Below are 288358 nucleotides of genomic sequence, written 5' to 3'. Positions count from 1 at the left end.
TAAAAAGTTGAGGAACGAAAAAAGTGCCTACAACATATTTGCTGAACTTCGTCTACGTGACCAAGAAGACTTCAGATCTTATTTAGAATTGATTCTATCTTTTACCTCTATCTCATATTACGTTTTAAAAACTCCAAACATTTTCTAAATCCATTCTTCGAAAAGAATGTACAGAACTATCATGTCGCGGCCTTTGATCTCGAGAGAAGTGAAGAAAAAAACTTTAAACTCTTTACCAAGGAAATGGTAAAGAATCGCAAGAAATAGTTTATTTTTCAAGAATTTACACGTCTTTATTTTCTTTAAAAGAGGGCTGTTACACTTGTAAATTTTTTAATCATAAAGACTTGATTAAAAAATTTCAGATATTTTGAAATTAATTAATGTAAAACAAATGATAAAAAGTAAAATTAAAAAGAAACCAGCCTCGAAAAAATGTCCCTGCAACCACAGCAGCTGCAGCTGCAGCCTCAGCAGCGCTCAAAAAATGCAAAATTTGTATATAAAAATGTCCATAAAAACTGAATTATTTGGAGTTATTGGCTGAAATTTTGTACAGTGACTCACTTTCAGATGTAGATCATAATTCAGTAAGTGTTTTCCCAAAATGAGGCTATTTTAAGATGGTGTCTGACAGGGTGGCGCCGATAAGCCTTTTTGACCGTGTTGGACTGAAATGGCAATATAGACTCTGTTGTGTAGCAATCTACTAATTTGCCGTAATTCTACAGATGTCTGTAGAAATATGAATCTACATATTTTGTAGAATAATAATTCTACCCGTAAATCTACAAACATCTGTAGAAATTTTAAATTTCCACCATCTACGTATTCTGTAGAATTATGTGTAATAATGTGTTGCTAAAATTGTGTACAAAATTTGAGCTTTTTAGCTCAATAATAACCAGGTAAAAGAAACTTGCAGAATCAAACAAAACCGTGATACAAGCTGCAACATGGAGAATGCTCATGCCTTGAGAAGTAGGCGGCAAACGCTATTTCACATCTCTCAAACCGGTGAAATTGCATATTTTAGTCACGTGACTTTGGTAGGAAATCCTTCCAAAACTAGGCTTCACTTTTCGATAAAAGCTGCAAATCTAGCCCTTCGGGCTTTACAGATCTGTGTATACTACCGGGCCACTTAATTGCGCCATCAAGTCTATAAAAAGCTTTAAGTGGACCCCGGGCTACGGCCGCAGTAGAATCGATATTCTTTACAGCACGCAGTCTAAGATATATCGACGCTGTGCAGACCAATCCAGATTCTATTTAGCGTGCAAACAACGCAGAGAAAAGTAACCATGACGACCATCCAAGATCTTGGAGGAAGTTAAAAGTTGATATTTTTATCGTCGACATCAACGGTCCTTTTCATAAATTTCTAAGGGTTGTAAAAAATATACAATGAAGATTCGTGCTTAACATCAGATTTTGATCGCTTTATATTAACATTCCAGATTTAACGTCGAAAATATGTCATTAAACCTTTTGTTCTCCAAGAGAGGGCTAGAGCTCTCTTGGCTTAATGACCAATTAAGCGAAAAAGGCTGCGTTTAGACCAACTGGCATTTGTAATTTGGCATTTGTTCATGAGTGAGTCGATTTTAATAGCTTTTCCATTGAATTTTCTGTCATGGCATTTAAGGAATCGTCTTTTTAGAGTCATTACTGAAAAGGTGATTCCTTCAAGTTCAACTTTGACAGATCAAACAATGAAAAGTTAGAGCTAAGCATTAGCTCACGTTAATTTCGAGGAAGCGACTAACGCTACGCCCATCACGGCTCTTACGCCCTTACGCATCAAACATACGCCCGCTTGGTGGCCATCTTGAAGTGTAGCCTATAAAACGTGACCGAAAATCGAAACACATTCTTTTAAAATCATAATGTTTTGGAATTTGATGAGTGAAGTCATGTGGATTCTTGGAAATTTTATTCTGTAAATTTAAAAATTTAATCAAGCTGTTGTAACTCGTTGATCCTGTCGTAGTTGGAACCATCTTTGTGTAAATTATTTGGCATTCTGTCGTGCATGGTATCAATCAAATTTTGGGATACTGAACATTGCAACTTCTTTTTCTTGTGTGTTTACATTCGACCTGGTTGATTTGAGAATCAGCGAAATGTGGTGACCTTTCGAGACCGTTCCCAATCCATTTGTGGCCGTAACGTAGCCTTGGCTTGCCTGTCAACCTCCACAAACCAATCAGCGGAGTGCTTCCTGCCAGTCCTGCCCTGTTGTGACCTAGATTCCATCAACAACTCCAAGTTTGCTGGGTGAGTCGTTTCCTTTTTAGAGTTTGTTGTCCCATCTATACGTGTCCAGCATTCCCACATGCATCTCTAATAGCACACTGACTATTATTATGCCTCACCCTAGCTGGATTCCCTGCACTAGTTTCAACATGGTTGAACTATCCCGTTTTTTATTTAGACTTTCTCAACTTCAGTTGAGCTATTTAGAATTAAAGTGTGTCTGTCAGTGTGTGGGTGTACGTGGGTGCATGTGCAGATGTCGGTCGTCACCTGGATGCATGCTCAGGACCTGGGGGTCGGCTGATTTTGCTAAAATTTGTAATTTAAGCTCCTTGGGTGAGTCCTTGGGGCATTCTTCATTCTTCTTGGGAGTTGGCTGATTTTGCTAAAGTCTTGTACATGTAGTTCCTTGAGTGAGTCCTTGGGGCATTCTTCTTCTTCTTTTTTTTTTTGGGGGGGGCTGGCTGATTTTGCTAAAGTTTTGTACATTTAAGTCCCTTGGGTATAAGTCCTTGGGGCATTCCTCTCATTTTTAATTGAATTTAGATGGGAGGGACGTACTCATAGGTTCTGGCATTCCTTGGTCAATACTATGAAGTAGTTAATATTTTGCATGCTTGTTCCTTGGAATCCTAGGAGTGTTTTGTTATTCCCCCTAGAGGTAGATTGGTGTGAATTTTGCACACAAGTTCTTGAGTGTATCCCTGGGTGTGCTTCATACTCTATTAGATTTTGGGGGTGAGGTTACTGGTTTTTGTCCTAAACTTGGTACAAAAAGTGGGCAGGCTGGAGACCTCGAAATTGTCTGAATCCGCTTCAATTTCGAGCACATTGCGCTTCGGGTGAATTCACTGGGGCGTTTTCCCCATTTTTCAGTTTTGCAATTTAGTTTTAGGGTCACCAATTAAAGGCTGAGAACTAAGTCGAAATTTGGACATACTGGGGATCTCTGAAGTGTTTGAAAGGCAAAAATTTGCAATCATGGTCCTTGGGTGAACCCCTGGGTTAGTTTTTCTTCATTTTCAATGTGATATGATTCAAGGGTGTTGTCACACCCCATAACGCCAATATATAACACCATTACTCAGTTTACTTAGTTTACAGGATACTTTAGAGTGAGTCGATTTGGCTGGAACTTTGCACATTTGCTCCTTGGGTAATTCCTCAGTCTTAATTAGCATGTGGGTTTACAATTGGCCTCTGGGAGACTATGAAGATGCCGAAGCTGAGCTGGTGTTGTAAGCACCTCCAATCTAACTAGGGAAAACTGTCCATTGGGGGATAATTACTGTGCTCATAGTCAGTTTAGAGGCATATTACATTTTGTCGCTATCCTTTTATGCGAGAATCTAATTCATGAATAAACTTGATTTACCACAAAACTTTTCATTTTCGTCATGCTGTCCCACAGCTCAAATTTTCAACTTTCATGCCGTCCCGCGCTTAAAATTGGGCTGAAATTTTGCACACTTGATCCTTGGGCAAATCCCTGGGGGTGCTTTTTTCATTTTTTTCAAAATTTTGATTTTTGGGGCCTGGGGACGAGTTTTTCGCCAAAACGGGGCTAAAACTTTGGGGCAGGTTGGAGACTTCAAAATTGGTCCGATTGGGTCGAAATTTTGCACACTTGATCCTTGGGTAAATCCCTGGGGGAGTTTTTTCATTTTTTCAAGATTTTGATTTTTGGGGCCTGGGGACAAGTTTTTCGCCAAAACGAGGCTAAAACTTTGGGGCAGGTTGGAGACTTCAAGATTGGTCCGATTGGGTTGAAATTTTGCACACTTGATCCTTGGGCAAATCCCTGGGGGAGTTTTTTCATTTTTTCAAGATTTTGAATTTTGGGGCCTGGGGACGAGTTTTTCGCCAAAACGAGGCTAAAACTTTGGGGCAGGTTGGAGACTTCAAAATTGGTCTGATTGGGTTGAAATTTTGCACATCCTTGGGCAAATCCCTGGGAATTATTTTTTCATTTTTTCAAAATTTTGGTTTTTGGGGCCTGGGGACGGGTTTTTAGCCTAAACGAGGCTAAAACCCAAAATGCTATAATTTTTCTTAAGCCATTAAGTTTACAATTGGGCCTACGAATGATTTCAAAGATACTGAAGTTGAGCCAGTGCGGTTAGCACGTTTGACAGTTTTATCATGCTACCCTGTGGCTTGAATTTTCATTTTCACCACATCGTCTCGCAGCTCAAGTTTTAAAATTTTCATGCCGCCCCACAACTTAGATTTTCAACTTTATCATGCCGTCCCGCGGCTTATCTTTTCAATTTGCATGCCAAAAATTTTAATTTTATCGTGATGTCCTGCAACTCAACATGTCAACTTTATTATTATGCCGTCCCGCGGCTTAGCTCTTCAATTTTCATGCCGTCCCGCGGCTTAATTTGCAAATTTTATTATGCCGTCCCGCGGCTTAGCTCTTTAATTTTCATGCCGTCCCGCGGCTTAATTTGCCAATTTTACTATGCCGTCCTGCGGCTTAGCTCTTCAATTTTCATGCCGTTCCGCGGCTTAATTTGCCAATTTTACTATGCCGTCCCGCGGCTTAGCTCTTCAATTTTCATCCCGTCCCGTGACTCAAAATTCAGTTTTATCATGCCGTCCCGCGGCTCAAGTTTTCAATTTTTCGTGCCGTCTCACAGCATCATGCGTTCTTTTTAATCACCCTTGGCGTTACCTCTGGTTTAGGCAACGACCCTAATCATCGTATCTACTCCTAAGACCTGTCTCGGGACCCATAGCGATCATAAACGTTCTATGCGTAATGGCGATCCTATGTTAGATTTGGCAGTGGTTTTGGGGGTGTGGGTTACTTCGTAACCCCTTACACTTATAGTTAGCGGCTAGTTTAGATCAAGTACACACTGCCCTTCGGGCACACACGACAAGTCCTCCCGGGACTTTAAGGTCACGACATACCGTAGTCCCAACAGTATTAAGCTAAGGACACTACACTGCCACGCAGTACCTGCTACGAGGTCGCTCACAGCTTCCGGCTACGCACCTCAGGCCGTCCGCGGCTTTCTCAGTGGCTGTCCCGCAGCCCTAGGCGTTTAAGTTATATTGCATGGTACATCCCCAACGTCACCCCAAATCCTACATCAAGACGCAGCCACGCAGCAACGCAAAAACTTAAATTACATTTTCATTTTACATTCAACTCGTTTCGACAATAAATATTTCAGAACTCAAATACTTTGTCTCTATTTCTCTTGTTTCCACTTTGGTTTTTTATTCGATAATTATTGAATCGAAAAACTCTACATTACGGCCATCTGATGTAGAAATTAATTAGAGCTAAGCATTAGCTCATGTTAATTTCGAGGAATTGACTAACGCTACGCCCATCACGGCTCTTACGCCCTTACGCATCAAACATACGCCCGCTTGGTGGCCATCTTGAATTGTAGCCTATAAACCGTGACCGAAAATCGAAACACATTCTTTTAAAATCATAATGTTTTGGAATTTCCCACCCGCCCTTACTTGCCCAAAATAAGGATAAGCACCAGCTCTTACTTTCTTTGCTTTCTTTCGTTTTTTTTTTCTCTTTCGTTTTTTAGGTGACGTCGACCGGCCAACGACGACGGCCAATCAACGATGTCAAGGCGCTTTTTGGTCCCAAGGTTTTACCTCATTTTCATACGCGGAGGATGTTTAGTCCAGGGACCGCCTAGTTTGGGATGTGCCATGTATCATCAGGGGGGTGTGGGTTACTTCGTAACCCCTTACACTTATAGTTAGCGGATAGTTTAGATCAAGTACACACTGCCCTTCGGGCACACACGACAAGTCCTCCCGGGACTTTAAGGTCACGACATACCGTAGTCCCAACGGTATTAAGCTAAGGACACTACACTGCCACGCAGTACCCGCTACGAGGTCGCTCACAGCTTCCGGCTACGCACCTCAGGCCGTCCGCGGCTTTCTCAGTGGCTGTCCCGCAGCCCTAGGCGTTTAAGTTATATTGCATGGTACATCCCCAACGTCACCCCAAATCCTACATCAAGACGCAGCCACGCAGCAACGCAAAAACTTAAATTACATTTTCATTTTACATTCAACTCGTTTCGACAATAAATATTTCAGAACTCAAATACTTTGTCTCTATTTCTCTTGTTTCCACTTTGGTTTTTTATTCGATAATTATTGAATCAAAAAACTCTACATTACGGCCATCTGACGTAGAAATTAACATGGAATTTCTCAAAAACTGCAGTCATTAAGACTGAACCTTTTTGCCGTAGGGCTAGGCTATGGCAAATCTTGCAAATTTTACAATCTATAGAAAGAACTGAATTAAAAACGTGCAAATACTTTAAAAAATCAAAAATATCATTTTTTCTCTTTGTTTTGGTTCCTTTGTTTGATTTGAAATACCAGAAAAGGGGATTCCTTTGCTCAAAATGGCATTTCAAATGCCAACGAAATGCCAACACGCTGGCATCATTAGGCATTTGACAAACCGAACAATTGCGCGGAACAATAGAATTCAAAAGAATACTGCAAGCAATTACAAATGCCAGGCTGGTCTAAACGCAGCCAAAGACAGCATAGATAAATTGGTTGCCATAAAAGTAGCAGAATGTGCAGTGGGATTCTTTTGTAAAAAATTGGTCATATGGGAAAAGTGTTTTCTTTCCCAATAGAGTTGAAGAGCAAACTTTCATATGTATTGATTTGATACAAAAGACGAGGAATCTTGTCACAGAAAATGTTCATTAGAAGGTTGTAATTTTAAATCCCTTGATATGCGAGTTGATGACTTTTAATAAAATTTTCTTCAAATTCAAAGGGTTGTAAACGCATTGACAACTGTTTTGGGAGTCAGTAATGCTTTCCTATCAATTTTCTTTGTTTCAGCTAATCGATTTTCGCCAGACAGTCTCAGTGAAAAACCACCCATAGAATCATAACATAAAGTCTGTCTATTATTTTAATTCAATTAAAGTGACATTTCAATAATTAAAAGTTTAGTAATTACTCTTATACATTTGGGGATCATGCCAAAGATTTCTTTCGAAAGAAACTCATTTCAATTACACTTGGAAGTTTCTAGGGAATTCGTATATAGTACACTGCATACTGATACAGTAATGCTAGACATTATTATGGTAATATTTGCTCTTCATCTTTGAGTTTTTCTACAGTGATTAGATTGACACATGCACGATAAAATTCATATTATTGGTTTTCAGAGGTTGAAATATTCTCAACCTCTGATACCAAGGAATTATTATAGACACTGGAAAAACAACTAGCTGATTTTTGCCAATTTCTCATGTATAAGCCTTGTCCACAGTAATGACATTATTGTTCACCCTTCTTCCACCATTAAATGATTTTTGTACTATTATCTTGCAGTTCCTTATCAAAGAGCACTTATCCAATTCCCAAAAGAGAGTTTAAGCTTTCCTCTGAGATTCAAACTCAGCTAGTTAATTGCTAATTATATGTCGTTATAACGTTTTTTATTGCGAGAATAATGCAAAAACATGCGATATATAAGAAATTGAATATTGACACCAGAAATTTTCAAACTTTAACCTTTAAAAAAACATCGTGCCACCACGTGCCACCAAAAGATTTTCATACCACAGTGGAGTTATTAGACTCACGTTTAACATATGTCAATCTCATCTCTTCTCAGAGAAATATTGGAAAAATATTCCCAATTCAAAATTTCGTGTCATTATAAGTATTTTGTTTGATTTTACTCCTCTGATGATTTTGTTCTCACACCAGATTTCATAAATATATTCGTTTGGTATTCTAGCATTTATTTTCAAACTTTTGGCCAGCAAATGTACGAATAGAAAAAGTTAGAGAACTTTTTAGAAATAAGAGTTTTCCAAAGATTTTCCAAAATCAGAGTCCTTCGAGCCGCCATGACAGTTGTCTTTTGCGGACAAAGCTAGCCTGGGAATCCAAGCTCGTAATCTTAGAAAAAAACAAAAAACACCTCACCTCACAAACTTCTAAAATTATAGAGCTTGGTGCAGGTAGATTAGTCTGATACAGAATGTTATAAACAGTCTGTGTGTGAACCCTTGTTGACAGACTTTCTGAACTTTGGAAACCCATGTAAACACACATAATCAACTTACCATAAAAACTCTTTCACAAGTTCTATTAAAGGACTTTCAAAACTACTAAAAACCACATCAAAACATCAGACACGTGTATTTAGACATCCAGCCAACTGCCATTTTGTTTCTAAATGAATCTATGTTTTCATTTTCATTTGTTTTCCTTTTTCTGCAGAGTCAGCTTTTTCCATAAATTATGCGCGCGCATCGAAATTATCAAAATGCGCGCGAAAGTACTGCAAAGTAATAAGCCGAAAGCTGGCCAATCAGGCCGAACCTGCACCCCCCCCTGTATTGCAGGGAAAAATCTCCCTGCAGGCGAGTTACCTGCCTGTATATCGATTGTTTTCTGAAACAATGGAAATACAATACTTCGCTCTCCACCGTGTCATTCGATGTTTATCCAGAGTCTCTATAATATTCCATGCTGATACTCAGGGTACCCTAAGTCCATTAGAAAACAAAGCTTTCTAAGCACATTTAATAGTCATTTAAGGTATGCATAGATTGAAAATAAATTCAGCCAATGGTAAAACTTGACGATTGGTTATAAGAGCATAAAGACTTCACTGACCAAAATATTAAGAGCAAATTAAGAACATTTATAAGGCTTTCCAGACTCCTAAGCACCTAATTTCTTAAAAAAAATGATAGAAATGCTCAGAAATTGACTACAATAAGAACACGTTAAGAACATTTTTAGGCTGCTTGAAACTCAAAAAGTTAAGAACATCTGAAGGCTTCAAAAATATTGGATATTCCTATAAAAAGGTGTTTCGGGGATGTTTTGAATTGTGACATGACAACGCATTTCATTAATATTGATTATTCAACATTTGTATAATTGAATCTAAACTTAAAAAATTTTTATGAAAAGTCATTGAATCAATTTTGTTTTTGTTTAAAAAGAAGCTTGAGGATTGATACAATAAAACTATGATAACAAATTCTAGCTCCTTTAGATAATAAAAAACTTTGAAATGAGATTGCATATGAAGGAATTGTGTTTCCTTCTAATTTTGGCAATTCCTAACTTTGAAGCCTCCAATAAATGTCAGGTAAGTTGAACGAACCCTTCTCTCAGTGACCCATGAGTGTTTAGCTCGGCCGCTTGAAATTCTTTCATGTCCCCTATAGCCACCCGAGAGTTCATAGCAGAATAAAATTTTAAAATTTACCAATAACAGAGCTGTTTTTTAATTAGAACTCGAAAATATTTATTTTTATAATACCTAGAATCACAAAGTGTACAAGAAAATTCGAAAAGAATTGAGCGAAATATTGAAAAATAAACTACAGTACCAGGCAATTCAAGTGTATTGTAGATTTTATTTCAATCAATTTTTTTGTTAATCTCATAACAGATCATACAGCATATACCACGCTCTGCACTTAAAGGACATTGCGCATGTGCCCGCGCATGTGACGATCTGACCTATTTTGTTCAGACAAAGCAATCAACACCGCGTTATTGTTTTTGTTTTTTTTGCTTTAAAACGAAGGCGAAAGCTATTCTGTCTATTATTTCTATTCCATTGAAGTAATATTACCATAATTTAAAGTTAAGTAATTACTGTTAATGCATACAGTCTGCTAGACATTAATACGGTTAATATTTGCTCTTCATCTTTGATTCTTTATACAGTGATTAAATTGATACATGCGTGATAAAATTTCTACACATATGATCGTCAGATGTTAATAATTTCTTTGAAAACTCGGCCGATCCGCTTACAAAGGCATGGCCTTTAAAGTAAATACGTCACATGCGCGGAGAATCAGAATTTGCTTGGATATTATATTTTTATTACTCTAAATTATGATTATTATCAATCTATTTTAGAAAAGACAGTCGGAAAATTTCCATGGTATGAAACCAATTATTTACATCAAGGGTAAGTAAATAAAACCTCTAAAAAAGCGTAGGTAGTATTTTGAGTCACGGAACACGAATAATCCGTTTGTGTGTGCAAGCATCTTAAGTTTCCCATTGTGCTCTTTTAGGTGTAAAGTTAATGTCTTTTAAAATTCTCAAAAGAAAAATCTGCAAATGTTTATACTCACGAAAATTTCTTTAAAATAAAATATCTGAAAATGATTGCATATTTTTAGCTATTATTTCTTTCCTAAATCATGCTTGAGGCGTTCGCTTGAATTCTTCAGATCTACAATTAATCAATAACTTGGAATTTTTAACAGTGGTAGAAGATGCTATGAAAAAATTATCTGCTAAATTTCATTTCAGCCACCTTTAAAGTTATTTTATGGGCCAAAATTACCCAAAAAAGATAACAGTGCGAAAAAAGTTGATCAGGTACTTAACAGACCGTCCAAAATTTTTCTTTTGAAACTTAGCTTTTAGATGTCTTTTCGAATTGGAATTTCCACAATCGAAAGTTATTGACTTTGAGTGCACAAAATTTCAATTGCGGTTTCCTGCACTGTTCATATTTACAGACCATGTAGTCTAATTGTTTTTCAGCTGTAATTTTTGAACAGATTTTAAGGGATAGTTTGAGGATTCTCGTGCACAAACGAAATTCTATAGAAGTTTGTTTTTGCCTGTTTTTTTTTAAGTTTAAAGACGTTCGTTCGTGCACTGGGGCCGTTCTTGCACTGGTGGCTTGACTCTATAGTGAATTATATATTTGAAACACTATTTATGTAGCTTCAAAACGCCCAAATGTATTAAGTAAAGAAAGACTTTTCTATCCGATTCAAATCAGCCAAATCAAGCCAATATGTCATCATTTTCTCAATAGTTTGCAAAAGTTCATGTCGTAAGATTTGCCTTTTTTTTTCGACTTTATGAAAGTTTATTCTTAATAAAAAGATATTTTCATTTTGATTTATTTTCATCAAAGAAATGAAAGCATTTTCTGGTGGATTCATCAATTCCATTCCAGTCCAGTCTCCAGAATGGGAACTAACGCTGAGCATCAAATTCAATAGTTTCATAGCAAACCAATGGAAAAGCATTCTCCACTTTACTAACGGAAACGTACTCCCAAATCACGGAAGCCGAGTCCCGCTCTTGATCATGGGAGGTAGCATGCTTCAGATTTCAAGCTCAGTCAACAATAATGGGGACCATTCTTACAGGAAATACAACCTTGTCCTAAATACTGTTTATAACATCAAAGTTGCTCAATACTATATCTCGAATGGTCATTACAGATATGTTATAGAGATTGATGGAATAGAAGTTGAATCTACTGTGAACACAAACCCAACGCAATTTTACAATGTTGCAGTTTATTTATTGCTAAGTTCAGGAGCAGATTGCGACGTCACCAATTTAAAATTCGTCAATTTTTTGTAATTTTTCTTATTCGAACCTAACAGTAACTTTAAACCTGTAGGTGTAAAGAAAACAGGGGATGTATGTTACACGTTTTTTTATAAGAACACTTTATAAGAATCTTTATGATAAAAATGGCCAAAAATTAAGAATTTTGCCATCGTGAAAATTTTCAATTTTTTTAAGAACATATTTCTGCTTTTATAATTTTCTGTTCATTTACTTTGTACTTTACAATTACATAGCTGTTTAATACATTACATGTTGTTTTTTTAATAAGCATATAAAAATCCGAAAACAGGCTCAGAGATGCTTAGGTCGAAAGCTTAATAAGGCTGAAAAAATGCTTGAGGGATGCTTATATCCTAATACTTAATACTGCTTATATGCTGCTATACTACTATAATACTGTTTTTATCTATACTATAAAGTAGCTTATACTTTTTTCATAGGTTCGGTAATGCTTAGCATGTGCTTAATTTTTCCCCATATCTGAGTCTAGATATGCTTACAAGACAAGTGCAATGCTTATAAAAAAAACATGTATTATTAAAATTGTTATTGTTAATATTATTATTATTATTATTATTGTTATTATTAAGGGTATTTCAGGCACTTCCATATATGGCTATTCGTCCTATTTATAATAAGTAAACTAAATAAATAAATTATTATATAAAGAAATAATTATCAATTTGCAAAAATATACGTACGCGACCAAAATGTTTGTATGCTCGATTGAGATCAAATTGATGATTGAAGCTTAGATGAAACTGTACAACTGCCCTAACTGGGCAAGGTTGAATACAGAGCTATATATCTCTTCAGCGAGGCCTATTCACTTTTGAAAGATATAACTCGGCAGACAAAGGCTTGAAAACTCAGAGAAATTCTAAAATGGTACAGACTAAGTATGGTAGACAGCCGTGACCAGAATTTAATTGAGAGAAATGGATTAAAAATCAATAAAATAGAAATTTATTTTAAACAATATTTGTCGGAACAAAAGAAGAGCATTATATTTATCAACTTAATATTCGAACTGAGCGTTTCCGGAATTATTTTTATCCATACTGCAGAATACAGTGGAATATTCTGGCTGGTCGTATAAGAGATATGCCTTCAGTATCTACCTTCAAAAAAGCAATCCTCGAGTTTCTAAGGCCCAAACCTTCTCCTGTTTTTGGAGCTCGTGACAACCAGGGTGTGATCCTTCTCAATCGTCTTCGAGTAGGATTTAGTCACCTCAATGAACATAAATTTAGACACGGTTTTCGTGACACCTTAGATCCATTTTGTGCGTGTAGAACAAATTCCATCGAAAACTCTCAACACTTTCTTTTGCACTGCTCTATTTACTCTCAGGCAAGACATCTTTTGTTCAACAAACTTCTGAACCAAGACATAAATATTTATCCACTAAACCCTCCTAAGCTCTTCAACCTTTTGTTGTACGGTGATCCAGAATTATCTTTCAAAATAAATAACAAAATAATTAATCTTGTCATTGAATTTATTCTCGACTCTGAAAGCCTTATTTTAGTTTAATAATCTTCCTACACCGCTCTATAATATTTTTTAATATTTGTGTTTATCCTTTTAGTGATCGTTTTCCCTTTAAGTTTTTTATTTTATTCAATAGCTTAGTACCCTTGGCGATATCACTTAGTGCCTTGCAGGGGGATGAGCTATTTATTTTTTCTGTGTTTGTTTTTGTAAGTAGTATATGTTCGTAAGTGTAATGTAGCTTCTCAAATCATATAAAAAAAAAAAGAAAAAAAAAGAGCAAAAGTGTTGTTGAAATGTGGGATTAATGCTTGAAAATAGGCTCGAGAAACTCAAAAACAAAAAAGAAGTGGGATCGTGATCGGCTAAGGTTATTACAGTATTCAAAGCTAGTAGTTCCAAAGAGAGGAATATATCAAATGTGTCGCAAGGTATTGGAAAAAACTGAATTGCTTGAAAAAATGGCTAACCATGAAGTACTAGAGATATAATAATTTAGATTTGAAATATAGAAAATAAAATATTATGTTATCGACAACTTTAGGAGGCTAGAGGCTTAAAAGAAAATAGACAAAACTAAAAAGTAAATTGCAACTTGGATTGGAGTATTGTGGAGATATTGAATTACTATTGTAGAAGTCTTCCTAGTAATAATGATTCTCAAGATGTCGAATTTGTCGAGTGTCATAAACTAATGTATCATAATATATATTGTAAGACTAACATCTAATAAATATTTTTTTAAAGAATTACGAATTTAATAAAATCAACTTCTTCCCGAATAGCCTTTGGGATATCATTCAAAAGGCGAACTTGCCTTGTCAACAAACAGTTTCAAAGGGTAGATTGCCAGCAATTGCTAAGGGAGGTAGTGTATAGCTAGCCCTCCCCCGCAATCATAACACATCTGTACGCTAGGCTTGATTTTTTTCATTAAGAGAGATTTCACCATAAGTTTTGAGAGTTTTCAACTGACTTTTTGTTGAGTTAGAGGGTTTTTTCACCAACTTTTGAGAGTTTTAACCATAATTTTTTATTGAGAGTTTTCAACTGGCTTTTTCAAGCTAGAAAGTTTTCAACCAAGCTATTTTCTAGGTGAAAACATTGTTTTTAGTTTAGTTTAAACATGACTTTTCAGGTCCATCGTAGCTATGAGATGAGTTCTACATGAGCTCTACTCTCGTGTACATAGTATTTCAGACAGGAAAAACTTTATTTTCACGACACATTGAACACAATATTCATGTATTCACTGAAGAGAGAATACCTGAAAAGGGTATAAGACCCGGGGGGGGGGGTACTTAGGCAAAAATAGGTGCTGGTATGTGCGGACGGTAAGGGTCTGGTTTTTTACCTTTCAAAGTCTCTCTAAGGGTTACAAAAATCAGGAAATTTCAAAGTAGTCTCTCTAAGGGTGGGAAAAATCACGAGTTTTAGAAAAATTTTGATTTTGAGAGAAAAAATTACAAAAAAGTCTCACTAAGGGTAGGAAATTTTTGAAAATCAGAGAAAATTTTTCACTAAAATTTGGTCTCTCTAAGGGTCGGTTTTCGGAGGTCTCGTCCGCACATACCCCTCATTCACCAACCCTAGTACCCCCCCCCGGGGTAAAAGATTGTACAGTTGACGGTCTCTAGTTTGACGTTGTATTTTTCAATATACTCCATTATCCGATAACATTAAAACCTCAACGAAAATCTTTCATAAATTACACTCTAGTTCTTCTATTCGATACTTTCTCTCATTCGATTAAAATCGAATTAGAGAGCGTCCAATGTAATAGACTTATCGGTAATATTATATCTTGATAGGCGACATCAGCGCATTTTTTTTTTCTTTATTGAAACAAAAACACGTGTACACTACGAACATATATTACAAAACATTACTTTAAAGGGAACGACGCATGGTATATTTATTAAATGCTGATCTAGCATTGGCACAAACATCCACACGGAGGAGTATTTAGGAGTGCTGGATCATAACAAAAACCAAAAGTGACTTTATTCCAAAAAATATATTCAAAAAAGTGAATATAATTTACTATAATGTTCAACAACAACACAAAAAGACTTACATAAAACTGAAAGAAAAAAAGAATGTCTTTTTCTTTTGAATGAAATCGAGTGTTTCTATTTTTAAATGAAGACATTCTATTGTGAATTTATTCGAAAACTTCTTTGCAATCTTTTTGTTTACATTTTGTCTTCATTCACTTTCGTTTATTGTTGAAAACATAACAAAGTTTTAGCTATACTCTTAAACCGCGTATAACTGTCGGTTAAGCCGTTAAGCCAATCAGCTTTCGGGCTGAAATCAGCATGTATTTCAGAGTATACCATGGAAGTACCACCAAATCCGACCCCTACTATAAGTATAGCGCTATTGCCTTTAAACATTAAATATAGTCCCTCCCCCCGCTAGGAACTAACGTTATATCGCCAGAGGTACTAGACTATGTAAAAAAATAAATAAATAAGTAAATAAAGAGAAAAAAAAGAAAAAATCTTGGAAAAGGAAGCTACAATTGTTAGGTAAAAGCCTAAAATAAAGCACCGCTAAACCTTCCAGTTTCGTTAAGAAATTCAACAACAGAACAAAGAATAGATTTATTTAGATTTGAACTCAAACTTTCATCCCCATATAATAAAAGCCGACAGAAAAAAGGAGGGTTAAGTGGCGGATGAAAAATAATGCCTAGGGTCTGAAGTTTGTCGAACAAAGATTGTCTTGCATGGGAATATGTAGAGCAGTGCAGAAGAAAGTGCTGAGTGTTTTCAACAGAGTTAGTTCGGTAACCACAGAAAGGGTCTAAAGTGTCGCGGAAGCCATGTCTAAATTTATGCTCGTTGAGATGGCTGAAACCGACCCGAAGTCGATTAAGAAAGATCACTCCTTGAATGTCAGGAACATCAAAAACATGAGATTGCTTGGGTCTCAAAAATTCATAGATTGCTTTTTTGAAAGTTTTAATTGAAGGTAGATCTCGTATATTACCTCCCAGAACATTCCACTGAGATATGCAGTACGGAAAAAAAGTGTTACGGAAACGCTCAGTTCGTATATTAAGAGGATAAATAGGATTTCTTGTTCTAAGGCCACCTGGTGCTGTAAGTCTTACTGGCAGGTAAATACGAAGGGGCTAAATTGTTAATAATTCCATAGAAGAATGTCATTCTTCTAGCAAAGCGCCTGTCAGCAAGACTTTCAAGACCAAGTTCTGAATATAGTTTTTCTTGAGACGTTCCACGAAAACAGCCTGTTATAGCAAGGCAGGCATTATATTGAATAGACTCAGGCTTCTGCACAAAGGTAGCATTTCCTGGGCGGTCATATACGATATCACCATAATCAAGATGAGGCCTAATGAAAGATTTATAAATGGTTAGTAGAGATCTCCTAGGCACATGCTTGCGGAGTCGGTTAATAAGACCAATTCCTTTATTGGCCTTTTTTATCTTCTAGTCTAGTTGGCGATCAAAAGAAAGTTTTGAATCTAAGATTAGACCAAGATGTTTCTGGTACTCACTGGTCGCGATATTAGAATTATTAAAGGAGATTACTGGAGCATTAGGAGGAGTGAGTCTACAGCTAAAATAGACTTCCACAGCTTGTTTAGAAGGGTCAGGGTTGAAAGACATCTTCCATTGACGAGCCCACTCACTTATCCTGGCAAGATCTCTGTTTAGTACCCCAAGGCTCAAGAGCTGGTCCATCACAAGGGAAAATAAGGAGGTGTCGTCAGCAAAGGTTTTGGGTTTTGACTCAAGGTTTAATGGGAGATCATTAATGTAAATTAAGAAGAATAAAGGACCAAGAATCGAGCCCTGAGGTACCCCAGCATTGATCCTCTTCCACTCAGACGTTTTCCCATTCAACACAACTCTCTGATGCCTATCATCAAGAAAGTTACGTATTAAGGAAAGCAGAGGTCCGATTACCCCATGAGTTTAAAAATCAAGCCATCATGCCACACCCGATCGAATGCCTTTGAAATATCTAAAAACACCCCCCTGGTATCTAGAGAAGGATCTTTGTCAAACCCTGTATAAATATCATGCGTTATGGATAACAACTGAGAAATGCAGGAATCCCCCTCCCGAAAACCAGACTGACAAGGAGAAAATAAGTTGTTATTTTCAAAATACCTGTAAAGTGTATCATAAATACACTTTTCATATATTTTACCAAACACAGGAAGAAGAGACACTGGTCTGTAGTTTTTGGCTATGCTCCTGTCTCCCTTTTTATAGACAGGAACCACGTTACCTTTCTTCCACTGTGATGGGAAGATGCCAGAGTTGATATAAAGATTGAATATGCTAAGCAAAGGTTTTACTAGAGACTTACCACAGATTCTGACCATACGAGTAGAAATATTATCCCACCCATTATCCCGCTTTGTTAACATTCAAAGAATTAATAATAGACTCGATTTTTTCATCTTCAAATACAAGATTATCCAGTCTAGAGTTAGTAAGAAATTGTTCAGGTGGCAAAACACTGCCAGTATCGATAAGTGAGCATTGGTTTGAGAAAAAAGAGTTAAAAATATCGGCCTTCTCAGAAACATCACTTACAAGGACGTTTCTTTCATTTCGAATAGGTGGAATTTTCGGGGTTTTACGTACGTTCAGAAACTGCTTCAGAGTAGACCAGTATTTCTTACTTCCTATGTTTGGATCATTTAAAGAGTTGCCAGGACGAGAAAAATAACCATCCTTGGCAGTCTTGATGGCCAATAAGCACCTGTCAACCACTTCATCAAGTGTCTGACCATCTAAAGGATTTCCCCATTTTCTCCAACGACGATATATCTTAGCCTTATCCAAAAGCATCTGCTTAATCTCAGGAGTCATCCATAACGCATCTTTGTCTCTGATGGTGATAGTTTTATTTGGAACAAAATTAGAAATAATATTAAGTATATATTCAGAAAGAAGGGCAACACGATCTTCTACGTTGAGTCCCAGAAAGGAGGTTTCCCGATCAATGGCATTCAGGGCAAGCACGATTCCCCTCTCATCAGCACGAGAAAAGTCCCAAATCTTGCGTTTATAAGCTGGAGGGAATATAGTTCGAAAGTTTAGTTTTACGAAGGGTATCTGGTGGTGGCAACGTGGATTAAGTGAAGGTAAAACCCCGGAATCTAAAATAAGAGTCCGCGAAGATGAAAAAATAAGATCAATGCAAGAAGGAGAACACCCAGGACGAAGATGAGTCGGCTCATCAATTAGTTGATGTAACCCATACTGTGAAGCTAACTCGCTAATGTCCTCTCCTTGAGAATTTGTAATGTCACCAGTCCACCAAACTGAGTTTCTTGCGTTAAAGTCACCGAGGAAAATAGCTAAAGTAGGAGAAACATCATAAATATTTCTGATAGTTTCCTCCAATTTTTATTTAAATGCAGAAAATTCTTCTGCATTTTGACTAGGAGTTCGGTAGAGAAGACAAAGAAGAAGTTTTTTCGAACCAGAATTAACTTCACAAACAAGGCATTCGTCAAGAGAAGACAACTCAGGCCTTCTCTCAACAGAAAGACCCCTTCTATAATAAAGACAAACACCACCTATTTTTTAGTTAGATGGGTGATCACATCTGAGCAACTCATAATTTTCTATCTTCAACCTCGAATCATCGCTCTCGATAGAGGAATCAAGAAACGACTCACCAACACAGAAGATGTCAAACTTATGAGCACTCAGAAAGGCAGTAATTTGAGCAATCTTTGAAAATTTATCAACCCAAACGCTGTTTAGATTCCAATGAGAAATTGATAAGGTGTTATCTTCCTCTCTCGGCCCCGGGTTGGACTCGATATTGCCATTTCAATAGGGTACTCATTTAATTGCTGGTTTATTTTATGTAATATATTCTTACCCATTACCAATACGAGCCTTTAAGTGAAATGTGCAAGTATAAAAGCATGTAAACTTCTCCTGTTTTCATTTCCAAAGGGATTTGCTTGGGTTCCCGCACAGAAAACCCGGCAAACTTTATTGTTCTGATTTCGGTTTTACGTACAACTCATATCAATTTACAAAGAAAATCCAATATGCTTGGTATCTTTTCTTTGGGTTGGTGTTTGGTACGGATTTCTATTCTAGAATTAACCATGATTACTGAATCCCCCAGTGGTGTGCGTGAATACGTGAGTGCGTGAATTGGAAAACTCTGCGTGAACAGAGATTGCTTTAAAATTGCGTGAATTTCGTAAAAAAAATACGTGAATGCGGGAAAATGAAAAATAGATTGCGCGATTGCGTGGAAGGTCCCAGGTGGAGAGGGAGTCTCCTAAATGTTAATATTGTAACCTTTCGCCAGCTGGTACAGAACGTCATAACAACGTCCAAATAACGTTAGATGGAACAACGTTGTGTGGCAGCTGCGGTTGAAATCTTCTCTTGTCTAGCCTCTTTTATCTTTAGATACCTTTTATTTTAGAATCGCGTTTTTTTTGTCATTTACGGAAAATACCTTAGTCTTAACGGTATGATTGGAAATTTTCACAAATTGAATAAAGTCAAGAAACTAAATACTAAAAATATTTTTATAAAAAGTGAACCTTTGGTGGCTGATGAAAACCTTTAGAGGCAGTGGCGGCCTGGCAGGGGGTGCAGGGTGTGCAGTGCACCACCCAGAAAGACCTGAGAGGGGCGCCAATAAAGCTTTTCAAGGGGGCGCCAAAATTTTTTTTCATGTTTGGTTGGGCGATTTGGCGCCCTTTGACACGTTTTTAGCGCCTTCTATAAGTACAATGTAAAATTTTTTCGCCTGCGGCGCTTTGATTTATTTTACGAATTTTTTAACTACTATCAACATTGAATTGCGAAAAGTCTAAGCAAGAGAAGTGTTGTGTATCCACCAGGGGTTAAAGAGGATGCTCACCCCCAAAATGAAAGATTGATCGAAACTGCTCGCTGTGGTTTTTGTGGTCTTTTGCAGACTAACTTTCTCCTTTTCAGAATATCTTTTAAGCTGTTTGACCTTTCTTACACCAAATTATTTTGCCTGCGGCGCCACAATTACAAATAACCCTTATTCCTGCCAACTTTTGCATTTTTGGAGGCCTCTTTCAACCATTGATCTTTAATGGACAGTACACGTTTTTTTTTTATAAGAACGTCAAAAATTTTCGAAGCCTTCGGATGTTCTTAGTTTTTTGGATTTGAAGCCTAAAAATGTTCTTAAAATGTTCTTATTTTCAGCATTTTTTGAGCATTTTGATGTAATTTCTTAAGAAAATGCATGTTTTTAAGTCTCCAAAGCCTTAGAATGTTCTTAGAATGTTCTTAAATTTTTGGGCCTCGAAGCCTTATGTTCTTATATAGTTTGTTCTTATAAAAAAACGTGTAAAGTAAGACCAGGAAATAACAAGGAAATAGATATCAAGTTATCATTACCACCACACCTCCGTATAAATAAAAGTTTGTTAGCTCAGATATTACGGGCTTACTTTCAACCAGTCACTGCTCTTACAGTTTAATATTTTCACTTAATGGTGGAGGGCGCAAATAAGGACAAAATACCAGGGGCGCCAATTTCATAGTTTGCACCACCAAGAAAATTAAGCCAGACCGCTACTGTTTAGAGGTGACTTTTAGAATTTTTAAATGTATTGGGAAATGATTTTGATTCGATTTTTAGGCTTTGCGAATAAAATGAAGATTTGGATAATCAAATCTAAACTCCCTCATTTGAAGATACTTAGATCATTTCGATGTTGTCTTACAGTGGATTTGCTTTGCTTCATTTCAATTTAGGTAACTAAATAAGCATTTTTTACTTTATTTTTATTCCTTTTCCCCTAAATATATGATAAACTGTAAATTTTGCAAGCTGTTAATTTGAAAAAATGACTTCTGTTTTCACTATTCTGGTTTGACAGTTCGGCAGTTCTTCAGCCCTAAGTCCATTAAGAAACAAACTTTCAAAGTACATTTAATAGTCATTTAAGGTATGCATTGAAAATACATGCAGCCAATGGTTATACTTGATGATTGCTTCTAAGAGAATAAAGACTCCTAAACACCCAATTTCTTTTGAAATTGGATAAAAATGCTCAGAGATTGACTACAATGAGAACACGTTAAGAATATTTTTAGGCTGCTTAAAACTCCAAAAGTTGAGAACATCTGAAGGCTTCAAAAATATTGGATATTCTTATAAAAAAGGTGTTTTGGGGGTGTTTTGGATTGTGACATGACAACGCATTTCATTAATATTGATTATTCAACATTTGTATAATTGAATCTAAACCTAAAAATTTTTATGAAAAGTCATTGAATCAATTTTGTTTTCGTTTAAAGGGACATAACATTAGTTGCGAAATTTGTAAACAAACTGTATGCAGCGGATACAAAATCAAAACAAATGTCACATGTCAAAATTAAAAATCAAACCAAATATGGCTAATTTTGATTGCACAATGTTTACATTTTACTACTTTTATGTCCCTTTAAAAGAGGCTTGTTGAGGGTTGATACAATAAAACTATGATAAAAAATTCTAGTTCCTTTAGATAGGAAAAATACTTTGAAATGAGATTGTATGTGAAGGAATTGTGTTTCCTTCTTATTTTGGCAATTCCTAGCTTTGAAGCTGTCAATAAATGTCAGGTAAGTTGAACGAACCCCTCTCTCAGTGACCCAGTGAGTTTATAGTTTGTTAACTTTCGATGTCTAGATCTCGAGATATTTTGGTTTAAATACTGAAAATTATCGATATTTTTTGCTGAGTCAGCAGTTTTTCAGCATATTTCAGGAATAAAGTAAGCGAATTGCAAAACCGTTTCATCCCGCTCAAAACGATTGGAGGCGAGGGTTGGAGAAAGAGAGGAAGAATTCCTATTCCAAAAGATCTCAGAACTGAAATAGCAAAGAAAAAGCGTCTACATAGAAAATGGATGAAATCATCGCCGCGAGAGAAAGACGAGAATCGCGTGAAATACACCCGTGTACGCAACCGAGTGACGAAAATGATGACACAAGCCCATAGAAATTACGAACGGAAAATCTGCAACAATTCAAAAACAAAACCAAAAGTTTTCTGGTCACATGTCAGGAGCAAAATGAAATCTTCCAGTACGGTATCATCATTACTTGAGGCACCAAATGACAAAAATTCTTTGAAACATGAAGACCATGAAAAGGCGAATATACTTCAACGTCAATTCTGCAGTGTTTTCACAAGAGAGCCTCCTGGGGAGCTACCGGACTTCGAGAAAAGAACTGAGTCCGTAATCGATGAAATCCATATAACAAAAGAAATGATCCAGATGGAAATAAAACATCTAAATCAAAATAAATCATTTGGTCCTGATGGAATACATCCTAAGATGCTACTGTCGTTATCTGACTACGTCTCTGAACCTCTTGCAGTAATAATGAACACATCATTAAAGGAAGGGTCTCTACCAAAGGATTGGAAAGAAGCTCACGTAATACCCATATATTAGAACAAAGGTGCTCAAAATCTTGCAGTAAATTATCGACCTGTAAGCTTGACATCAATAATATGCAAACTGATGGAGTCAATGGTGAGAAAGCATATTATGGAGCATCTTCTTGATCAACATCTTTTATCGAACAAGCAATATGGTTTTATCAAAAATCGATCCACCGTTACGCAACTGTTGTATTACTTGGATACGTGCTGTGAAAGTACATCGGAGGGAAAAGTGATTGATAGTATCTATTTTGATTTCGCAAAGGCCTTTGACACTGTACCTCATCGTCGTTTATGCAAGAAACTATTAGCATACGGCATAGATGGTCCGATAATGTCTTGGGTAAAATCATTTTTAAATGGACGAACCCAATCAGTGAAAGTAAATAAATCATTTTCGACAACGGATCACGTGGTTAGTGGTATCCCACAGGGTAGTGTCCTTGGACCGTTATTGTTCGTTCTTTACATCAACGATCTTCCTGAAAGAGTGATATCATCATTTATACTCCTTTTTGCTGATGACACCAAAATCTTCCAAGATGTCAACACTATCGAAGACTCTTTATTTCCATCCAACAGGATATGGACGCGCTAGTCAAGTGGTCGAAAGAATGGTTATTAAATTTCCATCCCGACAAATGTCACGTACTAACTATTGGCAAATTCTCTGACATCAAACATGCCTATCCATATTGTTTGAATGGAAATCAGCTTGAACATGTTTTTGAAGAGAAAGATCTTGGGATTGTGATCGACTCAGAACTTACATTCGAGGAGCATATTGCAAAGCAGGTAAAGAAGGCAAATTCAATACTAGGAGTGATTAACAGGAGCTTTGAACATCTGAATCCATCCATCTTCCTAGTACTATATACTTCGTTTGTCCGTCCGCACTTGGAGTATGCACAGTCGGTATGGTCACCTAAACTTCGAAAATATGTTAATTTGATCGAGGGTTACAAAGACGCGCCACAAGACTCGTGCCTATCTGCAAAGATATGTCCTATGAAGAACGCTTGCGCATACTTGACCTCCCCACGCTTGAATTCAGGAGACTCTTTTGTGATATGGTCCAAGTATACAAACATCTCCACTACTACGATAAAAATACTCTTCCAAGTAAATTATCGACTCGAACACGTCCGAACAGGAGACACAATGATGAGTTGATACCAAATTTTGGTAAAGATGGATTCCGAGGCGCACAAACCAACTCGTTCTTTTACAGGAGTATACCAAACTGGAATAGATTACCAAGATACGTTGTAGAGGCAAAGACTGTCAAAATCTTTAAAGAAAGACTCAACGAAGCTTGGAAAAAACATCCGAAAAGATTCGAGACAAGACAATTGTAATCAAGATCCGGTTCTCAGAGGCCCTCGTGTGCCTTAAACTTGTATACATTATTATCATTGTTATTATTATATTTACCAACCTTAAAAATGAATAATCTCGATATTTAGACATCGAAACTTAACAAACCAAACTATTTCTGGATACTTCTAATTCAGGGCTATCCAACTGTGAAAATAATTTTTTCTGAAAATGCTGCTAGAAAAATGCTGACGTCATTTGAGAACACACAAAACGTCGATTTTTCGCCTTAAAAATGCAATTTCTCGGCACCAGGTGATCGAAACTTAACAAATAACCCCATTCTCTTTACCTACTTTTCACGCTGAATCCGTTGGTAGCCTCAGATATTTGATTTTCAGACTTCGAAAAAACCGCTAGTAAAAGGGGGACCCTGGATAAGTTCTATCAATTAAATAAAAACCGATTCACTCGAAAACTGCAGGAGATTCGAAGGGCAAACTTTTTTTCTCAATTCTACACCCTATCCTATTAGGAGCCTATTATAAAAAATTTGCCCTGATCTAAGAGGTACCCTATACGAAAACCATTTTTTTGAAATAGCCTCATTTCATTACGCCTGAAGCTTTTGGGGAATTCGTCAATAGTGAATACCAATGCATATACAGTCTGCTAGACATTAATACGGTTAATATTTGCGCTTCATCTTTGATTTTTTCTACAGTGATTGAATTGATACATGCGTGATAAAATTTCTACACATATTGTCGTCAGATGTTGATATTTTCTTTGAAAACTCGACCGATCCGCTTACAAAGGCATGGTCTTTAAAGTAAATGTGTCACATGCGTGGAGAATCAGAATTTGCTCGGATAATATATCTTATAGTACTCTAAATTATGACTATTATTATTATTATTTATCTATTTTAGAAAAGACAGCCAGAGAATTTCCATGGTACGAAACCAATTATTTACATCAAGGGTACGTAAATAAAACCTCTACAAAAGCGTAGGTAGTATAAAAGGAACACGAATAATCTGTTAGTGCGTGCCTGTATCCTAAGTTTCCCATTGTACTCTTCTAGGTGTAAAGTTAATGTCTTTTAAATTCTCAAAAGAAAAATCTGCAAATTTTTATATTCGCGAAAATTTCTTTAAAATCAAATATATGAAAATGCATGCATATTCTTAGCTATTATTTCTTTCCTTAATCATGCTTGAGGCGTTCGCTTGAATTCTCCAGATCTACAATTATCAATAACTTGGAATTTTCAACAGTCGTAGAATATGCTGTGAAAGAATTATCTGTTAAATTTTAGTTCAGTCACCTATAAGATTGGTATTTGGACCAAAATTACCCAAAAGGATAAGAGTGCAAAAAAGGTTGGTCAAGTGGTTATTAGGTACTTAAAAGACCACCCAAAATTTCACTTTTGAAACTTAGATTTTAGAAGTCTTTTCGACTTGGAATTTCCACAACTGAAAGTTATTGACTCTGAGATAGTGCACAAAATTTCAATTGCGGTTTCCTGCACGGTTCATATTTTACGGACCATGTAGTCTAATTGTTTATCAGCTGTAATTTTTGAACAGATTGTAAGGGATAGTTTGAGGATTCTGGTGTACAAAGAAAATTCTATAGAAGTTTGTTTTTGGTTGTTTTTTCCAAGTTCAAAGACGTTCGTTCGTGCACTGAGGCCGTTCGTGCACCGGTGACTTGACTCTATAGTGAATTATATATTTGAAATACTATTTATGTAGCCTCAAAACGACCGAATGTGTTAAGTAAAGAAAGACTATTCTATCCGATTCAAATCAGCCTTGTCATGCCAATATGTCATCATTTTCTCAATAGTTTGAAAAAGTTCGTATCGTAAGATTTGCCTTTTTTTTCGACTTCACGAAAGTTTATTCTTAATAAAAAAATATTTTCATTTTGATTCTTTTTCATCATAGCAATGAAAGCATTTTCTGGTGGACTCATCAAATACATTCCTGTCCAGTCTCCAGAATGGGAACTAACGCTGAGCATCAAATTCAATAGTTTCATAATGAACCAATGGAAAGGCATTCTCCACTTTACTAACGGAAGTGCACTCCTAAATCACGGAAGCCGAGTCCCGATCTTGATCATGAAAGGTAGCATGCTTCAGATTTCAAGCTCAGTCAACAATAATGGGGACCATTCTTACTTTAAATACAACCTTGTCCTAAATACTGTTTATAACATCAAAGTTGCTCAATACTATATCTCGAATGGTCATTACAGATATTTTATAGAGATTGATGGAATAGAAGTTGAATCTACTGTCAACACAAAGCCAACGCAATTTTACAATGTTGCAGTTTATTTGTTGCAAAGGTCAAAAGCAGATTGCGACGTCACCAATTTAAAATTCGTCAATTTTTTGTAATTTTTCTTATTCGGATCTAACAGCATGTAGGTGTAAAGAAAACAGGGAATTTTTTTTTATAAGAACACTTTATAAGAATGTTTATGATGAAAATAGCCAAAATATTAAGAATTTTGCCATCATGAAAATTTTCAATTTTTTTTAAGAATATATTTCTGCTTTTATAATTTTCTGCTCTAATCGCACGATGGGTTATTTTTTCTTATTTGGCACGCCCTCAAAGAGAGCAATTAATCGTTAATTGCATCCTGTAGAGAGCAATTAATCGTTAATCACACTCTCCAATGCGGCGCCAATGTTTACAAAATTGATTTTAATGTTTTTTCTTACTTTTTTTTTGCATCGAACGTTTTAATTGCATTCGAAATTTATTTTGTGAGAAAGAAAATTAATAAACAACAATAAAAGAAAGACATTAAGAGAAGAGAAAAATATAAAACTCTCAGTGTAATTTCTGTAATTTACTTTCCTAACTGGGAAAAAGTAGTGAAAGCCATTGTGCGATTAGCTCGTAATCACATAATAACTCGTACAATTCGAAAATTGCACTCGTGATTTTTTTGTTTCGAATTTTCCTCGTCCTTTCGGACTCGGAAAATTAATAACAAAAAAATTACTCGTGCAATTATATTCGAATTGCACTCGTTATCATGTGATTACATATACAAATTGTTATTATTATTGTTTTTATTTTTAATTGTATTTCAGCCACTTTCATATATCTCAATGGCTATTCGTTCTATTTATAATAAGTAAACTAAATAAATAAATAATATAATATATATAAAAAAATAATTTTCAATTTGAAAAAAATATACCTACGACTAAAATGTTTATTTGCTCGATTGGGATCAAATTGATGATTGAAGCTTAGATAAAACTGTACAACTGCCCTAACTGGGCAAGGTTGAATACAGAGCTTTATATCTCTTCAGTGAGGCCTATTCACTTCTGAAAGATATAACTCTGCAGGCAAAGGCTCGAAAACTCAGAGAAATTCTAAAATGGTAGAGACTAAGTATGGTAGACAGCCGTGATCAGAATTTAATTGAGAGATATGAAATGGATTAAAAATCAATAAAATAGAAATTTATTTTAAACAATATTTGTCAGAACAAAAGAAGAGCAAAAGTGTTGTTGAAATGTGGGATTAATGCTTGAAAATAGGCTCGAGAAACTCAAAAACAAAAAAGAAGTGGGATCGTGATCGGCTAAGGTTACAGTATTCAAAGCTAGTAGTTCCAAAGAGAGGAATATATCAAATGTGTCGAAAGGTATTGGAAAAAACTGAATTGCTTGAAAAAATGGCTAAACATGAAGTACTAGAGATATAATAATTTAGATTTGAAATATAGAAAATAAAATATTATGTTATTGACAACTTTAGAGACTAGATACTTGAAAGAAAATAGACAAAACTAAAAAGTAAATTGCAACTTGGATTGGAGTATTGTGGAGATATTGAATTACTATTGTAGAAGTCTTCCAAGTAATAATGATTGTGAAAATGTCGAATTTGTCGAGTGTCATAAACTAATCTTGCGTAATATATATTGCAAGACTAACATCTAATAAATATTTTTTAAAGAATTACGTATTTAATATAATCAACTTCTTCCCGAATACCCTTTGGGATGTCATTCAAAAAGCGAACTTGCCTTGTCAATAAACAATTTTTCAGATACATTACATACATAATAAGAATGAATCTCTTCAACATTACGAGTTGGTCTACCAGCAGCTCTCAGATGGAAGCCATTTAGGTATGATGGGAAATCCTCCAGATGAATCTTCTTGTGGGGAAGTTTTAAGAGTTCGAATTCAACCCGTTGTTGCATTGATAACCAGCCAAGGTTCATTACGTCCTCAGTTGTTGAATACTTTAACGTTACAAAGGATGCAATTCGACATAGAAGCTTATCAAGTTTTTTGAATTGATATTGCGCAAGGTTCTAGAATAACGAGTAACAATAGTTGATCCTGGGTAACAATAGTGCTTCTGCAAGTTGCTTACGTAAGCGATACGATGCAGTGCGACGAAGGTATCGAAGAACATATAGCTTTGCATATACCGATTGAAAAAGCTTGTTGACATGGGTCTCCAAGTTCAAGTTTTCGTCGAACTGAACACCAATCAGCTTATACACGGTAATTCTTTCGATCAATTGGTATGTGTGACGGATATGAAAATTCGGACGGGTTGGCTTGGCGAGATCGTGCAGCTTTCCCCTTCTAAAAGTCTACAAGAGCATAATCTTTCTCTTTTTGTTATTGAACACAAGATTGTTTTCGGTGGAACAATCTTTGAGTTGATCTAGGCGTTGTATCATTTTGATGAGTGCGTCTGGTATATTTTTAGTCTTCAATGTTTGTAATTTGTAGTATCGTCAGCATATTGGTTGGTACTACCACCTTTGACGTTGTCTTGTAGGTCCACGGTGTAAAGATTAAACAATGTCGGTCCGAGGATGGAGCCTTGCGGTACACCAAACTGAAATGTGCCTTGTTCAGACTGCTTGTCGTCGCCCTGAACAAATTGCTTGCGATCGCCGAGGTATGATAACATGAGCAACGCGGCCTTGTCGGAGTAGCCGATTTTTCGTAGTTTGGTTATAAGTGTCTTATAATCAACCGTGTCGAAGGCTTTCGAATAATCGAGAAATCCTGCAAGTGTGATTTCCCCTTTGCTCATTGCACCAACGATATCATCTCGAATTTTCATAAACAACGTTTCGGTCGAGTGACGTTTGCCAAAGCTAGATTGAGTTTGCTTAAATATCTAATGTTGGTCGATGTATTCTACGATTTGTTTTGCCATTAAACGTTCAAAACGTTTGGAGAGAATGGGTAGCACGGTAACAGGTCTGAATTGATCTGGAGTGGTGGATTGTTCTGTTTTCAGAATAGGTGTTACTTTGCCGATTTGCCACTGTTGATGAAAGGTGTTTTCGGCGATACCTGTGTTGATTATATGCGTGAGTTGAGATGCGAGATGATCAGCAATAGTTTTGACGAGTCAAACTGGAAGATTGTCGTATCCAGAAGAGCAGTCAGTTCGAAGATTTTTGATTTCTTTGACTACTTGTTCACATGTGACGGGTTGAAATTCGAATTCATGCTCGACATCTGTAGCAAGATCTTGAAGAAGGAGCTGGATTTCCTCGATAGAGGTTGGCTGTGATCCAAGGATTCTAGGAGCTGTGGAAATGTAGTGATTGTTTAATTCGGAGGGTTGAATATTGGTAGAAAGGAACGGTGGCGGTATCAGCAACATACGAAGGTAAATCAAAGTTTCTCATGTCACGGATTATCTTATGCCGAGGTTTAAATCTCGCAACACGGGTGTTCATACAGGCGTATACAGCATCGTGGTCGCTCATTTCCGGTGTTGGAAGGACGTTACAGAACTTCACTTTGCACGAGGAGTTCGTTGAGATGTGATCCATGAGGGATACTCCTTTGTGAGATGGAGAGTTGATATGTTGGGTTAGGTTGAATGAATGAAGGGTTTAAAAGTAAGAGTCTTTGAATTGAGAGTTTGATACACGGTCGACATTCAAATCACCAGTTATCACAACATTATCAGTCCAATCTAGAGTAGCATTTCCAATAATGCGCTCAAAGCTTTCAAGCCCTCTGTTTTTTCTTGGAGCGTGAAGTACGCCTGGTAGGCGACGCATGAGAGCAAGTTTTGAGTGTTTGTTTTTTTTTCTCTCGATTTCAACCCATAGGTGTTCGAGAGCTGGGTTGATGTTGACTATGTCCTTGCGTAGTTTGTGCTTAATGTTGTCTTTGATATATAATCTAAATCCACCACCACGCTTATTGTCTCGGTTATGGAAGTGCATTTCGTACCCATCGATCTTTACATAATCGAGTAGGAAAGGGTTGTCTTTTAACCAATTTTGGTAGAGAAAGCAGTGGTCGGGTCATGACTATCAACAAAAAGCATAAACTCGTCAAATGTAGAGACCATCGACTGAGTATTAAGGTGAGCGATATTGAGCAAGTGTTTATTTTGTTTTAGTTTTTCAAGTTGAAGGTCTTGGTGTTGTTTTTGAGCTATTTCTTGGTCGAGTTGGGAGAGGTCTCGGACGTTGAAGAAGAGTAGCACAGAGGGTAGACTCCTAACCACCCAATTTCTTTGGAAAATGGGTAAAATGCTCAGAAATTGACTTCAATAAGAACACGTTAAAAACATTTTTAGGCTGCTTGAAACTCAAAAAGTTAAGAACATCTGAAGGCTTCAAAAATATTGGATATTCCTATAAAAAAGGTGTTTTGGGGATGTTTTGAATTGTGACATGACAACGCATTTCATTAATATTGATTAATCAACATTTGTATAATTGAATCTAAACCTAAAGATATTCATGAATAACCATTGCATCAGTTTTATTTTTGTTTAAAAAGAGGCTTAAGAATTGATACAATAAGAAATTCTAGTTCCTTCAGATAGGAAAAAAATTTGAAATGAGATTGCATGTGAAGGAATTATGTTTCCTTCTAATTTTGGCAATTCCTAGCTTTGAAGCTGCCAATAAATGTCAGGTAAGTTGAACGAACCCCTCTCTCAGTGATTCGGCCGCTTGAAATTCTTTCATGTCCCTTATAGCCAACTGAGAGTTCATAATAAAACAAAATTTCAAAATTTACTGATAACGGAGCTGTTTTTTTAATTAGGACTCGAAAATATTTGTTTTCATAATCATTTAATAATCTAGTGAAAGAAATACCTAGAATCTAGCAAAATATTGAAAAATAAACTACAGTACCAGGCAATTCAAGTGTATTGTAGATTTTATTTCAATCAATTTTTTTGTTAATCTCATAACAGATCATACAGCATATACCACGCTCTGCACTTAAAGGACATTGCGCATGTGACGATCTGACCTATTTTGTTCAGACAAAGCAATCAACACCGCGTTATTGTTGTTTTTTTGCTTTAAAACGAAGGCGAAAGCTATTCTGTCTATTGTTTCTATTCCATTGAAGTAATATTACCATAATTGATAGTTAAGTAATTACTGTCAGGCTCGTAGGAATCATTTTCATTTTGAGGGGGCAAAGTGAGAAATATAAACCGAGGGCCAGCCATCCATGGTTTGGCCAGAGGGAGAAAATTCCGCAATTTAAGGTGTCTATATTGCTGAAAAACGCATCTTATTAAAGGATTATGTTCAAAATGAAGCCATTAATACAAGATTTTTCAAAGCTACCAACTTTTTTTTTTTCGAAATGCCCCTGTGCCCCCCTCCCGGTTGCTATGGACCTGCTGCTATACATTTAGGAATCATGTAAACGATTTCTTTTGAAAGAAGCTCATTTCAATTACACCTGAAGCTTCTGGGGAATTCGATAGTAAACATCAATGAATACAGTCTGCTAGACATTAATACGGTTAATATTTGCTCTTCATCTTTGATTCTTTCTACAGTGATTAAATTGATACATGCGTGATAAAATTTCTACACATATGATCGTCAGATGTTATTATTTTCTTTGAAAACTTTTTCGACTTTAAAGTAAATACGTCCCATGCGCAGAGAATCAGAATTTGCTTGGATATTATATTTTTTAGTACTCTAAATTATGATTACGATTATGATTATTATTTATCTATTTTAGAAAAGACAGCCGGAGAATTTCCATGGTATGAAACCAATTATTTACATCAAGGGTAAGTAAATAAAACCTCTACAAAAGCGTGGGTAGTATTTTGAGTCACGGAACACGAATAATCCGTTTGTGTGTGCCAGCATTATAAGTTTCCCAATGTGCTCTTTTAGGTGTAAAGTCTTTTAAAATTCTCAAAAGAAAAATTTGCAAATGTTTAGACTCGCGAAAATTTCTTTAAAATCAAATATATGAAAATGCATGCATATTCTTAACTATCATTTCTTTCTTTAATCATGCTTGAGGCTTTCGCTTGAATTATCCAGATCTACAATAACCAATGACTTGGAATTTTTACCAGTAGTAGAAGATGCTATGGAAACATTATCTACTAGATTTTAGTTCAGCCACCTATAAGGTTGGTATTTTATGGGCCAAAATTACCCAGAAAGATAAGAGTGCGAACAAAATTGGTTAAGTGGTTATTGCCACCGCAGGAAGCCTAAAGCTTCCGAGGATGGCATTCATAGCTTCACTCGTGAGGGAAAGTTGGGAAAACATCTCATAATTTTGCGCGCGCGTTTCAGTATTTTAGTTCCGCTTAGCGGAACATTATCAATTAACGGTTATTTGATTTCCCGGAATGAAGAGCGATAAGCCGTGTTTTACAGGATAGCTCTTTTTTAGCTTGCGCGGCGGACGTTTGTTTCTTCCTATCGTGTCGGAGCTTTCAAACAATGTCAATTGAATTATCTGGTATTTCTTCTATTGACTATGTTTCAAACGATCAGCCGATGGCTCTGGCTTTAGGTATAAGGTAATGTCAGCGATAAAAAAGGAAAGTTGGTGGACCTGATGTGATGGTGGCAGACATCTTGAATTTCTCCCTGTTTCTTTAAATCTGTTTTATTCCAGTTATTAGCACAGTCCAGTAGTCCAATCGCACTACTTTTCTATAAACCCAACAATCCAGTGTGAGTTTGCTGAAAGGAAAACTAAACAATTTGAATCCTTTTTAGACATTGAGATTGATTTATATTTTCCAGCGAAACAGAACACAGACTGACAGAACAACAGTCTGACAGTTATTTATATAGTTTTTTCCATCATCGTTCTAACACTATTGATACAGAACAGCACACAGCTGACAATTAAAAGAATTTTTGAAACTGAACTAAATTATAAAACAAGGCGCCCTATAAAAGGGAAATTCCATAAAGGAAAGTTTGCATTTTGCAAAAATCTATATATACAGTAGTTGACACTCTCTAATTCAAATTTCAAGGGATTCTCATCGAATACCACAGCATATTGAATATTGAGAAAGTCTCCCAAATCCCTAAAGTAAATATTGAATTATAGAGTAACACGGGAAGAAGAAGGCGAAGCGAAGGTTGATTATTGCGATTGGTTTTTGAACGTCGAATCAGTACAATAACCGAAGATCTTGCTGAAAATTATATAAGTTTTTTGGAAGAAATCTTTGATATTTGCAATATTTGAGGAGTCAAATTTTGAGTTTCTAATTTGAACGCAACAAAATCGAACATTTGAATTTCAAAATATCTGGCATTTTTTTTGTTACTAGAAATCAAATAAGAGAGTGGTTTTTCAAACCTTTAAAGTGACTTCAAATTTTTATCCAAAACGGGCTTATCAAATAGTAGAACGTCAAATTAGACAGTGTCAACTGTAATTACATTTTTTGCTTTTTGCTCCTAAAATAATTTGAAGATTTTTCACAGTATGGCAGAGGAAGACTTTGCGATTAATCTAGACACTGCATTGAATGTTGCACATTTCCGAAATTCAAGCAGGACAACTGGCAGTCGTACCTATTCTTGCGCTGTTGATTGCTTTCTTAAAATATGTTACCGCTTGCTTCTTCCAGAAATGAAAGCTAAAGTATCATATGAAAAATCAAGTGATTTTTTTAAGCTGCTTCAATTAAGTGGATCAATGGAAATTTCACTTGAAGATTACGATATGAAAAGTAATGCTTTTCGACTGCTGGATGAAATTAGGGAACCGGTATGGTCTAAGATTATTGAAAATTGTGGTACCTTTGTGAGAAGAAATAGCGACGCAGAGTTTCAAGAGATTTTTGGAAGTAATATTTTCAAAGAATTATCAGAAGAAGAGAGACATGTTTTTGAAACAAGTTTTGTAATTCAGGGTACTTGTAATAGTTGTGGTAGTGAGAAGGAACAAAGAGAAACGGGTAGCATTGTCAGTCTTCTTTCGCATTTTTTATATCCAGAGATTTTAGTTGATGCAAGTTTGTGGCCAAACTGTGTATCAAATTCTCTTAATCCAAGCTCAGAAATTAATTGTGATTCTTGCTCTGTCAACATACCAGCACAGATTCAAGTTGTCAATTTGCCTATTTTTCTTCTTATAGAACTCTGTACAACAGTATGTATAAACAATTGTAGATTTTTTGAGGAGATTATTGCCACCGCAGGAAGCCTAAAGCTTCCGAGGATGGCATTCATAGCTTCACGCATAAGGAAGTTGGGCAAACATCTCATAATTTTGCGCGCGTTTTTGAGTATTTTAGTTCCGGTTAAATGGTGTACCGGTAACATTCTTAGCTTGACTGTATTTCTATTGTTTTATCATCATTAAAAACACTTTTCCGGATTTGTTTTGATCTGATTACCCATTTTCAAAGCTCTATATGTCTTTTTTTATTACCTCAGGGAGTCGAATTAAGGGAAATTCCTTTTTTGTTGGGAAATTCCCTATTTAAACCACAAGTAGTTATTAACCGCTCTGAGCAACGCAAATTAGAAATTTGTATCCTTTCAAAAACTTGTCGTGTGACTATTGCATTAAAAAGGCAGTTTAGTACAGTAGCGTTTAGTATGATATAAACAAGCCATTATATTCTATTATTTTGGTAATAAAAGAGATGACAAAAAAAAACAGATAAATAACTTTATCTTATCTCTATAAGAAGATATCTATGAGATGGACACAACTTGCTAATATTTGTAGACTGAATTTTGCTTCAGATGAGATGCCATTCTAACAAAAGTAACGGCTATCAGTAACATTTCTTTCCAAATTCAACAACTTATTTGATCGTTCTTCTGCGGTGGCACTTTAATGAAAATTATGGCTAGTTTGGTATTTAATAGACCATCCAAAATTTTCTCTTGGAACTCAGGTTTTAGAAGTCCTTCCTTTCGCCTTGGAATTTCCACAACTGAAAGCTATTGACTCTGAGATAGGAGTTAGTGCACAAAATTCTTGCACTGTTCATATTTTACAGACCATGTACGTATCTTACACAGTATAGTGAACTATAAGTTCGAAATACTATTTATGTAGCCCCAAAACGACCAAATATGTTACTCTTTATAGGTGCAAATTAAACAGGGGGGTTCGAATAAACAGGAGGGTTGGAAAGATTTTTTTCAAATTAAATAAACGGGGGGCCTAATTACCGGGGGGCTGGGAAATAGACCTTCAAAAACCCTAAAAAAGGTCAATATGGACTAAATGACCAAAACGACCAAATACGTTACTCTTTATAGGTGCCAATTAAACAGGGGGGTTCGAATAAACAGGAGGGTTGGTAAGATTTTTTTCAAATCAAATAAACGGGGGGCCTAATTACCGGGGGGGGCTAGGAAATAGACCTTCAAAAACCCTAAAAAAGGGTCAATAGGGACTAAATTTAGGCTTTTTATAGTGTAAAACAAGGAACTTTCCTTTTGGTAGCTGGGAATTTTTTCAAAAATTAATAAACGAGGGGGTCCTAATAAGGTCCAGGGGGTTGGAAAAAAAATCGAGAAATAAACAAGCGGGGGGCCGACTTTTCTAACCGATTCAAATCAGCCTTATCATGCAAATCTTTTCTCATTTTTTCAAAAGTTCATGTCGTAATATTTGCCATTTTTTTCGACTTCATGAAAGTTTATTCTTAATAACAAAATATTTTCATTTTGATTTTTTTTATCATAGAAAAGAAAGCATTTTCTGGTGGACTTATCAAATACATTCCTGTCCAGTCTCCAGAATGGGAACTAACGCTGAGCATCAAATTCAATAGTTTCATAACAAACCTATGGAAAGGTATTCTCCGCTTTACTGACGGAAGTGCACACTTAAATCATGGAAACCGAGTCCCGCTCTTGGTCATGAAAGGTAGTATGCTTCAGATTTCAAGCTCAGTCAACAATAATTGGGACCATTATTACTTGAAATACAACCTTGTCCTAAATACTGTTTATAACATCAAAGTTGCTCAATATTATATCTCCAATGGTCGTTACAGATATTTTATAGAGATTGATGGAATAGAAGTTAAATCTACTGTCAACACAAACCCAATGCAATTTTACAATGTTGCAGTTTATATATTGCAAAGTTCAGGGGCAGATTGCGACGTCACCAATTTAAAATTCGTCAATTTTTTGTAAATTTTCTTATTCAAATCTAACAGCCTGTAGGTGTAAAGAAAACAGGGGATGTATGTTACACGTTTTTTTATAAGAACACTTTATAAAAATGTTTATGATGAAAATGGCCAAAAAATTAAGAATTTTGCCATCGTGAAAATTTTCAATTTTGTTTAAGAATATATTTCTGCTTTTATAATTTTCTGTTCTTTACTTTGTACTTTACAATTACATAGCTGTTTAATACATTACATGTTTTTTTTATAAGCATATAAAAATCCGAAAACAGGCTCAGAAATGCTTAGGTTGAAAGTTTAATAAGGGGGGGTTGTAGGGGTTCGAAATACTGTTTTCCCGTCAAAATTTTTGCTGAATCCCAGAATCCCGAAAATTTTAAAAATAATAACACCGTCACACCGGCTTATACAGGAAAAATGTACCTAAATCCCGTCACCGTCTGATTTTAAAATATCGTTTTCTCGTCTCTTTTTTCGTCAAATCCCGTAATACCGTACTAAAAAAGGGCTAATCCCGTCAGACCGTAAAAGTACAACCCCCCCCCCTAATAAGGCTGAAAAAATGCTTGAGGGATGCTTATATACTAATACTTAATACTGCTTATATGCTGCTATACTACTATAATACTGCTTATATAGTAGTACAAAGTAGCTTATACTTTTTTCATAGGCTCGAGGTAATGCTTAGCATATGCTTAATTTTTACTAGATATGCTTACAAGACAAGTGCAATGAAAAAAAAACATGTATTATTAAAATTGTTATTATTATTCTTTTTATTGACACCGGAGGAAGCCTAAAGCTTCTGAGGATGGCATTCATTGCTTCACGCATAAGGAAGTTGGGCAAACATCTCATAATTTTGCGTTTGTGTTTGTGCGCGCGTTTTTCAGTATTTTAGTTCCGCTTAACGGTAGCATTCTTATCTTACGGTCTCTGTATTGTTTTATCATCATCAAAAAGACTTTTCCGGAGTTATTTTGATCTGATTACTCATTTTGAAATTTCAGTTTGTCTTTTTCTTATCCTTGGAGAGTTAAATGAATCTAAGGAAATTCCCTTTTCTGGGAAATTCCCTTTTTATACCACAAGTAGTTATCAAACGCTCTTCATAGGTTAAAAATATTACTCTACTCAAAGTATTCGAACAGTTATGTTGCTAAACGTTTGCATTAGTAAAATAACATAATGAAGAGCAGTATCTTCAGATTTATAGAGTATGTGGTCCCCAAAACGGCGATCAAATTTGAAATTTCTCTCAAATCTAGAGGAAAAGAGATTTTACAAAAAATTTTTGCTGCATGAAAACCTTTAACATCTCTACTTTATTTCCTGGAAGTTATTCTTCAAAATTTTCAATTTTAACAATATTTTTCAATCGCTTAAAGATAGGTAGCTTCTTTCTAATGGCCCCCAAAACGGAGGTTTGAAATTTTAGCGATTTCTCGAGATATCTTTAAGATATGAATACAAAACTTTGACCATAGTTTTGAAATACGATTTAGAGGGTTTTGGGCATAAATTTATTTGATAAAATTTTTACAGTATACCCCTGGTTGTCAAAATGCAGGTTTGGGGTCCCAAAAGCGGAGGTGTAAAGTCTGTCTCGAAATAATTTGCAGCTGGAGAAAAAAATGGCTGTAAGTTTTGATAGAATTCGAATCAAGTTGCGATTAAGTGCTTGTTAAAAAGATATTCGTGAGTGGAATATTATCAAGTAAAAAAATTGAGAAAAAAAAGGAAAATGAAATTGAAAAATGAAGAAGAAAAAAATCAACTTCTAGTAGAAATGTGGTATAATTACCATTTTCACAGGAGTGATTCTTCAATCTTAGATCATCATCACTGTTACAAAAATTTTCTAAAATATTCATTCAATCAAAAGATATCAAACAAAGTTTATTGCTGGTTGACTCTATAAAAAGGTAAAAACTGGTAAAAAACGACAAAAAAACAGACTTTTGTTGCATAATTGCCCCCGCAGGAGCGCAGCGACGAGGAGGCACTCATAGACTGGACTGGAATCTCGAATCAACGATGTAAAAATAATAGATAACCAACTACCTCTAGAAGGCACTTCTCCCAAGAGAACAACCATTGTTTTCCTATTGAAATGAGCACTCTATTAAAAAGCTCTGTGTGCAGTGCGTGTTATGCTTTTAGCTAGATTTTGACACACTTTTTGACATCCACTGAATTGATAGAAAATTTGAATTGTTATTTACTGCAAATTTTGGATTTTTTTTTCAAACGATAAAGGTACCAATCTTTAGACAAATTGACTACGGATCGGCCTGATACCACTTAATATTCATCTGGATAAATAAACGCTCATAAAATGCCGTTATCTAAAAATATATATGTATGATTTGAAATGCGATATCTCACGTATGAAAAGTGCATGAAGGTTGCATGATACAAAATAAACAGATGAATGTTTATAGAACAATAATATCTAATTAAAAACTTCCTTCTGTGAGGCTGCCTATAGGAAAATACACTTTTTCTAACCCAAAGTTTGGAAAAATATACATGACGTGATCGATTCTGTCCAATAGAAGGTTGCAAATGAAGCAAGTTAATTTAATTGCACTTTTTACGATGCAAAATGTCATTAATATTTTTACAACCGTAACACGGATGTTTTTTGAGAATGGCTGCGTTTAGACCAGCCTGGCATTTGTAATTGCTTGCAGTATTCTTTTGAATTATATTGTTCCGCGCAATTGTTCGGTTTGTCAAATGCCTAATGATGCCAGCGTGTTGGCATTTCGTTGGCATTTGAAATGCCATTTTGAGCAAAGGAATCCCCTTTTCTGGCATTTCAAATCAAACAAAGGAACCAAAACAAAGAGAAAAAATGACAATTTTGATTTTTTAAAGTATTTGCACGTTTTTTATTCAGTTCTTTCTATAGATTGTAAAATTTGCAAGATTTGCCATTGCCTAGCCCTACGGCAAAAAGTTTCAGTCTTAATGACTGCAGTTTTTGAGAAATTCCATGCTTTTCATTGTTTGATCTGTCAAAGTTGAACTTGAGGGAATTACCTTTTCAGTAATGACTCTAAAAAGACGATTCCTTAAATGCCATGACAGAAAATACAATGGAAAAGCTATTAAAATCGAATCCCTCATGAGCAAATGCCAAATTACAAATGCCAGTTGGTCTAAACGCAGCCAATCAAGGCAAGTTGGTTATCTATTATTTTTACATCGTTGCTCGAATCTTTGCGTTTTTGTTTGTTTATAATTTGCTTTCCGGCCAATTAAGTGTTCCGCAAAAATATTGCGGTAAATTATACAGCGGTAAATGTTATACACTTCTTTTTCCGGAATCTTTTAAGAAATTTGCTCAAGTTTTCAAATGTACATTTGTTGATATTTTTGTTCAAACTGTAATTTATCTTTGTCTGTTATTTTATCAATAACTACCTTTATTGTTTATAGAGCTTCTTGAGCTTTAAAGACCATTATATGGTCGTGACTCAGGAATGTCATTCTTAACTTGGTAAAACATAGCCTGGAGATCCATGTTATGATTTCTTATTCTATATACTCATGGCGAAATATATAGCATGGTATGGGCTGAGAGTTTGAATTTCCCAGATCCTAATAACGGTTGAAAACATAGCCAATCAAATTTTATTATTCTTTTACTGGTCACACTTTCTTAAAGAAAGCGCAAGCTCCGAATTTGGTTTTTATTTTAGTAAGTGAGGACAGCGCTAAATTCGAATTTCCCACTGTAATTTTTTTGAGGCCAAAATCGGACTCACAGCTCTGACCTGTCAAGTATTCATCAGATTTTAAAAAAATACGCAGACGGGTTCCAGTCTAGGTAAAACAAGATACCGGCAAAGTACAAACAAGTAGAATATATGCATATGAATCAAAAATTGAATGTGAATCAATGTAAACAAACTTTTTTTTGGTCTTCAAAATAGATTTACCTCACTTAGAGTGTTTTCACTGTTTGTTCAGTGTGGTAAATCTATTTGGAAAACCTGAAAAAAGTTTGTATAGGCACACATTCAACTTTTTCAGTTGTTATAGCCTACGTAATAACTTGCGCTCCAGTAGTTTGGTGAAATAGCTCCAATTCTGGCTTTCCAAGTTTTTAGGAGGGACCTTCCCAAAAGGCATTTAACGGTGGTTAGACTAGGCACACAGACAGTCATACAGAAACACCATAAAGTGAAAGTATAGCTCTAAACTCAAAAGGTCTAGCTTCCTGAAGGCACGTCTCTTCATTGTCTGCGCTGCAATCATCTTTAATGGATTCAATCCTTTCAGCTTGGAGAAAAGATTGCATCATGAAAATGTACTATGCACAAAAAAATTAGGCGTATTTCAACTTTTCTCGACTGTACGTTTGAATGGACCACAGTGGCATTCCTTTATTTTTCTTTTGACCAAAAACAAAAAAGATTTTGCTTGAGAAGTGCAATCACAGCGTAGGCGAGTGGAGTCCGGGCCTTAGCTAGGATTGGTTTCTATTTCGCCCTATTTAAGATGGCGCAGAACTTTTTGAGAAATTTTATCCGCAGTATCCTCTTGACTATTGTTTATTAGGCAAAGTAGCAATAGAGAATCAATCAATCAATCAATCAATAATTAAATCAATCAATAATCAAATCAATTAATTATTCCTGATTATTTTTTATGTTTCAATCTTTAAAGCATTGAAAGCTTTATAAGTGCATGACATGACCTTTCAGTGGGGGCATTTAGTGAAAGCTATGACTAGTATATATTGCAAGACTAACATCTAATAAATATTTTTTTAAAGAATTACGAATTTAATATAATAGAATCAACATCCTCCCGAATAGCCTTTGGGGCATCATTCAAAAGGCGACTTGCCTTGTCAATAAACTGTTTTTCAGATACATTACATACATAATAAGAAGTTGAGTCTAGCAGTAGCTCTCAGATGGAAGCCCTTTAGGTATGAGGGGAAATCCTCCAGATGAATCGACTGTGGGCAAGTTTTAGTTCGAATTCAACCCGTTGTTGCATTGATAACCAGCCAACGTCCTCAGTTGTTGAAAACTTAAGCTTATCAAGTTTTTTGAATTGATATTGTGCAAGGTTCCAGAATAACGAGCAGCAAAAGTTGATCCTGGGTAACAATAGTGCTTCTGCAAGTTGCTTACGTAAGCGATACGATGCAGTGCGACGAAGGTATCGAAGAACATATAGCTTTGCATATACCGATTGACAAAGCTTGTTGACATGTCGACAAGAGCATAATCTTTGTCTTTTTATTATTGAACACAAGATTGTTTTCGGTCGTCCAATCTTTGAGTTGATCTAGGCGTTGTATCATTTTGATGATTGCGTCTGGTATATTTTTAGTCTACAATGTTCGTAAGTTGTAGTATCGTCAGCATATTGGTTGGTACTAACACCTTCGACGTTGTCTTGTAGGTCCACGGTGTGTAGATTAAACAAGATCGGTCCGAGGATGGAGCCTTGCGGTACACCAAACTGAACTGTGCCTTGCTCAGACTGCTTGTCGCCGACCTGAAAATATTGCTTGCGATCGCCGAGATGAGCAACGCGGCCTTGTCGGAGAAGCCGATTTTTCGTAGTTTGGTTATAAGTGTCTTATAATCAACCGTGTCGAAGGCTTTCGAATAATCGAGAAATGCTGCGAGTGTGATTTCCCCTTCGATCATTGTACCAACGATATCATCTCGAATTTTCATAAGCAACGTTTTGGTCAAGTGACGTTTGCGAAAGCCGGATTGAGTTTGCTTATACATCTGATGTTTGTCGATGTATTCTACGATTTGTTTTGCCATTAAAAGTTCAAAAAGTTTGGAGAGAATGGGTAGCACGGTAACAGGTCTGAATCGATCTGGAGTGGTGGATTGTTCTGTTTTCGGAATATGTATTACTTTGCCGATTTGCCACTGTTGATGAAAGGTGTTTTTGGCGATACCTGTGTTGATTGTATGCGTGAGTGGAAATGCTAGATGATCAGCAATAGGTATGATGAGTGAAACTGGAAGATTGTCGTATCCAGAAAAGCAGTCAGTTCAAAGATTTTTGATTTCTTTGACTACTTGTTCATATGACGGGTTGGAATTCGAATTCATGCTCGACATCTGTAGCAAGAAGGAGCTGGATTTCCTCGATTGACTGTGATCCAAGGATTCTATGAGCAGTGGAAATATAGTGATCGTTTAATTCGGAGGGTTGAATATTGATAACACTTTTCTTTGGGTGAAGGAATCGGTGCATAAGCTTCTAGACTTCTTTCGGTTTTTTGGATGAAAGAAGTTTACGAGAGAAAGTTTTTGTGGTGTCTTTTACGTGTCTTTTTATAGTATTTCGAGCTTCTCGGAATTCTATCCATTCGGAATCTGATTTCGTCTGATGAGCTAAAGTTCACTTTTTGTGACAGGCTTTTTGTAAGTTACTGATCATCAAGTTCTTCATCCAGGGCGCTTGTGGACGAGTGACTTTTATTCTTTTCAGAGGTGGATGGCGTTCGATGCAGTTTAAGTAGTAATTAGCTCAGTGTGTTTAAACTATCATCAGCGCCATTGGTCGCATAAACGAGGTTGAAAGGAACAGTGATGGTATCATCTCAGGTATATCATATCAGCAACATACGAAGGTAAATCAAAGTTTCTCATGTCACAGATTATCTTATGCCGAAGTTTAAATCTCGCAACACGGGTGTTCATGGAGGCGTATACAGCACCGTGGTCGCTGATTTCCGGTGTTGGAAGGACGTTACAGAACTTCACTTTGCACGAGGAGTTCGTTGAGATGTGATCGATGAGGGATACTCCTTTGTGAGGTGCAGAGTTGATATGTTGGGTTAGGTTGAATGAACGAAGGGTTTCAAGGTAAGAGTCTCTGAATTGAGAGTTTGATAGAAGGTCGACATTCAAATCACCAGTTATCACGACATTATCAGTCCAATCTAGAGTAGCATTTCCAATAATGTGCTGAAAGCCTTCAAGCCATTCTATTTTTTCTTGGAGCGTGAAGTACGGCTGGTAGGCGACGCATAAGAGCAGTTTTGAGTGTTTGTTTTTTCCCTCGAATTCAACCCATAAGGTGTTCGAGAGCTGGGTTGATGTTGACTATGTCCTTGCATAGTTTGTGTTTAATGTTGTCTTTAATATATAATCCAAATCCACCATCACGCTTATTGTCTCGGTTATGGAAGTACATTTCGTACCCATCGATCTTTACATAATCGGGCATGAAAGGGTTGTCTTTTAACCCAGTTTCGGTAGGACTTATTACATCAAAATCATACCTATCAACAAAAAGCATAAACTCGTCAAATGTAGAGACCATCGACTGGGTATTAAGGTGAGCGATACTGAGCAAGTGTTTATTTTGTTTTAGTTTTTTAAGTTGAAGGCCTTGGTGTTGTTGTTGAGCTATTTTTTGGTCGATTTGGGAGAGATCTCGGACGTTGCAGAACGGTAACACAGAGTGTAGACATCGTTGACACATCCATTCGATAATGAAAATTTATTTTTCGGATCGACACAAGAGAGGTGAGATTTTTGTTGACAGCGGTAGCAGCTGACGGTTTTGTTGATTTTTCGAACCATTTTTGAGCAGAGGGAGTATAGAGATGGTCCAGGATTCGTTTCGACATCTCCTGATAAAAGTATATAGGCACCTGGGATGTTGAGCTGAAAGGTAGCACAGTGATTTGCATACAGGCGGATCGACGAGCAGAATCTTCGTTTGTTGTTGTTTTTCGAAGGTGAAAATCTCGATCTGTGAGTCGAATTCTCTGATCTGTGCCCGGCAAAAAAATATATCAGCAGAATCAGCTGACAATCTTCTTATTTGGAATCATAGTTTAGCTGTTAAAACTGCAGTTTCGTATAGAATTTCATTGAAAACTTCTCAATTTTTACACTTTGAACGTCAGTTGAAGAAAAAACCAAAATACATTGTATTTATTCTTTTGTTTTTATGCATACATATAGTAGGGGGCCAAGCCTTGGGTCCCGTGACATCTTTTTTACGACCTAAATATTTTTAGTCTATTCAAAAGATAAGTATATTACAATATATTTTTGAGAGGGAGGACGTGGATTAGGCCCGGGAAAACTTTTTATGACCAAAAGAGTGACGCCATAGGCAAAACTGCAAGGAAAAATAAGGGGTAGGAAAATAGCTGATTTTCAAAAGTCAAAATAAAAAATGATTGGTACCGTCTGATAGAGCATGAAATTCTTAGCAAAAACATGTATTACAGTAGGCTGCATGCATCCCCAAATTAGTTTTGTCAATCAAAGTTCTCTATCATTCAACTCTTTTTTTGGTTAGCAAATTTTTTGCTAAGTTCGGAACGGTTTTGTGAGCCTGATTCGCATCCCCTATATCAAAACTTATCAGAGGGGATGTGTGCAGCCTAGTATTACAGCAACTCTCTGACTAAACCACACAAAAAATACGGCCGGTTGAAGCTCAAAAACATACCGACGTCAGTACGATCAAGACAAGATTTGACGTCAAATCACAGTAGAGCCTGACAGTTATAGTAGGGGGCCAAACCTTAGGATCCGTGACAACTTTTCTGGGACGCAACAACACGAATTTATTTCGAAAGTTTAATGTATTTAAAGTCATTTTAGCGAGGGGGGTCCGCTGCTAAGGCCTGGCAAAATTTTTTATGGGCCAAAGACTGACGTTACAGGCAAAGCTGTAAAGGCAAAAAATGGGTAAAAAAATTGACGATTTTTGAAAGTCATATTCAACGGAAACGATCGATACCATCGGATAGAGCATGAAATTCTGAGCAAAAAAGTATACTACAACAAGTCCCATACTTAAACACACAAGGAAATACGGCCATTTGAAGTTTGAAATACTGTCAGTTTGAATACGATTGACGTCAAATTTTGTCTAAATCATAAACAAACTGACAGTATTTTGAACTTAAAATAGCCGTATTTCTTCGTGTGTTTGAGTAAGGGACTTGTTGTAGTATACTTTTTTGCTCAAAATTTCACGCTCTATCGGATGGTATCGATCGTTTCCGTTGAAAACGACTTTCAAAAATCGTCAATTTTTTACCCATTTTTTGCCTTTACAGCTTTGCCTGTAACGTCAGTCTTTGGCCCATAAAGAATTTTGCCAGGCCTTAGCAGCGGACCCCCCTCGCTAAAATGACTTTAAATACATTAAACTTTCGAAATAAATTCGTGTTGTTGCGTCCCAGAAAAGTTGTCACGGATCCTAAGGTTTGGCCCCCTACAGTTAGTTGGTCTTAAAGAGTCTGAAATCGCGTGTGCTTATAAAAAGTTTTCCTCTTCTGGCTTGAGAAAATATCTTTTCAAAACAAAATTTAACGGATTGCGAAATTGAACACAAATTTGTTTCGTGGGGATAAGTTTTATTTAATACCGTACATTAGAAGGCTAGAAATCTTCAATACTGATAGTTAGAATGTTCAAAGTCAGCTTGAGTTCTACAAAAAAGTCTTATTTCATTGGGTGAGCCTTAGAATTTCTTTTGATAAATTTTGTAAAAGACAAATTTAACTACTGTTTTTCTTTATACATCAATGCTAACAGGAACCAATTGGGTAAAGATATAAAGCAGGTTTAATACTTTAAATTATATAAATTTTATTAATTTTATTACTCAATTTAAACTCTTTGGTCCGTACATTATTTTGGCATTTTAGGGATCCTTGACACCTAGGCGAATGCGATGAGGAATGACTTTTTGATAGTTTTATATACACTTGTAACTCGTGTAACTTATGGCATGTCCCAAAAGCCATAAGTTGGGCGTGAAAAAATGGGGGCCTTAGACATGTTCATGTATACCTTTAAAGATTCCAGAAATGACTGTTAAAAAATTAACTTTAACACCAAAAAAGGATATTAGGCAAAAACCGAAAAATGCTGATGTCAGCAAAACTTGTTTTTTAATAACTCCACAGTTTGGCTAATGGTATAAACATGAAAATTTGACCAAAGTTGTGCATCAGTAAAAGGATGATTTTGAAAAAAAATTGTTCTGAAATTTTGCCAATGTCAGCACTTTATTGCAAAATTCTCTAAATATCTTCACTATCACGATGAAACTGGTCAAAAATTGTAAATAGCGAGTTTTTTCGGAACATTATCAGTATCACCTCTGCACCCACCAAAATCACTGTTTCTCCAACACCCAAGGATAAAAAGTTCCTTTTTTTCATGTTCAATTTTCCCTAAATGGTATAATCTAAGATTTTCTGCGGTACGTTATTTCTTATTTCTAATTTTGCATATTGGATTCGATTTTGTCCGATAACTATATGTATTATTGATTGGCTTCTTTATAGCCAGTACCTTCCCTACAAAATGGTACTCCATCGTATGGTTCTAATCTAATTTAAAGATTTCATGAATGAAAGACTGGGGAAGCGTTTCGTGAAAAAGACTGACTGGTCACTTTCTTCGCCTGACTACTATCCATTAGATTTTTATTTTTGGGACGCTGTCGAGGCAGAGGTGTACAAAGGTCGATTGAACAACCCTTTGAAAGATGAGAATGAGTTGAAAAGGAAGACACGTACAGTATGGAAGAGAGTCGGTTCAAATCGCGAGATAATCCGAAAGGCTCAGAAAGAGTTCCTTCCACGAGTGAGAACGGTCAACATGGAGCAGAAAGATGGTTGTATCAAATTATTTCATAGTTAGACATTAATTGATTGTGAAGCCGTTGAAGAATCTGTTGTAAAAATATTGTTTTATAACGTAAAACTTTATCGATATTTTTAAATGATTTACGAATCATAGCCTATACTAGACGTCACCCGTGTTTTTTACGTAATTAACGTCTATTCCACATTGTGACTTTTTCGAATGTTTTGAGCCCGGGTTTTCGCGCTCTAAACATTCGATTTTTTCATCGTCAGTTTTAACTATCGAAGCTCCGCCTGCAGTAGCAAAAAAATCGAATTTGCGTTAAAGCTCTTGAAAGGCTAATTTTTCGAAGATCTTCAAAGTGGAACTCACTAAGAAACGAAATGAAAAATCCCGGATTTTAGTGAGGTGCTCGCTATACGAACCATCGAACTCACGAAGAAGAAAGAATTCTAATCGACGTCAATTTTGACCTAATATTTAGAAAACCTCATAACTTTTCAAAATATTAGTTTCTGACATTGAAATTTTAAGGAGTGCCCTGACGAATTTTAGCCATACGAAATTTGAAGTCGATAGCACAATTACAGTAAAACCTCTAATTAACGGACATTCTAAAAGGCGGACACCTCTGATTAGCGGACAATTTCATTTTCCCCGGCCGTTTCCTAGTCAAATCCTCATAAAAAAGTTTCTAAAAGGCGGACACTCAATTAGCGGACCCTCTGATTAGCGGACAAATCTTTTCGCACGAAATGGCCAAAACCCCTATTTTAGCTCTCCAATTACTGGACATTGAATATCAAACGGGTCACAAACGTCCAAAATTGAAAAAAAAAATTAGATATTTTTATTTCAAGCACTTATTAGTCATATTATTCAAATTATTTCTACAAATTTCCACATTCAACGAATTTAGGTGGGCCAAAGAAATCATAAATCACATCACTGGTACTTCAAGTCCATACCCACCACCTCAATTTAACCTCTTGCCAGTCACTCGAGCTCTTATGGCCTAGTGTCTGCTGATAAGTACTTTAGACCCCAATTTTGTATTTTCGACACCCTGGGATGGCCTAATTTCAAAATTGGAGCTCCGAGATCAAAAGTTTCTAAAAGGCGGACACTTCTAATTAGCGGACACTAACCCCTTTCCCCGATGGTGTCCGCTAATTAGAGGTTCAACTGTACATAAAAGCACTCTACGTCAAAATTTATAACTTATGGAAACTTGTAACTTGTACTTATGGTACTCATTTAATGAGACTTTCGTCTGTCAAATATGTTATGCGATGTAAATGAAACAAACTTATAAAAAAATTAAATACAGTAAAACCTCTAATTAACGGACACTCTAAAAGGCGGACACCTCTGATTAGCGGACAATTTCATTTTCCCCGGCCGTTTCCTAGTCAAATCCTCATAAAAAAGTTTCTAAAAGGCGGACACTCAATTAGCGGACCCTCTGATTAGCGGACAAATCTTTTCGCACGGAATGGCCAAAACCCCTATTTTAGCTCTCCAATTAGCGGACATTGAATATCAAACGGGTCAGAGACGTCCAAAATCGAAAAAAATATTTTTAGATATTTTTATTTCAAGCACTTATTAGTCTTATTATTCAAATTATTTCTACAAATTTCCAGTTTTCCCTTGACCCATTCAACGAATTTAGGTGGGCCAAAGAAATCATAAATCACTGGTACTTCAAGTCCGTACCTACCACCTCGATTTAACCTCTATTGCCAGTCACTCGAGCTCTTCTATGGCCTAGGTCTGCAGATAAGTACTTTAGACCCCAATTTTGTATTTTCGACACCCTGGGATGGCCTAATTTCAAAATTGGAGCTCCCAGATCAAAAGTTTCTAAAAGGCGGACACTTCTAATTAGCGGACACTAACCCCTTTCCCCGATGGTGTCCGCTAATCAGAGGTTCCACTGTAAACATTCGAGTTTGCACTGTCTCTGTATATCACGTGAACTCAACGTGAGAATTGCTTCAACTATATGAAAATTATCAATGAAAATGAATTTAAATTTAAATTCATTTTTCATAGAAGTTTCCATGTGTCTTTCGTGAGCACTACCAATGATCTTAAAGTGAAATAAGGGACTGTGAATGAGCATGGGCAATTTGGGCCACAGATCTGTAAAGCCCGAAGGGCTAGATTTGCGGCTTTTATCGAAAAGTGAAGCCTAGGTTTGGAAGGATTTCCTACCAAAGTCACGTGACTAAAATATGCAACTTCACCGGTTTGAGAGATGTGAAATAGTGTTTGCCGCCTACTTTTTTAGATCTCGCGCTCCGAAAACAATTAAAATGCTAGATCCTATCCGTCGGCACAAAATCTAAAAAGTCAAATTTTTGCTTCACTTTTTTTTGCTGGAGAAAGCTTAAAGTTGCCTATCTAGCACTTCGGGCTTTGCAGATATCTGTGATTTGGACATGAAAGATTTTCTCCCGATTTTTAACCCGATTTGTACCCGATTTTTATCTGATTGGTTCAGACAGGGTTCAGCAAGAGCTTCAAAATCATCTTGAAAAACACCTTGAACACCAGAGAAAAGACTGATGTTCAGAAACTTACCAGTGTTTCAGGTAATGCATTTGACTTGGATTTTATGAAGAAAATTGAGAGTTGATTTATGGAAATCCCAGGAACACAAGAAATGCTGAAAACACACCACCTTGAGAGGTAAGGTGTTTCTGGGAAATGATTTTTGCCAAAAACACCCCAAAAAAACATGAAAGGTTCAGAAAACGTGTTTCAGACAAAGCGTTTTCAGGGTTTTCGTGACTTTTTTGACATGAAAGGTTTGGGCTCTCGGTCTGAAATGAGATCATGATTAATTTGTTTCAATCTATTGACATCAATCGGGCATCAATAATGAGTATATATCACTAAATTCAATGCTGTTCGGGGCATTCATAGCGTGGACTAATTGCTAGTCAGTATATGTAATTTCATCATTTTCGCAACCCTAAAGATTCGGTACGTGGATGAATCAGTTCTACATATGAAATTGGAAAAACTCCGACGTGTGACTTAAGCTTAAACAATTACACAAAAAAAAAGGTCATTGGTCATTGCTATTTACGTTAAATACATTCATTGAGGAATCGAATGACAAGTGATGTCCCGAATGACGTGGTAAAACATAAAATCAGATTAAAATTACATGAAAGATGAATAAACCTGCGTTTTTTAATAAAACCTCTAATTACCTCTGCTTAGACTGAGAGCATAATCTTACGTCTAGTCAATTTATGCCGGCCCTGACAACACCAATTGGCACACACAACGTTGTTTCAAACCCATATAATGTTTCCAAGGTCCGTATAACGTTATTTGAACGCCAAAATGACATCGTGCGTGAACCACCTTGGATGTCAGCAATGCTTGATGTTGGGTCTTCAGTAATTATGTGATCTCCAGTAACTTATCATGAGTTAATGACACGATAAATCAATCAATCAATCATGCTGCTGCCGGAAGTTTTTCTTTTTTATTAAAACAATTGCGATTAAAATTAGGGAGGGTAAATCATCAAAACTTGATGAAATTTTCTTCTCGGAATTAGATGTTCAAATATTACCTCTGCAAAAATGCTGACGTGACACATATCTACCGTCGTGACTATTGAGTGATTAGTTGAAAGCTAATTAAGTAGAACTTGCGAGTCGAAACTTAATGTTTATAAGAACTTAATAAATAATTAAATAAATAATATCAAATAATTCTATTCGCCTTAAGTATGTATGGCAGTCTCTTTTTACTACCACAGTGGAAACCCCTCTCAAGTTCAAGAGAATGATTCTTGGTACGCTGAGATCGTTTCCTTTTGGTGGCAGCAAAGAGTGCCATACATACTTGAAGCGAATTGACTTTGATTAATAGTGCTAACGACTAGTTGACAAATCAATTTCAATTTTGAGCAGGTCACGGTCTACTCTATAATTATGCAAGATCACCTAACGTTTTATTTACTCCCATTGATAGAACATTTTCTCTCTCATTTTTCGGGAGTCTGGAATCTAGTGACAACTCCTATGAAGAAAGAAAATAGATTAACCTTTTGTTTGGTGTTTTTTTTGCTGTTCAAAGAATTCATCACATGATTTTTTAAAGGGTTGGCGCATAACGTCAATAATCTATCGGCTGTCTATCAATTTCAGGTATTCAAAATGAAAAAAAAAACCTTGAGAAGATTGCCGCGCCGTAATGAAGAATTCTTGAAAGTAGTTTTTTGGTGAACGGAAGCCTAACCCGTCCAAAGAATTCTACATGAATCATGGAACATACCATCGTCGGACCAAAGGGGTATTGTTTTTTTTTTGATTTTGTTATTTACTATTTTCGGATTCTAGGGGTATAAATACTGAGTTTTCTAAGGATTTTATAATTATCTATCAAGACTAAGTTTTTTGTTTTGTTGGAATTTTATTAATTTGTTAATTTGAAGCACTTATATTGAAGACAAGATGTTTTCATTTTCTGTTAAAGGTAAATTTAGTGATTTTGGTTCTCCCAGTTTCATGGTACAGCTGCTTGATTAAAACATTTAAACAACTTTGGGCAAATTTTAGTCCTTTTAAGTTTAATTTTGAGGCAACTTTTCCATGAAATTTTTATTTTAATTTTTCAAATTTTGCAATCTTGAAATTGAAAAAAAAAAGAAAATGCCTTTGATACACCCTCTTCTCACGGACCCACTGAAACCTGGAAATTGAAAATCGGCCAAAATATCGTTCCAAGTGGAAAATTATCGTTCAATTTTTGTCCCCACTGAAAATAATCAAATAAACCATACCTCACTGCAAAGTATCTACAATTTTTCCGACCCCCGCTTAATTTTCTGACTTGAAACCAAAGAATTGAAACCCCAGGCTATATAAAATATGGGAATACCAATCCCTATTGAGTTTCAGTCCGTTATTTTTATTCCCACTCTGCCCCACTGGCTGAAAAAATCCTACCAGGTCCGTTAAAAGGGAGTGTTCTAATTGGAGGAAAGTATTGGTACACTCGTTATGAATAATAAGAAACTGGGTATCGTTTCAAAATCGAAAAATGCACCGTTTTTGCCATGTTTTAAAGCTTTTTGAAATTCGAAAATTAACTCGACCAGATTCTAAATGAAGAAGCCATATGTTCATCTTCAGCAATCAGATAACGTTCATATTTCCAAGAATGATAAAAACGAGCTTTCATATGCGAAAAACACACAGACGTTTCTTAGCACTTAAACAAGTCATTTGTTACACATGTCTCGATTTCTTTTCAATTTGTAATTGAAATTTTATAATTAAAGTTTGAAAATTGGCTCCAGGGTACTTACCTTTAATGACGTGGTACATTTAATGGCAGTATGGACCCGATTTTCAATTGGTAGACTTTAAAGCACTTAAAAATCTTGTGACGTATTGTAAGTAATAATAATTTTTTTTATTTGCAAAATGTTTAATTTAGCTTCACTTGCACTGGTGATAATAAGCCTCTATTTAACCAGAGCTGCAATGACCAGAGCTGCAACGAATAGAGCTTCAACTTCAGAAAATGTTTATCAAAAAATTAAAGAACAAGCCAATCGGTGTTTAGCAGATGCTCAAAGTCTTCGATGCAAGTTGGTAAGTAAAATTTTCATAAGCTATATAAGAACAGACGGGGTTCCCAGTCAGCTGAAGAAAAACAGCGCTATTCTAGAATTTATTGACGAAATGCTTTTCGTATGAAAATGACAGTTTATCTCCTGAGGCAGAAGGCAGACAGAATTACCTTAATCGGATAATTTTTCGCAAGATTTAATTTAGAGAGTTAAGGAAGTTACGAAGTTTCTTGGATTTATTTTCGCAAATCAGCGAATAAATTTTGCGAATTACCAAAAATCGGTTAAAAATGGCCAATTTTAAAACAGTAATTTTACAGGGTATTTAAGCCGGAAATGTGATTATGAAAAGGTGACCGAGGTCGAGGATTTTGACGCCCCTTACTTACTACAGGAAGATTTGCTACAAAAATGGATGAAAGTATGCAATTTTTAATTTCTATTCCTCTTTTTGGTTAGAAAAGCGTGCTACTATTTGTGGGGTGAATAAAGGTTAAGGGCTCCTCAATTAGTGATCTGTGAGGTTTCCCCCCAAAATTAGGCCTTTGGCGGCTCACTGCTCCTCTGCCACCACAGAGCTGTTGCGCTACTATTACTGCTTGGGGGGCACTTTGAAGTTGTAAAGTCGGTCTCGATATAATCTGCAGCGGAAACAAAAAAGGCTTTTGTTAGAAATCGAATTAAATAGCGATTTTGTGCTTGTTAAACAGAGAAACAAGAGTGGAATATCATCAAAAATAAAAAATTCAAAAAAGATCTAAAATGAAGATTGAAATCGAAAAGGAAAAATATCAAATTCTTCAATAACTGTGCTAAAGTTATCATTTTCACACGAGTGATTCTTCAATTGTGAAAAGAGATTTTCCATCAAAAGATATAGCCCAAAGTTTTTCACTGATTGACGCTCAAAACATCAAAAAAAAACAAAGAAAGAGCCCAATTTCTCACTGGCTGTCTTTTTTGACTGAATAGATATTTTTTGAATATTTTTGACATGTATGACTAATACAATGAAAATCATAGCGACATTCTACAAGAAGTTTATTTTCTTCCTCTTCTTTTTTCATCTTCATTTTTTTCTTTTTTTGTATAATATTCCACTCAGAATTATCTCTCTAATGAGCAAAAAACCGCTATCTTATTGTTAGACTTCAGTGAATGATTTTAGATTGATACAGCCGAGAGAAATCCTCAGTTAAAAAAGATACTGAGCACTTTTCATCCCAAAAATATGTAGACGTCGATACACATAGGCCTAGTAAAAGCATAGTATAAGAAAAGCCGCGGTAAAAAGTATTACAAATTCGTGTGAAGATTGCGTGCATATTGGCACGGCATTTGCAATTTACAAGATTTTTGACATTACAGTTTAAGCTCATTACAAAAATAATTGGTTCTAACCTAATTAATCAACAAAGTGATGTCATTTGATGAGGCTATAAAGAGGTGTCTGACCTTAATTAAGGAATATCAGTTATGTTACTTCTCTGTTCAGAGGAAGAAATCACGCATAAAAATCAGTCTCAAAATAAGATGCATCATTATTTTTCAGCGATTTTCTTCCGGAAAAATGCAAAAAAATGATGTTGCGATGAATTTTTCTAAATATGATTTCTAATTATTTCAAGTATATACAATAATTAAATACTGAATTAAAACGTTACAACATTTAGAGGGCTAGGAAATAGAATTCAAAATTAAATTGTTTTGCGTAAAAAGGCATACTAACGATACGTCAAAGGAACTCTCTATCCCAACACTCAATTTTTTTATCACTCTCAAGGTGTCGAGGAAAAAACCATAGTCGTCTGGTACAGGCAAAGCACTATATCTAATACAACGGAGTCTCCATAACTCGAATACGCATGGGGAGTACAAAGTTGTTTGAGTTTAGGAAATTTCGAGCTATGGGGTAAGGTTTATAGAAGGTAAGGTTTATAGAAGTTTATAAATCCTGTTCGAATTAAAGAGACGCCACTGTACCAAAGATTTATAAATGTACTTGAAAAATAGGTACATAATGTACAACAGAAGAATTCTATATTAAAAGTTATTTTAATATCTTTATTCCAGCCTGGAAAATTTTGTGACCCGAAGACACCAAAGATTTTCTGTACAACTAAAGGAATCCCTTTCGCAACAATCAAATCGGTGAGTAAATAACTGTATTGATTTGAACATACGGTAAACTCTGGCTAATTCGAACTTCTATTACTCAAATCTTTTTATAATTCGAAGTTATTCTCAGTTCCCATCGAGAAGAAACCTTCGTAAATTATTTTTATAATTCAAATCTTATTTTCTACATAAGTTGTGCCACCCACGTGGTTTTCATATACGATCTTTGGATTGAATTCGAAAAGAATTAAATTGAAAATGTAGAATGTAAATTTACCTCCAGAGAATTCTGTAAAGTACAATTCGAAAACAAGAAAGTACTAGATTCAATCCGTCATCCGAAATACAGTATAAATCTTAAGGCTTGACTTTTTCCTCACTTGCGAGAGTTCGAAGATTCTTTTTTACCTTTTTTACCGGTCACATCTCATTGTTCTCAAAATTAGTTGAACAGTGATAAAAAAAATATAGTAAGAAAATCAACGTTTTCGATCAAAAATTTTGAAATTTGAATTCAACTACTTTCTCCAAATGAATTATCTAGGTCTACTCACCACTGTCATGACGAAATTGCAATTTGGCAGACTGTTTTCTCATTAAGGACACAGTTTTGTCATTTCGAGTCTTCCCCTTCATAGTAGGGAGCCAACCCCTACAGGACTTTTTTCTCAAACTCCTAGCGAATTTTATCTCATTTTGAGTCTTTAGCCTCCCCTTTTCTACGGTTGTTCTGGGGCTGCCTAAGATATTTTTAGATTTTTAGAGAGGTGGGAACTTTTAAGGCTTGGAATAAAATTAGGCCTGGCAAATCTTTTTTGTGAGTGACGTTTTAGACCAAACTTCTTACCCCCAAAAGTTAAATAGCTATTGAATATTGAATAGAGCATGAAATTTCGAGTGAAAAGTAAACTATGTACAAGAAGTTCCATACTCAAACACACATAGAAATAAAGTTAATGTCAAATAGTACGAATTACGTCGAATTTCGTCTAAACCGTAATGTACCGTCGACAAAACTTTGAGCTTCAGATTTTCATACAGTTGACTCTCACTAATTCGAACTCGAAATTGAAATACAGAGAGATTCGAATTATAGAAATTATTTCAAATAACCACCGCTTCGTCCCTATATGCTTGTCCGCATACGGCCCCAATTTTTCTTCAGTATACTACCAGGTTATTTTACAATTTTTTTCTAGACATTGCACATATATTATATACAGAATTTTCAGGTGAAGAGCCAAATGTAAATTTTGGAAATGCCAGAAATATATCATTATTATTATTATTATTATTATTATTATTATTATTATTATTAAAAGGTCTTCTCCTTCACGGGAAAATTACTGAGAGTTAGTTCGAATTATAGAAAGATTCGAATAAGCTCGGGTCTATTGTATATCTTTATTTATTATCCGACGCGCGTAAATAGCGACATTTGATTGGCTTCTTTGCTGTCCAATATTTTCGATTATTATCCGACGCGCGTAAATAGCGACATTTGATTGGCTTCTTTGCTGTCCAATATTTTCGAATATATAGCTTCCATGGAGGCTACATATTTCAAAAATTGACGTCACACAACGAGTTCAATGACAATTGAGCATCCTCTTTTTGACGTTACGTCACAAAATAAAAATAAGACTTTTGAATAAAAAACTACCAAGAAACCAGATTTACGAGCATATAAATTGGAATTATGTTTGAAAACGAGAAATATTTTAGCGATGAACGGATAATAAACCATTTATTTGGACGCAGTCTCGTTCAATATGAAAAATATTGGGCTACGAGAAAAGATATTGGACTCGGCGCACGCCCAATATTTTTGCATATAGGATTCGACTTTGTCCAATAACTGCTTAATATTTGAGTCAAACATATTAACTTTTCCACTTTTTCACACAGGATATCGATTTCATAACCAGAAGTTTGGAGATAACAATAGCTTTACATAAAGAGATTGGGAATCTTAGTCGCCACGTCATCATTACAAGTTCTCAAGACCGAACAACTAGTATGAATGAATTGAGAAAATCCTTGATTGAAATACAATTGACATTACTGAATGAAAAAAGAGTAAGTTTGTTTATAAAATCCGTTGTCAACTTGTTAGAAAAAACACCATATTACCCTAGGCTCTAATAGAGGTTGGGTTTTATTTTCTGGCTCGGTACAAATACGTGGGCAACACACGACTGGCTTGAAATTGATCACCTAGCAAGTTTGAAGATACTTTCATACGTACCAAGCAACGCAGTCCTGGCCTTTTTCTGTTGTAAACAAACAATGAGAAAGTTTTTCCAGGAATGAAAAAAGATAGCTATCCTACTACAGGACTAATAAGAGAAGGAGGGGGTCTGAAAATTCTTTGAAAATTAATGACCAGTTGGGGACATTTATTCGGGATCGTAGAGTACCTTGACGGGGGAATACAAGTCATTCACTCCCCCACCTGCATACCTTCAGGGGAACCTCGCCAGGCGAAAAAGTCCCAGTGGTTTGTATTTTTCATGTAAATAGTGAAGGAAGCAGGAACAAAAACGGGGAAAGAAGTGTGGAAAATTTCAATTCATTCTCAGAAAACGCTAAACAAGCATGTTTCATCATATTTAAATATGAAAATCGATTTGAAATCTATTCCTGGAAATTGGATTGAAATAATTGTAGCTAATTAAATTCATTTTTGTTTTTAACCTTTTCAACAGTGATTAATTAACTGCTTGAATTGAAATTCCCAGATTTTGACGTCTTCTTAGTGTACTTAAGGCAACAAAAGATATGAATATGTGAATCGTCCGGTGGTTCACCACGGGTTTGGTTACTTAGAATAAAGTGGCACAGATATGTGCCAATGGCGGACAGGTACAGTCACAAAAATCATACGAAAAAAGAACAAGTGATACTTTTATGGACCTACCTAGTTATGCATTTAACACATATATAATTGATATCTACGTGAGCGTGACCATTAAACAATCATTCAGAACACAAATAGTGACGATCTATTAAAATTAGTGGTTTGTTTCTTATAAAAAAACGTTTAAAAACCAAAATTTCATGCTCTTGAAACATTCTTCATATTCAAGACTTTGTGAGGAAAGGCCAAAAAACCCGTTCTTTAGCTGTTTTTTGGCCCAAATCTGCCCCCCAATTTTTTTTTTTGAAAGTCAGGCTCCGTCACATTCGAGGGTTTATAGTTATGCATCTTTGTGCAAAAAATCATAAAGAATCAAAGAGCCAATCTCGAGAAAAGCTAATACCTAGGTAATTGATAATGTGCTTATAAATAAATATCGAATTTGGCCAGTTTTTCTATAAAAACACGCCAAGCAACCAAAATTTCATGTCTAAACACACACATTCTTCAAAAGTAAGCCCTCATGAGCAAAAAAAAAAACATCTATCTCATAAACAAATTGAGTAATTTAACTAAAAACAATGATGTTTGCTTATTAATAGTGATTCTTATAGATAAACATGCGTTTTTTTGAGCCAAAAGTTTTTTTTTGAAAAAATCTGCTTCAGCCATCTTTTACCTATGATGATACCCTACTTTCATGCAAAAAAATCAGAAAAAGTTGACGATCCAATTTTTCACAAAGTCCAAAAGACCCGTTTTTTAGCCGTTTTTTGGCCCAAATTTGCCCAAAAATGTTTTTTTTCGAAAATCGGGCTCCATCACATTCGAGGGTTTATAGTTACACATCTTTGTGCAAAAAAATCAGAAAAAACTAATGAGCCAATCACGAGGAAAGCTAATAACGAACGGACGGACAGACGGACGCACAAAGGTTAATTTATAGGACCTCCACCCCACCGGGGTAGGTCCAAAAATTTAGCTTGTTTCAAGGTTGGTGCTTTGCAATTTTCGTAAAAATTCCAATTTAAATAGGGCCTATTTTCCATACGCGGTACACCTCATTATTGGTCAGTAAGTAAAGTAAAGTAAGTAAATTTTCTCTTTGAGCATGTCCTTTTCATAAGAACAAACCATATAAAAACATAAGGCTTCGATGGCCAAAATATTAAAAACAAGTTAAGAATCTTCAAAGGAATCGCGGACTCTAAAACAGCCATTTCTTTCAAGAAAAAGGACAAAAGTACTCATTAAATAGGTGAAAATAAGAACATGTTATGAACATTTTTAGGCTTAAAACTAAGCTAGCCATACCTTTCATTAAAAGTGCCACCGCAGCAAAACGAACACATAGAGTTGAATTTTCTTTCAAAAGGAATGGTATTAGCCCTACAGTAATTTTTGACTTCTCATCTGATCTGAGACAAAATTCAGTATTCAAATGCAAACAAATGTGTCAAGGGAAATGATTTACAGTTATAGTTTCAAAAGTAAAGCCCATTTTTTTTTGGCGTTTACATAGAGTGACATCCGTGCCTTGCCTTACACGCTATTTTATAAGAACAATTTTATAAAAATACAAGGCTGAAATTTGGCAAAAACCTAAGAACAATTTAAGAACAATCTGAACCTCAGATTTTATAAATCATTGAGAAGTACTGATTTCGATTTTATTTAATATGTCTGTCTACTCCTCAGAAACTTACAAAATTCAGAGCAGCCCGGCCAGAGCTATAACTTATTGGTTTTCTATAAAAACCGTGTAATGTGTATCTAAGGGTACTGCTCTCATCTGTTATTTTACTGAAGTGCACGTTTGTTTAATGACATAACTATTCAAATGCTTTGTGTAGAGTGATTTTTTAAGCTACGCGGAGCGCTCAATAACTACTTGTGGTATAAAAAATGAAATTTCCCAAAAAAGGGAATTTCCTAGATTCATTAATTCTTTAGGATAAGAAAAAGACAAACTAAGCTTTCAAAATGGGTAATCATTTAACTCCGGAAATATCTTTTTGATGATGATAAAACAATAGAGACTAGAGCGTGCCAAATTAAATACATAATACCAGGCTACCATTTAACCGAGTAAGAAGAGTGACAAGAGAGCTATTTGTCCAACTATCCTTAGGCGTGAAGCTATGAATGCCATCCTCGGTCGCTTTAGGCTCCCTGCGGTGGCAAAAAAACATCCAATTTCTTAACAAATTTGAATGTTCTTATAAAAGCTCTTTTGGACAAGGTCTTCCTCCGATTTTAGTTTAAAATCTTGATCTTGATCTCTCCACAGGCGCTCAATCAAAAGGGAATACAAAGTAATAACACATCCTTTGATACAAACAATTATGTCTACAAATTCGATTCCACATTGGTCAACCGTCCTAATTGTTTGAGCCCACATGAAAATACTGTACAAAATCAAGCATATGTGGTTGTGAATCAACTGATTTGGATCTATCACCAGATGAAATCAAAATCCGATATTTTCGAACAACTTTCCAGAAAACCTTCTAAAACTGTCGTTCAACCTACCAAGAAGAAAATCATTGATATGTTACATCGATTATTGGCGAATTTATAGGATCAGAGCTAAACGTTAGAATTTGTGTCGAAATCTACTGAGAATTTTGGTTATTTCTTCATTTTTTGAAATTTGTAGTTTTGGGATATCTGTTAAACGTAATGCGGGGGGACTTGATTTCTAAACGACGGCATGTACCGCCAAAAAACCCTTTTACTGAATATTTCTCACCTTTACATTGTAGTTTTATTTCATGTCCTATTTTGCTGAAACCACACGAAAATGAGCCTGAGATGCCGATAAAATGTGCAAAACTAATCAAAATGGGTTTAAGTCAAAACTATAATGATTTATCAGATTTTTACTGTCAGCCTTGCAATTCAGCTGTTCCAAACACACGCCCTTATACAGTGTATCCAGCTGAAAGAAGTCCCATATAGTGCACTCTATAAAAAGTGCACCCTTACAGTGCATTTCAAGGGTCACAAAAAACATACATGGCGGTACATGCCGTGGGACGGACCATATGACCCCCCTGCCCTAGATGTAATTTCCTTTTTTTCTCCTTGATTGTAAGTGAAAACACAAAATCAAACATTCTTTAATTTTTTTAAATTTTTATCTTCCATGAAGACAATATCTTTTTTATCAATACCATTTCATATTAGTGTATTAATTTTTGTAGCATTTTGAACATTTTATGCAGTTTAGAACATTTTAGTACCATGTACACTTTTAAATTCATATCAATTATATCTATACATACCATTTTATATTTTTGTACCAATTTTTGAAGCATTCAAATATTTTTATATAGTTCTTTATTTTATTACTTCATTATATCTAGATTTTATTAACATATAAATTTGTAGATTCATATCAGTTTCTCCTGGCCAATATTTTCGCTTCTAACATTTTGGTCAAACTCGGCTGCCTAATGTAGTATAATCCTTCAAGGGAGGAGAATTATTACCCCTGTGTCACAGACCCGCTTGAAAAATTTGGCCAAAAATTTAGGCCCTGATGGGAAAAATACTCTTCGATTTCAGCCCCACTGGGAAATTGACTTTTATTTCATCCCTATCCAAAATTCAATGTAAAAAATTGCACTCCAAAACCACCCCAACTTGATTTTTCAAGTTAGGAGCAATATAATTGTTGTCCCCATTGGGATTTTGATTGAAAGTTTTATCCCGCTGTGGGAAAAAGTTTTACTTTTGCTGTGAGACAGAGGTGAATTATCATATCCAGGCAAGTTTGGATTCGTCGTTTAGAATTAAATTTAGTTTTCAAAGGTTGAGTTCTTTTGATATGGTCTACCGTTTTATTGCTTTAATTTTTTGTCAAATTTTTTATGAAAATAAATATCTTTATTTAATTAATGTTTTTTTTGTCAATTTTATCTTTCAGCATTATTATTTTTTAGTGACTCTCAGAAGCAGGGCAAAGGAGGAGGGGTTGTGGAAAAAGCATTAAACTAAACTTCAAAGAAATAGGAGATCCGGGCCCGCGAAATCATTAGACTAAACTGAGACCAAGAATGCAATACCTTAAGGGGTAAAAATATTAAGGTGAGATAAAAAACCGTAGTTGCTCAATTATTGACATTATTGTCAATTTTTCCCTTTTTTAACAGTTGTCAGTTCTACTTACAACCTTTCAAACAAAACTTAGAAGATAAATTTTAAGAAATTTAGCTATATAAAAAGTCTCTTAAGCTAGCGTTTAGCTATGTACAAAGGTAGCAAAAAGAGTACAAAATAGCTCAAAAATTCGCTAAATTTAGAAAAGAAATTTCAATATGCGCTAAGCTATAACTAAACAAACTCATGTAAAGCTGCTTAAAATAAAACCACCCCTTAAATATCGCAGCACTACTACTAGTAAAAAAAGTTTTGACCTACATATTTTCGAAAGAAGTTAAAACCTAAAACAAGTACTTATGCAAAAAAAAAACGAAAAGTCAAAATCCTAAGTTTGTATATTTTTCGACCCCTGGCTTCTGTATCCATCATACATATTTCTGTCATATAAATAGGTTAAACACATTAAATGTCCTAGTAACCGGTGTAACTTTTTCATTCAGGGGAGAACAAAATCTAAAGTGAGTGGAAAATTTATCGGCTCCAGGGTAAAAAGTTAGTGGATATATTGAAGACCAATGGGTCACTTTTTGGTTCGAATCACCGCTTCTTCGGCTAGACCTTAACTCCCGTGATAACGAAGACGATTGAAAGTTTGTCTGCGTGGAGATATCTGTGCTATCTATACAATTAAATATCAACTTTAAGATTAATTCATAATTGTCATTTTTCAAATTAAGTTATCAATCATGCAGCAATTGTTTCCGTACGTTTGAACATTGCTCGTTTGGATGTCGCATTCTTCTTCTGGTTCTTACCAGTGATTGCTAGATTTGACATTCGATCATTAATAGATAACGGCATGTGGTGAAGAAATGCGTTCACCATGTCAGTACAATTCTCCGCATCATCATTTACAATCTGATCAAGATTCCGTTTGATTTCGTCTTCATCGAGACGCCCGATACGTGACATGATCTTAGAGTTTGTTAACGCCATTACATTTTTGGTATACTCTGGATGACCTTGCGTGGTCAGTACTGTGTTACCATACATTAGGATCTCATTCTTACATTGTTCTGATGAGCCGATAAGTCTTGCAATCTTGGGCGCCTCTAAAACACATTCACCGTGAAATTTCATCATCGTAATAGAGGATTTTCTACGCTTTTTAAAGGAAACCTGAGTTGCAAAATCATTGCTAAGAAAACCTTCATCAACATTAATATCAATGCTACCGAAGTTGAATTTCTTGTCTGGATTGCCACCGATGTGTCCTCCTAAGGCTTTGGCAATCAACTGATGACCGAAGCAAATACCAACCATGCGAGGGCGGCCGAATTCCTGTGACGTCTGATACGCGTTGCGGATGAAAACTTCAAGACGTCGCATCCAGGGTGAATCATCGTTAACGGAGTGGTGTGATCCAGTGAATATGAAACCATCATATGTAATAATATCCTTTTTGTCCGGTAATTGACCACTGACGCCGTGAATGGCTGTAAACTCATCTCGGGAGGAGTTTCTTCCTTCGAATCTTTTAATGATGTAATCACCGACGCCTTTCTCTCCACCCCAGAGTGGATCATCATCTGTTACCACGACTCCGAAACGCATTCTCAATGCACTTGAAACTCTGTAAAGTAAACATGTTGAAAGTCTCATGATGATGTGCTTTATTTTATTCCCTCCAATTACTAATCAGACCTTTCTCGCGAAAGTTTGCAGTATATATTATTGGCGTGGCAAAGGTAGAGTGACAGAAAGTGAAACTTCTGTGTATTTCCGGGGGGGGGGTACTAAGCAAAAATGGATGATGGGTATGTGCGGACCGTAAGGGTCGGTTTTTTCACCTTTCAAAGTCTCTCTAAGGGTCGGAAAAATCTAAAAGTTTTAAATTAGTCTCTCTAAGGGTCCGAAACTTCAGGATTTTTAGGAAATTTTTTGATTTCCAGAGAAAAAATTGTAATAAAGTCTCTCTAAGGGTATGGCTTTTTTCAAAAATCGAAAAAAAATTGTAATAAAGTCTCTCTAAGGGTATGACTTTTTTCAAAAATCGAAAAAAAAAATTAAAAAAGTCTCTCTAAGGGTCGGTTTTCGAAGGTCCCGACCGCACATACCCCTCATTCGCCAACCCTAGTACCCCCCCGGGTGTATATTCTATTCAATTTATATATGTAATACTCATAAAAACATAATATAAGATCTATTTCGAGATTAAGCAGATTAGAGATAAGACAGTAGGTTTTTCAATAGTAATATTTGAATGAACGTTGACATAATATGACATTATAGTTATTCCTTGGGACACTTTTTATTATAAATTATTCTTTTTATGGAATGTTTTTGTATACGTGCACATTTTCTCTTAACAACCAGAAAATAAAGGCTAAGATGTTTTTGAATATGCTCTATTTCTTTAAATAAAGCAAAAGGGGGCTTAAAACCAGCTTTTTCCCTGTAATTTTTGAAATTCTCACCTTTCGGTGATGCATTCATATAATTGTACTTCAGGAGCAGATAGATGCAAAGTTACTTACAAAATGTTCCGCATATAAGATATTTTATAACACCTCCTTCTCACAGACCCATTGGGACCCCTTCCCATCGGAAAAATTTACCAAAATATAGTCCCTGGTGGAAAATTATACTCCAATTTATATCCCAACAGAAAATAATCAAATAAACCAATCCTCGATGCAAAGTATTTACTATATTTCACTCCCCAATGAATTTTCTGACTTGAAAACGAAAAAAATTGAAATCCATATCATAAAAAATATGGGAATATCAATCCCCATCATCATCCCGTCATTTTTATCACCACTGGCTGAAATAATTTGACCGGATCTGTGAGAAGGGAGTGATTCATATAATTCGAACGAGACCAGTATATTTTGAACACTTCAAATTAAAGTGAGAGTTAAAATTATGGCCGATAAAATTGGTTCTCATGTAAGGAAAATTGAAGTAAAACTAACCTTTGAGTTTGCCGTCCCATCTCGAAAATATTTTTGAATAAAGGAAAATTCTTTAAAGACTTTTTTTTCAGTGCAAACGTTCTTCCCGTAGTAAAATCGTTTTTTGAAGATTTTTAGGAAAAGTGCAAAAGGTTTTATAGTAAAAAAATTAGTAAAATACTTCCATACATATTGAGAGTTCATTGATGTAAATTTAATTATTAATTTGAAAATATCCCACAATAAGCTAAATAAAGGTATGAAAAATACATGATTTATCTCATTCACAAAGAACCAAGCTCTGATGAATTTATTAATTAAAATATTTTGTGTAGAAATCATATGACTGAAAATGACTGAAGGTTCTTTGATCAATTTTGCATGTCAGTAGTATAATTTTTAATATTTAAACACACAAGGTACTTCATATCCTCACATGACTTGGTCAAGCTGGCACACAACGTTGTTTCAACGACTATTTAACATACATAACGTCAATCTAAAAACAATTCGTTTCATCTGGGAAACTGACATTCGTACCCCTTTTATACTAGTAAACAGTGTGTTTTACGGGGCTGTCCAAAACGATTCAACCCCCTGAAATCTCAAAGCTGTTATATTAAGAGTGCTTGGAATGTGGGCTTTTTTGCATTCCGTAAGGTGGTGAAATAAAAAGTTAAGTGGAAATAAAAATTTACGCTTAAACTTGGTTGAAGTAAAGTAAGAGAAGACGATTTGAGTAAGTTGTGCGTCTCATAAAAGCATTTACTTTTCGAAGGGAACTTGAATGCCCCTTTTGATTCCTTTTTATACAATTTCTAAGCTAATTCTTCTTTCAAAGCAGTCAATCTTTGCAAAGTTATCGTTATGAGCCAATGGGCGTGTTACGGTTTCCGGGTACAAAGAATGCTAATATAATTATCGAAATATGAAAGCGCTTAAAGTCTTGGTGTGTATTTAGGATATTTGTAAAACGGCCTCCCAGAAAACAAAAACTATCTTTAGGATTAGGTCGTTTTTGATTCAAGACCAAGCTGATTTATGGTTCAATAGTTTTATTTTATCTGCTTTTAGATATATTGTCCTCTTATCTGGATGTTCTGCAGTAAATTGGCTCACAACCTTATGAACGGAACATATTGTAGGGCTAAAGGATAATTCCTCAAATTGCAATTACTCTTGTCTCCCGAATAGACGCCCCCCGCTAATTGTTAAGAGAGAAACAAATCCACCCCCCCCCGCCTCTTATATTAGAACCCCCGCTAATTAAATTCGAAAGTTTAATATTAATATTAGATTATTCGAGATTAAACTTTTGTTAAAATTTTCTTTTTTGTTGTTGAAATTGATATCAGTTAAAAAAATTCTGTCTTCAAATTACCCCCTTTTATCCCAACCCCCCCCCCGCTTATTAGAATTTAGAAAATTTTCCCACCCCCCTGCTTTTCCGGTCTATTTGGGAGACAAGAGTATGAAGAAATTTTGAAGAATACTAATTGTGAGTCAATTCATACGCCGAAATTGCCAGTTTATGTTGGTGGAAGTTTATAAAAGTGTCAATCGGATCGGCGGAATAAATTAGACTGGAAGAAATTTGAAATCATCCAAAGAAAGCCATAGCTGTTACATTAATTGTACTTGAAATGTGGATTGTTTTTTAATTCCGTAAGGGGGTGAAATAAAACCCAAAAGTTCCGCCAAAGTTCCTTTTCTTAAAAGCAGGCAAAACTTTGGGAATTACAAAAAAGTTAAGAAATAAAAACTTACCTTTAAACTTGGTTGAAGTAAAGTATGAACAGACGATTTGAGTAAGTCGTGCGTCTTATAAAAGCATTTGGTTCCTTTTTATACAATTTCTACGGTACCTTCCAGAGCATTCAATTTTTGCAAGGTTATTGTTATAATTACTTTATGAGCCAATGGGCGTGAGTCTTACAAAAATAAAAACTTACATGGAACTTTATGGGACACTTCGAAATATTCATCAATAAATATAGTAAGAACACAAGTAAGAACAGGCTGTGCCCCGATAATGGCTTTAATATAATTAAAATGTTATTAATACCTAATTAAGACTACTTAATCCTAAAATCCACCATTAAAAAACAATCATAAGTGATTGATTTAGAACACTATGAGGTCATTTCAGCCATTTTCCTTCGACTATCGGTCAAACAGGTTTTTTCTTTCAAAAGGTTTTTTATGTATTGCATAAGAATAGATTAGGATTTGAAAAGTAAGGCAAATCTGAGGTGTGGCAAAGGTGGATTTGATAATTCTAGAGTCACCCTTTTTTTAAATAACTACATGTTTTTTTTATAAGCAAGTGTATGCCCCTTGGTCAGGCTCGTGTATGCTTAAGTTCTCATCCAGGCATAGTTTATGCTTATTATATGCTTAAGAATTATGCTTATGATTCACCCTGACCCAAGTTTTTAATGAAATTTCAGAAATTTTGTAAAAATTTGTTCAGATTTTGGGAGCAGTGGAATGTAGCTAGCCTTGGAATGTCTATTTTTTACTTGACCTCTACCAAACTTTTTAAAACAGATAAAAATGACAACTGGAAAAATATTTTAGGCTGACATATATGCTCATGTTATGCTTAGGAATTCTGCAAATCTGAGCCTTCATATGCTTATAAAAAAACATGTATGATAACACTCTTTATATAAGAACCAGCAAATTTTTTGTTGAGGCTCGACTGTACTTTTTTATGACAGTTTTAGCCTCAACTTATTGTTATCTGTTTTAATTTGGGTTATTTCTAGATTAATACCCTATTTTTACCCTTAGTTTGCCCATAAGTGACCGGGTATTTCAATCGGTAAAGCGTTCGTCTTACAATCTAAGGGTCATGTGGGTTTGATCCCCGGTCACTGCCAACTCAGCGGATGAGTAGCTTAGGTTGGGTAATCTGATCTAGGCGGTAAGTTACTAAGACCTGAGAGTGGGTGTGGCGCTCCACCTCTGCATTCGATCTCCCAGGTCTAGCGAAAATAGAAAAGACTCCCTCATTTCTGGCTTCACCGACAGCTACCAGATGAATATACTGCTACTACTATTTGCCCATAATTCAGCCATTCCAGGCTGAGGGTTGTTCTTAAATTATTCTCATTTCTTGGCACTTTTGAGTCTCATTGTTCTTATAAAATTATGTTCTAAAAAAGAAAAAATAGTGTAGGTCAAACGTATTCAGACTTGCTAAAAGACAAAACACGGGGATCTGTTAACAAATTGCGTCGAATCAACATTGTAAACCGGCAGGATGTGGCTCCTATGCGTACGTTTTGAGGTCTTCGAAATGTGCTTTGTTAAGAATTGGAAGAGAAAATAGTCAAAGTAAGGGCTGACTTATGAAATTCAAACTTTTGTTCGCCAAAAATCTGCCTTAAGAAGATAGAGGAAAACCTTTTTAACAATTTTACAGTTAGACTGCTTTTTGTCAAGTCACGATAATCCAACCTCGTCACACCTTCTTTACGCCTTAATGGCGTTATGAACGCTTTAATAAAATAGCTAATTCAAAGATAAAAATACCAACTGTGTATGTCAAGAGGATAAAGAGGTTGGGTGGAATATTTTGGTATAGAAAACAACAATAGGGAAATGAAAATTCGAGATGAAAGAAAATACTTTCTTATGCTGTTTTGAGTATTTTTGAACGAGAAAAGGTAATCTTTATTTTATGAAAGGTGGCGGACGTTTGTCTAATTATCTTATCACAAGGTCCATATAACGTTAGATGAACGTTGATGAATGTATAAGAGCTGGGAAAGCTGAAACCGGTTTTTAGAAACCTGCTTAACCAGTTGCAGTCAGTCATAAATTGCTCAATGATTGCTAGATGATTTTGTCTATTTAAGAGCTAATTATAACGCAACTTTTATGCCGAAGTTGCAAAATTTTTTGTCGATCAACTGTCGATAATCCAGGAATCAGTCTAGAAACAGTATGAATAGAAGAACAATAGAACCTATTAATTTTTTTTATTAATTTTCAGAAATGAGTACTTGCATACACACGCAGGCTCTAGATTATTTTGATTATCAAAAATTTTCAAAACTTAAGTGCATCTTGTGTGTTTTATTTCATGCCCATCCCCCCTCAAATTTTCGGAATAGCAGGCATTTTTTGCAATTCTTTCGACATTTAATCATGACAGAAGAAGAGACCCTTATCTCAAAATTTTCAAAGGGAAAGTCCATTTTATCTGTCACCCAAATACCAAAAATGTATGAGAGCAAAGTGGTGAAAAAAGTGCATTTTCATTAATAACAGAGCAATTAGCAGCATTGGTACGCCATCAGAAATCAGTAACCATTGAGAATGTATCTTTAAAGCCCTATCCTGGTAACCTGAGATCAGGTTGTGATTGTTTTTTGTACACCACGCTGAAGCTCTAAAGGGATGTATGTTTCAGGCAAAGTAAAGTGAAGTCGAGCCATTCTCTAAAAATCCTGGGTATCTAGGGAGTGATTTGTTTGTTCGTCGGTATCATCACAGGAAAATCAAACAAATATTTGTCCGTTTACGGGGTTTCTCATTTTTTATGTATTTCGTCTAAAGGCGGATTAAATTAGTTCGTTCAAGAGACATTGGCATTTCAAGCTTAAGTATTTCAATTCCGGTTGATTATTTGTTTCAACGCATTAAGCTTCTTAATTCATAATAAATTCCATTAAAACAGTGGTGAGTTTCTATGATTAATCTGTTCCTGTTACTGCATAATAATCAATAATTTTCCTCAATGAAACGCTTGCATTTAAAACGTAGATTTTCTCTCCACACGTCATGTCGAGATGACCTCCTGGACTTGACGACCCTATAACAAAAAAAAGACGAGGATGAGTCATTCCCATGCCTTAATTAGCCTCAAAATGCTTAATACACCTGTCTCACAGCTCCGGCAATATAGTTTTTTCCCACAGTGGGGATGAAAAGTTAGAAATAGAAAAAGCTCAAAATTCTATTGTTCCAGAGTCAAAATATCCAATGTAGAAGGGTCATCTTATCCTTTAAATTCAAACGGGGATTTTCCTGTGGGGCTGAAATTTGCCAGTGGAGCTAGGGTTCCACCGGATCTGTCACACAGGGGGTGTCTTAATCAAGACAAGAATGACACAAATATCCATCCGTCTTTTTGTTCTTACCTGAAGTTTCTTGGGTCACGGTGGAAAACATCCCAGTTCAACCCAGTTCGATTTCACTTATACTATCTCCTTTGCTCACAACGATGGACAGCATCTGCAAGTTGACCTTGATCGTAACATAAGGTCGGACTGGATGATAACATGACGTTGGGATCCCTTGGTTGATGTCTTGGCGGTGATATCAATGAAATACACGCTTTTTTATAAGAACAAACTATATAAGAATATAAGGCTTCGATGGCCAAAATGTTCAAAAAATTCAAAAAGCTAAGAACATTCGAAGGCTTCAAAAGTTTTGGATGTTCTTATAAAAAACATGTATTTCGGCGACATTAAAATGTTTTACTGAAATGTCAGAAAAAAAGAGAATAAAAAAATCAGCAATTAACAGCTCTAAAGTATTACTCATCAATTTTGTATCAAAATCTTTACCTCAAAGTTGGAAATGTTCATTGTTTAGATACTAAGATTTTTAAAGGGACATAAAAGTACTCTCGTAATTTGTAAACAAACCTTATGTAGCGGGATACAAAATAAAAACAAATATGGCTAATTTTGATTGTTTCAATTGTTTTACAATTTTATTTTGGACACGTGATTTTAATTGTTCTCTTTAATGACACGTGTTTCGCACAATGTTTACATTTTACTACTTTTATGTCCCTTTAACAGCTAATGATAACGCTGCTTTTATGCCGAAGTTGCAAAATTTTTTATCGACGAACTTAAAGATTTTGTTTTTAAATAAGAGTGATATCATTTGCTTACTCATCAATTTTAATTCACAAGCTTTTTCATATTGTAAAAATATGTTCAATCGGGCCAGAAACTTAATGATAAAAATTAACAGAAGCATTTTTTATTTTTGTTAAAAATTTATTACAAGACGTTTCGATGCTCTCCGAGCATCATCCTCAGTTAAAATGAGGATAAGTCATTTTAACTGAGGATGATGCTCGGAGAGCATCGAAACGTCTTGTAATAAATTTTTAACAAAAATAAAAAATGCTTCTGTTAATTTTTATCATTCTTTTTCATATTGGATTGACACTGATGTGCGGAGCAAGATTGGCCAGAAAGATGAAAAGAAAAACATTTTTTTGCTTATATCAGCATAATATAACAATAGGCGGACACTGTCCCGATATGAAATATGTGTCTGATATGAAACGAGAACACTCGAGGGAACACTTATGTAAGAGCAAACCTCTAATAATGTATGTATAGAACAATAGAACAATAGAACAATAGTACCAATCAATTTTGATAAAAAGTCATTTAGTTATTACCATATTAGAATCTCCAAATTTAGTTAATTATTTACAAATTAAAATAATTGTATTTACATAGACACGCGGATTCTAGATTATTTTGATTATCAAAAATTACATTTTATCGTTCTAAAAATTAAGTGCTTCTTGTGTATTTCATTTATTGTGTATTCATTATTTCATGGTGGGTCCCCCCACCAAACTTATTAGGAGAAAAGAGGGCATTTTTATTAATAACAGAGCAATTAGCCAGCACGAGTCGATTTCACCACCAGATATTAATAGCCAGTGAGAATGTGTCTTCAAAGCCCTGTCTTTTTTACAAAAAACTTTCACCCAACAGGCCACTGACGGATTTTAAGACAATAGAGCAACTACGTCGGAAACATGCGAAGAAGTGCAACCCTCGTTAAAAAGACAATGAAATTACGATAACAAATCTCTTCATTCTGATAAGTTCGATATGGTATAAAACCGCCTATGAGGGTAGTAGATATTCAGGGGGTAAAGAATATTTCCCACAAAAGGGAATATCAAGTGAAAGTGCTTTTAAGTATATTAAAAAAATCAATACCTTCGACAGTTTGCCAGTAAAGCCTTTACCCTTAATGTTATCTTATTTAGGTTGTAAGCGTACAAATATATATGGAATAGCTAAATAAAGCGATGTAGGGGGGGGGTCCAAAAATGATTGAAAAAGGACATTTTTATGTTTAACCATCTTCTTTAAATTGATTTTTCATGCTGATGCCGAATTCAAAATCCGTTTTTCCATATCTCTTACCCCTGGGCGGCTACCAGAGATCTCTTTTTTCAGAAAACCGTCCAAGACCGCCAAAAGTCAATGTTTTTGAAATTTTCCATTTTGAATAGCTTTCTAGTGACGTGATATCTTTTTTAAATCAGTTTTTCATGCTGATTCCGAATTTGAAATTCGTTTTGTCATAGCTCTCACCCTTGGCCTGGTATGGGAGGCTGTTTTTTTATACTAAAATCTTTGAAACCAAGGAAAATTGATAATTTGAAAATGTTCGAATTTGAATGAGCTTTGAATGAAAAATTTAATGATAACAACTTGTTTTAGATCAGATTTTCATGTTGATTCCGAATTTCAAATCGGTTTTTGCGTATATCCTACCCTACTAAAAATGTGCAAAAATCAATATTTTTGAAAGGAGATTCTTGTACTTGGATTCCATTTATCAAAACATCTGGTTATACATTCCTTATTACAAAGAGTTTTGAGTACTTTATCCACTGATCCAACCCCATGGACTGAGCTGCATTTAATTTGTCTGCTTAGAATATAATCAAAGTTGTAAAAATCAAAAATCAAATTGTTAAAAATATCCTGAGCTAGTAAACTTCTTCCAAATGCAATGATTATCCGCATTGGACATTCAAAAGTGATATTGGCTTTAACATGCCGTATATCATCGTTCAGAAGGATAAGTTACAATGAAAATCATAAGGATGTATAGACCTTTTACCGAATAGATAGAATCTGAAAATCCTACATTCAAATAGTTGTTTATCGAACCAATCGAAAGGCGCTATTGTTTTATCAATCCCTTAAGTACTTGCTTGATTTGATGAACTAATGCTTTTTAAAAATAAATTAGACCTTTAAGCTGTTGATTTAATTACAATATTATTGGTGTTAATTATTAAGGACTTCTACAAATATGACTGTCTGTTCAAACAAGGGTTCTTTGAGAAGTTGATTAAAATTTTGAATTAAAATTATATGAAAAATTCCATGAACCCTGTATTCCTCAAGGAGAATAGACGAGCCTTGTATTCCTCAAGGAAAATGAATGTACCCTGTATTCCTCAAGGAAAATGAATGAACCCTTTATTCCTCAAGGAAAATGGATGTACCCTGTATTCCTCAAGGAAAATGAATGTACCCTGTATTCCTCAAGGAAAATGAATGAACCCTTTATTCCTCAAGGAAAATGGACGAACCCTGTATTCGTCAAGGAATAAAATGAACTCTGTATTCCTCAAGGAAAATGAATGAACCCTGTATACCTCAAGGAAAATTGATGAAACCTGTATTCCTCAAGGAAAATGGATGAACCCTGTATTCCTCAAGGAAAATGAATGAACCCTGTAGGAAAAAGGATTAACCTTGTATTCCTCAAGGAAAATGGATGAACCCTGTATACCTCAAGGAAAATGAATGAACCCTGTATACCTCTAGGAAAATGGATGGACCCTGTAGGAGAAAAGATTAACCTTGTATTCCTCAAGGAAAATGGATGAACCCTGTATTCGTCAAGGAGAATGAATGAACCCTGTATTCGTCAAGAAAAATGAATTAGCTATCTACATAGCCTAGTGATTTTAATTTTAACTTAACCTTAAATAATTAAGGCTTTCCTAAAAACAATTATCAACTTTTCAATGTGCAATGGGTACGGAATCATTGTATTTGAAAGGAGTTATAATTCTGAATCAACATGAAAAATTAATTTAAAAAAGACGGTTAAACTCAAAAAGTGTAATTTTGGACCCCCCCCTACGATAAGAGAAATTAAAACCATCAAACCAATCAAGCCAAACTTCGTTACAATACATGGTCGTTGTAACGCAACGTGGAAATCCGTTCTGTAAAAAATCCAGAAAAGTAGTTTAAATCAAAAAGGTTGAAACTAGACTATGCTATAGTCTAAGACGAGTTTCATCTAAGAGGAACAAACGTGAAGACGGGAGTTTTTTTCGGGGGTAGATGTTGTCTCAGACTCTATTTTCCGCCGCGCAACATATTACGTTTTATAATATACAAACTATGTTATATCATGATGTCAATCATTGAGTTTTAAGAAAAATGAAATATTATTTTCTACCTATGTGACCGGCGTGATTTTTACACGAACGTCGGATTGAGAGTAAAATATATCGTCAGATCTTGAGCAAAATACCACGTGAAAACAAAAAAAGTGATACCTTATTGGAACTAATTTTCGCGGGTTTTAATTTTAGCGTTTTTCGCGGTTTTTCGTCAAAATCGCGAAAATTTGATCCCGCGAAAAATTTTGAGAGCTGAAAACCGCGAAAATTAATTCCCGCAAAATACAATTTTTTCCAATTTTATCGAAAAATTTGAAAAATCCCTAGGAAAATGAAAGAAATTTGTCCAAAAAAGGGCAAAACCACGAAAATTAAAACCCGCGAAAATTCCAGAATGGAAAAAACCGCGAAAATTAAAAACCGCGAAATACAATTTTCCGGATATTTTTTTTCGACCGCAAAAATTAGTTCCCGCGAAAATTAGTTCCAATAAGGTAGATTCACAATCCGACATTTTCAACGCGCAGAATATCGAAAACTTCACTTTTCTTGGTTGACATTTTCAGCTGTTTTCAGATTAAAGCTCAACTGAATAAAATAAACAGCCTACGCGGGACAAGACAAATTGTTCGAGTTATGGAAGGATTCGAGTTATAGAATTTCGAATTGAGTCGGCTCTAAAAGTTTCGTATGACATTGTCATCGAGCTTGCTAATTCTTTTGAGTTTATAGAGAGGTGTTAGAGATGACGTCATTTTGATGACGTAAACATGAACCTCTACAATCATGATTCAGCACTTTTTTTGTAAGAACGCTGAAACATTGGAAAAAAAGAAAGAGAAAAAGAAACCAGAGAACGCTTGATAAATGGACATAACATAAGATTGGGCTCTTCCAGAAAATGTCCGTACATGGGGGTGGAGGTGGAGGATATATTGTCCGGGGGGGGGGGTTATCGAAAAATTTGCCTTGTCCGTGGGTAAATTTGCTCTGTCCGGGGGTAGTTTGGGTTGTTCGGGGTGTCCGCCAAGCCTTTAAATGTTCTTAATTTATTCTTAGTATTTTGGCTATCGAAACCTTGAGCTTTTATATAGTTTGTTCTTATAAAAAACGGATACAGTATACAAAAATGTATTTGTATAACAACAGACACCAAAGGGCTGTATCGGGTTTCAATATTAGCTGATTCAGACTAAGTTTCAGAGCATTTTTTTCTCGTTTCAACAAGGGTCAACTACAGAGCTGAAATGACGAAAGCGAATACCAAATCAATGATGATTCACTTCCATTCGTAGAATTTGATCCAGAGATAAATGGAAAAAGTCATGAGATGGAAAACAGATTCACTGCTCAAAATGCCATATTTAAGACACCTTAAACCTCCTCCACCACCGACAGACAAAAACTCTCGCTGCAAAGCTATCGAACGTTCTATAAGAGTATAAAAGCATCGGATTTGAAATGTCAACATTCATCAACCAATCACCAGGACGAAAAGACATTTTGGATTTTGAATAGAGTTTGGAAAATAAATCGAACAAGCTACATAAAAAGAAGATATGTAAGTATATTTTAGCATGCAAGAGATGGCTAGGCTCCCTTTTCAGTTGACATCTATTCAAAGGTACACGGGAGGATGCCACTTTTTCTCCCCGTACTAAGCAGAGAGTTAACCAAAACAATTTTCCAAGTTCTAGTTTGTTTGTTTGTTTGTTTGTTTGTTTATTGTTATTTACCATTGACATAAACACGCTACTAGGCTAATACACGCTTTTTTTATAAGAATATCTTCTATAAGAATATCAGGGTGAAAATCTGCCAAATCGTAAGAATTCGCTAAGAATATCCTCTAGGCTGAATTTCACAGGATTTGATAAGAATACATTCATTTTGTATTTGGTTAATGTAATTTTAGCCCAAATGTTCACTCAAAAGTCCAAAACTCTCAAATTGATCATTTCTAATGTTTGCAAAAAAGTCTAAAAAAGTAAGAATACGTTAAGAATATTTCACCCTCAATTTTGGCAATTTCTTAAGAATACTTGACCCTCATCGAAAGTACACTATTCTTATAAAAAAAAGCATGTATGTGCATACAAGTCAACGTAAAGTTCCTTTGTTAGACCATAAACCAAAACACAACCTTGTAGTGCCGAATGCTCTACCCTTATATGATGTAATTACATTTTTAGAAAAATGCGAGGTATCATCAACCTATTGTTTGCAGTGTGTTTCATTCTGGTTCTACAAGACGGACTTTATTACCTTGGTAGCGATGAGAATTATGGCCCGCCTTCAACACTATTGCTGCAGACTGTAGAAGCAAAACCTTTTAAAGGCTTGCTTAAGAAACTTTTTGAAAAATTGAAAAAGACTCGACCCCCAAACAATCGAAAGGTTCGTGGCTATCGTTATTATTAAATTGACCTCGATATTCATAGAGCTTTAGATTCCGACCTGTACCAGAGTTTATTTTTACATTTGTCATACCGTAGAATGAGGCATTTTCTTCACTTTCCCCCGACAAAAATTTTAAATTCGTCACTTTTTCCCGACGAAATTTACAATTTAGTGACTTTCACCAAGCTAAATTGTCCAAATGAAATGGTTTCCTTCACTAGCTCGAAAAAAGATCTTGTAATTCGACATTTAAAGCACTAATTTCGGTTAACAAAGGTGTAAAAAATTAGAATTTGATTTTTGTTGGGGTTTAAAGAATCGGGTAACAGTTTTGGTCGGGTGATAAAACATCGGGGAAAACATTCGTCGGAGGAAAATTTCGTCACCCCCTCAAAATTTTCGTCACATTTTTCCCCGATAAGGTATACGGTAATGGATTTTGAATATTTTTAGAAAACAGATCCGATACTGAAAAATCATTTTTAGTTAGCGCATTAATTTCTTTGCGTTAGTTAAAATACCTTATCATTAGAAATTTCGTCGTCAAAATATTTCCTCATTTCGTCATCACCTTTTACCAACGAATTTTCTACCGTTAAGTTATTAACTTCTCTTAATTGTTACCTTTTCTACAATACAGATAAATGTGTTGAAAGAGTTAATGGCTTCAAAGCACATTACCATGGTCAAAACCCAAACTAATCTAGTACCCAATTTTTAATTTCAGAAAACCGATCAAGCAAGCGACAACTTGGATCGAGCAACGGAAGTCGGTGAGCGCATTGCACGCGAGCGGAAAGAACGCGAAGAGCACGCAAGAAGACGCGCGCACGAGAAAGCAAAACGCGATGAAGAACGGATGAATCGGATGTCTTCGAACCGAAGAAGTGGTTCCGATCGGAATAGAGAACGTAACAATGGCGGTCGTGATCGAACACGCGAGAAAGTAGAACGGGATAGAGAAAGATTAGATCGGGGATAAAATCAAAAATATCACATTCAGAATGAGAAGTACTTTCCAGAGTTTTTAGCTCCTTTCAATGGAATAGATATTATTAGGATTTTTTAGGTCACTATTGTGGAAGAAAGAAGAGTTTTATTTGACTTACAGCATCCGTTCATCTTCTTTTGTCAACTCTTTTCCTTGCCGCCTCTCTTTCTTGTTTTCTCTATAAAGTCGAACAAATGAAAAATATGTCCTTGGTCAACGCTAAAGTCTTGATCCTCTTTGGTCAACCCCCCCCCCCCCCAATAGAAAAATCGATCATTTTCAAAGAAATCTGATAGAGATATATATTCCACCAGAGAGGTGTTCGAACTTTTCTTGAAATAGAATTGGCTTCCAGTTTTTTTAAAACATTATGGTTGAAATTAATAAGGACATAGGCCTAAAAAAATGTTTTTGCTAGTTATTCGAGGAAGGAACGCCAAATCAGTTTGTTTTTTCATATGCCATATGGCATTGTTTATTTGCATCAATATGATGGGAACTAATTTCGGTAAATTTCCTCTGATTTTTCACAAACATGATTGTAGTTTATACAACTTACCCGTTCTTGATATCTCTGTTCGAAGAAATCCATATCTCTGGCTTCTTTCTCTTGCAATGTTAAAGCAGCTGTGGATTTACAAATCTCATTTGATGATGCTGATGACGTAACACCTCTACCTCTCCCTTTCAATGTCTCATCGTGCATTTTCAAGAAGGGATGGTCGAATGCACCTGTTTATAAAAAGAAAGAATTTCTATTACAACTCTCTATAATTCGAACCTTCAAATCTCGAAACTCTATAACTCGAGCACCCAATCTCGTACCCAGAGACACTTGCACCACTTTCTGATTTTACTGATAGACGCTATCATGACCATTAAAAAGCAAACTATTTATTTGTCCTTCCACCCCAAAAACGTCTCTCCGTAACTCGATAAAGGTCGATCAAGGATAGTTGGCACAACAGAAAATGTCAAAGTTTTGTCGTCTACATCAGGCAGACATTTATATTTTGTACAATGACAAAATATCAAAATTCACTATGGTCAGAGCCCTTAACATACATTTCAGTTATTAAATTATCTAAAACTTCTTAAAAGCTTGTCTGTACACAAACCCAATATCTACGGCTAATTTCAAAATTCATTGCCGTAGAGGGTCTGTTGTCATTGTCTTTTCTGGTTTGAGATTTTTCAAACCAACCGCTACGATGGAGTGCTGTTGGAGAAAAAGTCGGCGAGAAATCGGAGGCGATAAGACAAAATAGCCGTCAGAGTTGTCAGAAAGTATAGAATTTTGTCGAAAAAAATTGTTTTCATAACAAAACTGACTTCTTTATTTTTTAATAATTGGAATAAATAAGAGCTGTACATGAAGACATTCTATTGCAAAATAACTCTTTTTGCACAAATCGAATGTTTTTTGTTTACATATTGGATCTTTGAGTTCACGAACATGAGAGAGAAGTTGCTTGACTGGAATCTTGTTTTTAAAGTGATTTTAACTTCAGTTCTTTGCAAAAAAATATACTCAGAGTATCTCTGCATGTTTTTATGTTCAAATTCAGTATTACTTTTACGGCATTCGATCTATGTAGAGTGGCTATAGCTTGTTTTGTTGGCATAACTTTTGTAATTAAAATGTTTGTATTTTTCTTTGGCGGACTACATGGAAAAATAGGGTAATTGGAAAATAGTTTTCTGTTAGACAATTTTGAATTTGTCTTCGTTACTTTTCAGCTTTTAGTTTGGTTCAAAAACATTAAAAAAGTAGCCAAAACATGCTTAGAAAGTGACCCTCAATGGACCCCATCCCTTTTGTTTACAATTGTCGTACTTTGGCGGCCATTTTATTTCAAAATTATACTTCATCGCAGAGGTCTCCGTACGGAAAAACTTTTATCAAACAGACAATGCGCACAGAGTGAACTACGCTACGATAATCGTGAGGTACACTCTGGTACAGAGTACTTAAAAGCAAATCGTAGATGAGTTTTTAGATATGATTTTTCTAGTTTGGAGAATAATAAACTGGGTCTTAAAAAAGGGAAAATTTAGCCACTACAAGATGCGATATTTGAAGCGTTACTGAGTTTGTTTTTTACTTAGTTTATCGGATGAAATATTTCAACTTTTTATTCAGGTATAAAAAAGATAAACTCTAGCCTGGAAAATCATGCTATGATAAAATTGAAACACGGCTAATTCTTAATGGAGACTTGGGATATATTTAGTATATACCACTACGGTCAGGACTGCTGCCCATACTTTGAATTTCAAGCTAATTTGAGAAGATGGGCTCAAAGTTTATGACGGATATTGTTTATTTGATCAATAGTTATGGTCACTCTCCGTCATAAATTTTGAGCCCCCTCAGATCCGCCACTAAAGTTTTTTAAAAGTGACATATATAGTAGATCCACCACTAAGGTAGGCTAACTGTCATTCTCGCCATGGCTCTAGAGACCCTGCAACAACATTTGTCTTTCTCAACCCGGGGTTTCAGCAACTATTCAAGGTATCACCATTTCATACCTGGGCTTCAGCCGCTAAAGTCGCTTTCGAGTGCTGACTGATTAAAATTTGCGAATTTTTTTACCAAAGTGTTCTGGTCGTTTCTATTGAAAACATTTTTGTTTTAACTTTGATTAGTTGTTCAGAAAAAGTTCAAGAAAAGACGGCTGGTTTCTATATGCTACAATCATAAAAGTGAATTTACGTTGTTCGTTGTTCGTTTTTGACGGATTGATCTCTAAACTTTCAGTGTGAAGTAACAAATTTTAAACCATTTTGTTGCCTAAAAAATTCTCATCACAATGATACTAAATTGTTTGAATAGAATTTAGTCGAGCTTCGGGAAAAGCAGATTAAATTTCTTACTATCTTGCATTCAGGGCGTTTTATCTAATGATGCGGTCGTGAAGGGGATATATCAACTAGAATTACGGCGCGTTCTATGCGCGTTTTGGATGGGAAATAAATTACTTTAGGCGTAGAAACTTTCGCGAGCAGAAACTTTCGCGATTTTCGCGAATTTTGGCCCTTTTCGCGAAAGTAAATGTCTTTAAAAATTCTAGGAAGGGCCATTCGCGAAAGTTTATGCTCACAAAAAATTCTTGACAAAATATAAAATCTGTAAAACTTCAAACTTTGAATAAAATGTAACTTTTATGGCACTTTTTAGCCTGCTAAAAGACTAATAAGTCAAAGGACAAATGTTTCAAGCCAACCCAAGAAGTATTTGTGTCTCTAAGCCATTTTTTCATGTGAAAATTCTCAATTTTACGTCTTGATTCGCGAAAGTTTATGCTCGCGAAAAATATTTTTCGTTAAATTCGCGAAAGTAAATGTCGTGAATTTCGCGATTTTTCGTCCTCGCGAAAGTTTCTGCTCGCGAAAGTTTGTACGCCTAAAGTACTTCAATTTCTCTTGCCTGATAAGGGTTCAAGTTTCGCCTCTAGCCCTTCAGGCTTGAAACTCAATGGTTAGAACATGAAAAATCAGCAAAAATCAGTTATATATATCCAATGTATAATAATTCCTTGATTACACTCCTTTGATGTGTGAAAATCCGCTAGATTACGATCGTGATATATTGCTAGCTTATCTGATATTCCGATGGCGGATTGGCAGTTACCCACGCTTAAGCTCTAAAGGGAGCGGGCCAATTTCCCATCGGAGAGGAATGATAGTCGACCTTTGATGTGCCGCATTCTCAGTCGGGTTCAACAGCTCTTGTCCGTAAAGGTAGAAATATTTCGGTTGAACCCGCCAATCCCCGAAAACGAGGGCTGGGTTACAGACTTCCCGCTGCAAAATTCTTGACGCGGTTTCGCAAAATTTCGTAATGTAAACCTTCCAGATGTTGAAAATTTTCCCGACCTTCAGAGCTTTAGCGTGTCGGATGAAAATTTCCCCATCTGGGTGCCAGATAAATTGCTAGCAGGTTAGTGTAGTAGCAAATCTCTCTCGGTGCATGTATTAATTCGAAAAAATCCCGCGGTGCTGATTAAATTTTCGAGTTTTAGAAGAGGGCGTTTATTAGAGTGGGCGTTTATTAGAGTATGCATTTATTAGATAGAGCAGGCGTTTATTCGAAGTAATGCGGCAACCGTAGTGATATGATCGAAAAGAGGTGGTAGAAAATGATTGTAAAGTTTATCAAAATGTGGTCACTACCCAATGATATTTATCTCGGAAGAAAACAGTTCTCTTTGAATACTATAGTATAGAATATAATATTGAAAAATAATTGAACAAGAGCTGGAAATTGACGAGAAAGAAAAAAGAAAAAGTTTTTTAAAATTCCAAAATTATTAAACGGTATACATATTTAAAAGATCTATAAACACAATCTGTTTGAAATAGAATTTTGTATGATAACCCTTATTTGAGAATCTATATAGCGTGATGTATTGTCATGAATAATCTTAAAGAGATTTAAAACAGACTGGAAGTAGATGAACCTCAAAAACCAAAACAAAATGTTCTTCTTTTTCAAAGTTCTTTGATAGATACGAAAGAAACTGTTTGGAAAGGAGATAAAACACAAGAATGGTTCATCGACACGAAATTGTTTTGAGAAAGTCTTTGGTTTGACTTGACCTAGCTCTAAGAGTTAAAAATACTTCTTATATTTATTGATACACAATTAAAGTCACTGTAACTCTTTGGGTGAATTTAGGGTGAAAAGTTTAGAAATTGGATTTTTTTTCTGAAAGATTGAAGCATTTTAACATGGATTTGCCTTTAATTGGTCACAAAAGGGTCTCAATTATGTCTTAAACGCTTAAACATCATGAAATAAGTTCAAAACTTCATTTTTAACTTGAAAAAATAGACGTTTATGTCAAAGGTGTGTTTTTAGAAAGCAATACTTAAACTCAAAATGTTCGTTATAAATGCAGCTTGAATGGTAAAGAAAGATCTACTTAGCATGTCAATAAGATATCTTTTCTAGTTATGACCATATTGCTAAAACGTTTAAGAAGAGCCTGACCCTCGAAACTGAAAAACAAATAAAACGATGAATTATTCAAGCTTTTCTGTTACAACACAACTCATATTATGGAAATCGAAAAGTTGAAAAAAATATTTATATTTTGGAATATTTTCAAACACTAAAACTTTGGAAGGCATTAGAAGGGTGGTTGTAGGGCATAGTATCCTCCTCTTAGGATTTGGGGGTCTAGAAATTCTTAGAAATTTCAAAAAATTGAAGAGGGTAAAGGTTTTGAAATTAGTGTTGGAGAACTTTTTATTTTTTGGGGAAGACTTGGGAGGGGGGGGGGTAAAAGGGGTGACCTAAATTGGGAATCCTAGGTAGGGGTTGAGTTTATAGATTTATAAAGCCCGAAGGTCTAGATGTCGTGCTTTTGCTGAAAAGTGTGTCGTGGTTACCTAGGTCACGTGACATTACAATAGAATTATAGCGCTTTACCAATCAGAAGCTTCGCGGGTTTTTGATAACAATAGCAACAATATTTTTTCCGATATTCATTTTTTTGCCTGCGATGGCGTAAAGCACGATCGGGCTTTATAAATCTATGGTTGAGTCCCCTGAGGACACTTTACTAAGGAAAAAACACACAAGGTAAGCCTATTGATTGATTTCGAGCTGTTTTTCGCATTACTTTTAGAGCAAAAAAAACATAAAAAAATCTAAGGACAACAAAATGGATAGAAGGGTGATTGATGGTCGGTTTAACCAACAAAACAACACAACGATAAAACCCTCATTGCAATGTCGAAGAATAAGACTGGATGATGAGAAGGAGAGCATCACGGAGACACGGTCGCGAAAAGCAAATTTCTATTTCTATTTGAAAGAACAGAATCGTAGCGGGGATGAAAATAAACGCTCTTGGGGGAATACGAAAAAATCAAAATCCAAAATAAAGAAAGATACGGAGTACACGAAAACACCACAAAAACGAAGATGGCTGACTGATGAACAGCTTGTCAACCGGGACACAGGCGTGGCTAATCACAGTTTGTTTTGGTTTGATGATTTACACTCACGCGGGAAAGATAAATCGCGATACGTGCCTATGAGAGGAAGAAAGGGGAACATGGAAATGAACGGAGTAAAATCTTTATTGAGCAAAGATGACATAGCTAAAGATTTTTTATTGAAAACGCAAATATCTCCCAAAGCAATAGTACTCGAAACGAAAAATACAGAACTTGAATTAGATAGCGATGAAACACCTTCATTGAAGCGAACTGAAATACTCGAGGAAGCATTACTGAGAAATTCTATTCGTAAATGTGAATTATGGTTACAAAAGTATTTTTAATTACAATGTAGGGACAGCTTTATGATTCAAAATAAAGTGGGTATACGATGGCTTGTACTTTACGATACATGTGCTTTCTCTAACTCTGACTGTCAGTCTGTCTCACATATGACGACATCTACTCGATGTTGCTTAGACTAGAGTCTACTTCCGGCTGAACTTTGCTTTCTAATAATTTTTGATGGCGCTGAGTCCAGTGAAGAAGACTAGGAGAATTTGGTGAGGTCGTAATTTTGAAAGAAAAACACCAAAATTCAAAATATAAACAAAAAAGCTACTCGAAGTTGAAAAATATTATTAAGAATGAGAAACAAGCATCAACAACAGATTTTGAATCCCTTATTTTCAAATAAAAAACATTGCTTAAATTTTTTTTTACGTGGCAAAAAAAGCGAAAATCTGGCGGACTGTTTTACAGCAACAAGAAAAGTTTCTTCTCGACGACATTATATTGAATTCACAAGCGTAGGAGCACTCTTGTGAAAAAAGTATAGGATATTTTTATATGAAGTGATGAAATAAAACACTTTAGCTTTAGTTAAGCTAATTCAAATGCAAAAGGGTATTCTCTAATATTGAATGAGTTTTGGTGGGAATTTAAATTGGTTTATTTTAAAGTAGAGCTTAAAAAAAACCGTGCGCTGAGATAAGACTTTTTTTGAAAATTCATTACCAGTGTCCTTTAAACCGGTCGCGCCGTTAATGGTTGGTTGGTGCAATTAAGAAGAAAAAAGTGACACGAACTATAAATATCTTACAAATAATTCTTAACTCTTTTTGGGCCGATGTCGGGTAGGTCTAACATATAGGGCCCACGCCAACACGGGAAGCCATAGCCCCCCTTTTTCGAATAATAAGTTTTCAAATATTCATACTTTAAATAGTTCAATTCTAGCCGAAGTTCGTCTAAAATAGAGCGATTTCAAGGCAGAGGGGTCAAATCGAAATATTCTTACTTGCGTGGGCCCTGAAATGATGATCGTACTGAAATCTTCATTTTAGTGCTCTCTTTATCATTGGAATTCTCGTATAAAAATACGTCATTTCTGAAAATAGGGTCCAAAAATTCCTAAAAAAGATATCGAAAAAAGATAATTTTAAAAATCTCTGAAAAGACATTTTGGTATATTCTAAAAAAACACCAACTTATACATTTTACTCTGTAGAGCGTTCTAGAAAACTGTTCTTAGAATTTCTAATGATACTTTCTTTTTCTGCAAGAAACGACAAGAAAATGTCTAATCACAGATTAAGCGAATCATATTCTCTGAAAGTGATAGTACATACTTGAGAAATGCTATCATAAGCAAATACACGCTTTTTTTATAAGAGTATCTTCTATAAGAATATCAGGGTGAAAATTGGCAAAATCGTAAGAATACCCTAAAAATACCCTCTAGGGTGAGTTTCACAGGATTTGATAAGAATACAGTCATTTTGTATTTGGTTAACAGAAAAAAACTGCTTCCTTTGTTAGACTTCAATTTAAACTTTGAGGCAGAAATGTAATTTTAGCTCCAAATGTTCATTCAAAAGTCCAAAACTCTCAAATTGATCATTTCTCATGTTCGTAAAAAGTTAAGTCTAAAAAAGTAGGAATACGTTAAGAATATTTCACCCTCAATTTTGGCAATTTATTAAGAATACTTGACCCTTATCTAAAGTACACTATTCTTATAAAAAAGCGTGTCCTAAAATTTGTTATAAGTAGTATGAAAACAAAATCCAATTACAAGCAGACAGATTGAGAAGAGAAAGAAAAGTGGAGGCAGGCGAAGCAGGGCGAAGCAGTGATATGGAATCAAAAGGACAAGAACTAGAACAAATGGATGAAGTCACGTCAACTGAAGACTTAGTCGATGGACCCCCAGGAAGCCAACCAAGGAATTCACCTTCTCCAATCAAAGTTTTTGCAAAATTCTTGAATCGCGGAACAGCTACAAAACAAGCAGCAAATCTAGAAGCAGAAGGGTACCAAGAAAAAGATTTGTACGAATCTCTCATCGAAGAAGAAAAAAAACTATTAGCTGCTGGAAAACAAAATCCTAAAGATGCAAAGAAAAGAACACCAAATTCACCTGAGAACATATTCTTAACAAAGACTATTCCGAAATCTGAAAAGGTGACAAGAGAATACTGCTATCCAGACAGCAAACCAATACATGAAGAGTTTGTAACCAGTCATGTATCATTTTGGCCAAAACATATTGATAGAGATGATGGAGTATATTCCAACACATATTCCGATAATTTTTACCAGTTGGATAATAAAGTGCCGCTTGGTAAATTGCTCTTAATCAACATCAAATATTTTGATTTCGATGAATCAAAATTGCCTTCGATGCCAACAAGAAATGGCTCTGACGAGGATGCAGCAAATTTGACAAAATTGTTTCTCAACCTAGGATTCCAAGTAGAGCGCTTGGATAATCCGAATAAGAAGCAGATCAATGTTTTTATGGATGAGGAGCTCACTGAAGAGAAAATGAAAGAAAGTTCCATAGCTGCATTTGCCATTCTCACTCATGGAGAAGATGGAATCGTCTATGCAAGAGATGTCAAAATTCGCATTGAAAATCTTGTTAAGAAATTCAAGCTTAAATGTCTTGCTGGTAAACCAAAGCTTTTTATTGTGCAAGCATGCCGTGGTGATGTTTACATGCCACAAAACAAAGATGAAGTCGACGGTAAAGGAACTAAAGAGACTACTCAGTACAATCTTGGTTTGCCGAGTGAAGCAGATTTCCTGTACGCCTATTCGACAGTGGCTGGATATTATTCATGGCGACAAAGTCGTAACGGAAGTTGGTTTATACAGGATTTAGTCAAGATTTTTAATGATAACTTTCGTAGAATGGATGCTGCGCGCATGCTTGTTAAAGTCAGTTTTGCTGTTGCTGAACGGTTCTCAGAAACTCGCCGTGGCGAAATATCTAACGATAAGAAACAAGTTCCATCTTATATTTCACAATTAAGAAAAGATTTGTTTTTATTTCCAACGAATGGGCCATAGGAAATCGGACAGTCGGAATAAATCCAATAATTAATTACGCTATCAAGTACAAAGTTTGTGGCGAAGACTTTTAGATCATCCACAATATGTACAACACAACATATAATTACCGTTAAACAATTTGTAGTTTTAAAATTAATATTTCCATGCATTCACTAAAGATTATATAATGATAATTGTCTTTAAAGGTTTTATTTTTACATAAGTTTTCCCGTTTCATATCAGACACGTATTTCATATCAGGACAGTGTCTACCTATTGTTGTATTATGCTGATGTTAGCAAAAAAGCGTTTAACTCTTTTCCTCTTTATTACCAATCTTGCTCCACATCCGTGTCAATCCAATGTGAAAAGGCTTGTGAATTAAAATTGATGAGTAAGCAAATGATATCACTCTTATTTAAAAACAAAACCTAAGTTCTGCAAATGGTAACGAAAACAACCTGCAAATACAAGCACTGGCGGATTTAAGACAATAGAGCAAGTGCGTCAGAAACATGCGAAGGAGTGCAACGCTCGTTAAAAGATAATGAAATTTTTAAATCTTTTTCCTCTGATAAGTTCGACATGGTCTAAAACCGCCTATGAAAAGAAATATTGTGTAATTGAGAAAAATAAACTTTAGATTTAAAGATCTTCTCTTTAGCTAAGTCACAGAACACAAGATTCTCCTTGACCCTAGCATTTACGTGCCCCCTAGTTATAAAATACTTTTTAAGGTGACCCCTTCACAAGTTAAGAACATTTTGTGTATCCCTATTGAAATCCGCACATTTCAAACCTTAACTCCTTGGAACAAAAGAGGTGGTCTTATTGGTGTTATTTTTGGAAATGTCAATTAAAGGGGGCCCCAGCGGTTTGAATGGGCTTTTTTGGTTGCGTGAAAATTGAGTGAATGAAACGTAGTCGCACGGTCAGGCGCGTGCCAATTTATTATTTAATAATCCCCCTAAACTTGATTCAATCCTTCTTTTACACCTTTTTCTATTGTCTATAGGTGCGAAAAAAAGACTGGGACGGTTTTAGGGTGGTTAAACGGACAAAAAAATGCCCGTGCGGCAATTGGCGGCTACGTTCGAAAAGGTGTGACAGACAGACAGACAGACAGAAAATTAGAAACGACTATTCAAGAACAGTGTTACATTGCCAGCAAGGGAATGGAAAACTTGCTGGCGTCCATAAACTTTTTTCAATGTTTTCTGTAACCAAGGACACTTGTATAGCGAAGCTAGACTAAGTGCAACGGCTATTTCTCCTTCTCTTTTTAACCCATTACTGTCGGAGAGAATCCGCGAACCCCGGTCAGCGGTTGAGAATACATATTATTTTTCAAATTAATTGAAATAATTAGTTGTAAGAAAGTTTATCAGTTTCCATAAGGGACTTTTTTGCAAAAATATATATTTGACTTTATCTTGAATGAAGATTTTTTAAAGAAATTATAAGTTTGGTCAATTCCATAGGTCGAAAACCTTGAAAAAAGGGTCCTTCGAAAAGTTAAATTATAAATGACGTAAGTTCTTTCAAGGTGTAACAAATATCTTTTCAAACAAATATTAGAATAGTCCCGCTGCTGAGGTCGATAAATGTTTCTTTTCGTGACACACATCTTAGAACTAACTTTTTTTGGTGGAAACTCACGAATTAGTATATGTAGATTCCAAAATCAAAAAGTTTCCACGATATTATCGTGCAAGTAACGAATAATTGGCGATTTTTTGCGTTTCCAGGCAAAATTGCAAGGCCTGGAAATTCATGATTTTTGGGGAGTCTTCAAATTAAAAAAAGACCTATATCACATGATAGAGCTCTTCAAACTGAGCAAAAAAGTGTATTACACCAAAGTCCCAACTTCTCTAGATCAAAAGTTATGGGCCTATTTGTGGTCAAAAAGGTGTTTAATTTTGCATAAATTATTACAGATTGTGGGGAAATTCCCTGTTTTCCATCAGTTTTTGAGCCTATTTGTGGTCAAAAAGGTGTTTAATTTTGCATAAATTAATACAGATTGTGGGGAAATTCCCTGTTTTCCATCAGTTTCCATCCAGAAAATCCACAAAAATCCAGAAATGGAAAACTACTTAACACCCATCGAAACAATCGTCAGACACCAACTCATTCCAGCCATTACAGGGTGTAAAATTGTAAATGACTTAGAAAGAGACTTGTTATCATTACCACCTAGACTGGGAGGCCTCGGTCTCAAAAACGTATGCGAGATCGCACCCATCGAACACGAAAACTCGAGACAATTCACCAAACATCTACAAAACCAAATCTTGAACCTCCAACCACCAAATGACAATGAAACAAAAACTAAAGCAGCGATCAAAACTGAGAAAATCCAAAGAAATCAAGACAAACAAGATCGTATCAGGGCGGAAATGACTGATGATCAAAAACAAATCCACGAAGCCAATTGCTATACCGGAGCATCGAACTGGTTGACCAACCTTCCAATTAGAGATCAAGGCTATGATCTTAACAAGGAACAGTTTCACGATGCACTGCGAATTCGTTATGACTGGAGTATCCCTCGTCTACCAAGTGAATGTGTCTGTGGTAATCGTTTTGATATCAGCCATGCTCTGTCCTGCAAGAAAGGAAGCTACGTTACTCTTAGACATAACGAGGTACGAGATATCAATGCTAAACTTTTGGATGAGGTATGCGTCAACGTACGAAACGAGCCGAGACTAATCACCCTTGACGGCGAAGGACTGACGCACAAAACCGCGAATACGTCCGAAGGAGCACGACTTGACGTTAGCGCAACTGGGTTCTGGACACCTGGCCAAAGAGCATTTTTTGATATTAGGGTCTTTGACCTAAGCGCTCGAAGGTACAGGGGTTTGGAGCTCAGCAAGTGCTTCCAAAGAAACGAAAACGAGAAAAAGAGACATTACAATGAACGTGTGAACAGTGTCGAAAATGGTACCTTCACCCCATTAGTATTTTCTACAAACGGAGGTATGGGACGTGAATGCCAAACATTCTACAAAAGATTGGCCGTGATGCTTGCTGAAAAACGTGGTGTACGTCTCCATGAATCGATTTCGTTTATTCGATCAAAGATATCATTCAGCTTGTTGAGATCGTCTTTGTTATGTATTCGTGGATCCCGTTCCATTTGGAGTAGAGAACTGAATACAAATGATATTGAACTGACTACTCTCGTTCAAGAGTTAGCAATAATTAATGTTTCTTAATTAAAATTTTTTTTTTTTATAAATTTTATTGAGTTTTTATGAAATTTTCAAGTTTCTGTTTCTTTACAGCCCGGCGCAAGTACTTAGTTGTGCTATTACATTCTTTTTCAATCGGTCATTTTCGTTAGATCCTAAGTTAGACTCAGTGTCACTTGCTGCAAGCTACAGTCTAGTGCCACTAGCGATTATTGTTTTCAATTATTTATTTTATTTATTTATAAAACCAAATTTACTCTAATTTATTGCCCTTATTGTAAGTATATATGGAATATATTCTGAATTTTCCAATGTAAAAAACAAAGTTTTTCACACGCGAAAAAAAAAAAAAAAATCCACAATTACTCGTTACTTGCACGATAATACCGTGGAAACTTTTTGGTTTTGGAATCTACATATACTAATTCGTGAGTTTCCACCAAAAAAAGTTAGTTCTAAGATGTGTGTCACGAAAATCGTTTTCTAGCCACTTTTTTCGATCTCAGCAGCGGGACTAGAAGGTTGAAGTTGAAAATGACGAAGAAAAAATGAGTAAAAATTAGCCTAAACTCTCCTAAACTTTCAGCAAAGTACCCAAATCTTATAATGGCTATAACAAGATGTCGAACAAGGAACAGAATACATCATACTATAGCTGCTAAAAGCAAAATCTTTTTTTATTATTTGATTGTATAAAGGTGTCATAAAACTCATTAAAAAGTAATTGTTCAATTGTTGTTTTCTTGTTATTGCAATCATGTCAAAGGAATTTCATAAAATATTTTTAGCAACAAACTTTCCGTGCAAAATCCAAAATCTATGCGAATGATTTCAGCACCAAAACAAGAGCAAAACATGGTTGAAGGTATATTACTGCTGCAAAAAGAAAGACGCACAATTTCAAAGGAAAAACTGCCTCTTTAATCAAAAAGCCTAACATCGAAACGACCATTGATGTTTCTTAATTCAATGTCTAGGTAAGTAATTCGATCGCCAGAATTTTTGAGATTTAATTTCAATTCTTGGAGGATAATCGAATCAAAATTTCCAAAAAAAGATTGTTATCGTTGATGGTGAGAAGGTCATCAATAAAGCGAGAAGTGTTGCTAAACCGTCTGGCTTTCTGAAGATTTTCTTTTTTCAAGCTATTGATCCACTTTGACTCAAAATGATAAGGGAAAAGATTAGCCATAAATGGTGCCGGATCTGATCCCATCGGAATCCCAATGATCTGACGATAAATATTATCTCCAAAAGTAAAATAACATTATGAGAGGGCCTCCTTGAAAATATCTTTTGAAAATCTTACTCCCGTATTACGTTTCTTTGTCACCCAACTTGCACTAATAACAGAAATAGAAATCAAATCATTAGCACCTCCTTGAAAACAAAATCCAGGAAGAGTTTTCAACAGATCGAGTAAACTTTCGTGTGGTATTTAAGAATACTTGAACCCCCATCCAAAGTACACTATTCTTATAAAAAAAAGCGTGTAACTTATTAATGTATTTTTTGATAACATCAGCATTGTTTTGACCCAAAATGTTGTAACATTTGAATAGAAAATAGATTTAGCATTGTATGTTTCAATTTGATGAAAGAATTATTTCAGAATTTTAGTTATAGCTTTAGAAAGCGGTTTGATGGAACAACAAGGGGCAGCTGATAAACTGAATTACTTAATTGGATCTGTATGTAGTTTAGGCGTAGTCTTTTATTTTCATCCGCTACCTTTAAGACAAAAATTTCCTTCAAAGTTTTAAAAACTTTTTAATACCTTAATTCCATTAATTTTTGCGCAGAATATACGTGCGCGAAAATAAAAAGTGTGCGAAAATAAAAGGCGCGCGTATTAGTATTCGTTCTGAACGTGTAGAAATCTCATCTTAGGGTTCTTTTAATAAAATAGGACATCGATTTATGGTAGGTATGCCTCTGGGATGTAAATCTAACTTCGATACACACTTAAAGTGAGTAAAACTCACTTCAAATCGTCAAAAACACTCAGAAAATATCCCAGAAGTTGCAAGATGCGCGAAAATTAAAGGATGCGCGAATATTCTATTTTACGAGCTGCACGAAAATTAGAGGCGCAAAAATAAAAGGCGCGCGAAAATTAGAGGCGCGAAAATAAAAGGCGCGCGAAATTAAATGGAATTATGGTAAAAAACATATAAGAAAGTAATTAACAGGCTATAAAAGTGATTAAAAATGATTAAAGTTGAGTTAATTGGCTAAAGAAATATATGAAAAGGTAAAAATTGTGTCTAGTGAAATAAAAATGTTTTGATAAAAATGTTAAAATTACCAACCATCTGGGGGACTGTTTTGTAATTTTCTAATAGGAATTTATTCACGTGTTGGTACGACACAATTACTGATTTTGTTGTTTAATCAATGAAATAATTATTTTGAAAATTCAGGTCATCAGGGGATTGTAAAATTTTGAGGCGTAGGAATTAAACTGTAAACGAATTTTCCACATTTATATAACAGTATTATATTTAAGTACAGTGTGGTAAAATGTGTGGTTGAAATGCATGTAGACGATAAAGGAGAAATCTTTTCAAGAGAAACCAAGCTGTACAAACCTTATAAATCCAAATGAAATATTTATCGAAAAACCACACATTTTTTAACACTAGAGGGAATTGATATTTCACAAGACAAATTACCGAGTACTTCTGAACATGACTTCCAGCACAGTCAAAGAAGTTCAACCTGATACAAACTCCCATCAATGGCGGTATCATATCACACCAGATTTACGTATGTTACCCTCAAAGTTATCGTTTATGTTTTTCTACGGCAGCCATGCCTGTTACATAATGTACTTCAACATATTTTTTACGTCAGTTGGACTAACGGCGTCGCAAGCTGGGCAGATATCTGGAATACATGCTTTGTCGTCGTTACTCGGTGCCCCTTTATGGGGTTTGTTGGCTGACTACACTGGAAAACGTAAAGTCCTTATGCTGGTCAGTTCCATAATAAAATTATGTTTGATTTTTCCGCTACCTTGGATTGCTGAGTATGTCAACTACATTGATATGAGACAACATGAGAAATTCAGACACGACAAAGAACTGCAACACGTAAAGTATTGTACAACACTTTGTGGTGACGATACAATGTTTCATGTCATGATGTCGATGTTAATAGCCTCTGGCCCTTTGATACTGGCAATAACTTCATTCCTTGATTCTTTTGTGATGAACTTAGTTAAAAGCAGTACTAAGGAAACTGATTTTGGACGCCAGCGCCTATTTGGATCAATTGGTTTTGGCTCAGCAAGCTTAATCGCTGGATACGCTGTAGACAATTACACCAACAAATATCTCTCCGTTTATACGGCTGCTTTTTATGTTTTTCTACCTTTATGGCTCTTGTTCATTCCTCTAGCATTTTACGTTGCTATGGTTTCCGAGCTAGAGACGGCAGTTAAACCACAATATTTACATGCTTTTCCAGAGAGAAAGAATGAACAAAGATCACTGACAATGTCTGTTCTAAAGACTTGTGGAACTTTACCGAATATGATTTTCCTGTTTACAGTCTTTCTAACAGGAATATGCAATGGCTTAATGATTGGTTTTTTCTATCTATACATGAAACGAGAATTATCTTCATCAAACACTGTTATGGGAGTAAGCATTGCGTTTGGCAATCTAGGTGAGCTATTCATGTTTCCTGTATCATATAAATTGATTAAAATGGTGGGCACAATCCCTTGTTTAATATCTGGTATTTTTGCATATTTTCTACGGTATATTTTCTTATCTATTATTACTGATCCATGGCTGTCATTACCAATACAACTGTTGAATGCGTTCTGCTTTGCGTTGTTCATTGCTGCAGCAATAGAACACGTGGTCAAAATTTCACCCAAAGAGATTTGTACAACTATGGTTAGTATTGTCAATGCTCTCAAATTTGGTTTTGGAATTCTTGTTGCCAATATGGCGGGTGGAGCTACGTATGATAGTTACGGTGGCAGAATGTTGTTTAAAGGGATGGCTTTTATTTGCTTGGCTTGGACATGCTTTATGATTATTTATTACTATGGAGATAAACTTTTCCGAACACTTTGTGTTTCAGTGAACGACGATAAAAAGGATACGAAGTCTTCACTAAATCATAGAGACTAAATTTAAAGTTTAAAAGTTAGATTGTGTGTCTTTTCTTTTTGAGTGAGTATTTAACTCTCTACCCAGAGGAATGATATTCCTTGTCAAAATACCCCAAGACAACCTTTTAATCATAAAAAATTACTGAGAGTTTTAGCTGTTTCCAATCCATTAGAAAGCTATATTTTTGCATATTTATTTTGCCAGTTCTATTTAACTCGATCAATTTTGCAATTCACTTTCATCAAATATCCTTCAAATGCTACCTTTTTCCACCGATAACAATCCAAATTTCCCGATCTTCAAATGCTTCCCCAATTTTCCCCAAAAAAATACTACAGGGTCTCAAGAAAAAGGGGGGTGGGGGGTGGGGACTAATTTATAACCAATATTTTCAAAACATTTATTCCAATCATTTATTACTTCTACTTTTAATTTTATTATTTTTGAGTTTATGGGGAAGAGAAGTACAAACAAGACGACTAGAAGTCGAAAATTTCGCCTTAAATAAGACAAGAAAAGAACATTGAAATTGAGAACAATACACATAATAATTAAAAATTGAAGAGGAATGTGGAAAATTAATAAGATAAACCTATTTTGAGTGCGTTATAAGAGCGAAAGGTAAGGTAAAATTTTACGTCATTTCCGGTCGAAAATATCCAATATTTTGAATTCGAAAAGACAAAATTCAAGATTCCAAGCAATCCGTAGGAAAGTTTTCTTTCATTCTAGCCGAAAATCTGCTTTCGTTTTTTAATGAGCAGGAAAATACAGGTTGGTACAGGGGCAAAAACGGGTAACTTGAGTCTCGATCTTATGAATCTAAAAATTATATTTCCAAGTATTCGTTTATTCCTAAATTTCGATAGTTCATAGTTTATAGAAAATAGCAAGCAATTTACAAAACTACAAGTATTGTGCAAATTTGGCTTTTTTCACATCCGGTGGATTTCCGGCTTCCAAAATAATAAAAATTAGTTTTCAGTGTTTCGTTTACATAAATGTCACATTTCGAGTAATCAAACCATACAAAGTTTACATACCAAATCGTTTTTTTTTCCAACAGGAACAAATCACCAGACAGTTCGAAGATTGAGGTCAAGTCTGGATATGTACGTCGAAGAAGTCACAGTGGAATCATGGAAATCGCGATAAGAATTGTTATTTTTGTATTATCAATGGTCGGTTGGCGGCCGAGCGCGACAGTTGATTTGCTATAGGAATGCTGAAAATCATAAAGTTTTATGTTTCCGATGAGCAAATACAGCATATTGTGAAAATCGGATGAAACGATAATATGATACAATGACTATAAGCACATATTATGCAGTATCGATGTTGGCGATTGTATCGAATGTTGGTGATTGTAATGAAAATTTTCGAAGCCATTCGACTCTTTGTTAATAAAGACTGAAAATGACGACCATTTAGGATATTTTGAGATTCAATGAATTCAAGCTGCATTAGGATAAGCGATTACATCAATTGTAATAATTCCAAAATAGAAATATATATCCAATTATACCACTATTCAACGTTTCAATAATTATCCTTATGATATCAACCAAAATGCATACATATATAGATGAATCAATTCACTTGCAATGTACTTCCATATTTTTTCATTCCATATTTTTCCATATTGTCTATTTTTAAAACTCTGTGACAGTCTTTTTTATTTTTGAGTAGGCAAATGAATAACAAAAGAGTACAAGAAAATAATAAAACAATTAACAAAAACCTATTAAAAAATGGTAGAAATATTACTTTGTTTTGAATATAATAATTTAAAAAATTCTATTAATTATGAAAAACAGAAGAAAAATGATAAATATAAAAATAGGAATAAATAATATAGAAATAGGAATAAATAATACAATAAATAAAATAATACATTAAATGCCATATCCATAGGTATGTAAGTTTCCTGACGAGATAGTAATCAAAGATGAATTAATGAAAGGCATCTTTAAACTAATTGTCCTTTGTCTATAGATTTTTTTCTACCATAGACCATCCATAAAAGACACTCACATATTTGACCCATTTCTCACACTCTCCCCAACTTTATCTGCAAATGTCAAATTCAACAGAGCCCTCCTTTTGGTTAATGCAGAAAAAAAGCCTTCCTCCCCAAAGAATAAATGTCTTTTAAGAATAGTCTTTAAACGTCAGAAAACTTACATAAGAATGGACGGGGTGGTGGGATGACCTTAATTGCATATTTCCAACAGAGTTAAGCTTCAATCCTTAATTAAAAAGTTCATTTTATATCCAGAATCAAACCTGTACTGATATCATATTAACAGATTTTCGATAACATCATTGCGTTAAAGAGTATTCCTAGTTTACTCAGTCTATTGCAAAAAATTCAAACTGTTCATAAAGAAGCACCTATGACAACATAAGCAAATGTATCTGAATCGTTGGCTAATTTTCTGATGATTAATTTTTAAGTTAGGTAGAATTTGCTATAGGAGAAAAGGGATATATACCCTTTTTATTTGAGATAATTTTTTTTACTTCCTGCAATTTTGACCACTCAAAACTAATCATCAGAAAGTTGAGATCATCCACCACCCCAGTTTCCAACCCCCCCCCCTTGTCCCGCCGGGAATCGCCTCTGACGGGTATTCTAAGCTAGCAAAGTCAGCGATAATTTGATTCCATCATGATCGGATAAGTTCACACATTTACGAATAACTTCAATACCATACTCGTGCACCAATTCCTTATGTGTCCAAATTTGATCAAGCATTTTCCCATCGATATGTGTTGGAAAGTTCGGAACTAAATCATAATCTTGGAGAATGTCAGCCAACAATTGATCATGCTCCATTTCAAAGCCGTCCATGTTGAAGTCTCCTAAAATGATATCAATTGTGTATCTTTCAATAAATTGAGCAAGATTGTAACAGAACACATCACGTTGAATTCTTGAACTTTTATAGAGAACCAAAACACAAAATTCCTTTTCAGTAAATTCAGCTTTTCTAAATTTTACAAGAGAAAAGCATGATGAATGATCATACTCATCAATGTCAATAAAAGAAGGAGAATGACAGACAGTAACACTGTTGAATTTATGCTGGTCAATATTATGACTAAGAATATAATAAGGAAGCTTTTCATGAATACTTTGTTTGTCTTCCTCAGAATGCTCATAACTCATCTGTGTCTCTGTCAGACATAACAAATCATTTTCATACAAAAATCTGTCCTTTTGAATATCAACTGCATGTCGTTTTAAAGATCTTACATTCAATAGGCAAACATTTAAATTAGAACTGCACCTCATAATATCTGCAACTCTTTCAACTTTGTTCTGACGCAATCGTGTGTATTCTTCACTAACTTTATCACTACAGACAAAAGCACTACGTCGATATTGACCAGTAAAGTACAAACCATTTAAATTTTTCACTCTGCTCATTGCAACATACATTTGACCAGCATTGAACTTTCTTTGCCTTGCAAGGTCAAAACTAACGACTACAGAATCCAAAGTCAATCCTTGAACTTTGTGCACTGTACAAGCATAAGCTAGCTTAAGAGGAAATTGTGTCCGAGAAATAATAGGTGAAGTGTATGGGTTTTTTTTTGTCAAAGGGAAAATTTACCTCACTCTTTTCAATGGGAACAGTTTCAGTGGCCTTAGCATATTGGTCTTTACTTTGAGCTTTTATTCCAGCCGTCTTATCGTCTAGTTTAACATAAATTAGCTCTGCTTTATTGTTTCTGAATTTTACGTCAGTGACGGTTCCAAGTTGACCATTGATCAACCTATCCTCTATATCAATATTACTAATTAGCATTACTCTTGCCCCTATTTTCAAATCAAATAGAACTGATAAGCCACCTGTATCGTTAAGTGGCAGGTTCTTAACCTTGGTAATTTGAGATTCAGTAAAATCCCTTGGATAAACGTCCATAGCTTCTACATTTATTGTTTCCGAGGGCAGAGTATCTAATCTTTGAATATTGTGAAGATGGACTGAAGCATTTTCTGCAAACAAATGCAATGATTCTATTGGATAATCAGGGTGTTCTCGTGTTATCAGTCTAGATTTAATCATACTTTCATCATTACTATTCAATTCACCTACTCTTACATTGTTCAAGAGATCAATGAAGTCAGAGTCATCCTTTTGACGCATAATCTCATCTAATTCAGCTAGTTTGAATAGGTGCCATAATTTGAATGCACCAATAATAGGTCCCTCAGTTGAAAATACTGGACTTTGAAAAATTGGAGGTAATTGAAAGAGGTCTCCACAAACAATGATACTTTTCCCTGCAAATGGTGTGTTGTCATTTACACCAAAAATTTCACATAATCTTGTATGGATGTTCAAAAGCTGTTGCGACGAAATCATAGATATTTCATCAATTATTATCAACTTTACATGATGTAATTTATTTCTAATGGCAGTCCTTTGTTTGTCAGCCATATTTCTGAATTTTCCAACTGGAATACTCAATCCTGTGTGTACTGTGGTGCCAGATATATTGATAGCTGCTATACCAGTTGGGGCCAATTTAATAATACGTGGCTTCTCTAGCTCATCACTTTTATATGCTAAGACTTTTGACAAACAATTGTAAATACATTTAATTAAGTGAGATTTTCCTACGCCCGCACCACCTGTTAAAAATATTCTCAATGGTTCTAGTAGTACAGGATTATTGGACTTGGAATTTTGCACATACATTTTTCCCCAATTTAGTACTATATCAAAAATATCTCTTTGCTTAGAATTTAAAGATCTTATATGGGTATTGATTTGGTCATCAGTTTGCAAGCCATGAACTGTTTGAGTAAATGGTGCAAATTTTGTTCGATTCATGACTTTCATCATCATTTTCACTGTCTGATGAGTTGCTCATTAGGTCTTGCACTTCATCATTTTCTTGTTGAGCAAAGGCATCTTGATTATGCATAAGGTCATTGCGATAGTTTTGAAGTACTAAATCAACAAGATGACCATCAGGTTCAAAGATTTGCTTGTTCTCGTTAACAACTGCATTGACTTCATCTAAATTGAGCTTCAACACATATGAACCATCAAGTTTCAAATCATTCTCTTCTGATCTAAATGGGTAAAACAACATTAGAATATGGTGGGAAAATTTTTCTGGATGTTTGTTTTTGTTAGGAGTGTAGTACCTCAAAACTTTTGGAACTTTACGAAGCTTAAGTTTTTCCTTACTGTTGAGTAATTTGGCTGATTTTGGAAGTGTTTGGGGTTCTTGATGATTCACTGCACTTGTTGAATCATCTAGTACAGTAGGCTGCCAATCATTTTCATCATTTGTATTTTTTTTGTGTCTAATGTATAGTTTGCACAGAATGTGGCATAACACATAGTATTGAATTGCCCTGTGTTTGGGCGGTCAATATATCTGTTTAACATATTTCGTTTGAAAAGATCATCAGAATCCTCAGGCAATTCCTCAATTCTTCTTTTGACTTGAAAATTCTGTACCTTTGATCAGGTAAGTTAGTGTTAACGAATGAAATAGCAGGAAAGCATTTTCTAAGCCACAGTTCAGGCATTGTTAAGTAAACTGCTTCCTGGATTGAGCATTCTCTATTAGAGTTGTAAACTTTGGCAATTTTAGACATTTTCTCAAACTGACTGTCATTTGAATCTTTGGCCTGTTTTAATGCTTCTTGCATTGCAGTTGAACACTTATCTTCACTTTTTGAAAAATAGGCACACATGTATGTAACTGCCTTGTATGCATTAAAAACTGGCTGAATATCGATATTGGCCTCCCATGCTAGGAGGCCTTCTGCAAAATAATTGTTGACAAAACAAGAATATGGGTCACGTTTTAGAAACAAATGCTGATCTTTGTCTGGTGAGATTGATAAGTAATATTCATATGTTTCATAATTTAACCCTAAAGAATCCAAAATTGTATCAATAGATCCAATTTCAATATACTCAGGCTTATCAGGATCCAGAATGTTTCTCTTTTTAGGATGCAAATTTGTATCTATATACTCTTGAACAGTTTGGATCACATTATTTCTAGCAACCAAAATATCATGTTTTTCAGTTTCAGGTAACCCTTCAGGAAGCGGTTCAGACAAAATAGTACGCTTGCAGAAAAGTTTTCCAAATTGAAATCGGCATTCATTTTTGCGATATTTACTACACGTTCTTGAATGGGAGTGTATTTGATACTTAGTGACTAAATTCCATAATTCAGGACTTTCTTCCCTATCAGGAACATTAGCAGAAATAACACTATCTATGTGTTCAATATACTTTTCTTTTCCATCTTCAAGTTTTGGGACATCTTTAGCCCAAAGCAAACAATGATCATGTGGACTACCCCTGAAAGTAAATTCTACTCTGAGAGCATAGTATGTAATTTTTCCAAGTTGGCCATCCATTATTATCTCTTTGAAAAACAACTCTTTTCTATATTGATATTGACGCACAAGCACAATAGGATTGCTATTAAGTAGGGCACATCTAGATTGGTAATCAAGAAGTTCATGATCAGTATCAGCATCCCCGCTTAATTGTCTGATAATGGTAACAAATTCCTCCCACCGTAAATCTGCACAAGAGAGAGTCATAAAGTATGTTGGGACACCAAGTTGTTTAACCATTGCAAGAACATCAGATAACATATGTTGCCAGTATGCAGGGGTTCCTTTTATAGTACTCATAAACTTGTATGCATTATCAGATGCTACACAGTTTTGAATTGTATCATTAAAATTATTTGCTAATAATCCCGCAGTCAAGTTGGAATTTGAAATTCTCATTGCGATATTGATCTTACTTCTAAGGTTAAGCTGTAGTAAAGTTTTGTGAGCAAAAAAAATGTAATCTGAATCCGAAGCAAACTTTTGAGTGTAATTTAAAAGACGCTGATTAAAGTACTTTGTTGGCGACAATTTTATATCTCGCTCTACGTTATAACCAAATTTCCCAGTAGGAAAAAGATGAGGATGGGCTAGCTCTTCACAGAACTCATCTTGTGTTAATGAATTGGGGGTTGACCTTCACCTGGAGCTAAAATTGCATTTTCATCATCTAAAATAATGTTTGGCACTTCTGATACAATAACTGTTTCACATGTGGTGTCCGATACGCACTGAGTGGATCATCAGAATCAAATTCATTCTCTAATTGCTCTTCAAAAGGCTTAATTAAAGTAACTGTTGTATCATCTACAAATCTTATATCATTGGAAGAAGCGCTTGATACGGAATCATTATTTGATAAAACCCTTTCAACATATTCATCATTAGTTACTTGGTCGATGATTGACATATCAATATGTATATCATGATACAAAGGATTATTATTCACTAAAAAGTCCAAAGTTTCAAAAACTTTCTGTCGTCTTACTTGCTGCGAAATAACAGGGTTTTTGTAGGATATTTTTCTTTTTAATTCAACATTTATTACCCCACTACTATCACTTCCTCTAGGAAGTACTTTGCATACACCTGGTGTTTCAATGGGAACATTGCATATTGCACCTTGTAATTTAGGGAATTCTCCTTTACGCATTATCATGACTTTAGAAAATAAAATTCTTTGAGCCACTAAAATTCTTTCCAGTTTTCGTATATCATTTAGATTATCTGGGAGATCAAAAATTGAAGTTTGTTAGAAACAGACTGGCATGGGATTTCTCCCTTCATTAATTTTTATGACAGGTTGTGCATACGTAGAAATTACCATCAAACGAGTTTACAGGATTAAAATTTCTATTTCTTCAAAGTTGACAATGAGAACTTTTGTTCATCAAAACCAAACACAGATTTTTTAAACATACTGCGGTTACACATTAACAGATGTAAGAAGGACCCTCCTGTTTTTTCTGCCTGAATTTCTAACCTTTTTCCTGAATTAAGTTTTTTTTGTTATGTAAGAGATTTTGCAACTTGCCGCATTTTTTCTTTTTGCTGTCATGTTTTTCTGCCCTTTATCAATTCACGTAAGATTTTGCAACTTGCCGCATCTTTTCTTTTTGTGTTCATGTTTTTTGATCCTTTATTCAATTCCGTAAAGATTTTGCAGCTTGCACATCTTTCTTTTTGCTGTTTGGTTTTTTCTGATCCTTTATTCAATTCACGTAAAGATTTTGCAGCTTGCGCATTTTTTCTTTTGTGTTTCATGTTTTTCTGATCTTTATTCAATTCCCGTAAGATTTGCATTTTGCATATCTTCTTTTTGCTGCTTGTTTTTTGATCCTTATCAATCACGTAAAGATTGCAGCTTTCCGCTTCTTTTCTTTTTGGTGTTCATGTTTTTCACTACCTTTAAGTTCTTTCAAACCTTCTTTTACGCGAAGCTTTTTTTTGCCAACATAATACCTCCTTCAAAATCACTCTTTTGGTATTTTCGTATGCGTGAAAATTGGTTTTCAAATAAATGACATTAAACAAATTTGCCCTATACTCAGATCTTATGTAATTCTTTATTTCAGTAATATTCCAAACTGCAAAGTACTGAAGTACCAATTTCACCAGGAACTTGATGACCCTTTACATCTCTACTATGGGAATCAAAACAAAATATTTTTCATTGTAATGGAGCACACCTAAACAATTTCCAGCTATTACTAAGACGGCACCAGAATGTTGCAAACAAAGTTCTTCATTGACAAAATTCACTGAAATACCTTCATTCTCGAAATATCCTTCAACGATATTGAAATCTAGTGAACAGATACTATTTCCAACTGCAATAACTTTCTGGAATTCTTCAATTAATGGTGATTGTCTAGTGATGCCAAGATTTTTAAAATTTAGATCCCCTTGATTTAAAACATAATCCAAATCATGAGTCTTCCAAAGTGATAATTTTCTAAGCTGTGCATAGCAAATGGCAAAAAAACAATTGGACGAACATTGTATACCAGCAGTCTCGCCAAACTTTGAATTTCCTTGATGAAAAGAACCTTGAATACTTTTTATCTCTTTTCCTGTGGTGGACCTGGATTAAGTTCTATATCACCTGACAATAGTAATGTATAGTTTACTTTAAAAGTAAAAAGAACTGGCTCTGGAAAATTATACCCTAGATTTGGATACTGAACAAACATTCCATTCTTTGAAAAATGCATAAGATCAAGAGGTGTTTGAATTTCAACCGTTTCGTAAGACTTAGGGATTGCAAAGACTAAAAGTGTAAAAAGTGCTATGAATCTAACGGGTTTCAATAATCGAGAAAAAGCATTTTTAGAAAATTTGGAGCCGATAAAAATGGACTTAGAAATTGATTCACATTCTCTGAGCTGTGTAGGCAAAGCCTCCTATCAACGCACGGTATGATTCAATGGATATCATTTCAAAAATAAAAAAATATATGTTAAATCTCTGAGACTCAAATATTTTCTAATGTATATAAATAAGATATTTTGTAAAAGCTGACAATGCAGCTTGGTATTGTAATCACTGACAATGCAAGTGAGTTTAACTTTAAAGCTGGTCGATACGTACACAGCTGATGCCTCAACAGAATTCAGTGGCCCGTAGTGCATGAACCTGAAGGGAAAAAAGGCCTCAATCAGATTTAGTGGCCCGTAGTGCATAAATCCGAAGGGCAAAAAAAAAGCAAAAAAGAAAAAAAAATGCCACAATCAAATTCAGTGCAGTTAATGAATGAATATGAAGTGGCAAAACAGGCTTTGAACAGTTCTGAGGAGCAGAACTGCTAGGCAAATATGAAAGTAAATACTTACTATTTCTTCTTTAATTTAAAGTAATTTTGATTAAGTTGATCTCACGTTAACAGCTATGGACACGACTGGACTGGCAGTATATTGACTGGAAGATTTAAATGTCAGCAGCTTTGAGCTACCATATTTGGCACATTTGATAAAAAAAACTACCCGGATGTGGGATTGTGAGCATTGATTGGCTAAACAGAATGTTTTGATCACGTGTTCACGGAACACAGAACACCCGAGAAAAAACGCCCACACGCCATTATTTCGCCCGAAAAATTTTCTCGATACATACATACATACATACATAGAAAGGCTATCGTAATACTTTCGCTAGGCGAAATTAAAAAACGCTTTCCTTTGGGATGTGTCCATTTTATTTCTCCTTTTCATCTTTTCTGTGGTCATTGTTGTTAGCAAAAAGTGCTCCGAATTGCATAAAAAAATCTCTCTCTTTGTCTTTTTCCTTTGCATCCAACTCCATTTGCTTTTCAATCATTTTTTCTTGAAATTTTTGGAATCGATCTTCACTAGCTTCGAATCTGTTCATTTGTTCCTTCTGAAGCTCAATTAATTGTTCTTGAAAAGTTTTTGGTTTCTTTTTGGGTTTCTTTTCCTTTCCCTTTGCTTTAGCTTTGGCCTTCACGCCTTCATAAAAATCATCATTTTCTTCATCGTAACTCCAGTCATCGTCGCCTTCAAATTTTCGTTTAAGTTTTTTCTTGTCAGTTTCTGCGTCACTTTCACGAAATTGGTCATCAGCTACTGCAGCTACTTCTGGAATTTCTGCTGTATTTTCGTCGGTAGAAATATTTTCTAAGGTGGGTGCTTCAACCGCTGGTGTTCTTTCTTCCATGTCGAAGCTTGGAATTTCAGCTTCACAAACCTCATTCGATCGAACGATTCCGACCTCAGCGAATTGAGTTAGCGATGTACATGGTCTGTCTGAAAGCAGAACATCCAATTCGTCGTAATATGGACAGGTACGGTGTTTGTCACCACTGTTTCTTGGGTCAGTATTAGCAGCTTTACATTTGTTATAAGCGTCTTTTAGAGTCCTCAATTTCAATTTGCATTTCTGGGTAGTTTTCACTGGGCCATGTTTTGAAACAGCGCTAGCGATTGAAGACCAGACTTGATTACATCGACTTGATAAAAGTTCGTCAAAGTTATCTTGATACATGCTCATAAAAACTCTAGTTTGGTCTTTAGTCCATCTTTCCCTTGTTGTTTTTTGATCGTTGGAATCTGATGATACATTTTCAGTTTGTTGAGAAGCTGCCGCTGCTGATGAAGAAGCCACGTTGTTTGGTTGAACGCGCGGTTCCAAAAGATTTTGCTGTAAGTTAGATTGAGTTTGTTGTACGTTATTTGGTGGTAAGCTGGGCGTGATATTTACGTTATTCTGTTGGTTCAGTTGAAATCTCTGAGCTTTATAGTTTTGCGATAGATAGTAAAAGAAGTTTGGATCCATCCTCCTTGAAAAAAACGTGTCTTCTCCTCTGATTTCTTTTAACAAAAGTTAGTCTAGCAAGCTAGACGACTAATTTATACATAGTAAAAATAAAGCAAAAAGTAATGAATGGAACAATTTTAGTCGTCTAGAAACCTTTGTGCACTAACTCCAAACAAAAGAAAAGTGTCAATATTACAATTATAATTTTTTCCTGCTCAAAATAATTCTTGAGAAAAAAGAATATGTGTGGATTTGTGTATTGAAAGTTTTTCATTTGAGTTGATTTCGTTTTGAGAGTTTGTTGTTGCTTGATAAATTGTTTTCTCGCTACGCAAGTTTCTGCGTAGCTAGCCCCTGTATCTATAAGGCTGGAACACCAGATTCTTCCAGTCGTTTATACAAACTAAATCCCGTATTATTATTAGTAGTATTGGTATTATTAGTATTACACGCATTATAAACGACTCCAGTCTAAACAAAAGTCAATAACAGACACACCCTCTCTCTCTCTTATTACATGAAAAAACTTTGAGAGAAAAAATTCTGCGAAAGTTCTGGGTGTATTTGCACAACGGCTTTGCATATTAAATGAGCTTCTCAGGAGGAAAAGTGAGAGAATCTCAACTTTTAGTCACGACTAAACTTTGTACCTGCCGGTTAGTTAGCTTGATTTGCCAGTAGAAAAACACCCAAAGAAAAACTGAAAAAAATATTCTTGTCAGCTGTAATTATCAGAAAAAAAACCCTCCCTTAACCGCAGCACATATGATGTAGGCCAGATCCATATGAGTGCCCCACCCCATAAAATTATGTGGTGCTCACATTAATGTAGTACTAGTAGTAGAAAATGGTCCCGAGTGGTCTGATAAAGTACTTTTATCCGGGGGTACTAGGTTTAGCAGGTTTGGGAGGTGACGGGCTGTGCAAGCAAAAAAATCGAAAAGCGACGCTTAGACCTAAGAGAGAGAGAAGAAAATGACATTTTTGGGACCCCGGGGGGGGGGGTACTTAGGCAAAATGGGTGCCGGGTATGTGCGAGCCATAAGGGTACCTTTTCTCATTCCTCAAAAGTCTCTCAAAGGGGTACAAATTCAAAAGTTAGTCTCTGAAAGGGTCCCAAAATCACAAAAATCAAAAATTTCTCTCTCAAACGGTCACGATTTCCAAGAATTTGACCAAAATTTGGTGAAAATCAAACCAAAATTTGGAAAAAATGGACCAAAATTTAGGAAAAAGTCTCTCAAAGGGTCCCAAAATCACCAAAATTTTGTCTCTCAAAGGGTCGATTTTCGATTTTCGGCTCGGACATACCCGTCACTTCGCAAACCTAGTACCCCCGGACCCTTAGAGACTTTTTCCCAAAGTTTTTGTCGATTTTTTCACTCAATTTTGGTCCAAATGATTGAAAATCACGACACGATCATTTGAAGATTTGAAAGCAATTGAGTCTCTGATCTGAAAAAGGGTTCCAAAATTACAAAATTTCAAAATCGACTCCCTGTCGTCTGTACTAATGCACTTTGTAATAAACGCCACAATTTGTAATACCTGACGCACTTTGTAATACATACACCTCACCTTGACGCACTTTGTAATTTTAACTCGATTTTAACTCTGAGTTTTAACATGAGACTTAGGATCTGAGAATCCAAATGTTCAGAAATGGTCCAATAAGGCTCATAGTATAGCCTTGAGGTCTATAAACCCGAGCCAAATTGAGAGATGGCCAAAATCGACTTTCTCGCCCGAATTCCAAATTTCGAAAAGCGAGGAAATTAGCTTAATTAGCAAATTTTCCTCGAGTTTCACGCAATAACCCAATTTTTCAACAAATCGGAAAATTTTCGAGAAAAATTAGGGAAGGGAAACCTTAGAAAATCGGGAACACTGCACACAATCAGTAGCCCAGATTCACGCACAAATAGCCCAGATTCACGCATTTACGCACAGTCAAAGAGTGGATTTTCACGTTCACGCAAGTTTTTTCAATTCTTGATATGCGTAAGTCAAGATGACGTCATATTTTTTAACGGAAGCACTCAAAAAAGCCGGTTTTTGACCTCTGTGTTTCTATTTTTAGTAACAGAGAGAGGTCAAATCCCGGCTTTTTTCGGGTGTTTCCGCTAGAAAAATGACTTACGCATATCAAGAATTCACGCATTCACGCATTTTTTTTTTCAATTTTCACGCATTCATGATGGGGGCCCATGATGGATAAAACGTGCGCTATCGCATGCGTGCGTGCGGGAAAATTTGCGATGACCCAGCAACTTTCATTTTCAAGTGTCCAAAATTACGTATAAGTAATGAAAAATAGGACAGTATTAATATTATTACGGAAGTATCTCCAATTTCAGTAATCTAATTGGTCTGTGGGTTTTTTGTGACATCATTGTGATGTTTCAAAAATTATCTTCCCTCGAAACTCGTCGAAAAGTGCTTTCTCATCATAGATTTTCATGATGTGCATAGAGTTCTAGCGGTCGGTTTAAGATGTAACATAAGCCTTAATTCGCAAATCAAACAAAACTGCTGACAGCGTGCAAAAATTCTTGCACAACTTTCACAATTTTCGTAAACAAAACTTCCTTCTGAAATTTGAACTTCGATCATCGTGGGACGTGCTTGGCCTTTTGATTGGACAGCATATTTAAAGTCGAATCACATTCTTGATAGAAACTCAAACAGAAAAGGAAAGATATCAGACGAGCGTACACGCAGTTAATTTATTTTTTCAAAGATGTCAAGTAAAAGACCGCAATACTGGAAACCTGAAGATGAACAAATTTCAGATAAAGACAAATTCGTTTCAAAGATGAAGAAAGATCCCTTCATTCCCATTGGTAAGAGAATATTTCTCTGTATCTGTGTTTCCCAGTTATAGTCAGGTAGCTTTGGAGTAATCGTTTGAAGTTGAATTACACAAGTGAAATTGTAGGAAACGAAAAAGAAGTATTAGACTTCATTCATTTGTGTCATTATTAGGTCATTATTGAAGCTCAAAATATTAATGGGTTGGTCAGCCGGTAGCATTAAGTTCTAGCAGTGTAGACCTAATACTTCATACAAAAATTACGGGAAATGCATATTTGGACTTAAGCTAAATAAAGTCCCGCAAAAGCGGGACAAAAATCAGTTTTTCAAAGTTTGCAAAAAAACGCCACATAGCACGTGCGTTTGGTTTGGGAACGCGAAACACGAACGCAAACTACCCATGTCTAAACTTTTCTATATATCTCTAGAACTAACAACCTTTTTGAAATTCTGTAAAAAGGTTCAAGTTCCTGAATAGTTTTACTATGTTCGGTGAAAAAACCATAACCATCAGTCAAATACTCGTTCATATCTATTTAAGATTGAAGACAAAAATTTGCAAAGAAAAATAAACCTTGAGCACAAAAAATGCTTTTTTAAACACTTTTTTCCACCAAAAAACAAATAACTTTTATAGACTTGCCTTCACCGAACATTGAAGAAGCCTCTACTAATTAAAATAAATGAAATACTGTAAGATAAGATAAAACCTTAAAATCAACCAGAATTTACAACCTTTTTTCCAAAGCAAAAGACGTGCTTTTCTCGCCGCCATCTTGTTTAGAATGAGAATTATTTTCGGTTCCAGTTCCAACGGTCTTTTTTCATCAAATCAGATCTCACTTTCGCTTTCTTTTAGTCCGATAAGACTGCATGATTTGAGTCATGTGACATCTTTATTGAAAAACCCGCGCCGAATAAAATAGAAATACAGGGATCACACTATTGGCTACAGGAACTAAAAGCAAACAATTAAGGCCAATATTTTTGGTTTTTCTGAAGGACAAAAGGTATAGGAAGCTTTACTGAAGGAGGGATAATCGCTGAGACTATCTATTCTCAACTTCAGTTGAGTTAGAATCTGAGAATGTGTGTGTGTGTGTCTGTCTGTGTGTATGTCCCAAAACTTTGGGGCAGCCTGGAGACTTCAAAAATTGTTCGATTTGGCTGAAATTTGGCACACTTGTTCCTTGGGTGAATATCTGGGGGTGTTTTTTTCATTTTTTAAAAATTTTGATTTTTGGGGGCTGGGCACGAGTTTTTCGCCAAAACGAGGCCAAAACTTTGGGGCAGCCTGGAGACTTCAAAAATTGTTTGATTTGGCTGAGATTTTGCACACTTGTTCCTTGGGTGAATATCTGGGGGTGTTTTTTTCATTTTTTGAAAATTTTGATTTTTGGGGCCTGGGAACGAGTTTTTTGCCAAAACGAGGCTAAAGCTTTGGAGCAGTCTACAGGCCTCCAAAATGATCGGGTTTGATTGAAATTTGGCACGCTTGTTCATTGGGTGAATATCTGGGGTCTACAATTGGGCCTATGAATGATTTGAAGCCACTGAAGTTGAGCCCAGTGCGTTGCGCACGTTCGACTATTTAAAAGATATGGACAAAAAAGGCACTTTTTTGGGTGATAATTAAGATTTTACTTAGAAACTTTAATTCTCTTACCCCCGTCTCGGGCCCCCCTGATATGAGCAAGGGAACCATGTTGGAGGAGAACCGTCCTGTATTTTTTATAATGTGATGTAAACAGGACGGGTATGACCTGTGAGGCAGATTTCTGCCTCAAAAAAAATACATTGAGAAATTAGAATTTAGCGCAGTCCTCACTTACTAAAATAAAAACTAATTTCAGAATTTGCGTTTTCTCTAAGAAAGTGTGACTAGTGAAAGACCATAATTTGATTGGCTGTGTTTTCAACCGTCAGTAGGATCTTTTCAAAATCAAAATCACAGTCCATACCATGCTATATATTTCACCATATCAGTATAAAGAATAAGAAATCATAGCATGGATCTCCAGGTCATTATCATAAGAAAAAAAATGAGGGGTTATTTTCCTGGCAAAAAGTTTTAGTTCTTGAGATATATCAATTTGAAGTTCCAATTTTACAGCTCCTTCAGTAACAAGACTCCCCAGCTAAATTCAAGGATTTTTTGGCACAAAAACCAAATATCAGCAATGTAGCATGTCTGCGCGAAAACCAAAAATTGGGGTTTTACCTTGCGCGGCCTTGAAAATCAGTCAACCAGCTTCAAACTTTTGTTTACTACAAATGATGTGAAAAAGATTTTGAAAAACAGTTTTCACATTTGAAAAGAAGAACTTTTTGGATTTTGAAAACATGCACCCGTTTAGTTATAACCTTTAAAGTTTTAAAGAAAATCTGAAAACGAAACTAGAATGTCTCTTTTGACCTGAATCCAGAGGAAAACTTGAGCAAAGCGTTGACTGGGGAAAAGCAATCACGTGGCGAAAGCATGGTGAAAAAATTATGCCGGTAGACGAAAGACATCACTCGTAATTTTTATTTATGTAAGGGTACCTAGAAAAATTTTCAGTGCCGTTTTGCGGAGATAGAATAGATGAAACAAAGATGATGATATGAGAACGCAAATTTTTTTAGAAGAAAGCTGAGTAAATTCTCTGTAGTTTAAAAAAAGATTTGATGATCTTAGCTACTTTCTATGGTAAGATATTTCACCCCAAACCTTATTTTACTAAAATTGCGAATTTGTAATATTCATCATCGAGGGTTAATAAATTCAATAACCTACAAAAAAAATAGTCAAAAGATTCACATAAAACATTCCAATAATGAAACGTTCAAATGTTTCAGATGTTTTTCTTTTTAAAACCATTTTCTTAGTTATATACTTTGAGTCATAAAATTTTTTCATGAAATTGACAATAGATTTATTCTAATAAATTTCTTTGATACAACAACAAGAGCAACAAAAAAATCAAACTTTGAAAGCAAAAATTGAAAAAAAAATCTACCATATATATGATATAACAGGAATTATTCAATTATTCAATGGCTGTTTTTGCCTACAGGTATATAATAATGATATATAATTGAATCACACGTGTTCAAAAAGGCAAAACAATGGAAATGCGTCAATCCGCTCAGCTGACCAAAATAACACAAAAATCGCAAAATGGTCTGTCAAGATATTTTAATTTAATATCTTTTTTTTTGGTAAAGCAATCAATCTCAAACAAAATCTTGACAAGGAATAGATAAGCTTTTCATACAGCCAAATAGAATTACGATAGCTTTTACCAAGAAAATTATATTAAAGGTCCAATTTCAGCCATTTTCAGCCAAATTCAACTTTTGTTCTTGCTGGTGCTTTGGGGAAACTTATCCTGTCCATGCGTAAACATTTCCGTATGTTTCTGATGTACCGGTTGTCAAACCAAGATAAGACGGGGGTACTGCAATAAATAGTTATACAAGAAAAACCATTATTTCTACCTCAAAAGGTGACTTTCTTTGCCAATAACTTTTGATAGAATTGTTCCCCTAATTTCCCCTTTTCAGTAGGTCTTCCTCTATCTCATGTGCTTCAGCAAATAAAAAAAAACCCTGGTCGAATCTTTGTATTCTTATCCTATTCTTTGCCACGGTAAGTCATGTGACATCTTTTTCAACCAATAAGATTTAATAATTTCGAGGGTAAAACACACTATGGTTTAACTCACTACTAAAAGATTATGTTTACTGAAAACACATATTTAATCTTTAGTAAGTGTTCTGTTGTACCCCAGTTGTGACGTCATGTCGTGGCGAAGAATAATTATAACGGAACGGCCCTTCTACAGAAATTGCTGTCAGGTGACTTTTTTATACTGCATGATACAAATCGCACATTTTCATTGGATGTTGAAAATTTATTTTTCACGTGACAAGAGACCTTTTCTCGATGTATATGGATTATGGAAAAAAAGTCAGTTGATTTAAAGGTTTTAATTATTTCAATTTCTTTAATCAAGACAAAGAAATTGGAAAGTTACTTGTGAAAAAAAAGGTTGTGAAAAAAAGTTTTTTGCTTGTGAAAAAAAAGTTCCTTCACAATTGACTGTGATTTATTTCATACAAAAACTTGTATAAAATCTTGTGATTGGCTGGTCCTTCCAGCTTTTTGATTGGCCAATTATGTACTAGCTGTTTTAAATTCCAATTCCAATCTTTAACTTTTTACTTACAATTCTAACAAATTTTGCTTGAAACTTTGAAGCTAAAATTTAATGGGATACAGAGATTTTCTTCCCTTATGATCAACAATTTATTATGTATTTCCAAAATTTTGTGTAACAATTAAAACTTGAATTAACCAAAAAAATTAGTAAATATCATCTAATAAGCATATTCTCAATGTTCGATATGATATGTGTGTTCTTTTTTGCACCAATGACCAGTGAAAATATTTCGTAAAAATAAACGAAAATTGCTTATAAGGTGAGAAAAAATAAACACATTTGTCATATTATGGATATTTAGGATAAACATCATCGTGTAATATACAGGATCTAGAGCAAGTTGATGTGGTTTAATTACCTCAGGTTTGTACAAGTAGAGGAATGAAAAAACACTTCCTACAATGCGACCAGGGTAAACGCTTATCACATACAAAGTAATAAGGTATTTTAATATGTGTAATGCTTTTATTTTCTTATCATGTGATTCTTGGTTGGTGAAAGTTTGTTGTATTCTCTTTGAGATTCGAGTGTAAAAGAATGCCATAAGAACAACTGGAAGAACACAATCTAATATTCGTTCACCAACAATAAATGCTACACGTTCACCTTTAGTTAATGAATTATCCCCAAAAGTACATTTGATTTCCAATCTAGCTTTAATCATAGTGTCCATATTTAGCCCAATGGTAGATAAATACAAAAACACGATCACGAGGGTGTAATTTCGTTTTGTGATTCGTCTTTTGAACGGATTCATTATTGAATAGTATCTTTCAAAGGATAAAACTACCAGAAACCAACACCCCAACATGGGTAATACGTAAAAACTGAACGGTCTCATAAACCGACATGCAAACTCACCCAACGGCCACACAGGCTGAAAAGTGAAATATCGAAATAATGGTATTGTAAGGCAGTTCAGTAGATCCACTGTTGTTAAATGTAGCACAATATAATGATATGATGACATTTCTCGTAGTTTGTCTTTGTTGATGACTATAAAGTATACGATGACCAGAATATTACCAACGATTCCAATGGAGTAGAGTGGTAATGTGATGAAATTGTACCATTTGTTTTCATCGTGTTCTATAGTTGTAGAGTTCATCTTGTATGTTTTTCGCTTCCAAATGTCCTCTATTTTTAGTTTCCTCCAACAGTCTTGTATAAGTCTATTTTTCTAAGCTTATATCGATTGACTTAGCACCTGTCTTTTAAATTTCAAAAGCCTAGCCAAGCGTCGAGGTCATATTTCTATCCTTTTTTTGTACTGTATTATTTTGTTGCTCAGTTCCTGTTGACGTCTTGCACCTGTTTTAATTTCCAAGCAAATACTACTTCTTACTACTACTCTTCAATTTAACTTGATTACACCTAAAAAGAAATTTTGTTTTTATATAATTACATATTAGTTTTTGAGAGTAATAAATTCGAGCCCTTCGTCCCAAAAGACGATAGTGATTAAATGAAGCCGATTTACAAGCCGGATTCAGTACATTTAAAAAAAAGTAATTTCGTAAATTTGACATTGTCAGTGTTCTCAATTCAGTCTGTCAGCTCTGTCGAAATTCGATGAAAAGTAGCTTTGATTGTAAAACTTTTGAAATGGAATCGTAATAAATGTAAACATTAGATATACTATTGTATTTGATGTTTATTTAATCTTGAATTCCACTGATCAAAAACATCTCAAAGATAATCAGATTGTATCAAGGGTCTTCCGACCACTCTAAATCAGGGAATTGTAACTTGATTTCACTATCATTGGCAATGACCTATTTTTTTTTAACTTGTAGTGTACTGAATCTTACTGTCAAAATAACAAATGAGTTTACTTTTATCATTTTTCAATTCCATTTCGATCTACTTGTAACCGGTTCCCTTTTAAAACTGAATATTGTTTTGTTAAGGTAAATATTTACCCTGTTGAAGATGTCCTGGCAACCGTGGACATTTTACTCATAAAAATGCTTTCTACCAACTATGAATTAATTAACACCTGCTTGCAATTGAAACTCCAAGTTCAGTGAAATGTAACAAATTAGCATGTGACTTTCCTTTTACAATAATATTCCAAAACCGTTAATTAGAGACATAACGAACAACTCCATTCTTTGCAACTATGTCTTAAAAATTTACGTAACAAGATTAAACGCCCACGCAAGCTAGAGATTCCAACTCCACTTTAATCGGTGGACTGTACACGTCTCTATTATTATTACTTTATCTAAATATTTGTCTATCATTTAGCACGATTAACAGCAATGTTTGCAAAAGAAATACTCAATGATGTACTGCTATAATAAACGTATCTTTATGACCATTTCGTGACAGTAATTTTGCTCTTCTGTACGAAAGAGAATTAATGTCAAACATTTTATTCTTTTTGGATTAACCATTCTAGTCTTAGGTCAATCACCTTATAACATGAATATTACTAGTCATTTTTATTAACACGAATTGAAAAATTGCCTGTTAATAAAAACCCCCTTACTTAAAACCAGCCGCTGTTTCCTTGAAAAAGCAGAAAAATTCATGTTAATTTCAGATCGTGTTAATTTCAAGGCCGTTAAATACTTGCCCAGTAATATTCGTGTAATAAGGTATTCAACTCCTCATACAAAACATTCATCACACAGAATATCATAATTGGATGGTACAAATTAATTGTCAATTCTTTCTTTCCAAAAAAAGATCTTATTTGCCATGCTTTTAATGAGTCGCCATTGATTTCTGTGGTTTTCCTCGAAATTCTCTTTTTTAATCCGAGAAGCTCCATATGTCCTAGAACGAAACACAATTTGTAGATTATTGAATTTGATTTCAAAACAGTCTGCTGTTAGTTTAGTTTTCATAATGTTGGACAAATCCTTTAAAGGTTATACTAAACTTAACCGTCCAGCACTACACGTTTTTTATAAGAACACTATACAAGACTTAAGACTTCGATGGCCAAAATATTAAGAATATGTTAAGAACATTCAAGGCTTTGAGGAACCCACAACACCCAATTTTTTTAGGAGATAGCACAAAACTCATAAAATGGTGAAATTAAGAACATTTCAAAAACATTTTTAGGTTTAAAACTCATTAAGTTAAGAATATTCGAAGGCTCTAAAAATATTAGATTATTATAAAAAACCTGTATGTTATATCTCTCTAACACTATTTTAAATATCATAATTTTATTTGTCAGTAAAAAATTTGTTACTGACAAATGAAATTATGATATTGATACAGCTCTTCGACTTTTTGTTGACATCGAGCACTCTTTACAACGGAAATAACTTGCTTTGTTTCTAACACTATTTTAATGTTTAATTTTACGTCAGAAGTGTAAGACCTTAAAAGAAACATGGATTTATTTGAGCCTCAGATTCGATTAAGAGCTTTTAACACCACCAATTTTTGTTTGAAATCCTTGATAAAATGACGGCGAATATGACAACCCACCCAATAGTTGTTTTGGAGAACGTGACGGCCTATTGAATAACTAATTACTCCACGACAGTTACCTAGAGACAAGATAATTTATCACTTTTTTATTGGCTAAGGGAAAGTAATATGGTAATGTGGAGTAATTTGTTATTAGATAGGCCGCGTTCTCCAAAACAACTATGAGAAAAAAATCTTTGCAATTGAGAGAAAATGTTTTTAAGGAAGTCTGAAGAAATATAGATCGAAGAATAGATTGAATATTTTATAACTACTTTTGATAATCTCAAGATAGTCTTCTATTCAAAGTATTGCACCAAAAATGAAATAGATTTGTCTATTTGTAGACATGTAAATTTTAGTAGAAATATCAATTCTTCATGATAGAGAAAGTTTTACAATGAATCTGGATACATTCTGTTTTAAATTTGATCTCCATATCCTTCCCCCATCTTCTTATGAAATTTTCCGTTTCATTTTCCAGGATTTGCCGGTTTATTGGGAGCCATTGGTTACGGAGTATACGCTTACAGGACCAGAGGACCAGCCATGACGACAAGCCGATATCTAATGAGATTGCGTGTCATCGCTCAAAGCATGGTCGTTGGCTCCATCGTGGTCGGCGTCGGTGTGTCTCAATTCGGTGCCAAAGACAAGCAGTAGATTCTAACGCTCTTCAATACCTGTGGAAACATTGTTTATTCTTAGTTGAGTGGTTTTTCCCGTGGTTGACTCAGACTTTGAAGATCTATGAATTCTTCTTCTACGTTGTTTGCAGTTTGTAGTTCCCGAATTCTTGGAGTAGGCTTTCGATTTCAAACTTTTTAACTGGTTGTCATTGGCTGATTTGTATTAGAAATGACAGTTTACATGGCAGCCATCCCTTTTAGTTGGACACTTTCTTCATAAGTTTAAAGACTTCGTCGTGGTTTATCGAAGTGATAACACGCCATAACCGATACGCATTTTGACAAGACTTCATGTTGTTTTAGTTTTCAATAAAAAAGGCTCGTCAACAAAGCTTTTTCGAAACAATGCCTCTGTCGACCGTATCTCTGTGGAGCATCTTTAACTTTTGTAATGAGCGGACTACTCTTAAACTTAGCTACGATTTAAATATTGCACTAAATCGATTTAGGAATAATTATTATTTAACTAAACACTGCACTTTATACAATATCTTTAAGATAGTTGAAAAATTTCTTTATTTACCTTTACGATAGAATATTACTTTAAACTATTATTTTGAAATATGATATTATTTTGATATATCAGAACATTTAGGAAAAATTTTTATCTTTAAATTTAAAAAATTTAAAATGTAAATATTTTAGTGTGAAAGTCGACAAATAAAATAAATTTTCAGGCCTGAAATTATTCTGTCTTTTTTTCTGTTTTTTTTTGCACAATGATGTATGTAATGATAATGTTATAATTTGACTGTAGTGTAGTGGTTATCAATCTTGACTGCCGTCCAGGAGGTCGGGGTTCGATTCCCGCTCGGTGCTGCGATTCACTTGGCAAGTGAATGTACCTTCGCCCGGGCCAACCCATGCCATGTGAGGGGAATTGGGTAGTCAGAAACTCAAGAAGCCTGTCGGTGACTGTGCTAGGTATCGATTCCACAATCCATCGTGGATGAAGTGAGAGTGCGCTGGCCTTGTTCCCTAGTGGTTCACGCTGGACGTAACGCACTCGATCCAAAAACTGTGTGTCAGTGTCTCGCAAGCTGGTTGCAGTATAAACCATCGCCTAGACGGTTCTAATGAGACGACTCCTAGACCGCTCAATACGGAACCGGGTGTCCTCTGAAAAGAGCAGCCAGTCATCATCATCATAATTTGACTGAGGGAGCCCGGTTTTCTTGTGAACGGGTCTCCCAGCTAATCAGGTGAGGGAAGCTGATTTTAGACATTAGACATATAACCTCAAAGTTGATCAACATTAAAGGGGACAGTAAAAATCCAAACGGAGCCAGGGCTAATCTTCTAAAAAACCAATTTGATTAATTCCTATATTGAAAGCTTATTCGTTCGAAAAGTTTTAAAGTCGAACTGGAATCAGCCTTTTTCTTTTTGGAGAGTAGTTTATGAACATTTGTTCAAAATAAGGGTGGCGTGTGTGTGGTGTGGTTGTGTTCTAGGAGCGCCAGTCCAGGGGAAGAAAATTGAAATGTTGACAAAGAAAGAAAGTGTTTATTCTACCATTGTATTCAGTGAGGTTAATTTAATGGGATAAACTTTCGCGGAGACTTAATTTCGTGGGTGGCACTATTGGGTGGCAATATTTTTCACGATTTTGTGACTTTTACTGTCAAATCATGCATGTTGGTTGTTGAAAATACAAATTATTTGGGCCTCTTTGATGCAAGTAACCATTCAAACAGTATTTATTTGACAAATTTTGAGTTTTGTTTAGAAATATCGGATGAGGCCCTTCCAAATTTCCATTGGGACTTAATTTAGCGGATGACACCCAAATCCGCGAAATCTGCGAAATTTAATCCCCGCGAAAGTTTATCCCATTAAAGTAGACGATGCTCATCCGTAAGACCGTGTGAAAGTAAGACATTTCTCACCAATGATTTCTCAAACGAAGATTTATTTTCCCGTTCAATAAACTACTCGATTTCTCACTTTTATCTGAAACAGGTTTCTTTCTAAGAAAAAGAGTATAATTTTATCAATATATACCATTAATCAAAATCAAAAAAACGATAACAAAAATAATTAAAAATCATAATAAATTAATAAAAAAAAGAATTCTCATTAGCTAGTTAGTGCGTAAGAGAAGCTTTGACGCATTCATTTCGAATGACCTTATCGACCCTCAGCACTTTTCATAAATCTCGGTAATAAATTCAAGAGACAATTTTTTTGCAATTTCAAACATATTTTCATCACTGCAAAAAGAGAAAGATTGTAATTACCTTAAAACTAAGCATCAGTTTCAACTAAAGATAACCCTATGTAAAAAAAATGCACTACAAAAAAATCATCTACAAATCCTCTAGCATGTTGTCTTTAGTTTCAAACGAGTGGGTATGAAGCTTGAGTAGCGATACCACATTGATTTTTCTTGTTTCGGCTCATCATGATGTAACCTTTTAATCCCCATCCTGTTCCCCAGCTGGAAAGCAAAAAGAGAGAAAATCATGAAGAGAAAGACTTTTTGGACATAATATTTATCTGATATTCCCATGGTGGATTGGCGGCCGCCCACGCGAAAGTCCTAAAGGAGCGGGCCAATTTCCCCGAAAATTTTCCCGACCTTCAGACCTTTAGCGTGTCGGATGAAAATTTCACCGTCTGGGTGCCAGATAAACATAATATATGATCTAATTGATATCCAATTTGAGGGGTTTATACTTGTTCTAAAAAGAAAGACTATGATCTAGTTTAGACGGTCGACTTTTCTGCCTTCTCTTATCTTACTTTTGACAACAGTCAGGAACAAAGGAATACGAGGCTGAAAATTGGCCAAAAGATAAAAACAAATTAAGAGCAATGTGATCTTAAGAGTTCAGAAATTACAAAGAAGTACAGATTCTAACAGATTTAAACAAATTTTCAGTTTTTAAGTAAAAAAAACTAAGCGTATTAGGAACATCGTAAGAATATTAAGCCTGACAATTTCAAAAAGCAGCCCAGTCTGAACCAAAATTTACTGGTTTTTATAAAAAGAGCGTATTAGAAAAAACTTTCCCAGTCTCTTTACTTCTCTTTTTAATGATTGGTTGCGACAATAACGAAATGTTGTATTATATCCATCAGGAAAATCAAAAATGAATACCAATGATTCCATTACTCTCACCTGTTCTTGACGATCCAGTAGTCCTTTCCTTGGTAAGTACCGTATCCGATAGCTAAGACACCGTGATCAAGACGTGTAGAGCTGCACAGCCATGAGTTGTAGACACCAGAGTGGTAGAATTGGAACGAGAAGTGAGATGCATCAATGGCAACAGAGATTGGTCCAACTAAAGTGAAAATTAGAAGTTTTGTTAATAAGATAATAAGAAATCTTTTCTGAGTATTTTCTAGGGGATTTGTACGGTCAAAAATTTTGTGGTAAGGTAAGAAAGAAAGCTCAGCAATAGCGCTGAAATCGTTATTTAGCTATGTTGGACACACACAAGTGTAATTACTGATGTTTTAAAAACATCAGTTATGAGTAATCAGAAATACACCCAACTGTTGATAGATGTAATGAGAAAGACAGTGGTCAAAGTAAAGGTTCTTGCTCGGAAAATTAAACTCTAAACAACAAATAAGCAAGACCCTTCAAATTTACCAGAATTTTGTTGAATTTGGAGACAAATTTTGTACCCGTTGAGAAAGAAGACTTTTGCACACTGGAAAGAGTTTGAATAGTTTGAATTTTTATTACCTGTGGCGACAGCAGTTTTCAAAGCATCTTCATCACCACTCTTGACGTCAACGAATCCAGTGTCGTTTGCTCCAATGTTCTTTGCGTCGAATTTACATTGTCCGTCCTTGTAAAAATCAAAATCAAAAATTATTACGGTCCTATTTTATCAATAATATGTGATTCTCAACAGTAAAACTATTTATTACTTTCCTTCCAGGGGACTGTAAATTAATGCAAAGGGTTATAGATGTTTTAAGCTATTAGATAGATGTTGAAAAAATCTACTGTTGAAACTTTACTTCACACAGATAGCACTTCCAGATAAAAATCAGACGCTTATGAAAAGATAATGTAATCTCAGAATAAGAGATATAAGAGGCTTTCTCCCGTTTAAAATAATTATACAGACATTCAATCATATCTTTTATCCAACCGTCCTTTTGAGGGCGGCGGAATAACTAAAGCGATTTAGAAAACCCACAGTTTTGACCCTTGAAATAGAGAACGATAAAAGTGCTGTTTTACCATCCTTTTTAGCTGATTATAATCTAGACAAATATGAGGCTAATCGTCTCCGTCGGAAAAAAAAAAAACCTACATAAACCCAATAAAATTCAAATTTGAGTCCGTCAATGTTAACGCGAAATATTACAAAATAATAAAAAAGTAGAGGTTTTTCCCCGTTTCAAATAAATATACAAATCTATGTATATCATTGTTAACACCATGGTCCGTATAAGAAACCCCGGTCTGGAAGCCTTTCGTTTCTATTTTTGCTCTATACTTGAGCTTGCGTTGAGAAATTATTTTGTTTTGCTCCCTTTTTGATCATGTGATTAACTTTCAAACCAATCCTAAGAGGAGTATTTGGTAACGTGATCAAAAACTGAGCAAATGGATTTTTGTAATCGCTTTTAACAAAGGAAAAAGTTAACAAAAAGTTACAACAATACGCGTCCAGACCAGGGTTTTTTATACGGACTAAGTTAAACACTTACAGCTCCTTTGTATGGGTAGCTTTCTTCAGTATCAATACCACCATTAGTTTTGATGTAAGCGAAAGCTTGATCCATCAAACCACCATTACATCCCATGTTTCCTTCTTTGCTTGAACAATCAACCAAGTTTTGTTCACTGAGACTGACCAATTTTCCAGTTTTCTTGAAATGTTGTCCTTCCAATGAACCAGTCTACAAATGTCAAAATACGAAATATGTTATTGTATTTGAAAAATCATATATAAACACAATACTCAAACGAAATCATGCGAGGTCATTTTTAAAGTTTAAATTGAGAGCGTAAGAATCAAACGGTAAAAAAATGTTAAAATAAAACTCGATTGAATTACTGCATGTACAAATTTGATGTAACAATGTAATTTTTGGAGGGATGGAAATACCAAGGTCTTTGGAAACTATAGGCATGCAGTAATTTACCTGGGTTTATTGGTCAGCCTAAGCTGAGCATTCAAATAGGTAAAATTCGGTTCTTCCATCATAAGACGGCAAAAAAAATCCGGTTTTCCGATCTCACTTTGATTTCTAAACTTTCTTCCGATCGGGTTAACTTTTTGGGTACTTTTAGCGTGCGTTGTTTTTACAGATCATAATGTAGTTTCAAGATGGCGGCTCAAGCGATAGCCAGATGTGATAAGTCAGTGTTGTTCCAAAGTATTTCCAGTGTAAATCTGTTGCAAGCTTCAATTTCTGTTATTAATTTTTTACCTCGGCAAATCAAACACATGATTTTCATCTAAGGGATTCTTTTTCTACATCCTTTGAAGGTTTAAAGCCGTTTGCTCAAGTTTTTGTTTATGTTGAATTTTCTGATATAATTGTAATATAATTGTAAGGGTGATCCTGGATCGCCGCCGGACTAACTTAAAAATTTGATTAATCATTTTTTTCTTCATTTTTCTTCACTTTCTTGAATGAATTTTGAAAAACAAATCAGTGGAAAATATATCCATATCAAATATCTCTTCAACGATGCCAACCTTCCAACTTTTTGGACCTACCTCCGGGTACCCCGGTGGAGGTCCTTTAAATTAAGCCATGTCCGTTCGTTTCGTCTGTTGCCAGCTTTTCTCGGGATTGGCTCATTAGTTTTGTCTGATTTTTTGCACAATGACGCAAAATGGCAATGCCCAAAATGTGACAGAGCCCGATTTTCGGAGAAAATTTTTTCCGGCCGAATATGCCGGAAAAACCGTTTTTTTTTACATTTTCTCGAATTTTCATCCTTATTTTTCCCTGATTCGCAATGCTCAAAACATGACCGAGTTCGATTTTTGAGAAAATGTTTTTTCATTTATAAGAATGTCCACGATTAAGCATGGTTCAATTTTTGATGAAACTGATTTTGGTACAGGAACTTTCTAAAAATCGCCAGAACACAGTCGAGAATCGCCGGATTCCTTCATAATCTCAATTTGATCAAAATTAAAGGGGACAATTTTCCAGGGAGCAAGTCTCCTAGGCAAAGTTCCTAGAATCTAGTTGATGATATAGATAAAGTGATAACAATCTAGGGGGAGCCAGGTCCAACCTTCTGTTCCATTCCATTAAATCCTATATTGAAAAGTTTAAAGGTTTGACTGAAATCAGTCCTTTTCCGCGCCTTTCCGGAGAATAATTTATGAACCGATGTCCAAATACCGTTAGAATTTAAGACTTTGGTGTCTGTGTGTTGGTTGTGTTCTAGGGCCCGGTGTCAGCGGAAGTAAGTAATCCCGAAAAAAAGTACTCCCCTTAGACTTTGCTTCATGTATTTTATTTGAAAATCAATCATTCATGATATTAGTATTTGGGCTAGTGTTTGCCATCGATTTAGATTTTGAACAAAGTCTTAGAAGCATTCTTGGAAAATGCTTAATATACTATTTGAAAGGTTTTCAAAAGTAGACTCCATACCCCCACACCTTCATATTTGCTTCGAGCTAAAACCTAAATGAAATGTTCTATTTTATTGATTATCGATCAGTCATGTAATCATCAAGCTCAGTATACCAGGAGTACTTTTTTCCGGTGAGTACTTTTTTCTGTTACCTTAAGGGAACTTATTTTGGCGAGCGGCGAAAATCTTAAAAAATTTTAATTTTGGTGGGAACTAATTTTGTCGAATGACAGCGTAAATCTGTTCTATTTGGCCTTATTTTGAGCAATTTTGATGAATTTCAGGGGTTATTTAGGCAAGGAAACAAGAAATTTAATTTTGGTGGGAACTTATTTTGGCTAGTGAACAAAATATTTAATTTAATTTTAACTATTTTTGGCAAATTTCTTCTAAATTCGCCAAATCCGCCAAAATTAGTTCCCTTAAGGTACACCGGTTCAGGATCGAGAAAATTAAAATATAATACAAGAATGATAGTGTTTATTCTAGAGTTGCATTCACTAAGGCTTCTGGGGATGAACATAGCGTGTGGGAGTGCTCCATTTTCCACCAATGGTTTGTGAAAAGGAGGAGATTTATTTCCACGTTTAATAATCAATCTCTCACTTTTAACTGAAATGGGTTTCTTTCTAAGAAAAAGAGAATTATAATCTTATCAATATATACCATTAATCAAAATTTAAAAAACGTTAACAAAAATAATTAAAAATCATAATAAATTAAATGAAATTGCTCGTTAGCTGATGCTGATTCACAAGAGAACCTTTCACTAATTTCCTCCGAATGACCCTTATCGAGCCTCGGTGCTTTTCATAAATCTCAGTGATAAATTCAAGAATTCAACAAAAATGCAAGAAGAGAAAGATTATAATTGTCTTAAAACTGAGCATCAGTTTCAACTAAAGAAAACCCTATGTAAAAAAAATGCACTACAAAAAAATCATCTACAAATCCTCTAGCATGTTGTCTTTAGTTAGTTTCAAACGAGTGGGTATGAAGCTTGAGTAGCGATACCACATTGATTTTTCTTGTTTCGGCTCATCATGATGTAACCTTTTAATCCCCATCCTGTTCCCCAGCTAGAAAGCAAAAAGAGAGAAAATCATGAAGAGAAAGATTTTTTGGACATAATATTTATTTGATATTCCGATGGTGGATTGGCGGCCGCCCACGCTAAAGCCCTAAAGGAGCGGCCAATTTCCCCGAAGATTTTCCCGACCTTCAGGCCTTTAGCGTGTCGGATGAAAATTTCACCATCTGGGTGCCAGATAAACATAACATAGGATCTAATTGATATCCAATTTGAGGGGTTTATACTTGTTCTTAAAAGAAAGACTATGATCTAGTTTAGACGGTCGACTTTTCTGCCTTCTCTTATCTTACTTTTGACAACAGTCAGGAACAAAGGATGAAGAGCAATGTGATCCTAAGAGTTTAGAAATTACAAAGAAGTACAGATTTAAACAAATTTTCAGTTTGTAAGTAAAAAAAACTAAGCGTATTAGGAACATCGTAAGAATATTAAGCCTGACAATTTCAAAAAGCAGCCCAGTCTGAACCAAAATTTACTGGTTTTTATAAAAAGAGCGTATTAGAAAAAACTTTCCCAGTCTCTTTACTTCTCTTTTTAATGATTGGTTGCGACAATAACGAAATGTTGTATTATATCCATCAGGAAAATCAAAAATGAATACCAATGATTCCATTACTCTCACCTGTTCTTGACGAGCCAGTAGTCCTTTCCTTGGTAAGTACCGTATCCGATAGCTAAGACACCGTGATCAAGACGTGTAGAGCTGCACAGCCATGAGTTGTAGACACCAGAGTGGTAGAATTGGAACGAGAAGTGAGATGCATCAATGGCAACAGAGATTGGTCCAACTAAAGTGAAAATTAGAAGTTTTGTTAATAAGATAATAAGAAATCTTTTCTGAGTATTTTCTAGGGGATTTGTACGGTCAAAAATTTTGTGGTAAGGTAAGAAAGAAAGCTCAGCAATAGCGCTGAAATCGTTATTTAGCTATGTTGGACACACACAAGTGTAATTACTGATGTTTTAAAAACATCAGTTATGAGTAATCAGAAATACACCCAACTGTTGATAGATGTAATGAGAAAGACAGTGTTCAAAGTAAAGGTTCTTGCTCGGAAAATTAAACTCTAAACAACAAATAAGCAAGACCCTTCAAATTCACCAGAATTTTGTTGAATTTGGAGACCAAAAAAACTATTTTTGTACCCGTTGAGAAAGAAGACTTTTGCACACTGGAAAGAGTTTGAATAGAAAGAAAATTTTTATTACCTGTGGAGACAGCAGTTTTCAAAGCATCTTCATCACCACTCTTGACGTCAACGAATCCAGTGTCGTTTGCTCCAATGTTCTTTGCGTCGAATTTACATTGTCCGTCCTTGTAAAAATCAAAATGAAAAATTATTACGGTCCTATTTTATCAATAATATGTGATTCTCAACAGTAAAACTATTTATTACTTTCCTTCCAGGGGACTGTAAATTAATGCAAAAAGTATTAAAGGGTTATAGATGTTTTAAGCTATTAGATAGATGTTGAAAAAATCTACTGTTGAAACTTTACTTCATACAGATAGCACTTCCAGATAAAAATCAGACGCTTATGAAAAGATAATGTAATCTCAGAATAAGAGATATAAGAGGCTTTCTCCCGTTTAAAATAATTATACAGACATTCAATCATATTTTTTATCCAACCATCCTTTTGAGGGCGGCGGAATAACTGAAGCGATTTAGAAAACCCACAGTTTTGACCCTTGAAATAGAGAACGATAAAAGTGCTGTTTTATCGTCCTTTTTAGCTGATTATAATCTAGACAAATATGAGGCTAATCGTCTCCGTCGGAAAAAAAACCTACATAAACCCAATAAAATTCAAATTTGAGTCCGTCAATGTTAACGCGAAATATTATAAAATAATAAAAAAGTAGAGGTTTTTTCCCGTTTCAAATAAATATACAAATCTATGTATAAGTTAACACCATGGTCCGTATAAGCCTTTCGTTTCTTTCTATTTTTGCTCTATACTTGAGCTTGCGTTGAGAAATTATTTTGTTTTGCTCCCTTTTTGATCATGTGATTAACTTTCAAACCAATCCTAACAGGAGTATTTGGTAACGTGATCAAAAACTGAGCAATTGGATTTTTGTAATCGTTTTTAACAAAGGAAAAAGTTAACAAAAAGTTACAACAATACGCGTCTAGACCAGGGTTTTTTATACGGACTATGTTAAACACTTACAGCTCCTTTGTATGGGTAGCTTTCTTCAGTATCAATACCACCATTAGTTTTGATGTAGGCGAAAGCTTGATCCATCAAACCACCATTACATCCCATGTTTCCTTCTTTGCTTGAACAATCAACCAAGTTTTGTTCACTGAGACTGACCAATTTTCCAGTTTTCTTGAAATGTTGTCCTTCCAATGAACCAGTCTGCAAATGTCAAAATACGGAACATGTTATTGTATCCGAAAAATCATATAAGAAACACAATACTCAAACGAAATCATGCAAAGTCATTTTTAAAGTTTGAATTGATTTTAACAATAAAACTATCGAATGTGTAACAATAAAAAAATATAAAAATGTCAAAATAAAAAATCCTACACTTGGTTGAATTACTGATATCCAAATTTGTTGTATCAATGTAATTTTTGGAGTGGTGGAAATACCAAAGTCTTTGGAAACTATAGGCATGCAGTAATTTACCTTGGTTTATTTCTTACTAAAAATGCATCAATAAGAATATTTGTAGAAAATTTGTTTTGAATTCTTACGGTGGAGAAAGCCCAGCATGATCCACATTGTCCTTGGTTCTTGACAGGTGTGACGAATCCTTGTTGTCTCCAGTCAACAGTGTCTGGTACTTTGACATTGGTTGGTGAAAGAAAGGTAGCAGCTTCACTATGTTTTGTGGATCTCATTTTGTAACCATTCATGTGTTGACGGTATTCAGTGTTGGTCAAATCACCAAAATGATTCATACGGAGAGAATATCCTTGGTTCAACTTGTTGAAGTTTTCAATACGATTGCTGTTGTCTTGCCAAATATTATATCTGATCTTCTCAACAAACATGTTGGGGTAATATTTGTTGTGAACTCCTTTCCATAAATGCCATGATTTATCTTCGATCACCTCAAGATGGGCAAGGGAAAGCCCCAACAAACCCAATAAGATTAAACCTTTCATCATTTTGCAGTAATTGTGAGTCTAAATACAAAAAGGTTGACTTTTTAAAAATGCATCATGAAATAATGAATACAACATTAGAGACTTAATTTTGCATAAGGTCTGTGTACTAGCCAGGGGGCACTACTCCCTCAGATATGAATGTTAGGCAAATTTGGGAACCTGTCAGATTGAAAAATTGAAAATTTTCCCATTTTACCCTGAAAATTTTACAAAATAATTAGTATCATCAATAAAACCGTTTAAGGAAAATTTTAAACAAAGCATGGGCAAACCATGATTTACGCTATTTATTGTAAATAAACAAAGACCAGTTCTAGAGGCCAACAGCGTGCCTGAACTTTGCATTCGTTATAATAATGATAACAAAAATAATAATAAATAACAAAAAGCCAACCTTGAAAGATACACATCTTTAAAAATTAGTAAAGTAGGGACCCCTGTCAGATATCTTCAGCCTAAAGAGACTAAAAAGGGACCTTGATCAGTGGCACATCCCCATACCCAATTGTATTTTTGTGTCCAAAAATTTAGCATTTCAACACAAACGAACCAACATTTCTGAAACAGAGACCATGGCGAACGAATTTTCACTGCTATGATAGCGCGCCCTTTTTAATTTTTTGTCATCCTTCAAAATAGACCTGTCTGCCTTTCCATCCGCCATCTTAAATTGTATGCAAAAACACAGGAACGAAAATGCCGTGGTTGGATTTAGTTGGAAAGTATGCAAAACATATGCAAATTTACACAAAGATTAAAAAGACAACAAAGCATCTTATAAATAAATATTATAATATTAGAACAATATAAGATGGAATTTCTTAATTCAAAAATAAATATTTACAGAATAACAAAAGCCTTTTAGAAATTTGTTCTTAAAGACATAGCATATTCTGTTTTCATGCCATTAAAAAACTCCACAAAGACGGAGTACACACATCAAACTTTCAAAACACGCAAACTGAAAGCAGTAATTATGACGTCACACATTATCAATGTTTTGATTTGATCATTTGGCGGCTCTATTCCCAGGAGAATAATTTACCATCAGCCGAATAAGGAATAATTTTTACCTTCGCTGGTGATTTTTCAGTTTGACTTTATGTCTAATGTTATTGTTTTTTGAACTGCTTGTTCTAAGAGATGAGTGAATATAATTGTTTTTAGTTTTCAAGAAAAGCTAATTTAATCTTTCTTCTACAAGATTACACTTTAATTGTAATTGAAAATTATGCATGTAGTTTTGTATTAATACTTTCTTTTTGCACATGTTTTGCATACTTTCTAAAAGGGAATTTCACCATGGCAATTCGGCCACCATAATTTTGCATACAATTCAATATGACGGATGGAAAGACGAAAAGGTCAATGGCAAACCTCGATTAGAGAATAAGAGGTCGCCCGCGCCATCAAACCACCCATCCCCCAATATACTGGACAAATTACAAGTGTGTAATTTGCCGCTAGGATGACGTCATGTGCTCCATCGTGACACCGCAAATTTCTTCTTCTTCTTCATTTTCGAGGAAGGCAAGTTGGGGGAAAGTTGAAACTGGTGCCAAGATTAAGCTCCTGAAAACTGCCATTCATAATTAAAAACTTTAAAAGCCCCACACCTTGCTATCAATTACAATTTAAGTTAACTGTAAATTTTTTTAATCTTTGACTATTTTCTTTTGTTCCATACGACAATTTTTTTTACAAAATATCGAGCTCAAAATTTCACAGAAAGCTGTGCTGCCAAATTGCATAACAACTGACAGACTGATGGCAGAAATTGGCCAGCATTCTTTTCTTTTGATTTCACAAGAAATATTTCCTCCTGAAATTTTCCACTTTCGGAAAACAAGATAAGCTATAAATAAAACTAAGAAGACTAAATTAAAAAAGATAGAAGAGCTGATATAAAAAATATATAAAAATGGTTACCTTTCCTCCTGCCTGCCTTGTAGAAAGTGGAATGAGTTTCCTAACTATGTCAAGTGTTCTTTTAGTGTACAATTTTTATTTCGTAACAAAATTGGTTTCAAATATCAGTTGATAAGAAAATCACATGACAGTCACTTCAAAGTCGATCATTTGTCCTGTTTTGAAAAAAGCGTCATATGATTATTTTTTTGCTACCATTTTGAATCGGCTTTTGTTTACCCCTAACTAACCTAAAAGGTTTACACTCTCGGAAAAAATGAGAAGTTGCAGAGCTAGACTGGCTCTGTTTTGGTCCAAAGGTCACTCCTGACAGAACCTTACATAATCAAAGCAAAAATGGCTGGTATTTTCAAGACTTCCAGGTACCTTCCAAGAACTTTTAATATCCTATCCAAGAGAAACTTGACTTCTTCGTCTAATACTCTACAAAGATCAAGACTTTTTGAATCTAACTATGAAGTTCAAGATAGTCTAGCTGATGAATCAGTCTTCACAGAAGATCATGTTGAGTTGCGAAGAAACATTCGGAAATTCATTGATAAAGAAATCAATCCTTATGTTGAAGAGTGGGAGGAGCAAGGATCTTTCCCTGGACATGAACTTTTCAAAAAACTTGGCAATGCTGGCTATTTAGGAGTCAATAAACCAGTTGAATATGGTGGAATGGGGCTTGACTTTTCTTATGCTATGGCGCTGCACGAAGAATTTGGTATGTTATGTTCTTATCTTTTTCACGTGCGTTTGCGTAGGGTAAAATGGCGAAATGCGAAAATCGAATTTGGCAAAAAATTTTTTGAAAAATGACCCTACAAGATTTGACTATATCTTTTTATTCCATGAAGAGATTACTTTCAAATAAAAAATGTATTAACAATGAATGGGTAAGCTTTCTAGAAATCCAAACATAAATTGTATAGCTTTTACCAAAAAATAGCACTTTAGGATCAGAAACAGTCAAAAACCAGTTTTTTCCAATTTTCTTCGAGTTACAGGAATTAATTCCTTGTTTGTTTTGATCTGAAATTTTCAGTAGGGGTGGCCATCATGGTTTCCTTGCTCATATCAGGGGGGGCCGAGCCGGGGGTAAGAGAATTAAAGTTTCTAAGTAAAATCTTAATTATCACCCAAAAAAGTGCCTTTTTTATGTCCATATCTTTTAAATAGATTGTCCCAGCCTTATCCCTCTTTCAGTAAAGCTTCCTATACCTTTTGTCCTTCAGAAAAACCAAAAATATTGGCCTTAATTGCTTGCTTTCAGTTCCTGTAGCCCGTAGTGTGACCCCCTGTATTTCTATTTTTGACCCCCTGTATTTCACGCGGGTTTTTTAATAGAAAAGTCACATGACTCAAATCCCGCAGTCTTATTGGACTAGAGAAAGCGAAAGTGAAATCGCGCGATCTGATTGGATGAAAAAAGACCGCGGGAGCTGGAAACGAATGGAACTCTCTAGAATTCTCATTTTAAATTCAAGATGGCGGCGAGAAAAGCACGTCTTTTGCTTTGGACGAAAGGTTGTAAATTCTGGTTGATTTTAAGGTTTTATCTTATCTTATCTCATTTACTTTAATTAGTAGAGGCTTCTTCAATGTTTGGGGAAGGTAAGTCTGTAAAAGTTATTTGTTTTTCGGTGGAAAAAAGTGTTTAAAAAAGCATTTTTTGTGCTCAAGGTATATTTTTCTTCGCAAATTTTTGTCTTCAATCTTAAATAGATGAACGAGTATTTGACTGATGCTTATGATTTTTCCATAGAACATAGTAAAACTATTCAGGAACTTAGACCTTTTTACAGAATTTCAAAAAATCTGTTAGTTCTGGAGATATATTGAAAAGTTTAGACATGGGTAGTTTGCGTTCGTGTTTCGCGTTCCCAAACCAAACGCACGTGTTTTTTAGTTATTAGTGACCTTTATTTTACCATATAAAATTCCACTGGAAAATCTTGAATTTTTTGTTACCATAATTGAACTACTGCATGCGTTAGTTTTTTTTATACTTAGGGTTTTGGAATTCCAATAATTTAAATTAACTTCATTCTTGAGTTTGGCAATATTTGGTTTGTGAAGTGTCATAATTTGACGTTATTGAATCTATCAATGCTAAAGGTTTTTCACGCCTGTAATTTGTTGTTTCACATATTTTGACTTAAGTTTTATAGCCTTTTTTATATATTTCATAACTTGGTTTTAGGCCTTTTTCTGTTTTCATTTTTTCAGTTTTTTTCATAATCTTTTCAGTTTTATTTAGAAGCAAGCAATATTCTTTAATCAAAATTCTACTACAGGTGACATCTTAAAACAGCGCAAATGATTTTTATTATAATCTTTTATTTCAATATTAAACAGATCTTCATGAATAACTTGAAAAAAATAAAAGCACAAAAACCTGTCTTAAACTATGCCAAATTTCATTTTAAAAAAAAATGAAGGCTCATAAATAGTTCAGTAAAATGACATAAATTGGATGTTTCACTCCAAATAACTTAGAGAAACAACTTAGAAACTCCTAGCCCAGAAACCTTGTGACAAAAACCTGTTGGCTGAATTCATCTTTCTGATTTTTGTCATATAATTCTATTCTATTAACCATAAAACAAAAGAAAGTCCAAAAAGATTCATTCTGACACCAAAAATCTTGAAATAACAGACGAAGTGATCTCAAGTAAAATATGCTAAAATATGCTTCTATCTAATTCTAATTCTATCTTTGACAACTTGACCTTTTTCTTTCCACACTGCCGGACGAACCACTGCTCCCGAATTATTATCCCTACAGGAGAGCGGGTTCAAACAGTGTAAGAGAAATGGTGAATCATCGGATTTCCAAATTGGATGATTGAGAGACTCAAAAAACCCATCAAAAGTATCAAAAGTAAATAATACATCATTCAGGCAAAAAGACTGACTTTTTGCCTGAATGATGTATTAGATAGAATACGAAATATAGCATATTTTACTTGAGATCACTTTGTCTGTTACTTCAAGATTTTTGATGTCAGAATGAATCTTTTCGGACTTTCTTTTGTTTTATGGTTTTTAAAATTAGCGGCTGGTTATGGATTCTATTCTATTAATTAATCACATTGGTGTAATGTTGACATACCTCACCTAATTCAATTCTGACACCTTTCTTATAGATGGGATTAAAAGGTAGGTCTAAATCACTGATTGAAAAAAGTTATATTTCCCTCTGACCATTAATTAGCAAACAGTGATCCCAACTTTTCTATTATCGCCAGCTGTAAAGAAGGGTGACCGAATTTTATGAGGGTTGTCGACATTAGACCAACTTACGGTATGATGGCAACAGATTGGCCTGCCAGGAGAGACCTTGCACAGATTTTTGTGCTCGTATTTTGATTAAAATTTAGAAATCTTGAGAAAGCAATTATTTTACTCGTTATAACTTTTGGGAATTCTCTTTATCACAAAGAATTTTTTAGAGATTAGAAGATAAACATTTTTTCAACAAAAAGTTTATAATTGTGACACCTTATAATGTTATGGACAGGGGACTGTAGTTGTATCTGGCTCGGGGGGGGGGTACTAGGGTTGGCGAATTAGGGGTATGTGCGGACGGGACCTCCGAAAACCGACCCTTAGAGAGACTGATTTTTGCTGAAAAGGTGACCCTCAGAGAGACTTTTTGAATTTTTTTTTCGATTTTTGAAAAAAGTCATACCCACCCTTACAATTTTTTCACTGGAAATCAAAAAATTTGCTAAAAATGCTGAGTTTTCCGACTCTTTAGAGAGACTTTGAAAGGTGAAAAAACCCTTACCGTCCGCACAAACCCATCATCCATTTTTGCCTAAGTGCCCCCCCCCCCCCCGGATCTGGCTCTCTTGCCAACAGTATATCGGAAAAGAATTAGAGACAGATTTATTGGCCAAGAAACTCCAAGCCCCATTTTCTTTGTGTGCAAAGTTGTAAAACCAAACTAAAAGATCAGACAGATAATTAAAATTTATTTAAATTTTTTACTAAAAGGTATGATTGATTGTGGTGGAATCCCCATGGCAATTGGTGTGCAATGTGATATGTGTACTCCAGCTCTAACAAATTTTGGGAGTGATGAATTGAGAAAAACATTTTTGGCACCAAGCATTGCAGGAGATTTTATTGGATGTTTGGGTGTGAGTGAGGTTGGTGCTGGTTCTGATGTTGCAGCTATTACCACAAATGCTGTCAAAAAAGGAGGTAATGTCAGTTTTTACTTATATTTTTTCTTTTTGGTGGTACTTCTGAAATTATTAGGAATTAGAATGCAATTTTTTGGTGAAAAGGTATGTTTTGCAACTATATTCTGCAATTTTCTCACTAAAAATCACAATAAAAAGAAATTAAGATACTGTGCGAGACAAAATGATATATCTAAGCAGTAGAAAAATTTTTTGGCGAAAAAATTCCTCAGCAGAACGTAAAAAAAACGAATTTTCTCTACCGTTAAGGTAATCCTCGCTGTGGTAATTCAAAGTAATTCAAATCTCTCGACTATTTTATAAATTAATTAATTAACATTTAAATTTACTTCATTCTATATTTTCAGACGATTACGTCATTAATGGCAGTAAAATGTGGACAACTAATGGTTCTCAAGCGGATTGGATTTGTTTACTTGCCAACACTGGTGGTGATAATCCACACATGAATAAAAGCTTGATCATCGTCCCTATGAATAGTCCTGGTGTATCAACATCAACTCCTTTCAAGAAACTTGGAATGAGGTCTTCAGATACCGTTCAAACTTTCTTTGATAATGTTGTTGTGCCACAGAAATACAGAATTGGAGATGAAGGCAAAGGTTTTTTTTACCAGATGAACCAGTTCCAAGATGAACGATTAGTGGCAGGTGTACAAGGTAAGATTTCTTACCCTTACACTGTAGTTTTCCCAGTGCTTCAGCACAGTCATTTAATCACTTTCAGCACATAAACCCAAAATTTAACGCCAAAGTTTTCAATTTTAAACGAAAAATGTTCCCAAAACAGCCAAAAATTATTTGGTAAAAAATTAATCGTGGGTCGAAAATGATCTTCATCCAAAAGACTTTTACCCCCTGGATATCCGCTCCCTTGTAGATATTTAACCTCCTGGATATCCACTTTTGAACAAAAATCGTTAACCCCCTGGATATCCGATATCCTCAACAGGGGGGACGGACTATATTTCTGGAAAAGCCCATTTTACGGCTGATTTATTTACATTCTCTCCTTTCAGTTCTTTCCATCGTCGGTCGGTTGATCCAAGAAACAGCCAATTACACGTATAGTCGAAAAGCGTTTGGACAACCGTTACTGGACAATCAAGTAATTCACTTTCGATTGGCCGAGTTGGAAACAGAACTCGAAGCATTGCGATCATTAGTTTATAGAGCCGTCGGTAAGAATCCTTTATTCAGTATGAAAAGTTCTTGAAGTATTAATAGTCTGGCCGAAATACAATAAAACAGAGGTGAACGTAGAAAAAAATTCCGCGTAAACTTTCTTGGTACCGTTGGAAGCGGAATTTTATGTAGACTATCATACTCAGTGCCTCATGATGAAGCCCTTGGGGAAAACTTTTGGTAAAATCAAGTCTGAAGTGTACTTCTTTGCCCCAAAATAGATACGTTTTTGAGCAGTGTACTGGTCATCAGCTACACTTAAAACCTATCAAAGCTATTAAAAGTTTTTGAAAGTCAGCGCTATCCCCATTGCTTTCGCCTTGCACTTGACCCATTTCATAATATGGATGACACTGTTTAATTGTTTGTGGTTACCAGAAATGTTTGTTGGGAAATCCCCCCCTCAGATTTTTGAGACAGGGGTATACATTGAGTGTTTTAAAAGGCACCTACTAAATTGCAAGGATAGCATTTTTCAAGGCATTTTATATCGAAAATGGGTCCTTAGTGTTTAATTTCACCAATTTTTTCCCCAATGGCCTCAACGCGAGGCTCTGAGTATGTTAAACCTCTTAAAATTCCGCTTCCAACGATACCAAGAAAGTTTACGTGGGGAATTTTTTTCAAGGTCAACTTTTATTTCTGCTAGACTATAAATAAATAAGATTTTCCGTCTCAAAGTTCTGCATAATTCACTAAAATTTCAAAAATGTGTGTTAATTTACCGTCGCAGACGAAAAACCTCGCTTTGACCTCCGAATGTTTATTTTCATTTTTTTCCTTTTTTTCGTGATTGACCTCTATATATTCGGAGACATTAACCACTTTACAGTTAGAAAATGGATATTTTTATCTTAGAGTTTTTAGACGTGTGTTGTTATGGACAAGACTCTACCATACAATCTTTTACCGTTTCAGGATTATATCTCAAAGGACATGATGTCACAAAACTAGCAAGCATGGCTAAGTTAAAGGGAGGACGTCTGGCACGTGAAACTGCAGATGCTTGTTTACAATACTGGGGTGGTATGGGATACATTGATGGATTGATGAGTCGAACATTCAGGGACGTTCGTTTGTTATCCATTGGTGGAGGAGCTGACGAGGTTATGTTGGGAATCATTTGTAAATATATGGATACGCTGCCAAGGAAATAATACTTTGAATGGGTTGGATTGATTTTATGGAATGTGGCAATTTGTAAGGGGAAGTACAGAAGATTTATTATGCTATACATTTTACTAAATGTGGACTGCAGACTTTGTTTGGAGAAAAACACACGATAATATTGGAAGCTTTTTAAACTATTGGTAATGTACGAAAGCATCCAGCGAGGACCTTTTTTTAAACATCTGTTTCCCAGGCATAGCCATCCTGGAAAATTTGATCTGTTGGCCAAAGGTTTCAAAAATCTTATACCTAGAAATGAAGATCTGTTTCTCCTCAAAACCTAAAATTTTAATCTCAAAGTATCATCCCTAGAAAATTTGGTCTGGTTCCTCAATTTTCAGAATAAAAATATTGATCTGTTCTCCCAAGCTTATAAGGAATATTTTTTTTCCTCGCCTGGAAATTTTCATCTGTTTTCCTTGCTTTTTGTGATTGGGATCTGTTTTCCCCCAGAAAGTTAAATCTGTTTCCAATGCAATATCAATTTTTTGGAAACAGATATCTGTTTTACCAATTTATTATGTCATCTCGTAGAAGTAATGGTCTGTTTCTCTCTGATGACGTCATCAGCTGGGGCCGGGAAACAGGTAGTTTTAAGGAAAAGGTCTTTCCTAAAAAATGGGATCGGTTTCCCCATTTTTCAAAAAAAGCTCTCTCCTTTTAAAAAAGGGAAACAGATATTTCGGAGAAATGGGCTCGTTGGCTGCTTCTGAACTGAATTATTGTTATATCATTTTATATATAATTTAAATGATTATTTTTTGAATAATTGTCAGTGTGATAACACGTAAGGAAAACTCATTTTAGACGCTTCCACTACGAGGTTTTTCGTGTTAGTGTGCAGCAAACAGGCTTTTTATCACACACTACCATAAGTTAGCACACAGTGTAAACTGACCCTTATTGGAAAATCGCATCGAAAGAATTTTTCACACTTGACTGTTCTACTTTTCACGATTTTAACACCCCGTCGATGTCAGAGATGCTAGCATCGTATTTTTATTCCCAACTCTTATTTGAGATACCATAAAAGAGTGAGACCATGTTCACACGTTACTGTTTCGTTTCGCTCCGGTATGATTTTCGTTACGGATCGAGTGTGTTCATATTGGTTTCGGAACGTTTTGGAGCATGAAAACGGAGTAGTTCCGTTCCGATGAAAAAAGTGGAGTGAAACCGTTTCGATCTGTTTTGCTTTGTAACGTCTTCTTTTTTGACGTTTCGAATTTTGACGTTCACACTTGTTTCGGGACCATTTCGTTTCGTTTCGGAACGGAACTGTAACGTCTGAACATGGCCTAAGAGTAGGATCATCCTTGGGCCATGTCACAATATTGCACTACGCACTGCTCACCTTGTAAATTTTCAATGCATTCTTTTTTTAACGTCAGAGAAAATAAAATGTTAAACCTTAAACGACTTTGAAGGCAACTTAATTGCTTGATATTTGTCCACATGTAGCATAGGTTTTCATATTTGTTTAGATAGTTTGAGGTCCAAAATTAAGCTTGCCCATTTAATTCGTAAATATTTGTCTTAGCCCTATGTAAATGTCGATCGAGTCGAAATGGGAGTCAACACAAGTCACGAACGACACTTTAGTTAAACCGGAGCCATAGGTTTCCTTTGACGCATCTTCACTGTGAAAATGAATAAAATAACACATTTAGCTAACGAAATGTAAATACAGTACAAGTACTCTAGGGACTGAGTTAGGTCCCGTATGCGCACCGGCGTATAGTCATTTTTTCTTTTGATCATGAAAGTATAGTCCTTGAAGAGTCAGAAAACGTGTGTGGCGTTATTTGGATCAGGCTCAAATTTCCATAATGGCGGATTTTAGATTTCAACCCTTTTTAGCCCTCTTGCTTGAAAAAAAATTGTTTTTTGACTTTAAACATAGACATATTATATACCAATCGATCACAAATTTTATGCTGATTAAGAAAAAGGTCACAATCATGGTCTGAAAATTTCGTTATCTGGAAATATGAAGCACTTTCGATTTCGATTTTTTGAAATGACTACTTTTGGTTCCAGATTTGCGTGGCTGTAACATTTGATTGGCTCACTTAATTTACTTGAAATTTTCGGAGGGTCTTGCCTACCGTTCAAATAATAAAATTCAGGAAAAGTTTTTTTTCTACATGAATTTTGAAATCCATAATGGCGGAACTATGGTCTGAAAATTTCGTTATCAAGAGATACGATGTACTTACGTTTTCTAAGTTTTGAAAATGAAAGTACTTCATAGCTCGAGATAGAAAAATTTTCAGAACATAGTTCTGACCTTTTTCTTAATCAGCATAAAATATCTGATCGATTGGTATATAATATGCAGGGTTTTAAGCTCAAAAATTATTTTTCTTAGGCTAGCAGAGCCAAGAGCTCATGTGACGAAAGAAAATTTTGAATCCTCCATTATGGATTTCAAAATTCATTTAAAAAAAAAACTTTTCCTGAATTTTATTATTTGAACGATAGGCAAGACCCTCCGAAAATTTCAAGTAAATTAAGTAAGCCAATCAAATGTTACAGCCACGCAAATCTGGAACCAAAAGTAGTTATTTCAAGAAATCGAAAACGAAGGTGCTTAATATCTCCAGATAACGAAATTTTCAGACCATGATTGTGACCTTTTTCTTAATCAGCATAAAATTTGTGATCGATTGGTATATAATATGTCTATGTTTAAAGTAAAAAAAAAAATTATTTTCAAGCAAGAGGGCTAAAAAGGGTTGAAATCTAAAATCCGCCATTATGGAAATTTGAGCCTGGTCCAAATAACGCCACACACGTTTTCTGACTCTTCAAGGGCTATACTTTCATGATCAAAAGAAAAAATGACTATACGCCGATGCGCATACGGGACCTAACTCAGCCCCTAGAGTAAAGTCAAAATATAAAGATACATCAGTTAGATTACAAAGAAAAGTCAAAGATATAACATATAAAAGAAGAAATAGAAACTTACTAAAAACACTGTGGCTGAACATACACGTACACGTCAACAGATACTTTCAACTAACACTCACAACTCCAATACGCAGATTTATAACACATCACAACAACTCATACAACAACTAGACAATCCTCAAGTGACGAACACATAACTACACACACAATACGGTACTATACAATACAATACGCAACTCCCTAGACACATAATATAGACAATACACGTGAGACTAATACAAATTATATAGTAATTATTTACAGTTTCACTACGAAAGTCCTATCAAATAATAAATCTAGGTACAAAGGAAGCGATGAAAACGAACGTAAAACTAAAAGACAAATTAGCTGCATTTTGGCAGTTACGAATGCTCGTGAGTGATAACTGGGTTCTAACCTCAAATAGTCATTCGTAGCCCTTTAGTGTATTGATTTTTATCAATAATTGATCCTAAGCAGCTTCATTTGGTGAATTTGCAAATTATTGTAAGAATGGTCTCCCACTGAATTATTTTAAAACCGCTATAAACGCTATTTGCTTTGGCGATAGAAGGTTTAAGTGAGAATTTTTAATGTTTTATGCCCCATTTTTTATTGAATATTGAACCCATTTTGGGGTTTAAAAAAACTAGCTTTCTGATCTGCGAAGTTTCAAAATCTTTCATCTCTGCAAAAGGCTTCGAAAGGCGTTTTTTCGCTGATTTTTCACCAATTCAACGGTTTTCGGTGCTACCTTTGACTGTTTGCAAATGGAAACTGGAAGTCGTTTCTAACATTAAATGACGTCATCCTCAAATTTTGACTTGATTTAGTTATTATTCACCATCCTCGACTTTTTCGCTTACTTTAGGCGTACAAACTTTCGCGACTTTCACGAGTTTTGGCCTTTTTCGCGAAAGTAAATGTATTTGAAAATTCTTAACAGGGCAATTCGAAAATGCTCGCGAAAAATTCTCAAAAAAATGGAAATCTAAAAAACCTCGAAATCGTAATAAATATCATATTTTCTGCATATCTTTATCCTTTAATGTCTTTTTAAAGCCGAAGAGCAACCGTCTTTATCGGATTTTTAAGAAATATTTTTCACTTTTAGGCAGTTTTCATTCGAAGATTCTTATTTTCATCCAAAGATTCGCGCGAAAGTAAATGTCGTAAATTTCGCGATTTTTCGACTTCGCGAAAGTTTCTGCTAGCGAAAATTTGTACGTAATTAATTTAAATTGCTCAAGGTCAGCACAGAAAACGAGCAAGACAATGACCTGGAATATGGACTTTAATAAAAAAACTTAATGTCTAGTACTATCTAGAATTTAATTTATCACGATTCTTACCGAAACGAAGCTAAAATTATACAGGTACAATATTCAATTCGTAAAGATTTCGATTTCTTCCGACTGACTGAGGAGTAAAAACCTGCTAAAGCTACTACTGGTCAATTTTCAGACCGACTTTGAGTTTGCGTTCTTGGAATGTGACTACACGTTTTTAGGTAAAAACGCTTGTTAAATTTGGACCTGCAAACAGAAAAACACAGAAATCGAGACATTATGAGAACGGACGAATGATGAACAAACTGATTTCCAAATAAATTTTATTTTAAGATCTTTTCATAAAATACTACTATATTCCAAATCATAAGTACATCTGAGTACATCGACAAAATAATTCCCAACTAAAACAAACGCATATAAAATAAAAAAGAGGTTCACATAATAAAAAGTGCATCAAGAAAATTATGTGGAAAAAATTACAGAAAATAAATATGAATCTGCATTTGTGTAAATTCTGTAGTAAATTGATGAAAAAGTTACATTGTTATTCTGCATTTTCATTTTAGATTATTCTGCTTACTCGTCCACATCAATTGAGTTTAGTTTGATTGAAGCTCAAGCAAACATCGTAACTTGAATAAACTGAAAATTAAAAAGAAATCATTTTATAAATTACGAGATCTTAATGTATTTGCACTTTTGAGGAGGGTGGAGTGACGATTAAGAAAAACCCGCAGTTTTGACCTGCAAAATCGTTGTCCTCAGCTGATCATGATCTAGGCAACAATCTCAGTCGTAATAGAACACGGATACATTAAGTAGCTACCATAAGTGAATAAATTTTGGCAAATTAAATTTCCGCCAAATTTTTAGAAGTTTCTCTACGGCTAAATTAAAGAAAAATCATGTTTTTATCGAGAAATTTCAGAAAACTATTCTTGCCTTTCTTAAGCCGATCGTGTATTAACCGTATAAATTTAACAAACTATTTTCTACCTTTATAACCGATTTGCTTCAACAAAACACCTTAATAAAAAACACTTTGTCTTTCGCCATATTAAATCCACACCAAATTTTATAAAATTGAGCATTCGCCAAATTAAAATTAAATTCCCGCCAAAATCTATCCACTTATGGTATCTTGTCTATTTAATTAGATTCAAAGAAGCAAACATTTCAAATTTCCTCAACAATTACTAGAATGGAAGTTATCATTTTTCGACATACTGAGTACCAATCAATAACTACTGAAGTCATACCATCCCTCCAAATTTTAAAAAGTAATTGAACAGACTCAAATAAATTTTCGAAAAAGGATCGATAGAATAAGACTTACGTCGTCATATCCAAAATTGGAATATCCAGTTTGCGTCGTATCTCTTCGTCTGAAGTGATCTATAAAGAGTATTAAAAAGGTGATAAGGTAAAAAAATGTTGCGAAGCTTATTCCACAACGGAAAATTGGATTCTGATTATTAATTATAGAAAATAGCATAGATTATTTACAGTATTGTCCTATCACCTTCTGACTGTACGACTCCCTGTGATTATAAAATAAACAAGCAACATGCTGAATGGACCTACCTAATGATTAACATCAGATGAAAATAAGAAAACAGTGACAATAATTGTACAAAAATTCAGAATGGAAAAATAAAGCTCGTGTGTTGAATAATGTAAAATGGTAAAAAGGAATTTCCCCAAATACGAAAATCACTTAAATCATTCAGGCCCAAAAAACCTTTTAACCTGTTTTTGGCCCAAATTTGCCCAAAAAAATTTTCCTTAAAAATCTGGCTCCGTCACATTTTGGGCATTGTCATTTTGCATCATTGTGCAAAAAATCAGAAAAATATTATGGGTCAACATTGAGAAAAGCTATATTTTCTTATTTGGTTAAAGGGAATTTCCCCAAAATACGAAAATCCGTCTTTTAAGGCGAATAAGAATTTTCCAGGAAAAACCACTTCAGCCATTCTTTAGAGAGTCTTCCCTCCATCTTTGTACAAAAAATCAGAAAAAAGTAATGACAGGATTTTGCACAAAGTCCAAAAAACCCTATTTTTAGGTAGTTTTTGGCCCAAATTTGCCCAAATAAATTTTTTCTCAAAAATCGGGCTCCGTCACGTTCTGGCCATTGCCATTTTGCATCATTGTGCAAAAAATCAGAAAAAACTAATGAGCCAATCCTGAGAAAAGCTGGTAACAGACGGACGGACGGACGAACGAACGGACGAACGAACGGACATGGGTTAATTTATAGAACCTCCACCGGGGTACCCGGAGGTAGGTCCAACAAAGAGGCTTATTGACCTGCTCGTTCTTTTGTAGACAGGCTAAAAATATTAGATGGGTCTTGACAGGAAGTTATGAAAAAACAGAATTAGAAAAAAAGCTTTTAAAGCATGTTTCTTTTTCTAAAAAGGCTAAAAAACAAGTTGAAATTAACTTGCTCAAGGTCTACATACCTGTCAAGAGCCTAAGGCGGACAGCAGCTGAGATGAAATCGTCGAATTTGATTTGATTGTTGATAGAGTAACGAGTAACAATGATATTCAATGCTTGAGGAGTCAATCTATAACCTATTAAAATGATTAGATAATGTTACTCGCAGGGACCTCAAAAGGCAATACATGGGTTACAAAATTACATCAATGCAGTCAAAACATGTAATTACTCGAAAAAGTTCACTTGATTTTATTCCTATGTTACTTGCTTTACAATTTACAGCTGATAACTTTACTAGCGTCAATAAATTCATGTCAGTATGTCATGTAACATGCACGAAAATTTCGAGTAAAAGCGTGATTTGTCTTTAATTTTGCAACCCGCCGTGTATTAGTAATTGCTTGCAAAATATGTTTTTAAAGTATTTCGGATAAAGATCTTCAATGCTCCCGAAAAGAAAGCACAATTTAGTACATTTCAAGTGAATCAGGCGCAGGTCTTTTTTAAAATGAGCAAAACTAAGTGAGTACCACGGCACTCTCAATCTAATATAAAAGGGCATGTTCATTATTATAAAGCTTACCCCATTGTGCGATAGCTTGATGAAGTTCGTTTGGGTCAATGGTTCCTGATCGATCACGGTCGAAAGCCACAAATGTATTCTACAAAAAATAGGATTAGCACAAGTTTTATTTCTGATAACAAAAAGTTTTTTTGCAATATGGCTTATTACATTAAGCTTAGAAATGTAAGGGCCAGAGGGTTGATTAATCTGTGATAGCCCGGTTTTTTTGTAATTGCATTTAGGAAAGAAATTTTTTCGGAAAGAAGATTTGGTGGATTTGACCAAAATTCGCATCAAATTTAAATCATTGTATTTCTCCCCAGATACGTGTGCTATGGCATGCCTTAAAAATAGGTTTTTTCTCATCTAATAACGTTTTTGCCCAATTAAAATTTTCTTAATTTCGTCAGCAATCCACCAAATTAAATTCCTGTGAAAATTTCTTCCCTTGTTCTTAAGTAAAAATAAAATTTCGCCAAATAATATTGTTCAACTTTTTTTGACTTCTCGATTGCACTATAATACTAATTGCACATTTTGATTGATAAGGAAAAATTAAATTCGAATGTTGTTATATTCAAGATACCACAGCAAAACATGAGAAGAAAACAAGAGAAAAATTTGCAATCTTCTTAGAAAGCAATTAATTATCAATGCAGAATAACATGAATTTTTAGGTGATTTTGAGATTACTGTATTAGCCTCAGTTTCATTGAAAATGTTTCAAACAGCCCTAAATACGTTTGCGTTATTTTGAGATATTGTCACTGAAACTCTGGAGGTTATTGATTCATCCTCCAAACCATGTTATATTACTAGCAAAAATCTTCCCAGGTTAACATGTATACAAAGCTGACAGTAAAAGTTCCCAATAAGGTGAGACCAATTTGATTAGTTGTTTTACGGGCCATACTGACCCTGAAATTCCAAAAATCGCGATAAAAATAAAATTAATTTTGGTAGTATATTTTTATTTTCAGTGCTTTACAGACTGTCAAATTTCTCAAAATTCTGGTAGTTTTTCTAAGGTTTTGAGAATTTTATGTTTAATATTTCATTTTATCCATGAATTCAAGCTTTATGTGTCTTTTTATATTTTCTATTTTACATTTTTGTAAAGATGTAGTAGTTTTTAGGTGGAACTCTACTTTTATTTTAATTTTTTCGCCGACCGATCGACAGACCCTCTTTTTTAGCTCGGGTAGCTTGGCCTGTAAAACAACAAATTAAATTAGTCTCGCCTAATAATATAATCAAAAATGATTAGACAAACCTTCCATTGGTTGAGAGCACCCCATAGTTCTCTGAATTCATTGAAACCCATTTTCCCTGAATAGTCTCTGTCCAACATACAAATCATGAGGCGACAAGCTTCCATACTGAACATTTGATAATTTCCTGAAAAACCAGATGAGGTCAAGCATCTTTGTAATTCTTGTGCATCAATTGCACCGTCCTAAAAATTCACAAAAAAATATAAAAAACTATCACTTAGATGTTTGGTTTTTTTATACACCAAATTGTACTTTTTGCAATAACTAAAGAATCTTCTATTAAAATTTTGAAGCTCACCTATAGTGTATTGGATTTCAATTGGAATAATATCCTTGCAAAAAGTTCAAATTAGGATTTTTGCAAAAATCCCTAGAAAAATGAAGACAATTAGGTGAAAAAAAGCCAGAGTCACAAAATTATGTCCAAAAAGATTTTAAATTCATGATTCCCCCCAAAAAAAATCCATGCAAAAGTTTATCATCACCTTTAAAAATGTTAATTTTGTAACTATACTACTTACAGCACCTGCAACAGCTTGGAAATAGCCATATAATGGGTCAGCCTATAAATAATAGAATGCCATGATTGATTATTAATGCAAAAATGAAATTTATATAAATACTTATTCCAAATAAAGACCATTTTTAGACTTTGATAAACCTTCTTTAACACATACACAATGTTGACACAAAAAATGCTGTTTGATCACTGATCTTATCAATTATGCCCCAGAAGCAGTTTAATCTTGAGCAACCAAAATTTTATATAAAGAGTTTTTTTAATTAGATTACCTAATGGTACATTTGATCAATATGTGTGATCAAACAACAAACCAGAGTAAAAGACATGGTAAAACTGGATCTTTTGATAGAAGAATAAATTTGGTAACTTTAATCGAGGAATGTAAAATTGACTGAAGAAATTTTATAATATTCTTCTTTGTAAATTATTCACAACCTTATATAAACAAGAAGTTTGTTTTTCACAAAACTTTGCTCAACCAGTAGCATCAAGGAAAAAAACTTTTGCAGAAAAATCTTGCATAAATTGACTAGGAGCTGATATTTCCTCATTTTTAATAAGAATTTAAATAAGAAACTTATGTTAATAAATATCTAGTAAGGTATCATAAACCATGAAATTTACATAATTTTCATAACTATGAGAAAAAATTTTGTTTGAATCAGTTTTTTTGTTCCTAGGTCTTCAAAAAATTTTCAAATGACAACAGTTGCAATAAAACTGGTCATCCAGTATAGCTTTTCATACATTGCTTGTGATGTACTCAGAATTAACATAAGTGCCAAATCTAAACTCTGGAATAGATTGATATACTCAATTTACTGATGAAAATATTGAAATCTATTCTTGTATAAAGTAATGGTTCAGCTTTTCTTCTGAAGGGGTTACATCTAGGCTCAACTGATTTGAAGAACATCTTCAGCGCATCCCTGGATAGGCTAGCCGAGGTTAAGCTAAGAGTATTCAAAGATTTATACTACCTGGTGAACCACGAAAAAGTTCAGACGTTTCTCGACGTCTTGAGGCTGAACAAATGTATGTCCCAAAGTGCTTGGAGTTTTGATATTTAGAAAGTAGATATCCCAACTTAAAATTTGAGCCATCACTTTTTAAATTTGACCAACTTGTTCTCTACTTATGAGCTTTTAAAGTCAAAATTCACTTTTCGAATGCAGCCCTGTGAATTCAGACAAAATCAAAACGGGCCGTAGGCCGGCAAAATTTTGCCGACCTAGAGGTTATTTTAGGTCGGCAAAGCCGTCCTAAGTAGCTTGTTTAGGTCGGCAAAGACAATAAATTTCCTACAGTTAGTTTAAATATCATTAATAATTGTGTTAATAAGTTTTATGTTTTATAAAGAGAATGGAATGAGGCTTGATTATCATGTGTTATCAAATGATAACACAATTAGATTATAACCTAACAAATAATATTTTTCCTCTTTAGGTCGGCTTTGCCGACCCAAAACATTTCTTTTGTCATGACGCCTACCTAGAGTGTAAATTACGTCGGCAAATAAAAGCCGACTTCAGCTCAAGTTACGTCGGCTTTCAGGTCGGCATTGCCGAATGCCGACCTGGATTCACAGGGCTGCAAATAGTGTAAAAAACACGGTAATTCATATTCGTATTCTCAAGCAGGCCAAAAAGGCACTTTTTCTGTTGTTTTTCCATTAAAAAGGCAGTTTTTTTATTTTTACCAATTTTTTGTAATTTCAAGAGGGGAAGCGTCTGGGCATGAAAAATGGCCTGTCAAGGAAATGAAATAATTTTGTTATGAAAGACAAAAATAATACTATGTTATTCCGAAGAGCAATTAAACAAGTGAGAATTTTACGGACCTACCTGGTTATCAAAACTAATCAATGAACATGACTTTTGAAAAAGAAATGAAAAAGCTATTAAACGCTTTTCTTTATAAAAAGAATCCACTATCAGAAAAATGAACAGCTTAATAAATAAAGTTTCTAGAATAACTCAAACCACATCGCTCTACCGTGATATTTTCTTCTTGTAGAAAAACTAATAATTTGGCTAAGAACATTGATCTATGCTTAAAAATAATAATTCGTTTTTCAGGCAATTCATCCATGCTTATATATAGCGATTCTTATAGATAAAGATTCGTTTTTTGGGCCCGAAAATTTTTTTTTGTGAAAATCTGCTTCAGCCATCTTAATTACCTACCAATGATGTTACCCTACTTTCATGTAAAAAATCAGAAAAAATTTATGATCAAATTTTTCACAAAGTCTTAAAACCCCTTTTTTAGCTGTTTTTTGCTGAAATTTGACCAAATATTTTTTTTCTTCGAAAATCAGAATCTGCCACATTTTGCACCTTTGTACCAAAAATCAAAAGATTCCTATGATTCAATCCTGAGAAAAGTTGGTAACAAACTGACGAACGGACACAGGTTAATTCATAGGACCTCCACCCCACCGGGGTAGGTCCAAAAAGACAAACTTTGTTTGGGATAAGCAAGAAGCAACAAGTTGTAGGTTGTCATTCTGAATACTAGAATATGATTGGATGCAATAAAACGAGCAGCAACGAAGAGTTGTTTGCAATCAGCAGGTGTAGTGAAAACTTGTTGAAGGGAGGTTAGGCATCCCATCTAACACTCTGGCTACAGATGACAACTTTTGATTGGTTGGTTAGCTAGCTGTTTCACATTTTATTTTGTTTCAAGCTTTTTATTTTAACCTAATTGTCTTAGGAACTTGACTTGTTGTTTTTACTGAAAGCTTGATTTCCTGGTGTGACTAAACTGAAATAGTTATATCCTCTCATCTCTTAGAACAAGTCTTTCAAAAAACCATAATATTTAGACATAAACTTAAGCTCAATGTGCAAGAGTAAACCTTATTTGAAGGATGGTAGATTATTCTCTTGGGAACACATTCTCCCTAATAAGCAGGTGATAACTCTGCGAAACTTCCTGCGCGACGTCCTATAAAGTATTAGCTTGAGTGTTAGGGTTTTATTTCCATAACACAGAGCAGATAATTTTCGGCCCAAACTGGTGATGTAATTAATATGCGAAACTGAGTCAATAGGTCGTTGCGTTCTCCCAAACAACTATGGCAAAATTGAAAGTATGATAAAAATTTAAAACCTTAATAAAACTTTAAAAAAAATCGTTTTGCTATTTGGCCTGAACAAATTCTGAAAATGTTTAGGTCAAAATGATTCTAGCCATACAGTGGTGTGGGTGTGTACCTATACCCCATTTTGTGAGGAGTGGGAAAACTAAATGCACAAAAATACATGCACCGTGAAGTCAGTTAATTTGCATCAGTGGAGGGAAACTTGCATAGAGCTCAAATGAATTTCCACCATCTTGAAATTTATGATCTTAAAGATTTTTTAATTATCAAATTGCACGCTGGTTTATTTACCTGCAATTCTGTTGGGAGTAACTCGCTAAAAATACTCACGACAAATATAAGATTCTAAAATGGTAGATTAGAGCTGCGACCGGAGTTGCATAGTTCATTTGTTTTGGAATTTTTACTGCTTTGATTGGTCATGCATTTGATGGCTATGCAAGTTTCCCTCCCATTGATGCAAGTTACCCGACTTCAAGGTACACAGTTCTCTCCTCTTTCTATCTCTTATATGTCTTACTTTGTCCTCATTTTAACCATTTTTTAGCTATCGTTTTTACTTTAGCCTTTTTTCTAATTTGTTCTTCCATATATCCATTGTCTTGTTGACCATATCCAACCACCTTGTAAGTAAGTCCTAAAAGTTGTTTCCAGAGTTAGTAGTTTGTAAAATGTACATAAATTTATAAAACGAAAATAAAACTTGAAACTTTGAATATAAACTAGAAAATTGTTTGGGAGAACGCAACAACCTATTGACTTAGTTCTGTATATAAAATTACTCCAGCCATTGGGGGATATTATCTGCTCTGTATTTACATATTTAAAAGCCATTTAATAATACCATCAACTGCTCGAAACATGGGTCTGTTGATACCGGGCCTGTATTTTCACTTACTGCTAAATGTCTTTGACTACAAATTTGTTTGATAACTCCACCAAGTTTTATCAATCATACTTTCTGTCATAACATATCACGATAACTTTCACTGATAGCGCACCCTTTTTAGCTTTTAACTGTTTTCATTCAAAATGACCGGACGTCGATTGGAGAATTAGTAGTATAATAGTATAATCATTAGAACAATAAAAGATGGAATTTCTTAATCCAAAAAGAAATATTTACAAAACAAAAGCCTTTTAGAAATTTGTTCTTCAAGACATTGCATATTCTGTTTTCATACCATTAAAAAATTCCACCAAGACAGAGTACACGCATCAAACTATCAAAACACGCAACCTGAAAGCAAGTAATTATGACGTCACACATTCAGCGGGTTCAGATCAATGTTTTGATTTGATCATTTGGCGGTTCTACCGTCAGCCATATAAGGATTATTTTTGCACCTTCCCGGGTGATTTTTTAGCTTGAGTTTATGTCTAATGTTATGGTTTTTTGAAGTGCTTGTTCAAGAGATGAGCGAATTTGGTTATTTCTAGTTTTCAAAAGAAGCAAATTTAATTTTTCTTCTACAAGATTACACTTTAATATAATGCCAATTATGCATGTCCAGACGGTGTCAAACGAACGAATCGGATGCCGAATCAATTGAACGCAATTGAACACAATTGAATAATTGCAATAAGATTGTCGAGCACGCTTGAATTGGAATCGAATATTACCGAGGATTTGCCGTTTAATTGCTTCGATTACGTTCGATTGTATTCGATTACGTTCGATTGATTTAGATTTATTCTCTTTCATACGATACTTAAGCGCTCGGCTACCCACGCTAAAAAGCTCTAACGAAGTGATCCAATTTAATTTAATTGGAATCAAACTCATCGAACATAATCGTAATCGAACGAAATCGAAGATTAACCAAATGCAATTGACAATCAATCGAACCAATGGAACATAGTCAACTATTAATCGAACCAATCTAACCACACTGGAACGCACTCAAACACAATATGATATTACCCAGGAATCGGCCGTTCGATTGAGATTCTATTACGTTCGACAATCGAATCGCAATTATTTAATCACGGTTGATTACGTTTGATTGGTTCGATTGCAATTTTTGTTCCAAGTTGCGTGAATGCGTGAAAATTGAAAAAAAAATGCAATTTTTGATTGCATGAAAGCGTGAATCTGGGCTAGCTTGTGCGTCAGTGTGCGTGAACACGTGAATTTTCCCTTTTTCCCACCGATCCAATGGTTCCCCGATTTTACCCGAAAAATTTTCTGATTTCTTAAAAATCGGGTTATTGCATGAAACTCGTGGAAAATTTGCGTGAATGCGTGAATTTCGAAAAAAAATTGCGTGATTGCGTGTATTGAGGGTCCCCTGGGGGGCCTCTATAAAATTGTTTGGGAGGTACTCTTAGGTTCAAAATAAACAGGGGAGGGGTGGAAATAAACGGGGGGGGGGTTAGGAAATTTTCTAGATTTTAATAAACGGGGGGGGGGGCCTAATTGCCGGGGTTGGAAATTGTACTTCTGAAACCAAAATATATATATGGTAAAAATAGACTAAAATCAGGCTATTTAGAGCAAAATAAAGGGCCTTCTCTTTTCATTTTCAGGGTGGTATAGTATCATGAATAGATTGAACATACTAAAATTTGAGGGGATTTTGTTTGACAGCACTTAAGAAAAGCTCAAAACACCAACTTTCCCTAAGGAAAAGCAGGCTAAAATGGGTTTGTTTACCTCCAGAGACCAAACGGTGGAGAGTAACAAAATAATGCGGCGCGCATTAGTTTTACGAATTACAGGAAAGGTGTATTCAATATAGCGATGGAAATGCGAAAAGGTCTATTGCAGTCCCATATGGCCGATGAAAGTCACATGTGAGTTTACCGTCAGCCGCCCGCATCTCTAAAAAGCACCCGCATGAAAATTTCATTATTTCGATAACTGCTCAAAATTTCATTATTTCTATATTTCTTTACAACTACAACCTCCATCGTTGTTAAAATCGTCTCTACGCAGGATTCCCTCTACGCATGACCTTTTTCCCAGAGTAAACACGGGTAAACAAAGAAGATTTTTTACAGAAAATGTGACCGCCCTCAATCCTACAACTACAGCGGGCGTCACGCCCATCTATCTGCCTAACCGCCCTGGCGGCCATTTTAGTTTTTTGCCAAATCTAGCGCCACTGTAGCAATCGATCTTTATTTTTCGTTCGCAAAACATGCGTAGGGTTGAAGCGAAGCAAAATTTTTTATTTTGAGAGAGAATGGTTAGCAGAAATGGTGGATAAGGTGCTGTTGGGAAAATAATGAATAATGAATAATGAAATCATGCCGCATCTATTTTCGGGTAAGTTGACGATGGTAAACTCACATGTAACTTACATCGGCCTATTTGGTCAGATAGTCCCAAATTAGAGCAGTTGGACGGTATTTTAAAGGATGACATGCAGGCAGAAAGATTTGCATAGGATACTAACTCTAAGGGCTGTGCATATTCCATATTATTATTGTGTCGTGTGTGTTAATACTTTTGGAAAATATGTTAATGTGCCAATTTATTAACAAAGCTTTTATTTATGGGTAATAACTAATTTCCCGGTTGTGTTCGAGTGTTGTGTAAAGAGGTTTTATTTATATTTAGATTTAAGAAATTTAAGAGTGAATTTATTAAGAGTGAAAATAAGAGAAAGTGCACAACAAAAATTAATGGTGTTCAGTTTATAGCTAGTAAAAACAAAATAAATTTGCACTTGCAATTTGCACATAAATAACACCTACTGGTTGTTGTGGTGGGTAGCCTTGAGCTGGATAGCCTCCTGGGGCAGGAGCACCATATCCTGGATAAGCCATTGTAATTTGACTCAACAAATTGCAAGTTTTTTTTGTCAAAAGTTCTGCTAAAAATTGACCTCTCTTGTTTTGCCGAGTCAGCATAAAATTAAAAGGCGTTTTTGGATGAGTCAATTAAATTTGATCTCGCTTATTCATCTTGACAACCTTTTGGCAACAAATCGCAGATTAGAAATGGTAAAACAAAGACTAAAAATACAAAAGTCGATAGGTAATTTTAGCGCAATCCCTTACCATTTTGTGATGAAGTGCTAGTAAATTCTTCGTAGTAGAACTTTGATTATTTCCCCAAGAATTGGCTTCGAGACTGTTTGAGAATGCAAGCCCGCTTTCCTGCTGTTACTTTTTACTTCTTTGCTCTTATAGAATTTTTTATTAGCAGACCCAAAACAAATTTAGTAACGGGTGAAAGTTAGTATATACTTTGACCTTGTAAAAGCTAAAATAAAATAAATTTTGAATAAATAAAATATTGAAAACAGTATGTTCTATACTTTGTTTTTAGAAAATGTGCCATGATTTGTTTTGATGATGTTATTTTACAGCAATCTTTCTTTTGTAAGTTATTTATAGACCCCCGGTTAAATATGTGAGCAATGACTGTTTTTATTCGTGCGCCGCGGTCATTCTGTTCCTGCTCACCAGAGTATAAGGAAGCATCGGCGTATTTACATAAAAATGAAATAGATAAGAAGGTAAAAAGTCGCTCGAAGTAGCAACTTTTAAAAATCACAAGACTTTCTATTTTTTTATTAACCTTCTGTTTCTAATTTTTACATATTCAATATACTTAGTTCAGTATACTTCAGTTTGATTTGATGATATTCATCTGTCCAGCTCATTGAGCCCAACACGTGTAATTTGATAGAAAAGAGCATTCGATTCAGCCAATCTTCTTGTTTGTTGCGCGACCGAGCGACGTCGTGCGAGGTTCAAAACAAAGGTTCAAAACAGGTATCTATAGAGCACAGATATTTAGTCGTTATTGAGTCGTTTCTTGAATGAATCTTTTGAACAGCCAGTGATATTTCGTATGTCAGAGGGAATACTGTTGAAGAGTTTTGGACCTTGTACAGCTATAGGCTTACTACTTTTGGATACTTTTAGATGTATTTGAGCGTACCACCGCTCTAGCAAGAATCCACACCACAATCTTCATTCAATCCATAATTCCTGAAGGAAAAAATGGATCAGCAGAGAGATTTCATGTCTAAAATTGAGTTTGAGTCAACTCTCCTGCACCCTGTATGTCCACGCCACCACAACCCTTGGCATGGCCCGAGAATTCTCGGGCCTCTTCGGGACCATGTTCAGGTCGACCGAGAGACCCTATCAATTCTTTTGGCCCGAACATGACCCGAGTCATGCTAGATTCAATCTGTCGTCAAAAATGCGGCGCATTTTTTAAGGCTTCACTTTTTCTTGCCTGAGAAAGGTTAGAGATTGAACTCTAGCCCTTCGGGCTTTTATAAAACTCAATGCGTGGACACGCTTCAGTTTAAAACCAGGACCAGTTTACTAGCAAATATTTCCACCCTAAGTATATTTATAACTATGTTTTCATACCAAATGACATTTAGTATTTATATGAATTTACAACATTCAGTATAGACCTAACTCTTTATACAAAAATTACGGGAAACGCATATTTGGACTTTGTACCCTTATGCTGCACTGAAGCACTTAAGCCAAAGTCCCGCAAAGGCGGGACAAAAATCAGTTTTTTGAAGTTTGCAAAAAAACGCCACATAGAAGATCTTTCAAATTCAATATGTGAATAGAGCAGTAAAAAATACAACTTTTCTATTTTTCCTTTTTTTTGCAAAAGTTCTAGGAATGAAAATAAAGGGATACTGATAATTGAATACTATCCATTGATGATCCGCGGCACTATTGTAAAGCTAGAATCGCTTGGCGTACTCTTCGCTTGAGAAAATGATTGACAGATTGAAGTTTTTCACCCGCGCAGGAGCTCGGAGAGCGTTCTCGGCTCAATCCTCGGACTGCGCTAAAAATGGTAGACTGAGCTGTGATAGATCATTTCGATGGAAGTTTACAAGGCTCTTGACAGAAAATCGTTTGTTTTATTGTCAATGATGACAGTGCGGTTATTAATTTTGTTAGATCTGACAAATTGATGTTTGTAAGTGCACTTTATAGTTTTGATTCCCATTGAAGAATCATATTCTGGTTTTCATGTTATTAGATGCTGTTTTAGAGCTTTAGAGCTACACTGACATTCATATATTTAAAATATAATTAAGAGAAACCAAGTTTTTCTCAAAGAAAATGTTAAAAAATTCAGTCCTGAAATTACACGCCTGTTTAAATCAAGTTTTCAAAAATTGGCTCGCGTGTGGCCCGAACACGGCCCGAATTCTCGGGCAAGCTCAGGCCAGCTCGGGCTTTACTTGTCCCTGAACCACGGGTTTGGGGTTTATCTGGTGGCAAGTGTTTGTCAAGTTCATTTTTGAATTTGTCAACGTTAAATTTTTTAAGTTTCTAATGCTCTTTGGCATTGCATTGAAAAGTTTTGCTCCTTGTATAGTCAGGGTACTGTCTCGCGTAATTTTGAATTGTTTGGACCGGCATATTTGCTATCTAAAGCACATTCGTCCTAATCTTGGATGGTCTTTAGATTTGAAGCAATCATTGATATTTGGCACAAGTTTTTCCAAGATTTTCCAGATGTGTATATGATCCTGTAGTGTTCTCTCCTTCTTTGAAGTGAGTATATTTTAAGCTACTTTAGACTTTCCCAATAATTTTGGTGTGTTCCTTTTATTTGTTTTAAAAATGATTTTTGGATCTCTTCAAGTCTTTGAATAAGACTAACAGTACTGGGGCTCCATAATGCTGAGCAATATTCCAGTATAAGAATCACAAGTGATTTATAGAGAGTGATCATGGTATGTGTAGAGCAGGAAGTGAAGGTCCGTAATATCCAAGAAATGATGTTTTTGGCTTTTTCAATTATTGATTCAATTTGATGTTTAAATAGGCAATCATTGGACATAAGAACTCCCAGGTCTTTAACATATTCCTTTTCTTATATTTCATCTCCTGATGGTGGTGTATAGTGGGATTCATTTTTGATTTCTGTATTTGAGCCATAAATAACGTAGCAATTCAAATTTTGCATCATTCAATTTCATATTGTTAGCGATTGTCCATTGATATAAAATCTGAAGGTCTTGTTGCAATATTTTTACATCTTCAGTATTCTTTCAGTTAGTCACACTAGCGTCCCGCCGAAATGCGTATCAAAGATTAATGCTGCGAAAGCGCTATATCGTTTACTTGACCCTCAAGCAAAAAATGCGCCGCAAAATTTCTAAAGAATTCATGAAAAAAATAACCCGGCGCTTTTTAATGAAATTAAACATTTCAAAAACTTTGAGAAATTGCCAAAATTTGAGCCATAGATGAAAAAAATTGAGCCAAGCCAACCTTGAAAACTAATTTGAAGATCAACTTCCCAAGAAAAAGATCTACGGGGGAGGTGGAACCCACCTAGATCCGCGCACCGCCGGATAGGCTATCTCCCGGAAATTTAGCAGGACCTTAAACAATGACCCATTTACATGTGCGGAATTTTGTTTTTACTTTAGCGTATAAACAAGGCCTTAAAAATCAAAGCGCTGTCTCGGGAATTGAATGACAAATTTTGGTTGGTTGATTTTGGCTGCTGCACGTTTTATTTTGTTTCCAACTTTCAAGTTTTAATTAATATTGTCTTGTGAACTTGATTCAGGTAACTCTCATCCTTGTATCCTGTAAATGACTGATGTTGTTTTTTCTGAAAGCTTAATTTCCTTGTGTGACCAACTGTCTTTATTGACTTGGTTGTGCGAGTGTCATCTGCAAAGGACTTGACGATAGATTGGATAACATTCTCATCTATGTCTCCAATGAGTATCAGGAAAATCAGGGGTAAATCAAGTACACTTCCTTGTGGAACACCTGAGAAAACTTCTTGATTGTTTGATTTTACACCATTAACCACTACAGTTTGTTGCCTGTCTCTCAAAAAGGACTATCCAATTATAGATTTTACCAGTTATTCCTAGCCTTTTGAATTTTGACAGAACAATCGAATGATCCACTTTATCAAAAGCTTTAGAAAAGTCTAAGTAAACAACATCTACATTGGTCTCTTTGTCAAGTAAGTTTAATATAAGATCATGTTGTTCAAGGAGCTGACTCAGACAAGATCTTCCACTTCTAAAGCCATGCTGATTCGGGTTGAAAAGGTTATTTTCGTCCATGTGTTTGACAATGTGTTTTCTGATGACTTTCTCAAAGATCTTTATAACGTGTGATCTGATGTTAAGGCAGTGATTTGTTTCCTCCTTTATAGATTGGGGTTATAGTTGATTTTTTCAATTTGTTTGGAACAATTCCTTTTTCCAGACTTTTTTTCCATAGATGGCACAATGGGATGGCTAATTCTTCTTTACATTGTTTCAGGACTATTGCTGGGAAACCATCTGGACCAGCAGCTGAGGATGGTGATAATTTGTCAATGGCTTTCATTCATTATGTCATTTTCAGTGACTACCTATTTCTGATATTTCAGTGGTTTGTGTGTTGAAAGCTTGATCGTCAGGTGACATGGGTTCACTGAAGACTTTAGCATATTGATTTGAAAGGATGTCAGCCATTTCTTTATTCTTCATTGTAAGGTTCCCGTTTTTGTCTATTAGTGGTCCAATTTTAGTTCTCACTTTTGATTTCTTCTTGGCGTATGCAAAGAAATATTTAGAATTCTTTTTGATTGATTCAATAGCTTTATTTTCTGCAAACTTATCATATTCTGGTTTTCATGTTATTAGATGCTGTTTTAGAGCTTTAGAGCTACACTGACATTCATATATTTAAAATATAATTAAGAGAAACCAAGTTTTTCTCAAAGAAAATGTTAAAAAATTCAGTCCTGAAATTACACGCCTGTTTAAATCATGTTTTCAAAAATTGGCTCGCGTGTGGCCCGAACACGGCCCGAATTCTCGGGCAAGCTCAGGCCAGCTCAGGCCAGCTCGGGCCATACTCGGGCTTTACTTGTCCCTGAACCACGGGTTTGGGGTTTATCTGGTGGCAAGTGTTTGTCAAGTTCATTTTTGAATTTGTCAACGTTAAATTTTTCAAGTTTCTAATGCTCTTTGGCATTGCATTGAAAAGTTTTGCTCCTTGTATAGTCAGGGTACTGTCTCGCGTAATTTTGAATTGTTTGGACCGGCATATTTGCTATCTAAAGCACATTCGTCCTAATCTTGGATGGTCTTTAGATTTGAAGCAATCATTGATATTTGGCACAAGTTTTTCCAAGATTTTCCAGATGTGTATATGATCCTGTAGTGTTCTCTCCTTCTTTGAAGTGAGTATATTTTAAGCTACTTTAGACTTTCCCAATAATTTTGGTGTGTTCCTTTTATTTGTTTTAAAAATGATTTTTGGATCTCTTCAAGTCTTTGAATAAGACTAACAGTACTGGGGCTCCATAATGCTGAGCAATATTCCAGTATAATAATCACAAGTGATTTATAGAGAGTGATCATGGTATGTGTAGAGCAGGAAGTGAAGGTCCGTAATATCCAAGAAATGATGTTTTTGGCTTTTCTCAACTTCAGTTGAGCTAGAATCTGACAATGTATGTATGTATGTATGTATGTATGTATGTATGTATGTGTGTGTGTATGTATGTCTGTCCGAAAACTTTGGGGCAGGCTGAAGACTTCAAAAATGATCGGGTTTGGCTGAAATTTGGAACACTTGTTCCTTGGGTGAATATCTGGGGGTGTTTTTTTCATTTTTTGAAAATTTTCATTTTTAAGGGCGTGGTCACGAGTTTCGCCAAAACGAGGCTAAAACTTTGGGGCAGGCTGGAGACTTCAAAAATGATCGGATTTGGTTGAAATTTGGCACACTCGTTCCTTGGGTGAATATCTGGGGGTGTTTTTTTCATTTTTTGAAAATTTTCATTTTTTAGGGTGTGGTCACGAGTTTTCGCCAAAACGAGGCTAAAACTTTGGGGCAGGCTTGAGACTTCAAAAATAGTCGGATTTTGTTGAAATTTGGCACACTTGTTCCGTGGGTGAATATCCGGGGGAGTTTTTTTCATTTTTTTAAAATTTTCATTTTTAAGGGCGTGGTCACAAGTTTTCGCCAAAACGAGGCTAAAACTTTGGGGCATGCTGGAGACTTCAAAAATAGTCGGATTTGGTTGAAATTTGGCACACTCGTTTCTTGGGTAAATATCTGGGGGTGTTTTTTTCATTTTTTGAAAATTTTTATTTTTAAGGGGGTGGTCACGAGTTTTCGCCAAAACGAGGCTAAAACTTTGGGGCAGGCTATAGACTTCAAAAATAGTTGGATTTTGTTGAAATTTTGCACACTTGTTCCTTGGGTGAATATCTGGGGTTTTTTTTTTTTCATTTTTTGAAAATTTTCATTTTTAAGGGCGTGGTCACAAGTTTTCATTATTTTATAATTTCCATTTTGAGGGGGTGGTCATGAGTTTCCATTTGAAATTGGTTACAATTTTACAATTGGGCCTACGAATGATTTAAAAACACTGAAGTTGAGCCCAGTGCGGTTAGCACGTTCGACAGTTTCAATTATTGATTCAATTTGATGTTTAAATAGACAATCATTGGACATAAGAACTCCCAGGTCTTTAACATATTCCTTTTCTTATATTTCATCTCCTGATGGTGATGTATAGTGGGATTCATTTTTGATTTCTGTATTTGAGCCATAAATAACGTAGCAATTCAAATTTTGCATCATTCAATTTCATATTGTTAGCGATTGTCCATTGATATAAAATCTGAAGGTCTTGTTGCAATATTTTTACATCTTCAGTATTCTTTCAGTTAGTCACACTAGCGTCCCGCCGAAATGCGTATCAAAGATTAATGCTGCGAAAGCGCTATATCGTTTACTTGACCCTCAAGCAAAAAATGCGCCGCAAAATTTCTAAAGAATTCATGAAAAAAATAACCCGGCGCTTTTTAATGAAATTAACATTTTCAAAAACTTTGAGAAATTGCCAAAAATTTGAGCCATAGATGAAAAAAATTGAGCCAAGCCAACCTTGAAAACTAATTTGAAGATCAACTTCCCAAGAAAAAGATCTACGGGGGAGGTGGAACCCACCTAGATCCGCGCACCGCCGGATAGGCTATCTCCCGGAAATTTAGCAGGACCTTAAACAATGACCCATTTACATGAGCGGAATTTTGTTTTTACTTTAGCGTATAAACAAGGCCTTAAAAATCAAAGCGCTGTCTCGGGAATTGAATGACAAATTTTGGTTGGTTGATTTTGGCTGCTGCACGTTTTATTTTGTTTCCAACTTTCAAGTTTTAATTAATATTGTCTTGTGAACTTGATTCAGGTAACTCTCATCCTTGTATCCTGTAAATGACTGATGTTGTTTTTTCTGAAAGCTTAATTTCCTTGTGTGACCAACTGTCTTTATTGACTTGGTTGTGCGAGTGTCATCTGCAAAGGACTTGACGATAGATTGGATAACATTCTCATCTATGTCTCCAATGAGTATCAGGAAAATCAGGGGTAAATCAAGTACACTTCCTTGTGGAACACCTGAGAAAACTTCTTGATTGTTTGATTTTACACCATTAACCACTACAGTTTGTTGCCTGTCTCTCAAAAAGGACTATCCAATTATAGATTTTACCAGTTATTCCTAGCCTTTTGAATTTTGACAGAACAATCGAATGATCCACTTTATCAAAAGCTTTAGAAAAGTCTAAGTAAACAACATCTACATTGGTCTCTTTGTCAAGTAAGTTTAATATAAGATCATGTTGTTCAAGGAGCTGACTCAGACAAGATTTTCCACTTCTAAAGCCATGCTGATTCGGGTTGAAAAGGTTATTTTCGTCCATGTGTTTGACAATGTGTTTTCTGATGACTTTCTCAAAGATCTTTATAACATGTGATCTGATGTTAAGGCAGTGATTTGTTTCCTCCTTTATAGATTGGGATTATAGTTGATTTTTTCAATTTGTTTGGAACAATTCCTTTTTCCAGACTTTTTTCCATAGATGGCACAATGGGATGGCTAATTCTTCTTTACATTGTTTCAGGACTATTGCTGGGAAACCATCTGGACCAGCAGCTGAGGATGGTGATAATTTGTCAATGGCTTTCATTCATTATGTCATTTTCAGTGATTACCTATTTCTGATATTTCAGTGGTTTGTGTGTTGAAAGCTTGATCGTCAGGTGACATGGGTTCACTGAAGACTTTAGCATATTGATTTGAAAGGATGTCAGCCATTTCTTTATTCTTCATTGTAAGGTTCCCGTTTTTGTCTATTAGTGGTCCAATTTTAGTTCTCACTTTTGATTTCTTCTTGGCGTATGCAAAGAAATATTTAGAATTCTTTTTGATTGATTCAATAGCTTTATTTTCTGCAAACTTTTTTGAATCTTGGAAGGATTTTTGCAGCTTTTTTTCGAATGCAGCAGCTCCTCTTTGATTTTTTTCTTTCGGGTTTGAGAATTTGTGAGTAGAAGTTTTTTTGTGATTTTCTCCGTCTTTTGGTTAAGGATCTACGATACCTTTCAACTTCTGATCTCCTTTTGCCTTCTATCGGTGTTCTGGTTGGTACATTATCTTTACAGATTTTGTAACACAGGGCATTTATGGTTTCCAATATTTCGTTTGGGTCGTCACTAAGTGTTTCAGTTTCCTTCCACCTGATATGAAGCATGGTCTCTTTTATATTTTCCCAGTCTATTTCATCAGCAAAGAAGTTCAGGGTGCTAAAACATGTACGAGGTTCTGGCTGCTCATCTTCATCTGATATAGTGTTAACATTAAGACAGGTTGATACCAGGATAATTTTGTGGTGTGAGGTGCTTTGAAGGACAGGAACTGTTGAGCAGTTATGGATAATGTTTTCATTGTTTGTGAAAACAAGATCAAGTATGTTTCCATCTTTATGTGTGGGAGTTTTCACGTATTGAGAGATAATCATTGATTGCAGAATTTTGATTCTTTCATCCAAAGGACAACCAGGTTTAGGTGAGCCATCTGGCCAGGTAGCTTTAGGTAGGTTGAAATCACCACCAAAAATGATGTTTGCAGTGGCTCCTAGCCCTGATATTGCTGTTTTTACTCCATTGAGTGGGGTGGTAAAATCATTGGATGTCGATTGCTTTTATCGTCTGGTTGGCGGTAAGCTACCAACAAAGCCATGTTTTCAGCTTTCGAGTAAATACAAAAGAGTTACGTACAGTTTAGAGGAGTAAGAATAGAGTTCTTCAAATGTTGCACCAATGTCTTCTCTTACGTAAAAACACACTCCACCTGTGTATGAACTTAAAAAAGAAAGACAACGTTATACAAAAACTGAATCAACAAGGTCAACACCAACACAAAAACCCATTATTCCATCAAAAATGATCTCAAAACCTTTTTAACAGGAAAACTACAAGAAATGGAGGAAAAGACAAGATCAAGAAGAAATAATGACAGAGATATAAATAAAAACCTACGCCGAGATTACCAAGTTAAGCACAAAGAAGACTTGAGATCAGCTAAAGAACGAAAATGGAAGGAAATGATAGATATAGAAAAAGAAAAAGATAGACATAGAATCTAGAAAGCTAAATATGATTCTTCACTGGTTTCTCCAATATTTAGGCCCAGATAAGAAGAAGAAGAAAATTAGAAAGAATATGACATGACTCTGTTCCGAGAACTCCTGGAGGAGTCAACAAAGTCACCCTCAAAGTCTGCATGACAAATATCTTAAATCATGAAGAATTTACACATCGCCGTTGGCAAATCAAAAGGTCCAACCTCAAAATTAATGCATGAGAAAACTAAGAATTTTTATGTTTGTCTGAGCATAAATTTTGAGAGTAACCCTGTTTCATGTAGATGGAACCTTCCTCACCATGCAAAATGGGCCAATTTCAAATTTAAGGCTAGCTAGACAGAAAAGCTCTTAGCTTTCTCAGACACTAATTTTGTGATTGGCCCTTTTGATTTGTCAACAGCGACATGCAGGTGAGTATCATGGAAGATTTCACAATCAACAAACGGAAAAAGATGAAGGAGATAACTGAAGAAGCAAAGAAACTTAATAAAGACAATAACAATAAAGGATTCAACTTGTGCGTAAGAGGAAGCCCAAGAACAAAACTATGCATCGTTAAAAAATTACAAAACCAAACAAAAATATCTTCAAATTATAAACCAAAATACACCACAAGATCTCGTCAGCGATTGGGTTTCAACAGATTATGATGAATGATTCATTTTGTAAAATAGGCAGTCAAACTTTATTAGCTTAATTAAGTTAGTACAGAATTTTGAAATTTTATATAATACATTTACTGCACATCAACATCAACATTACAGTACATAGTAGTTTTGGCAGTAATATGAATTGTTTTTTTTAATAATGGTAGCAAATGAAATTTATCAGAAAATATTTTCAGAAGTTTCTTTACATGAAATTAATAATTACATCAGAAATAAAATATTTTCATATGGTTTCAATGAAAAAGGTGCTCCATCTGGGAATATGTGCCCCTTCCTCTATTTGCTTGCTTTTAAAAAGAAGCAGGTGATTTTGGATGTTTGTATAAATCAATAACCAGGTGATAAGGAAGAGATATTCATCATACTGTTGGATTGGTGCTTTCAATATACATAATATTTCTTAATTTTTCAAAAGTTCGTGAAAATCAGAAATTTTCTTTTCTATATTCGAGGAAAATTGAAAAATTTTAGCTTTAAAAGATAGACATTCAGAGATGTCGCATATTTTGGTTAATGTACACAAAGACAAGGCAGAAATCTCCAAAACTGGTCATAAACTTAAGGAAATAGCAAAACTCATTGAACCAAGAAGAGCAGTCATCAAAGAATTTTATGAACAAAATCTTATAGATATGAATACTAAAGTGAACAAGCCAAAGAAAAAGAAATCAGCAAAAATTGTGAAATCTGCAATATTGATACCCATCGTTCTCTGTCCTGATAATGAGCTGAAGGTTTTATTAACAGTCCGGACTAATAGGGTTTCCATAAGCAAAAATGAGGTTTCCTTCCCTGGAGGAAAATGGGAGAGGAATGATGAGTCTTTAATAACAACAGCTCTGAGAGAAAGTTATGAAGAGATTGGTTTACATGCTGACAATATTGACCATATCACTGAGTTTGTAACACTATCAACTTATCGTAGAGGGAAAATATACAATGTATACTCTATTATTGGACTTTTGAAGAGTAGTTTCTATGCTAAACTGAATCGTAAAGAAGTACAAGATGTACTATTAGTTCCACTTTCCAGTATGGCTCATACTCACGAGTACAGAACAAACAACATCCCGTATCTTGCCACTCAGGGTCTAGTGATGCAACACACAACATTTAAAATCTTTGGACTGTCTTACGCTTTCTTAGGTTTGTTTTATCTTTTAGCGACTCCTAGTTATAAAGAAACTGAATATTATCGATATTTGGAATCAAGAAATGGTACTTCCTTTGTAGCAACAATGATATGGAAAATGATGGAGCTTGTCAATGAATTGCTTGTGTCTAAACTTTAAATGAATTATCAAAGTTATAAAATATATTTTCCTCTGAATATTCTATATATTTTTTGTTCATTTATTTTGAAATTTTCTATATATAAATCATGATAATAATTTGACAATTTTGATTATATTTTTTTACTGATCTTTTTTCAGAATTTTATTTTGAAATGAAATAGTAGCAAGTTACTGCTGTTTAGTACCGATTAAAAAAGGAATTAATTCTTTTTGGTTCATTTCCAAAACGGCAACAATGACTTTCTGATATAAACCTCCCCCCCTAGATTATCCCTAGGGGAAAGGTTTATATCAATCATTATCTAAAACAAAAAGTCTGGCTCTGACTTCTTTCTGATATACTGTCGGGGAAAAAGCCAGATTACACCTATAAACCCTTTCTCATAACCTTATGAAGTGACACAGTTATAAAAAAAACTAAAAAGTGTTGTGGAACAATCTCTTTTATTTTGATCTCTGAAACCTCCTTTGTCTATTGACATAGAGAATTCCCCAAAGTTATTACAATTAAAATTTGATTGCCTTTTGAGATTTATAAACCAATCAAAATAAAAGCACAGAAAACTGTCTCCCCTTGCAATCAAACATGTTACTTTAAAAAGCCATTGTCAAAAGTCAGAAAGATCAGGAAAGATCAGATTCTTATCTATACTCTATAATATTCCAAACCAAAACTTATTTTTTTTTCTAATTCTCATTCTTCAGACAAAATCAACAGAGCCAAATTTTAAGTGAATGATATTAAACAAATGGTGTTGTTATACCCATGACTGTCTGTCTAAAAGTTCATTAGATCATTGATGGGAATTTCAACTAATGAACTTCTTTCGCCGGAAGAAAAAGCCAGAGGATGTCCAGAAGTCACAAAATGAACACTTACTTAATGAATTATGCACCGTGCTGAAAACTCATGGTAAGTGCTCTGTTATTTCATGACATACTGATACAAGGGCTACAACTGACACATCTTGAAAGGTCTACTAGCTGCCACTGATGAAATCATTGCCTCGCTCACGGTCAAATATATAGATAATATAATAGATATAAAAATACAATAAATCTTGTGCTTTGTTTTCAACACTAAAATTAGGTTTTAGGTTACTGATTAACCAGTCATCAGACCAACCAGTCCTTGTAATACTGATAATACTAGTTCCTTAATCTTCTGCTGTCGTATCTATTAAAACTCTTCTCATTTTTCGATTCTACTTTCCAGGAGAAGCAATACTACGTGGAAAAACTAAACTTACTTTGACTACTCCAATTTTGGCAACATTAAACTTTTACTTTCAAAAAATAACAGAAGGTAAGTCCCAATCACCCTCACGATAATTCTGATATTTATAATATATTATAATTACATCTATCCACAGACGCATGTTTCGTCCTTCCCAGGACTCATCAGTGCGGCTCAGGTGAGCGAGCATAGACTGCTGTTGTCACCAGAGTGCTCAAAACACTAAATACTGAGCTTTGCATAATATATTATAATTAGGTAGTTCTTAACTTTTTGTCATATAAGGATCTTTAACTTGAGTTTTCTACTGAAAAGCAGAATTAGCGTATCAAAGATTCATCAGTAAAAAGTAAATGTATTTTGTAAATACATAGGTTTTTAAATCCCTAGCAACGTGTCTGGATTAATTTGATATTTTTGATGTGGACAGGTATTTGCAATGAACACCTATTAGCCACTGTAGCTTGAGTGGTTTTAAGTTAACTTTACCAGCGTTTTCTTGATTGAAGGTGTCAACGAGGCATGTTTTCAAGTGGCAAATAATGAACAAGAAAAAGATGCAAATGTCTTACAAACAGTTTTATTCATTTTTGATTTCATTCAAAAAGTACTGAGTTTGAAGGTATATATTTTTTTCTTTTTGTTATCCTTCAAATCATCATCAATATTCTACTTGATCTTTACTTTGCTTTGTGAAATAAAATTCATCTCTAAGAAACTGACTAGTTTTCTTTATTAACAAATACATAATTTTGTCTCATTCAGTTAACTTCTGGTAAAGTTGCAACACAATGCCCTCTACTGACCCTAGAATATTTCAAAGCTCTGCAGATCCTAGAGGTAATTTACAATAACTAAATAGTTATTTTATTTAATTTCCATTTCTATTTGTCAATTTTTAGATCCTACCATTACACATTTTTACATACGATTTTACTTTTTAACATTGACATTAAATACTATGCAACTTGAATAGCTTTTGGTGATTTTTTTTACTATCCTATTCGAGAGATGTCTTGTAAATTGGTACATTCCCATTTATGTTTTTTAAATATGTAGAATATTTTTGGGTTATTTTTTTTAGATCAGCAGAGTAAACATCTTTACTATCAAAGGTTTGCACCTTATTAGAAGACAAATCAAGTCTTTGAAATGTTTTCATGCAACCTACGCAATTAATGTAAGTCTGTTTGAGTTGTGTAATAATTGGCAACTATTTAGCCTACTAAAGGAAATAACACTACCAGACATCAAAACAAAATTGACTTGTTTTTTTGCTTTATAAGACCATGGTTGAAATTGCGGGGACTTTTCTTTGAACAGAGAATTTTCCAATTTTGTGTAAATTTTATAAAATGTCTCATTCTATTGAAGAGGTAAGGCAGCTAATGTAGCATTTACCCACAAATTTTACCATGGTGATGGAAGGATCCATAAAAGAAAGTTAATGCAATTCCCAAATCTGGCAAGAAAAAGTCAAAATGTTTTCTTGGTCACAAATATTATTGATTTTGTTTATTCAGGACATTGTCTTAGCTTTTGGGCGCAATGGGGAAGATTATCAGACAATTCCATTGCTGGAGACTTTGGACATCAGCTACAATCAAGTCACCAAACTAAGCGATGATGCTTTTGTAATAATTTTTGAATGTTTTTTAGAAATAAGGTGCTCTATTTCACAATTACATGATTATAATATTCAAATACTTTTTGTTATATAATGAACTAAGCTATTCACAAGTGCTAAACAATATGTCATCTCATCTTGCCTACTAGAACTACCGTGAAACAAAGTTTGGAATCTTATATTTCATATAGTTTATATATAACCAATTATCACATAATTGTTTTCAAATTTAAAAATCGTTAACTATCTTTAATTAATCTTTTCATGAATTTTCTTGTTTTAGAAACTGCTACCTTCTTTGATTAACCTAGATGCAAGCTTTAATTCAATTGAAAATGCTGATACACAGGTTCGAAATGTTACATTTTACGTGTTTTACCTTAGAAAGCCAATTTAAAAGTCAAAATATCCCTTAGTGGTTTCTTATTACTTTATGCGATTTGAAATCTGTGATTTTTTTAAATACTTATTTTGCTGTCCTTTTTCCTTAGAGTATCCCAGCTGTTTCAGTGATCAACCTTGGGTACAATATGATCCACAATATTCCAATCTTCTCGGAATCTACATATCAAAGTTTGACTAAACTAATCATCAGGAACAATAACTTGACATCTCTGGAAGGTTAGCTTTTGCTTCGCATTTAACAATAAATATGTTCTTATCCTACAAATATTTTGGGAGATAAAAAAGTTTATAAACTCAAAGTTTTGTACCCTTTTTTATTTACACAGTCACACCTAGATTTTAGGTACCTCCTTTTGAAAAAGCCCCACTGAAAGCTGACTTCCAATGCCTCTTGTAGAGTAATCGAGGGCACACTATGCTATCTAGCAGCTTGTTTCTTTTTTTCTAGGACTGGAAAATTTTGTTTCTTTAATTTATCTTGACGTGACGGCAAATTGCATTGTCGATTTTAAAAATATTTCACAACTGGCTGCGTTGGAAAAACTTTGTGTTGTAAGTTCTGTTGTAATTCTTGATTTAAAGTGAAACATAATGTGCATCATTTTCGAAAAAAGAACGATGAATGCTGAGATAAATTTTAAAATGTTTTTAAACGATGGATAATGGGTAAATTTCAAGTTAAGAGGGATACCAATAAGGGATAATTAATGACCTTATACCAAATATGATGATAAAGGAAAGAGGCTAATGTCATGGCTAATGAATTTGAATATTGATACCATCAATCATCAACCAAAAGATTCATTTTGTCTAAACCTGATAACAAGTACAAAAACCTAGAGATCTTACGAGTTTTTGGCTTAAAATTCATATAAATTACAATAGCCAGCCAATAAGGTAAATGTGTTATGGCTTTTTCTTTTTGATGATATGGGAAAGTAATTGTGCTCTAACAAAATCCAATAATGTTATTAAGGGTTCTCCAAACAGTCTTGAAAAAGCCTGGAAAACTTAGAAAAAGCCTCTTTGTGAAAAAGTCAGGGGATCTCTTACCAGAGATCTTACCAGGATCTTCTTAGTCAGGGAACAGTATTTTGGGAAACTGTTGGGGATCTTGTTTTCGAAAATGGGAAGTAAGCGTATTAATTTTGTGGATTAAAAGATGGCATTTCTGATTATTGCTTTGATTGTAGATTCTAATGATGGAAAATCCAGTGTCATACAATGAAGGATATCGATTGCGTGTCATCAGGTCCATGTCTCCAATGAAGCGAAGTGCCAAGGTATATGGTTTGATTCTATTATTACTAGGTAGACTTGTTTTGATTTATTTTACTTAATTTGCAAACCTCAGATTGAGACTTCGTCCAATTCCTGATCTTCTCATACCATCACATTTCTCTTGTGCGTTTTTCATCTTTTGCAATTGGAAGACAAGTCTCCTAATGATATCTTGCTATCTTTTCGCTGATCTACCTCGTCTTTTTACAGCTTTGGAATCATATTTCATGCACTTTTTTACTGGACTTTCCTCTTTCAATCTTGCATCATTAGCGAACCAAGACAAAAACAAAACAAAAGGGAGAGAAAAGGGTGTTTATCTGAGATTGGGTTTACAAGAAAATAGTCAAGTTTAACCCTTTAAGTGCCAATTTCGAGTATATTGGTCATGCTATGTAGGAGGGCGAAGTCCTCCTGTAATGCCTAGTTAGAGTTAGAAATCGTAATTTTTGGTTTAACTCGTAGGAACTGGATTGAACTTCATGGTCAAGCAAAAAAAAAACCATCAAAAGTGGGTCTTTCCAGCGAGGTTTTAAGCCAAAAAGTCAAAAAAATGCACAAATTTAACAAAATTCACTTTTTTAAGATTTTCACCGTTTTTTGTGATCCAAGAACCTCCAAATCTGGCCCCGCTTTACTTGATTCTGTCCTCTAGCCAATTAATTTGAAGTTTTTCTATCATTCAGGCAGGCCTGCGAAGGCCTCTAAAAGAAGGAAAAGACTCTAAGCTATCCAACGAACTATAAATAAACGAGCTTCTAACTTTTTCTAGATCCGGAGATATAAGCCTTTAAAGTTTGAACTAGTGATTTTCTTTAAAAACTGACCGTGGAACTTAAAGGGTTAAGGCTTTCATTTTCAAAAGATCACCGGTGAGCACTGTTAACAATCAAGGGTTTTGGTAACAGTCAACTGGTTCCAAAGGTGTCAATAGTAGTGAAAATTTGCTCAAGTCAGTTGTAAGTATCTTTCAATGATTATCATTTTTTGTAGGTTGTCATTGATGGTTTTGCGTTGAATTCTGCTGAGCTATGTGTAAGTTTAAAAATCTGATTTAAGATCCATTAAAAGATTTTCCTTTTTTTTAAATAAAAATCAAAAGTTACAGACTTCCGAAGTGGGCCATGTAGGGATTTTTATCGACTTTTTTTTTTGTTTGCTTCGTTGAGTTTAGTTAAACTTTTCATTCGTTTATTCACAGCATCTTGGCGCAAACGTTCAACCTGTTTCATTGACTTCTTACTTGAACCACCGACCGTTGAGTCCACAAAATTCACCAGACATCAATGCATCCATGGTGTCCACACCCAACCAAAGAAGTACCCCTAGAATCGAGGTATATACTTCATGATATTTGCCAGTCACCCAAGATTTCAAGACTCATCTTGTCTTTCAAACAATCAACCACTAAAACAGCTTGAAAGATTAAACGCACTAACCTTTACATAGACCCTGGGGGTAGTTTCTGAATCGTGGCCAAACAAATCTTTCAGTTTTTTTGGGGTATGTGAAAAGAGGTATGTGATACGGTTATTACGCCTGGTTATGTTTTTTAAGTTTATTTATCCCTGCTCTTTTCTTTCCTGTTCTTTCAAGTATTTTACAGGTTTTTTTTGTCCCTTTTGTGCTCTTGCTTCAAATTTAGAATTATCTTTCATTATTTGATTTTTTCCATCCAATTTTCATAAAATACCGTTGATTTAACCCAAGCCAGTTCGATTACAAAGAACGCTGTGAATTTAACCCCTCAATTCACATTTCAGAGGCGAAAAGCTAGAAATGCGATCATTGGAGATGCGAGTAAAGAACACCGTATTTCCAGAGATCAAAGCAGTTGCGCCTCGTCATCTACTGGAGGATCGATAATGATCAGTAAGCATAACCGTGTTTCGTTTCTCCGGTTGTAGCTTGGAGAAAGCTCCTGTTGCTTGTTTTATTAGACTATATTCTTTCGTTTAAAAAAAGATTTTGCATGAAATTTGGATATTAGTATAAACAAAAATGTCATTTTGTGGATTAATTTAAGCACGATATATAAAATATTTCTGCATCTTAAAAGTTTTATTTTTACATAAGTGTTCCCGTTTCATATCAGACACATATTTCTTATCAGGACAGTGTCTCCCTATTGTTTGTTTTATTAGGCTGATATTAGCAAAAAAATGTTTTTCTTTTCCTCTTTCTGACCAATATTGCTCCACATCTGTGTCAATTCAATGTGAAAAAGCTTGGAGATTAAAACTGATGAGTAAGCAAACGATATCTTTTTTTGAACAAAACCTTTAAAAAGAAGATGGTAGGGGTAGGGGTCTATAATAACCTCTAAAATATTCCTTATCCTGCTCCAGTGCAGTGCCAAAATCGAGATTTCCTCTATGGTGACCATTTGTATGATAGATAGATAGATATGCCCTCCGATGCATCGGAATGGGTCCTACCCACGGTGGAGTAGGAATCACAGCGCAGGCAGACATTGCAACCCTGCAGATGCGAGCTGCCGAGCCATGGTGTATACCACGACACTCGAACTACACGGGAGAACAGATGTCCTCGCAGGTGTAGAACCTCCTGAGTGTCACGACACACCACAATGTCTGAAATATCTACCCATACTCTTGTATCAGAGTTATGGTACCCAATTCCCCTCACATGGCATGGGTTGACCCGGGCGAAGGAGCATTCACTTGCCAAGTGAATCGTAGTGACACGGTGGGTATCGAACTCGAGCCTCCTGGACAGAAGTCAAGCACGATAACCACTACACCACTACGCCTACACCATTTGTATGAAGTTTAATGTATTTTGCTTAGCCAGTATGAAATTTTGAAAAAGAATTAGGTAGCTCCGTTTTACCATTAAGGCTTCCTTTCCAGGTATATTTTCCACTCCTGAAAGTTGAAAGGCTCTAATACAATCAGAAAAAAAGTTATCTTACATAGAAAATTAATGCTGTAGACAACCAGACCTACCCCCCAAAAGACCCCCATTTACGACTTTTGGACGATTTTAGAAAAGTCATAACTTTTGAACCTTTTGAGCTAATGGTCTGAAATTTTCAACATTTCATCATCTAATTATGTAGAACATGAATGCCAAATTTCGGCAATGGAAATGTCATGGGTCAGATGTCATCATGTCAAGTTGACAAGCCTAAACTCACTAGTTCTGCATGATTTTGTGACCAGTTTTTGACCTCAAAACTGCTTTAACTGCTTCTGAAATTGACTCTAGTTGCTTTATTTTATTAGTTAACCATGAATTAGCATCAATACCCTCCAGCTATTACCATTAAAATGTTTTAATAATGATAGAACATCAAAAATCAAAATTTTCTGGGTTTTAGACCCTTTTTGTCAGTTTTTGGTCCGGCAATTCCTGAAAAATGCATGAAATGGAAATTTTTTTTCAGATTATTGTTATTCAGGTAGAAATGCATAAAAAAAACTCTAGCACAGTAGGATTTGAAGATAGTGCTTGAAAAATGGTGGTTTACCCCCACCCTTATACGGATAGATCATTCGATGGTTTTGAAAATTAGTTTATTCCTCCACTCAAAAAAATAACCTTTTATACAACAACTTTTCGCAGGGAGTTCAAGTAGCATGAGACGATCAGCGATGAGTCCTGCTTCAATCTCAGCCTCTACCTCTTTCCAGTCGCTCTCAAGTGCCGGATGTAAGTCTATTTCTTTCAACTCTTATCATAATTTATGTACTATGCTTTATAATTTTCATCCTAGCGACACTGAGAGAAATTAGCCATTCTCTGAATTAAAAGCTACTATCTTTTGTTGAATTCCTTTATTAACCACTAAGTCACGGCCTGATATGTTATGATGTTATCTTATATTGTTTTTCAATAATGCTATAGGTCACCCAGGAGGCTTAAAAAGCAAATATTCCTTGACTTGACTCTTTTCTTGTTTAAGTGTCCGTCCATGGACCTGAATTTGATTACGAATACTCGGACAAAGAAGAACATAGACATTCAGGTATCTTTTCGTTTGTTTTCATTTGTCTTAAATTATTTATCAGTTAACACAAGGTTCAAGGCCTAGAAATATAAAACATTTACAGAACATTCACAATCAAAATTACACATCAAATAATGCTGAAAACATTTAACAGTTTAAAGTGAATCTTTTGATCGTTTTATTTCTTACCTCGTAAACAGTGTTCTTTGTCTTGGAAAGATCGAAGTTAAGGTCTCCTGAAAACGAAACACTAGTTCACTGATTGTATTTTTTGCCTCGTAAACAGTTCTTCGTCTTGGAAAGGTCGAAGTTAAGGTCCCCTGAAAACCAAACTCTAATTTACTGATGATGGCCCTTGAATTAGATAAGGCCGAAACTTTTCAAATATAAATTTTATGTTTTAACAATAATACGATAAAGCCTATGTTATTAGTCATTAAGTCATTTTACAAACCTCTGGTGAAATCAACCTATATGATATCAAAAATCTATTCCCTTATGAAATAAAAATGTTATCTAACCTATGTACCAGGTTTCAACAGTAAAACGTCTCTGGAGAATGTCAGTCAAGATTTGTCGGCAACATTGAGCAATTGCGACATTCTTTCCTCAAGTTCCATAAGCATTGTTTCCACCAACGAAGAGAGTAGTGATGTATACCAATCGGTACCAATGACTCTTTCAAAGGTAATTACAATGGACCCACACTCATTCGAACTTCCTTTATTCGAAACTTTCTATAATTCGAACTAGTTGTCAGTTCCCGTCGTGGAGCGACCTTTGTAAAATGTTTTCTATAATTTGAATTTCTCTTTATTTCGGAACAAATTGGATATTCGTTCGAGTTCGCATCAGCGAGAGTCAAACCAAGTTCTGATGTTCTTGAACTCTCTCGTGATATTGACAATCTAAGACAACAACAAAAAACAAAAACAGCAATAACCCGGAACTGAACACTATTGCTCTGATATAACCATTTCTACTTTCTAATCACCATCTTTGTCTAATCCCCAATACCACTATCAGGCTGATAGTCAAACAGCAGTAAGGTCTTCAAACTGAACGCTGTATTATTAGAGGTTCCTAATAATAAACAGAGAAAACTTTAGATCTAGTTGCAGTACTTTTATGAAATACGGGGCTAAAACAGACTAAAAAATCAGAATGGAATGGAATTTTAGGAAGATTGGTTCTAAATCCATAATATGTATTTTTGTTATTTACTTACAGGTGGTCGACCAATTGAACGAGGGCGTTGAGGGTGACGAGAGGGGCGGAACGTTGACTAGCGTCAAATCTGATGAATATGTAAATCAAGAAAGCAGTGATGGTGAGAGTTCAGATGATGGAGGTATTAATCCCTTTGCTTTGCTTTGTTGTGTTTTAGGTGGAAAGAGTTGAGAGTCTTAAGCAAAGGGGAATAGACGATATCGCGTTTAGATAAATGCAATGCATTCTGGTTTCTCGGGGACTCTCAAAGGAATTATAATGTCGATTATATAATGATCTGGAATAGATTATAATTCCTTTGAGGGTCCCCGAGAAACCAGAATGCATTGCATTTATCTAAACGCGATATCGTCTATTGAGGGAAATTTTTCTTAACGGGGTCCACGGTCAGTTTCTTCAGCTATCTAAGAACTGAACGGAACATAGGAAGCTGTTGAATTCGAACCGCAAACCTCTGGTTTGAGGTGGTAATGTCTTGACCACTCGGTCATAGCTCCTTTAAATTCCTCTACATTATAAAAAGACCTTCACACTCAAATCGAAATCTAAATCCTCACCTTTTAATAATTTACCGTCGTTTGGAGGTAAGTGTCCACTACCACTTTTCTAGCGGGTAAAAATCTGGGTAGTTGAAAGATAAGCTTCGGAAAGTTAGGGAGTTTTCTCAATCAACACAAGATTTTACTTACCTTTAGAAGAACGCCTTCCCAATCTCATACTTGATGTCCCGGGAAAAAGTGGAAATTTTACAGAAAAGTTGGTGGGATATAGTCCGGAAAGTGGAATTTTACCCCCCCCCCGCCCAACAACTGGTGCTGTTTTGAATTTCAATTTACACACTTTAAAGGTTTATCCAAAGATCGCTAATCGCAAAATAAACAATTTGCTTTGAACCTTTGTGTAAACAATAAAATCTCAAAATAAATGATTTCATTAATAATTTTCTTCTCAGATGAAAGTGTGTTTTTGGTGGAAAGCATCCAAAAAGATTCGAAAGACGCCTTTGGAAGTGCAGACACTGAAAATATTTTTGTTATCGTGAAAGGACACAATTTGATTGAAAAATCTGATAGTGGAAAGGTAAATCTAAACAATGTATTAAGAGCGTCATTTAGACAAAGTCACAAAGGTCTTTTGATATTTAGCAACAATTTCAACCTTGTTTGGAGAAGGTAGGTGAAGCAGGGTTCCCCTAAATTTTCTCAGAGTTGTGGCTGTCTAGAAAGTTCATAAATAAGTTACTACTTTATTTTGGAGACGCAATTTAGAATTATTTTCCAGTAATTTAGTCCTCCGAGTCCATAGTCTCCTTATAAATGCCAAATTTCCTTCTTCTGGAAAGATCATTATTTTCCCTTTAATTTTATTTTCCATTTTTCCGCAGTATCAGAATCATAGAATTATTATCAGATAGAATGAATTCATGCTTTTTTCCTCAAAATGAAGCGTGTCTGTAAGGGGTCCCTTAGTTGCAATGGGAATTCAATTGCACGTGTGCAATGATAATGTCATTTCTTTGTTCTTATCGTATTTTAATTGCATATTTTCTCATGCTTGATTGGATTTTTTGAATTCTCAAAAAATTAGGCACATAATTTGATTATTTTCGAATAGAAATTTCGGGCACTTCTGTCCCCTCAATGCAAATAAGAATTACATATTTGAAATCAGCTCATTTTATAGATTCACCAGTGTTGAAAACTATTTGAAAGCGCGCTTCTAAGAAAAGAAATTTGGGTGTCAAGTTTTCACCTAAATTAGTTATTCTTTCTATATAGACTAAAATTTATTTTTCAATTGTAGGAGTAAAATCGATAAAATCACTAAATTTCAGCTCTTAAAGGGACATAACAGTACTTGCGAAATTTGTAAACAAACTGTATGCAGCGGATACAAAATCAAAACAAATGTCACATGTCAAAATAAAAAATCAAACCAAATATGGCTAATTTTGATTGTTCAATTGTTTTACAAGTTTGTTTTGGACACGTGATTTTAATTGTTCTTTTTAATGACACGTGGTTCGCGCAATGTTTACATTTTACTACTGTAATGTCCCTTTAAAATTCCAGATTATAAGCTAAAATAGATTTGTAAATTTCAATCGTTTTCCAAAACTAAAAATTTCGAAAAAGAGATCCACGCATCAGATTTTGAGAAACTGTTTTTACGACCAATAATCACTTTTAATAAAGGGAATCTGAATAGATGATAAAGTAGCCCAAGTGAGATATTATTCTCTCTGATAACAGTTCACTGATCAGAATACTTCCTAAGTTCCCTTGTCAAAAAATTATTCTGCGCGTTTGTATCTAAAGCATACGTATGATAGTATTTGTGAGGCACAATAAACAAAGTTCTTTTTTCTTTTTTAGGTCAAATTCAAACTAGACATGCATTACCTGCGAGGACTGGAAACGGGTCCGAAAGGAGAACTGTCCGTTTCACTTTACTTTGACCTCATCCGACAAGATAGTAAAAGCCGAGAATACAAATTTCCTGAGGAAGAGCAGTTCGATTCATTTTTAGATGTTGTTCAACCCATCTATGTGAAAAATCACCAAAAGAAATTGGCTGAAATGAAATATTGCGAGGTATACTATATTTTGCTTTTCTTTGTTAAAAAAAAAAGTTATTTTCATGGAGATAATGTTTAGGAATAAATAGAAGCGACAGAAAGATCGGAGAACAATAATTCAAGAAAACCATAACGTAAATCAAGTAGATGATGTTGAAATAAAGACCAACGAAATCAGGATCTTTTATTGCAACGCCGACACGCTAACACCCGAGAAGAAGCGACAACTTGTGCTTGATGTAGAGAAACATCACCCCCACATCATTGCGATATGTGAGGTGAAACCAAAGCACGGTGGACTGCGAGAGCTACACGAACACGAGCTTAAACATTATAAATGTGTCAGTCATACGAACATGACCACTGGCATCGGTCGCGGGATAATTATTCTTGCTCATTCATCGATCAAACATTTAGTCACCGATGTCAACCAATCAATGAACCAAGTCAATTTCAATGAAGCATCCACAATCGAAATTCGTCTATCCGGAAACGATCTCCTGGTCTTCTCCTGTATCTATCGCTCCCCTACGAACAATGACACGTCAGCTGAAAATAACAACAAGTTGAATCATCTAATCAAAGATATCGCATCAAACAACAAATAATCTCATAAATGCTTTGTCGGGGTTAACTTTCCAACAATCAATTTGGAAAACTTGGACGACGCCACATCTCGAGGAAAGTAAAGAAGAAAAATTTCTTGAAGCCCTTCGTGACTCCTTTCTCCACCAAAGTGTAGACGAACCAACCAGATGCTGTGGGACTGACGACCCATCTTTAGTCGATCTCATTCTAACAGGTGAAGCTAACCAAGCTCTATGTCTAGAGTATCTCAGTCCTTTGTGTTTAAGCGATCATAGTTGCTTGACCTTCAGTATCAAATGTGATGCTGTATTGAAACCTAAATCAGAAAGTACGAGTACAAGTATGAGGACGCAGACTTTGAAGCAATGAAACAAGATCTCAACTCTGATGATTGTTTCAATTTCCCGAGATGGCTTATTCTAAGTCAACCTAGGAGCTTTGGCAGCTTTTCCGAAAGAAGATTTTGGATATACGAAACCGTTTTGTACCCATAAAGATCATCGGTGGTCAAAACTGGAAGAAGAAAGGCAAAATACCTATTGGAGTTCAACTTCGGAAAGAAATAGCAGAGAAGAGACGCCTCCATCGGAAATAGATGAAATCATCGCCCGAAGAAAAAGAATACAATCGAGCAAAATACCCCTGTAAGAAACAGAGTGAACAAATTGACGAGACAAGCTCACAGGAACTACGAACAAAGAATTTGTGATAACGCAAAGACCAAACCGAAGATCTTCTGGTCACATGTGCGTAACAAGATGAAATCTTCTAGTACAGTTTCATCACTACTTGAATCACCAAATGTCAAAACGTCGTTAAAGCATGAAGATCACGAAAAAGCCAATATACTTCAACGACAGTTCTGCAGTGTCATCACAAAAGAAGCAGTAGGTGAGCTTCCTGCATTTGAAAAGAGAACTGATTCATCCATCGGAGATATTCATATCTCTGGGGAGATGGTACAGAATCAATTGAAAGAGCTCAACCATAATAAGTCATTCGGTCCAGACGAATTACACCCTAGGATACTAGCTGCGGAATTATCTGACTATCTGTCTCTACCCTTAGCTGTAACCATGAACAAATCTTTAGTTGAAGGCTCATTACCACAAGATTAGAAGGTGGCACATGTCACACCTATCTATAAAAACAAGGGGCCTCAGAATTTGGCAGTCAATTATCGACCTGTTAGTTTGACATCGGTAGTGTGCAAATTAATGGAATCAATATTGAGGAAACACATCATGAAGCACCTTTCTGATCATAATCTTTTATCGAACAAACAATATGGCTTCATTAACAACCGTTCAACCGTGACACAGCTTTTGTACTATCTGGATAAATGTTATGAGAACATCTCGAAAGGAAACGTTATTGATAATATCTACTTCGATTTTGCTAATGCTTTCGACACTGTACCCTACCGTCGACTATGCAAGAAACTATCAGCATAATGGCATCAATGGTTCAATCTTAAAATGGATAACGTAATTTCTAACAGGTCGAACACAATCAGTAAAAGTGAACCAGTCCTTCTCGACTACAGACCCTGTAGTGAGTGGTATTCCACAGGGTAGTGTACTGGGACCAATACTGTTCGTGCTATACATCAATGATCTTCCTGAAAAGGTCATCTCATTGATCCTACTGTTTGCTGATAATACCAAAATCTTCAAAGAAGTCAACTGCATCGAAGACTCTGTTTCCCTTCAGAATGATATAGACACACTTGTAGAATGGTCGAAAGACTGGCTATTACTATTCCATCCTGAAAAGTGTCACGGTCTTACGTTAGGAAAGTTTGGAAACATCAAACATGCTCATCCATATTCTCTAGATGGACGCCAATTGGAACACGTCTTTGAAGAAAAAGATCTTGGAATCCTCATTGACTCAGAACTTACATTTGAAAAACTGCAAAGCAAGTCAAAAAAGCAAACGCGATACTTGGCATAATCAATCGAGGATTTGTAAACATGAGTTCACTACAAGTACATTTAAAACATTGTATTGTACGTTTGTTCGCCCGCATCTGGAGTACGCTCAGTCAGTATGGTCTCCGTTTTTACGTAAACACGTAAATCTGATTGAAGGAGTACAAAGACGGGCAACAAAACTTGTTCAAAAATGTCGTAATATGTCTTATGAAGAACGATTGCGCGAATTAGATCTTCCTACGCTCGAGTTTAGAAGACACTTTTGTGACATGGTCCAACTTTACAAGCACATCAACTATTACGAAAAAGATACCACCCCAAACAAGATAGCCCGTCGAACGCGACCTAACAGAAGGCACAACCTTGAGATGATTCCAAACTTTGGAAGCGATGGACTCCGTGGTGTACAAACGAATTCCTTCTTTTATCGAACTATACCAACCTGGAATAAATTGCCAAAAGATGTCGCTGAAGCAAAGACAGTCAAAGTCTTCAAAGAAAGACTCAACACTTCATGGAGTAAACACCCGAAAAGATTCAAAACAAGACAATTGTAAATTACGTATAATCACGATCAGTTCCAGAGGCCTTGTGCACCTAAAACTTTGTTACATTATAATAAAAGCTTGTCGCCCCGGGGGAAAGTACTTGGGCAAAAATGGGTACGGGGATGTGCTGCAGGTCAGGGTACCTTTTCTATGAGTAGGTAGGTAGGGTCGCAAAAACACCAAAATGAAAAATCAGTCCCCTCCTCGTAGGGTACCTTTTGGGGGAATTCTGGAAAAAAGTGGAAAATATTTTTTAAAAAAATTAGAATTTCAGTCCCATTCAGGGTCACATTTTTCGCAAATTTTGGCAAAATTGTAAAAAAAAACAGTCCCTACTACTGCGAATAGTTTAAAATTTCACAATTGCATAAAATAGCATTATTATAAAATTGTTAAAGTTTAATTATAATTCAATTATGACGTATTGCATTTCAATATCACTAAGATTTCGAGCAACACTCTGTTTCTCCGCCGAATCCAAATTTTTCTCAATTACTTCCTCATTCAAAGCAATATATCGATAAAGAAACGTGTTACGTAAACGTTGTTCGTGCGTACGTAATACCACGCCGTCACTTATGGGAACGTGGTAGTTCCAACCGGGTGAAATTTTAATGTTTCGTTTGATTGGGTGTTGTTGTACGTTCGCTTGGTTTATGAAGAATTGCGACAAGAATGATAAGTAAACGCCGGGTGTTGGTAACGTAAATTTTTCCGCAGTGAAACCGTAATTATACATCTGACACATTTGAGGTAAAAGAAAATGTTAAGAAGTTTTTGAATTGTTCAGGTTCAGGCCTAAAAGGCATTTTTGGGTATGATTCGATCTGTTTTTGTATGTCTTTTTCTTGTTCGAGACGTTCCGGTAGATTGAGACGCCACTTTTTGTTTAGGCCTTCGACAAGATTTTTGAAATCTTGATCATTCGTATAGAAAAGTTGTTGACCAATGATTTTATGAAATGTTTCTGAATCACAGTGCTGAAATTGAATAGTTGGATTTGGAGTTGTTTCCTTGGTGGTTTCAGATCCTACCAAAATATTCATCTCTTCAGTTTCATTACACTTTTCGTACCATTCCTCGTCTAACACGCCAGTTAACCAATTTTCTACATTTTCTGAGTTCCTGGCTATAAGATCTTTATTAATCCTGGCGTTTTGTTGCTTCATCCAATAAGATTGGTCAAGAAAATGAGGAAAATACATCAATGGTTGCTGGTTTTTACGCGCTTCTTCGAACCATTTATGTACCGAGCATAAGCATTCAATCAAAGAATCAAAATAGTCCTTCAAGTAATCCATACTGCTCTGTATTGTCCCCTTGAATAAAGAGCTTGCAGAGTGCACTTCGCTATTGGTCCTTCCGACTTGTTCTAAATAATCTTTCCCAGTGACACTGATATGGTACAAAACATACGACGTGCCTCTGATCTGCCTTATTGTTGGCCCTTTCCGTGTTATCATTGCTTTATTGAGGAAAAATAAAAACGTTATGTATAGTTCAACCATAATTTCCTCGAGGTAACTTTGCCAATGTTCTACAGTTTGTGGATTGACAATTTTTGAGCACAGACTCCGGATGTTATAGCATGAAGGATTCCTATCTTGATCAAGCTCGCGTTTCTTTATTGGATCCTCTACCATGCCTTTTAATAGTGGCTTAAAAGGTAGTGTTGGTTCAAGTATGGAATACTCTTCAACACCACCTAAGATTTCGTTCAAAAGATGAGAGGTTTCAGTGTACTTTTTCAATACATTTACCATGTCGTTTTCGTCGAATTTTGAATATTTTTGCTCCCTTAATAATAGTGGCTCATCTTTCATAGATATCTGCTGATCAAAAAGATTTATACTAGGATTGAAATATTGTGGTAAAACTCTCCTTTGGTATGCGTCGTAAAGACGCGTTAAAAGGCATTGAACCATTTCGAAAATATCTTCATAATTCGCCTCATATTTGATTCCTTCAGCAGTCCACTCCTCGTATTGCCAAAGAAATACAGTCTTGAAATTGTACGAAATGACTTTCCATTGTATGATCTCCTTACAGATAAGGAACACTTTCCGATATACATGTGGTAGACTGCGCATAATTTCTTTCTCCACCATTGAGAAGGACATTCTCCATTCTACCCAAGGATCCTGACTGTCTGGATGTGCCTTCGGTATCAAGTAGATTGCGCAATCTATAAAACAAATTGTTGTATATAGGAAACAAGTACGCCGAAAATAAAAGGCAGAAGAATCAATTTTCATTGAAAGGCATACATACCGGGTGTCCCAAAAAAAACATACTTGCGTATAAAACTAATTCTATTATGAACTGATGTCTATAGATTTTAATACAAACAATATGTAAAATGCCCTAAATCTTCTTTGTATAAATTTTTGTGTTTAAAAAACTAAAAAAATTCAATGGGCCCATCCCAGAACTCTCAAACTGGGTGTGAACATCGAAAATGATTATGAAAATGTCCAACCTTTCAGCTTTTTCATAATCTTCTTCAAATGAGGTCGCTTTCTAGCATTGAATGTTTCCCAAATCTCTTTGGGCCATCCTTTACAACGCAGGCCTATCACTTTGTCTTCTTTATCATCAAGTCGTAAATAATTTTGATTTTCTCCATAACCTTTATTCGCCATCGTCGCCTTTGGCTCTTCATTCGAAGAAAACTAAAACAAAGGGGAAAATGTCTTGTAATACGAAACCCTCTTTCTAAACTAACCTATAGCCGATGCTTTTTTGCTACTGGTGTGTACTCATTACAAGGTGCCCTGACGGGTGCAATAACAAAATAACTTTCAGCATAAATTTTCTTTACCGTTCAAAATTTTGAATTTTGGGGACCTTTGAGTTTTTTAAGGATAAGAATAACGATTTTGGGTGTACCTTTGAAACTTCAAAAATGCCTACTAGTAGTTTTACTTGAGTTTTTTACAAATTTCTTGCGAAAGCAAAACAAATGTTTTGCGAAAACCAAACCTCGCGAAAACGAGACTAGTTACACGTAAAAACCACTAATTAACGGAAAATAGCCTTCTTACGGCCATTTCAGCTGATTTCAGTCTTACTCGCGTACAAATAGATTGCCAAATTTTTGGCTCACGAAAATTGATTTGAAAAAACGATAAAAACTTACACCCTTCGTTATATCGGTTTGATGTTTAACTTTAGTTTGCAAACCAACTGGAGTCAAATAACCATCATAATCATCACACACAGTGTAAAAGCCAGCATGGTTCGTTTCCTTGTACCACAAATTATTTAACCGCAATTGATCTGTTTGTTTGTCACGGATATCGTTTACGATAAAAGGTCCAATCTCATAAATGAAATCATAATCAGAATAATCAAGATAAGCTCTTTCTGATCGGCTACCACTTTTAATGGCTTTCGTTACGATCGGGAACATTAAATGACTGATCTTGTAATTAGTTTTCATGACATCAAAAGTGTCAGCTACTTCATCATCAAAAAATAATGCTTCGTATGCGGACGTTTTCAAAATGAATTTCGCCAAATTCATACGATTCTCCTCGTCTCTAGAATCCATTTCCCAATCCATTGTCCTGTATTGAGTGTTTATTTCTCTGATCTCTGTATTTCTTTCTGAATCATCTACGCCATTTTCTCCATACTTTGTTTTTTTTGTTCTTTTGTTCTTTTGATGGATTTATTGCTCTCTTTTTCATTTTTAAGAGAACAAGAATGTATGTAGCCACTCCTAAAACGACCTTTCTCGTTTAAAAAATACGATAAAATGCTTTTCTCTTACATGTGTCTCTAATCACTACAGGCTCAAAAGTTTAAAAAAATAGGATGCCAGCATCAAAAGCATACAAAAAATGTCATACCAACCAAAACACATCATTATAATTACACTAAATGATACTAAATGAGAAATTCATTCTGTTATAATGGTGCTATAATCCTGGGATAAACTCTTTTCCCCGTCTTTTAATATTGTGTCCGATGTTTTTATACTGATCTAAGAACTTTCCCTCATTGCCAACTAATCAAGACGTGGTTAAGAAATAAAGCCATAACCAGGAGATGCTCTGTAGCGATGTGCTTACAAAAGACACGTACAGGTTAATTCGGTTTTCAAGAGGAATTAGATTTTCATCGAATAGGGGGAACGTACCAAATAGTAAAGCTTCGTTTCTTGTTGACGATGATTCTAAATATTGCCGATTATCGTCCACCTCTAAGCAAAACGCACTGTCGAATATTAAGTAGATATTCAACAAGAAAAATTGGATATGGAAAATTATTCAGTCGAGCTTGATGATATTCGACGAAGCGAAGCTGAGATAGAGATAGAGACTTAAGGGTCGTAAAAACAGCTAAATCCAATTTCTTGACTCTTGACAGCCTAATCCTAATAAGCTTCCCAAAATTTAAGAAAAGTCGATTTTAGGGGCCCAACCTCAAAGTTGGAACTTTGGATAAAAGATATGCCTCCTCTTCAGCGATCCATATTTCATTTTATATGTTGCTGTTTTTTTGACTCGTTATCGGACAAAATTTTTGTCGGAATACTGACGCATTCGTCAAATCCAACGTCGTGCACTTTTACTGTCGGACTAGAAAGTGTCAGACTACTGAAGACCTCCCAGTGAAACGTTCAAAAATGTCATACAAAGAGAGAAAGACTAAATGAGATAGGCAGAAATTAAAATGCTTTTCTGCTAATCGGTGAACGATAAACCATAAATTCAACGTGAAAAATTGGACATCCGATTTTTCTTGTCGAATATCTGCTTAATAATGGAGCGTATCGAATGGCAGAACGTCGAATCAGAGAGCGTCAACTTTAACAGTTCTTTACCTGTGATTTTAGAGCTATCGCTCCAATTCTCTCGGCTAATTACACCCGGGGGTGGTTGAACCTGGACTATAACGACAGTATAAAGATTCACCTTTTCCTCAGTATTGTTTTGTGGTATTGCTTAATGGTCTATGCCTCTCTGCTTGACGCTCAGTTATTAAAGAGAAGGATGGATAAACAAGAAGGGTAAGTGGATCAATCAAGGTAGATAGCTATCATAAGAGGAGCCTTTGGGTCGCCTCCAACCTCGGTTGCAGACTTACTAACTTGTATGTATAAATTGTGCTTTTGTATGATTTGTTTTCAGTGTTTGAAGTGTGGCATGGTGTTTTTGAATCGCCAAATCAGTGAAGAATATTACGAATGTCCCAACGCTGATTGTCGAAGTCGAATGGTTATTGAACGAATCACAAATGAGATTGATGTCCCTGGAGACGGAGATGATGAAAGTGATGGAGATAATAGTGTTGTTGACGAATGTGATGGTGGAGGATATGTTGAAAATAAAGATTCTTCTTTCGATATTGTGGTTCCATCTACTAAAGGTAAACTACTAAATATTATAAGTTCACCTTCTTTATATAATATTTTTAGCCCTTCTTCTTCTAGAATTAGTTCACAGGTCATTTCACATTTTTGGTTCCCCTTATAAGCGTATGGAGCAATCTCTTCCAAGGGGCTTATTGTGTTAAGTAGAGTATTAACTAGAAAAGAATTCCGAAATGCTCGTGTATTAAAAAAAAATAAAATTGCTTGACCTTTCAATCTAGAGTTTCCTTTATATAAGTCGCGCGATCAGACGCGTGCTACTTAATTATTTAATTATCCCCCTAAACTCGATACAATCCTTTTTTGACACATTTTTCAATTGTCTATAGATGTAAAAAAAGTACTGGGACGGTTTTAGTGGGATAAAGCGGACAAAAAAATGCCTGCGCGGCAATTGGCGGCTACGGTTGAAAAAGTGTATTTTCGACTGAGCAACACTCATCTATTAAGCAGTTATTGGACAAAGTCGAATCCTATATGCAAAAATATTGGGCGTGCGAGAAAAGATATTGGACGAGGCTTCGCCGAGTCCAATATCTTTTCTCGTAGCCCAATATTTTTCATATTGGATGAGACTGCGTCCAAATAAATGGTTTATTATCCGTTCATCGCTAAAATATTTCTCGTTTTGCAAACATAATTCCAATTTATATGCTCGTAAATCTGGTTTCTTGATAGTTTTTTATTCAAAAGTCTTATTTTTATTTTGTGACGTAACGTCAAAAAGAAGATGCTCAATTGTCATTGAACTCGTTGTGTGACGTCAATTTTTGAAATATATAGCCCCCATGGAAGCTATATATTCGAAAATATTGGACAGCAAAGAAGCCAATCAAATGTCGCTATTTACGCGCGTCGGATAATAATCGAAAATATTGGACAGCAAAGAAGCCAATCAAATGTCGCTATTTACGCGCGTCGGATAATAACTACATTTATTCATACAGACCGCACGACGAATTGTAATGGATGCCAGCACACCGATGCAGAGAAAGTTGATTCGTCTTTCTCCGTCGTCATTCCTTCTCACAAAGATTCAAAGAATGAGAGTGTCTCTTCATGGCCACCTTATTGCCAACGTAATCTTTTGTAAGTACACGTTTTTTTATAACAACATCCACGTGCTTTGATGCCTTAGGATGTTGTTGTTTGTTTTCAAATAAGAGTGATATCGTTTGCCTACTCATCACTTTTAATTCACAAGCTTTTTCACATAGGATTGACACGGATGTGGAACAAGATTGGTCAGAAAGAGGATCTTGCTTATATCAGCATAAAATAGCAATAGCAAGACACTGTCCTGATATGAAATATGTGTCTGATATGAAACGGAAACACTATTGTAAAAACAAAACTTTTAATATTTTGAGTTTTAAGCTTAAAAATGGTCTTAACCTGTTCTTAATGTCGCCATTTTTTCTCATATTTTTGTTTATTTCCTTGAAGCAATTGGACGTTGTTTGAGAGCTTGCAAAACTTTAGAATATTCTTAACTTGCTCTTAATAGTTTGGTCATCGAAGCCTTATGTTCTTGTATTGCTTGTTCTTATAAACAATGTGTATACACAGCTCACTCCATTCTATCTTGGCTACTTTTTTTTCTCGAATAGCTCGATCATAGATCTTGAATTACCTGCTAATTATCGGGTAAACTCCTTTCTTTTTTTGAACTTTAGCAAATAATCATGCCATGTTAAGCTAAGTAAGTTGTTGGCAGAGTGGGGATTAAGACCGTTATTCAGACGTTACGGTTCCGTATCCGAAATTAAACGGTTCCGAAACAAGTGTGAACGTCAAAAATTCGAAACGGTAAAAAAAAGAAGACATTACAAAGCAAAACAGATCGAACCAGTTTCGCTCCACTTTTTTCATCGAAACGGAACTGCTCCGTTTTCTTGCTCCGAAACGTTCCGAAACCAATATGAACACTCTTGATCCGTAACAGAAACCATACCGGGATAAAACGAGACCGTAACGTCTGAACATGGTCTAAGAGAGTGTCCCCTTTTCCATTTGTGCTAGACTTTGGAGGTTGAATGCTGAGGTGAAGTGTCACACCTACTATCAGCTCCCAAACTTACCGCCTACACCAGATTACCCAATCTAAGCTTCTCATTCGCTGAAAGTTGCTGGTGACCAGGGATTGCACCCTAAACCCTTGGATTGTAAAACCAAACGTTACGGTTTCGTATTGCTCCGGTGTGGCATTTGTTACGGATAGGAAGTGTTTATACTCATTTCGGAACGTTTCGGAGCAAGAAAACGGAGCAGTTCCGTTCCGATGAAAATAGTGATCTCTTTTGTTTTATAATGTCTTCTTTTTTGGCCTTGAAATAGCACGATGAAAGATCCGTCTTCCTGTCTCGGCTGCAAGAAGTCATAATAAACTAAATTGAATTTGTTTACACTTTTTTTTAACTTATAGGCTAAACAAGAGCATAAATGGGATGCAGCCTAAAATGGCCAAATCGTTACCTAGCAACGTCAATTTTACCGAACTGATACCCAACACACCCTCCTTCGAAGTTCTCAAAACAGAAAAACAGCAGAAAACAGACGTTGACATATTCAACGTTTATATTGATACCACTGACCACCAAGACAAAAAGAAAAAGGTCTCTTTGGATCAATCCTCGACCACCAGATCTTATTCAAACTCGCCAGCTGGTTCATATACAAGCTCTACAACCTCCAAATCTCGCGGACATTCTCGTCAAACCTCCAAAGGTTCAATCAAAGTCAAAACACCAAGATCTTCAATGAACACACCGATTATATCCAACCAAGAGACTTTATTCGAGAATATGGAAGAGTTCAGTAAATGTAACCATCGCTTGAAATTGTATTTTGATATCAACGTTTTTGCGAAATTGGACGAAGAGTTTTTATGTCAAATCAGGGTACGTATAATATTGGTGACACGGCCTTAGAAGAGTAGAATACGGGATATATTTTGTCAGCAAAGTCCATATTGCATTGGGTGAAGCTGTGCCGAATTACGTCTTTCGGCCAATGAAATAGACCTTATCGGAGTTTTTGATTTTTCTAAAACACCGATGCATTGTGGGATTGTTTCGGGGGTATTACCAATGAAGTATAAGCCCGAAGGGCTAGAAGTCGCGGCCTTGAGCGGCTCGCCTGGTTTTTACACAAATGACAGATTGAAACTAAAATTTACCGCTAAATTTCGAAAAAAATATCGATCGTAAACAGATTCAATCTGTCGTCAAAAATGCGGCGCATTTTTTAAGGCTTCACTTTTTCTTGTCTGAGAAAGGTTAGAGATTGACCTCTAGCCCTTCGGGCTTTAAACTCAATGGGTATTACAATAGAATTCCCTCGAGGAATTCCTGAGAGATTTCTATTGTAATCGTCAGCCGTGCAAAATTACTCGAATCTGATTGGTTTAGAGGAGTGCGATTAATCGTTAATTGCACTATTACCACTTTTTGCACTCTTCGGCGGGGGGACACTTTTGTCCCCTTATTCTTTTCTCTCCCAAGTCCTGTGTCAGAGACTTTTTTTACTATATAATAAAAAACAAAGACATTTTTTTTCTTCAATATAAAAAAGGACAAAGAAATTTTACGTTACAAAAGCTTCTTTTAATTGAAGACAAAGAAAAATTACACTGCAATGTTTTCTTTTTAAACAAAAGAAAAAAAGGAGGTTTTCGAATGTTTACAAAGAAAACTATGATTTACTAATGATTATTTACTGACGATTACCTCGGAATCGTATGTTTTGTCGTGCAATTAACGGTTAATCACTCGTAACAAAGGAGAAAATACCGTAATTTGCACTCGTCCTTCGGACTCGTGTAAATTACTATTTTCTCCTTTGTTACTCGTGATTAATCGTTAATTGCACTCCAAACAATACGATTACTAGTACTAATACCCCCGAAACAATCCCACAATACATAGCTTTCTTAGAAAAATCAAAAACTCCGATAAGATCTATCACGAGAAACTGTAATTTAGGCGCGATAATAATTATTCTTATTCAAATCGAAGATGGGTCTACATGTTCATTTACTGGTTCGCGTGTTATTCAATAGTTTCCTTGAAATAGGTGTGGGGTCTTATCTTTCAATGTGGTATTTCGATTGGGCCCTGAAAAATTAATCACATTAATCAATTCTGTTTGTTTCCATTAACCATTTAATCAGTTCTGAGTGGTTTCCATCCGCCTAAGGCTACAAAGATTCGATTCGTCATCCCAAATGTGACGCAAATTTTTTTGCTTGCCTAAGAAAGATTTAAGATTCCTATCTACCCTTTATGTCTCATTTGTTCCCCCACTCCCCTCACCACAATGACAGAAGATGGAATTATAGAGGAGGTCATTTTTAAAAATTCACAGCCTGGCCCCCCTCCCTGGATTTTTGGCAAACTTTTGAGGGTATCTCCTTGGATTTTTACAGAATTTCACTAGCACCCCTGGGTTTTTTCAATTTTATTCAGAGTACCCTCCTAGACTAAAAAATGATCTCCTCAACCATTCAACAGTAATTTCTTTTTCTGGAATAGCCCAATTCACTTCTCTTTTTCTTTTTAAACAGTGTGATTGTGTTGGATATGAGAGAGGGACGGCCTACGATTCACTTTTAATCATCACCAACAAAACCGTCTACGTATTTCTCGTCACAGATCCTAAAGGGTGAGAATGTCTGTTTGATAAAGAGGGAAATTACCCAAAATCATTGTATAACATTAGAGGCCCTAATGCATCACCATTATGCACCAATTTGGCTCCAAGGAAAATCATTTCCGAAGGTCGTAGCTGAAGGATCTGACTCTTTTCTTTTGTAATGTTGACGAGCGAGAGGGTTAGGTTACACCCTCATACTCCTTCTTGTAACACAGTTTTAACAGATTTAACAGTTTTAACAGATATAAAAGTAGTAAAACGTAAACATTGCCCGAGCCACGTGTCAATAAAGAGAACAATCAAAATCACGTCTTCAAACAAACTTGTATAACAATTAAAACAAACTTGTAAAACAATTAAAACAATCAAAATCAACCATATTTTTTTATTTTTTCATTTTGACATGTGACATTTGTTTTGATTTTGTTTCCCGCTGCATACGGTTTGTTTACAAATTTCGTCAGTACTTTTATGTCCCTTTAATATCTAGAAAGAATTTTTGACTTACGTTTATGAAACGTACATCCCTAGTCTATTGATGTGAAATAGAGAAATTTATCACAGTCGCTACGAGTGAAATAATTTCTTTTTTGAGATTTCTGAACCATCAAAATTCGAGCACAGAAGGCGGTGATAGGACCGCCCTGGCGACCTAACCTGTTGCTGAAGTTGCCATCGTTTAAATCGGAAAGATCTGATCGTATCCGGGAAGGTCGAGGCTGTTTCTGAAAAATTCTTGTGATGAGATATACAGGAATCAGTTACCTTTTAAAGGGATAGTCAGATGGTTTGAGATATTTTGCCTGAAGAAACCCTCTGTAGTTTTCACACGGTTCTTACGTTGAAATTCTATTGTTTTTTACCAAAAGTCAAAAACTTGTAATTTAAATATCTCGACTTTGGAAAATATTTAGGTAAAAATATTTTGAGGTTTTTTTTGCTCAGGACAATAGAAAGATTACACATGCCAAATATCTCAAACCATCTGATTATCCCTTTTAAACCTTCTCAGCTTCAACGTTTCCTTGATTATTTCTCTTACAGAGACACGCCTGAAGATTGTTTAAAGAAACTGGCTTTTTGTCCACTGGCTAACTTGAAGCATTTCCAATGCGGTTATTTTGCACAGGTTGGATATAAATAAAGTTTTGATATCTATAAAATTCGAATTTTAAGAATGGTTAGTAGCTGGTTATTAGCAAAATGACTCACCAGTCTTGCATAAATGCAACAGTTGTTGCATGATCATAAAAATTGTTCCTTTCAGCTGATTACTTTTGAAAGTTTTTATCTTACAGATTTGATACTTTATATATACTTTTGATAATATTTTCCCCTCCCATTACTTTTTTTAAGCCAGGGCTCTACTACTAAGAGGCTCTGAAATAATAAAAATTTTTCGTATCGAAAAAAATGTGAAAATATATAAAGCAAACTCGAGGCCAGTGCTAACCCTATGGGCATGCAACGTCTTATGGACGGCTTAAGACCTTTGGACGTCCTAGAAACGTACATTAGACGTCCAAAAGACGTTTGTGCCCATTGGGAAGGCTTTCTCTATAATTCTGATAGCATCCATCAGTAAAATCAAAAGGTGGCGCAAGTGGTTCTGGCCCGGGGGGGGCACTCGATCTGAAAACGACCATACGTTCGGCCCAAAATTTGGCTTCTAAAATCGGACCCTTACAGTGCAGTGAATTTCCATGAAAAATCATACCCTTACAGTGCACTTTTTCAAAATTTCTCACCCGTAAGGGCGAAAATTTTTGCGATTTTCCAAGAAAATGTGGAATTTTTCCTCCAAAATTGACCAATTTTGTGCCAATTTTACCAAAAAATTGGCCTTTTATCACAATTTCCTACCCTTACAGTGCAGTTCAGTGCAGTTTTGTAATTTCCTACCCTTACAGTGCACTAGCTGAACTATGAAAAACCTACCCTTAAGGGCCGAACGTCTGGTAGGTCATTTACCTTGAGTGCCCCCCCCCCGGGGGTTCTGGGTACGAGAATGGTTATGAAACTTTTTTGTCAACTTGACAACATTACTATCGATTTTTATTATTTTTCATAATCTCAGTTTCTCATTTTCAGAGTTTCATTGTGGATTCAAACAAAACAGGTTTCCGCTACAAATTTATAGCTGGGAACAGTGAAAAAACGAACCAATTCATATCTCATATCGAAGGTGATTTTTACGTATACCATACCTAATTGTCATTTCATACATGAACTCCAATCAGAAGATATTTTTGCTTTATAATTGCCCATTTCAAGATTTGATATTTTTTTAAAGGTTTGAAATCTTCGTTCTTATCATGAATCTAAAGCCAAGCGATGAATTTATTCACCCTAACCTTTTGCGAGGAGCGTGTGATTGAGTTTTTTTCTTTTTTCAGATATTATACACAGTCACTTAGCATACACAGATAATATTCCAGAAGTTGTTCGAGAACCAAATCCTCAATGTTCCTCTAATATCAGGTTTGTTGTAACTCTTTATATAAAATCCAAATTAGCCAAATCCATTTACACGTTTTTTTATAAGAACATCCAAAATGTTTGGATCCTTCGGATGTTCTTAGCTTTTTGAGTTTTAAGTCTAAAAATGTTCTTAACTTGTTCTTATTTTCATCATTTTTTGAGCGTTTTTGCCCATTCTTCTAAGAAATCGGGTGTTTTACAGTCTTCAAATCCTTAAAATGTTGTTAACTTGTTCTTAACATTTTGGCTATTGAAGCCCTATGTTCTTATATAGTTTGTTCTTATAAAGAACGTGTAGTTGAACAAAGCTCCATCCAGCTCAATCCGCTCAAGCCAGGCAAATTTAACATCTGTAATATCTCTCTAAGAAAACTTCTGAGCTCCACTGAGAATTCGAGTTACATTTATATAATTGTTAACTTTTCGTCAAAATTTGACAAGTCTGATGAAATATTCCCGCCCAGGTGCCTATTAAACGAGGGGCCCTAATTGCCGGGGGTTGGAATTTTTTACCTCTGATTCTGAATACAGTAAACATAGTCTGAAATCATGCGAATTTACACTAACGGGTTATTCCTTTTGAAGGTAAGAATATTTTTGAAAACAAATAAACGGTGGGGGGGGGTCCATAAATGTTCCGACGCTGTTGGAAAAAAGTCAGTCAAAATAATAAAAAACAGGGTGTCTATTAGTACTCTTGTCTCCCGAATAGACGGGGGGTCCGAATAAACAGGGGGGACATAGGAAAATTTTCTAAATTCTAATAAGCGGGGGGGGGGTGGGATAAGAGGGGGGGTAGTTTAAATACAGATTTTTTTCTAACTGATATCAATTTCAACAACAAAAAAGAAACTTTAACAAATAAACACGTAAAATAAGAACCAATACCAACAAAAAGGAAAATTTAAACAAGTTTAAGGTCTATCTACACTGTAATAAAATATTGACTTATTCGAATTAAATTAGCGGATGGGGGGTCTTAATAAGAGCGGGGGGGATGGACTTTTTTGTATCTTAAGAATTAGCGGGGGTGGGGACGTCTATTCGGGAGACAAGAGTACGTGAGAGTACTATATTTTTTTCTTGCTTATTTTCAGATTTCAAGTACTAAAGGCAAACGAGACGAGCGAAGCAAAGGTATTATAGAAGGATAATTTAAACGGTCGCCTCACAAGCGAACCCTACTTTCCCCTATTTTCCATACCTCGAATGGAGTTTTCCATTTGGCTCCCCCTATTGTTTAACGCACTTTTTAAGGTGTGTAACCAGCCTCCAATGGTATTATGCTATTGGTTTTTGGGGATGAGATGGGTTTTTCACAAGCTCCTTATTTGATTTGGTTGGTCTTTAACATGTAATAAACCAATTTTGTTACTTTTTCTAAAGAAAACGTCATTTTCATTACTTCAAATGACCAATTATTAAAGTATTTTATAAAAATCCATCTCATCTGGGTTTTTGGCATTTTTTCATTTTCCAAACCTGAAACAATAATAAACTACTACCATGTGTGTCTTTCAAACATACAAATTTTAAATTTCCAGTTCGTATAACAATCTTACTTTACAAACAATCCCTGACGATACCATACACAAAATAAACAATACCTCTTTTTACCATATTCAAGTTTTGAAAGTTATTGTCCCTTTTCATTAATCCATTTATCCTTTCGGTTTTTTATTCACTCGTTTATTTTATTCATTCGTTCATTTTATTCATTCGTTCATTTTATTCATTCGTTTATTTTATTCACTTGTTAATTTTATTCATTCGTCTGTTTTATTCATTCATTCATTCATTCATTCATTCATTTTGTGCTTTGGATACTGATCCTATTTTCTGAAAACTACCGGCGAACCGTTTTCTATACAACTTCATAACTCGATCATTCAACACGAACACAATGCAAACAAAAACACCGCGAAAACTTCGCACGATATTATAAACTACGGAAGACGCTTGGTCAAATATGGACGTCCCTTCGTTGACCTGAACGAAACCAATACATTCAATGACACCAAGGCCTATCATCAACTTGCAAGCCATCCTGAAGACGTCTGTTTAAGTCTGGCTCGATTGCAACATTTTCCTCGTCTCTTGCTTGTCCCTATGAATCTTCAAAAACGTCTTGATTAATACGCACAGAGATAACAGATTCAATCCTGCGATCGGGAGAACGTAAAGTAATAAACGAGCCGATAGACCATCAGGTTTACATGAATTGACATATCCAGAACCAACCTTGCTCAACGCCAGAGCTGGAGTGACCACTAAGAGTGGGCCCATCAATGCCACACTTATATATTTCCCAAACAATTTCGTCTTATTGTTCACTTTCTTATCTTTAATACTAGTTAGCTTCGAATGAAAGCTGACAGCTATATCAAAGCATATGATGACCACCCATACTTGTGCAACCAAAATGACGTAATGTAACATAACACCGATTACATAACATGACGTAGCGTTAGCCAATAACATCAAAGCATCAGCTGTCAATAAGGAGATGCACATCCCTAAAATGTTATAACCATGTACGTTTTGTAGTTCTTCGAAATAACCATACGTGAATAATGTCACCGAATAACAGATGATACTTAGTGTGCTACCGCCGATGAAGATGTACAAGTTAGCCAAATGGTACTGGGTGTACTGTTTTGTTCTTTCCGTTGTCCTAGTAACGTTGGCTGAATTCATTAATAATCTTGAGGAGTTTTTTCCAAATTCAAAATGTTGTAAACCAGATTTATTGTAACATTGATTGGAGAAAATATCGAAGATTTGGTTGTCGGATGAACATTTGTTTTTGATTTTCAGGATCTTGCCATCGTAATCTCGTTTGAAAATGAATTTCTGTGAGTATTCAATCAGCATTGACCAATAAACTGGTTGACCACTTGATCCGCATCCTGTCCGGAGATTTGAGATCTTGACAGAATCGTTTTGTTCTCCCATTATGCATTTGTAACAATGGTAATTACGGTATGTTGGTCTTTCGTATCCTCCAAGAATGCCTTGATAAAGGGAGCATTTCTTTTTGAGGAGTTGATTTGAGCATTGTGCTTCCTTGTATGTTTGTTTCACACATTTAACATTCTTATGTTTGTTTGTCAAAGCGAATTCACATGCATTTAAAGCACTTAATGATATATTGTTCGTGTAGCCACACTGCGCTTCGATTGGTAGAGCTTGGTAGTCACGTGCACCGTTACATCTTGCGCATGCGCTGTTCCTGTAAATCTTTCCATCTTCATCGTGTACTGGCACGAAATTCAAGTACTTGTCTGTATTGGGCTGCTCGCAAAGCGGAACATCCATTCTGTGTTCTGATCTTATTGATTTTTTACATTTTGTAACCATGTAGTAACTCATTGTAGGGCTAACTTTACTGTGCTTTGTTGCGAGTTTTTGTCGAAGGGACAAAGGAACAAGATCTGTACATTTATAATCTTCCTTGTCTTGTTGGATTTTCTCAAAAAAATAGTCCAAGTACATTTCCAGCATGTTTCTCTCATCTACGGTGGCAATTAACGAGCTATTTTGTTGGAAACTTGTCCAGAATTTATCGATACAACAGGATCTGAATTTCGGACAATCCTTTTCGCATGAGCAACATCTAGATCTTGAGTCCATAGAACAGAGATGAGATCGTTTCGAAATGTCCTTGATTTTTGTGTTTGGATTGAGCCCCAAGAACTGGCTCAATGGAAATTCCTGAGGGATAACCTTGTTATTAGAGGAGAACTCCCGTGCCTTAACTGTTGTGAGAAAGCCAATAAGCAAGTAGCTGTGGATGTAACATCTTTCAAGCTTGAACATTGTCTGTGTCGGACGGATAATCTTACCACTAAGTATTTATTTGAATGATTTTGGATGTCGACGATTATCTCTCCAGCCTTCAATTCTTGCACAAAGTAATTACTTCATCCGTGTGTGTGTGTGAAAGTGGAAAGGTTATTTCCAACTGCCTTCTCTTACACTACTAACATATCACTGATCAAAAGTCTCTCCAGAGAACAACACAACTTTACTACACAGATTTGCAAATAATTTTGTGTAGCATTGCTCAACCTGATATGAAAAAGGGATAAAACAACAATCGAATACACGTTGTTTTTTTTATTAGAACAAAATATATAAGAACATCAGGCTTCGATGGCCAAAATGCTAAGAACAAGTTAAGAACATTTTAAGGCTTTGTGGAGTCAAACACCCGTTTTCTTAGGTAAATGGGTAAAACTGGTCACAAAATGTTGAAAATAAGAACATTTTGAGATCATTTTTAGGCTTGAAACCCAAAAAGTTAAGAACATCCCAAGGCTTCAAAAAATTTTGATGTTCGTATAAAAAAACGTGTACATATGGTATAAGCTGTATTTACCTAAACGATAATCAGCTATGCATACAAAAAACCCTCGAAATGATTACTTTTGAAACATAAAACTTTCCCGATGATGTAGAGGAAAATTGAACCCGTTAAAAAACGCTAATTTATGTGAAATTATCATACTATATGTAATGGTCTTATTGTTCGCTGTCCTTATTCTCGGTTTTGTAATAAGAAGAGTAGAGCTCCTTTGGAGTTTTAGAAGAATGTGACTGGCTGCAAATCCGGCATCGGAATATATCAGATACACATTGAAGAGTATTATTGTGCGTAACTCCTGGTAACTCAGCTTTTTACCTGAGTTTTTTAATTAGTTCGTTTATTTATACTTATGATTATTTCCTTCATGTCACATTGGCCAATCCTTAGACATTATTTAAGTTTTTAGCATTTACTCTCATTTCCCATAAATCGAAAAAAAAAAACACTTAAACCTATCCTATTCCCTCATTGAAAATGATATCTCCTTGTAAGCCCTGTAAGCAGTTTCATTTTTTTTATAAGAACATCCAAAAATGAGAACATCCAAAAAGCCTTCGGATGTTCTTAATTTTTTTTTGATTTTTAAGCCTCAAAATGTTCTTAACATGTTCTTATTTTCACCCTTTTTCGATCATTTTTGCCCATTTTTGCCCATTTTTATGAGAAACCTGGTGTTTTAAGAGTCTACAAAGCCTTAAAATGTTCTTAACTTGTTCTTAACATTTTGGCCATCGAAGCCTTATGTTCTTATATGGTTTGTTCTTATAAAAAAACGTGTATTCCAATATCCCTACGAATCGAACAAAATTGTTTGTCGTAAAAGTAAATCTATTTAATTCCTATGAAACTTTTTTTAAATACCTCTCTGTGTATTCTCATTTATAGGGCAAGCGATTACTTCGTCAAATCATGGACTACACTGTGCCACCTCTCTTGAAAAGTAAAAAGGTAATAGACCTTTTCATAAATTACGTCACGAACATCACTTGCCTCGTATTCGAACAATTACCATGGTGATTATGTCCCTTGAGACATAAAATGATTTTTTATGAATAGAAAGTAGTTTTAATAAAATCCGCTGGGAGTTAATCACCGTGGCAATAATTTCAAAACGAGGCAAGTGTTGTTCGTAACGTATTTATGAAAAGGTAATCGAATCGGTATCTCTTCATTTTTGGTTATACCATAAACTGTTTTGTATAAACTGATCGAATTTTAAAATTTTAAACTGAGGACCGTTCTTACACTTTTTTTTAAATTTTGAATAATTTTTTTTCAGCAAAAAATATATCAGTAATATTTACCTTGATTTTCGAATTTCTCATTCGTAAAATTAATTACGTGAATCATTTTTAAACGGAAGGACCAAAAATAGCCCGGGTGTTTGCCACTGTAGTTTTATTGATTAAATAAAAAATTAGTGGCCGGTTATCCGGTCTTTTTTTGGATACTTTCGCTTAAAATATTACTTATATCATGAATTTACAAGGGTTACTAAACACCACCAACATCTATTTTTCCCTTAGATGCGAATCAGAACACATCAACAATGCTTCATAGCCAAAGAGTTGGTGGATTGGCTTGTTTCAAGACATGAAGTTGATTCAAGAACAGAAGTAAATTCAGATTAAAAAATAGTTACATTTTTTTAACGCGGGTTTCAAGACATATAGATTGCATTTTAAGTCTTGTCTTTTTAGCTGCTTATAAAGATACCAACTTTGAAAGAAATTGCATCTCTGTTCCTGGTTTAAATAATACCTTATAACATGAATTTAAGTAGTCAAAGTTATTAATATTCGCAACATAAAAATAACCCAAGTTCTTTACTATTATTTTCAGGCATTGGAACTGAGTCAAAGCTTTCTCGATGATGGTGTAATACAAATTATCTCTAAGGACCAGAAGTTTAAAGATGATGAAGCTATTTATAAATTTACACCCGTGGTAGGTTAACCGCCTCGTCAAACGCCCTGTACGAGTTATCTAATATCTATTGTCAAGATTGGCATTTTTCTTAGTTTGATTGTTTGCCCCAGATTTCTGTAAAGCCCGAAGGGCTAGATAGAGTGCTTCAGCTGAAAAGTGTGTCGTGGTTAGGTAGGAAATCCTATCTAGGTCACGTGACATTAAAATAGAATATCAGCGCTTGACCAATCAAAAGCTTCGCGGAGTTTCGAAAACAATAGCAGCAATAATTTTTTACGATATCTATTTTTTTTTGCTTGGAAAAGCTTACAGTATGTCATCTAGCCCTTCGGGCATTACAGAAATCTGTTTCGAGTGCGCGCATTTGAAATCAATAATAAAATTTTGAGGTGACCCATTATGGGTTAATCGTGATATAATGCGTCACTCCAATGTTGAGAAAACATATTTGCTTTTGCATTGGCTTTAGACAAGAAAAGTTTTACCATTACATTATATTATTGTGTTGTTAGCTTTGAAACCACCAGATTTTCTCTCTTTCTTTCTCTTTCAGACGACAAGTGTATCCACTAGCTCTTTAGACAACATCAGCGTGGATACAATGAATCTAGAAGATGGAGAAATTGATGCCAATGTTCTAGTCTATTCGCTTGTCAAGTGTAGAGTACTGGAGAAAGGTTTGAATTCAACACGAGTTGAAATATTTTATGTTGACAATCAAACTTTTTTACACTTGGTGTTTTTTAAGTGAAATTCTTTAACTACAGAGTGGAACGCATTATGTATCTGACATGAGAAAAGTGTCTAATGGGAGTGCTTATAGCGAGGTTTTCAGTGCAAGTAAAGAGAAATATAATTTCTATGCCACTAATCGTTTCGTAAGTAGCACAATTTTTGTTTGACCAGATTTCTGTGCCCACCCTGTAATCTTTTTTGACATTTTTTTAACAAAAAGATTTTTGACGAATTTTATTTTTGTAAATATGAAACCTTTTAGTGGCTTGAAAGTCAAATTTGAAATTCCCTGTTACTGGGAAAGTTAGCTTCCATTTTTTTCATGCCAACACTACTTTTTTTATATTTTAACTTGTCTCAAGTAGAATTATCTTTCAATTGATATCTTTTAGACACACAATTTTGGGATAAACTAACATTTTATGCGACTTGAGAAAAATTGTCTGGGAAGGAGACAAATTAATTCTATACTTTCATCTTTTCAGAAACCAAATTACAACATTCAACCATCGTTTTGACCAACTCACATATCGCTTTATTGAAAGAGTGTCATCAATGGCCCTTATCCAAGTTCCAACCCATTCCCAATCAATTACCATCACAATTCGATGTCAAACAGCTCAACAAAATCACCAATATTGTTTCTTTAGTAAGTAAATCATTATTTGATTGAAGTCATCTAAACGTTTTTTTTTATTAGAACAAACTATATAAGAACATAAAGGCATCGATGGCCAAAATAATAAGAACAAGTTAACAACATCTTAAGGCTTTGTGGAATCTAAAACACCCCATTTCTTACAAAAATGGGTAAAAAAGCTCAAAAAATAGGTATAACAAGAATATGTTAAGAACATTTTTAGGCTTAAAGCCGGAAAATGTGAAGAACAACCGAAGGTTTCAAAATTTTTAGATGTTCTTATAAAAATAATGTCCGTCCCAAAAATTGCCTTTTTTCTCACTAGTGGTATTCATATTTTTCGCGCAATTTCATATATGTCATTAATTTCTGAAAATATGAAAGGTTTTCACAGAATTCACAGTTAGACATTCGATGAAGTGATCTTGAGTAACATAAAGACCATTCTCCAGATTTAAATTTCTTTTTTTTCCAGGAATTTTATGATGACGAGCCTCTGTACGCAAGACTATCTTTGGTTTTGGAGGTATGCATAAATTAACTAATACTTGTTTTCCGCCCTTGGGGGGGGGGGGGGTGCTTAGGCAAATGGAGGGTATGTACCGCCCTTAAGGGTACCTTTGTTGGATTTCCAAAGCCTCGCTAAGGGTCGGAAAAATCAAGTTTCAGTCCCACTAAGGGTCGGAAAAATAGGAAAGTTTCAACTTTAAACAAGAAAGAAAATTTTCCTTTATTTTCTCCTTGTTAGTCCCGCTAAGGGTCCAAGGGTCGAAGGTCGGGCGGCACCCTCCCGCTATCAGCTCGCAAACCTAGTACACCCCCCCCCCCCCCGGGGAGCGAGTGAAATATTTCTTATATTGTACTCGCAACTGTCCGATAACTCGTTTATCGGTAACCCAAAAAATGCACTTTTTGTTTTGAAAAAAAACACAGGGCACTTTTGTAGCAAAGTGACGTTAGATTGCTGCTACCGCTACAATGCAACAACGTCTTTTCGTCAATTTATATTTCGTACATGTAAAATACAAAATATATTGTACTCTTTTTAACCAATCAGATTGCAGATATTTTTTGGATCACTAATTAAATTGTTTAAATTTGAAAAAAAAACTTATTGAACTCATTGAATCTATTATCAGGACACTGGTGACGAGGAAACAAGCTGGCTTATCCAATCACAATCCAAAGAAGAGTTACAAAAGTTAACCAATGCTATTTGCAAGATTTGGGAAGATTTGTATGCCATAGAATTGACTGTTTCCACTCAACAAACTGTTTTACCTATCCTCGAGTCCTACATTTTGGTTTGACATAATGTTAGTTCTGGCTACATTAAAGATTTTTTGGTTGTTGTCCTAATCGCGCCATCTCACAACGCTGCTGATATGTGTCTTTGTCTATACTTTGGAAGCCTAATTTATTTCGTAGATTTAGTGTTTTAGTTTAGAGGTTAGGTTATAGAAGCATAAAGTTTTAAAGAAAATCCGTTTTAGGAGATGAATATACTACGAAGAGGCCATATTTTTAGTACTGTTTGTAATAAAGATGAACTGTTTTTGACGTATTGACATAATTGTGATATTTCTACGATTTTAGTTGCAAATTTTTCTCAACTCTAATCTGAATTTATTTCTGGGGTTTAAAGACCGGTATCCACTTTCGCGCGAAATGGGCGACAGTTTTTTCTTAATCTTTTTTGCCTTAAAAAAAATTACGTCATAAAAGAGTTTCGCGCGAAAAAAAAAATGTTGATGGAAGTTCAACTTTTTTCAACCGTTACGTCAATTTTGACCAATGGAATTGCTTCATTTTTCAACCGACCACAATGGCCTTACAAAAACGTTAAAAAGTTTTCGCTCATTTCGCGCAAAAGTGGAGACCGGCCTTAAAGGATCAGTTCGAATATGTCAAAATGGAATTTTATCTCAAAAATGAACGATTGAAATTAAGAGCATTATCGAATCCCCAAATTGAAGTATTAAAATCTTTTACTGGTTCAAAATCACCAGACAACTGCATATGTACTTTTTTTGTTTGAATTTTTTTTTTCTCGCCTCGTTTATATTCGTGTATTAACTTAATTTATCTCATGTAATTAGTATTGTTATAAAAGAATGGCAATTTATTGAATTATTATCATAATATAACTTTAAAGAATTATGCCTACTCATTTTTTATACAATCTGCAATTAGTTAATATCTCAATTAATTTTTATATGTTTAAAGTTAGAATACATTAACCTAGAAAACGTGGCCTATCCCTTAATTTTGTTCAAATAACAAAGTGAGCTTTATTGAGCTTTTCTAGAAATAGTCCGTGCCCCCTGTTGAGGATATCGGATATCCAGGGGGTTAACGATTTTTGTTCAAAAGTGGATATCCAGGGGGTTAAATTTTTTCTGGAAAAGCCCATTTCAGATTGATCTATGTCGGAGCTAGTTTTTCCAAACCTACCTCCATTTGGTAGATCCTCGAAAACACTATTGTGTTCATGTAGTACTTAACTTATTGCATGTACTTTCAAATGCTCCGTTTTTGAAAAGTGTTTGAATGTATTTCGTCATCTTTTATTGCAGAACCACAACATGACCTTTATGATGAAATTATGATGAGATTTTTTGCCTTCATTGCACTGCTCTTTCAATCTTATGGCTATTTTCTAGAAAGCATATTTAGCCCCCTTTACTGTTCAATATGTTCATTATTGTGAAAATATTTCAATCGATGGAAGATTTTTTGCTTGGATTAATTTATTATCCCTTTAACAGTTTTTACTCACTTATACATTCCTTATATTTTAGAGACAAAAACACAAACATAAAAACAAAAAATGTCTTCTTTACTCAACAAAGAGCTTGGTATCGCCGCTGGCATTGCTGTGACGTCATTTGTTGCCGGTAATTTGGCTGTCCGGTATATGTCCGCAACTCCGACCCCTCCAAAGGAACCTGTAAATCAGGGAATTGATTTGAAAAATTCGAGGGTAGCGGACAAATACGTAAAAGAAAATTCGTTGAGAGAGCCTGCTGTTTTGAAAGAATTGCGTGAGCATACTATAAAAAACGTTGAAGATTATGATATGGTATCTGATCCATGCCAAATTCAATTTTTCCGACTTTTGTTGAATATGTTAGATGCGAAGAAATGCATTGAAGTTGGTACCTATACTGGGTATAATGTCTTGAGCACCGCCCTTACCATTCCAAGTGATGGCGTTATTTACGCCCTGGATATTAACGAGGATTATGTTAAGGAAGGGTATCCCTTTTTCGAGAAAGCTGGCGTCAAAGATAAAATTGTGGTCAAGATTGGGCCGGCTGTGGAATCTTTGGATGAGTTGATCTCTAAGGGAGAAACGGAGACCTTCGATTTCATTTATGTGGATGCTGACAAAACCTCTTATGAAAAGTATCTAGATCGTGCTATGCTATTGCTTAGATGCGGTGGCATTTTAGCTTTTGATAATATGTTGCAAGCGGGTCGAGTGGCCGATTTGACACAAGAAATGACGCCTGAGCGACGCCATAGAGCTGAATATATTCACAAGCTAAATCAGAAATTGAAATTAGATAAACGTTTTCAATTGTCTTTCTTAAACATCGCTGATGGACTTACTCTTTGCCGAAAACTTTGAGTGTTTTTGAAGGAGCTGGTGTTAAATCTGAATTTTGGACGAGATTCTTGGTGAGGATGTGTACAAATTTTGGACGAGATTACACGGTATCTTTTTTTACATTTAATGCAGTATATTCAGTGACTCAACAAAGACATTCCAAGAAACTAAACAATATGACTACTGTAAGTGAATGAAATTTTTATGCTAGGCTTTTTTAATGTAATCGGGCTATAGCGTTTTCTTTTTTTTAATTTTATAAACTTTTTTAGTATTTTTAATTTATTTTGCATAACAATTTTTTTGACTTGACCTGACACTTTTTCATAGACTTTATCAACCCTTTCATGCCGCCGCTTTCCAATTCTGAGTTTTCGCCTATTGATGACGTCAATAACGATAAAGCGTGTAGAAACTGCTGAATATGCTTCTAAATAACAAATTTTGACTGGAATTTGCATAAAAATGTCTTATTTTCGTTTGGTAATTCAATTGTTTCAAAATGTCCTCTTGAAGTTAATAGTTTTCGCGAAATTTTACATATTATAATTTACTCTTACAAGTTGATCCACCGCGCTAAAATCTTTTTTTTCATCTTTAATAGGTTGATTGCAATATTTAGAAAATTATTAGATATTTATACCCTTTTTATACAGTATTTTTCCATTCAACGACTACAAAGTATTATTAAATTGTAATTTAGATTGCTGAGAAGGAGCTTTAAGATGTTTTGGATTTTTCTCACCGGTGCTAAATTTGTTCACCCGATTTTACGTTAGTAACTAAACTTTTGAACTTAACGAAAAACAACTAAGTTTTATTTTAAAATTGCGCAAAAGCTTTTCGATTAAATCATCGCTTGTAGCATCGAAGATTTTTTTTTATCGAAAAGCTTTTGCTCAATTTTGAAATAAAACTTCGTTGTTTTTCTTTAAATTTAACTTTTGGAATGGCAAAATTTCAAAGTAACTCAATTTTTGTTTCCTTTCATTTTAGAGACAAAAACACAAACACAAAAACATAAAAATGTCTTCTTTACTCAACAAAGAGCTTGGTATCGCCGCTGGCATTGCTGTGACGTCATTTGTTGCCGGTAATTTGGCTGCCCGGTATATGTCCGCAACTCCTACCCCTCCAAAGGAACAACAATCTGCAAAGCAAGATAATTTGAAGAAATCGCGGACAGCGGACGAATATGTAGAAGAAAATTCGTTGAGAGAGCCTGCTGTTTTAAAAGAATTGCGTGAGTATACTTTCAAGAATGTCCCAATGGCTAAGATGGTGTCTGATCCATGTCAAATTCAATTTTTCCGACTTTTGTTGAATATGTTAGATGCGAAGAAATGCATTGAAGTTGGTACCTATACTGGGTATAATGTCTTGAGCACCGCCCTTACCATTCCAAGTGATGGCGTTATTTACGCCCTGGATGTTAACGAGGATTATGTTAAGGAAGGGTATCCCTTTTTCGAGAAAGCAGGCGTCAAAGATAAAATTGTGGTCAAGATTGGGCCGGCTGTGGAATCTTTGGATGAGTTGATCTCTAAGGGAGAAACGGAGACCTTCGATTTCATTTATGTGGATGCTGATAAAATTTCATATGAAAAGTATTTAGATCGTGCCATACTGCTGTTGAAAAGCGGTGGCATTTTAGCTTTTGATAATATGTTGCAAGGTGGCTTAGTGTTAGATTTGACACAAGAAATGACGCCTGAGCAACGCCATTCAGCCGAATTTCTCTACAAGTTAAATCAGAAACTTAAATTAGATAACCGTTTTCAATTGTCTTTCTTAAACATCGCTGATGGAGTTACTCTTTGCCGAAAGCTTTGAGCTTTGAAAGGAGCTGATAACATTTAGGGAAATATTTTTGGAGAAAATGGATAATGGTTACTTTACAGACAATTAAAGGAAGGATCATTTAAGACACGCTCATATTCGGCTAAGAAGTTATTTAGCACCTTGAAAATGGACATATTTTCTCAAACCATGTAAAGCTTTGGATGGATTTTGATAATTTTAGGATATTTGATTTGAAACAATTACTACCCACATTGACGGATATTTAAAACTTAGAACTTTTATAACAATTTTACAGCACTTTTATATTTAGTTTTTGGGACCTTTTTGACTCATACCAGGGAAAATTTTTTTTCATAATTTTGCACAGCTTACAATAAATATAATTGACAATTAATAATATAGATTGCCTTTTGTTTAAAAGGCTACAATCAGTGCCATAACATATTGGCACTTTTCGAAAATTGAAGTTCGAGCGAAATGTCAATTTCGGGCTTTCAACTTGATTTCATCGATTATTTCGATCTGGAAGGTATTTATTGGTTTCTAGGCTATATTTCAAGCCCTACTGGACCATTTTTGAACTTTTGGATCTTAAGTCTTAAGTCTAGCGTTAAAACTCAGAGTGAAAACTTTACCCTTCCAACCTAATTTAGAGCGCTTCCAAATTGTTTGTGGTTATAAAATTTCTTGGGGAATTTCCCTTTTGTGCCAAGTATTTTGGCACTGATTGCAGGTTTTATTTTTAAATGATGGCGTTATTTACACCCTGGATATCTGGATTGTGTGAGAAAGGGATTTAGTAGCGAGTCTTATGGGTGGGGTGAGAGAAGAGGGGTATTGACAGGGTATGCTTAGTGCGGCTCGAAAATCGACCCTATTATATGTTGGAGTCATTCTTTAGGGTCCTACAACTGAAAGTTTTTGCTTGTCTTCAACTTTTGATTTTTCAATTAGTTTTTGGTAGGAGAAATTACAGACCGGAATTTCTCGTATAAGTGAGTTGAAAAAAGGGGGAAACCTAACCTTATCTCGTATTTAACTCTTTTACGTGAAATTCGAATTCACTGATATGTTTCTTTTATTTACTATCGTTTAGATCTTATAAATACAAAGCAAATAAAAATTAACAAGATATAGAAAAAGGAAATCGATATGTTACTGCAATCCTTCTTTCCAAGGATGCATGCTAGATCACCAATCAAAAGGCTTATGTCAACCTTTCTCAATCAAAACGTTAGCCAGCAACAAATCCAACAACTCAACGATCAAATCCCTCATGTCAATTCATCAGATGAAGTCATTGGCCCTGTCAGTAAAAAAGACAGCCATGTGCGACCTCAAGGCGCCGAAGGGACTGGTCTTCTACATAGAGCTTTCAGTGTGTTTTTATTCAACTCTGAGCGACAGTTATTACTGCAACAAAGGTCATCGTCCAAAATCACGTTTCCAGATTATCTAACAAACACTTGCTGTAGTCACCCACGTTTTAACGATGACGAGCTCAATGAAAAATACAACGTGGGCATCAAAATAGCGGCGCAACGGAGATTGAAATTCGAACTAGGAATTACTAAGGATCAGGTACTTCTTTTAGTTTCTTTGAAAAAAAAAGAGCGTTAAAGCCCACTCGCTCGTTTTTGCTACAATGTGCAGACACGACGCAACGGTACGGCAGGTACGACTGCCGCTGTACCCGATTTTCACAAAAAAAAACTGAAATTTTCCTCTTCGTTGGTAAAATCGCTATAAGATAGCTTAATTTTCCTCATTCGTCTTGCCTGATGTGAAAATCATCTCAGCGAAATTAGACTTCCATTGAGAGTAGTTTACACATAGTAGCAAAAAACGCTTAAAGCGAATGTACTTTACTCAATACACCTTTTCGACCGTAGCTGCCAATTGCCGCGCGGGCACTTTTTTGTCTGTTTTACCACCCTAAAACCATCCCAGACTTTTTTTCGCACCTGGATAGACAATAGAAAAAGGTGTAAAAATAGGTTTGGATCGAGTTTATGGGGATAAGTAAATAATTAAGTGGCGCGCACCTGGCCGCACGACTACGGCCGAAAAGCGTGTATTTCATAATATTTATTCTTGACCGAATAAGGCAACTTTGTTCTTATCTTCTTTTTTTCGAATTCAATTCTATACAGCCATTTGAAATTACGCTCATAAATTATTTCAACAGATTTAGGCCAATAATTGGTTTCTAATTATCATTTTGGGCACTGTTGACATTCGGCTTAACGAACACTTTAAAATTGAGATTTCTTTTAAACAATAGAATTGACCTTCGAAAGCAAATAATTTAGCCTTAGGTTTGTTGGGGCACACTACGCTCTTGTACATACCAAGGAAGCCTTAAAATGTTCGTAACTTGTCCTGAATATTTGGCCATAGAAGCCTTATGTTCTTATATAGTTTGTTCTTATAAAAAACGTGTATTTGATCATAATCAGGTACCGTTGGAATCATTCACACATTTAACACGTATTCACTATAGCGGAAATTCAGACGAGAATTGGTGTGAACATGAAATAGATCACGTCCTCATCTGTCAAAAAGACGTCCATTTAGAACCTAATCTTGATGAGGTTCAAAAATGTTACTATGTGACTCAGGATGAACTCGAAACGTTGTTACGCACTGCCGATGACGCTGGCATACTTTTAACACCTTGGTTTCGGTATATCTCAAATACATTCTTGTTTCAATGGTGGAACAACTTGGATGATTTGTCTTCTTTTAAAGATGATGTGATACACAGGGCTGGCCATCAACCTTGAACTCCGAATGTCTGGTTTTCAACATTGGTAGAATTCGTTCCCGAAGCACTGCGTCAGTGATAGCTGTACTATCGGCGCACGGCGCACAAGATTACCAATTTGATACCAATACTGCCAATCAATAGGAGTGGATTGAATGAAAATGGAAATAGAAAGTTTGATTGTTTTTGATCGAGTCTGCTAAATTGCGTGGATTGCGTATTTTGACCCACGCACCCACGCAAAAATATTGACCCACGAACCGACGCACTCACGTAACCTACGCACGCACGCACGCACGCAATTTAGCAGACTCTTTTTGATCAGCTTCCATGATAAGACTTGCTTTTCCGGAAATTGTAGTCACGGGTCTTTGAGTTGGTTTTATGTGTTAAGACATTGGGCGAGAAACTATACGTCACTTTGGGATATCAAGCATTGACCAAAAACCCTTGTACTTGTTACAATATATTGGATAGAAAAATTCAGAGAGTACTTATTACAAAAAACACACGCAATTTTTATTCTAATAAATTCTGGTACTGATGATTGGTGCCTGAGCACCATGAAACTTAGCCTGGATATCCAGGCTGTAAACTATTTCACAGTCTACTTTTTGATATTTTATGTTCTGGTTTACAGCCTGGTCTCCCTAGAGCGATTTGCATTCTCTTTAAGAGAATGCAGTCCGCTTGCTTGCGCTCACTTCGTTAAAACCGTAAGGGCCAATCTACACAGCGTTGAGCAATTCTAAAGCAAAAATAGGATAGTCCTCCAGTTGCTAGTGAAGATGAGGCTTTCTGCTACATGAAAACATGAAAAAGAAGAAAACAGAGGCAAGTTCATTTTCCAAGAAAACATGGTTGGTCATGATAATGCATGCAAACTTTTTTATGGACTTTGGTGTAATCTTTGGATGTTTTAGATAGTTTTAGATCTTGTAAGATTGCTTTTTATTAATTTCTGTTTTGCTGCCCTGGGTTGGCTAGGAAACATGGGTTAGCACTTTCATTCTCTAGGGAGACCAAGCTCTATAATTTAAGAACTTTGTATGTTGAGGTAAATTTTGTTTTTTCTTAAATTTTGAGCTTGGATATCCAGGCTACATGAAACTCTGAGTTTGAAACATAGATATTGTGTCAATTCTTTATTATATATTTTATTCTAATAAATTCAAAAGAGATTATTTATTAAGATTAATTTATTAAAACATACTCGATTTGACCTTCTCGGAGAAATCCTTTTGAAGGATATTTGTGAGAGATCCCCACCTAGCGTGTCTTTCGTTATCGATGATTTTTCTGACTTGAGCTGACTTCTTCTCATTCTCATTCATTCATTTCATTTCATTTCTTCATCTAGCTAAAGATAACAAAGAACAAAAAAAACAACCTTGAAAAAATTAAATAATAGAATACCAACCAAAGATAGAACTTCAACTTGTCGACGAAAGACAGATCCACCAAACCTTAGAAATACTGTCGGCAGAATTTCAACATACGGGGAAGCAGACACTTAACCACAATTGTTGGTTACTTCGTTGTATGATGTTGAATTATGTGGTGACAGAAGGAATCACTGTTGGAAGATTGCTCAGACTCTCCACTGCTGCAGGTAATGAATCAAACGTCTTTTATGTTTATTCTCATTTGCAATTGAATGAAAGCAGTACACGTTTTTTTTATAAGAACACCCAAAATATTTGAAGCCTTCGGATATTCTTAACTCTTTGAGTCAACAAAGCCTAAAAATGTTCTAAACATGTTCTTATTTTGACCATTTTCTTAAGAAATATGGTGTTTTTGAGTCCACAAAGCCTCCTTAAAATTTTCTTAACTTTTTGGGCAGCGAAGCCTTATGATCTTATATAGTTTGTTCTTATAAAAAAAACGTGTATTGTAATCTCTGTATACGTATTCTTGGATATTTTACTCTTACTGAGTTTATGTGTGATTTTTAAATTCTTTCTTAATTCAACAAAGACAGCTGAAACATTTTATAAAGCAAAGTTGATGACTTTGATAAACCTTTCCCTTCTTTGTCTAATCCATCCTATAATTTTATTTGGTCAAGTTTGCCAGTATTTATAGTATATTATATGTAACCGTTCATGAATATATACAGCTTGTGATGATAACTTTCCAAAAAGGATTGTACTGCTCTGAAACACGCACGCACAAGCGAGTATATGTATATGTATTTTTCTGCGATGGAGACGTCTAGCTTCTGGTTTGCCTAGATCCTGACCAACTGAGGACGATGGTAAACCAGGACTATTACCGTCATCGAATTTGGGTTATTCCAAATCGCTTCAGTCACTCTGCCTTCCTCAAAAGTGCAAATACATAAACTCGATACAAATTGTGAAGAGCGTGAAACTTTAAGTACTGATAAAGACATACTCTGTTTCTCATTAAGGTAAACATCCGCGTGAGTTAAAAACTTAAAAATGCTGATGATTTTCAAAAGATATTATTTTTTTTGCAGCGGTGACAGGGTACGCGACTGGAGAATGTTACCGTAATGTGAAAGCACATCCAGGCGTTGGAAAATCTATACTCGGTTATTCTATCGTTGGAGGTAGGTTATTCTATTTTGATTGCTTCCACATTGATGAAATCTTTTTATTCATTTCTTCGATAGTGACCAGATGTAATCCGCCGACTCCCGGAGAAATAAATCTCCCAGATGGTCACAACGTCACAAATCCCCAAATGTTCAACCCCGTTTCTCCCCATTGAGAATATATTCAAAGATTTTTAGAATTTGAGATACAAATTCATGTCTCAACTCGCGTCCTTGATCATCAATAAACCAATAAACTATCACTTTTCAGGTACGGTTGGAAGTTTATTCGGCGTTGCCTTAGGACTTCGCGCCAAAAAAAGTGTCATCCCTTTTGTACTTTCGCAAGGCATGTATGGATCACTTGTTACTGCCTGCTATTGTAGTAAGTATCAACTTAGAAAATGTTGAACTCTTGTGAATTGAAAATACCAAGAAAGCTGTCAGTTTGTCATTCAAGATAAGTAAATCTTGTGTAAGTTTAAATTTCTTATTTGTGACAGAAATTGACATTTTCAGTGCCATTTTCAATGATTTCGGCTGATTCGCAAAATTAAATTCATGCGAAATATTAGAAAAGGCTGTTCGGAGAATTTCGCGATATTTTTGTGTTTTTTTAATCTCTCGAATATTAGCCCGCTTAAAGATTTTAGTTTTGCTTCAACAAGAGTAAACCACTCATTTAATTTCCAAGATTCCAATTAACGGGGGGGGGGGGTGGAAAACTTTCGAGATTTGAATAAATGTCGGGGGGGCTTGAAAATTGTACTTCTGTAGACCCAAAAATAAGGTAAGTATAGGCTAAAAGCAGGCTATTTAAAGCAAAATAAGGGTCCTTCATTTTGACAGCTGAAAATATTCTTAAAAATAAATAAGCGGGGGGTCCTAAGAAGAAAAATTAACAATCGGGCGGGGGGCGTTTATTTGGAACCTAAGAGTACCTCTCTATCTTTCTCCTAAGCTTCAACGCATACAGTGTTCCCGTGGGCGCTAGTAAAGAACTCCAGCGCATTTTTTCTTTTCAACCTTCTATTTAGACGTTCATTCATGGCTGAAACATAAGCAATTGAAGCTCAAAGAAAAACCTATTCAAGATGTCACAGTCAGCGTGCTGTCCGGTGCTTTTACCGGTGGAGTTGTCGGACTAATACCTGGTAACTACCTTCTTAATCTTTTATAACAAGCGGTGAATATATTCTATACAGAAATTACCTTTGAAATGAGGGATGCTTTTAAAAATACTCTTGCAGCTCTTGTCATGGCAAAGAAAAGAAAATGATTTTTTCTGTAATTTAAAAATAAATATATCTCTCGTAAAAATATTTAAGCTTCGGGTCTAAAGAATAACTAGTTGGAGTAAGGAAAACGATTTAAGTTAATTTCATACTCAAAGTTTCATGCCATCCAAGATGGCAATCTTCTGTGAAATCTTGCATATAACAATGGAAACGTTAATCAAAGACTCTTTTATAACCTTATTTGGTTACACAAAGATAATCTGTGCATCCACTCATTGCGAAATGTTTCCTTGTTCAAGTATCTTTTCCTTTTTCGACCCCATGTGGGCTAATCGGATCTTCAATATTTTTCTCTTTTTTGTAGGTCTTCGCATCCTTCCCGTCATTTCTTTCGGCACATGTTTCGGATTTTTCGGTAAGCAGTTCTTACAACAGTTCCTGGCCCTTTTTTCATCCTGGACTGTAGTTGACTCTCACTGATTCGAACTCGAACGGAGGTATCTTCTTTGTTCGCATTTTAGAGAGATTCGAATTTATAGGGAGCTTTTTAAGAAGGTTTCTCCTTGATGGGGACTGAAAACAAGTTCGAATTAAAGGAAGATTATTATTATAAAAGTTCGAATAAACGAGAGTTTACTGTATGTATAATATAGGTAAGTTTTAAAAAATCGTCTTATCAATTATGAATACATATAATACATAACTATTTCGAATCTTAAAGTTTTGACTTGCTCAACCGTGAAATGTAATCCCTTTTGAATATGGTGAGGTCTTAGGTTTTGCTTAAGTAAAGTCCTGTAATTTTGAAATGAATTTAAACTTTCTTACTGAGCAAAATATTTCTACATTTTAATGACTTGTTTTTAGGACATTACATTTACAGCGGAATCCGTATAATCCGGTTAGAATTCTTAATCCAGCAAAATTATACCGATTTGGTTGAGCGAGTCAAAGAATCGGAAGCTTGGATGGATGATCAAGAACGAACCAACCCCTATTACGCTGGCCCTATCACGGTAAGAGACGTTTTTATGAGCTTTATGATTTATCCTAGGAGGCATATAATAATGCCAATAGATCTTATCGGAGTTTTTGATTTTTCTAAAAAAGCGATGCATTGTGGGATTGTTTCAGGAATATTACAATAGAATTCCCTTGAGGAATTCTTAAGAGATTTCTATTGTAATACTCCCGAAACAATCGCTTTTTTAGAAAAATCAAAAACTCTGATAAGATCTATTTGGAAGAATCGTACTCTTGGGTAGCTTATAGACAACTGTTGGATAGTGCAGTGGTTAAGAATGTTCAGATAGTTGGAATAGGGATTCGAATTGAAATTTTCAGAGAAGAAAATTCTGGAAGAAGGAGAGAGTAAAATAAAAGTTTCGAGCAAATGAAAATTTTGAAATGAAATGATTGTATTCTGTTAGGAAACATTAATCAGATCCTTCAGTTATGTATTATCCTAATGTTATATTACGTCGGCATAACGACATAACGATTTTGACTGAAAAATACGCTTTTTTTTCAGCCCAAACCATATATACTGGAGTGGCTTGGAAGTTTATGGGGAGACTTTGGACAAAACACGGAAGAAAAACGAAGGAGGTTTGAGAGTGAATGAATGCATGAGAACGAATGAATGAATTAGAGAAAGAAATTATTGATGAAGGAGGCGATTTGGTGAGTCATCATCCCTTTATTTGCAATTAAAGGACATTCTAACTGAGAACGAACAAACGGAATGTGTACATTGAGAATTCGGAAAACAGTAGAATTGTTTGAAAATAAAATATATGCTGTGATGAACAACATGAATGATAATTTCTAAATTTATTGGAGGACAATTGTACATAAATATAACACCAAAAATATTGAAACATTTTGAAAATTGAATCCCCGAGACTTTCTTGGTTTTAATCCTGGCGAAATTGTCCCTATTGGTTGAACGACAATAAGACAATTTCACTTGGGTATTCGTTAATTTTTGCTGCATTTAAGAAGTAGCACTGATCAATTAATTAATTTGCTAAGTCCCACGTACAGCAATGACTAATCTCTTTTCAAAACCAATGAAAAATTATTACACTGGAATCTCCAGAATTTAAACAAGTTTTATGGTCCCTTCAATTAACAATGTCTCGTCAGCTTATTTCAATAACTCGAACAAATTTTTGTTCCCCCGTGCGTGTTCAAATTATGGAGACTCTACGGTATTAACTTGTCCATTAAACTTAGAATATCGCGGCTACAAAGCATAAGTTGGTTCACAATAGAGCTGTTAAATGTGCCATGTGCCATGTGCTGTTACTTTTTCCTTTCGTTTTCAAAGACAATATAAAACACCAAAATAACAAAGGTTAATAAGTCATGGTTTTTTGTCTGTATTTTTTTCCTCTCGGTCTAGGGGTATGGCCATGCTGCGTGGTCAGACAAAGCCAAAATGTGAAGTCCGCGCCATATTTCACCGGAAAACTTATCAGCGCCATACAGTCTATCAGAAAACTTTTAGTGTACCCCCCGGGCTACTATACTACCTGAGGTCTGAGTCTCACACTAAATATTATTTGGTTCACCAGATATTATTATACATACATTTCATTAAAAATTTATAAAAAATTCACAGTATATTACAAATAAAATCTTAAACATTGCGAATATTTCTATTTCGGCAAAAAATAATATTTTCATGACTATGCACCATTGAGTTTCAAGCCTGAAAGGCTAGAGGCCGGACGCCTGGATGGGAAATGAAACCTCTATTTCCCCATCCAGAACACCCGCGCGTAATTTTTACACAAACGCCGGATTGAAACTAAAATCTATCGTTTGATTTGAAAAAATGTAGTCCTCAAAAACAAAGGAGCCGCTAGTTATAATCCGTCGTCATGATTTCGCGATATGCGCGGTTGAGATGGGAAATAAGTGGCTTCAATTTCTCCTGCCCGAGAAGGGTTAAAGTTTCGCCTCTAGCCCTTCGGGCACCACTGATTTTAGGTTATTTGGGAAAAATTATATCCCTACTAAATTTTTCAAAAATCATTACAGATTTTAAGCCTCGTGCAACAATTAATTTCGCGAAAATTAATCCAATCTTTGCAACAGTCGCTGTTATTAGTAAAGCGATGTTACCTTACCTTAAGGGAACTTATTTTGGCGAGAACTAATTTTGGCGAAATTGGCGAGCGAACTCGAAATTCGCCAAATTTAGTTCCCACCAAAATTAATTTTTTAGGTCATTCGCCAAATTAAGTTCTCGCCAAAATTAAAAAATCTATGATTCGCCAAAATAAGTCTGTGCCAAAATTAAAAAATAAGTTCTCGCCAAAATTAAAAAATAAATTCTTACCAAAAAGATTCCTTAGATAGATCGTTAAAATCGTCTGAGTTATGACTTTTGTTCATTCAGCATTCATTAGTACTTTCAATGATTTTCAATAATCAAATATTTGAGAAGTCCATAGCTTATATACGGGTCCATATATGAGTTATATGAATAGTGTAAAATGTTCATTATAAACGATGCTTGACTCACATTTATCGTATAACATCAATGCGTTCCGTAACGATTTGAAGCTATTTTTCAATCCCTGGCCATTCATACACTCTTTTCCTCTTGATGATCTTTATGCAAATAAATCGTCCAGTAACATACATTAAATAGCATGTAGATCAGCGGAAAGAAAACCCGCGCGAACACTTCAATAGTGTCCGCCAAGCGTTCATTTTCTTCTTCGTGTTTTTTACTTAAGTCTTCTTCTTCTTTCTTTTTTCGCGCCATTTCGTTTTTATTCAGTGTTCCACTACGCATGCGCATACTCATATCTCCGCCATTATTGTTGTTACTGTTATTGTTGTTTACGTTGTTGTCATGGTTTCCAGATGACGAAAAACCGGACCACGTGGTACGGTTGTTGATCATTGGATAATTTTTGTTGACGTTAGCGAAATGTGGGCTGAGCAAACGAAACGTGTCTTCCTATGAAGGTAAAAAAGAGAAAGGATTTCTTCGCAAAATCTTAACTAATTAACTTTTTCAGAAAAATAATAGCGGTTTTAGTTTGATTAAAGATTGGATAAGCGTGTTTGAATTGAAATGAAAGTGGGATCGGCTTTAGCGAATTTATCTGTGTTTTTCTGCGACGGAGAGGTAAGCATATGATGCTGACTGACAGAGGATGAAGGTCAATTAACACAATTTCAGTCCTTGATTTTGTGGGTTACAGCTGCGGGTTGTTCCAAATCGCTTCAGTCATTTCGCCGTCCTCAAAAGTACTAATACATAAACATGATAAAATACTTTTTCTGGCGTTACTTAATAGTTGGGATGAGTTAATATACAAAAGCATCCATAGTTTTTCGACAAATGTTTTACGCAATCCTTTATCAATACTTACACAAATAGTGGGCAAATGTGTGCGTTTTAGTTTTCTAAGCTCTGCTATTCTGTTCACGTGAACGAACTGATATTGTAAATAACACTTACATGTTTGTCCGGTTTTCGGTTCCGGCGAAGTAGATCAAGAATCGACCCACAATTCAACACAAGTGTATATTCCAAAAGTGTACATATGACGCAACAAAACGACGTCATCAGAAAGATATCGATAGCTTTGACGTAATTGACGCGGGGTAATGTAGCATTAACTGACGCCCAAATCGTTGAAATTGTCAGCAGTGTAGTGATGCAAAGCCCTGAGATTTGAAAAAATATTAAAGCTTTATTGAAAAATCCATTTCAATTTATAGTTCCTGTCATATATGGTTGACTTTCTCTTTCATTCAATCTTTGAGGAACCGAAAAATCTTTTTTGATTAAAGATAGATCCAAGTTATGGAAAGCATTTTATACTTTATGCGATATTTATGTCTGAGAGGGCTAATGTTTTTGTTTGAATTGTAAAAAGATTCCAATAACAGAGGTTCGAATCAGGTGATGTAGAAATTAATGTGTGAACAAAATTTATTAATCAAGCGAGTTAATATAATGTGCATTAAATTTTAAAAGAATATTATGTGAATAATCATTTTTTTTTACTTTAATGGGATAAAATTTCGCGGGGACTTAATTTCGCGGGTTGCACTATTGGGTGGCAATACTTTCACCATTTCGTGACTTTTACTGTCAAATCATGCATATTGGTTGTTGAAATACGCATTATTTGCGCCTCTTTGATGCAAGTAAACATTCAAAATATTTGACATATTTATTTTGAGTTTTGTTTAGAAATATTTCGCGGATGATGCCCTTCCAAATTTCCATTGGGATTTAATTTCGCGGAATTTCGCGGATGACACCCAAATCCGCGAAATTTAATCCCCGCGAAAGTTTATCCCATTAAATTAGTATATTTTATAGTAACTTTAATGATTTAATGGTCTCCATGTTCTCAATTCGCCAAATTAAGGGGGGGGTTTCATGGTTGGCGGAGGAGCGGAATCGGCCCTTTTTTCGGACGGAGTGGCGGAATTTGGCGAAAATTTAGACGGAATTACGGAAATTGGGTTCTCTGACGGAGACGGAAAATTAGACAATTTTAGTGCGGAAAAACGGAATTTAGCAAAAAAAATTGCGGAATTTCGGAATTGGTAAAAGATTTTCAAAATTTGCGGAATTTTCGACAAAATATACAAAAAATATTGAATTTCAAAGGAATTTTCGGTGACGGAATTTTGGTTCAATTTAAGACGGTGTGACGGAAATTGGAGACAAAATTGGCGGAATTACGGAATCGGGTACCCCCTGAAAACCCCCCCCCCCCCCCAATTAAATCCTGCCAATTTTTACAAAATTGATCAATCGCCAAATTAAATTCCGCCAAAATTAATCCACTTAAGATAGTTTGCTTTTTCAAGTCGAAGAAAAATCCCTCTTAACAATACCTACCAACACGAGCTGGAGTAGCATTTCTCCGAATCCACAAGGAGATCCACGACACAGCAACAATTGCAATGGATGGAACATAAATCTGTAACACTGCAAAACCCATCAACCGCTTGAATTGAAACTTCCCGGTCAGTACGAAGAAGCTTCCTGTGAATTAAAAGATAAAACTGGAACCTATTACACTAGCACTAAAACCTTAGTTAAATGGGAGTTACGTACCCGAAACGCGATATCAGCCGAATTTATGAGGGTCCTCCAATAGAGAAATTAAAAGGGAACTGCGACAAAATATTCAATGCTTTCTAAAAAATCCTAAAATTGGTTGGTACATCAGTGAATTTTGAAATTTCAAATTTTACGAGTTTGACGAGCTTTTAATAAGATGGTACTCTGTTTTAAGATCAATCTATTAAATACTTGTTGTTAAGAATTTCTACTCTCTCCGTTTATAGTCACAATATTTTTTATTGTCTATTGATGATGTCTATTAAAGAGATTATCAGATGATTTTTGATATTTGGTTTAGAGATACTTTTCATGGTCCTAAGAAACACCTTTTGACCCAATTATTTTTCAAAGCTGAGATATTCGACTTTGAAGAACTCATTTTTAGATTTCAAAGTCAAATATCTCAGCTTTGGAACTTAATTGGGTCAAGAGATTTAGAGATGTCTCTCTGGACCATAAAAGGTATCTCTAAGCCAAATATCAAAAATCATCTGATAATCCCTTTAAAGTAGTGTGAGTTGAAGAGTTTGAGTTTATTACCTGCCACGTAGACTTCTTTCTTTCCTACTGTTTCAAAATCAACCAATTGAAATTGCGCCATTTTCCGGTCTGTAATTTTGATGCCAGGATGTTGTTTCCATTTGTATGTGAGATGACTGGCATCATAAGCGTCTACGGTAAAAAAAAATTAAGAATTAATGTTCGAGATATACCTTATTGGTAAAGAATATTAAAAAATTACGTCATTTTTTTCAAAACATCATTTGCCTTGTATACAAACAATTACCATGATGATTTTTTCAATGAATAGAAAGTATTTTTAATAAAATCTGCGGGGAGTTAATCACCATGGCAATAATTTCAAAACGAGACAAGTGATGTTCGTGACGTAATTTATGAAAAGGTCTATTCGTTGGAAAAAAATCGTCACTTGCTTAAAATGTTCTACTACAAGCCGATAGTTTTTGCTGACAATTTTACCTGACGCGGTAAAGTTACGTTGAGTGACTTCTTTGATACCAGTTAACATTTTAAAAGTTATTATCTGACATTTTTTGAGTTTTGCTCAAAAAACTTTCGCGGCCATTGCAAATTTCCATTAGGACTTAATTTCGCGGATGACACCCAAATCCGCGAAAATTTACCCCATTAAAGTAAATTGGCCACTTACAACTGACGATATCGAATTTACAATTTTGTACGTCCATTGGATACGAGTGTAGATCCAAGTAGCAAGATGGTGAAACTGTCACCCTACAATGGAAAGCGAAAACGTTTTGTTCTTAAGTAAAATGTAGCAATATTCTTAAACCAAGGTAGTCGTCGCGGGTAACGCGACGGTCTTTTGAATAACTAATTACTCTGGCATGAATCTTTTTAACGATAATGTCATTATTTGTCTTTTACAACACATCTGTTACCTAGGATTTGTACTGGCCGAAGGAAAAAGTAATGTATGCTGGAGTAATTCTTTTTCAATAGACCGTTGCGTTCTCCTAAACGACTATTTCACATGTCGTCTCTGACAAGCACTTTTTCATTGCTTTGCCGGCAACCATTTTTATAGTACGTACACAAAAATCCTCGTACACAGAGAACAATAGAAATGACGTCATTCAAACAATAGATGGTCGCTTTTGCTAAAGCCCCTCTCCTTCTTTCACTGCGTACGTATCATCTGAGCTCTTTAATCCTCACAACCATTGAGTTTAAAGCCCGAAGGGCTAGAGTAGAATCTATAACCTTTCTCAGGAAAGAAAAAGTGAAGCCTTAAAAAATGCACCGTATTTTTTAAGGCAGATTGAATCTAGCAATTCCTTTGTTTACGATTGATATTTTTTTCGAAATTTAGCGGTAAATTTTAGTTTCAATCTGTCATTTGTGTAAAAACCAGGCGAGTCGCTCAAGGCCGCGCAACTTTGGTAGGATTTGTTGGCTTCAAATCCTACCAAGGAGATTCGATTCTAGCCCTTCGGGCTTATACTTCATTGCTCACAACGCCCTTTCTACTCTTATGAATACAAACCACTCTTACCTAGTCCCCCAAAATACGTTCCCGTCTGGCGAGATATCCAACTTATGATTATTAACTGTCACGTGATGCATAGATGACGTCACAGAATTAATAAATACAGTGTCCGGTGTCCAAATAATGTCAGTAGGATGTTTTGTTCCCACAATGAGGGTCAATGTTTTGTTCATTGAATGTTTTAAGCGATGGTCTTTCCATGTTTGTCGGAAAAACATATCAACTGTATACATCTGTAAAGAGAGTCAGAAAATACACATTTTCGACCGTAGCCGCCAATGGCCGCGCGGGCATTTTTTTCTCCGCTTTATCCCACTAAAACCGTCCCAGTCCTTTTTTGACACATTTTTCTATTGTCTATGGGTGCGAAAAAAGGACTGGGACGGTTTTAGTGGGATATAAAGATGCCCGTGCGGCAATTGGCGGCTACAGTCGAAAAGGTGTATTGGGTCAAATCAAAACCTTCCCGAAAACTCGAACCCATATATTCCTTTAGTTTTATGATTATGATAGCGCTTGCGAAAGGTCGTATCACATCCACCAGTAAAATAAAGAAAGTAGTATAAGTGACTCTTGGTACAAGTTAGCATTGACTAATTGCCACTAATTGTCAAACAAATCAATATCACACTCATTTTTGCTTACAACAGCTGCCTCCAACTAAATAGAATTCGAACGGAGAATCTTATTTGTTCGAATTACCCTAAACCACTAAATCACTAATTTTTCCGCACTTCAAGCCTAAAATTGTTCATGTCCTATCCTTATTTCCACTACTGTGACCCTTGCTTAAAATTCCAGGCTCAGTATTGTTCTTATATTGTTCTTGTTGATTAGCAATTCTGAGCCTCGTTGTTCAAGAGTGTTTACAACTAAAGAATTACCATATTGATAGCATCCAGATTAGTGAAGGATAGAATTGTTGCATCTACAATGACTTCTACTGGTTCACCTGAAATATTGATGTGTGAAGAAATGTTATTTCCAATCTATCGTTTCTTTTATGAAAAACACGCACAGGCCGTGCAACTTATCTAGGAAAAAAGTGGCTTTAAATTCTACACAGGACATTCGACTTTAGCCTTCTGAAAAAAGAAAAAAAACTTTTGACCGTGAAATCAACCAAAAAGTCACAATAATTTTCTTGACACTTTCTTTTGGAAATTCTTCATCTTAACCATCGGAAATTGTTCACATACTGAACTTTTATTTTGTGTTTCTCTGTATCAAATTGTTAATCGCAGATTTTTCATGTTTTAAAATGTGCTTATATAGCGTTACATACATTTTGAGAAAGCTGTACCAACCCTAACACGGGAGATTTTTGCTTTTTCGCCGTGTTTTCTAGTGGTATTCTTCCCGTGCAGAAGAGTTTGTTACAGGCTAGCTGTTTACCATAAGAGATACGTGTAATGGACAAACTTACCGAGGTAATTAGGTCTTAATCGTGGATCATATTCTTTCAACATATCCTTCATCATGTTGCGAATGTCAGAGTCATTCTGTGGACTGAAAATATATCAATTTAGAAAATATATCAATTTGAATTTAATATATAGTAGTTGAACACCATTTAAAGGGGGGTTTCATGGTTGGCGGAGGAGCGGAATCGGCCCTTTTTTCGGACGGAGTGGCGGAATTTGGCGAAAATTTAGACGGAATTACGGAAATTGGGTTCTCTGACGGAGACGGAAAATTAGACAATTTTAGTGCGGAAAAACGAAATTTAGCAAAAAAATTTGCGGAATTTCGGTAAAAGATTTTCAAAATTTGCGACATTTTCGACAAAAATATTGAATTTCAAAGGAATTTTCGGTGACGGAATTTTGGTTCAATTTAAGACGGTTTGACGGAAATTGGAGAAAAAATTGGCGGAATTACAGAATCGGGTACCCCCTGAACCCCCCCCCCCTTTAAAAGAGTGCTCGATAACTGTGTAGATGATTGCCGTAAGGCATGAAACTTAAAGCAATGTACTTTTTTTATAGCGAAATTTTGAAAATATATAAATTTGGATCTCCTTAATTCGAGCTAGAATGGAATATCTAATTTGTTTGAATCACATAGATTATTGAAATCAAACAGAGCATTTTACCAGGGATTTTCCTTGAAGGGAAGTGATGGTAAATTTGAATAATCAGCAGGCCGATCTAAAGTTTTATCCTCGTTTCGGCAAAAAATATAAAAAAATCAAAAAGTTTTTTTTGAAAAGTGAAGAAAATACACTCTTGATGTACACCCAAGGAACAAGTTTGCCAAATTTCAGGCAATGCCAACCATTTCTGACGTCTGCAGGCTTCCCCAAAGAACATACATATACAATATACAGAAAAAAATTGTCAGACTTTTTAGCTCAACTGAAATTGAGAAGAACATGGTATTTTCTTTCCCCAATTTCTTCATATAAACACTAAAACAGGGGTTTCCAAAATCTTTGAGGTTTTTGAGCCTAATCAACAGTCGTGATCAACCACGATCCAATCCGACCATGAAATGACCTATACATCATCAAAATATTTCTGAAGTCATTATCAGAGCACATGGTCGTCCACATAGTACGTACGCACTAAAGGGGGAGGGGTGTCTTCTCAAAAGCGTATGCTTGCGTACAGGGGGAGGAGAGGGGTCAGAGGAAAATGTACGTACACAGAGAAATTTTTTGTCAATTTTTACGATTCTTATACAGTATTCATCAAGGAATAGAAAAGGTTTCTTGATAGACATCGAATTTCATGCATAAAAGAAAGGTCCGAGTCAAGCGATTTGAATTCGAAATTTTCGATAACCAAGGGGGGGGGTGAATGAAAAAGTACGTACTTGCCAGGGGTGTTACCCATTTGCGTATGCTTGCGTACAGGGGGAGGGGTACTCGACATTTTAGTGCGTACGTACTATTTGGACGGCCCCCACGGTGGTTACAATCGATTTTTTTCGTCCGTGAAATAATAAACTAAAAATCATAAATATGACTTACATTTTGGTACTTGCTTGGATACTGCAGATCCACGTCACAAGAAATATGAAGAATTGTGTGAGGAGAGGTAACATCTTACTTTGCTGGTGTTTTTCTACTAGCTGTGTTTACTTTGGAGTTGCGTTTGTAGTTACGTATTTCGTTGGTGTTGCAAATTATATCTAAAGATAAGAAACACAGTGACAATTTTGTAACAAAAATCGAGGGATATTTTTTAGCCTTCATGTAGTCACGAAATCGTATCGAAATATTAAAGTTTTTAACAGAAAACAAAAACACAGCCCATCATATTTTTCGCAAAATAGTAAAAAAAGGGATTTTTATAAAAAGATTGTAAGATATTGTAGCAGAGGGGAATTTCTTCGTTAAGTTTCCCATGACGAGTTCCAAAAGGTTGCACAGTGGAAAGTAGAGAAGAAAATCCTTTTCAAAAGCAGACTAATAAACCAAAACAATAATTGACTTACAAAACATATTTATCTTAGGTCAATTTATTTAGGGTTTCATTTGAGTTTTGCCCTTTTTTAGTTCCCATAATTTTTAATTTCTTTCAACTTCTTGTTGTTAGCAAAATGTTCAAAAAACTATTACTACGTCAAAATTTGAGTTTGGGGAAGGACAAATCTATTCAAAAGTATTCTTCATTGGAAAGATACATTATTAACAAGAAAATTTACAACTTTTTTGGTTATGAAAATTTGAAGATAATTTTATAAAGAGAACATCAAAAAAACATTGAACAACATGAATTTTCAAGTTTTATTGATGAAAACGAGAAGAAATTCGCACTTCCTTCCTTCAATTTTTCAAAATACATCGCATCTACAATTTGTTACTTGCCTTACAATTCAGTATCAATTTCAAACGACTTTATAGTAGTGCAAATAAATATCCAAGTTGAAAAATTTTTAAAGAGGATTTTCGTTCTTGAGGCTTTAAAGTTTACCTCAGATGGAGTCTTAATATCATATAAATCGTATTAAAAAGACCATCATGGTTTAGACCAAATATCCATATGTGTTTTAAAATAATGATATTATAAAAAGGGAAAAAAACCGGGGATGGAATTAGATGACCTTTCGTAGGTGTGGACCTTAAAAGTGTAATTTTTGATTCTTCCACGTGAAAATTCATGCACTTAGGTATCATTCATAGGTATGTCGTTTAGGGGGGAAGAATTAAAACTATGAAACTCTTTATAAAAAATTACCTTTCCAACAAATCAGTATCAAGTATTACATCAAATCATTTCTCCGATATCAAAAAAAGAAAAAAACTGTACGAAAATATTACTGAATAATCATCTTAAAATTTTCATGCATGCAAAAAATTATTTCCCGTTTATTGCATTATTTAACAATATTTGAATCGCTGAATTATAAAATTATGATGATTGAATCGACTATCCTCCCTCTGGGAATTTTGATTGAGTAAACAAAAAAAATAAACTTAAAACATGATTCATCGAAAGAATTCTAAATTCGAGAATTTTGGAATATTAAAAGATTTATTATTGAATTTTTAAAAATGTTACGAAAAAATGTTTTTCTAAATATTATTATACAAAGAGGACCAAGACACGTCTTGATTTTCTAACAAGTTTACTCATAAAATTTCGCGAGATTTAAATTTCGCAGATTTCACAGATTTGGGTGTTCATCCGCAAAATTAAGTCCCAATAGTAATTTGGAAAGCACTTATCCGCCAAATATTTTTAAACAAAACTCGTAACATGTCAAGTAAACTACTTTTAAATGTTTACTGGCATCAAAGAAGCGTTTTCCATCAATCAACATGCATGATTTGGCAGTAAAAGGCCCAAAATCGTGAAAATAGTGCCTCCTAGTAGTGTCATCCGCGAAATTAAGTCCCCGCAAAATCTCAAAATTTTCATCCAGTAAGAGCTACAATCGTGAACAAAAAATATTTGTAGGAAAAAATTCATTAAAAAATGCCAATACTAGTATGGTTTTGCCAATCGAAAAAATCTTCAATAGATTTTGATGGCTTCTAGGTAAAAGACAACTAAAAGCTTGCTCAACACACTTTTTCTTATAATCGCACGATGGGTTATTTTTTCTTATTTGGCACGCCCTCAAAGAGAGCAATTAATCGTTAATTGCATCCTGTAGAGAGCAATTAATCGTTAATCACACTCTTCAATGCTACGCCAATGTTTACAAAAATGATTTTAATGTTTTTTCTTACGTTTTTTTTGCATCGAACGTTTTAATTGCATTCGAAATTCATTTTTTGAGAACGAAAATCAATAAACAACAATAAAAGAAAGACACAGAGAGAAGAGAAAAATATAAAACTCATTTTAATTTCTGTAATTTACTTTCCTAACTGGGAAAAAGTAGTGAAAGCCATTGTGCGATTAGCTCGTAATCACATAATAACTCGTACAATTCGAAAATTGCACTCGTGATTTTTTTGTTTTAGAATTTTCCTCGTCCTTTCGGACTCGGAAAATTAATAACAAAAAAATCACTCGTGCAATTATATTCGAATTTCACTCGTTATCATGTGATTACATATACTAAAAAATTACTTTGTGAGAATATTCATGATTAAATTGGCAAAGAATAGTTGGCTGAAAGTTTTTTTTGCTTAACTATGTAATACAACGATTTTTTTATTTCCAAAAATATCCTGTAAGCCACCAAATTAGATTCCTAACCAAATGGACTAATCCCAGTCATCTGCCAAATTAAATTCCCTCAACAAAAACATTTTCAGCCATCTAACAAATTAAATTCCCGCCAAAATTTCTTCTCTAAAGTGGGTCCAAATTATCTTTCGAATTATTGAGAGGAATTGGTTGAATGTATAACTCTTACCTCCTATATAATATCTGAAACTGCCAAAAGATTGTTCTATTCAACAGCAGTTACAATTCATGGTATTCATAACGTAATGTTTTCTACGGAAAGACCCCGGTTTTTGCCAGTAGTGGCAAATTTTATACAACTTTTGTCTAGTTTAAATTTGCCACTACTGGCTAAAACCGGGGTATTTCCGTAGAAAACATTACATCATGGATATCATGAATACGGACAACGATTTGATGCCAATCAAAGCTATTACGAAATAATCGCAGAAGGTTCGTCCAACACAATTATATAAATAGTGTAATACAATGTAACTGTGAATGGTCAAGAGAGATAAACAAGAGAGCCAATATCATGGGGTAGGGTCCCACAAATATCAGTGCTCTGCTGTTTTTTAAGCACCAGTACACGTTTTTTTTTATAAGAACGTAAAATTTTTTCGAAGCCTTCGGATGTTCTTAGTTTTTTGGATTTGAAGCCTAAAAATGTTCTTAAAATGTTCTTATTTTCAGCATTTTTTGAGCATTTTGATGTAATTTCTTAAGAAATTGCATGTTTTTAAGTCTCCAAAGCCTTAGTATGTTCTTAGAATGTTCTTAAATTTTTGGGCCTCGAAGCCTTATTTTCTTATATAGTTTGTTCTTATAAAAAAAAAACGTGTAAGCTGTAAGTGAGGCTCGACTGTTCTTATTTTCATATCTTAACCAAATTCAAAACGTAGATCAAAAAGGAGGTTCTTCTTGAATAAGGGGTCAGAAACAACCAGTTCAACCCCCTCCCAAACAATAGGTTTTTGTCGTTTGAAGGTGTAAATTGACCCACTAGACATAGGTAATATTGGGTAATTTATTACTTTTTTCTCCCACGAAATATATCTTCCATCTCCATGTACAAACATTTTCTCGAAGAGTCTATCAGAATATTCTCAGAATCTCAGATATGGCTTTTGAAAGAATGGGATTTAATTAAAGCATTTCTTTAAAACAATTATGGATATTCATATACTGCAATTAATCATTTACCATAAAAGGCGCAAATTGTAAGGATGTCTTTAGGAAAAATTTAGCGAGATTTGACTTTGGCAATCGATAAAAATACTTGGACTATAAGGGAGCTAATTTTTTCGAGTTTGATGACTTCTTTAGGGCGATCCAGCAAATTTTTACCATTTACTCTAAGGTCCCAAATAAACGTCTCCCCAAGTTATTAATTTCAAACTCGGGCTTTAAACTCAATGTTACGGTCCGTAAGCCATATTGTAGAATATTGCTCGTCAATACACCTTTTCGATCGTAGTCGCGCGGGCATTTCTTTGTCTGCTTTATCACACTAAAACCGTCCCAATCCTTTTTTGACGCATTTTTCTATAATTGTCTATAGGTGCAAAAAAAAAGGAAAGGACTGGGACGGTTTTAGTGGGATAAAACGGACAGAAAAATGCCGGCGCATTATATATTGTGTAGTCTAAGTAGTTTTTACCATGTTATCAAATTCAAATTTCAAAAGGTTTTTATCAATTGAAGTATTGATTTACTTTTTAGAATTAAATAGGGTATAAAAAGAATTTTCCATGTCAGAACATAATTAGATATCCACCCCACAATGCGTTTTAATGACGATGACCTTCTATTCAAGCGGATTAACTCATTCCTATGGCGCCATTTTTATACTCAAGGCCAAGAACAAGGTCAAGAGGCCGAACCTCTCTAGCAACAGCCGTAACAGCTAAATAGTTATAATTTGGAATACACCGACTTTTTCCTTTTTCCAAAATTCTGTCTGGGATTCCAATCACGAAACCTCCTCCTCCCTAACTGACTTGAGCAATAAGTCAGACAATAAGATTTCTGTTATCTTTTATAAGTTTTGATGGTCTGATCGTCATAGTAACGGATTAATATCTTAATTTGTACTAAAAGATCAAAACATGTCCAACATCTATTCAACGCCCGGATAGGTCTCGGAGCAACATTGTATGTCAGTTGGGGTTAACCTGGTAACAGATTGCGTATTTTCTGGCCCAGTACGCTGAAGCTCTAAAGACGTGGGCGAAAATATACAATCTGAAGAATAAGGTCGCATGTTTGTTCGTATACCGCGTAGAATTGTATTTAAGAAGAACGGGTCCGAGTGAAATTTCGACAGGGAAGGGTGTCATGACCGGCAACTTTTGGGTCGAGAGAAATGTCAACTTTTTCGAAAAGCAAAATTCAAACACAAAACATTTTGGGAATTGGGAAAGGGAGCTTGCAAAACATTTGTGTATTTAAGACTCGTAAATATGCTCAAAGAAGTATCTTTTTGGACCCACATCGGAGGTCCTTTAAATTCACCGATGTTATCGTGCATTCGTCCGTTCGTCTGTTACCAGCTTTTCTCAGGATTAGCTCATTAGTTTTTTCTGATTCTTTGCACAGAGATGCGTATTAGCAAAGCTCAAAATGTGGCCGAATCCGATTTTTGAGAAAAAAGTTTTTTCCGGCCGAAAATGTCGGAAATATAACGAAAATATGCCGGAAATCGCCGTTTTTGCAGATTTTCATTGGATTTATTTCTAATATGTCTTATATCATTATAATTTCTTATAATTATATAATCTTTCTCTAACAATGCCCACCATCAAGTATGATTTAATTGTCAATAAAACTTATAGTAGGGGGAATTTTGATCGATTTTGGAATCGCTTGACTGTTTTGTTAGAAGCACTTGTTATACATTTTTGGAAAGCTAAGGGGTGGGGGAATCGAAATTACTATGTTTCCAATTTTTGTTCGGACACTTTGGTGTGATTTTCGGACAAATATGACGGTCTCAGGCAAAAATCATAGGGTTAAAAATTAATGAAAATTTTAGCTCGAGAAAACGGAGACCTGTTGTATATCTTTGGAAAGCTCCCAAAAAATTAAGATTAGAGATATATTGCAAGTATAGGTGATTTCTGTACCTAACTCGAGATATTAACCCTTGAAAACCGTGTTTTGCAGCCAGAAACAGCTATTTTGTCCAGTTTTTGCGCTTTTTGAAGCTCAATATCTCAAGTTAGGTACTGAAATCACCTATACTTGCAATATATCTCTAATCCTAATTTTTTGAGAGCTTTCCAAAAATATACAACAGGTCTCCGTTTTCTCGAGCTAAAATTTTCATTAATTTTTAACCCTATGATTTTTGCCTGAGACCGTCATATTTGTCCGAAAATCACACTAAAGTGTCCGAAAAAAAATCGGAAACATAGTAATTTCGATTTCCCTACCCCTTAGCTTTCCAAAAATGATAACAAGTGCTTCTAACAAAACAGTCGAGCGATTTTACAAAATGCCCTCTACTATTATTTTTGGAGTCGGAAATTTTAAAAAAAGGCCGGAACAGAAATATACCTGAAAGACCGGCTTTTTGGTCGAGATTTCATCATTTTCAATGAAATCTTCAATGAAATCTATAGAGACAAGATTTTCAATCCTCAAGTTCAGGACTTACCTGACTGTGTCATTATATCATTGGATAGATACATTAACGAAAAAAACCCGTAAGTTTTACGTTGGATGGGCATTTGCCGTTAGAACCATTTTAATCCTGGGGCTTGGAGCTGATAAATCATGCTATGCCGCGTAATGAGCAAGTTTCCAAACATTGCACCATCACTTTGTGACCTGCAAAAAAAACAATTTAAAAAAGGATATTAACATCTATAGCTTAAGAAGATTTATTTTTGCATTACTGCTTTATCATCACTTTTTTCAATAAAAATAAAGATTCCTTTACTGTGTACGTCAGAATTTTTTCCGCTTCAAGATTTTACTGAAAGGAGCGTTTAAACTTATAAACAAAAGTTTTCCTCTTCGTAACCAGCTGTACATGTTTCTATAGAAAGATTAAAAGTAATTATCAACCTTGCGATACCATTTGGACCAATCAAGGCACAGGAAAATAAGATTACAATAGAATAAGATTATACTGCATTTTGGTAAGGTAAAAGTTTACTCTCCAGTCAATGCAGTCAGGGCAATCTGGTTAGTAGACACAGAGCAAGGAAAGGAATATCTTTAACGAAAATAACTTTTTATAGTTGTAATACAAGGTAACACGGATGGTTTTCTTTTTTGAAAAACTTTCAGCAATAAATACAAGAAGACTTACAACGCACAATATAGAACATATACATACTCAAGAAGTTCTGTCTAAGCAAAAGAATCTTAGGTTAAAACTGTTTTCAGCAATACACATTCAATCATGTTGCTATGGGAAGCTTTGGTAATAGTCATCACCAGTTTGTCCAGTATCAGTGGTGAGGGAACTGAGTATTTATATTATTTATTACCTTATCGGCCAAAACTTAGTCGGCCTTAATTTTAGTCGCGGCCTAAATTATTAGTCGGCCCTAATTTTAGTCACCTCGTCAAAATTTAGTCACTAAGGGCCGACTAATAATTAAGACTGACTAACTAACTGTAACTTTGTTAAAGTAATACCGATATGAACAATAGACATTAGAACATCTTTAAACATCTAAACTACTATGACAAATCTTGCGTCCCTAAGAAATATAACCAGCGAGGGAGACATACACGTTTTTTTTATTAGAACACCTAAAATTTGGCTGAGCCTGGATGTGCTAATTTTTTTAGCAATTTTCAGCCTGAAATGTTCTTGATGCGTTTTTAAATTTTCAGACTACTCTAAATCGACAATATCATGCAAAATAAAGAGCACTTAAAATTGGTAAAATTTGGACAATATTTGACTCTCGATTTAGAAAATCCATTCCTAAGTTTGTTTAAAACTGCTTGAAAAGAGGAAAAAATTGTATTTTCTGGGCATGTTCTTACGATGTTCTTAATTTTTCGACGAATTTTAGCTTCAATGTTCTTATAAACTGGGTTCTAATAAAAGAAAAAACGTGTATGAGAACGCACGACTCTGAATTAGTAGTAATCTTTGGGAACGATGGTGTTTGCGGTCCGCAGAGTAACTCCCTATACTATCGGGACATTAAGCAGTGGAATAGTTTGCCTTCAAAAGTAGTCAACTCATCCTCAGTTCAAAAATTTAAAGAGACCCTAAGTGTAGCCTGGATCAGTGAACTGTTATCAGATAGAATAATATCTCACTTTGGCTACTTCATCATCTGTTCAGATTCCCTTTGTTAAAAGTCTCTATATAAGGGTATGTTTGCACGGTATTTTTTCTCAGTTACGAAATTTTTAGTTTTGGAAAACGAGTTGAAATTTAGTGATTCCATCGATTTTAACTCCTAAAATTAAAAAATCAATTTTAGTCTATATGGAAAGAATAACTAATTTAGGTTTAAAACTTGACGCCCAAATGTCTTTTCTTAGAAGTGCGCTTTTAAATAGTTTTCAACACTGGCGAATCTATAAAATGAGCTGATTTCAAATATGTAATTCTTATTTGCATTGAAGGGCGACCGAAGTGCCCGAAATTTCCAGTTGAAAATAATCAAATTATGTGCATAGTTTTTTGAGAATTCAAAAGAATCCAATCAAGCTTGAGAAAATATACAATTGAAATACGATAAAGAACAAAGAAATGACATTATCATTGCACACGTGCAATTGAATTCTCATTGCAACTAAGGGACACGCTTACAGACACGCTTCATTTTGAGGAAAAAAGCATGAATTCATTCTGATAATAATTCTATGCCTGGATAGATAAAAGTTTGAATATGATTGAAAGTGTCACTATTGTTGCATACCTGTCTATATTATAACAATATAATAATTAACCCAAAATGTATGAGCGATTCATAGAGGCCTACACGTTTTTTTTATAAGAACAAACTATATAAGAACATAAGGCTTCGAGGCCCAAAAATTTAAGAACATTCTAAGAACATTCTAAGGCTTTGGAGACTTAAAAACATGCATTTTCTTAAAAAATTACATCAAAATGCTCAAAAAATGCTGAAAATAAGAACATTTTAAGAACATTTTTAGGCTTCAAATACAAAAAACGAAGAACATCCGAAGGCTTCGGAAATTTTTGACGTTCTTATAAAAAAAAACGTGTATGTGTCCGCACGGTGACCGGCGAATTTGTAAAACTATATTATTTATAATTATGAAAGTGGGTTAAGGAAAGCTTGATCGTAACCTTTTAATTTGGACCGAATTTTTAGTCAGCCCAAATTTAGTCACTTAGGGCCGACTAAGTTTTAGCCGATAAGGTATTACGAGGGCTACATACATCATAGTATAAGAAAGTTGCAGCTGGATAATAACATCTGAATTTCTCTTGTTCTACCTCTGTCGTATTTGATGACTATTCGTAGAACAAGAAATCAGTAATGTAGCATCTTTAATGGTCAATTTTATTGGTTTGTCGCTAATACTTACTTCTCAGTGCGTTTTAGACATGAATATTACGCCCTTGATCACAGGGAAAATGTTCGAATTCCATGGCTGTAAAAATACCATTTTCAGGTTGGAATTTATTTTTACAATGGAATTTTTTTGCTTGATTTTCAAACTATGACTCTTTACTCAGGAAATCAAGTTCTCGTTTACGATAATATGCGATACGTTTACAGTGCTGGTTCAGCAAATTGGCAAGATGCAGAGAACGCATGTGTGGCTCTGGGAGGCCATTTGGCCAGTATTCACACGTTTCCTGAAAGTGAGTTTTTGGATCAAATTAGTGGAAGGTTAGTGATTATGTTAAAAAAGCGTGCATCTCGCATCCCCTCCCCACATTTTAAAGAAAATTGAAACAGGTTACCCTACCCCAAATTTGGGGTAACTCTCGGACGGGAATTCTATAAACGATACGCATCCCCTGATATCAAAACATATCAGAGGGGATACGTGCAGCCTACTTTATTAAAGGAAGAAATTTTCGCGGAGTAAACTTTCACGAGTTCGCGATTTTTCAGCCAAATCGCAAATAATAAGTTCCGCGAAAAATGCCGAAGGTCGCTATTCCCTAAAGTTAAATCCCACGAAATATGGTCAAATTCGTCATTTGCGAGAGTTAATTCCCGCGAAATGCGTATCTTACTGGCCCTACAGGAAGAAAAATGAACTCCTAGGTCACGTTAATATATTCTAGTTTGTGTTTGTTCATATCTTTAGAAGGAGCATAATTAGAGTAGATAAAAGTTATGAACATTATAATCAAAACTTGTCTTTTCTTTGATTCATTGAAAATATTTTACTTGGATTGGCGTCATTCACGAAGGTAAACTCCCAGAATTTCGCCATTTTGTTATCTCGCGAAAGTTTCTTCCTTTAAAATTTAAAATAGCTCTTGCTTGGCTATTTTCAATGCCGGTATCTGAAGTTACTAGGGTATTTACTGAGTCCGACCCTTAAAGAGACTAATTTCGGCAAAAAGGTAACTGAGAGAATCAATATAATCCATCACTGGTATGTTCATTAATTTCAGCGAAAATTGGGTAGGTGGATATCGGGAAACAGTCAGCAGTCCATGGCAATGGACAGATGAAACATGTTTCTCATACACTGATTGGGAAACTGACAGAGAAACTGAACTTTGTTTACAAAGTGGTAACCTTGACCACTTGTCTTGGTGGTTTGATGCAGATTGTAATGCAGTCAAAAGATATATATGCAAACTTGATGGTAGGTTACTTATTGTGAAATTATAAATAATGGCAATTAATACTAGAGTACAGACTTTTAATGAAGTAATAGCCAATAGCCTTATTCTATTTGGGACGCTTAGCACTATCCAGACACTGCGAGTGATGACACTCGAACCACGCGGGATAGCATATAGCTCATCACAGGCGCCGAACTGGATGAGTGACATCACACACCACAATGTAGCACGAAATGTCTGAAGTAAATATACTTTTCTAATTAATTTGTTTCTTCATTTTAACAGGTTGCGTGACTCCTCCTTGTAAAGGTAAGAATAAAGAACATAGTGTCCTCCTGGGTTGGTTCCCCCCACTAAAAATCAAAATTTTTCTCCATTCCCCCCTCTTTTATTTCCCCCTCCATATTTCAAAATTTTTCGGTTCCCCCCTCTTTTTTGAATTCCCCCAGCTATTTGAAGATTTTGCGGTTCCCCATATGGTTAACATAAAAATGCCTTAAATCAAGTTTGAAATTTTGGAAAGCTTGAAAAAATAGCCTTGAAAGTGCTGGAAAAATGAAATTGTATTGAAAAGTTGGTTTATCCCAAAAGATTTGCTGATTTTATTGCTTAAAAACAGGTTTTGCAACAAGATCACCTTGAGATCAGTGAAGTTCCCCCAGTCAAAATCTCCTAAATTTATGGTTTTCCCCCCTTTTTATTTTCCCCCAGCAAATTTCAAATTTTTCATTTTCCCCCATACTTTAAAAAAAAGGGCCAAAATCAGAATCCCCCCCCTTTATAAAGGGGGGGGGAGGACACTACGAGGAATGATTTTCAAATTGTGTACTGTTTTTACAAATATTAGGCAGGGGGGTTGTTTTTTCCCTTTAAATTCAAAACACCATATTGCAACTGCTACAATCTTATTTTTTCGCAAAAACTTAAGTAGCGGTATAAATACAAGTCACCATATAAGAGATAAGCCCAAACCTACGGAAGCCGAGAAGGGACATCCAAACTTTCTTTTTTGTCGACTTTTTTTCTTTTTTGTCGACTTTTTTTCATTTTTTTTGCTGACTTTTTTTCTTTTTTTCAAAAAAAGGTTGTTTTTTTATTTAACTTTTCTTTTCGAGACTGCTTTCTTTTAGTTGATGAGGGCAAATTTTTGATATTATGCTCCTAGTGTAGAATTGACAAAAAAAAATTGCCCCTTCGAATCTCCTGCAGTGTTTTCGAGTAAATCGATTTTTAGTTAATCAATAGAACTTATCATTAAACCCGGGTTTTTTTCAAAAAACGAAAAAAAGATGACAAAAGAAAGAAAAAAGTCTTCAAATCAAAAGAAGAAAAAAAGTCGGCAAAAAAAGAAAAAAAGTCGGGAAAAAAAGAAAAAAAGTCGACAAAAAAGAAAAAAAGTCGGCAAAAAAAGAAAAAAAGTCGACAAAAAAGAAAAAAAGTCGGCAAAAAAGAAAAAAAGGTTGGCAAGAAAAGAAACAAAGTCGGCAAAAAAAGATTTATCATCTTGCTTTGGGAATAAGATGATTAATTTTGGGTATAATCGTGGTAATATTTAAGATTAATGAAAAGACATTACATTTTTAACAAGTATATTGAAATATAATAGCCTTGTCATGAAAAATTGAAAAAAAACTTCACATAATAAGCACAATACTCCAAACTTCTAGGGGAAGCTGCCCATAAAGCCATCGATAGATTTAAAAAGAATTACGTGTTATGATTAGGAACCTTGTATCGATCATTTTGTCAGAGTATGAAAACTGCTGCCCACTTAGACGTGAAGATTTTAAGATAAGAAACTTTCAATGATAATGTGATGCAACTCTCAATGTTCACAAAATGCCAGCCCAAAAATATATCCTTATGAAATTAATATATTCTTTTATCCTTAAATCAGTTGAAACTGTTTCGAATTGCATTTTAACTAAGATTTCTCGCAAAATAAAGTTTTTCAAAATAAACGGACCAGCCTCTTTCTGTTCTTATAAAGTTATAAATTGATGTTTTTTGCTTCCAATGATGGTACATCAAAGAAAAGCCGCTTTGAATAGATTTATAAAAGATTTCAACGACCATTTAAGTCATTACCGAGACGTTTTCTCTCCATCTGTATTTTTATTACCTTCATGGTCTTATCTAATATTCTGATGGCGAATTGGCGGCCACCCACATGCTAAAGTTTTAAAGGAGGGGGCCAATTTCCCATCTGAGAGGAATTGATAGTCGGCCTTTGATGTGCCGCATCCCTAGTCGGGTTCAACTACCCGTTCGCATAATCCTAAAAATATTTCGTTTGGACTCGCCAATCCCTGAAAACGAGGGCTGGGCTACCAGACCCCCGCCGGAAAATTCTTGACGCAGTCTTGCAAAATTCTGTAATCTAAACCTTCCATATCATGATGAAAATTTTCCCGACCTTCAGAGCTTTAGCGTGTCGGATGAAAATGTTTGCATCTGGCAGGTGCCAGATAAAATATCGGCTGTGATAGATAGAAATGGCAGTTTCAAAACTATGTCCTTTGAAATGTCCCTAAACTATTTACCAGGGCCCGGCTGTTCAAAAGTGGATTAGCGGTCGATTAGCTTTAAATCCGGATTACATCGCGATTAGCGCGGATTAACGAAAATTTGTCTGTTGTTCAAAAAATATCACGATTAAAAAACCGATTAACTTAGACTTAAACACCCCAAAACTTAATCCTGCTTGGGAGGTGGATTAAGGAAAGATTAAGGTTAGAACAAGTGAGAAATGGCCGCCATGAACATGGTTTTATATGGAAATTTGCAAAGAAGACGTCCAAGAACATATATATTGAAAGATTTAATGAATGACAAGACTTTTTCAGATGACGACATTTGGATTTGCTTTCGTTTTTCACGACAAAGCATTGTGTTTTTAATCTAATCGATTTTTTGAACAACCGGGCCCTGTCTCTTAACAATATATCGGTAGTGAAGTCTCTTGAAAGGTGTTGTATGACTGTTCTAATACCCTAATTTATCTAACACTGCTTTTATAGTGAATGGTAATTGGAGTGAATGGACATTATCTCTCGCTGGTCCTCAATGCGTAGAGGAGCGAAGTTGTACCAGCCCAGCACCTGCGAATGGTGGGTTGGATTGTTGTGGGAGCACCAATAGGAATGTAACATGCCCTCCAGGTGAATTATTTTTCATCAACTTTTTAGGGACTTTGTAATGGGCTTTTCCAGAAAAAAACCGTATACCCCCTATTGAGGAGGTTCATTTCCGTTCCAAGGGGTAAGGTTTGATATGTGGCGGAATTCCATAGGGATACAAAAATCTGTCAAAAATAACTGAAATTCCATGGGGGTACATAGTGCGGAAAGGGGTCTGACATCCCTTCTTGGCATCCCCCAACCTTTAAGAATGCCTATCTCCCAAGGATTTTGGACAAAAGTAGCTAATAAATATATATCTTTAGAGAGAGAAAGCCAAATAATAAACTTCTTTCTTCTTTTTCACTCAGACTACTTCCTTTTATGAAGACCAAATTTCATAAAAGTACTTGAAAATAATCTACATTATATATGTAAGCCCCCCTTCCTTGCTACCCCCCTCCCACTTTTTCATGAAAATTTCTGATCAACCCTTCTTCATTTTTTTGGAAGGTGTCATCCCCCTTGAGAAAGGGGGGACGAACTATGGGGTAGCTTTTTAAATCCTGCTAAAATTCAGAATTCCAGAGGGGTTTGAACCTGAAATTGCCTGGAATTTCCCTGAAATGCTTACAGCATTTCCAGCCAGAGAGGTTCTTTTCTGGAAAAGTCCAATTATTATTTTGGATCTTTTTCTGAACTTCAATAATGCGTTTGAGGATCTTCAATTTTCGAGAATTTTGTGATATTCTTTGGAAGAGTGAGAGTGACAGTTGGAGAATGGAGAATAAGGGAAGGATAGGGGGAGTGGGAGAGCGGGGAGTGAGGTAGCAAGGGAGAGAGTGAAGGGGGAGGTTAGAGTGGAGGATGAGAGAGAGAGGGTGTGAGCCGATAATAGAAGTGGGAGAGTGAGGGATTGAGGGTGAAGGCTAGAGGGGGAGTGAGAAAATGAGTGAATGAGGGAGTAGGATAGTGAAATAGTGGGTGAGTTGAGGGAGTGGGAGTGGGAGAGTGGGAGAGTGGGATGGTTAGAGTGGGAGTAAGAGAAATTTAAATTATTATAATAAATTAGTTTCTATATATTTCATATTAATTCGCACAGTTCACGGAGAATGGGGACAATGGAGCAATTGGACAGAATGTGATAAACCGTGCGGTGTTGGATTCCAAAACAGGTCACGTGTCTGTGATGATCCTGCCCCCGCTAATGGTGGAAATGATTGCGTAGGTGAAGATCATGGCAGACAAATGTGCAATATCAACTACTGCCCAGGTACTGTTTTAATGATATGGTCTTTTCAGGCTTGAAAATACTTGATGTCTTTGAAATCTCAACCATTAAGAATAAACGTAGAATCTAACCATTTGCCGGTCACCGGATAATAACCGCGGGAAAATAAAGATACGCAGAGTTTAGAGCCGAAAATAGAAGTGGTTTGAGAGAGAAAAAGCTGCGATAGAGTTTCTAAGAAACGACATAATCCTCTGGCTGTAAAGCGTCCCAAAAGCAAACCATTTGACATGAACATCATTTTTTAATAAGCGATAAAGTTTAAATTTTCAATATAATTTCAATACAGGGGGTGAGGGTGGACGAACCTTTTCAATTTGAAAAAAGAAATGTGCGAGAAATCTTAGAAATGTGCAAATACCCCCTGGAAAACAGAAAAAATTGCAAAAGAGCCTTGGAAAAATTCTTTTCATACTTTAAAGTGAGGGTTGTCAAACTAAATTCAGTGTGTTTCCCCTGGATATTTCAAAATAACTTTTTACCCCCTGAAAAAATGAAAAAATATTCCTTTAGAACCTTCTGGAAATTCCTCTCAGATTACCGTCTTGAATGGTTATTTGACTCCATGTATGGATATAAAATGGAATGGCTCAATTTACCTTAGCTGAAAATCGTCCATTTCCGTCCATAAAGTATATCATAAATTTCTTCACGAATATCACTTGCCTCGCTTTGAAATTATTGTCATGGTGACTAACTCCCTACTTTCTATTTATAAAAAAAATAATTTAATGTCTCAAGGGACATAATTGTTTGAATACGAGGCAAGTGATGTTCGTGACGTAATTTATGAAAAGGTCACAACCTCACTTTCATACAAAAATTATTTTTTCTCAGAAATGTGTGATGTACATTTTAAGATGTGCGGTTGTGAAGATGTTCCTGTCATTTATGATACCAGTGTCCTCCAAACAAATGCCACATTTCATGGAATGAACGAATCTGCAGTTAATGCCTCCCTTCAAACTATTGCATTATGGAATAACGATCGTGTGAAGGTACTTTGTAGAAGTAAGTATTTGCAAAATATACCTTATCAGTCCCTTTTGAGTCAGTTTGCTTACTCATCAATTTTAATTTACAAGCTTTTTGATATTGAATTAACACGGGCGTGGAGCAAGATTGGTCAGAAAGAGGAAAAGAAAAACATTTTACTTATATCAGCATAATATGACAATAGGTAGACACTGTCCTGATATGAAATATGTGTCTGATATGAAACGGAAACACTTATGTAAAAACAAAACCTTTAAAACTTTCAGATGCACAATGTAGTGAGGCAGACTTACAAACAGCGATTGACCAGATCAAAGCAGAAACCGATGACCTTCAAACATCTTTACATTCAGTAGATAATTCTTTAAAACTCTTACGAAAGATGATTGACTGCAAAGCGAATGTTTGGTTAAGAAAAGATGAGTTGTTTGACCATTACCAAATTCTTTGGAAAAGGAAAGTTATCGTTCAACGAGTCCATGAGGATTTGACGATGAAGAAAACAGTCTTGGTGAAAGAAATACAGAGGTGTATGGAAAGAAGTAAGTTGTTCATTCCTTCTGTTAATACACCTCCTTCTTACATACCCATTGGGAACCCCACTGGAAAAATGTCTAAAATATCGTCCCCAGTGTAAAATTATACTAATTTTTTTTCCCCACTGAAATCAAATCAAAATAAGAAGCAAATCCTCACTGCAAAATGTTATGCTGTTTTTCCTATCCCCACTGAATTTTTTGACTTGAAAACAAAAGAATTGAAATTCCCAGCAATAAAAAATATATATCCCCATCGAGTTTCAGTCCGTCATTTTTATCCTCACTGCCTGAAAAAATCTTACCAGGTCTATGATGAAGGCGGTCTGGTAAAATTGCCCGAAAATATGAAAAGAGATTCTTGTTGCGAGTCTTAAAAATTTGAATTCCGTTTAATTAGATAAAGAACCTCTTAGAATACTCATAGGCTGTGTACCCTTAGCTTTGGAGCTTTGATTAAAAACTGCTTGGATGGGAGGCCTAATCTTTAAAATCCTATATTGCGATATTATATTGTTTTGCTGGTATTGTTTTCTAGAATAATTATCATCCAGGTGGCCTTAATGCCTCTAATACAGTAATCAGCTTCAATTTACTTCCTTCTCGAAAACGCGAATTGTTGTTTTTTAGGCTGGTTACGAAAAACTTTGGAAAGCGGTTGGTCCAAGTATTTATAATGATATTTCAGTGTGGAATTGAATGGATAGGTGTGTATAAGTGGCAGTTATTACACTAGGCTCCGATAGTGGCAGTATTCGAGTATTTGTTTTGTATTTTTATCATTTGATTTTTACCATGAGTTTTGCTGTATTATTTTTTTCCTTGGATTATTTTTGCTAGATTTTTTTGGTTCAGCTGTCATACATTGTCTTTAGGAAAAGTGGAATTTGAACTTCATCAACAAATCTGTATTGCTTTTTTCACTGTTATTTCTTACTTAGAAACCGTAATAATTTCGTAAACCCAGCTTAGGTAACCCCCATTGTTGTCTGTACACAAACCCAGTATCTACGGCTTATTTCAAAATTCATTGCCGTAGAGGGTCTGTTGTCATTGTCTTTTCTCATTTGAGATTTTCTAAACCGACCGCTGCGATGGAGTGTTGATGAGAGAGGGGAGACGATGAAGAAGTGTTGCTATTTATAGATCAAACTTCATCGCAGGGCTCTCCGTACGCGAATTTCTTTATCAAACAGACAATGCACACAGAGTGTACTACGAAGCGATAAACGTGAGATACACTCTGGTACAGAGTACGAGTATTGAAAAGACGCACAATATCTTGCATTGTATTGAGTGAAATATAGATTTTTTCAGCTCGTTTTGCTCGCAATTCAAAAGTAGTAAAGAAATAGATGCTTTCATTCAAAACTATTACGTTGAATTACGTAATTTTACGTGTTCAAAAAACAGAGGTATTATCCAGGCACGCTCTATCTAGGCGCTATCAGTAAGCATCAAAAAGCTGGTAAAACACATGCACTTGAGGGAAAGAGGTTTGGAGTGTTGTTGATTATTTTCTTTGAATTCTAAGGCTGACGCATAAAAATTCTCAGTTGTAATGAATATTTATGCAATACGCATGTCCAAAAACTTTCAGCATATTTAATTAATTTATGATTCAAAGTTTTTAATAATTGTATAAATAAAAAAAGAATACTTAGAACATTTTAAGACTTTGTATTTCTGTTTACTGTTAATTTTTCTGAAATGTCTCTGAAAATGAAGTCATTAATATTATTCCTTTGAACCTTCCCTTCAATTCAATTCGAATGACAGCGTAAATCCGTTCTATTTTGCCTTATTTGAAGCTTTTTTTGTGTACCGTGGAAGAAACGAATGCTACTCAGGGAGTCGTGCGAAGGAATATATCTACCAAAGCAAGAGCATGCAGAGAACATTTCCCAATTTCGTCCCATTTCAATCCTGAATATTCATGGGAAGATATACCTAGGAATACTAGCAGCTCGGATGGTAAAGTTTCTACCTTACGGATCAGTCTCTCACAAACTTCTGCAACATGTGATGGAACACTTCTGGATTTCGGAGGAGGTACGATTATGGTACCCAAGTATTATTGTGACAACTTTCCGATGCGTTTTTCACTGGATCATTCACAACAGAATGGACACGTCTTGAAGGTGCAGGGTGCTCAATATCAGTGGTGTTCCTCGTGATGGAGATGATCTTGAAATCAACTGTTACCTCATAAGAAACAAATTTCATAAAGATGGAAATGAGATGCAATGTGTATATCGTAAATTGTTAGGTCTGCCGAAAATGATCAACACGTTTGCTATCTACAATAAAACAGGCAGTTTACAACTATCGATAGCTGCAATTTTAGAGGAGTTCAAATATCCTAAAGCTGTCCTAATGCTCTGGGAATCTTGGGACCATGAAATACGCAACGACCCTCCAGAAGTTAAGACATTTAGTAAATGGAAAGCAGAGACAGGAGCTGATGAAACGATAGGCATCTTCAACATATGGACATCTTGGTCTCGAGCACGGTAAGCTGGAGTTTTTACAAGCTCTCATTTGATTTGGTTGGTCGTTAACCAGTAATAAAACAATTTTGTTACTTTTTCTAAAGAACGCCTCATCTCTACCACTTCAAATGACCAATTAGTGAATTATCTTGTAAAAACTTCAGTTCGGCCCCTCCAGCAGAAACCGTAAGGGAACGCATCCTCATCGTTAGACAGGGCCGAAGGAACTACATCAAGCCTGACCGGTATGGATAGTTTGCTTTAAAGACGAGTGGGAAGGAAAATGGAAAATGCAATCAGATCTTGATGGAGACCTTTCCCTTCCATTTATAGACTCACCACTGTGATCTGACCTGATCATCACCTGGGAGGACAATAAATTGAAAACGCACACGAACGCAATATGAAACGTTACGAATATCTTGTAGACCAATACCGGGTAGAAGGAATAAATGTCGAATGCATCACTATTGAGATTGGTGCGAGAGGCTTCATCGGGCACAGTTTGAGGATGAATGCAAAAGATGTTGAATTCATATTCGATCGAGGTGGATTTAGACAGAAACTTGAGACATTAGCATCTATGCTAAAAATCGTGCTTATATTAACTAGAATGTTCCGCGCAGCTAATCTGCCATTATGGAAATAAAATACGGAACAAAAACAAAAGAGATATTATATTAAACAAAGTAGATACGTTGTATCCTGGTAAATATTAACAAAAGACACCAGAACACTAAAACTCATGGTCAACTTAACCTTTTTTGGTCGCCGAACAATGCGCACGACTCGATTATTGCATAAATTAAATAAATTAAGCCTTCAAGGCTTGTTGCATTGAACGGAGTGAGCTTTTTTGAAAGTTGGAAGATTTCAACTTTGTGTGCAAAGCTGTGCGTCTCTTTTATTGTTCTTTTTGAAGTAGCCAATCAGCGAGAAGTTAAAGCTTTAAGCTCGTGGTCCACTTAGCTTTTTTGTTCGCCCAACGACGCGCACAGCTCGAGCGTTTTGGTCGCTGAGCGCTTTTATACTTCCATTGAAAATTAATGAAAAGTTGCGGAACAAAAACAATTGTACATGATGAAAATGAACACACAATCAGTATGTTTACCTTATCTTGCTGATTGGCTACTTCGAGACGCACAGCTTTGCACACAAAGTTGAAATTTTTCAACTTTCAAAAAAGCTCACGCCGTTCAATGCGACAAGCCTTGAAGGCTTAATTTATTTAATTTATGCAATAATCGAGCCATGCCCATCGTTCGGCGACCAAAAAAAGCTAAGTGGACCACGAGCTTTAAACAATGAGATACAGAAAAGTCCGAAGAATATTTCTTCTGCTTTTGGTTGAAACATAATGACAAGACTTTTTGTTAGACGAATAAAACCTCGCAACCAACCCAAATAGTTTTGGCTACAACCATCATCACGAGCTCGCGCAGACGGGCAGCCTCGGTGTGTCATCGACAGAGTAGAGGAGTTGAGGCTGAAACTCTGGCACATTTCCTCCTGACGGCATGATGATGATATCTAATCCTGGAGCAATTGGCTGGTCAACAGGTAAACAAATTTCTTATGAAATCGCACAAAAATATAGCAAAATGGTGAAAAGAAGAACATTTTCAGACTTTAGACTCAAAAAGTTAAGAGCATATCCGAATACTTAAAAACTGAGATGTTCTTGCGTGAAAAAAAATGTGTAAGAATAGAGAAACACTTCAGTCCAAGTGAGGCCGTGTATTTTTACACATTTTTTTATTAGAACATCCAACATCAAGCCTTCAGTTTGGATGCTCTGAACTTTTGGAGTTTTAAGCCTAAAAACGTTCTTAACATGTTCTTATTTTCATTATTTTGTTAGTATTTTTGTCCATTTTTCTAAGAATTTTGGTGCTTTAGAGCCCTCGAAGCCTTAAATTGTTCTTAGCTTGCTCATAGCACTTCGGCCATCGAAGCCATATGTTCTTATATAGTTTGTTTTTATTTTAAAAAAAAACGTGCAAACGCAGTGAATTGATAACAAATAAACGGATTTTGAATGTTTTGATGATAACGATACCATGACAATCGTGCTTAAAAAGGGAGCTCGTTAACGTCAAACAAAATCATCAACACTCAACAATAAGAAATTCCTAGAAAAAAAAGTACAAAAAACTAAATTAATGTAAGAGTCTCTTTACTGAAACGCGCTGAGACAAATTTAAATGAGATAACACACATGGCTTCTTGTAGGCTTCTGCTCATCCTCTAGCGAAAAAAGTTTCTTATATTCTATATGGGAAGTTTATCTATAGAAGTCAACGATTCAGACTAGGCTTCTTGCAGTAAAGCAGAAGGACGTAGAAAGGTATGGCTAACAAATACGACAACGATCAACCACCGGACAGTAAATTCAACATCGACGACGACGACGATTTGAGTACGGCTATAACTGTATTAGTTCCTGTGCTGTCATTCATAGTTTTCCCGTTCATGATCTACCTCTGCTATTCTTGCTACCAAAGAAAATGTTTGAAAGACCGTATGAAAATTGCAAGTATACTGTCTTTGTATTATTACATAGGTAAGTTTGATACACTTTTTTATATTAACCCTTTAAGTGGTTAAAAAACGGTCAAAATCTTAAAAAAGTGAATTTTTGTCCTTTTTTTTGACTTTTTGGCTTTAAAGGTTTAAAATCTCTCTAGAAAGACTCACTTTTGATTTTTTTTTGCTTGACCATGAAGCCCATTCCAATTTCTACGAGTTAGACCAAAAATTACGATTTTTAACTAAAACTAGGCATCATAGGATAGCTTCGCCCTCCTACATAGCTCATGTCTGATATATACAACATTGCCACTTAAAGGGTTAAGAACCAGTAAAATTTGAGTGGAGTAAATCAGAATATGTGTCAATTTTGTGAAAAAATCAGCTAGTTTTTAGAAAAAGTTGATTTTTTCGGTCTGTAGAATACACATAATGCGATTGACAGATAGAATTGATTACCTAGTTAAAGTACCTCTTGTACCATGACTATGTAATTGACATAATTGTATAATGAATTTCTTAAAAATCACTATTATTGACATAATTGTATAATGAATTTCTTAAAAATCACTATTCTGGTCTGTAAAATAGATATTATAAAGGTATTTCCCCTAGGGCGCTGGTTTAGTTCAAATAGTATTTGGAGGGTTTCATAGTGTTGCTAGCAAGGTAGCAGAACCATATTTGACCCCCTAATATGCAGTTTGCAGTTAAAAAAAACAAAGTAATTTTTTCAAAATGTTCTGCTAATCTGGTCTGTAAAATTCACTTAAGTCATGTGATCAACTCAAAAATTTTCTCGAATAATATTCGACATATTTACTTCACTCTTGCAAATTTTCAAAGTGATACGTTATGTATTTGTTAAGATATGACCCTTTTTCAGGCCATTCTTTTTTGAAAATATTCATTTTGAAGATCCAACTGCTTTTACTTAGGGGGTCAGAAATCTTGGTAATGAAACTTAAAAAAGGTCTACTATCATTCTTCTGACGCTCCAATACCTAACCTTTCGAGTGGTATACATCACAATTGCTCCCTTTTTTGATACCTATGCCCTTATCTCAAATCAAGAGAGACAAATCAAAACCTTCTATGTCGCAGTTAATAACAGCATACGTATAAACTCACTATATAAAGCCCTAAATTACTGTACTGTGGTTATCATCCTTGATTCCCGCCTGGGAGGCCTGAGTTCGATACCCACCGTGTCTCTACATGTCTCACTTGGCAATTGAATATACCTTCGCCCTAATGAAAAGGAAGCCATGTGAGAGGAATTGGGTACCATTACTCTGATACGAGATTAGATAGACATTGTGACGTGCCATGACACTCATAAGGTTTGACCTCGCGTGAGCACCGCTCTTCCAGTGTCGTTCGAGTATCATGGTATACGCCATGGCTTGATAGCTCGCGTCTGTCAAGTCTCAGTGTCTGTCAGCACCGCGATTCCCACTCCTTCGTGGGTAGGACTATCCCGAATGCATTCGCCGGAGGGCTCATATCTAAATTACTGTACTCAACAGAATATAAACAACTTGAAGAAGATAAAATCGATTTTTAATTTCTTTTTAGCAATGGTGGCATCTTTAGTATTCATTGTCATCTACAGTTACACGTCAATTGGTGATTATGGGGAATATACGATCTACAATGTGTTTGTTGTTGCTATTCCTTTAGCATGTTTTGGTTATGTTTTCGTACTCATTGAATCTTGGTGTTACTCAAATATGATGGGATACTTAAGATTCAAATTCAATGTTGAAGATCTGATGCACTATATTCAAGGTCTTGTTCAACGAAGACCTAACGTGGTAACAGTGGCACAGGCCTCCCACATCGAATCTGAAAGCAGAGTGGTCGCTCGACAAGACAGTAATGGCAATACTCAATATGTAACTCAAACCACCTCTAAGAAAGTGATAAGTTGGGAAGGACATGATGTTTTCCCGTTTAACTACTGGCAAGATGTATCCGATAAAAGTAACATTCCCAAATCTTATGGCGAGGTGGTCAGAGTAAAGCTGACAAAAAAGATTCTCTTTGCCAATGAGGTCACTGAAAGAGCATTTCGCACCCAGCAAGACGCTTTTGTCGAGAGAAACAAGCATAGAGATGATAAATTTGAATTCTGGACTGATTATGAAATATCAGGCTTCCAGGATCATATTTTGTATTATGATCCACAAAAAGGGATGCCATTTTGGATGGATTGGCTTTGTTTTGGTTGCGTCGCTTTTATCGGTTTCTCCTGGCCATACCGGTGTTTGTTCTTTTGTTGCACCAAAACGGCCAGCTTTGATATCGAAAAAGTTGTTTCACTTACTCCTATTTCACAGAGCGAAACACAAGCTCAGGTCGAAGTTAGCTGCGTGCAACCCATGCCGAAATCACCGCCCATCTTAGGACCACCACCACCACCCATGCTAGGACAACCACCACCGCCCATGTTAGGACCACCACCACCACCCATGCTAGGACAACCACCACCGCCCATGTTAGGACCACCACCATCAATGTTAGGACCATCACCCATGTTAGAACCACCGCCACCACCCATGCCAGGACAACCACCAGCACCACCATTGCCCCCACCATCTGCGCCATCGCACCAAATTGATACTGTAGCTGAAGACGGGGAGCAATCATGTGATATTAACGAGATTGATGATGACAAGCAGCCATTGTTATTGTAAAACAACTTGTGTTATTACTGACTTCGACGCACGCTCCACCAAAGGAGCTTTTCTTTGTGTTTAATTGCTGCTGAACTGACGTCATTTTCCCAAATGACATGCGGAATTTTGTTTACATTTAAAATGAATAGTTTATTTGATACACGTATTAATTCCCAAATGACTTACAAGAATTTGTTTGTAATTTATCTAGTCATTAGGGATTTCTAGCTTATCTAGAAATCCCTCTTATTTCGGCATACAGGAAAACTGGGAGCCGGGAGGCGGGAGGCTGAACCGGGAGCCGGGAGTCGGGAGGCTGAAATCGAAAGTGGGAGGCGGGAGGCTGAAAACGAAAGTGGGAGGCGGGAGGCTAAAATCGAAAGTGGGAGGCGGGAGGCTGAAATCGAAAGTGGGAGGCGGGAGGCTCAAAACGAAAGTGGGAGGCGGGAGGCTTAAAACGAAAGTGGGAGGCGGGAGGCTGAAAACGAAAGCTGGGAGGCGGGAGGTGGGAGTCGGGAGGCTGAAATCGAAGGTGATATAGGCTGAAAACGAATAGACGAAAGGCCGAAAGCGAGAACTAAGTTGCAAAGATAAACAAAATCTTGTGAAGATAAACAAAGACAACGGTTTAAAAAGCACTCTCACGAGTTCCGTATCGTTTGTTATTATACGCTTTTTCAATTATAATAAGGATCCTTACGGAGCCTGGAGTATGTAATTGATCTAAACAGTTAGCCTAGCCCATGGTGTCCAAGAGGTCAGTTCACCCGTATATGCAGTAATGTTTTTTAAAACCATTTTTGAATTGCACAGTTTTTTATCGGCTCGATAGTACATTGCTAGCGTGCCGGACTCAGAAACATAGTTATGAGACTTTGGTAGTTCGAGCCGGGGTCAAATTTTCAGTTTTGAAAAAAAATTCTAAGTCGCAAGGCGTTCTAATCATCTAGCTACATTTCAGTCTTGGTGTTTTCAAGTCAGTCTTTAATTATTGGAAATATGAATAAAAAGGAAAATACTTTCATTTGTCTTTTTTTTCTACGCTCAATGTCAATTTTCAGGATAGGACTCGATAGGTTTGTTTACATCAGAGGAAACCCCGTTCTATTTAATTATTAAAAAAATTCCATGACACAGCATTCGAAAAAGTAGAATAATTGGGCTTTCCACAAGTATATTACTTTTTGATAAATATAACGAGATTGCTCACGGAAATATCTAACCCGGGCCTGTCAATCATTTTCTAGACCTGTCAATCACTTTTTTGGCAGCATATTCAGTCAGATTTGCTTTTCTTTTCAACATCGTGGTTCTGAAAAAAGTGTTTATAAGATCTAATAAAAAAAGACGAAAGCCGATTTTTTAGCATTTTTTTAGTTGAGAGTTTTGGAACATTGGATTTTCAAGACAAGGGAAAGTCATAACTCTTGACTCTTGACTCTCCACCCGCTAATCAACCTGATCCATTTTGAAATACTGTACTTGAATCAAACTGCATTGAGCTGAGGTGACACTCCGGGGGGGGGGGGGTTACCAAATGACAGTATGTGCGGCAAAAAAATTGGCTTTTAGAATCGCACCCTTACAGTGCATTTATCAAAAGTCCACCGCCCTTACAGTGCATTTCTGATAAATTGAAAAACATACCCTTAACCGTTATCTGGTACCAGATGTGGAAATATGCTACGACACGCTTTGCTCTAAATGTCCGGTATATTTTATATTGGTCCGCTCCTTTAGAGCTTTAGCGTGGGCGGCCGCCAATACGCCATCGGAATATCAGATAACCTAAACCGCCGCAGATACCCGTCGCGGCGTCGGTCAATTTGCCTGACTGCCCCCCCCCAATTTTTGTTTCTTAAAATTTTAACGGAAATTTTCAAAAATATCAATAAGAGCTCATAAAACCAGAAAAAGTTTGATCAATGTTGACAAAACAGACAAAATAACACAATTTTCGTCGCACCCGTATAGGATTTAAATTCTCTATAATCATTACCCTTAAGTTGCTGTTTCATCGACTTATCCACTCGATTATTTCCAACATGCAAGAGCCGATTGCACTAAATATATATAACACTCGAAATCTATCATGTTATATTTTTCTGTAATTAAATCTTGCATCAGCAGTTTCGAAACAAAAGCATGCTATATTTTTATGTAAAATTATTTTTATAAAGAGAAACGCTTCCTAGGATTAAAGGAAATAAACCAGCTGTGCTGGAAGGTACAAATGATAAGAAAGATTAGAAGATAAGAAGATTAAAATAATTAATTCAAGGAAAACTAGTTGTCCCTTATTTTCCAAGGAAAATTAGTTATCGCGTATTTTCCAAGGAAATTTAGTTATTGCGTATTTTCCAAGGAAGATCATTAGACCGTATTTTCCAAGGAAAATCACGTATTTTCTGAGGAAAATAGTTGTTGCGTATTTTCCAAGGAAAATAAGTTGTTGCGTATTTTCCAAGGAAAATAAGTTGTTGCGTATTTTCCAAGGAAAATTAGTTATTGCGTATTTTCCAAGGAAGATCACTAGACCGTATTTTCCAAGGAAAATCACTGGTCCGTATTTTCTGAGGAAAATAGTTGTTGCGTATTTTCCAAGGAAAATTAGTTGTTGCGTATTTTCCAAAGAAATTTACTTATTGCGTATTTTCCAAGGAAGATCACTAGACCGTATTTTCCAAGGAAAATCACTGGTCCGTATTTTCTGAGGAAAATAGCTGTTGCGTATTTTCCAAGGAAAATTAGTTGTTGCCTATTTTCCAAGGAAAATTAGTTGTTGCGTATTTTCCAAGGAAAATTAGTTATTGCGTATTTTCCAAGGAAGATCACTAGATCGTATTTTCCAAGGAAAATCACTGGTCCGTATTTTCTGAGGAAAATTAGTTGTTGCGTATTTTCCAAAGAAAATCCTTTGTTCTGTTCTTTCCCAGGAAAATCAATTTTCACGTATTTTTCAAGGAAAATCAATTGTTCCCTATAGCTAATTTCCAAAGGAAATCATTTCTGTCGTATTCTCCAAGGAAAATCACAGCACTTTATTGATTTTCTTATGAAAGAAAAGGTATTTCCCTTGAAAAAAATACAAAATAACTGAAATTCCTTGAGCAATCATTAGTTGAATTTTTCTTTTTGAAAAAGAAGATTATTATTCCCTTGAGAAACACACAGAAAATCAATTTCCTATGCGAAAATTCATAGCCTGTCTTATTTAATTGGAAATACAGATTTTATTTATTTTTCTCTTGGAAAACTGCTCAGAATGATGATTTCACAAACTGGGGGGAGGAGTCTTCAAAAGTCATGCATCTGACATGTTCTAGTCCAACAGCTAAAAACCCGGGGGGTGCCACTCGATTTCGAAACGACGGTATGTGCCGCGCAAAATCTGCTTTTCAAAATCGTACCCTTACAGTGCAGTTCAATATGCCTGAAAAGGTACCCTTTCAGTGCATTTTCTCTTGATTTACCCAACCCTTATAGTGCACTATATTTCTCAGCTGTAAATCTGCGTGAAAGAAAAAGCTTGGGAAATTTTCTGTTTCAAAGAAAAACTGGGAAAATTATTCTTGTCAGCTGTAATTATCAGACAATAGAAGCTTTTTCAAACAAACCAGAAGTATAAACCTTTCTTTTTAACAATTATTTTGAATTTTTTTTAAAATTCGACCCTTGCAGTGCAATCTCACAGAAACACACCCTTACAGTCCATTTTGGGATGCTGAAAAACCCCACCCTTAAGCGCGGCACATGACGTAGGCCAGATCATATGAGTGCCCCCCCCCCCGGGGCTAAAAAGTCCGATAAGGCAATCGAAGGTTGCTCCAGTTTTTCCGAACCGATTTTGTCCGCCAAAAAGTGTCAAAAGAAGATGTGTTTCAGAAAAAACGTTATTAGCCTGTCTGACTAGCCAACCAATTTTTAACACTTCAAAGTAGGCGGAGGACCGTGTCCGTCTAGTACAGACTTTTAAACTAAATTTAGGGAAAAAATCTCTCAAAGGGTCCCAAAATCATCAAAATTTTGTCTCTCAAAGGGGCGATTTTCGATTCCCCCCCCCCCCCGGAGCATCCGTACCCCTTTTTGCCAATATCCCCCCCATGTATTTCTCGAGGAAAGTGTATTGGAACTTTGTGATTCAAAGACAGATTTTGGATGAATTGTATCAAAAGTATCAAAAGATTAAAGGACAACAACAAGATCTGCTATTTAAAAAGATAAATTTCTCGTCCTCCGTGCTTGAAAAATCAATATTTTTGATTAGGTCTGAAATATTTTTGATCCCTGTGGATAGATTAGTTTAGAAAAGAAAAAAAAATACGTGTGGGGGAAGCGAACCCTGGAGCGTCTGATCTTGAATCTGATGCTCTACCGACTGAGCTAATTGACAGTGTCTGTGACGCGAAAACAAATGTATTTATATTACCATAAAAAGTAATAAAAAATGACGTAATGTAATTGCGTAAAACATTTTCATTCGCGCATACAAAACAATCGGCAGGATTTTCATTGTTATTTTGTCCGTAATCATTTGAGAGTATTCCGATCAGAATAACAACTAATACTTGCTTAGCGCTAACCATAAGCGATGCTAGGTTCTAGAAATCCGTTCGGGAATGTTTTGCCGAAAACGTAAATCGGGGAAACACTTTTTTTGAACGGAAACGGATGATGATGGAAAGAGCCGATTTGAAAGCTCAGCGGGCTGACCAAAAAAAGAGAACGGAGAAAACACTTGGTTTCAAAACATACTATTTGAAATATTTTTTTTGGTGGATGTGTGTGTTTATAAAAAATAAATGATCTGATTTTTCTCAGCTCTTTGTTACCTATCCCTTGACCAAAAACGTTTGTGCGTGGCCTTATAATTGAGCCTCTCACTTTTGTTTTCAGCCTCCCGCCTCCCACTTTTGTTTTCAGCCTCCCGCCTCCCACTTTCGTTTTGAGCCTCCCGCCTCCCACTTTCGATTTTAGCCTCCCGCCTCCCACTTTCGATTTTAGCCTCCCGCCTCCCACTTTCGTTTTCAGCCTCCCGCCTCCCGCCTCCCACTTTCGATTTCAGCCTCCCGACTCCCGGCTCCCGGTTCAGCCTCCCGCCTCCCGCCTCCCAGTTTTCCTGTATGCCCTTATTTCTTTTGTATGATTGTATTCCCTAATGACATTGTTAGATATTTTGACATGTTGATATGCTATAAAAGCTGTGGAAATTTTCATTTAATCAGAGAAGGTTGTGAGGGTAGCTCACGCCACATTTTGAAATGGTTTTTTAACAGAAGAAACTTATATCAAATCATTGAACAACCTCACAACACTCATTCTCTACATAAAGATTTCAAAATTAGTAGCTGCATAATGATGAAAGAAGAATGCTGCTTCTTGTTAAAGAGTAAGATCATATTTCTTATTCTTTGGTTGGTTCGAGTCAAGCCACGTTACCTTGGTCCAGACCGCTGCTTGCACGTCGGGACAACTGCTTCGACTCTTGGTTTGGATCAAAGGAGATCTGGTTGTTGGATCAACGGTGTTATCTGGTGTTTGGATCAACGGAGATTGCTGGCTGGTGGATCGAGGGGATTGCTGGCTGGTGGATCGAGGGGATTGCTGGCTGGTGGATTGAGGTGATTGCTGGTTTGGTCAACGGAGATTGGTTGGATTTGAGTCAAGCCACGCTACCTTGGTACAGACCGCTGCTTGCACGTCGGTACAACTGCTTTGATTCTATCTGCAAAGACTTCGATTGCAACAGTAAGACTCTATCTACATCCAAATTCCTTTGAAGTCTGCTTCAAGTTTTGCGACTGAGGACAACCTGGTGTTTCCAGTTCGAGTCAAGCCACGCTACCTTGGTACAGACCGCTGCTTGCACGTCGGTACAACTGCTTCGACTCCATCTGCAAAGACTTCGATTGCAACAGTAAGACTCTATCTACATCCAAATTCCTTTGAAGTCTGCTTCAAGTTTTGCGACTGAGGACAACCTGGTGTTTCCAGTTCGAGTCAAGCCACGCTACCTTGGTACAGACCGCTGCTTGCACGTCGGTACAACTGCTTCGACTCCATCTGCAAAGACTTCGATTGCAACAGTAAGACTCTATCTACATCCAAATTTCTTTGAAGTCTACTTCAAGTTTTGCGACTGAGGACAACCTGGTGTTTTCATTTTGAGTCAAGCCACGCTACCTTGGTACAGACCGCTGCTTGCACGTCGGTACAACTGCTTCAACTCAACTGCTTCGACGCTGTCTATCAAACGTCACGTCGTCAACTCAACTGCTTCGACGCTGTCTATCCACGTCACGTCGTCAACCTCAACTGAGCTTTATTGGTAAGGCTCTTTTCACACTTTAACTTTGTTTCGTGAAGTGTTCATCTGCTTCGACGCTGTCTATCACACGTCACGTCGTCAAATCAACTGCTTCGACGCTGTCTATCAAAAGTCACGTCGTCAAATCAACTGCTTCGACGCTGTCTATCAAAAGTCACGTCGTCAAATCAACTGCTTCGACGCTGTCTATCCACGTCACGTCGTCAACTCAACTGAGCTTCGTTGGTAAGGCTCTTTTCACACTTTAACTTTGTTTGTGAAGTGTTCAACTCATCTGCTTCGACGCTGTCTATCAAACGTCACGTCGTCAACTCAACTGCTTCGACGCTGTCCATCCACGTCACGTCGTCAACCTCAACTGAGCTTTATTGGTAAGGCTCTTTTCACACTTTAACTTTGTTTCGTGAAGTGTTCATCTGCTTCGACGCTGTCTATCACACGTCACGTCGTCAAATCAACTGCTTCGACGCTGTCTATCAAAAGTCACGTCGTCAAATCAACTGCTTCGACGCTGTCTATCAAAAGTCACGTCGTCAAATCAACTGCTTCGACGCTGTCTATCAAAAGTCACGTCGTCAAATCAACTGCTTCGACGCTGTCTATCCACGTCACGTCGTCAACTCAACTGAGCTTCGTTGGTAAGGCTCTTTTCACACTTTAACTTTGTTTGTGAAGTGTTCAACTCATCTGCTTCGACGCTGTCTATCAAACGTCACGTCGTCAACTCAACTGCTTCGACGCTGTCTATCAAACGTCACGTCGTCAACCTCAACTGAGCTTCGTTGGTAAGGCTCTGTTCACACTTTCAACTTACTTTGTGAAGTGTTCAACTCAACTGCTTCGACGCTGTCTGTCAAACGTCACGTCCTCAACTCAACTGCTTCGACGCTGTCTATCAAACATCACGTCGTCAACCTCAACTGAGCTTCGTTGGTAAGGCTCTGTTCACACTTTCAACTTGTTTTGTGAAGTGTTCAACTCAACTGCTTCGACGCTGTCTGTCAAACGTCACGTCGTCAACTCAACTGCTTCGACGCTGTCTATCAAACGTCACGTCGTCAACCTCAACTGAGCTTCATTGGTAAGGCTCTTTTCACACTTTCAACTTTGTTTTGTGAAGTGTTCAACTCATCTGCTTCGACGCTGTCTATCAAACGTCACGTCGTCAACTCAACTGCTTCGACGCTGTCTATCAAACATCACGTCGTCAACCTCAACTGAGCTTCGTTGGTAAGGCTCTGTTCACACTTTCAACTTGTTTTGTGAAGTGTTCAACTCAACTGCTTCGACGCTGTCTGTCAAACGTCACGTCGTCAACTCAACTGCTTCGACGCTGTCTATCAAACGTCACGTCGTCAACCTCAACTGAGCTTCATTGGTAAGGCTCTGTTCACACTTTCAACTTGTTTTGTGAAGTGTTCAACTCAACTGCTTCGACGCTGTCTGTCAAACGTCACGTCGTCAACTCATCTGCTTCGACGCTGTCTATCAAAAGTCACGTCGTCAACTCAACTGCTTCGACGCTGCCTATCCACGTCAAGTCGTCAACCTCAACTGAGCTTATTGGCAAGGCTCTGTTCACACCTCAACTTTGAGCTGTCAAGTCAACAACTGGAAACAATCTGGTGTTTTCAGTTCGAGTCAAGCTAACGTTACCTTGGTACAGACCGCTGCTTGCACGTCGGTACAACTGCTTCGACTCTAGCTGTCAAGTCAACACATCAACAGAGAGCTTGTTGGTTAGGCTCTATTCACACTTTCAACTTCGAGCTGTCAAGTCAACAACTGGAAACAATCTGGTGTTTTCAGTTCGAGTCAAGCTTACGTTACCTTGGTACAGACCGCTGCTTGCACGTCGGTACAACTGCTTCGACTCTAGCTGTCAAGTCAACACATCAACAGAGAGCTTGTTGGTTAGGCTCCATTCACACTTTCAACTTCGATCGTCGCTGACAAAATCAACTGCTCACATTCAATCACCAAACGATGTCTGTCACTAGTGAAACTGGAGACCAGATGTCTGTGGATCTGAAGATAGCGAGTCTTCGCAGAAAACGAGGTGGAAAGAAAGGCTCAATAACCAAACGAATCAACTTGATTGAGGAAATTATGAAGATGAATGGCAGTCGTACCAGAATTCGCTCATTGTACGACTCGATGATTCTTGTTTTGGAAGAAGCTCACGTCATCAACCAAAAACTTGAAGATCTTGGTGATGATACAGAAGGATGGATGGATGACATGAAGTTTCAAACCGACAACATTAAATCCAAGATCGACGATTATCTTGAACTGCTAAAAGATAATCCCCCTTCGGAAGCTGGTGGATCAGATTGGCTACTTGGGAAATTCCTCCGAATGGACGAAGCACAAAAGGAAATCACCAAGGAGCTTGAAAATTTGGCTCCAATCACAACACTACCAGCAAGCACACTAAACGTAGCTGCGCCAGGATTTCAATCCAATCCAACATTGCCACTAACAACTATGGTTAATCCATTCGTGACTACCATAGCTCCTACTTGCACAACATTTTCCAATGCATTCGACAAATCGACGTATGTTCAACCACAACGTAGCAGAGTGGATCCATCACCTTTCCAGATTATCAGCACCCCAAAAGAACATGCGGCAAAGGATGCAGTACCGAAGAATCAAACAACTACAGATCACTCATCTATACCAACCAACTCTAACAAGGTCGATGCATGGATAGATGAGCTCGACATCAACAAACCACCGTATCAACTGGCTGGTAATAAAATGGAAGATACACTCGCCACATGGTTTGTACAGCAAGGTCTACCAAGGATCAGAATACCATGGTTTGATGGCACTCCATCAAGCTACGTAGAATTCATAACCAGTTTTAGAGATCTTGTCCACAACCAAGGATATTTGACCACGCTTCAGAAATGCATCTATCTACATCAAGCTGTACGAGGGGAAGTCAAGAGGTCGATCCAAGGCTTCAGAAATGACCATGAAGGCTACGTCCTCGCACTCAGAAGAATAAAGTACATGTTTGGTCAACGATCAAGAATTGCAGAGTCCGTCATCACAAAGATTGTCGACTACAAACCAATTGGCAACAGAGATCAAACTTCGCTCACCGAGTTCTACTACACACTAAGTGATTGCCTGGTGACGCTACGAAAACTAAACTATGTTTCCGACCTATACAGCACAGACATCCTTCGACAAGCCTGCACCAAACTTCCGCAGTACCTGCTACATAAATGGGCTGATTATTGTCTTACCCTGAGAAGATCCTGTGAACCAAATCTCACCCACTTGGAAGCCTGGCTTCAAGAAAGGATTCTTGCATCCAAAGACTCTTATCTACCAAGAAAGAATGACGATAGAAAGGATCACAGGACCGCAAAGATCATAGAGACTTAAGAAATGGACAAGGACAAGGGAAGCAAAATCAATCACATGACAATGGCCATCGATCAAATTGGTCTGGCAAAATTGGAGATGGAAAACCAACAGGACAACAAGGAACAAAAACAAAATTCAAAGACAACAAGTCAAGCAACAAATGCTACTTATGCAAGGATGAGCATCAAATTCACAAATGTCCAAAATACGTATCACTGGATCAACCAGAACGCTTTGAAATGGCAAAGAAGTTGAATCTTTGCTACAACTGCTTGAAGAAGGATCACTTTACTTCAAAATGCAAATCAAAGAACAATTGTTTTAACGCTGGTTGCGATGAACGTCATCATACCACGCTACATGAATACTTCACTGAACATGTAAAAGAATCATTCTCAGGAAACACTCAAGTTGTTGAACCATCTGGTACAGTGTATCTATCGGTCGTTCCAGTAAAGCTTCAAGGACTGGATTCTTCATCTATCACTACCTACGCACTTTTGGACACAGGTAGTCAAAGCACTTTGGTCAGAGATGACGTTGCCAAGAAACTCAAACTGAAGAAAAAGGACAAGAAGATCACCATAACAACAATCAATGACATTGGGACAAAAACTAAAGTCAAAGAAACGTCAATGCGTGTCGAAAACAGAGACGATGGAATCGGTGTCAACATTGACCACTGCTATATTGTGCCAAAATCAAGCTTCCACATGCCAAAGCAGCAATATCCTTCAACAATGATGAAAAAGATGAAGGAGGAGAAAGGCATAAAACTACACAATGCTCTTTATGAAGAAATTGGAATTCTCATAGGAGCAAACGTTCCATCCGTCCACATACCCTTGGAAGTCAAGGAAGGAGAAAATTCCGAACCACTGGCTATCAAAACAATCTTTGGATGGACCCTCTTCGGTGCCAGTGGACAACCAGAGACGGTATCAATGAACAGAATTGTTATCGAACCAGAAGCTGATCTCCATCACTGTGTACAAAGAATATGGGATCAAGACTTTATTACAAACCCATCAGACCGTGACGAAGCCCTATCGATAGAGGATAAACGGTGTCACGAAAAGCTGGAATCGGAAACTGTTCTCGCTGATGGAAAGTATCAAGTACCAATGCTTTGGAAGAAAGATGTAACACTTTCAAACAACCGTACTGTGGCCGAGAAAAGATTCCATCAACTTCAAAACAAGCTGAGAAGAGAACCAAACCTTCGAAAGCTTTACGACCAAAGTATGACCAAATATCTTGAGATTGGTTATGCAAGAAAGATGACGTCAGAAGAGGCAGCTACCGCACACCCAAGAACATGGTATCTGCCGCATTATGGCGTCTTCAACCCAAACAAACCAGGCAAAATTCGTCTTGTGTTTGATGCAGCTGCAAAGTTTCAAGGAACAAGCTTAAACGATGCTCTATACACTGGACCAGATCTGCTTAACAATATGCTTGGAGTACTAATGAGATTCAGAACACACCACTTTGCATTTTCCGCAGACATTGAAGGAATGTTCAATCAAGTGAAAGTCAACCAAGAGGACACACAATCATTGAGGTTCCTTTGGAAAGAAGATATTGACTCACCTGATCAACCAGACACCTACCAAATGTTGGTTCATATCATGGGTGCAACATGCTCACCAACGTGTGCCAACTATGCTCTAAAAGGTGTGCAAGGGATCACTTAGGAGACTTCGACCCAAGCACCATTGAAACAATCTTACGATCGTTCTATGTGGATGACCTATTAAAATCTACAGAAAACATCGAAACTGGTCAACAACTTATCAAAGAAGTTATCGACATCACAAAGCTGGGCGGAAATCGCTTAACCAAATTCGTTAGCAACGACCCAGAACTACTCAAGAATGTACCAGAAGAATTGATATCACCTTCAGTAAACATTCAGATGGAAGATGGACAAAATCATTCTACTAAAGCACTTGGCATCACTTGGAATACCAAAGAAGATGTGCTAACATTCCTGCCAAACATTGTGAACGCTTCTTCAACCAAGAGAGGAATCCTTAGCGTTGTTAGCTCACTGTATGACCCACTGGGGTTTCTTTCACCTTTCACCACTACTGCAAAGATGATACTACAAGATGTATGGAAAGATGGCACAAATTGGGATGAACCAGTCAACTACGAAATTCAAAGAAAGTGGAACAAATGGCAATCTGGCCTATCCACTATCGACATGTTCAAGTTGGAGAGATGCTACAACATTCCAATATCATCCAAGATTCAACTACATATCTTTGGCGATGCATCAGAAAACGCCTATGGTGCAGTTGCTTATCTCAGAACAACCACAGAACCGATCAGCGTTAGCTTTGTATCAGCCAAAGGAAGAGTTGCACCAACAAAACAAGTTCCCCTACCAAGATTGGAATTAAGTGCAGCAACAATTGCAGTACGATTATACAGATTAATCATCAAAGAAATTGACTTGCCAATCGAGGACAGTCATTTTTGGAGTGACTCGACACTGACCCTCCAATACATAACAAATGAAAGGAATCGTTTCAAGACCTTCGTAGCAAACAGAGTCTCAGAAATTCGAGAAGTGACACAACCTACACAATGGCATCACGTTAATGGTGAAGAAAATCCTGGTGACATTACCACAAGAGGAGTCTTCAGCGTAGAAGAACTACTTCATGGAAACAAAAAACGAAGTTGGCTCAAAGGACCATCATTCTTAATGGCAGACGAATCAACTTGGAAGGACAAGAAAATTGAAGAAATCGACCCTGGTGATACCGAAATCAGAAAAACCTTCATTTCAATGATTAGACAGGACAATTCAACCTGGTTACCTTACACAGATTACTCAAACTTTAACAAGATTATACGTTACATGGCTTGGGTTCTTCGTTATACCAGTAACCTTCGAGCAGAAGCTAAAAGGAAACGTGAGAATTCCAAGAAGAAACGTGACAAAGGAAAACCTTACCTAACACCAGAAGAAATCAAAGCTGCAACAATTATCGTCATCAAGGATGTTCAGCTATCAGAATTCGATGAAGAAATTGATGACCTTACAAAGAAACAGGAAGTTGAAAAGGAGAGCAAACTCTATCAATTCAAACCATTCCTGGACAAAAATGGCATCTTGAGAATCGGCGGTAGACTTAAGAATGCCCCTGTCTCATTTGAAGCAAAACATCAAATTGTTATCCCCAAAGGACATGTTGCGTCACTTATTGCTGAGAAATATCACAAAGAGAATGGTCACAGTGGTGTAAATCAAACCTTATCCGAAGTTAGACAGAAATATTGGATATTATGTGGAAGGCAAGTAATCAAAACAGTCATCAAAGCATGCGTGGAATGTCAAAGATTTAAAAACAAACCTGAGATTCCAATGATGGCTGACTTACCTAACAGCAGAATGCAACTCAACCAACCACCATTCACCAATACTGGTGTGGATTTCTTTGGACCAATTCTCGTTAAACAAGGTCGCAAACGTCTGAAGCGCTGGGTTTCACTATTTACATGCATGACGGTCCGATGCGTCCATCTTGAAGTTGTAGAAAGTATGGAAACTGACGATTTTTTAAACGCACTCCAACGCTTCATCAGTCGCAGACAGAAACCAAGGAAGCTGCTCTCGGATTGTGGCTCAAACTTTAAAGGTGCGGTAAACGAGCTCAAAGAAGAACTAAGAAAATTGAACCAGCACAAGATTGGGGAATTTTGTTCACTCAGGGAGATTGAATGGCAATTCAACCCTCCATCGGCGCCACACATGGGTGGAGCCTGGGAACGACTAGTTCGAACCGTCAAAACAAGCATGAAATTCACCTTGAAGAATCTAATATTAACCGAATTTCAACTTATGACATTCATAACTGAAGTGGAAAATATCGTGAACAGTCGTCCACTAACTCCAATCAGTGAAGATCCTAAAGACTTAGAGGCACTAACACCGAACCACCTGCTAAAAGGATTCAACAACGCAGAAGTCCTACTCAATACAGACAAAGATTTGGACATAACAAAATGCTATCGCAAACGATGGAAGCACATTCAGATGTGCTTAGAACACTTCTGGAATAGATGGAGATCTGAATATCTCCCAACACTGACAACAAGAGGCAAATGGGTCGAAGAAAGGAGAAACCTGCAAGTTGGTGATATGGTCCTCCTGCACATGGATGCACCAAGAGGACAATGGCCACTTGGTATTATTGTGGAAACAATACCCGGACGAGACAATCGAATTCGAATGGCGTATGTAAAGACGAATGCTGGTACATACCTCCGACCCGCTTCGAAGATCTACAGACTTGAACTTCCCAACGTTCGTTAAGGGGAGGGGTATATTGTAAAACATCTTGTGTTATTACTGACTTCGACGCACGCTCCACCAAAGGAGCTTTTCTTTGTGTTTAATTGCTGCTGAACTGACGTCATTTTCCCAAATGACATGCGGAATTTTGTTTACATTTAAAATGAATAGTTTATTTGATACACGTATTAATTCCCAAATGACTTACAAGAATTTGTTTGTAATTTATCTAGTCATTAGGGATTTCTAGCTTATCTAGAAATCCCTCTTATTTCTTTTGTATGATTGTATTCCCTAATGACATTGTTAGATATTTTGACATGTTGATATGCTATAAAAGCTGTGGAAATTTTCATTTAATCAGAGAAGGTTGTGAGGGTAGCTCACGCCACATTTTGAAATGGTTTTTTAACAGAAGAAACTTATATCAAATCATTGAACAACCTCACAACACTCATTCTCTACATTGTTACCTTAAGGGAACGCATTTTACGGAACTCATTTTCGCGGTTTCGCGGTTGACACCCATTTTTGCCGAAATTCTTTCATATTCCTAGAGGTTTTTGAGGATTTTTATTAGTAACAATTAAATTTCGCGGAACTAATTTTTGTAGTAGGGCAATGAATTTTGATATGAGCCGTAGATAGTAGGTCTGTGTACAGACTAAATCAATTAACGTAAAAGGAATGGGATTGAAAGTTGCAGCGTGGTGAGGTTTTTTAGCGGAGGTTTTTCAAAGGGGCGCCGAAATACAAAGGGTTGAAAAAGACGCCTCTAATTTCTAATTTCGGCGCCCCTTTGCTCTTTTACACCTTAGATATGGCAGTTTTCGGCCAAAAAGAGAGAAAATGCCCTAGAATTTTCGTGCTCACTTCGATCGTTATTTTTTGAAAAATATTTAAATATACTTTTCATAGGGGGCGCCAAAATCAAAATCTTCGAAAATTGCGTGGGGAGCCAGGTTTAGTCGACCCACCACGCTACTGAGTTGTACACAGACTGTGTACAATTTTTTTGATCAATTCAAGGTGATGTGTGTAATTAAAGTCCATTCGCTTTAATTGTGTCTAGGATAGTCAATAATTAGACTGGCTATACAAGCGGTAAACCTTGTTAACAGTCTAGGTCTTTATGTTCTGTTGCTTGTTTACCGCTTGGTGCACCCATGAACATATAAACGACTGGAGGTCTATCTTATTGTCTCTTTGTCAATTTTTGAAAAAGAAAGATACAAAATGAAGATGAAAATATGAGCTTTTTTTCCTTTGATACAAGTAACTTCATATTTATTACATAGTTGAAACCTCGTAATTTCCACTGGCAGATTTAAGACAATGGAGCAAGTACATCGGAAACATGCGAAGGAGTGCAACGCTCGTTAAAAGACAATGAAATTACGATTACAAATCTCTTCCTCTGATAAGTTCGATATGGTCTAAAACCGCCTATGATTTCAGCTGAATCATTAGTTTTTCACATGAAATCCTTCCAGACATTCGAAGATTACAGCTTCTAAAGATAACATAGCTCATTAATTGCTGTTAGTCTATTTAGACGTGCCAGCTTTTAGAGTCTATTTTTAAAGCATTCGATTGTAATAATTGTATGTAAAAACACACTATGCTTCTTTCTCGGAACTCTGAATATCGCTAATTCTTATAATCTGTCAGAGGTCTCGCGTATTACTCAATGACGAAAACAATATTTTTAATCTGCCCCTTGTAGAGACTGGTGACCACAAACATTTCGCAATTCAAAGTATCCATGATTATTAGCTTAAACAACAAAACATTTTACAATACACAATACACAAAGAATATACTTTATAAGAATATTCATGATATAATTGACAAAAAATAAATCACCATCATAGAATTTGGCAATTGACCCTAAATTTGCCTTTGGAAGGGTTACTTGTAAATTTGCCAATCCCCCCTAATAATGCTCAAATGCTGTATTTTTGCTTGAAAGTATGCATTACACATGCTAAATTTGGAGTTTGGGTTTGGATCTTAACCTCTAGGAATGTCTTTAGAAAAATTGCAAGATCACAATTCTTATTAAAATAGTATGTAAGACTTAAGCCACCAAGGGGACATAATATGATGCCAAAAATGTCTTTTCAGACAGGAGAATGTATTTTCTTGATTTTTTCCTCTATAACAACTATTTAATATTGTTATTACATTAAATTCCAATAAGTTCGATCTTTAATCTCTTCTACGCAAGAAAAAGTGATGCATTAGAATTTGCATCGTAATTCGGATGTTAGCTTGAATCAAAAGTTTTCTTTACCTCCAAATACTTTCCAATTGATTTTATTTGTATGAATTGAAAGCCACACAGACCATGCCGCTTATATAAAAAATAAGAGTCTGCTAAATTACGTGGGTTACGTGCGTGGGTTTGTGGGTTCGTGGGTTCGTGCCCTCGTGAGTGTTCGTGGGTTAAAATGTCTCGTGGGTTCGTGGGTTCGTGGGTCAAAATATCTCGTGGGTTCGTGGGTCCAAAAAAAGATCACGTGGGTTGAAAATGCTCGTGGGTCCGTGGGTCAAAATCGCTCGTGGGTCCAAATTTTCCCGTGGGTCCAAAATTTTCCGTTGGTCCGACAAAAAAGAACAATACTTTCAATTTTCTTACCTTGTGACGCCACCCTAAAACCCTAAAACACTTAATAATGATTCAATTATTTCTTTTGTAAATTTCTTTGCGATTCGCGTGTTTCGATATTTGAAACCCTTGCGCAATTTTACCGTCCGAAGTTGATAAAGAAGAATTGTTAATGTTATAACCAATAGACATGAATTTTTATAAATACCCAGGAAATGTTTTTATTTTAATAATTATAATGTGAGACCATTCTTTTAAAAATATCTTGTATTAATTGCGTGGTAGGAGGAACATGGTAAACCTTAAAGGGAAATAAAAATAAGATTCCTCATAGTGACATTAATTGGGCTATATATATACATCGTTTTTTTTAAGATCAGTGGTAGAAATATTGATATTAAAATCAGATCAGCTGGAGATGTTTCTTGACATTTTCCATTTCGCTCTTTCTTCTCATAAAAACTATTGACTAGTTAATTATAGGGTGAGAAGAACGAAGAACAATGAGGAAGTTTTTCAATTTTAAACTTTTACAATTTTTGCTTTACTATAGGTCGTAGATAGCGTTTTCGACTACTCTAAAAAATACCCGATGACCCATATGAATTTTTATTTTTATTTTTGGAAAATTATCGGAATTTTTGAACCCACGAGAAACTTTGGACCCACGAACCCACGAACCCACGAGTAATTTCAACCCACGTGATTTTTTTTTGGACCCATGAACCCACGGACCCACGAGATATTTTGACCCACGAACCCACGAACCCACGAGACATTTTAACCCACGAACACCCACGAGGGCACGAACCCACGAACCCACGATACGCACGTAACCCACGTAATTTAGCAGACTCAAAAAATAAATGGCTCCAAGTCCTACATGAAGATTCAACTCTAGCTTTTGACTATACATACCTTATTGGTTAATTCCCTGTATGTAATGTGAAGATCATTGGAAAAACTTTCTCTAAAAGCTTCCTTTTTCATTCAAGGAAATCCCTCAATTGCGGTAGTAGTTTTTTACTGCAACCGCGGTAAAATCATCGCTTTTACATTTTACATTAACCGCAAAAGCAGTTTTGAACCTTCAAAGCCGTTTTTTGACAAATAAACAGGCGCAATTGCATTATGGGTATGAAATCCTGAAAAATACAAATATTATTTTGGGAATGGATTTCTAGCAAGTATTTGATCAATTGAATCACGGTTCAGCACCCGAATTGCAATTTTACAGTTTCAGTAAGTTGTGAACAAGGGGTCAATGTTTGTAGGTTTTAAGGTGTATTAGTGTAGGTTTTAAGGTGTAATTTGATTTAACGTACAGTTTTGAAAATATTTAGGTACCGATGATCTAATTGTAGCTAGTAACTTTGAGTAAATTTGAGACTATTTTATAATAATTTATTCAAGAAAACTATTTTGTAGCTTTTAAGGGTAAATCGTGAAAATTGCATTTTTTCACCAAGCAATAAAAATTTTCTTAGCAGCTTTTACAAAATACAATACCCAGGGAAGAAATTCATAGGCAGCCTAGACTTACCAGAAAAGTTTCAGCCCTTACTTTTTTCTCTATCAGGATAAAGGGGGTATCTTTTTTGTTGTAGGTTTTAAGGGGTATCCACTGGAAGTTGATCATATCTTTTCAACGCACAGACGAAATATTTTTTCCGTAGAACCGATTCTTTTAATAAATACAATTTTCTTTCTTCTCCTCGTACGATTTGATGTTTGTTTATCTTTGTCGACCAGCACCATATGCACCCGTTATAAGCCTTTATAAGCTAACAAGGATTGAATTGAGAGAATTCTCTGGCTGTAGAACGATGGCTTCTTTAATGGGTATAATTTGAAATGATTGGTTTAAAAAAATTTTGTCAAATGGAAAAATTTCTAAAGTCTCCGCTACTGACTACCCAGAATGGGGAAATTTCTTGAACATGTAGAATTACGGTTCCCGAATGGAAAAATCTACCCAATTATCTTTCGTTATTATAACCTAATGTCTCGCTTTTCAGTGCTTCCTGTTCGAGTACAACCTTCCCCGTCAGGGCTGAAAATGATTTAAAGCCTGAAGAATATTTCAGATTTCGCTCGGCATAACTTGCGTGAAACTTAGACATTCTTCGTCTTCCCGATGAGAAAGAGTCGTTCCAAATGGGCAGGAAAAATTCCGAAAAACATGTTATTATTGATTTTTTCCTTATTAGATCTCACGATAAAAACTTTAAAGCCATTTGAATTTACTTCCTTTTTTTCAAATTATGTTTGAAAGTAGTCACAGTTTGAGAAATAGAATTTAGTGTGAAGCAAGAAGCGGGTTTAAAATTCAGTCTTCTTTCTCATAAGGATTTATACAGTGAGTATAACACGTTACAACATTTAAACGTTCGAAATGCCTCCCCCTTTACTTTGATATAAGGTTTTATTGCTACAATGTATAATGAAGTTCGTTACACATATTACAAAATATCCTTTTCATCTTGATTTAGTTCCCTCGTTGAACCCTTATAATTTCCTCCATCTCTCTCTTTTTGAAAAGAAAGTTTCGCAATGTGTAAAGTTAATAGGAGGAAGGAGATGTCTTTTTGTCCGGAAGCCGAATTCACAATGTCTTGCCAAGAGGATGGGTGTTTTTATTGGCGAATGATATCGAAATGTTATTCTTGTTTGACTAAGGTCGAAAAGGTTATACGGGGCAGGAAACGGAAGAAAATGTGTTGCGAAACATATGGATCGATTAAATTTGGAGAAACTGGATGAACCTTCAAAATTAACGGAAACGTATCATTTCACCATAAATTAAAAAATAGCTTTCGATTTAGCGGGTTTCTTGATCGTTTTCTAGTCTGGATCTCATGCATCTACGAAACTTCAGGTAGAAAAGTACAAAATATCTAGAGGAGCATGAATCTGTGTGAGGATGTAAGAGTACATATTTACTTGACTTTTGTTTAAAAATCAAAAGAATTTCTTAAGTCACTCATAGAAATTTAGTAGAAATATTGCTAGTTGATGGTAAGTTCCGATGTTACTGATAAAGATTTTCAAACCTGTTAATCATTCAAAAAACCTTGAAAGTTACGAAAAACCAACCGACTCAACAAAAGCTGGTACTGGGTTTCTCCCACAAAAAAAGTGTCCTCGAAAAAAATAGTTTCACTGTCGCTGGAATTGTGACGTGGTAAACAAAACATGAATGATTCAACACCAATTTTGGGCAAGATATAATTTCGATCGAGAACTTCAATCGTCAAAGTTATTTCAATCGCCAAACCACGCATGAAAAGCCTACAAAGGAATGAGGACCTTGGTCTCAAATGCATCATATACACATCTCGCAAAGATTCCTTTGGTTGATTAGAAAGATTTTTCCCTGAACACAGAATTGAGGAAGTGAAAGCTTTCTGAGACAGCAAATAACAAAATGCAAACTAATGTATAAGCTTTCACAATCTTCTAGCTGAAATTAACCCCGTATAAAGTATAACATCACCCCTGTATCACAGACCCGGGTGAAGCCAAGGTCAAATTGGGGTTACCAAGCTGTAAACTGCACTGTAATTTTATCCCAATCGGAAATTGAGTGAAAAAATTGCATTTCAATATCACCCGCATTGATATTTTTGAGCTTTTAATAACATTTGGTTTTTCATAATAACTTTTTTATCCTAGTGTGCATTTCCCCGTAAAGGTATGTGGTTAGGGGTCCAAAAGACCTTTTAAAGATTTTAAGTTTTAATGGCAGAATCACTATTTCTCTCTGGATATTGCAAAAAGATCATCATCATTAGAGACTCGTAATTACATACTCTTGTATACTCTTTCTGCCGAAACAGGAACCACAGAATATTGATTTGATATCCGCTTAAAATTAAAGTCAACGTTTGAAACACGCAAAAAGCAAATTAAAATTGACCACTGAATTTTATTCTCGGTTTATGGTTCTTTCTTCGTTAATACCGAGTTTATGTATCTGTGTTTTTCAGCGACGGAGACGGTAGGGTTCTAATTTGACTAGATCATGACCAACTGAGGACGACGGTAAATCAGCGGTTTTACCGTCCTCGATTTTGCGTGTCAGAACTGCGGGTTATTCCAAATCGCTTCAGTCACTTTACCATCCTCAAAAGTGCAAATACATAAACTCGCTAATAACATATCTAGGGATTCCATCACTGAGCTTTATATCAACACTGAAAAAAACTCTCAATCCCGGCCAACCAAAATCTTTGATCGGAATTGTTTTGAAAGTGGTACCCTAATGGTAGCCACTGACCTTTAAATAAACTGGACCAAGTTTTTCAATCCCAGCCAACCGAAACCTTTTGTACTAAAGTTCCTCCGGTCGCACCCAAGCACCCTCCTAACACCCAATTGCGCCTTCCACGCTCCACTGAACAGCAACTTAACAATTGCTGTCCAGCCCCCAATTATTTCGGCAGCAATCAGGGCGCACCGGCTCAGGACCGAGGGTTGTAAGTATATTCTATTTATAGGCAGTATTAGATTTCTCACGTTGTTAAATTAAATGACTCCAAGGAGAATGGCAAATGTTTTTAATATAACAATAGCGTTCAGTTTGAGGTCGTTGTTGTTATTTTCTGCCCGCGCAGTTTGATTATTAGCCCGAGAGTGTCATTATTATCCATATCGGACATTCAAACAACGTTTTTTTTCTAGCGTCAGCTAAGTCTTTTCGCTTCAATGCAATGACTTCAACAAGTTTTGAGTACCCTTGCGAGCGGGCCGCAAATGACCAAAAAGTGTTTTTTTCTGACGTCGGTTTAGTCTTACCGCTTCAATACAACGACTTCAATAAAGTTCCGAGCGGGCCGCAAACGAGGTTATCGTCCTATAACCAGGGCGGTTAATGATATTTCAGCCCTCTAAAGCCTGGCGCTTTAGTTTTTTCAGCGCGGGTATGACTATTTGAGTCATCTTTCAATACCACCCGCCGTTCGAATCTTTAATGGCTTACTTAATGACCGCTATATGGATAATAATGTTCAATGTGTGAGGATTTCAAATGTTATTGTTGACAGCTCCAATTTCTCTCACTGAGACGAATAATTGGAAGATTGATTTTCTAGTGAATAGGACCTTACATTGAGACGAATAATTGGAAGATTGATTTTCTAGTGAATAGGACCTTACATTGTCTGTGATACGGGGTCGGACTTCTCAAAAATATAACTTGGAAATACAATGGCAATCTCGTTAGCTAAGAGCTTATACATGATTCACCTGTTGCGTAACCCATGATTCGCTCGGAATTGTTTTAGAACACATGAAAACTTCAAGGCTATATAAATTAAGAAGATTTCATAGACATTTTAAGCCTTTCAAAACTGTAGAACAAGTAATTTCTTTGGGAATTGCAGCAAAATACCCACAATTACTGAGAATAAAAACATTTTCTGATCACTTCCAGGCTTAAACCCTAAAAAAAAAACGGATTTATACAAAAGCAAATTTTGTGCATTTACCTTGGAGTCTTTAAATTCAAAAACTGGATTACGAAAAAAAGGGAGTTATTTATAGAGAGATGATGACTTTTTTGAGCACGTTTTTGTTTACGTTTGTTGAAATGTTTCAAAACGAGTTGACAAATTCTGTCAAAGTGATGACTCTGTTTACTTGTCTCCCTGCTGGTTCAATTTATCATAAATCTATTTCACCTGTCAAAAGTATTGAATAAACTATTATACTTACAAGATTTTATAGGTTTTTGAGTCACGATTTTTTGACATTTATCCTATTTTGTCATTTCAGTGATTGAAACCCCGTCGGACTTAAGTATTGATCTAATCTGGGAAAGAATTTTTTTGTGAAAGAAATTGATTTTTTAATCTGGGAAAAATTTTGTTTGTTCGGATTTCATTAATGTATGTTTATGATCAGATAAATGATCAAAAAGTTTAAAAATATCTGGTTGTTTACGTTTTTGTACCCCAGGGTCTTATTTCCATACTCAGCTTGACATTGTTAAAATGGACCCGAATTTATCATTCCATACATAAAACACAATGAGATACACGTTTTTATAAGGAACCTTAACTTGACACTGAGCCTGGAGTTCCTTAATGTTTTCCAGAGAATTTCAGCCTCGGAGTTCCTTATCGAGCTTCTCATTTATTTAGCTCCTGATTGGATATGCTAAGTATGTAACTTATGTATAAGTAAAACAATGGACTACATTCTCAGCCTGACCAATTCCTTAACAATTCTTTATTTTTGGGACCATTTTCAGTTCCTTGTATACCTGCAGACTCTAAAACACCTAATTTCTTAGGGATATACACAAAAATACCTTCGAACATTCTTGTAAAAAAACGCGTGTATCATAGCAAATACAAAATTTACAATGAGCTATATTTTCAAGCTCTAATCCTGCTTATAAGCGAACTAAAGTTTATTCTATCCTATTTCCTAATATAAATATATAAGAATCAGAATCGATCATGCTTTTAAAAGTAAATCTAAAAATAATCGACTGGTTATTTTAGGTTCCATTATTTATGGTATACAAAAACCAGGTATGTGCGTCCTCGGTCTCTTCTATTTGCTCAGCGCAAATGGCTGGTTCAGTTTCCATGGTAAATTTACTAAATGCTGAAGTCTTATCTAAAAATACCCCAGGATTCACCCTTCTAAAACCGTCCTAATTAAGTAAACAAAAGTTTTGAAATTTACTTTTTGAGTCTTTTACTTTCCCAGTAATCCTAGATGCTTTGAGACTTTAACAAGATAATAATGATGCAGCTAAGCTTGAAAGTAGCTTTATGATAACTTTCAGTGGGTTTTGCAAAAGATGCTCGCCACTTTCTTTCTTATAATGTTAAAGCAGAATCTCACGTTATCTGATATTCCAATGGTGGATTGGCGGCCTTCCACGCTTAAATCTCTAAAGGAGCGGGCCAATTACCCATCGGAGAGGAATGATAGTCGGCCTTTGATGTGCCACATCCCCAGTCGGGTTTGGCTACCCTTGCGCGTATAGGTGAAAATATTTCAGTTAGACCCGCCAATCCCCGAAAATGAGGGCTGGGTTACCAGACCTCCTGCTGCAAAATCCTTGACGCGGTCTTGCAAAATTCCAAATATCTAAACCTTCCAGATGTTGAAAATTTTCCCAACCTTCAGAGTTTTAGCGCGTCGGATGAAAATTTCTGCATCTGGGTGCCAGATAAAATCTCACGTGTCTTTGCCCGACTTTCAATTTTCAAAGAGTCAGGATAGGATAAGTGAGGATTCGGTTCAGGATTGCAGATTAGGCAAATTTTTTACTTTGAAATGACGAAAACTAAGACAAGATTACATTCAGACCACTTTTTTGCGAAAAATACCGGACAGGTGAATTTAGTTATAGCGAGAAAGACAGGCAACCCAATTAAAAACAGTGAAGTAATTTTAATGACATTATACATGATTATAAAGTTCATACATTACGTGACCTAGCCGGAAATCTAATTACATGATTAGACAGGCTATAAAATACAACATCTTTTTATGGTTAACTAAAGAAACAACTATTAAGCAATATAAATGGTGTAGCAAAAAATGCTATTTCTGCAGGTGCTTATAAAGAAGCTAGCCGCGTTGCCCTAATTCCAGGACATACTTTTTACACGTACAAAGGAATCTCTTTAGCTCGAATGCCTGATTAACTCGAACAAGTTTAAAGGTCCCTTCGACTGCCAGTGCCTTATAAACCTTACTTCAAAACTCGAACTTTCTAACTCGAACAATGTATTCTCCGTGCGTGTTCGAGTTATGGAGACTATCCACTGTACATCGTACATCGTCTAAAAATAAGAACAATGCTAAGAAATTGGAATTGCTTGATTGCAATTAATTTAAGGATCAGAGTTAAAACGGGTATAAGCTTAATACAAAAAAAAATTTGAGGCTGAAAGTGTCAAAAAATAGCCATGCCTTATAAAAAATTTATCTTTTTCTTATATAAAAAGAAAGATTGAAAATAGCAGGAAGGTGTAGCCCAGGTAGCCCATGTGAAAATTTCAATTTAAATCCAATTTTCAATGTGTTTATCATGTAAAGAAAGTTGATTAGACATGTAACGAGATAAAAATTAAAGAAGCAAAAAGCACGCGTAAATTTTCAACTCCTCCCTTTCACTAAAAGATGATGATCAAATCTATTTTCGTTGATCTTAAGTATATTAAAATTCCAGTTTTCGACGCAGTATACTCTCAGGTGCCTAAATAGCGAGCTAAAAACATTGTGTCTTATTCTGCAGAGGGGGTGGTTAGTTTTTGAATTGTGTAGATCCTGACTGACTGAGGACGGATCAATCGAGCAATAATATTGTACATGGCGGTTTAGCGATTCAAGGAAAATCTGGCTAAGAGCGAGGCATAGACATTGAAATTTTAAAAGATTGAACTGGGAGGACAAAGCAATTTATCGACATTAAACTTATCTAAAATCATTAATGAACGGCATTTTCGTGAGATAACAATCAATTTTCGACAGTTATATTAAAGAGATAATTTGAAGCAATTTCATCAAGGCGCCTTAAAACATGTTTTATCTGGTGACTAATCTAATTAGTGAAAATGCTTTCAAAACTTGAAAATGATAAACAATTTCATGATTGGAATTTATGCAAAGAACAAAATTATAAATACACTTTCTATATAGAACGTCAAAACTTTTGGGGCCATTAGGTGTTTTTTTTACTTTTTGGGTTTAATTCAAGCCTAAAAATGTTGTTAAGATGTGCTCATTTCCGGTATTCTGCTGTGCATTTTGTGAATATCTCCCTGGGAAGGAAGGTTGATGCTCTTTAAAATGTTCCTAAATAAGCTCTTATTTTCAGTACGGGTGTTTTTATAAGAACATTCAAAATTTTTGAAGCCTTCAGATGTTCTTAACTTTTTCATTTTTGTGTCTAAAAATGTTCTAACATGTTCTCATTTTTACCATTTTGAGAGTGTTTTTGGTAATTTTCTAAAAAATTAGGTGTTTTAGAGTCCAGAAAGCCTTAAAATGTCTTTAACTTGTTGTTAATAAACCTTATGCTCTAATATAGTTTGTTCTTATAAGAAACGTGTAATTTTTGAATATTGTTAAATATTTTGCCTCTAAAGCCTTAAAAAAAATACTAAAAGTGCCTGAATTTCGGCGGATTCAAAACATAACACCTTGTTATACACATATTTATGTCAAAGCAACTTTATGAACAACAAGTACGAGACAGGGTTATATCATTCTTTAAAAAAAGACAATCAAAATTAATTGAGAGTGTGAAAATGTAAGTTTACAGGATAAGAAAATGGTTTTGTTAATGAGAGAAGGGTGCAGAAGGGTGGAAAGTTTTACCACCCCATTCAGAGATGTGCTTTTAAAAAGTTTCAATTCTAAGAACATACATAAGGCTCCGTGACTTAATGCTCCGTGATTGGGCTTATTGGGGTTTAATCAGATGAAGTTAAATTGTGCTGAAATTTAATCAAAAAAATCGATTTTCATCGGTTTTTATTTTGAACTTTCTTATAAAAGAATCCTAGTAACTTTATTTGGAATACATACAGTAAATGAAAAAATCCCCTCCCAAATAGCGTGTTATTCGGGTACACCTGGAAATTAGTGGAAAGAAAAGACCGCTTTCATAAAGGAGAAGAAGGTGGTTTTTATTGCCTGCTTTTAGATGAATGTAGGACTACCAAAAATGGCTACCCGTTTTTTTATAAGAACAAACTATATAGAATGGGCATTTTCCCCCACCCCGAACCTAACCAAAGTTGAAGAACCTTGTATTTCTGACTTCGTTCTGATCATTTTTATTGTTATCGTTTAATGCGGCACCCAAAGGCCATCGGACCTCTATCGAAATAATGAATAACAGCAGGCATATCTCTTTCATTTTTAGATGCTATTACCCCCTATAGTGCCTTAAATGTTTTCCGGGTCAATCAATAATCGGAAAAAAGAGCTGGCGCCGAATGGCCGGTAAGGCCGGAAGTGTCCTGGTCGTAAATTGGCGGGTTTCTTTTCATTTTGTTTCGGATGCTATGGCCCCCCATGGTGACGGAATGCTTTTCGTGCACGGTGCAAAGGGAAATGAAAGTTGAATGGTGAACATTTTTTATGAATGTTGTGAATGATGAATAACAATTGCTTCATAATTTATTGGGAATCTTTTGATTGCCCAATGTGTTCTATGCAATAAACTGAACCACCATTGAGCATACCACATAAATTATGCATAAACAGAAGAGTGAAGAGTGCTGCATAATTATGAAATACGAAATAGCATGTACTTCGTTTGATTCATAAGAAGATCAATGGATATCGACAAGAGCGATTTGGAGCGAGAAAGAAAGGGGGAGAGGAGAGAAAAAAAAAGCTGAGAAAAGCTAAAAAAGAATTTTGATTGTTATACTATGTATTGCGAAAGCAAAACACGGTGAGGGAAAAAAGAGCTTCTCGTTTAGATTCAGTTCAGAGGAAACGCGTTATTGCACAAGAACTTCTCTTATCAGAGCTTTTTATAAACATACAGCAACAAAAGGCGATTTTGAAGAGAGAGTGGAAACCAGGTCATAAAAGTATTGCAGTTACCGATTGTGCAATACCAAATCTTTCTAATTAAAAACTTTTTTTAAAGACATTTCTTTTGTTTGATTTGATTGTTGAACAAAGGGGTGAAATAAAGAGAAATAGAGAAAAAAATCGTCGCGGCTGGCTGATATCTAGAAAAGAGAGAGAAAATTCAATGAACAAAATTAGTATTGACTTTCATCTCGATAAAAGAAAGCGGGTTTTTTTGAGAGCGGTGTGTGAAGGATTTTTTGTTGAGAAATTTCGCACCACCAAAAAAAATCTCATAACATTCATAACGAGCACATGGAATTAGTATGAACTTGATATAGACAAGATACAAATGTGAAGATCTGATTTTATTTTGGTTGAACCATATTCAAAGACAGTATTTTTTATGAAGAACTCTGATGCTACCACGACACAGACCTATAAACGTATGTTGAAGAAAGGTTGCTTGAGAGCCTTGTTTCAGAAAAGAACCAAAACACAAAACTCGACGAATTCGACCGGTTTATCACGGGGTAAAATGCGTGAACGTGATTTAACCTCACGTTTATCACAGATCAAATGTAACCACGACCAAACACTGATGCGTTCATATAGCCTGGATTTCACACCGACTAAACGGACAGAGGCTGGTGAAAAAGTCTATATAATGTACGTTGCTTTTATTTTGAAAGGCAAATATATATTAGCAGTACAAAGAAAAACTAAAAAATTTAATACGTCGACTTTTCAAGCTATTCTTTGGGAAGCTAACGAAGTTAAAGAAGAAGTTGAAAGTTTATCAAACTCAAGACAAGAATTATTGACAGTCTCTATGAATGATGATATTGTATGGTCAAACCAAACATTTGATTTACACTTTACGGAGATTCATCAGGTACATGTTTCTGATGGACATAAACTGACCATAGTTGGATGTACAGGAAAGAACAGTCAGATAATACAACAATTTAATTTCATCACGAAAACGAACTCAGATAAAGGACCGATTAGGATGAAGAGTGAATTCGTTTTATCCTTAACGTCAAAAAAGATGTCAATCAAAAAGAAAACATCAATACCTGTCTTGGGAACGTTAGATATCCCGGAAGACTGTCATGCTAACGTCGTCACGTTAACGTGCGAGAGCGGTGTTACGTCATTCGTGTATCAAATCACGTCGTTCACGCAAACACGGTGGATCGTATGCTTGTATAACGGGAACGCTAGAAAGACAACGCAACAGTTTCATTATTACGAGCTTACGTCGAATATTGTACGTGGTGCTATTTCGTCGGCATGCTTACTGAATAATAAATCAAAACTCGTTTTGGTGACCACAGCTTTCCAACTTTTAACTCTAGACATTGAAAAGAATGGGTTATCTCTGAGAAGCATACGCTTATTGAGTGATCAGAACTTGATGTTTGAATCTGATTACCAGAATATATTTCTTCAAAAATTGAACTATAAATGCTTGGAAACAGATGAAAATAAGGAGCTTGTTATCGCATGTTCCACTGCTGGTCGTTTATTTTTCATACCGGAATGTATAAACTCTTTTAACACCGAGATCCATTCTTTTGACGTAGCATCCGTACTGGATATTGGTGACGATCAACAATTCTACGTGCAGCAATTCACGTCTTGTGATTACACCAAACAGTGCGTGCTGACGTGTCGGTCAGGCCGCGTATACACGTTCGACATACTTAAGAAAACTGTTGTTCAAAAAACGAAAATCTGTACTGAGACAGGAGACTCATCAACTCCAGATGACTTCACTAGTGCTTTGGATACAGATTTTTATTATCAATTGATAGACTTGAATTCGTTTGGTGATGAACTATATCATCTACAAGATAACAGGCTACATGTACATTTAATGAAATCATCACAAACTTCACTGGAACAAATTTACAGGGTAAAGATTCTGGACAATTTACCCATTGAGGAAATTATGAAATCTAACGTATCAACCTTGGTAAAAAGGATTGTTAGTTAGCCTGGTGAGTGATGTGGGATGTTGATTTTTTTTGAGATGTTTATATTTTAGATTGTGTTCCTGTTTGCTTGTTTATATTTTTATAATATATATAAGAAATATACTTCCTTGATTTTTGCGAAGGACTGAAAGTTTTATAATGAGTTTATATGGATAGATAAATTGATAAAGGAGAATTTCATATGTGACATTTCTGCATTGGATCTTGTTGACGGTGTCTTTTCGTTCTGAAACATGTTTTATAATGTTCGTATAACAGCAGAATTTTAAAACTAGTGTACTAATGTGTTGTAATTCTTCAGTTTTTTCATATATTATTATTTATTTTATATTTCTTTTGAAAAGCTGACGTTTAGAGTATAAAATAAAGAACAAATTCTTATGATGACGATTTTTATAAAAACTTACTTTTCTCAAATCTTTTGTATTCCCTAAATATTTCTGTTTAAGGTATCTTTAAGAAATCACAATAGGTGAAAAAATACTTCAATTTTGGTGAACTCAAAACGAAACACCTTGTTATTCACATATTTATGTTTAGGCAACTTTATGAATAACACAAACGAGACACGGTTAAATCATCCTCTAAAAAAAGACAATCGAAATTCATTAAAAGTGTGAAAATGTAAGTTTTCAGGAGAAGAAGATGGTTTTGTTGATGAAAAAAGGGTGGCGGTAAAGAAATTATAAAAATTTATGTAACCTAAAAAAAAAAGTTCTAAAAAAAAAATCTAAAAGCTCCTCGGACGTTTTGGATTTCAGAAAGTTATTTTGAAAGAGAAATTTTTAAGGTTTTGAATTCTATTTTAGACGACATGCCGGATATCTGATTTTCAACTATATATTGTTTTTGCAGTTGTTACGTGTTGCCAAATAATTTCCTTTCAAGGGTTTCGTAAACCAAAAAGAAAACACAACGTGACATTTTCCCCTTAATAATCTTTAAAAATCTTGTAAGTATACTTGGCATTTTGCAGTTCAGAATTTCTTTTGTTTACTTTTTGTAAGTAATAGCTGTGTCAAAGTATTTGTAATATAAGTCTTCTTTGTTTTAAGGGGTCGCACTTAGCTACTCAAAGGGTCTCAGAAAAAACCTTCAACAATTTCAGGGTCATTGCGATAGTTCTTTGAAGATTCTTTGATAGATCAGCGGTAATAGGTAGATCATGATCAACCTAGAGGTCCTAGAGGTCTAGAGCTACTACTAATAAAAAAAGCAAGAATCATTATAATACCTCGATCAAGAGAGTATAACTTAGGACGTGTAATTATCTGACAATTCTATTGACTTAAGATCAAATACAAATAGCCCAAAAAAATTGGATTTTCTCAACTTTTTGAGTTTTGAAGCCTAAAAATGATCTTTAAATGTTCTTATTTTCTCCACTTTGTAAGAATGTTTCGAAGAAATTGGCTGTTTCGGAGTCTACAAATCCTTGTTCTTAATATTTCAGCCATCGAAGCGTTCTTATGTACACGTTTACTCTATAAGAACAATATTATAAGAACACTAGGCTGAAAACCTAAGAACAAGTTAAGAACAATCCTAGCTTCGGATTTCAGAAATTACAGTATTTCGAAAGTACTGATTTTACCAGATTTTGAAGTGAAGAAATTAAGCGTATTAAGAACATTGTAAGAACATTTAAGCATGAAAATTTCAAAAAATTAAGAACAGCCCAGCCTGAGCCAAAATTCACTGGTTCTTATAAAAGAGTGTTCTTTTAAAAATACGAGCAGGACTTTATAGTGCAAGAAAATTCAAATGTCATACAAAATTTGAAATTTCTCATATGTGAAGCTCAAGGGATAAATCGAGAAAGAGAGTATAATGATTGTGAAAAAAGCAACAAAATTTTCATACTTTGATTGGCTCTCAAAGGTCGCATTTCCGATTTCGAAATATGAATTTCTGTGTGCGGTCATTTTTTGTATATGATTAAGTGGTCAAGATAATAAGTTTTGTATTGGCATTTCAAAATAGGCCCATTAAAAAGCGCCAACCGTATTTTTCATATGTCTTCAAACACTTTTCATCTTCTAAAAACCATAACGTTCTCATAGAACTTGAAAATATTTTCTTTCTGAAGTGGAGAGCTAATAAAGTTTTCTTTATTTAAGAATTGATCAAAGTCTATCAAATCAATATTCTTATATATAAAGAACATTAGAATACAGTTAATCAATTGAGACGAAATCGTGATAATAAAATAATCAATCTTTCGCAATCGCATCACATCTTATTTGATTATACTCCAAAACCGTATATTCAGCTTCAATCAAAGTTGTGGCTTTTTTTCAATTTTAGTGATAAGTATCAATACTCTTCTATACATAGAAAATCTATTTCTAACAAAATTTCCCTGTGGTCAATGTCCGATTTATTTTTCGGAGAAATTATGAATGTGACTGTCCCCTGGGCGTCCCCCTTTATTCAGTTCACGCCATCAATCTGGGCCCGGTGACATCAAAAGAAAAGCCGTGCCGCCACAGCCTATAATATCAAGTCAACCTCAAGTTAAATGTTACAGGGCCGTTGAACACTGCATGAGTTTTTTGTCGGGTAAATCATCTTTATTCTAGATTACTAGGTCAATTGCACTTATAAAGTGGTCCAAAGTGAGTTTTTGTGTCTCGGCCCTAAATCGATAAGAAAAAAAGACAAATTCGACGATTCCCAAATATCTAAAACGAAGTCTTGAAAAGACAAACCAGATGTATATAGTCGGTAGTAATGTAGGTAACCCCTTATACTCTATAACACTGGAAAATTGGCAGAGGAGCCCGGATGAGAAAAATCCCCATTGGAAGTACAGCCGACTCACACTAATTCAAACTCGAACGGGGAAATCTTTTTTGTTCGAAAAACAAGAGCGCAAGGATCAAATATACATGGAGAAGTCACCCCGGGAGAGGAACGACATTCTCCTTTAACATCGGGGAAACCGTCGCCCTAATGTGCACACAAATTTAATTTACCGTCTAAGTAGTGAGAACCTCACCAAAAAAATGGGATTTTTTTACTCCCGTTTCGAAATTGATGCGTAGAAAAAAGTAGTGACGTGTAATATAGGCTAAAGCCAAAACAGAAACGGGTAAAGAATACTTTCACCTTTTCGACCGTAGCCGCCAATTGCCGCGCGGGCATTTTTTACTAGCGGCTACGGTCGAAAAGGTGTATAACAGAAGGAGAGATGAAGATAAGATGCCAACTCGATTTCTCAATATCACACTAAGTACCATCATTAAAAGAATGAGAAAGCAAAAAGAGGGTGGTACCTTTAGAAGGAAATCAATTGATAAAGTAAACACCCTTCTTGGCATCAGACTTCACTGTCGGATAAAAATATGATGCAATAGTAAGCCAGAATCTAATATTTTGTTGAGTGGTTAGGTTTCTCTTTTCTCTTTTCCGTTATTCTCCTAGTCAGAGTGTCATACTCTCTCTAATTCGAAAAAACTTTTTTTCCCTCGATATATCTGTTATAAGAATCAGATTCTTAATAACAAGACCCTCCATAACTCGAACATTTTTCTTCTCTTGCAAACCACTCTCCATATCTCGATATTGCCTTCTCACTTTAGCTCACAAACCTTTATAAAAGTCCGTTCTTGAAGCTTCCCAGCGGACCTTCAATTCACTTCAAATTTTTTTCCAAATTCACGCATTCATGCAATGTTTTTTCGCATTTCACCGAATTTTTGTTCACGCAAAGCTTTTCAATTCACGCATTCACGCATTTTGGTTTTAGTTTTCACACAAGTGAAAAACCCCATTCACGCATTCGCTCAAACCGCTGGGGGGGGCCTTCATAACTCGATCTTTCCATATTTGGAACAAATTATGGGCTCCATATGATTGTTCAATTTGAACGAAAATTTTTGTGAATCTCTTAAGGATATTTTAAGTAGTTTCAGCCTGAGTGTCCAAGAACGGACAAGGAAGAGACAAAGAATATAAAATGGATATAAAGGGAAGCTATGGGATTCAAAGTCATTTCCACTTCTCCTCAAGGAAAAAGAGGCAGGGCGCGGTAAAGAACCATAAGGCAGTCGCCGGATTTCATCAACCTTTCGCACCCATATAAGGATCTCAACAAATCAACCAATTGAAAAAGCGGAAAGAAATTTCTACTTTCAGATCAAACGGAATTACGGTATACATATAGCCCCATTTTTGTAATCGCGAATCGAAAATACGATATCCTTTACCTAAAAACAAGTTTTGCAATGCTTGAGATTATCTTATTTTTTTATGAAAAAAATCCTCACTTTCCAGAGTATCAATATGGTGTATGTGCGGTAAAATATACAAATATATCTTTCATTTCGAAATAGGGGGATAGGACGAGCAAGCTTAAGGTTAGGTAACATATTTATTATCAATGCTAGGGAAATGTAAAAACATTGACGTGGGATAAAGGCTTTTATCTAAGAACATGTAAGACTGTAATATTAAAAACATAACGAGCTTTAATCAATATATGCACTCCAGCATAAAAAAGTCTGTGGTAGCGAGACGGCTTTAAAAACATTGAGCCTTTAAGGTGCCTCGATTGTTTATCGGGCTAACATTTGGCTGAGAAATTTTGGAAGTAATGCATGATTTTGTAGCAGTTTTCGGAAAGTATCCCGTTGCTCACAAAATGGAGAATAAAATAGATAAGAATTCAAAATTTTGGAGACTTTTAATATTGTGATTAAGAGACGTCCGCAACTCTCTGGAAACCAAAATTTTGTTACAAATCAAATCGACGAAGATTGAATAGACTTCCCTTCCTTCCAAAAACGTCAATTTTTCTCCCTAAAAGGGTTGACATTTTAGATTCATTATTGGCTCGTCATCCATCAACGGATTCGCGCTCCTTATCCAATACTACCTGTAGTTGTATAGAAACCCACGATTAAGACGATTCAGTTTAAGAAACCCTTAATCTCAGAAAACTAGTATACTTCCATATCTTAGTCTACAGATAAATGTTCCCCCAAATGTTTGCGTGATTGTGTGAATCGGCCTTTCACCTGCGTGAATGCGTGAATAGGAAATCTTTGCATGAATAGAAATTGCGTGATTGCGTGTATTTGGAAAAAAATTGCGTGATTGGGTGAATTGAAGGTCCACTGGGGGGGGGGCTCATAAATGGTCAAAGATGACTCACAAACGAACAGTTTTAGTAGACATTGTAGGTTGAATGAAACCAAGGGGTAATTTCCTAACTGACTCATTCAATGACTCAAGTTCATAATATAGTTGAGAAAAGGAAATCATAAAATGTGCGTTTTTAAATGGTCGAAAATCACGATGCAATATATTGTATCCAAGGAGCAAAAGAAAGTGATTCATATAGTATCCAAGGCTGTACAGCTAACTCTCGCTAATTAGAACTCAGACCATGTTCAGACGCTACGGTTTCGTATCGCTCCGGTGTGGTATTTTACGGATACGGAAGTGTTCATACTCATTTCGGAACGTTTCGGAGCAAGAAAACGGTGCAGTTCCATTCCGATGAAAATAGTGGAGCGAAACCGTTTCGATCTGTTCTGTATTGTGAGGTCTTCTTTTTCGACGTTTCGAATTTTGATGTTCACACTTGTTTCGGAGCCGTTTCGGAACGGAACGGAACCGTAACGTCTGAACATGGTCTTTGATTCGTAATCTCGCTAATAGTGGAGCGAAACCGTTTCGATCTGTTTTGCTTTATAACGTCTTCTTTTTTTTTGACGTTTCCAATTTTGACAGTGTTTCGGAGCGAAACGGAACGTGTGAACGTGGTCTCAAACTAAAAGTCAAACCTGTTCGAACTATAAAAGAAAGATTCCAATAATATAAGTTCGAATAATTCACCCAGCTCTTCTTTGGCGTTAGACGTATAAAAGTCAAAAAACCAATGAAATGGCTAAAAAAGCATCTTATTTTAAAAGGAAGACCTTGAAACGAATTTCAGCTAAACAAGGTCGTCTAAAAAACGTGGCCTAACTGCCAAGAAAGGAAAATAAATCGACTAAGAAAACTCGTCGATAGAAACTGGAGGGAAAGATAAATCGAGAAAGCTGAAAGTTTTGAAAACCTGCTCTTGGTAAAAAATGATTTATGATAAATGATATTGCTTTTTCGACAAGTCACTCACACGTCGCGGAATCGAGTCACTCCGTAACCGGTACAAACATTTTTTGTAAGAACTAAAGAACTAAAGAATTTTGGATATTCTCAGATGTTCTTGTTTTCTTCTTATAATATTGGAATAATTCTCAAATAAATATGATTATTTTATCACGCACAGTGGAGTCTCCATAACTCGAACACGCACGAGGAAAACTAATTTATACGAGTTAAGGAAATTTCGAGTTATGGAGTAAGGCGTATAAGGCATTGTTAATTGGAGGAATGAGAAAACTTGTTCGAATTAAGGAGACATTCGATTTATAGAGGTTCGATTTAAAGTGACTCCACTGTAATTAACTACAGTATTCCTTATCCAAATCAGAGGCTGGCATTGTTCTTAGGTTTTTCTAAACTGAGCCTTATGTTCTTAAAAGATTGCTAAACAGAAAAAGAATGAGAATATTTGATTGTAATAGGCTAATGCTACATTTGAAAAATAACGTATACTCATCAAAATAATGCAATCAAAATTATCAACGATAATGCGTCAATTCAAACTAATGAAGTCTAGATCCATTCTTTTGTTACGGAGCACATCGTATCCGCGACACATTCGATAAGTTAGTTGACGACACAATATATTTGTCATAAATCAATAACATCGTGATAAAGAGCACATTACTACACGCTTTATTTTATAAGAATACACTTTATAAGAATGTCCCTGATGAAAATGGCCAAAACATTAAGAATATGGTAAGAATATCATCTTCATGGAATTTAGCAACTGAACCTAAGAATGCCATTTTTAAAGCATTTTCAACTGCCAATAATACCCCAGTAACTCTCAATATTCTCCAGGCGTGTATTACAAGTTAAATCTAAGTTAAACTTTGATCTTAACCTAAGAATACCGTAAGAATATTTTAGGATGATTTTTGCCAAAAAGTTAAGAATATCCACCATGAAATGAAAAAACACCATTCTTATATTCTTTTACTACCCCTGATGTTCACCGCTGTGATAGTCAAATTTATAGAAATAAATAAAGTCATTAAATGCTTGCAAAATAAAAACGAAGAAATTTATTCATTTAGAATTTAAAATACAACCCGTTTCAGTACAACGGTATAAAAAAACAAGATAAAATTGCCTTTCTCTTATAAAAATACAAGGCTCAGTTTTAGGTCTGAAAATAAAGGCTCTTTTGTGTTAAAGTAGCCTGAGATCAGATTGTGATTGTTTTCTGTTCGCTGAAGCTCTAAAGAGATGGGTGAAAACATAACAACCTGACGAATAAGTTATCTCAAAATCGTAAGGACCGCGCTCATCTAAAAGGAAATTGTGTTTGAAAATAGGGCGCCATATCAGGAAAATTTAGCTTTTGACTTTCTGGCGCACAATAAGATTCTTGTTGTAGATTTTTCTGCGGGAGGACTATTTTCCTCAGATGGTTAATTTTCAAGCGCCTTTAGAGGTTTACCGTGCGCGTTATAGAATTATCAGGAGCTGTTATCAGGTTATGTTAAAGTTACTCTATTGCTTCTTGATTCTTCTTCGATTTCAAAAGGAACATGCATTTTTATTGCTTATTTTACTAGTTTATTTATTATACTGTTATCATAAGCTAGATTTCAATCGAGATTTTTCTACATATGTGAGCACCAAGAAAAGCCAAGGTGGCCAAGTTAAGTATACAGTAATCTCAAAGTTTACGGCCACAATAAACGCAAGCAAACATAATTTTGAAGTCTAAATCATGATGTTTTTCTTCATGAGAAATAAAGGGATTGATTATTTTAGTAATGACCAAATTTTTATCGTGGTATTGACAAATACATAGGATGCCTTATCACGTTTCTATGCTTCTCCGTCTTTTTATAAGGGATTATTATGAAAGACACATACACGTTTTTTATAAGAACATAAGCCTTCGGTGGTCAAAATATTAAGAACAAGTTAAGAACATTTTAAGGCTTTGCTGACTCTAAAAAACCCAATTTCTTACGAAATTGGATCAAAACATGCCAAAATACTCACAAAATGATGAAATTAAGAACAGGCATATTAAAACTTAATCAAATTAATGATGATGCAATTTTTAAACAAAAAAGCCACAAGAAATGAAATAGGCAATGTGAAGCCTGTACCGCAGATTTCTATGAAGCCCGAAGGGCTAGATGTCATTAAGCAAAAAAAAGGTGAATATCGCAAAAAATATTGCTGCTATTGTTTTCGAAAACCCACGAAGCTACTTATTGGTCAAGCGCTGAAATTCTATTGAAATGTCACGTGACCTAGGTACAGTTTTAAGCCAAAGCACGACAGAACCTTCGGGCATTAGTATAAATCTATGACCACCCTGACCCTAACTAAAAGCACTAGTGCGCTCAGGAGGAGTAAGGGGGAAACTCTCTCAGAGTTCTATAACATAGCAATCAACTACCAAAACATGTTTCAGATAAACGATTGCAGCCCTTCTGGGTAATATAGTACTGATAGACTAGATTTTTTGTATGATTATCATATCATATCATATCATATCATATCAATATAGTCTGATACTGGCTATAGTAAAGTGAGCTATGATTGTCAATGTTTTGCTTATCAAAATTAAGTGTTTACTAACCAACCAATTAAAGCATGGACAAAAAAATTTCCTTTAATGATCTAAATGTGATATAAGTAGTCAATAAAATGTTGCAACATAATTTAGAAAATATAAACGAGATGATTATCTTGTTATTGAGAGGGGGTTTCGAAATGTTGTTTTTTGTTTTCCTTTTTCCATTTCTCTAAGCCATACGTGCTACTGCCTTGTTTCCATCTTTAAAATTAGAGATTGAAAACTTTTGGCAATACGCCATGAGCAATTTCTAATTAGTTTAAAGTTGATGTAAATGAATCTAAGCATTTATTTTTATATTGATACAGGAATTTCAATTTGGCCTATCAGCTTACTAAATAGGAAACTCTATCACATAGGGGAGACGGGACTAGTCAATGAATTAGTCCAAACCATTTCAATATTACACGGTGTAGACACAACCATCACACCTGAATGTTCCCTTTCCAAATTTGGAATGGTCCAGATAAATTCCAAAAGAAACTTATACCGGACAAGGGGGAAGTAACAGCTTTTTGGTTCAAGTAGGTGCTACTCTATTTATTTTTTGAATGTACCTTCCTTTTTTAACCTCCTTTTAACATCCCAATTTTTACAATACACGTTTATAAGGAACTTGAGGCTGAAAATGGTCTGAGAAATAAGGAATCGTCAAGGAACTGCTCAGGTTGAGAATAAAAAATCAAGTTAAGGAGCAGCAAGAGTTCAACTTGAACTTGCACACATTTACAACAACCTAAATAAAAAGACGGAAAATATTGCTGAAACGCCTTTCAATATGTCAAAAAGACACAAAATGCTGATAAAGAAGAAACACACTTAGCAAATCCAAACTTAACAGCTAAGTAAATAAGGAACTCCAGGCTCGGAGCCAAGTTAGGGTTCCTTATAAAAAAAAAACGTGTATGTTTTACCAAAAATTACGTTATATTTTAGCTTTTTATCCCACGTACCACGCCGAAGTTACACCCTTTATAGTACTTGAGTTTTCATTTTACTTACCCACGATGAAAAAGCCCTGTAAAAATTCATTTTCACTCATTTTACTTGGAACGGTGTTATGTGTTGCAATGGAAATTTTTAGAGGAGTAGGTGAATAACAAATAAAAAAGGTCATAATAGGGAGGAAGAGAGGGTGTGAAAGTGAGGTAAGAAAAACGATTTTGCAGACCGTGGGTAGAATAATAGTTATTTCCAAATAACACAGATATCTCTCACTTTCTCTATTATACCTAACTTTGGAAATGCATCCTGCTTCCACCCACACTGCCGGGTTACAAAATTATTTAGTCATAGCAAATTTGTGAAAGTTTGTGATGTTGGTAAAAATTTTTAGTTTTGAGTCTATCAATTGTCTAGTGCTTCCTGATCAGACAATGATATTTTCCTTGAAGATATGAGTGGGCCAGGTTACAAACCCGGATAAGGACGGAATATTTATAAGATAATTTGTACACTCGTTACTCAATTTTTTAATAGCCAATTCTTTAACTTTTAATTAAAACGTGCAAATATTGGCTCAAATGAGATTTCTTCTCAAAATTAGCAACTCATTACATTACAGCCCTTTCTCACAGACCCACTGGGACCCCTTCCCACTGGAAAATTTTTCCAATATATCGTCCACGGTGGAAAATTACCCTCCATTTTCCCCCCACTGAAAATAATGAAACAAACCAATTCTCACTGCGAAATATTATGCTATTTTTCCCATCCCCACCTAATTTTCTGACTTTGAAAACAAAATAATTGAAATCTCCAGTCACAAAAAATATGGGAATATCAATCCCCTTCGAGTTTCAGTCCGTTATTTTTATCCCCACTGGCTGAAAAAATCAGCCAAGGTTTCAGGGGTACTCATTCATTGCACCATTAAAGAAAAACTCACCGAAAGAAGTTTGTATTGTCACTGCAAAATGCATTGGTCACAAACCCAATCAACTTACATATCTCAATTTAGGTCAAATACCCAATATTTACTAGTTTGCCCTTTAATTTGTTTAAAATTCTGCCATTTTTCCAGGCTATAAGTAAGTAAGTCTGCGACCGCAGTCGGAGGCGACCCGAAGGCTCCTCTTTCGATAGCTATCTACCCGAAGGTAGGGGAGGGCGCCACTCTTTCTCCCTGGATTTCTCCACTTACCCTTGATCCTTCTCTTAGTTGCTGAGCATCAAGCAGAGAGGCATCAAGTACCATTTTGGGGATCTTTGGTATGACCCGACTGGGGGTTGAACCCACAACGTTGGTAGCCGGATGCTCTACCTGTACTACGGTCGCTATACGTGTTCTTAATTATGACAGTTTTGATCCTCATTGTTCTTATAATAAAAAGTGTAGCTAGTTTATTGCAAATGCTTTGGTATGAAAGGTAAAAAAAGGAGAATATAGGTAGTGGGTAGATTACATGCATTAAAGGGAAGAAATTTTCCCGAGCAGAAATTTTCACAGAATTTAATCTCGCGGTTGAGAGAATTTTTTGTTCTTAATATGGCCTATATTGCCTTAAAAAGACCAATTATAGAGGTAATTTTTAAATCCTGAAAATATTTGTGTTTCGTGAAAGGGGGAGAAAATTTGCACAGCATACTCCCCTTTAGTTAGAACCCCGTTAGAACAACGTGGTTAACAACCGTTAGCAGATTTGGCTGTTAAGGTAATCTTAAGCCCAAAATTGCTAAATATTTAATAAAACCAATAAGCCCAAATCGGTAAAAAAGGGCTTAAGGACCTCACAATTTATATACCTTATCGGGGAAAACTTCGTCGGAGAAAATTTTTGTCGGGGAAAAATATTCGTCACTTGGGCAAAATTTCGTCACTTTTCCCCGACGAAGTTTTCTCCGATAAGGTAGCAGGATAAGAAAAGAAAAACCAGCCTGAAAGTTGTACGCTTGCTCTTATAAATAAGTGAAGTAAGACAGGTCATCAAAATTAACTCTGTTATCCCACTCAAAAGTTTAACATCTATGATACACGTTTTTTTTATAAGAAGAAACTATATGAGAACATAAGGCTTTCATGGCTAAAATATTAAGAACATGTAAAGAACATTTAAAGCTTTATGGACTCTAAAATGGAACAAAAAAACTTAAAAATTTGTGATAATAAGAACATTTTAAGAACATGTTTAGGAAACTCAAAAAGTTAAGAACACCCAAATGCTTCAAAAATTTTGGATGTTTTTATAAAAACACGTGCAGTGTATTCTTGAGTGAAATTTAGCAAATCATCGCTCAATAATGTTGCAATCATAACTGATATTATACGAGATATTTCACAAGTGAATTACAAATAAAACACTGATAAATTCAACAAACAGGACATGATGTTGAGAAATAGAGCCTTCTGTAAAATACAGTGAAAAATTAACTTTGCTTTACCATGGCGCGAATGTCATATTATTCTTATTTCAAGGATCAAGACCATGGTCATACCATTACTGAGGAGACCCGAATTTAAGTCCCAAGTGAAAATTTTTTTTAGATGCAGCAAACAAATATTCTAACCTTGGTTTTGCTAAAATTTAAATCGAAAGTTAAGGCAGAGGCTAGTCTGTACCAAACCTTTCTTCGCGGAAAGGACGAGCGAAGTACGGTTTGTTACGGTCGCCAGGCAGCGTTCCTTGTCTGAGACACTTTCTTGTCAATATCTTAATGCCTCGGCTCCACTGACCTTTATATACCATGGACCAAGTTTGTTAATCCTGGCCAAGCAAAATCTTTGATCTGAGTTTTTTTAAATACATCGAGAGCGCTAAATCTACTTTCCCTCGAAAACTTTTGATGATGTAGCGCCGTTAGACGTTAATTTCTAACACTGCAATGGCTTCTTTACGGGTACCAATTCAAAAAACTTCGATCAAAGCTGGCAGATATAGCTTGGTCCAGGGATATATAAAGGTCAATGCTCGTCTTCAACTACAAAGTGACGTAGCTTTGTCCACATCAATGCAATGATATCTTCCGTTTTAAAAGAGGTCTCCTCTCGTACTTGTTTTACGATGATTTTGTTAGCAGAAAGTTATTAGTAGCAAGACACAGAATTCCTCTGACCGAAACAGACCGACAGACAACAAGATTTTTTTCCAGAAGAAAATATCACCTGTTAGCATCAGGAGTTACGAAAGGCTATACAGGTGGCGTAGCCATGAGATCAGTAAAGTTGTAAGGTGTGTGGAGAAGGTACAAGAACTTATTCCGACTGATTTCTACATCAAGGGGAAAATGTCTCAAAAAGTCATCAATTTTGGTAAAGATTCACCTGTTAAGACACATGAGAATATTTATTAAAGAAACCCAATAATTATCAAAGAGGAGTGTACAATTTGATTCTAGACAATAAGTAACGTTTGAATTAATTCAATATTGTAAGCCAAATGGTAAACCACAAAGTCTAAACAACTTTCATCAATCATTCAGTTTATTTCTTCACCACCAATACAATAATATGATTGCAAAATTCCCTCTTTTTGACCGGCGAATTTTCATGAGAACGGGTTTACTCAATACCTTTTGACGATTCAAAAATATTGAAATTTTATTCACTGCATTGTACCATAATGATCAAAATTCACACAAGTTGTTGTATAAATAATTTTGAAATTTCAATTTTAAAATGGGAAACGCCAAATGATGAAACGGTAAATGTTACTGCACTACTTACTCTCTCCAAAG

At 35.5% G+C, this 288358-nt stretch overlaps 24 protein-coding genes across 29 annotated transcripts; 16 read left to right on the top strand and 8 right to left on the bottom strand.

Moving 5' to 3' along the window:
* Positions 1-21631: 21631 nt before the first annotated feature.
* Positions 21632-26512, top strand: LOC136808900 (uncharacterized). The gene is made up of 3 exons (XM_067065466.1): positions 21632-21779; positions 24858-24909; positions 25884-26512. The coding sequence occupies exons 1-3, from the start codon at positions 21702-21704 to the stop codon at positions 26339-26341; spliced, it is 588 nt and encodes a 195-aa protein (XP_066921567.1). The 5' UTR covers positions 21632-21701; the 3' UTR covers positions 26342-26512.
* Positions 26513-29120: 2608 nt separating this feature from the next.
* LOC136808769 (uncharacterized) lies at positions 29121-29787 on the bottom strand. The gene is made up of 3 exons (XM_067065306.1): positions 29694-29787; positions 29432-29539; positions 29121-29299 (listed from the first exon to the last, which is right to left on the bottom strand). Exons 1-3 carry the CDS (start codon positions 29785-29787, stop codon positions 29121-29123), a joined length of 381 nt encoding a protein of 126 aa, XP_066921407.1.
* Positions 29788-30769: 982 nt separating this feature from the next.
* On the top strand, positions 30770-36600 carry LOC136808898 (uncharacterized). The gene is made up of 3 exons (XM_067065465.1): positions 30770-30892; positions 31973-32024; positions 35933-36600. Exons 1-3 carry the CDS (start codon positions 30815-30817, stop codon positions 36388-36390), a joined length of 588 nt encoding a protein of 195 aa, XP_066921566.1. The 5' UTR covers positions 30770-30814; the 3' UTR covers positions 36391-36600.
* Positions 36601-62358: 25758 nt separating this feature from the next.
* Positions 62359-78043, bottom strand: LOC136808814 (uncharacterized). Of its 5 annotated transcripts, none has more exons than XM_067065357.1 (3): positions 77835-78031; positions 77394-77453; positions 62359-63340 (listed from the first exon to the last, which is right to left on the bottom strand). In XM_067065357.1, exons 2-3 carry the CDS (start codon positions 77396-77398, stop codon positions 62452-62454), a joined length of 894 nt encoding a protein of 297 aa, XP_066921458.1. In that variant the 5' UTR covers positions 77399-77453; positions 77835-78031; the 3' UTR covers positions 62359-62451. The 5 variants fall into 5 exon arrangements, 3 of the variants coding, with proteins under 3 accessions (XP_066921458.1, XP_066921460.1, XP_066921457.1); XR_010846921.1 differs by lacking the exon at positions 62359-63340 and adding an exon at positions 69205-69489 and having other exon boundaries at positions 77835-78043; XR_010846920.1 differs by lacking the exon at positions 62359-63340 and adding an exon at positions 73336-73701 and having other exon boundaries at positions 77835-78040.
* On the top strand, positions 75238-77391 carry LOC136808815 (uncharacterized). Its single transcript, XM_067065360.1, has 3 exons — positions 75238-75445; positions 76077-76281; positions 77012-77391. The coding sequence occupies exons 2-3, from the start codon at positions 76081-76083 to the stop codon at positions 77264-77266; spliced, it is 456 nt and encodes a 151-aa protein (XP_066921461.1). The 5' UTR covers positions 75238-75445; positions 76077-76080; the 3' UTR covers positions 77267-77391.
* Positions 78044-85310: 7267 nt separating the features above from the next.
* LOC136808813 (caspase-3-like) lies at positions 85311-86813 on the top strand. Its single transcript, XM_067065355.1, has one exon. The coding sequence runs from the start codon at positions 85370-85372 to the stop codon at positions 86585-86587; it is 1218 nt and encodes a 405-aa protein (XP_066921456.1). The 5' UTR covers positions 85311-85369; the 3' UTR covers positions 86588-86813.
* A 5329-nt stretch (positions 86814-92142) lies between these two features.
* On the top strand, positions 92143-94012 carry LOC136808812 (uncharacterized transporter YwbF-like). The gene has a single exon (XM_067065354.1). The coding sequence runs from the start codon at positions 92463-92465 to the stop codon at positions 93918-93920; it is 1458 nt and encodes a 485-aa protein (XP_066921455.1). The 5' UTR covers positions 92143-92462; the 3' UTR covers positions 93921-94012.
* Positions 94013-103972: 9960 nt separating this feature from the next.
* On the bottom strand, positions 103973-105100 carry LOC136808810 (uncharacterized). The gene has a single exon (XM_067065353.1). It carries the CDS (start codon positions 105079-105081, stop codon positions 103984-103986), a length of 1098 nt encoding a protein of 365 aa, XP_066921454.1. The 5' UTR covers positions 105082-105100; the 3' UTR covers positions 103973-103983.
* Positions 105101-107671: 2571 nt separating this feature from the next.
* LOC136808809 (HIG1 domain family member 1A, mitochondrial-like) lies at positions 107672-116891 on the top strand. Its single transcript, XM_067065352.1, has 2 exons — positions 107672-107906; positions 116002-116891. Exons 1-2 carry the CDS (start codon positions 107804-107806, stop codon positions 116178-116180), a joined length of 282 nt encoding a protein of 93 aa, XP_066921453.1. The 5' UTR covers positions 107672-107803; the 3' UTR covers positions 116181-116891.
* On the bottom strand, positions 112231-113190 carry LOC136808754 (galanin receptor type 1-like). The gene has a single exon (XM_067065292.1). The coding sequence runs from the start codon at positions 113188-113190 to the stop codon at positions 112255-112257; it is 936 nt and encodes a 311-aa protein (XP_066921393.1). The 3' UTR covers positions 112231-112254.
* Positions 116892-118457: 1566 nt separating the features above from the next.
* LOC136808767 (cathepsin L-like) lies at positions 118458-127050 on the bottom strand. Its single transcript, XM_067065305.1, has 9 exons — positions 126591-127050; positions 126055-126246; positions 125086-125191; positions 124499-124664; positions 123766-123862; positions 120887-121078; positions 119907-120012; positions 119331-119496; positions 118458-118646 (listed from the first exon to the last, which is right to left on the bottom strand). The coding sequence occupies exons 1-9, from the start codon at positions 127005-127007 to the stop codon at positions 118547-118549; spliced, it is 1542 nt and encodes a 513-aa protein (XP_066921406.1). The 5' UTR covers positions 127008-127050; the 3' UTR covers positions 118458-118546.
* Positions 127051-129189: 2139 nt separating this feature from the next.
* LOC136808808 (probable acyl-CoA dehydrogenase 6) lies at positions 129190-135805 on the top strand. Its single transcript, XM_067065351.1, has 5 exons — positions 129190-129645; positions 132924-133133; positions 133483-133794; positions 134154-134315; positions 135238-135805. Exons 1-5 carry the CDS (start codon positions 129273-129275, stop codon positions 135474-135476), a joined length of 1296 nt encoding a protein of 431 aa, XP_066921452.1. The 5' UTR covers positions 129190-129272; the 3' UTR covers positions 135477-135805.
* A 4412-nt stretch (positions 135806-140217) lies between these two features.
* On the bottom strand, positions 140218-151737 carry LOC136808805 (sorcin-like). 2 transcript variants are annotated; one of them, XM_067065350.1, is made up of 7 exons: positions 151643-151737; positions 144524-144565; positions 144002-144184; positions 142747-142825; positions 142184-142297; positions 141052-141110; positions 140218-140357 (listed from the first exon to the last, which is right to left on the bottom strand). In XM_067065350.1, exons 1-7 carry the CDS (start codon positions 151643-151645, stop codon positions 140331-140333), a joined length of 507 nt encoding a protein of 168 aa, XP_066921451.1. In that variant the 5' UTR covers positions 151646-151737; the 3' UTR covers positions 140218-140330. The 2 variants fall into 2 exon arrangements, with proteins under 2 accessions (XP_066921451.1, XP_066921450.1); XM_067065349.1 differs by having other exon boundaries at positions 151337-151724.
* A 10471-nt stretch (positions 151738-162208) lies between these two features.
* On the top strand, positions 162209-163006 carry LOC136808766 (uncharacterized Nudix hydrolase NudL-like). Its single transcript, XM_067065304.1, has one exon. The coding sequence runs from the start codon at positions 162209-162211 to the stop codon at positions 163004-163006; it is 798 nt and encodes a 265-aa protein (XP_066921405.1).
* A 706-nt stretch (positions 163007-163712) lies between these two features.
* LOC136808804 (serine/threonine-protein kinase 11-interacting protein-like) lies at positions 163713-200853 on the top strand. The gene is made up of 35 exons (XM_067065348.1): positions 163713-163922; positions 164226-164315; positions 164756-164868; positions 165012-165086; positions 165331-165426; positions 165770-165880; positions 166157-166222; positions 166365-166494; positions 166727-166830; positions 167472-167561; positions 168553-168594; positions 168761-168895; positions 169323-169431; positions 171148-171234; positions 171488-171550; positions 172065-172219; positions 172763-172883; positions 173715-173842; positions 175138-175356; positions 183552-183789; positions 184741-184882; positions 186219-186693; positions 188358-188455; positions 189491-189575; positions 190538-190631; positions 190843-190927; positions 192025-192064; positions 196182-196244; positions 196823-196912; positions 197139-197243; positions 197779-197902; positions 198446-198609; positions 199076-199126; positions 199740-200249; positions 200479-200853. Exons 1-34 carry the CDS (start codon positions 163826-163828, stop codon positions 199908-199910), a joined length of 4056 nt encoding a protein of 1351 aa, XP_066921449.1. The 5' UTR covers positions 163713-163825; the 3' UTR covers positions 199911-200249; positions 200479-200853.
* On the bottom strand, positions 179145-182032 carry LOC136808753 (uncharacterized). Its single transcript, XM_067065290.1, has 3 exons — positions 181553-182032; positions 180893-181085; positions 179145-180598 (listed from the first exon to the last, which is right to left on the bottom strand). Exons 1-3 carry the CDS (start codon positions 181976-181978, stop codon positions 179145-179147), a joined length of 2073 nt encoding a protein of 690 aa, XP_066921391.1. The 5' UTR covers positions 181979-182032.
* A 544-nt stretch (positions 200854-201397) lies between the features above and the next one.
* Positions 201398-202530, top strand: LOC136808803 (probable caffeoyl-CoA O-methyltransferase 1). The gene has a single exon (XM_067065347.1). The coding sequence runs from the start codon at positions 201431-201433 to the stop codon at positions 202232-202234; it is 804 nt and encodes a 267-aa protein (XP_066921448.1). The 5' UTR covers positions 201398-201430; the 3' UTR covers positions 202235-202530.
* Positions 202531-203239: 709 nt separating this feature from the next.
* On the top strand, positions 203240-204046 carry LOC136808765 (uncharacterized). The gene has a single exon (XM_067065303.1). It carries the CDS (start codon positions 203240-203242, stop codon positions 204044-204046), a length of 807 nt encoding a protein of 268 aa, XP_066921404.1.
* Positions 204047-205110: 1064 nt separating this feature from the next.
* Positions 205111-207341, top strand: LOC136808802 (isopentenyl-diphosphate Delta-isomerase 1-like). Its single transcript, XM_067065345.1, has 2 exons — positions 205111-205597; positions 206476-207341. Exons 1-2 carry the CDS (start codon positions 205169-205171, stop codon positions 206800-206802), a joined length of 756 nt encoding a protein of 251 aa, XP_066921446.1. The 5' UTR covers positions 205111-205168; the 3' UTR covers positions 206803-207341.
* Positions 207342-208139: 798 nt separating this feature from the next.
* On the top strand, positions 208140-212290 carry LOC136808801 (uncharacterized). Its single transcript, XM_067065344.1, has 7 exons — positions 208140-208395; positions 209269-209361; positions 209618-209731; positions 210384-210500; positions 210949-210999; positions 211452-211600; positions 212116-212290. The coding sequence occupies exons 1-7, from the start codon at positions 208326-208328 to the stop codon at positions 212206-212208; spliced, it is 687 nt and encodes a 228-aa protein (XP_066921445.1). The 5' UTR covers positions 208140-208325; the 3' UTR covers positions 212209-212290.
* Positions 212291-214087: 1797 nt separating this feature from the next.
* On the bottom strand, positions 214088-222963 carry LOC136808800 (gamma-aminobutyric acid receptor subunit beta-2-like). The gene is made up of 10 exons (XM_067065343.1): positions 222913-222963; positions 221703-221863; positions 220155-220237; positions 219613-219680; positions 218735-218961; positions 217871-217953; positions 217240-217371; positions 216472-216618; positions 215071-215279; positions 214088-214563 (listed from the first exon to the last, which is right to left on the bottom strand). Exons 2-10 carry the CDS (start codon positions 221774-221776, stop codon positions 214183-214185), a joined length of 1404 nt encoding a protein of 467 aa, XP_066921444.1. The 5' UTR covers positions 221777-221863; positions 222913-222963; the 3' UTR covers positions 214088-214182.
* A 5796-nt stretch (positions 222964-228759) lies between these two features.
* LOC136808764 (uncharacterized) lies at positions 228760-239521 on the top strand. The gene is made up of 9 exons (XM_067065302.1): positions 228760-228821; positions 231044-231200; positions 231941-232137; positions 232403-232426; positions 235138-235278; positions 236339-236509; positions 237365-237538; positions 237790-238065; positions 238690-239521. Exons 1-9 carry the CDS (start codon positions 228767-228769, stop codon positions 238734-238736), a joined length of 1242 nt encoding a protein of 413 aa, XP_066921403.1. The 5' UTR covers positions 228760-228766; the 3' UTR covers positions 238737-239521.
* A 3208-nt stretch (positions 239522-242729) lies between these two features.
* Positions 242730-245779, top strand: LOC136808763 (uncharacterized). The gene is made up of 2 exons (XM_067065301.1): positions 242730-243114; positions 244659-245779. The coding sequence occupies exons 1-2, from the start codon at positions 242901-242903 to the stop codon at positions 245777-245779; spliced, it is 1335 nt and encodes a 444-aa protein (XP_066921402.1). The 5' UTR covers positions 242730-242900.
* Positions 245780-255712: 9933 nt separating this feature from the next.
* Positions 255713-259803, top strand: LOC136808762 (uncharacterized). Its single transcript, XM_067065300.1, has 2 exons — positions 255713-257150; positions 257243-259803. The coding sequence occupies exons 1-2, from the start codon at positions 255713-255715 to the stop codon at positions 259801-259803; spliced, it is 3999 nt and encodes a 1332-aa protein (XP_066921401.1).
* Positions 259804-288358: the final 28555 nt, after the last annotated feature.

This window comes from Clytia hemisphaerica, unplaced genomic scaffold, assembly GCF_902728285.1.
Source record: "Clytia hemisphaerica strain Z4C2 unplaced genomic scaffold, Clytia hemisphaerica genome assembly, whole genome shotgun sequence".
Classification (NCBI taxonomy): Eukaryota; Metazoa; Cnidaria; class Hydrozoa; order Leptothecata; family Clytiidae; genus Clytia; species Clytia hemisphaerica.
The sequence above is the reverse complement of the archived record's forward strand: the minus strand, read 5'-3'. Positions and strand labels throughout refer to the sequence as shown.

What these genes read in the sequence shown, in the direction of transcription:
- LOC136808754 (XM_067065292.1), bottom strand. Translation starts at nt 113,190, where the DNA reads ATGAACTCTACAACTATAGAACACGATGAAAACAAATGGTACAATTTC.
- LOC136808804 (XM_067065348.1), top strand. Translation starts at nt 163,826, where the DNA reads ATGAACTTCTTTCGCCGGAAGAAAAAGCCAGAGGATGTCCAGAAGTCA. An exon ending in ATTCATATCTCATATCGAAG is followed by an intron (nt 190,632 to 190,842) that starts GTGATTTTTACG and finishes TTCTTTTTTCAG; the next exon opens with ATATTATACACAGTCACTTA. An exon ending in AAGTTGATTCAAGAACAGAA is followed by an intron (nt 196,913 to 197,138) that starts GTAAATTCAGAT and finishes TATTATTTTCAG; the next exon opens with GCATTGGAACTGAGTCAAAG.
- LOC136808809 (XM_067065352.1), top strand. Translation starts at nt 107,804, where the DNA reads ATGTCAAGTAAAAGACCGCAATACTGGAAACCTGAAGATGAACAAATT. An exon ending in AGATCCCTTCATTCCCATTG is followed by an intron (nt 107,907 to 116,001) that starts GTAAGAGAATAT and finishes TTCATTTTCCAG; the next exon opens with GATTTGCCGGTTTATTGGGA.
- LOC136808769 (XM_067065306.1), bottom strand. Translation starts at nt 29,787, where the DNA reads ATGGATCACATCTCAACGAACTCCTCGTGCAAAGTGAAGTTCTGTAAC. An exon ending in CCACGATGCTGTATACGCCT is followed by an intron (nt 29,540 to 29,693) that starts GTATGAACACCC and finishes ACATTTCCACAG; the next exon opens with CTCCTAGAATCCTTGGATCA. An exon ending in CGAATTTCAACCCGTCACAT is followed by an intron (nt 29,300 to 29,431) that starts GTGAACAAGTAG and finishes TAATCAACACAG; the next exon opens with GTATCGCCGAAAACACCTTT.
- LOC136808767 (XM_067065305.1), bottom strand. Translation starts at nt 127,007, where the DNA reads ATGATGAAAGGTTTAATCTTATTGGGTTTGTTGGGGCTTTCCCTTGCC. An exon ending in CATGCTGGGCTTTCTCCACC is followed by an intron (nt 126,247 to 126,590) that starts GTAAGAATTCAA and finishes TGACATTTGCAG; the next exon opens with ACTGGTTCATTGGAAGGACA. An exon ending in TACTGGCTCGTCAAGAACAG is followed by an intron (nt 123,863 to 124,498) that starts GTGAGAGTAATG and finishes TTTGCTTTCTAG; the next exon opens with CTGGGGAACAGGATGGGGAT.
- LOC136808753 (XM_067065290.1), bottom strand. Translation starts at nt 181,978, where the DNA reads ATGGATTGGGAAATGGATTCTAGAGACGAGGAGAATCGTATGAATTTG. An exon ending in AAACCGATATAACGAAGGGT is followed by an intron (nt 181,086 to 181,552) that starts GTAAGTTTTTAT and finishes CCTTTGTTTTAG; the next exon opens with TTTTCTTCGAATGAAGAGCC. An exon ending in GATTATGAAAAAGCTGAAAG is followed by an intron (nt 180,599 to 180,892) that starts GTTGGACATTTT and finishes TTTGTTTTATAG; the next exon opens with ATTGCGCAATCTACTTGATA.
- LOC136808800 (XM_067065343.1), bottom strand. Translation starts at nt 221,776, where the DNA reads ATGTTACCTCTCCTCACACAATTCTTCATATTTCTTGTGACGTGGATC. An exon ending in ATTAAGACCTAATTACCTCG is followed by an intron (nt 219,681 to 220,154) that starts GTAAGTTTGTCC and finishes TCAATATTTCAG; the next exon opens with GTGAACCAGTAGAAGTCATT. An exon ending in ATCTGGATGCTATCAATATG is followed by an intron (nt 218,962 to 219,612) that starts GTAATTCTTTAG and finishes CTCTCTTTACAG; the next exon opens with ATGTATACAGTTGATATGTT.
- LOC136808803 (XM_067065347.1), top strand. Translation starts at nt 201,431, where the DNA reads ATGTCTTCTTTACTCAACAAAGAGCTTGGTATCGCCGCTGGCATTGCT.
- LOC136808764 (XM_067065302.1), top strand. Translation starts at nt 228,767, where the DNA reads ATGTTGCTATGGGAAGCTTTGGTAATAGTCATCACCAGTTTGTCCAGT. An exon ending in ATATATATGCAAACTTGATG is followed by an intron (nt 232,138 to 232,402) that starts GTAGGTTACTTA and finishes TCATTTTAACAG; the next exon opens with GTTGCGTGACTCCTCCTTGT. An exon ending in CGTGACTCCTCCTTGTAAAG is followed by an intron (nt 232,427 to 235,137) that starts GTAAGAATAAAG and finishes CTGCTTTTATAG; the next exon opens with TGAATGGTAATTGGAGTGAA.
- LOC136808766 (XM_067065304.1), top strand. Translation starts at nt 162,209, where the DNA reads ATGTCGCATATTTTGGTTAATGTACACAAAGACAAGGCAGAAATCTCC.
- LOC136808814 (XM_067065356.1), bottom strand. Translation starts at nt 64,705, where the DNA reads ATGGGACGGCAAACTCAAAG. An exon ending in ATGGGACGGCAAACTCAAAG is followed by an intron (nt 63,341 to 64,685) that starts GTTAGTTTTACT and finishes TTTACTTTACAG; the next exon opens with AGTTTCAAGTGCATTGAGAA.
- LOC136808900 (XM_067065466.1), top strand. Translation starts at nt 21,702, where the DNA reads ATGAGATTGTATGTGAAGGAATTGTGTTTCCTTCTTATTTTGGCAATT. An exon ending in AAGCTGTCAATAAATGTCAG is followed by an intron (nt 21,780 to 24,857) that starts GTAAGTTGAACG and finishes TATCTATTTTAG; the next exon opens with AAAAGACAGCCAGAGAATTT. An exon ending in ACCAATTATTTACATCAAGG is followed by an intron (nt 24,910 to 25,883) that starts GTACGTAAATAA and finishes TTTTCATCATAG; the next exon opens with CAATGAAAGCATTTTCTGGT.
- LOC136808802 (XM_067065345.1), top strand. Translation starts at nt 205,169, where the DNA reads ATGTTACTGCAATCCTTCTTTCCAAGGATGCATGCTAGATCACCAATC. An exon ending in TAGGAATTACTAAGGATCAG is followed by an intron (nt 205,598 to 206,475) that starts GTACTTCTTTTA and finishes GATCATAATCAG; the next exon opens with GTACCGTTGGAATCATTCAC.
- LOC136808762 (XM_067065300.1), top strand. Translation starts at nt 255,713, where the DNA reads ATGGCAAAGAAGTTGAATCTTTGCTACAACTGCTTGAAGAAGGATCAC. An exon ending in TGCCAACTATGCTCTAAAAG is followed by an intron (nt 257,151 to 257,242) that starts GTGTGCAAGGGA and finishes TAAAATCTACAG; the next exon opens with AAAACATCGAAACTGGTCAA.
- LOC136808812 (XM_067065354.1), top strand. Translation starts at nt 92,463, where the DNA reads ATGACTTCCAGCACAGTCAAAGAAGTTCAACCTGATACAAACTCCCAT.
- LOC136808815 (XM_067065360.1), top strand. Translation starts at nt 76,081, where the DNA reads ATGCGAGGTATCATCAACCTATTGTTTGCAGTGTGTTTCATTCTGGTT. An exon ending in GACCCCCAAACAATCGAAAG is followed by an intron (nt 76,282 to 77,011) that starts GTTCGTGGCTAT and finishes TTTTAATTTCAG; the next exon opens with AAAACCGATCAAGCAAGCGA.
- LOC136808898 (XM_067065465.1), top strand. Translation starts at nt 30,815, where the DNA reads ATGAGATTGCATGTGAAGGAATTATGTTTCCTTCTAATTTTGGCAATT. An exon ending in AAGCTGCCAATAAATGTCAG is followed by an intron (nt 30,893 to 31,972) that starts GTAAGTTGAACG and finishes TATCTATTTTAG; the next exon opens with AAAAGACAGCCGGAGAATTT. An exon ending in ACCAATTATTTACATCAAGG is followed by an intron (nt 32,025 to 35,932) that starts GTAAGTAAATAA and finishes TTTTTATCATAG; the next exon opens with AAAAGAAAGCATTTTCTGGT.
- LOC136808763 (XM_067065301.1), top strand. Translation starts at nt 242,901, where the DNA reads ATGGCTAACAAATACGACAACGATCAACCACCGGACAGTAAATTCAAC. An exon ending in GTCTTTGTATTATTACATAG is followed by an intron (nt 243,115 to 244,658) that starts GTAAGTTTGATA and finishes ATTTCTTTTTAG; the next exon opens with CAATGGTGGCATCTTTAGTA.
- LOC136808801 (XM_067065344.1), top strand. Translation starts at nt 208,326, where the DNA reads ATGATGTTGAATTATGTGGTGACAGAAGGAATCACTGTTGGAAGATTG. An exon ending in TGTTACTGCCTGCTATTGTA is followed by an intron (nt 209,732 to 210,383) that starts GTAAGTATCAAC and finishes CCTTCTATTTAG; the next exon opens with ACGTTCATTCATGGCTGAAA. An exon ending in AGTTGTCGGACTAATACCTG is followed by an intron (nt 210,501 to 210,948) that starts GTAACTACCTTC and finishes TCTTTTTTGTAG; the next exon opens with GTCTTCGCATCCTTCCCGTC.
- LOC136808805 (XM_067065349.1), bottom strand. Translation starts at nt 151,492, where the DNA reads ATGCTGACTCGGCAAAACAAGAGAGGTCAATTTTTAGCAGAACTTTTG. An exon ending in TCCAAGCTGTTGCAGGTGCT is followed by an intron (nt 144,185 to 144,523) that starts GTAAGTAGTATA and finishes GTGAATTTTTAG; the next exon opens with GACGGTGCAATTGATGCACA. An exon ending in GTGCTCTCAACCAATGGAAG is followed by an intron (nt 142,826 to 144,001) that starts GTTTGTCTAATC and finishes TATTTTTTGTAG; the next exon opens with AATACATTTGTGGCTTTCGA.
- LOC136808810 (XM_067065353.1), bottom strand. Translation starts at nt 105,081, where the DNA reads ATGGATCCAAACTTCTTTTACTATCTATCGCAAAACTATAAAGCTCAG.
- LOC136808808 (XM_067065351.1), top strand. Translation starts at nt 129,273, where the DNA reads ATGGCTGGTATTTTCAAGACTTCCAGGTACCTTCCAAGAACTTTTAAT. An exon ending in GGCGCTGCACGAAGAATTTG is followed by an intron (nt 129,646 to 132,923) that starts GTATGTTATGTT and finishes TTTTACTAAAAG; the next exon opens with GTATGATTGATTGTGGTGGA. An exon ending in ATTAGTGGCAGGTGTACAAG is followed by an intron (nt 133,795 to 134,153) that starts GTAAGATTTCTT and finishes CTCTCCTTTCAG; the next exon opens with TTCTTTCCATCGTCGGTCGG.
- LOC136808765 (XM_067065303.1), top strand. Translation starts at nt 203,240, where the DNA reads ATGTCTTCTTTACTCAACAAAGAGCTTGGTATCGCCGCTGGCATTGCT.
- LOC136808813 (XM_067065355.1), top strand. Translation starts at nt 85,370, where the DNA reads ATGGAATCAAAAGGACAAGAACTAGAACAAATGGATGAAGTCACGTCA.